Source organism: Ochotona curzoniae, unplaced genomic scaffold, assembly GCF_017591425.1.
Source record: "Ochotona curzoniae isolate NIBS_2020 unplaced genomic scaffold, NIBS_Ocur_1.0 scaffold_2453, whole genome shotgun sequence".
Classification (NCBI taxonomy): domain Eukaryota; kingdom Metazoa; phylum Chordata; class Mammalia; order Lagomorpha; family Ochotonidae; genus Ochotona; species Ochotona curzoniae.
Window position 1 is genome coordinate 13,892,937 of NW_024467094.1, and position 266,369 is coordinate 14,159,305.

A 266,369-nucleotide genomic window follows, 5' to 3' on the forward strand; every position below is an offset into this window, starting at 1 on the left:
TTTCATTACAAAGTCAGATATACAGAGAGGAGGAGAGACAGAGAGGAAGATCTTCCATCCCATGATTCACTCCCCAAGTGAGTGAAATGGCTGCTGCTGCGCCGATCCGAAGCCAGGAGCCAGGAACTTCTTCCAGGTCTTCCACACGGGTGCAGGGTCCCAAAGCTTGGGCCATCCTCCACTGCTTTCCCAGGCCACAAGCAGGGAGCTGGATGGAAAGTGGAGCTGTTGGGATTAAAACCAGCGTCCATATGGGATCCTGGAGAGTTCAAGGCGAGGACTTTAGCTACTACGCTATATGCACTGGGCTCCACATATTTACTCATAATGCATTGTAGATGCAATCGTCTTCTTAAGGAGGCTAATTCAAATTTATTATCAGAGGTCGCCTCAGAGCACCTGAATTCGTACCTTAAAGACAAGCAGGAAAGCACCATTAAATGAAGGCAACTGTGATCCAAGAACTCCGTATCCTAGGTAGGCTACTCAGCAGCCTCAAACCTTGAGGCCTGTCAAATTTCCTATGCCTAAGGAGTCTTCCAGGACAGCAACCTTATCCACCTGAGACTGAGCGATTGAGACCAGCAGGCACTGAGGAAGACGCACCCGGCGCGGGGTGCGCAGGCGCGGGCGGTCCGAGAGGGCCTCGGCGCCCCAGGCTGCGCAGGCGCAGAAGCGGCTCCCGGCGAGTCCCGACGGCGGCTGCGGTGGCTGCGAGGGGCCGGGGCGTGGAGCTGCGGTGGCGGTGGCCGGCGGCAGCGGAGCAGCCATGAGGGCCGGGCCCAGTCAGCGACAGTGAGTGCGCGGCGCGGGCGCGGGCCGGAGGGCTGTGTGACGGAAGGGTACCCCGGCTCTGCCGGTCGGAGCTGAGGGGCGTGGGGGAGGGCTAGCCGGAGCGCCTGACGGGGGAGTTGAGGGGGGTCGCCAAGTGGTCCTGTCGCGGGTCCCGGAGCCGGGCCTCCTGTGGAGGGAAGGAGTTGTGCGCTGTGGAGTGAAAGTAGCCCACAACAGGGCCGCTGTCCCGCGCGGTGCTTTCCCGTTTGTCATTTTCCCTTCCCCCAGGAGCTTTGGTCGCCTCTCCCTTTCCGCTTCTTTCAGAGAGAGAATGGCCGAGGGGGGAGGGTGGCGGAGGATGAAAGCCCCGCCGCTGCTGCTGCGAAATCCAGCTCTGGAGCAGACGAGGGAAGGCCGGCAGCTGGCAGTGAAAGGGCGCTGCGGCCGAGGGCTGGGGTCCCGGAGCCCTCTGTGGGAAGCCGGGAGGGGTCTCGGCAAAGAGCTAGGGGCTTACCTTCAGTTTGGAAAGTGAGCTCCCCCGCTGACAGAGCTGGCAGGTAACCTTGAGCAGGCTCCACTTAACCTTTCCGGAGCTCTTCAAGTTGTTCTTCCCACCGGCTATTGGCAGTTGGTTGGGATGCTTGATGATGAAGTGTTGTGCTGACGCTAACACATCACCACGGATCTGCCTGGATGCTAGACTGGACTGTCGTTGAGGAAAACGACTGGTTTCTGTGTGAAGGCCAAACACATTGTGTCTGAAAACTCCATAGACGTGTGCTGTTTACATAGACACACACAGCACGTGCTGTGTGGAAATACCAGTTTATTATTCTTTTGCTTTAAAGGTGTATTTATTTTCATTGGAAAGGCAGGTTACAGAGAGAAGGAGAGACAGGAAGATCTTTCACTCCCCAAATACCACAACGACTGGAGCTGAGCTGATCTGAAGCCAGAAGCTTCTTCTGGATCTCCCACATGGGTGCAGGTTCCTATGGACTTGAGCCATCCTACACCGCTTTCCCAATCTGTAAGCAGGGTGCTGAGTGGGAAGTGGAGCAGCCAGGCCATGAACTGGCATCCTAACAGGATGAGGAGGATTAGCTTGTTGAGCTGCCACAGTGCTGGCCCCAAAATTACCAGTTTCTTTTCTGAGGTGACAAATTAGTCATCAGATTCAGTAGGAAAAATAGTGTTTTCTCTAACATTTTTACGGTTGGTGTTCAGGGAGCCAGTCTGATAAATGCATGCTGAACAAGAGTTACTCAGGTTCCCTTGTAGCACAGTTGGCACTCTTGTGTCTTATTGTGAGTTGAGAAAACTAGTCTGGTACCAGCTGGGAGGGTTGCCCAGTGAGGGCTATACAAATCCAATTGTTATTTTTAAATTGTAAAAAGTTTTCCTTTTGCAAAGGAGTCTCCGGTTGCCCCAGGGCCCCAGTCTCTATTCAGGAGGTCAGCTAAGCATACAGCAGCTTTTCAGCTCTCTTTTTTGTTTTCCTGTCTGTGGAACCTCTTGGGTTTAACGTCTCACAGAACAAGACAGAAGCCACTGTTGCTGGAGGGGTGATAGTGCTTCTCGGCGAGGCTGGAGGCGAATACTCCTGGGCCTTTGTCGTTGTGATTTTTAGGGCAAGCAGAGCTACAGACAATTAAACTTTGTGCTTCTAGAAAGAGAGTGGCTTTCTAGCCACAGCTTTTGAGAGAAGTGCACACTCCTTTCAGAACGACACAGACCTAGCCAGCGTCGTGACTCAACAGGCTAATCCTCTTCCTATAGTGCTGGCATCCCATATAGGCACTGGTTCAAATCCCAGCTGCTCCACCTTGGATCCAGCTCCCTGCTTATAGCCTGGGAAAGCAGCAGAGGATGGCTCAAGTCTTGGGGCACCTGAACCCATGGAAGACCTGGCTTTGATCAACCTACCTCTGGCCAGTTGGGGAGTGAACCATTGGATGGGAAGATCTCTGTCTCTCCTTCTCTCTTTAAATCTGCCTTTCAGATAAAAGTAAATAATAAATCTTTAAAATAAAAGGACAGAGACAGATACTTCCACTTTGTTGGCTCTTAGGATTGACAGCTTGAAATGGGAGGCCTTTTGGAAATTTGTGAGTGATTTGTCTTTTAGCTAAGGCAGCAGTGGATGTACTAGACCTACACAGATAACGAGCGTGAATATTTTTTAAACGTTTATTATTTGAAAGTTACAGAGAATGATAGAGATCGATTTTCCATCTGCTGTTTCACTCCCCAGATGGCCGCATCAGCTGGAGCTGAGCTGATTGAAAGCAGCCAAGAGAGTTTTTGGGTTTCCATGTGGGTGTAGGAGCCTAGGGCCTTGGGCCGGCTCCCCTGCTTTCCCAGGCTGTTACCAGAAAGCTGGATCAGAAATGGAGCAGCCAGGGCTCCCAAAGGCATCAGTACAGGATGCTGGTGCTGCAGGTGGAGGTTTTACTGGTAACACTACGGCACTAGCCCTGAGGGGATTAATCTGTAGGAATGAAAGATGAAACCTGGTATCATTACCTTTTGTTGCTATTAAAAAGTGTTTAACCTCTTTCCTAAAAGAGCACATTGTTGCATGATTTTAAACTTTTTGCTCTAGTTCCATGGTGCTCTCAGTTCTCTGTTAACACTGATTATTTTATTTAGAGGAAGTCATTTGTTACTGTTGTCTGAAATCATTACAGAATACAAAGTTATTCTGTCTTTACCTTATGACAGATGAAGTAAAAGAAAAAAAGTTAAAACTGACATATTTGATTTTAATAATTGGACACGTTTTCCCTCTGAGGTTTATTTTATTCATTTGAAAGGCAGAGGGACAGAGAGTTGGGGATAGGCAGAAGGAGATCTTCCCTCTGGTTCATTTCCAAAATGGTCACAGTGGTTGGAACTGGGCCATATGGAAGCTGTGAGCCAGGAACTCCATCTGGGTGTCTCTTGTGGGTGACAGGGGTCTAAGTACTTGGCCATTTTCCACTTCTTCCCTAGTGTATTAAAAGTGAGGTGGATCTGAACTGATTCTTTGGTATGGGATGCCTGGGTCATAAGGTAGTTGATTAATTTGCTATGCCACAATGCTTGCCTTTTCTTTTTAATGTTGGATATGCATTTTTCTCTCTACTGGAAATTTCCAGCAGTTCAAACAAGTTCATAAATACCACCTGTGTTATGTTAAAGATTTGTCCAGCTGTCAGGAGAATTGCTTGTCCTTTTCTCATTTTTGCTGCTTGTTATTTCTGTGTGGTAGATGCTGGTTACCCAATGAGGCCTTCTCCACCTGGGGGCAAAGGATGGGGAAAGGGAAGGGATGGCCAGGACTTTGGTTGCCTGTTATGTAAGCCGTCTAAGGGCATGAGCTGTGTGAATGTAAGGTCTTCCAGTGACACTATGACTTATTGAGGACTAAAGTAAAAGGAATACCTTTTATTAACTCAGAAATGAATCTTTTTTTTTCTTTTTTTTAACTCTCATGGCTCAGGGAAAGCTTTTCAAAAATATTCTGTTTAGGGGACTGTACTGTGACTCAATAGTCCTCCACCTTTAAGTGCCAGCATCCCATATGGGCTCTAGTTCATGTGCCAGCTGCTCCAATTCTCATCCAGCTCCCTGCTTGTGGCCTGGGAAAGCAGTCGAGGATGGACCGAGTCCTTGAGACCCTGAGCTCATGTGGGAGACCTGGAAGAAGCTCCTGGCTTCAGATTGGCTCAGCTCTAGCGATTGCAGCCTCTTGGGAAAATTTTTCTCTCTCTACTCACTATAAATCTGCTTTTCAAATAAAAATAAATCTTTGGAAAGCAAAACACACACCAAAAAAACACATTCTGTTTAAAAAACAAAATTTATGGGGCCTGCGCATTGGTTCACTTGGTCAGGATCTCATATGGGTGTCAGTTTGTGTCCAGACTGTTCCACTTGCTGTCCAACTCCTTGTTTGTGGCCTGGGAAAGCAGGAGAGGACAACCCAAAGCCTTGGGACCCTGCACCATCATGGGAGACCCGGAAGAGTTCCTGGCTGCTGGCTTTGGATCGACTCAGCTCTGGCCATTGCCGCCACTTGGGGAGTGAGCCGTAGACAGGAAATAATCTTTAAGGTCTTTAAGAAAAAAATGAAATAAAAACAAAAATTTTAAAAATGATTTATTTATATTTATTGGAAAGGGAAATTTGCAGAGAGGAGAGACATAAAAATCTTCCATGCTATGGCTCACTCCCTAAGTAACCATAATGGTTGGAGCTGAGCCAGTCCTAAGCCTGCCTCTTATAAACTGTTTTTGTGACTGAATGGGTGCAAGTCAAAGGTGACTGTAACATGGTCCCTTCCCTGTGACAGTTCATTTGTGAAAGAAATAGGTGTAGAAAGGAATCATAGGTATTATGTCTTATGCATAGGCATTGCATGTATTACCTTGATTTCATCAGGTTTGTGGTGCTAGTGATTGTGAAGAATGCTGGGAACTAGACTGAGATGCCATCAGTGATAATAAGTGTTATCTTTTTAGAGATTTTAAGAGGTGGGAACAGAAGTCTTACAATTGGTGGAGTAAGTGACCTACCAGAGCAGGGTACAGTTAGTTGTGAAAGTTGGTTGCAGCTGTTATTAGTAAAGGCATTGGGTCTGCAGGACAATTAAGTTGGGAGATTCCTTGTAGACATTTATGTCTGGAAATTGGAGAGGAGGGGCCTTATTGATGTGTTATGCATCAGGAAAAGCAAGGGAGGAAATGATCTAAGACCTTGGCAGAGTGATACTGTATAATGGAGCAGAGCAAGACAGGATGCTTAAAAGGTTTGCTTTTCAGAGGAAACCTGAGCCTAACAGATTTGAACTAAAATATTACAGCAATTTAAAAAATGATTATAGGGTAGGTGTGTGACACAATAGTAAAGTTGCTACTTGAAGGGACCATGTTCCATATCAGAGTGTCTGGTTCAAGCCTTCCACTGCTCTTCTGATCCAGCTTCCTGCTAGTACACCTCCTAGGAGGCAGTAGATGACGACCCAGGTGCTTGGGACCCTGCCACCCAGGGAGAGACCCAGATTGACTTTTAGGCTACTGGCTTGAACCTGTCCCATCCCTGGCTGTTAAGGGTATTTCAGGGACAGTGGAACCATCAGTTCTGTCTTTCTGCTTTTAAAATAAAATGGAAAAGATGATTCTAAAATAATGAATTTGAGAAGTCAGAGTGAATGTGAGAAGCAGAGTGGCCAGGGGAAGGCCTGCAGCTTTGCAGCTGACCAGAGGGGTAAGAAGTGTGATGTCACCTGTGTCTGGGTGAGAGGTGAATGGTTTCTTAGACAAGTGTTTGATACCTATTTCTGTCTTTTCACTGCCTTGCAAAGCCTTGATTAAGTCCCCGTGAGAGCTCTGTGACTTAGTATGAAAAGGAATTCAATTTGATAAGAAAAATTCTGAATTTCCTTTGTTGAAGATTCATTTACTACAAGGAAGAAAATAAATTTTAATTTAATAGCTGAGAAATGAAATGGTGTTTTGGTACAGTATCAGATTATATTTAATGGGAACTATAGGTCATTTAAGAAGGGACTTATAAGATTTACTTGATTAAGGCTCAGCACAATGGCTCAATTACCTAATCCTACCCCTTCAAATGCCAGGATCCCATATGGGCACTGGTTCATGTCCTGGCTGCTCACCTTCCTATCCAACTCCCTACTTGTGGCCTGGGAAAGTATTAGAGGATGGCCCAAAGCCCTGGGACCCTGTACCCATTTGGGAGACCCAGAAGAAGCTCCTGGCTCCTGGCTTTGGATCAGCTCAGCTCTGACTGTTGTGGTCACTTGGGGAGTTATCCAGCAAATGGAAGATCTTTCTCTCTTTCCTCTCTGTAACAATCTGCATTTCCAATAAAAATAAATAAATCTTAAGAATTTTCTTGCTTATAAGTTGTGTTGGAACTGACCTTAAAGCTATAGGAAAAAACATGAAAAATTGATAGAGGCTAGTGTTGTAGCACAGTAGGCTAATGCCAGCATCACATATGTGCAGTTTCAAATCTAGGTGCTCCACATCTGATCCAACTCCTTGCTGAAGTGCTTGGGAAAGCAATAGATGATAGCCTAAGAATTTGGACCTTTCCCACGCATGTGGGAGAGCTAGATGGAGTTCCAGGCTCCTGGCTTCAGCCTCTTCTAGCTCTGCCCATTGTGGCCACTTGTGGAATGAATCAGTGGGTGGAACACCTCTCTGCTTCTGTCCTTGCATCCCTCTTTCCCGATTTCTAACTGCCTTTCAACTAACTAATTAATACATAAATAACTGTTAAAGAAAACTTACATATACATAAAAAGGGAATAATTAAGTATTTATGTTCGTAGTGCCTTTTTTTTTTTTAAAGATTTATTTATTTTTATTGCCAAGTCAGATATACAGAGAGGAGGAGAGACAGAGAGGAAGATCTTACATCCCATGATTCACTCCCCAAGTGACCCCAATGGCCGGTGCTGCACCGATCTGAAGCCAGGAACCAGGAACCTCTTCCGGGTCTCCCACGCGGGTACAGGATCCCAAAGCCTTGGGCCATCCTTGACTGCTTTCCCAGGCCACAAGCAGGGAGCTGGATGGGAAGTGGAGCAACCAAGACATAAAACAGCATCCATATGGGATCCTGACACTTGCAATGTGAGGATTTGGCCATTGAACCATCCCACCAGGCCCCAACAAGCATTAAGACTTCATATTACAGATCAATTAGTTTTCACATTTTTCCATATTGTAGTTTTTATGTCTACTATTTATCTTTTATTTTTAATTAACTGTTTGAAAGGTAGAGTACAAGCAGAGAACTCCCAACTTCTGACTCCCTTTCTAATCCCTGGCCTGGGCATCGGTTAGGCCGGGAGCTATAGAATTGACAGGTTGAATACTGTCCCATGTTTCCTGCATGGGTAGTGCAGACCCAGCTTCTTGATATCACTGCTGTCACCCAGGGTCTGCAGTAGTATCAAGCTATAATTTACTGAAACTGGGGATTGAGAGCCTGCTGTGGTGGCCTAGTGGCTTAAGTTTTGCCTTGAACACACCAGGATCCCATATGGGTGCTGGTTCTCGTCCTGGTGGCCCTACTTCCTATCAAGCTCTGGCCTGGGAAAGCAGTCGAAGATGGCCCAAAGCCTTGGGACCATGCACTCGCATGGGACACCTAGAAGAGGCTTTTGGCTTCAGATTGTCTAAGCTCCAGTCATTGAGGCCACTTGGGGAGTGAACCATCAGATGGAAATTCTTCCTCTCTGTCTCTCCTCTCTGTAGATCCACCTTTACAATGAAAATAAATAAATCTTAAAAAAAGAAAAAGGCCCGGCGCGGTGGCGCAGTGGTTAAGGTCCTCACCTTGCACGCCTGGGATCCCATATGGGCGCCGGTTCTAATCCCAGCAGCCCCACTTCCCTTCCAGCTCCCTGCCTGTGGCCCGAGAAAGCAGTTGAGGACGGCCCAAAGCTTTGGGACCCTGCACCCGTGTGGGAGACCCGGAAGAGGCTCCTGGCTTCGGATCGGCATAGTATCGGCCGTTGCGCTCACTTGGGGAGTGAATCATCGGACGGAAGATCTTCCTCTCTGTCTCTCCTCTCTGTATATCTGCCTTTCCAATAAGAAAATAATAAGAATAAATCTTTAAAAAAAAGAAAAAAAGAAAAGAAAAATTATTTTATAGGCGCCATAGAGTGACCTAGCTGCTAAAGGCACCAGGATCCCGTACAGGTTCCAGTTTGAGTCCCAGCTGCTACATTTTCCATCCAGCTACCATCGGCTCCAGCAGTTATGACCACAGCACAGGGCCCAAAATTAATAAATCTTAAAAAAAAAAAAAAAGCCAAGAAAGGGTTTAAACTAAAGCAAAGGAAGTAGTTGTGAAAGGCATCCACAGCCACACACAAAAAAATTCACACATCACATTCCTCTCATGCCAAGACACTGTGACTACAAAGATAGCTCAAATATCCTTTGAAGAGCACCCTCATGAGACACATGCTTGACCACTGAGTCTAGCACAAAGACAAAAGCTAACAGACATTTAGGTTCACCGTAGCTGCCAAGGCATGTGATCAGGTTCTAAAGAAACTGACACTAATGAGGGTCAATACTGACCACAGGGTCAATATTCTGACCAGGCCTGATGGAGAGAAACACCTTTCAGTGACTTTTGATTATGATGTTCTAAATATTGACAATTAAAGTAGGATCACCAAACTAGCAATTTTATATATGTATATATATAATTTTTTTATTTAGCTTTGAAGTAGGAGGAGGAGTCTAGGAACAATATGCTTGGGAATAGTAAAAGGTAGGGATTGCCAAGACAAAAAGAGACTATCAGACTATGTAGAAAACTAAGGAATAGGAGCTCAGAGAAAAATCAGAAGTGTACAATGTAACAGTTCTAAAAGGCAAAGAGGCAAAGCAAACTAAGAACTGAAAACTATCATTTGAGTTTAACAATTAGATCACTGAACAAAAGCAATTTTAGTGGAGAGTTAGAGACAAGACAAAATTGCCGTGATAGAGGAAAAATATGCTATGAGAAAGCAAAGAGAATAGAGACAGAGGCAAAGAAACGCAGCAGTACCTGGAAGCACAGAGGGACCAGAGCAGGGGACAAGAGATCTTAGAGACAGGAAAACCAGAGATTCAGATAAGACAAATAGTTTTGTTGTTTTTAAAAGACAAATAATAAAATAGTTATACAGTTATATAATAGAATTAAGGAAGGAAAGTCACCGTTATGGCCAAGCACAGTGACCCAGTGACTAAATCCTCTGTTTGCGTAAGCCAGGATGCCAAACAGGTGCCAGTCCATATCCTGGCTGCTTCACTTCTCATCCAGCTCCCTGCTTGTGGCCTGGGAAAGCAGCAGCAGATGGCCCAAAATCTTAGGACCCTATACTCACTGGGAGACCTAAAAGAAGCTTTTTGCTGCTGACTTTGGACTGGCTCAGCCCCAGCTGCAGCGGCCACTTGGGGTGTGAACCAGCAGACAGAGGATCTTTCTTTCTCTTTGTAAATCTGTTGTTCCAATAAAAATAAATAAATCTTGGGGGGAAAAAAGTCAACATAAGTGTTGATAGTATGAACTCTGTAGGTGTGAGAGTAAAGATCATTTTCATATGATAGCTTTTTTTTTGGGGGGGGGGGTAGGGGGGATGTGACCTAGACATAGGAAGAGAGACATCTTCCATCCATTGGTTCACTCTCCAAATGGGTTATAGCCAGGGCTGGACCACACTGAATTGGTGTTCCAATATGGAATTCCTGCATTATGGCAGCAGTTGAACTCACTGTGCCACAACACCAGGCCCCTATACTATAGCTTTTGAGAGACAGGTTAGGGAAGAATACTCTTAGAAGATTAAAAAGATTGGGACTGGCAGTATCCTATAGATGCTGGTTCAAGCCCTGGTTGCTTTACTCTCAATTCAGTTCCTTGCTAATGTGTTTGGGAAAACAATAGAAGAATACCCAAGTACCTAGGCACTATACTACATGGGAAACCCAGAAGAAGCTCATGGTTCCTGCCTTCAGCCTGATCCAGCCATGTTGGTTGTGGAGATTTGGGGAGTAAACCAGAGGATGGAAGAATTCTATTTCTCTTCCTTTCTCTGCTTCTGCCGTTCCCTTCTGTAACTCTGCCTTTCAAATAAATTATTAAATATAAAAAGACTAGTGAGATGAACAACTGTACCATTGGCATAGTGGTTGGGAAACCAAAGGAGATGTCTACGTCCCCTACAGAATTGTGCTGGGGTCCCAGCTCTGCTTCTGACATGCTTCCTCCTGAGGGAGGGGGGCAAATGATGGTTCAAATAGTTTAGTCCTTCCCATCCACATGAGATCCAAACTAAGTTCCCAGATCTGGCTTCAGCCTACCATAGTCCTGGCAGCTGTAAACGTTCAAGAAGTGAACCACTGGATGGAAGGATCTCAAGTCTCTTCCTGACTTTCAACTACAGTTTCTAAAATTTGGGACTGGGGCCCAGAACGATGAGTGCCAGCTGGTGTCCCATTGCTCCATTTTCCTTCAGCTCCCTGCTTGTGGCCTGGGAAAGCAATAGAAGATGGCCCAAAGCTTTGATATTCTATACTCAAGTGGGAGACCTGGAAGTAGCTCCTGGCTGGCTCAGATGCAGCTGTTGCGTGTGGCCACTTGGGAAATGAACAAGCGGAGGAAGATCTTTCTGTCCTCTCTGCAAATTAACTTTCCAATAAAAATAAATCTTAGGAAAAAAATTGGGACCAGCATTGTGGTATGGCAGATAAAGCTTCTACCTGCAATGCCAGCATCCCATAAGGGTACCTACTAGCTTGAGCCCCAGTTGCACCACTTTTGATCTAGCTTCCTAATAATGCACCTGGGTAAAGCAGCAGAGGATGGTCCAAGGCCTTGGGATTCTGCACCCACATGGAAGACCTGGAAGAAATTCCTGGCTCCTAGCTTCAAACGGGGCCAGCTCCAGCTGGTGCAGTCATTTGGAGACTTAACAGTGTTCGGAAGATCTTTCTGTCTCGGTAATTCTGCCTTTCAAATAAATCAATCTTAAAAAAAAAAGTTCAAATTGCCTTTCAGAAGACAGAACTAGCAAAGGGAAAAGGCTGGATGCCAGACAGGAGGGAAATTCTGTTAATCAATATTAGACCTACTCCAGTTGCCAAAAAAAAAATCACAGCCAAATTCCTTAATGCCTTCACAAATCCAAAAATCTACCTTCACTGGAAGCCAAAATACTTAGCTTCAAAATATTTAAGTGTGTCTCCTGTCCCAACACTCTGAGTGTCCAAGTTTCAATTCATTAAGCAGCGCCTTGGAGAAATGACAGCTTGGACAGACTGGTCGAGATACAAATAGTAACCTTCCAATTAACTTGATGAGGTTCAGACCTGAAAACTTTTCACGCACAGAAGTGGAGGAGGTATCTTCAGCAGACACAACAGTGTCCTAGGATGGAAAGAGAGGCTAGGAAAGATTCTTGCATCATGTTTGTCAACAGGCAAATCGAACAAACAGAGAACTGGCAGAGATGGATGCTGTGGAAAAGACACCACATGCCCCATTCAAAGTCCCTGGGTTTGCAGCCAGCATGGTGGTACAGCAGGGTAATCTCCACCCGTTGGCACTGGAATCCCATTTGGGTGCCAGTTCATGTCCAAAATGCTTGAATTCAGATCTTGCTTTCTGCTTTTGGCCTAGGCAAGCAGCAGAGGATGAACCAAGTCCTTGGGACCCTGCACCCACATAGGAGACCCAGAAGAGGCTCCTAGCTCCTGGCTCTCAAATTCTGACCAGCTCAGTTCTAGTCATTTAGGCGATTGGAGAGTCAGTCAAGATAGAAGATTTCTATCTTTCCAGAAAATCTTCTTTCCAAACAAAAACTTTAAAATACTTAGGGCCCAGCGCGATGCCTCAAGTGGTTAAGGTCCTCACCTTGCACGCCTGGGATCCCATATGGGCACCGGTTCTGATCCCGGAGGCCCCACTTCCCATCCAGCTCCCTGCCTGTGGCCCGGGAAAGCAGTCGAGGATGGCCCAAAGCTTTGGGACTCTGCACCCGCGTGGGAGACCCGGAAGAGGCTCCTGGCTTCGGATCGGCATAGCATCGGCCGTTATGCTCACTTGGGGAGTGAATCATCTTTCTCTCTGTCTCTCCTCTCTGTATATCCGCCTTTCCAATAAAAATAAAATAAATCTTTTTAAAAAATACGTTAAAAAAAAAAGTACCTGGGTTCAATCCACATTTTTTTAAGATCTATTTATTTTTATCGCAAAGTCAGATATACAGAGAGGAGGAGAGACAGAGAGGAAGATCTTCCATCCGATGGTTCACTCCCCAAGTGGCCTCAATGACTGGAGCTTAGACAATCTGAAGCCAAAAGCCTCTTCTAGGTGTCCCATGCAAGTGCATGGTCCCAAGGCTTTGGGTCGTCTTCGACTGCTTTCCCAGGCCAGAAGCAATGAGCTTGATAGGAAGTAGGGCCACCAGGACTAGAACCAGCACCCATATGGGATCCTGGCTCATTCAAGGTGAGGACTACTCTAACACGCGGGGCCCAATAATTTCTTATTAAAGAGAACTGTATCTTCCTAAAGGTTTTTCATAAAGTTTCTTTATAGGAGATTCCTATTGCAAGAGTTTTATGGTTTGACTTTACAATGCTAAATGTGTAAAGGACTGGAGGGGATGATTAATCATCTGTATTTAAAGCATCAGAACCAATCAGAAGAACCACTCAAAAACGTATTGAAAAAAAAAAGTTTTAATTTATGATAGGCAACACTATAGAGACGCTTTGATGCAAGGTTAGGTGGTTGTTTCAGTTGGGCTTTGAAGAGGGACGTGTCATTTCAGGCAGCACTAGCACTCTTTGTTCCACACCTGGGTCTAAATATAGAATCTGTGGCATGATTACCTATAATGTACTTAGAAGACACTTGAAATTCGAATCTCTTCCGATGAATGTTTCTCAGCTCCTGAAGTGCTATGAGCAGGAGAGAAAAATTAGGATGTGGTTTAAAAGTGATGAGAGAAAGCTGAAATGGTTGAATGATTGTCTGCTGATGGCTCAGAACTTTATGTGCTGACAGTCCAGTTGGGATATTGTGTATTGTTTTCAGAACAGGGATCTGTGTAGTGCTAATTTTAGAGCAAAGTGACATGAAGTTAATAGCTTTACTTAGGTTGGAATGGAATAATTTTTCTGGAATTTGAGTTCTTCCAGAATTTGTTACTTTGTTACTTCTTTTTAACAAGGAGAAGTAGATGACTTAGTTTTTCTTTTTCCTTTTTAATAAGAAAACTGCTTGCATTTGCTGTGCCCAGTTATTATTTGCTTTTCTTTCATATGGTGCCTGAAAAAGGGTTCCCTGGATGACATCTTTTAGCAGAAAATGCATTTGACTAAATTTTCTTTTTCTTTTTCTTTTTTTTTTTTTTTCTTTTTCTTTTTAGTACAGACAGACTCTATTCTTTATCACTCCAAAATTCCTGCAATGCAAAGAACTGGGCCAGGCCAGAACTGAGAGGTGGGAAGTCAGTCTGAGTCTCCCTTGTAGGCAGGAAGCCAAGTATCTGAGGCATCCTTTGCTGCCTCCCAAGGTGCCTTTCAACAGGTGTAGTTAGGACTTGAGTGCAAGCATTCTGATGGGGCATAAGTGCTCCAAGCCATATCTTTTTGTCTTTCCTTCCCTTCCCTTCCCTTTTTCTTTATCTTTTCTTTCTTATTTGTTAAGCTATTTGAAAGTCACAGAGTGAGAGAGAGAGATTTTTTTTTTTCCCTGCAGGTTCATTCTGCAAATGAATGCAACATTCAGGGCTTGGTCATTCTAAGCCAGGAACTCGTCTTGGGTGCTTATATGGGTGGCTGGGACCCAAATACTTGGGTGATCTTCCACTCTCTCTTGAGGTGCGTTAGCAGGAAGCTGAAACAAGCAGGTTAGCTGGGACTCAAACTTGGGCACTCTGATAGATATTGTAAGCTATAGCTTAATGTGCTGTGCTACAACACCAGCCCCTTTTTCCTTAACTGCCCCTACCCCCCCCCCTTTTTTTTTTTTTGATTTGGTGAAGATTTATTTAGGGTTCAGTGCAGTAGCCTAGTGGCTAACTACTTACTTTGTAATCGCTGGGATCCCATATGGGCCCCAGTTGGTGTCCCAACTGCTACACTTCTCATCTAGCTCCCTGCTTGTGGCCTGGGAAGGCACTAAAGCCTTGGGACCCTGCACTTGCATGGAGATCCAGAGCAGGCTCCTGACTCCTGGCTTCAGATCAGCTGAGCTCTGTTGCGGCCACAAGGGTGGTGAACCAGCAGATGGGCGATCTTCCTTTCTGTAAATCTGTGTTTCTTAAAATAAATAAATAAAAAGGAATCTAGAAAAAAATTATTTTTCGACCCACCGTGGTAGCTTAGTGGCTAAAGTCCTTGCCTAGCATGTGCTGGGATCCCATATAGGCGCCAGTTCATGTCCTAGCAGTCTTGCTTCCCATCCAGCTTTCTGCCTGTGGCCTGGGGTAGCAGTAGAGGGTGACCAGGCCTTGGGACCTTGCACCCATGTGGGAGACCCAGAAGAAGCTCTTGGCTCCTGGCTTCGGATTGATTCATCTCTGGCCATTGTGGCCACTTGAGGAGTGAATCAGTGGATGGAAGATTTTCCTCTGTCTGCTTCTTTCTGTAAATCTGCCTTTCCAATAAAAATAAATAAATCTTTTAGAAAATTATTTTCATTGAAAAGGCAGATTTACAGAGAGAGACAGAAAAATCTTCCCTCCACTGGTTTACTCCTCAAGTGGTTGCATTGACCAGAACTGAGCCATTTGGAAACCAGGAGACTCCTCAGGGATTCCCACACGGGTGTAGGTTTGCAAGGCTTTGAGCCATCTCCCACTGCTTACTCAAGCCATCAGCACAGAGCTGGATGGGAATTGAAGTAGCCGGGACACAAATGGCACCCTTACAGGATATTGTGCTGGAGGTGGAGGATAGCTAGTTGAACCAAAGCACTAGCCCCTGAGCTGCATCTTAACCACTGTGTCAAACATGCCTGTACCAAAGCATACTTTCTTTAAAATATGTATGCATAGTGTGTGTGTATACTACATACACACACACACACACACAAAATCAGAATTAGAGTGATCTTCCATCTGCTGGTTCACTCTCCAGATGGTTGTAACAGTGAAAAAGATAGACAGGCATCTCCTAAATGTTGGTTCACTCCAAGCCAGGAGCTGGGATCTGCGTCCTGGTTTCCCATGTCATGGTAGGATCTAGCTGTTTGAGCCATCACCTCCTACCTCCAAGGAAGCCAGGGTTGAAGTTAGAGCTGATACCTGAGCCCAGGAACTGTTACCGAATGAAGTCTGCCAAGTGCATCTTAACATTCATTGTCAAGCACAATACCCATCCTTGCATTCTGATTTTAGTTTTTTTGAATTTTAAATTTACTTTAATTGTACCTGTTCCATTTAGTAGTCCTTCCCATTGGAAGTATTCCAAAAGGCTTCTTCTATTCTAAATAGTTTTAGGATTTTGCTACTTGCGTGAGGAATCCTTTATTTTGTTTTGTTTTGTTTTGAAATTCAGAAGCTTGCATTTTGGCAGTAATGTGTCAAAATGTCATTGAGATTGAATGGAAAAACTGTTTTTGCTATGATGAAATACAGTATGTCTATATATATTTCTTTAACTTACTAGTTTACATTCACAGAGTTTTATCCCCTTTAACTCTTTGTCTTTTTCTCATTGGTTTGTACAAGTTCTTTGCATACAGTGGTCATTTATTTTTCACAAATGTTGCAAATATTTTCAAGGCTGTGAATAGAAGTAAGAAAGCAAGCTGTTGCTTTAAATGCTATTCCAAGATGGTGTTTGGGTAAATTGTAAGTTGTTTGCCTTGGTTGTTTGAGCAAGGGTAAGCTTTTGTCTCTGCTTCCAGAGATGCACAGAAAAGCTCCTTCTGTCTGAAGTGAAGTGTTGGCTCTGTGTTGGTTATAATTTGCTTTTCTGGCTGGCGCAGCCTTCTTTTTGTTTTCTGTCTTCTGACAGATTATAGAATTGTGGGGAAACAGCGTCCAGGACTTTTTCAGGAACCGTGCCATTTTATCTACAGGAGAAGCCATTGGCTTTGGCACTAGAAGAGAATTGGCTCTGTGTTTAAAGCTACCGAATCATGCCTGATTCACAAGTTTGCTATCTCATTTTTGTCTATGTGTGTGAAACTTCTTCAGGATGTTGGCTTTTTATTTTTTTCTGCCACGTGTGCTACTCCATCAGTAGGAGAAATGAACACTCATCCAGTCTGTCACACTGGCTTAATATATTCAACCCAGCATCCCAAACCATCGCAGAAGACACAGCCATCATTAGGAGAATTAAGGAAAAATTTGTCACATTTATGTTTTGCTCTGGTGCCCTTATTGTGACATTGAGCTTTAGCTCTGGTTTATCATTTCCTGACTAAAGGCTTTTTTGTGGAATCGTATTTAGGTGTGGAAATGATTTGACATCCAAGGTGACTATGGAAGTATTTCAAGGGCTTCAGTGGAATCTACCAGATTACCGTATTTCCTAACTTGGGAAATGTAATTTGTATAAAAGAGCATATTTAGGAATTTTACTTACTCATTTCAGGTTCTTTTCAGTGAAATCTAGTCATTTATTGTGATTTCAAATGGGAATGTTTTACTGTGTGAACAGTAGTAACTTCCTTTGATCTGCTACTTTCATACCTTTTAAATTGTGTACAATTGATTTTGAAATCTAGCCAATTAGTTAATTTAGCAGCTCTTCCTCACCGGATAATGCCTCTATGTTCTGTCAAAGACAGTTTAAAGATACCACCACCTACATATGCTTTCTTTGCATTTAGATTAAGGCAAGGAAGATTATTAATAGAATAAGCCAGCTTGGATAAGATGTTTATTGTGAATTATTATGTGGACACATGTTTTCCTCCCTGTACCAGAAATATATGTTTTTTTCTGGGGCTCAGCACAAATACTGGCTAAATTTTCACCTTCTATCTGCCAGAATCTCATAATGGGCACCTGTTCATGTCCTGGCTGCTCCCTGCTTGTGACCTGGCAAAACAGTAGAGGATGGCCCAAAGCCTTGGGAATTTTTTTAAAAGATTTATTTTACTTTTTTATTGGGAAGGCAGATATATATAGAGAGAAGGAGAGACAGAGACAAAGAAATACATTCTGCTGGTTCACTCCCCAAATGGCTCCAATTGCCAGAGCTGAGCTGATCAGAAGCTAGGAGCCAGGAGCTCCTTCCAGGACTCCCACATGGGTGTAAGGGAGTCCAGTACTGAGACTATCTTCTGTTGCTTCCCAGGAACATTAGCAAGAAACTGTATTGAAAGTGGAGTAGTCTGGATTTGGGCTGGCCCTGATATGGAAAGCAGATATTGTGACCTGCTGCTGAACTTGCTGTACTATAATGCCCAGCCCAGGTCTCTGTTCTAGTTTGAAAGACAGATTTACAGAGAGAGGAGCAGAGACAAAGAGAGATCTTCCACCCATTGGTTCACTCCTCCAAATGGTCGCAGTCGCCAGATCTGGACGAGTTTGAGGCCTGGAGCCTTGAGCTTCTGTGTCTCACATGTTGGTGTGGAGTGGCCCAAGGACTTGGGTCATCCTCCACTGCTGTCCAAGCCATTAGCAGGGATCTGGATCTTGAGTGGAGTAGCTAGGATTTGCATGAACTACTGTTCAAATGGGATGTTGGCATCACAATTGTTGGCTTTACCTTCCATGCCACAAAGCCAGCCTCTTAGTCATCTTTCTGAATGTGGTTCCAGTAGTTTCTGGTATGTAGTATTTGATACTATTGATGATTTGAGTAAGTGAATGAATAAAATGAAATTTTAGAGCTATAGTAAATGGATTTTACACTTCCCTCTAGTGTCTGAAATAGAATGTGCAGCCAGTTAAGTAGATGTGTATATCCATCAACTGTTACAGAACACTATGCTCCATTGAAATAACAGTTCAATGTATTGCCCCCCCTTTTTTGATAGTCACATTGTTTCCAGATTTACTGTTCTCATTAGTGAATAATAACATTTCTTTTTAAAAAATATTGATTGGGCTATGCACAGTAGCTCAGTGACTAAAGTCCTCGCCTTGTACGCAGCAGGATCCCATTCCCATATAGGCACTGCCCTTTTTTTTTTTTTTTAAGATTTATTTATTTTTATTGCAAAGTCAGATATATAGAGAGAGGAGGAGAGACAGAGAGCAATGTCTTCCCGTCCGAGTGACTGCATTGGCCAGTGCTGCACTGATCTAAAGCCAGGAGCCAGGAGCTCTTCCAGGTCTCTCATGCAGGTGCAAGGTCCCAAGGCTTTGGGCTGTCCTCAAATGCTTTCCAGGCCACAAGCAGGGAGCTGGATGGGAAGTGGGGCTGCTGGGATTAGAATTGGTGCCTGTATGGAATCCCGGTGCGTTCAAGGCGAGGGCTTTAGCCTGCTAGGCCACAGCGCCGGGCCCTAGGCACCAGTTCTAATCCCGGCAGCCCTGCTTCTCATCCAGTTCCCTGCTTGTGGCCTGGGAAAACAGTTGAGGACAGCCAAGAGCTTTGGGACCCTGCACCTATTTGGGAGACCCAGAAGAGTCCCTGTGCTCCTGGCTTCAGATGGGTGCAGCTCGGGCCGTTGTGGCCAGTTGGGCAGTGATTCAATGGACAGAAGATACTCTTCTGTCTCTCCTCCTCTCTGCATATCTGACTTTGCAATAAAAATAAATAAATATTTTAAAATATGTATTTTTTAAATTTGAAAAGCAGGTTTACCGAGAGAGAGAGAGAAAGGTGTTTTATCTGCCAGTTCATTCCCCAAACAGCTGCATTGACCAGAGATGAGCTGAGCTGATCTGATCCAAAGCTGAGAGCCAGGAGCTTACTCTGGGTCTCCTTGGGTGTGCAGGGTCCCAAGCAGTTTGGCTGTTCTTTGCTGCATTTCCAGCTATACACAGGGAGCCGGATTAGAAGTGGGATTGTAGGGACACTGACTGGTGCTCATATGGGATGTGAGCACCACAGGTAGAAGATTAGCCTGATGTGCCACTACATTGTCCCCACAATTCTTTTTGTCTTTTTAAGATGACTTCTTCTTCTTCTTCTTCTAATTCTTCTCCTCCTCCTCCTCCTCCTTCTTCTTATTGCTATTATTATTTTAATTTAAAGGACAGAATTAGAGAGGAGAAAGGAAAGAGAGAGAGGTCTTCCACCTGCTGATTCATTCCCTAAATGGTTACAGGTATTAGGAGCCTTCTTCCTGGTCTCCCACGTGGATGCAAGTGCTCTAGGACTTAAGTCGTCCTCTCCTCTGCTGCTCAGCAATATAAGTGATCAGCCCAGTGCTGTGGCTTATTGGCTAAATTCTCACCTTGCACGTGCTGGGATTCCATAAGGGTGCCTGTTCATGTCCTGGTTGCTCCACTTCCCATCCAGTTCCCTGTTTGTGGCCTGGGAAAGCAGTCAAGGACGACCCAAGGCCTTGAGACCCTTCACCTGTGTAGGAGACTTGGAAGAAACTCCTGGCTGCTCCTAGCTTTAGAAGGGCTCAGCTTTGGCCCAAGTTTCGGCCACTTGGGGAGTGAACCAACAGAGGAAGATCTTTGTCTCTCCTCTCTGCAAATCTGACTTTCCAATAAAAATAAATAAATCTTATACAAGTGATCATTTTACAGTACTGTTTACTAGAACCTAGAGTATATGACTTTCCCCCACCCCTGGTTTCACTATTTTTCTTTGGAACCTAATAATAGCTAGCCTCAGAGATATCAGTGACATTTCTATATGTCTGTCTCAGCCAGTCTTTCAATTCAGATTGGAAAAATGAGATGGCTTTAAGGGCAACATATCCTATGGTTCCTTTTCCATTTTCCAGGAAAGTGAGGTATTGCACATGAAATGTCTTTGAGCACCCCTGTAAGAGGGAGCTCCTAAATCTGTCAGTGCTTTGGATATTTGGCAGGGTGGAGGAGTGCATTGTGGACATTTAACATCCTATGGCTGCAGGTACTCTGGACAACTAGGTAATTGTTTGCCTTCTCTACCATCATATTACTGGATTTCTTTTTTATTTGTAAGTTTGTAATTAGACTTTAACCTGCAGTTTATTCCATAAGAAAAATACTAATGATATTCCCTTTCTGCTTCCCTTGTGGACATTCTTAAGTGAGCTCCATTTAGTACTCTAGCACTACACCTAAGAAAGTATACTTCAATCTGTAGCATATTCCATTCCAGTAGCATTATGCCCCAACATTAGTATTAGTGATTGAGGGGTTGATACAGCCTAGCAGTTTTGAGGCAGCTTAATAGTTGCTGATTTTTTTTTCTAATATTAGATATTTTGTTTGAGTAAGAATTAAGTGTTTGCTTCCTAATTGTGCTGAGATGTGCTAGGGGACTGGTGGTTATCTCGGGTTTAATTGGATGTGGATGTCTTGTGCCTAAAAGAGGTTGGAGTCAACTGTGTGGTTGTTTTCTGCAGTGGAGTCAACGTATTCCCCCCTTTCCCACCTCACTAAGTTTGATAGTTTCCCAGTACACTCCATCCCTTAATTTTCACGTCATGGGAAACGGGATTTTCCAGTAGGGATGATTGATGTATGCTGCTGATCTAATTTACAAACCTGAATCTCTCTGCTGTTATGAGAGAATGCAGTTGATTGGTCTAAGAAAAGGAGGACGAGGTGGAGAGGCCTGGAGAGCGTCTTTTTGCTCTGGGGTGGTCACTGTTGGCAGTTGCTGTGGAAGTCTGGGGCACTGAGGGAGGTACAGTCTAGGTGGAGGTCATTCCTAATATCCTGGCAGAGTGGGCGGGGGTGGGGGAACTGGAGAAGGGCGTCACTGGTCCAGCTGGGGAGGAGGCTTGGTTGCCAGCTTAGGGGTGGGGGCCAGGAGAGCTGGGGGCAGCGCTAACAAAGAGGAGCCGCGCCGAGGCCGGGGCCATGGGTAACTGGCCTATCCCCGGCGGCTGACCTCCCAGTGGGCCTCCCCAGTTGGCTGTTTGGAGAGTCGTTCTGCTGGCTCCCTGGCTCGCCATTGGCTGCTCTGACAGGAGGGGGTTCTCCGAGAGCCGGGATGGAGTTGAGGAGGCGGGGCTGGCTTCCGGCGACGGTGGGGAGTGAGCGGCAGCCGGCTGGGGGAGGGGGTGTCGGCGCACCTCAGAGTGCTGAGCTCGGTGAGCCAGGCACCCCGAGCAGCCGCCTCCCCCTCCCCCTGCCCAGGCCGCTAGAAACCCCTCCACATCCATCCTCCCCGGGCGGGAGTGAGCTGGGCTGAGGTGTCCCAAGCGGGCGGGGCGGAGCCGGGAGCCCCTCGGAGCGCTACGGAGCCAACCTCACCTCCTTTCCTGGGTGCAAGGTGTGTGTGTGCTTTTTGTAACCCAACCCGACTTCAGCGACTTAACCTTGTAAGCAAAGGAGAAATAGAATGGGAACTAGAATCCTCATATCCCATCAGTTTATTTTTATTATCTAATTCTATGCGTCCTTCTTTTCCTCTTCATCTCACCCTTGCTGCCGGGTAAGGAAATTCAGCACTCTTTGACCTCCTTTTTTTTTTTTTTTTTAAAACGATACGTTGACGTTGGCCACGTAGTAAATGCACCGAAGAACCCTTTCTGTTGTGTGTGTGGTATATAATACAGTAAAACCGTTAAAAAAAAAATCAGGAGTGGGATTTTGAACTGTAGAGCATTCTCATCGTTAAGTCTGTCTTCACCATTTTCTTCCTTGGGACTGGATTAACCAGAGCAACAATCTGAGAGGGAGGTTTTTCTGGAAAGAGGGGAGCAGTCCTGTCAAATGGTGGCTAAAGGAACTCCTGATAGTTGTTAGCAATGAACTCTGCTCTCCTCAAGTCTCTTCCTTCCCTCAGTACTTCGTCACTGGCTTTGTGTGGTAGCTAGCTGGAGCCGGCAAACTTAACTGGATGTTACCGAAACTTAAGTCTTAACCTGTTTCTGTATTGATAAATTTCTTGTATCTGTAGGTTCTTGGAAGGATTAGTTTTTGTCATCAAAAACAAGCCGAAAAAAAAATCCAGATGGCTTTTAATTCTTGATCTTTTTTTTTTTTTTTAGGTTCCCTAAACTTTGTGGATTCTGGTAGCTGTAGTATTTACCATTTAAAATAATACCTATTTTGAGTTACTTTGTTCCCATAGCTTGTGAATTCCTTGTTTTCTGAAGGACACAGATCTCTGCCTCAAATTGGGCACCTGTTTCTGCATTTTAAATTGAAAGAGAAGTTACCAATTAAGCCTAGAACACCTGACATTTCTGTTGGAAACAAAAGAGGTGTGGGTGCATGTTTGTGTTGGATGGCAGTTTACCCTTGATGTTAGTGGGCGTTTTGAGCCAAAGGTGTTTGATATTGATCTGCAAAGCACTGCAATGCCATAAAGGATGTCAGTTTTTGGACAGCACTTTAGTATTAATAAAATTAATGAATGAAATTAATCAGAATGGATTGATAGTTCAATCCAGGTTCAGTTTCCCAAAGTTATTCTGACTGGAGTGTGGAAGACAGTGACGATAGGCTGAAACTGTTTTACGATTTTAGCCGGTTATTGTTTTTTGTTTGCATTGATTCATTGGATCTCTAACCAGTCAGGGAAATGGGGTGAAAGCACATCCTGCAATGGATAGAGATGGTGAGACAGGAAATCACCTGATTGATGAAAACTGTGAGGGTCATGGAAGGTGTTTTATTTAAAACTTAAGTAGGCTAAGAATAGAATTGTGCAAAATTTAGTAGCTTCACAGAAATCCTATATTGGAGTTTGCATTTTTTAATTTGTTACTCATTTGTCCCTGAAGGCTGGATGAAATCATGTTTAAACTGGGAGGGAAATATGACCTCCCCGGCGTTATTTTATCTAAATTGTTACGAAGAATGAACTCTTTTTTTCTTTCTTACAAAGATTTATTTATTTTTATTGGAAAGGCAGATTTACAGAGAGAAGGAAACGCAGAGAAAAAGATCTTCCATCCATTGGCTCACTCTTCGGGTGGCTGCAACTGAGCTACCAAGCTGAAGCCAGGAGCCAGAAGCCAAGAGCTGCTTCTGGGTCTCCCACGTGGGTGCAGGATCCCAAGGCTTTCTCCACTGCTTTCCCAGGTCACAAGCAGGGAGTTAGATAGGAAATGGAGCAGCCAGACAAGTACCAGTGCCCATATGGGTTCCCTGTGCATGCAAGATGAGGATTTAGCCACCAGGCTACTGAGCTTGACCCAAAAATAATTTTTTTTAATAAAGATTTATTTATTTTTATTGGAAAAGCAGATTTACAAAGAGAAAGAGATACAAAGATCTTCCATTCTCAGGTTCACTTCTCAAGTGGCCACAAAAGCCAGAACTGAGCTGATCCGAAGCCATGAACCAGGAATTTCTTCTGGGTCTCCTAGGCCAAAGACAGGGAGCTGGAAGGGAAGTGGAGCAGCCCATATGGGATTCCAGTGCGTGCGAGGCGAGGACTTTAGACACTAGGCTACTGCCCCAAACCAATAAATAAATACATCTTTAAAAATATATGTAAGTTTCTTTTGGTGCAAAAAGTTTCTTGAAATCCACGTATTATTTCTTTATAGTACAAATTTATAGTAAAGTTTTTGGAGACATGTCGTGATATACTTTGCTCTTTATTATTATTTTCTTGACTGCTTTTGTAATCACTGTTTTGCATGGTTTAGTGATTGGGGTTTTCCAGAAACGGTTTCCCAGAGGATAGAAGGCTGTGTGAAGAACTAATCACAGGAGTATCTAAATTGATCTTCAATTATCATTTAAAGGGCATAGAAACCCTCACATTTGGCTTTCTGGAATTAGATAATTAATGGGAAGCCATGATTTCCCTTAATCTCTTTGGTTGAGGGGACATGGTGATACTGAGGTTAAAGTAACTGATTTAATTTTCTTCAGTGATGTTTTATCTACCCTGCTTATTTCTGTGAGTCACAGCTTAGAATGTGTTAAGAAAAAGGGCTGTATGTTCTAAAGGGAGACTCCAGCCTAATCTCCCGCTCACATCCAAAGTGTAAAATGATCCCCTTGAGAGAGAGCAGGAAAATATTGGACCCTTGGCGTTGCCTAATTCCCATCCTAATCAGCTTGAGCTTTGAAAGGTTTGAAGTTGGGGGAAGCTTACTCAAGGTGAGTATCTATTTGAAGCAGAAAGCGGCTCTCAATGTGAGACTTACTTAGAGACTATGAATGCATTCATATGGAGATGTAGCTCATGTTTTAAAAAAAACCTAGGGTTTGACTCTTGGAAGCTGTACCTTTTCAGAAAGTTGTTTGCAATGAGTCTAAATTCTAAATGTTGAAGACTTGGTGGAGTCTGTAATCTGTTTATTACTCAGATAAGGAGGAGAAATTGGTTGTTGGTGAGTTAGGAATTCTTTCAAAGAGAATGGTTGCTAGGCACGTTGTATCTCAGTCTGCTTAATCCGCAGTAGTTGGAGAGGTCAGAGCTGCCTTTGCAATGATACTACCTTGTGAGAAGCATCATTGTTCTGTGTCTCAAAATAAAGGGGGAATGATGTGTGGATTTTACTTCCTGCAGGGTAAGGTAGCACTTGGTAGCCTGGGCCAGCTTTGTCACTAATTTCTCTTCTGGATGAAGTGGTGGGTGGGGATTGCTTCCTAATTTTAAGATACCACTGTTTGGTTATTTTTGATTTTATAAGTAGTAGGATAGTGAGCTAACACACTCGTTTTGGAAACAGGCCACTGATAACATGCCCTTGGCCCTGCATGGATGGAAAAATAGGACAGAGTAAACAATTGAGGGCATAAATAATGAATCTTCCCACTGAGCCCTGGGAGAGCAAGGGAGATTATCCTCGAGCTGTTCAATCTGGCAGTGAAAGGGAAGGGTCCTGCTCAGAATTCATTACCCCAACTATATTTGATGCTGCGTGCTTTATGGGATTGTTAGAGATTCAAAAACAGTTACCTTTCTGCTGTAAACTTTTTTAAAAGATTTATTTATTTTTATTACAAGGTCAGATGTACAGAGAGGAGGAGAGACAGAGAGGAAGATCTTCTGTCCGATGATTCACTCCCCAAGTGGCTGCAACGGCCAGTGCTGTGCCGATCCGAAGCCAGGAGCCTCCTCCAGGTCTCCCACATGGGTGCAGGGTCCCAAGGCTTTGGATCGTCTTCAACTGTTTTCCCAGGCCACAGTCAGGCAGCTGCATGGGAAGTGGAGCTGCCCATCTGGCGCCATATGGGATCCTGGAATGTTCAAGGTGAGGACTTTAGCAGCTAGGCCACTGTGCCAGGACCTCTGCTGTAAACATTTAATCCATTTTTTTAGCCAGGTATTCAAATTGCTGATTCGATTCCTAAATCAGTACATTGGCTTCCTCCCCAAACTGTGTAGTTAGCATTCTGTGAAGCTTGGGCAGTCTCTCTTTGGCCAGAGCTTGGAGTTTTACTTAGAGATCTCTTTATAAATATTTAAGATGAAAGAACAACTCTGGATATGCTTCAACGTAAATTTGTGGTAGCTTGAGTAATATTACTCATTTAAAATTGAATGTTAGAGAATATAATTATATAAAACTTACAAAATGTTAGGGCCAGCATTGTGGTACAGTGGGTTAAGCCACTGCATGATATCCTATAAGGGAACAGTCCTGACTCCTCTGCTTCTGATCTAGCTCCCTGCTAATGTGCCTGGAAAAGCATTAGAATAGCCTCTGCTCCACATGGGAGACCCAAGTGGAGTTCCTGACTCCTGGCTTTGGGCTGGGGCCCCAGCTGTTGTGGCCATTTGGGGAGTGAATTACTGGATTGAACCCCTCTCTTCCTCTCTATAACTCGGCCTTTCAAATAAGTAAGTAAATATTAAAAGATACAAACAAGCCAATCTTATGAAATGTTAAGACAAAAATTTCTTCAGTTCAAGAATCATTAAGCTAAATATTTTTCTTTTGGGTTGTCTTTGAATTAGCAGGGTCTCAGCATTTTTCTGAGGTGGAGAAAATGAATGGCCTGCAGATGTCTAAATAACTTAAATAGTGACTGGACACACTGGTGCCGGTCCCAGAGCCAAGGGTTTTGAATTCTTCCCTTCTCTGAACTTCTAGCGTATTTATTTACTTTGTGCAGGAATTTTGATGATCCTATTTAAAATTACTTTGTATTTTCCTATCCAACTTAAGAGAAACTTTTCATTTTTGTGATTGTAAAAGGAGTCCAGTGACCAAGGTACTTGTAACCAGTAAAGAGAAGAAGATAGTTATTGGAGAACTAGAAGACAGGAAGGCCAAATCAAAGTTTTACTATATTTTGTGTTGTCATATCCTGGGAAGGAGGGTCAGAGAGTATACTTGGGCTGATTAGTTCAAATCAAGGCATTCATGAGTTGCCTGTTTCACCCGAACTAAAATGGGCAGGGAAGATATTCTTCCGGGTCTCCCACGCGTGTGCAGGGTCCCAAAGCTTTGGGCCGTCCTTGACTGCTTTCCCGGGCCACAGGGAGGGAGCTGGAAGGGAAGCGGGACTGCCGGGATTAGAACCGACCCCCATATGGGATCCTGGGCAAGCAAGGCGAGGACCTTAACCACTGCGCCATCGCGCCAGGCCCCAGGGAAGATATCCTTAGCAGGATACAGACAACATTCTAGTTAAGGGTTTTAAAGATTTTATTTTATTGTTTGAAAGGCAGAGGTAGAGGGCTTTTTCATCTATTGGCTCACTCTCCAAATGACTACAGTGGCTATGCCTGGGCCAGACTGAAGCCAGGAGGAGCCCAGAACTCCAGCCAGGTCTCCTGTGTAGGTGGGTGGCTGGAGCACAAGCGCTGAGATCATCTGCTGCTGCTTTTCCAGGCACATGAATAGGGAGCTAGATCGTAAGTGGAGCAGCAGAACTTGAACTGGTGCTCATAGAGAACTCTGATGTCACTGGAGGCAGCTTAAGTCACTATCACTTAACCCATTTGTCACAAGGCTAGTCCCAAGTGTTAATTTCCTTTTTTTTTTTTTTTTAAGATTTCTTTTTTTAGGGGGTGGAGGGTGGTCCAGTTCTTAGCCTAGTGGCTGAAATCCTCACCTTGCACTGGGGTCCTGTATGGACGTCTGTTTGTATCCTGGCTGCTCTACTTCTCATCCAGCTCTCTGCCTGGGAACTGGAAAGCAATAGAGGACAGCTCACTGCCTTGGGACTCTACCCACGCGGGAGAACCAGACAAAGCTCCTGGCTCCTGGCTTCAGATCAGCTCAGCTGTCTCTGTTGTGGCCACTTGGAGAGTGAACCAGTGGATGAAGATATTTTTCTATCCTTCTCTCTGTAAATCTGACCTTCCAATAAAAATGAATAAATCTTTAGAAAAGAAAATTATTCCTTTTTTATGGGGCCGGCGTAATGGCTCAGTTGGCTGATCCTCTGCCTGCAAGCACCTAGCATCCCATATGGGCCCTGGTTCGTGTCCAGGCTGCTCCACTTCCCATGCAGCTTACTGCCTGGAAAAGCCATGTTGGGTGCTCCAAATTCTTGGGACCCTGCTCCCACATGAGAGACCCAGAAGTAGCTGATGGCTCTTAGCTTTGGATTGGCTCAGCTCTAGCCTTTGTGGCCATTTGGGGAGTGAATCCAGAGGAGGATCTTTCTCTTTGTCTCTCCTTCTCTGTCTAAATCTGCCTTTCCAAAAAAAAAAAAACATTTAAAAAAAATTCTTACTTATTTGATAAGATCAAATTAGAAAAGAAGAGGTAATGAGGGATCTTTCATCCTCTGATTCACTCCCCAAAAGGCTGGGATTCCGGAATTGCTTTTGGATCTTCCACATGGCTATAGGGACTTAAGTAATTGGACCATCTTCCTCTGTTTCCCCAAGTGCCTTGGCAAGGAGCTGGGTTTAAAGTGGAGCAGAGCAGTCAGGGCCTGGCGGCATGACCTAGTGGCTAAAGTCCTCACCTTGAAAGTGCCAGAATCCCATTTGAGTGCCGGTTCTAATCCTGGCAGCTCCACTTCCCATCCAGCTCCCTGCTTGTGGTCTGGGAAAGCAGTCAAGGAAGGCCCAAAGCCTTGGGACCCTGCACCTGTGTGGGAGACCTGGAGGAGGTTCCTGGCTCCGAATTGGCTCAGCACTGGCCGTTGCAGTCACTTGGGGAGTAAATCGTTGGACAGAAGATCTTCCTCTCTGTCTCTCCTCTTCTCTGTATATCTGACTTTCCAATAAAAATAAGTAAATCCTAAAAAGTAAATAAATAAAGTGGAGCAGTAAGATCTCAAACTGGTGCCTATGTGAGATACCAGTGTTGCAGGTGGAGGCTTTACTGGCTGCGTAACAACCCGGTCCCCAAGGGTTTATTCTTGATTGTGAATATAGTTAGTTCTTGATTATTCTCAGAGAAGGGATGTACAAGTCAAATACAGTTAGGTAAAATCCAAAGGTACTTCAAAGGCCATAGTTTTGAGCAGTGGCTTTAATTTTCTCATTTTTTTTTATTTTAAAGATTTATTTATTTTTATTGAAAAGTCAGATTTACAGAGGAGACACAGAGAAAGATCTTCCATCCACTCATTCACTCCCCAAGTAGCTGTAACAGCCGATGCTATGCCGGCCCAAAGTCAGGTTTCAGGAACTTCTTCCAGGTCTCCCACACAGGTGCAGGGTCCCAAGGCCTTGGGCCATCCTCAACTGCTTTCCCAGACCACAGGCAGGGAGTTGTACGGGAAGTGGAGCTGCCAGGATTAGAACCAGCACCCATATGGGATCCTGATGTGTTCAAGAATAGGGCTGTACGGGAAAGCAGTCGAGGACGGCCCAAAAAGGCTTTGGGACCCTGCACCTGCGTGGGAGACCCGGAAGAGGCTCCTGGCTTCGGATCGGCATAGCATCGACTGTTGCGCTCACTTGGGGAGTGAATCATCGGACGGAAGATCTTCTTCTCTGTCTCTCCTCTCTGTATATCCGCCTTTCCAATAAAAAAATAATAAAAATAAATCTTTAAAAAAAAAAGAGAGAAACCAGAATCAGGAGCCAGAGCTTGGAAGAATTGAACTCTAATGTATCAATATGGGATACAAGGGTCTTAATTGTGAGACTGAATGCTCACTGCTTACCTGCTGTTTTATGTATGTGTATTAAAGAAAATTGGATTATACAGCAGATTAGCTTTTCTTTGTATTTGAGAGACAGAGAGAGAGATAGATAACTAACTGCTGTCGCCTGCAAGCAGCAGGACTGGGAGTTCAGTTTAGCTCTCCCATGTGGATGGGGGCGGGGCAACTACTTGAGCCATCTCTTGCTATTTCCCAGGGTCTGCATTAGCAGTGAGCTTTCAGCAAATTTAAAAGGCAAGATTTCAATGACCAATCACTAATTCTTTGTGTTCAGCAGAATGCTTCTGAGGATCATTTGCTGAGCTGAATGAAAATCAGATTTTATGCCACTTTCAGAATTGAGATGATTTAAACAATATCCGTACTGCTTCAGAGAAGCGTAAGCCTTATTAGTCATAACTTAGATTTCTTGTTTTCTTCTAAAAGCTAAAGCCTGTCTGGGATTGACATTTCATTTATCTTTACACTTGATATGTAAAGGCTAGAAGTTAGCATACTCTCAAAGGAAAGGGGCGTGAAGACTGAGAGCTCATCCCAGGTCACTGTGTATCAATGGGATAGTCCCATTTCCTGGGTTCCTGAATGGGCTTTCTGTGTTACACAGCTATTCAGCTGAAAGTGGTTTTACTGTTGTGAAGACATTAATTTTGTAGCTGTGAAAGTACTGGTTTGACTTTTGCTTATCTTCTTCTCCCAGAACCTTTCTCGTTCAACAGAAAATGGAATGTGTGGATTAATGAAAAATCCACATCTTAGTTTCAATCTTTCCCACTAGGTGTTGCTGGGTATTCAGTAACATGCTTTACAAAGGATTTCAGCACTTAGGCTTCATTCAATCCCTGGGAAGTATGTTGCAATTGGAGGGTGATACTGTGTTGTGCAGCATTTCCCTAAACAAAAAAAGAAACCTTTCATTTTAAGAAAAGTCCTTTGCTTATTTCTATAGTCGGTGGCAAAATTATTTTGGAGCAAGAGCTTTCTAGTAAGCAATATTTCTGCTTCTGATTCTTTTCCGAGTTTAACAAACACCCCAACTAGAATGTGTCATCTTTATCATTCTCAATGTTTTTGGGAGGGGAGAGTATTCCTTAGTACACAAGAGTGAGAGACCCATGCCAGTTCAGTCTGTACACTAATTTTGTAATTCTCTAAAATTCGTGTGCTAGCTTTCTTTATTCCTCCTCTGTCCACATTTGCTCATGTTTCAGTTCCTCCCAGAAAAGAAGGTACAAGGATACTTTATAAAAGTTTATGGAAAATGAAATTACAGAGGTTATTTTGTGCAAAAATTTTTTAAATCTGTGTGTAAGTTTTTGATAGTATATATTTGTGAGAAACATCTACTCTTTTTTTTTTTTTTAACATTTCATTTTATTGGAAAGTCAGATTTACAGAGAGAAAGATCTTCATCCATTGGTTCACTCCCCAAGTAGTGGCAACGGCTGGAGCTAAGTCGATCCAAAGCCAGGAGTCTGGAGCTTCTTCCAGGTCTCCCTGGTTGGTGCAGAGTCCCAAGGTGTTAGGTCATCCTCCACTGCTTTCCTAGGTCACAAGCAGGAAGCTGCATGAGAAGTGGAGCAGCCAGGGTACAAACAGACACCCATATGGGATCCTAGCGTGGGCAAGGTGTGCAAGGGTAGCCACTCGGCTACCGCACTGGGCTAAACATCTATATTGTTTTACTTTAATTTTGGAGAGTGCAGTGAAGGGGAAGAGAGAGAGAGATCAGTCCATTTCCTATATGCTGGCTCATTTTTTTTTTTTTTTTTTTAAGGTTTATTTGTTTTTATTGGAAAGGCAGAGAGGAGAAGAAACAGAGGAAGATCTTCTGTCTGATGGCTCACTCCCCAAGCAGCGGCAGTGACGGGAGCTGAGCCTATCTGAAACCAGGAGCCGGGAGGCCAGAGCCTCCTCTGGGTCTCCCATGTGGATGCAGGGACCCAAGGCCTTGGGCCGTCCTCAGCTGCTTTCCCAGCCTGCAAGCAGGGAGCTGGATGGGAAATGGGGCTGCCAGGACTATAATCGGCACCCGTAAGGGATCCCGGCGCGTGCAAGGTCACTTTAGCCTTTAGGCTATTGTGCTGGGCCTGTGTACTGCTTTTTATGCTATGAAACTAGCAGATAAACTATGAAGAAATGGCAGTTTCTTGGTGAGGAACACTTTGTGTTATTTAAAATTGTAACTCCAAATTAAATAATATATTGTAACTCTACCCAACACTATTCATCTTCTCACGGTGTTTTACTGATTTTTTTAAAAGAGCATTTATCACCTTCTAAGAGTTTAGATAATTTACCTCTTCATTTTGTTAATTTGAACCTACTGTATGACCCTATCCTATGTAAAAATGGAAGAAACCCCATGGAAGCCGTTTTTGTCTGACAGTCTATGCTGTGAATAGGTACTCGGCTAATGTGGGCATCGTTGGATAGGTACTTTCCTTCCTAGGCACCTTGGGATTAGAATTGGGAGATAGACATTGTTGTCTCACTGTGGATAGTACTAAATTAGGGTTTGGATTTATTTACTAGCTTAAGGGAAATAGCCTTTATGTGAAAAAATTTAGGGAATAGGGATGAGTTGGCTTAGATAAAAGGATTGCAGACATTTTACAGTGTACAAGTGTGAAAGGTTATTGTATAAAGATAGGTCCATAGCTCTTATTTACCTTGAAGAGGACAAGGGAATAGATTGAAGCTCCTGAACAAAAAGCATTTAGAATAATATCCTAATTTTGCAAATAAACACAGGAACAAACTTACCAAAGAGGAACAGTCTCAGAATGGACTTTCAGCTTTGTCACCACTTTGGAGACTACAGTGAGGGCAGAAAGGACAGAGAAGGAAATCAAAATAGCCAGCTGGGCCCTGCCCCATAGCTCATGGTTCAGACTTCACCTTACATCCCTGGGGTCCTGTATAGATGCTGGTTCAAGTCCTGGCTGCTCCACTTCCCATCCAGCTACCTGACTGTGGCCTGGGAAAGCAGTAGAGGATGACCCAATGCCTTGGGACCCTGTACCCATGTGGGAGACTGGGAGGAGCTCCTGGCTCCTGGCTTTGGATCGGTACAGCACCGGCTGTTGTGTGCACTTGGGGAGTGAATCTTCGGATGGAAGATCTTTCTTTCTGTCTCACCTCCTCTCTGTATATCTGACTTTCCAGTAAAAATAAGTAAATCTTTTTTTAAAAAAGAACAAAACAAAAAAAAAATGTTTAAAGGAACTGTGGTGATTGCTTGGTACAGCAGTTAACCTAGCACTTAGGAAGCCTGTATCCATAATGGAGTGCATGATTCCAATTTGGATTCCACTCTTCCCTTCAGGGTTGTTCATATCTGTGTAGCTGATACTCTCATCACAGAGATAGAAGGAACAGATTTATTCAAATGTCTTCCCACCTTCTCCCTAGTTTTTTCCAGGGCAAGGTAGAGTGGGGAAGAAATCAATGTACAAATGGTCTCTATGATGTCTGACATCGTGATAAATCCTGGAGGCAGGCATTTGTCCCAGCAGTTACCACACCACTTCGGATGCACGCCTGCCCTATCGGTGTGTCTGGGTTCAGGTCCCAGCTCTGCTTCCAATTTCAGCTTCCTTGTAATTCTGTACCCTGATAGCAGCATGATTTGGTTCCCTGCCATCCACTTGGGAGACCTGGAATGAGTTCTTGACTCCAGTTCTCAGCCTGGCCAAGCCCTGATTCTGCAGTCATTTGGAGAATAAACTAATGGAACTCTGCCTCTGTACCTTTCAAAGAAAAAAGGGGGAAAAAAAAAAAAAAGAACTTAAAATGAACAAGACTCAGCCTGCACCATGCCAATTACTATAATTTACAATTAGTACATATTGCCATGAATGACATTTCGTTCTACCTTACTCTTATTTCTATAAGAAGCAGTGAGCTGAGGGTATGATCTCAGAATATAAAAAGCCATTAAGATTGCTCCTAATAGAATCTTATAAAATATGATCTTACACAGCTCTTCAAAAGGACAGTGTGTTTTAATTGTGAAATGGATTTTTATAATGCTTTGACCTTTTCTCTAAAAGAGGTCTGGAAAAAGAAATAACCTCAATAGAGGGAGGGAGGTGAAGTGTGTCATACTGGTTATTAAAATCCATCAAATTCATACTTTAGCCTTGAGCTAACTACAGCCAAAAACTGACTTGCAAGTAATTATCACCACTATCTGCAATAAGAGTTAATTGGACATAATTGAACTAACACCCTAATCGGAGGGAAGCTGCAACTGGCAAAGAGCCTGCTCCTCCTGCTCCTTCAATCTGTAAATGGAACTAGTAATGACAATTTGTGGACAAACAAGAAATTGCTCTCATGACTTCCCCACTGCAAATCACTCAGAAATTCCAGTTAATGCTCAGCATGTTTTTCAAGGAGAAAGAATCATTAAGCAGTTTTCCTTTGATAAAGATGAATTTTAATAATGACCAAGCCCATTAAAGCTGAGAGTGACTGAGAACTGCTGAGTTTTCCTTGGCTACCCTGACTGAGGCCCTGTGTTCTGATCTTCATGCTATGGTACTGATACCGTATGCACACTGTACCACCAGCATATGGTAATTAGCAGAGACGTTATTCAAGGCCAGAAACTGCTGTTATTACACCAAGAAGTTATATTCCTATAAGGGAATCCTGGGAATTTCATTTTTAGACAGAGAGATAACATATTGACCTGCTACACTAACAAAAATTAAATCATTTCTGAATGCACTTGGGGAGTCAACAGATGTCTGATGACACATTTACCTTCCACACTGAACAAAAACTGTGCCACTCTCCCAGGCATCAAGTGCCAGACTCTGCTTTTCAAATCCATCTCAAGCCCAAGGGAGCTGAGAGACTCCTGAGGGTACGGAGACTCAGGAAGTTATTCTATTATTCAGAAGAGGAAAACAAGTGTTTATACCAACAGTGACCTGGAAAATGGACAAGAGAGAGTAGCCTATGGAAATGACAAGAGTCTAGAGAGAAAATCAGGCATGAAACACTATCTTTACTTACTTTTACTGGGGGTGGTCATGGTTATATGATGGCAAGGAACAACTAGAAACTAAAGCAAAGAGAACCTTTCCCAAAGACACAGCTGAGCCACATGCCCATTTGGTACACTTTGTGGTAAATTCACTTTGGAAAGTTCCAAATTCATGTTCTTGAGTCTTTAAAATGTAACACTCTGTGATGTAAAACATGGAAAAAGCCTAGCTTAGAGCATAAAAAAATAGAAAAGCAGGGCCCGGCGCGGTGGCGCAAGTGGTTAAAGGTCCTCACCTTGCACGCCCGGGATCCCATATGGGCGCCGGTTCTAATCCCGGCAGCCCCGCTTCCCTTCCAGCTCCCTGCCTGTGGCCTGGGAAAGCAGTCGAGGACGGCCCAAAGCTTTGGGAACCTGCACCCGCGTGGGAGACCTGGAAGAGGCTCCTGGCTTCGGATCGGCGTAGTATCGACCCGTTGCGCTCACTTGGGGAGTGAATCATCGGATGGAGGATCTTCCTCTCTGTCTCTCCTCTCTGTACATCCGCCTTTCCAATAACAAAATAATAACAAAAAAAAAAAAAATCTTTAAAAAAAAAAAATAGAAAAGCAGCCATTACAGGAAAGATCTAGAAACTGTGATACAGTTAATACAGGGAAGCACAGAAACAGGAGTTCAACCTGAAGAAAAATAGAGCTTATCTTTCAGTCATTGATTCATTGAGTACCTATTATGCAGCAGGTACTGTCAGTATCAGGTATTGGGAATATACAAAAATGACAAAATCCCTGGTAAGAAATGTGAACAAAGCTGTTTGAAAACCCAGAGAATCAAACAGCTATTTCAAGGGGACAGTGAAACAGAAGGGTCAATGAGACTTGGGCAAGGCAAGGAAAACCAGCATCATGAAGACACGGAGCAATCAATCTAAATGGCCTGGTGGGGAAGTACAGGGCTCTGTATGGAGAACAGGGTGTCGAGCGTATATGCTGTCCCCAGAAATGAACCTCATGTGGCAAGTTATATTTCATAGTATAAAAGCAAAATAACAAATTAAGAATAGGGCTGGGTAGGAATCACTGTCCAATGTTCTTGCTACTGAAACGGCACAAAAGCAGATCTGACACCTTTGGAGAACCGTGAAGATTAAATGAGATATATGTAGAGTGCTTAGTACAGAGCCTGTGTACAATGACATTATTACAATAATTGTTAGCCAAAGAGAGCGACGGGTTATGAGGAGACTATCATTATTGCATTTCTATCTTAAATGAATCTATTTATAGTGTGAAGACAAATGGGAGATGGCACAAGCCAATTAAGTGGCCATAGTCAGTAGAAGGTGAGAGTTGATACAGATCTGAAAAAAACAGTTTAAGGTGCCTGTTATGCGAAGGAGAGATGATTTTTATCTCTGAGCACCAGAAATCAAAAATAGATTAACAAAGTCTGCTGAAAGGCAATTGTAACTGCACTTGATCTTAGCCAAAAGGCCAAGAAGCAATTGACATTTTTTTTTTAAAGATTTATTTTTATTATTTTTAATTGGAAAGGCAGAGAGGAGGAGAGACAGAGAGGAAGATCTTCCGTCCGATGATTCACTCCCCAAGTGAGCACAACGGCCGATGCTATGCCGATCCGAAGCCAGGAGCCTCTTCCGGGTCTCCCACGCCATCCTCGACTGCTTTCCCGGGCCACAGGCAGGGAGCTGGAAGGGAAGCGGGGCTGCCGGGATTAGAACCGGCGCCCATATGGGATCCCGGGCGTGCAAGGCGAGGACCTAACCACTTGCGCCACCGCGCCGGGCCCGCAATTGGCATTTTTAACAGAACAATAACAATTCTGAGCTTGTTTAACACTAGTACATCACTAGAAATACTAAGCTAAAAGCAATAACCAAGAGAGCCAAGAATTCTAGATGAGCACTAAATCCAACTTCCAGATTCTGTGATACTAAGTCACTTAGAGTATATATATATTTTTTTAATTAGAAAGTCAGATATACAGAGAGGAGGAGAGACAGGAAGATCTTCCGTCCGGTGGTTCACTCCCCAAGTGACTACAATGGCCAGTGCTGCGCTGATCCGAAGCCAGGATCCAGGAACTTCCTCCAGGTCTCCCACATGGGTGCAGGGTCCCAAGGCTTTGGGCTGTCCTCGACTGCTTTCCCAGGCCACAGGCAGGGAGCTGCATGGGAAGTGGAGCTGCCGGGATTAGAACTGGCACCCATATGGGATCCTGGAACCTTCAAGGCGAGGAGTTTAGCTGCTAGGCCACCATGCCGGGCCCCAGTCTCAAATTTTCAAACAATGGAGTACAAAGAATTGATTCTTGAGTCCTTTGAGATCAAATCACTGACCTGATGCTCCATCATCCCTCAGTACTTGAGGTGTGTGTACCAAAGACAAGGCATTTTTCAACTTTAGCAAAATGCAACTGTCAAATTCAAGAACTGAGTGCTGATCCCCCTATTTCCCCATCTGCCAGCGCAGGCATTGTGGAAGTGAACCAGTGTTTCTACCTTTCAAATAAGTGAAACTATAAGCTATGTTGATTAAAAATAAGAACAAACCTCCCATTACAACACACACCTTTTTAATTAAAAGTGAAACTGGCAGAAGCTATCTGAAACATCAGAAATTGAGTTCATGCCTCCCACATGAAAGACCTGGATTGAGTTCCAGGCTCTGGCTTTTTTTTTTTTTTTTTTCAATTGGAAAGGTGGATATACCGAGAGGAGGAGAGACAGAGAGGAAGATCCTCCATCCGATGGTTCACTCTCAAGTAGGCGCAATGGCTGGAGCTGAGCCAATCTGAAGCCAGGAGCCAGGAGCTCCTCCCAGTCTCCCACGTGGATGCAGGGTCCCGGCTGCCCTCCCAGGCCACAGGCAGGGAGCTGGATGGGAAGCAGGGCCGCCGAGATTAGAACCGGTGACCATATGGGATCCCAGCACAGGTAAGGCAAGGACCTTAACCACTAAGCCATCGTGCCAGGCGCTCCAGGCTCTGGCATTTGTAGAGTGAACCAGCAGGTGGGAGTATGTTAATTCTCTCTCTTCTTCTCAAATTGGACAGAACATTAAAGTCCATGCATAATGATTTAAGATTTTGAACTCAACAGGAATAAAAAGCTGAACTAGTCATCCTGGAATGTTTTGGGGTTTGAGGAAGGCATGGTGGGATTCTTTCCAAAAGTGGAGATTAAAAACAAGGTACAGAAAGCAGAATAAAACTAATAAGGTGTGGGTTATGAGGTGCAAGACTGTTGGAAGTAAGCTCACTAGAGATCACCCTCCCATTCCCCAAGGAAAAATCCCTTTGACAGCACATTACCTTCCTTCTGTCTTTACACTGGAGGAGGGACCAGCAGTGCAAATACTGTCAAGTGTTCCTGCCTGAGGCAGTGATGTTGCTGTATCAGGGGCTGGAAAACGGAGTGTGACATCACAGCTCCTGTAAAACCTTCAGTAGGATTTAGAGGCAAACCCTTGGGGAGCAAAGATGAAAGTATCTTTGAATTTTCCCTGTGGGGAAGAGGGTTTGTCCCTTAATTAGTCTAGTACTCCTGCAGATACCCCAGGAGAGTTTTAATCCCTGAGTTGTGTACTTCCTGGACTCTGTTTTCCCCAGCCACTGGCTGGCACATCAGCTGGTAGGGGAGAAGAGGCTCTGCCAAAGCAATCTTGGTGTCTTTTCTCCATGATGTCTGCAGCTCACTTGGCCCGCTTCAGGTTACAACTGGATTCTGTTCTGAGGTAAGATTTGAATTTCGGGGACCCAGGGGCGTAGCACCAGCAGTTGGGCTCACTTGGGGAGTGAATCATTGGACGGAGGATCTTCCTCCATCTCTGTATATCTGTATCTGTATGTCTCTCCTCCTCTCTGTACAACTGACTTTGTAATAAAAAGAAATAAATCTTTAAAAAAAAAAAAAGGAGTTGAATTTTGGGACCCAGCACAGTAGCTTAGCTGCTAATGCTAATGTTCTCACATAGCATGCGCCAGGATGCCATATGGGTGCTTCCCATCCAGCTTCCTGCTGTTTTCCGGGGAAAACAGCGGAGAATAACAAAAACCTTGGGAGCCTGCACCCACTTGGGAGACCTGAAAGAAGCTCCTGGCTCCGGGCTTCGGATTGGCTCGGCTCTGGCCGTTGTGGTCACTTGAGGAGTGATTCAGTGGATGGAAGATCTTCCTCTCTGTATATCCAACTTTCCAATTGAAATAAAGCTTAAAAATTTGTTTTTGGGGCCCAGCGGCGTGGCCTAGCGGCTAAAGTCCTCGCCTTGAACGCACCAGGATCCCATATGGGCGCCGGTTCTAACCCTGGCAGCTCCACTTCCTATCCAGCTCCCTACTTGTGGAGGATGGCCCAAGGCTTGGGACCCTGCACCCGTGTGGGATACCTGGAAGAGGTTCCTGGATCCTGGCTTCGGATCGGCATAGCATCGGCCATTGCGCTCACTTGGGGAGTGAACCATTGGACGGAGGATCTTCCTCTCTGTATATCTGACTTTCCAATAAATAAATAAATCTTAAAAAAAATTGTTTTTGAATTTTGAAGCCTTTTAGGAAGATAGTGCTAGTGCTAGTGTTGATTTTCTGGTCTTAATTATTGAAATATCAGCTATAAAATCATATTAGAATTTACATTTAAGAAAAAGCAAATAGTAAACAAAATTTGTGGGTGGTTTGAAGGGTTTTTTCTTTTTTAAGATTTATCTTTATTGGAAAGTCAGAGAGGAAGATCTGTCTGATGATTCACTCCTTAAGTAGCTACAATGACTGGAACTACACCAATCCAAAGCCAGGAACCTGAAGCTTCCTCCAGGTCTCCCATGTAGGTGCAGGAACCCAGGGCTTGGGATGTCATCAGCTGCTTTCCCAGGCCACAGCTCCAGCCATTGTGTCTGCTTGGGGAGTAAATCATCAGTTTATTTTGTTTTTATTGGAAAGTCAGATCCACAGAGAGGAGGAGAGTCAGAGAGAAGGAGTTCCATCCTTCCATCCACCGATTCACTCCCCAGGCGACTGTGATGGCTGGAGCTGAGCTCATCTGAAGCCAGGAGCCAGGAGCTCTTCTGGGTCTCCCACGTGGGTGCAGGGTCCCAAGGCTCTGGGCCGTCCTCCACTGCTTTCCCAGGCCACAAGCAGGGAGTTGGATGGGAAGTGGAGCTGCTGGGATTAGAACTGGCACCCATATGGGATCCCAGCGCGTTCAAGGCAAGGACTTCAGCTGCTAGGCCACGCCACCGGGCCCTAGTAGATAATTCTGTTATGGTACAAAATTTATAGAGCATACTTACACAGATCTAAATGGTGTGGCCTATTGCATGCCTGGAGTTTGCTTATAGTCTACCAACTTGTGTGTGGTGTTCATATACTGAATACTGTAAGGAGTTGTAATGCAGCTGTTAATATTTATATGTCTAAACATGGAAAAGTTACAATAAAAATGCTGTGAAAAAGGAAATCTTGGAGATGTATTCTTGTGGGACCACTAATGTATATGTAATTCATAGCCAAAAAACACCATTGTTGTGGCACGGGACAGTGTTAATTCTCCGCCTTTTCTTGCCCTATGCTCTCGGCTGGATGGACCGTAAGGGGGTTAGTAAGTAGATGTGGACACTTACTGGAGAAGAGATTATAAGCAGTACCGCAGTCATTTGACTCCAGCAGACTCTTTGCTTGCTGAGGTCTGCAGCTTGGGTTCCTTCTGTTATTCTACCTATTAGAGACCTAAAAAGACTGAAATTGTGCCAGAACTCTCTTGGTTCCCTGTTCTCCTGTGGCATTCAATTCTCAGTTCTTTTGGCTATTTCTGCAGATCTGTTTTTTTTTTAATTGTTATTAATTACATTGCATTATGTGACACAGTTCTATAGGTACTGGGATTCCCCCCATCCCTCCCCTAACCCTCCCCTCCATGGTGGATTCCTCTACCTTGTTGCGTAGCCACAGTTCAAATTCAGTTGAGATTCCTTCATTGCAAGCATATACCAAGCATGGAGTCCAGCATCTTGTTGTCCAGATAAGTTCAACGGCTTCTTGGGGAGACCTTCTCTGGTCCCCGTTCAGCTGGTGGTTGCAATTGCTGGGTTGATTCCATCTTGAGCCTCAACTTCTACTGGAATCAATGGGTGTTGTAGTCCTTCCTGATTCTGCTCGTCACGTACTCGGCCCTCACACCAACCACTGGAAGCTGCAGCCTCCTGGGAGCAATCCCCAATAACCCCCACCTGACCCGCCCCTGCCCTGATTTGCCAGCATGTTTAGCAGCCTAGTTCAGTCTGCCCCATATCCCATTGGGCTCTTGTAGATGGCAAAAGGTATTGGAGCTTAGTTCCATCCAACCAGCTCAACTGTCCAGCCCTCACGGATGTTGTTGAGTGCCTCTCTGTCTAGCCAACCCAGCCCCTGTCTTAGCTGTTATTATGCCCTCCCATGGGAGTGTTGACCCAAGACAGGGGAGCCCACTATTTCCCTCCCAGGTCACCCTCACTCTCGGGTTGTGCTCTCTCCAGGTGGCACTGTGGTTGGACTTGACAGTAATGGCCCCTAGTGCCAGCTTCTGCTATGGCTCTCACTCCCTCCTGTTTTGTTGACACAAGTAGGAATAGTCCGCCTGTCTTGGCTCTTCCCTGATCTGGTCCATATGAGGCACACAGGTGCTGCAGCCCTACCTAGTCTGGTCCCAGCCAGCTCATGCTCTCCAGAAGGAGTAGCTATCCAGCACGGGAACCACTCCATATTCCCCTGTCGGCTCTGCTCCCCCTTCCTGATTCTCATGTGTGTTGGTTGGGTGCTGTGGTCTCATCTGGCACAGGCAGCCTCACCTTGGTATTCTGTGTTGTATCCTGCTTTTGTCGTGACCGAACCTGGCTTGACCCACACTCTGCTCTGGTGTTCGGATTTGCCAGTGGATGACGTGAACTGACTCAACCTGGTCCGCCTCCAACCCATGCCAAATGTATGCCAGTGTGCACTTTTTCTGGGTTGTTTCCTTCTGTGCTTCTTGTGTTTATTTGAAGGATCCGTGTCCTGTCAGAGCAGTTGCTCAGACTCCTCCCTCAGAACCCCTCCTGGTGCCAGGTTTCACACATACAAGTGGGTCCTTGGGCCAGCACCACTCAGTTCATCTCCTGTCCTAGCAGGAGCAACGGCTTTTTTTTGTTTTTGTTTTTTACTTTACTGGCCTTCAACCCATTCTGGTTCTTACTGCTGAATGTTTCAGCCCAGCCATGGCTCATCCATTCCCACATATAGCACATTCGTGGCTCAGTTGGGGGTTGAAACCCAGCCTAGTCTGTCCCACATCTACCCTGGTCCTCCAGAACACCAGAAGGTGTTAGAGTCTGACCCGGCCCGGTGTGCCAAGTCCCAGTTCACACTTGTACCAAGGGAGGCTACATCTGTGTCCCGACCAGAACGCAGCTCCATTCCAGTGTGTGCGCCCCTTGGTGGGGACCTTCACCTAGCCTGGGTCTCCCCCCAGCTCCCCAGCCGGGCCTGATCACAGCCAATGCTAAGCGTGCCAGTGGTCGCTCTGGCTCAGCTCAGCACAGCCCGTCGCCTGACACAAGCCTTCTACAGATGTGGTTTTAAGGAGCTGCTTTTACAAAGTTATCTGTTCTGATACCAGGTCTTGCCGGCTGGATCTCTCTGATACTCATCCTGACAAGGTAGTTTCACAGATCTGAAAGAGCCCTCTAGAGGAGAAGTAAAACAATTTTGTGTTCCTTGTTTAACCTTTGAGGTTTTCCCTAGTCTGTTGTTACTGTGATCTGAAGTTGGAATATGCCACCTTAGTTTCTGAATTTAGCAATTCAGAAAAGGAAGTTTTATGTTTTACAAGATTCTGCTTGGTTGAGAAAAGCTTGTTCCAGGAACACAAAAAACTTATACTGTGTTGGGAGGGCCTTGCTTTATTGCAGAAGGCCACTTCAATGCCTGCTTGCTTGAAGAGTGTACATACCGTGTTGGTAGACAGTATTGATGGTGCATTCCTTCTCACATGTCAGGATTGCTTGTCTAAAGAGGACTGCTGATAGCCCATCCCTTGCTTATTCTGGACACGAACTTTCTTGGGGAGTGTGTGTGTGTGTGTGTGTATTGAGGGCAGGAGGGAGACAGTGTCCTGGAAGTCTAATAATGAGATAAACAGATAGGAAAGGTGAGTTCCTCCAAATTTGTTTTAGCTGTGGTTAATTGTGTCTTGTAGGATTTTATTCCTTTTTCTTTTTAATGAGTTTGAGGATAGGACTTTGACCTGGCAGGTGTCTGTTGGCTGGCCTTCATCCCAGGTGAGACGCGTTTTGGTTGGAATCCTGGCTGCATATCTGACTCCACCTTCCTAGGAGATAGCAGCTGATGGCTCAGGTACTCCTGCTGCCAGTTATGGAAAACTTAGTTTCAGTTCATAGCTTCTTTCTTTCTCTCCTTCTCTGTAAATCTGACTTTCCAATAAAAATAAATCTTAAGGGAAAAAAAAGTACTGTTCTGACTCTGGAATGTGACTGCTCTCGCTTCCGTCTAGGCAGGGCAGTAAGTGTACTGAGCTAGCCCCTGGAGAGCCAGTTGTGTTCAGAATAGTGCAAATGTATGGTACACAGATCCTTGCCATTTATTGTGTGAATAGGTATTTTTCCAGTTTTTATTCTCACATGTACACGTCTCTGCTAACTGAAATATTACTTAATCATTGTCATAGTTGGGAAAATTGTTGCTACAAATAAAGATATATATGTATATATTTGAACCAACATGCTCATTACATTGCATATCTGTCTAAACTTGTACTTGTAGTGCTTAAGTTCATTGTCTTGGTATCTTCCTTGAATTAATTGCCTTGTGTTCTGTGATCTTGTTTTTTGATTTGTTCCAGTGTGAGCCACTGCCCCATACTGTGTTGATGCTGATCTGCCATGCTAGCCTGTCTACCAGGGCCAGGTGACCTGTCCTTTCAGCTTCTTTCTCACACGCAGATGAACACTGGACTTCAGAAATGTAAGTAAGAGTTATCTGGATATGTACTGATCCTTTGCTCTGTCCTTACATTTGGACTGTTTTGGAGACACATCCTGGGGTACACTGACCTTTAATTTTGGTGCTTCCAGAGATGGCATGAAAGTGACTGCAAAGATTGTTCTAGTCAGCAGTGTGAGAGGCCCTCTCCTGATCAGAGATCCTGTGCAATGCTACAGTTCCCCACTGCTTTTTTATCTTAATTTTCACTGTTGTTGATAGCTTTCTATAGTGCAACAAAAAGGAACTTTCTGTGAGATGTGAGTAGGTCAGTTTTAAAAGGCTGTTTCAGTTTGAACCCCACACCAGGGGAAGTGAATGAAAGCTTACATAGTCCAGATTAACCATAACTGAAATAAACTGCGCAATAGTATTGTTTTGAGCTCTGAGTTCACTGTACCAGAGAAACACAGTTTATTTTGGCTTTGCTGTCCACTTGCTGAGCTGGTATGTCTTCAGTTTGCAGCAGGTGGAGTAGCTTTTGTCCTCAGAAGGGCTGAGTAGCTAGTTTTCTCAGGGCGTCTAGGCATTTTCATGCTGATATACCTCCTCACAAATTGAACCTTTGAAAACTGTCTACTGGAAAAAAAAAAAAAAAAGAAAACAGTCTACTGGATTTTTTTTAACTGCCTGGAATTAGGGCACTATACTTTTTATTATCCCAGATTCCTGCCTTCTATCCCTGCACTACATGATAGGCAAAGAAAAGATTCTATTCCTGGATCATTACCATGGATAGAATCTGCAAGTGTAAAAATAACCCTGAATTGGAAATATGCCTTCCTTTAAGAGCAAAAAGTGGGAGTCAGGGAGGCAATTCAGGCTTCCCTTTAGTTCCCTTTAGTTGGAATGGTGCTCCAGTATCTTGCCTCCAGTCCTTTCTGACAGCCCTTCTTCCCTTCCAGCTCCCTGCCTGTGGCCCGGGAAGGCAGTCGAGGACGACCCAAGGCTTTGGGACCTTGCACCCGCGTGGGAGACCCGGAAGAGGCTCCTGGCTTCGGATTGGCATAGCATTGGCTGTTGCGCTCACTTAGGGAGTGAATCATCGGACGGAAGATCTTCCTCTCTGTCTCTCCTCTCTGTATATCCACCTTTCCAATAAAAATAATAAATAAATCTTTAAAAAAAAAAAAAAAAAGAAAGAAAGAAAAAAAAGAAAAATGTCTTCTGGCCAGCCAGATCTTGGCATTGTGCCTCCATCTCAGACTCAGCTGGTCAGAGAGGGAAGCCTAGAAAGGCTATACAGTTACATGACAAGGAGAAACTCAGTTTCGTGGTTTTTTTTTTTTTTTTAAGATTTATTTATTTATTGGAAAGTTAGATATACAGAGAGGAGAGGAGAGACAGAGAGGAAGATCTTCCATCCGATGATTCACTCCCCAAGTGAGCGCAATGGCTGATGCTATGCCAGTCCGAAGCCGGGATCCAGGAACTTCTTCCGGGTATCCCACATGGGTGCAGGGTCCCAAAGCCTTGGGCCATCCTCGACTGCTTTCCCAGGCCACAAGCAGGGAGCTGGATGGGAAGTGGAGCTGCCAGGATTAGAACTGGCGCCCATATGGGATCCTGGTGCGTTCAAGGTGAGGACTTTAGCCGCTAGGCCATGCTGCCAGGCCCAAAACTCAGTTTCTTTCTTCTTATTTTGTCACCACAGTTTGACAGCATCACCAGAGAGAGGTAAGATATCAGAGGAAGAGACATTTGGGAGGAAAAGCTGATTGGCAGCTGGATCTCATTGCTAACATTAGGTGTCTTTTATCTTCTCCCCAAAGCCACCCCTAAAATAGCCTCTGCCAACTACCGCCCCCAAGTCTGGTTTCCAGAATCAGGGTGCTGTGCAGGTTTCAAGTTCACTTGTCCAAGAGTGAGTGTGTGTGTTCCAGCTCCTCCAGCTCTCATTGCTACCCTGAAATACACCGAAACATCTACAGAAAACAGATGTTCATGGGTCTTTTTTCAGCTTTCTAATTTCTTCTAAAGTGTGCCAGAGAGAAAAAGCCTATCTCATGACTCATACCTCTTACATGCAACATTTAGAGCTAAGGTGAGATAGAGCCTAAGCTGTAGCCAAGCAGCTGCTCAGACCACAGGCCCACAAGCTTTCAAGGTCTTGCCTTTTCCTGTGCCCTATCCTCAGATTCAGGTTACCAGAAACATAGGCCTTAGCAGCTTGTAGAATGAGGTGGAATCCAGGTATTTGTGGCCGGGTACGCTTTACTCTATTCGTCAGCCCTCTGTAGAGGGACGGGCCAGCGCTCAGGAGATCGGCTGTGTGGTATCTTGGTCCAGCTCTGGCTTTTCTAGCTGGATTTCTTTTTTCTCGTGTATGTCAGGGAATATGGTGTTTTATATCTTTAGACTATAAATTGCTCTAAAGCAGGCCAGATTAAAGAATTCTGAGGACCCAGTGCTATAGCCTAGTTGGCTAAAGCATTGGCCTTGCACGTGCCTGGATCCCATATGGCCCTGTTTTAATCCCAGTGACCCCAGTTCCCATCCAGCTCCCTGCTTGTGGCCTGGGAAAACAGTAGAGGATGGCCCAAGGTCTTGGGAGCTTGCACTCACGTGGGAGACAGAGTATCTGGACTCCTGGGTTTGCAATGGCTCAGCTCTGGCCATTTCAGCTGCATGGGGAGTAAATCAGTGGACAGAAGATCCTTCTGTATCTCCTCCTCTCTGTATATCTGACTTCACAATAAAAATGAAATAAATATTAAAAAATAAAATAAAAGAATCTTTGAGTGGTTGCTGTACTAGTAGAGGTGCAGCTGAGCATTAATGGATTCCCGCTGGAGCTTGTTCAATCCATGACATCACTTCCTTAGAGGATTCTCAGCCACTTTGTAAATTTTGTTTTTCCCCTGACTTGTGATCTCGTAATGTTCCAGAAGTGTGATTTTGAATTTTTTTTCCTTTTCTTAACGCAAAGCTGCAAGTTTATTAGTTCCTCAGCTCTGTCAGCTTCAGGTATATTGTAGTGGCCACGAACTATTTAGGGTGAATGGCTGGGATGGTTTAAATTCCTTGGTCCTTAAACCCTTTTTGACATGGTATGTTTGACCTCTTTCAGGGTCTTGCGGGGGCCTAGGAGAAATGCCAAAATATCTGTCTTGCTGCTGCTCTGTATGCCCATCTGCCCCCTAGTGGAGGGTAGCAGAAAAAGACGAATTGTCCCAGTGACTGGATGAACTTACAAGAAACATGAATGAGAAATAATAGCTGGTGTTGGTTGAGTGACTGCGCTGTGTCAGGCACCGTATTGAATGTTTTTTACATGTGTTCTCATTCATCCCTCAGCATGGACAAGGCCTTCCTTTTAGGAATGAGTCATAAAGAGAGAACTGGTTAGGATGAGAACCCTAACTCTTCAGTTTTATTTTCTGAATATAAAACTTCTGAAATTAAAACGTTTAAAAAAAGAACCATAGAGGGTTTTTCACATGACTGTTTAATGACTGCCTGTGCCTCTGCACCCACAGCTAGTTCCTGCTGCCTGTGGCCACTTCTGCCTCTGAGCTTCAACACAAAAGGATAAATGGAGGGATAGGGTAGGGAAGGCAAGATTCAGGCAGTTTTTCCCCCTCCAGGGTCTGGAGTAGACAGCAGCATTTTCTGCAACATTCAGTGTCCAGACTAAGGGCCCTGCTGTTGGGGTTTCCTTAATCAGATTGCTTTGTGCTGTCTGTGGACAGTTAGCTACACCTGCTGTCCTTGAATTTCTGTTGACAGGCACAGTTCCTGGTCATTTAACATTCATTCAATCTCTTGAACATAGTCATTGTGTGAAGTAGGGGGACAATGCCAGCCTGTGGATAAGCAAGCAATGTCTAGGGCTCAGCAGTGGCCAGATGAGGCGGCCAGTGTCCGAGTCTAGAGCTATTTCTCTAAACACAGATTACTTCTTCTTTACACTGCCTCAGGTGTCTGTTAGTGACCCATCAGTACAAGAAACTTAAGTGAGATGTTTGTCATGCTTTAGGGTATCTGTTGCCTGTGTAGTTACAGAATATGTTGTGGGTGTGAGGTTGTCTGTGTGGGGACTGTAAGGGCTGAAGAGAGAGAGACTGTGCACATGTATGTGTGCTTGTGTGTGCACTTGCTATACAAAGGGCTGGGTTTAAGCCTGGTACATGAGGGAGGTGCTGCTATCCCAGACTGTGGCCTGTGTCTTGTTCAGTAGCTGGTCTTCTAAGATCCTTCTTTAGTGCAGATCTTGCAGCCTGTGTCTCTCCACCCCCATCCTCAGCTCGCTTTAGTTCTGGCTCCTTTACTTGACTGCCTTGTTCATTGCTCAACCAAGAACATTCCCTTAGTGTCTGAGTATCTGTAGTCAGTAAATGAAGCAGGCCCTTACATGTTGGAGTGGCTGCTGAGGGCTGCCCCATTGTATGGTACACATACCTGTGCTTTCTGCATGTGCCCGTTTTGCTCAGGTCTGCCTGAGCATGGGACCAAATCTCTTGGGCTCTCTGGGACCTGAGCTTTCTTTTCTTTTTCCAAGAGCAGCAGTTTCTAAGCAGTTGCTGCCAACTAAGCGGCAGTGTCACCAAACATAGGCAGCTGTGCCCTTTTCCTTTTAACACACTCACTAGCCTGCTACTGTTCCAGCGCTACTCTGGGATGTGACTTTGAATGGGGTCTCCTTTGGGCCAAGGCCAGCAAAGGCCACAAGCTGGGTATTCAGTGGGATTTGTCCTTGATCTGTTGGAGCTGCCCTCTGTAAGGGAAGGAAGTAGGGAGGGAGTCAGCTAACAGCCCAGGCTCCCAGCCAAGCCACTGTCTTTCTGCTTTGGGCAGTCTGTGTACTTATTCAGCAAGCATGTATTAGGCGCCTTTTGTGTATACTCATGGGAGATGCTCCCTCAGAGAGAAGGAGAGCCAAGCACAGACCCCTTGCAAGAGCCAGACGTCCTTAAAGAGCTCTTGTTCTCAGAACCTTTTCCTTTTTGACTGGAAGCCCAACATCCGCTGGAGCCCCCTGATGGGAGGCAACCGGAGATGGGAACAAAGAGACTGTTGGCATTAATGAGCCACAGTGAGAGGGTATTTCCGCAGCCTCCAGAGGAAGGCAGGTTTTCCTCTTTCTTTTTGGAAAGTGACAGCTGACATGGACCCAAAGAGACTATTTTTGGCTCTCAGGACTTAAAGATGCTCTGAATCTTTTTTTCTCAATTCCTGCTGCCCTGTCATTATCATCCTTCACCAGCAAATAAATAAAGCCTTTTGATCTTCCCCCAGTCAAGCGTAGAATAAACTGTAAACAAAAGTGAACTTGTGACATGGAGACAGGGAGAGACGTTGGCAGCTAAATCCGCTGCTCCTAAAAAGGAAGCTTCCTGTCCACTGTGCCCACCCAGTGGGCCTGGCACAGGGGAAAGCTGATGCCTCATTAGCCTCTGCAGCTGAGAAGTCGCTCCGGGTGCCCTTGTTATTAGAACCTCTCATGGAAGAACCAGAGTGCCTACCAACGGCCCTTACAAGCAGCTCTATTTAGAACAAGGTTAGGAGTCCTTTTTTTTTGCCAAGGCACATTTGAATATTTAAAACATAATCTATGGGCCATACAAAATTATCAGCCTGCTATAGATTTATGGAATTTTGAGTCCTGCCTGAGGTTAGCTTGGCAGGACTAGACCAAATGATTTCACTGGCTTTATATGGACCATGGCCAAATGGTCCCCATCCCGGGCTTCATTTTAAGTTCAGATCCCAGACCAGCATGGGCAGGTAGGAACTTGGAGTTCCTGCCCCTGCATTAATTACTCTGTAGTGGAAGAACTCTTAGCTACTGCTGTGAGAATTGACCATATTCTGGCTGTAAGACAAAGAATTTTAGAAGTTGCTTTGCTATTCCGATTTTTGCTTTGTCATAAAATGGGAATCGTGATCATATCTGCTGAAGCGGTAGTGAGGATTCATTAAGATAGCTTCACACTCACTTGACACAGGCCTTGCCCACTCTCCCTCAGCTTTAGCAGTGCTTGTTGTGGTGACTGAGCCTGCATCTTGAGTGAAAGTCACCAGTGACAACCTAGCTCTTCCCAACACCCTGCCACAGGCCCTCAGCAGGGAATCTGGGCGGGCTGGTTGGCTTGGCACTGATGAGCTCCCTCTCCCTCTCTGCTCTCCTTCCCCTTCTCTCTCTCTAGGGGACACTACACAGAAAATGAGAACTGCTCACTATCCTACCCCAGCCGAATTGGACGCGTATGCTAAGAAGGTCGCAAACAACCCACTGACTATAAAAATCTTCCCCAACAGTGTGAAGGTTCCCCAGCGGAAACACGTTCGTCGTACTGTGAACGGCCTCGACACATCAGCCCAGCGCTACAGCCCCTACCCGACTCAGGCTGCCACCAAGGCAGGCCTACTTGCCATTGTCAAAGTGCCAGCCAAAAGCATACTCAAGGACTTTGACGGCACCCGAGCCCGGTTGTTCCCTGAGGCCATCATGAACCCCCCAGTAGCGCCCTATGCTACTGTGGCACCCAGCACTTTAGCTCATCCACAAGCCCAGGCTCTGGCCCGCCAGCAGGCCCTACAGCATGCACAGACCCTGGCTCATGCCCCTCCCCAGACGCTGCAGCACCCTCAGGGTATCCCGCCACCCCAGGCGCTGTCCCACCCTCAGAGCCTCCAACAGCCTCAGGGTCTGGGCCACCCTCAACCCCTGGCTCAAACCCAGGGCTTGGTCCACCCTCAGGCCCTGGCTCATCAGGGTCTCCAGCACCCCCCCAATCCGTTGCTGCATGGAGGCCGGAAGATGCCAGACTCAGATGCTCCCCCAAATGTGACTGTGTCTACCTCAACTATTCCCCTTTCGATGGCGGCTACCCTGCAGCACAGCCAGCCCCCGGACCTGAGCAGCATCGTGCACCAGATCAACCAGTTTTGCCAGACGAGGGCAGGCATCAGCACTACCTCAGTGTGTGAGGGCCAGATCGCCAACCCCAGCCCCATTAGTCGCAGTCTGCTCATCAATGCAAGCACTCGGGTGTCGACCCACAGCGTCCCTGCACCAATGCCTTCCTGTGTGGTCAATCCCATGGAGCACACACATGCGGCTGCAGCCGCACTACCCGCTGCAGGCCCTGTCAACCTGCCCACGGGCATCTCTCGAGCCCCCACTGGCTACACTAATGACCTCAAGCCAGTTGCCTGGAACCAGCACCAGCTGGCCCACCTACAACAGATGTGCAGTGAGGCTGGTGGGACGCCAGCCCCTGGCCTGACAGGCAAGCATGCAGCAGGACGCGAGTTAGCAGGGCCTGGCTTTGTGGGCAAGGCCCCTGCCTACCCGCAGGAACTCTGCCTGGCACAGTCCTTCCATCTGAAGCCACCCCTGGAGAAACCAACCCCATCCCCACCAGTCAACGGCCTGGCAGCCCCACTGGCCTACCCTAATGGGCACTACTTCCAGCCCCTGTGGAACAACATTCTGCCCACTCCCAATAGCGACAGCTCAGGGTCTCAGGACCTCGCCATGCCATTCCACGGTGGGCAGCCCACGGGTGCACCCCTCGACTGTGCGGCAGCAGCTCCTGGGGCTCACTACCGAGCAGGGACCGGAGGCGGTCCAGTGGCAAGCCAGAACAGCTTGATGCAAACGGTGGATTACCTAAGCGGGGATTTCCAACAGGCCTGCTTCCGAGAACAGAGCCTGGCCATGCTGAGCAAGGCCCACCGCGCCCCTGGCAGCCGAGCCCCCGATCCCACAGATAGTCGAAGTCTTCATATTCAGCACCCGGGGTATAGATAGGTAGCCCTGGTGAACCTCCACAAGCAACACATCATACTTCACCCTCCTAGATTTAGTCTTACTTTTAAATAACTGGATAGTTTCAAAGTTTCACTGCTCCAATGTGATCACTCCTAGATGTTTCAGAAGGAGAAATTGGTGGGATATCATTGAGGACAGGAGTCCTCTCATTCTCTGCTCAAGGAGGCAGCTTTTTATGTTAGAACCTAACCACAGCCCTGTCCCTTTACCTTGACCATTTTGACCAACCTCCTCCCATCTTCCTGAACCTCTGCTTGTCTTCTTTAGGACTGCAGTGTGGGCTGAGGGAAAGGCCCCGCGGGACATGGCTGCAAGTGCCCAGCCCCGAGCTAGGCTTTTCCCTATCTCTGCCTTTGGGACAAAGAGGCCAGACTCCCAAGTGCTCTGGAAGCTAATTCTTTAGTTACCCAAAGATCTCAAAATCGACTCCCAAGTTCACTTCTCAGCCCCCTGCCTCTTTACTTCCTCAAGGTTGTGTTTTATATTTGCGTTCATCCTGCAGCTACGCTGGACCACAGGGGCATCCTGTGGGTTTTGGGTGCATAACCTTGAGACACCAGGGGAGAAGAAAAGCCTGTCAGTACTGGCACCTTGGTCCCTGACCTCACTTTTCAGGTGTGGAAAGGACGTGCATGCCCTAGATCCCTTTCATACTGTTGCCTCTCTCACGTAGCTGCTGCCTTTATCCTTTCACCCTTCTTCCTTTCTCCTTCGAAAACAAATCAAAAACCTTCACAACCATAACTGAGATATTAGGTAGGTAAAGGATGATCACATTGGAGTTTGAAATTGAAAACACCAAAAAAAAAAAGTTAAAATACATTTGGTTCTCTCTACACTGGCTAAGAATATTGCTCTACACTGTAAGTTTTAAATGTCATGTTTCTGTATGAATGTAGTGTGGGTTTGAGTAGCATTGTGTATGAGTGGCCCCACAGGTTCATGCACTCCCTAGTCACCTCTCCTTGTAGCCCCTCAGTTTAATGGAGAAGGAAAAAAAAAACACAAAGCCTTAAGCTCTTTGAATTCTTCCTTTACCAAATGAGCATGGTTCTAACAGCTGGAGGCAGGCCTCTATGGGACACAGTCCCTCCCACCCCCTGCCCATTCTTAGAGCATATTCCCATCCACTTCATGCTCAGCAGGTCTCATTCCCAAGTGGCAATTAGTTGACTAGAAATTGAATGCTTTTCTGTAACTTTGTTTTGTTGTAAATTTTCGCACCCATCTCTCTGTTACAGATGCAAAGTTGGGCTCTTTCCCTCCCCCGCCCCAAACTAAATAGGCCCTTGTCGTTCCTCTTGTCCCTGGGGAACGTGAGCCATGTTCTTATTTAAGATTCTGGGTTGTGTTTACTATCCACTGTTCTGTAGCCAGAAAGTCTAGTATAATCTGAAGCAGTGTGACTGAAGACCAGTTTTTAAGTTTATATGTTGGCAAGTTGCCTTATATTTAAAAAGAAAAAAAAAAAGGGAAAAAATGCCTGATTGTGTTATGCCAAATGATAGCAACATGAAGTCCTAATTTATTGTTCCTGATTGTTTTCCTGCGTCTGTAAACACTGGTACCCCTCCCTGAGCCCCAGAGGCACCTGCAGCCTCTAGCTGCCATCTCACCCAGGGCCCCCTACCCATTCCCACTTCCTTGAGTCAAGGAGCACCACTGTCTTCCCTAAACCCTTGCTTGATCCCCAAACCAGATATTCTTGCTATGTTTCTCCTTCTCTCCCCACACTCCACCATGCCCCCCAGCCCCGCCCAGCACCTCTCCCCAAAAGGTGAGCTGCCATTTTAGGAAATTGGACCAGGCACCAGTTTGGGGCTTTCATTCAAACAACCTCAAACCCATCTCTTCCTGTGTAGGGGTGCAAGTCTCGGAAGCTCTCACTCCCACCCCTAGTCTGCATGGTAAAATGTACTGTGATTTCCTTGCCCCCAACTGCCCTCACCTTTGGTGTGAGGTTTTCCTAGTTCAACTTAAGTCCCTCTGTCCCTCTGCCAAGCAACCCCCAACCAGCAATAAGGGTCCATGCCAGGGCCTCCTAGCCACACTCCCTGCCTCCACCCCACACTGCCCCTCGGGAATACCTGGGACTCCCCACTCGATCCACACACTGTAGCATTCATTCTCCATCTCTCTCACCTCACCTGTGGTGGTTTATGGGTGTGATGGGGTTTTTAAGATTATTACAAATCAGTAAAAGAAAAAACAACTTGTCTTCTGATCTTGTCCTATTTGTTTAATGTGAATGTTTGAGGTGATTTTTCTTCTGACAGTTTCTATCATATCTCCTCATTTCTACAAGGAAGGGACCCTCTTCAGTCATCCTGGGCCAGGTTCTGTGGTGTTTACAAAGCACAGGGCTCCAGTTTGGCCAGTGCCTGGGGGAGTCCTGCTGTTGGCTTCCCCCAATGCCACCCTAGGCTGGGCTTCTGGAATGGAATTTGAAGGGTAAGTGTGGTAGGCTGTGTGGTCTGCTGCCCCTCCCAGTCGGTCCTGCCACTTAACTCCAAAGGCCACATTGGGAAATAAGGACCCAGCTTGCTAATGAGCCAACATGTAGCTCCCAGCCTCCCTCTGCCCTCTTCCACCTGCAACACTTTGGAATTTTGAGTGCCTGACAGATGTGCAGTGTTTAAGAAGCGCTGTCCTCTGCAGCATCGACGCTGGCCCTGCTGTGAGTCTCATTTTTCTCATGCATTCAGCATTACAGAACTTTCCCTCTTTCGTCAGCAAGGGGGAAAAGCTCAAGTTTTTTGCAATGACTTTTCTGCTGACTGTGGGTTTGAGCTGATACGGCTGGAGAGTTCTCACCAGCTTTGGGATTCAGGGAGTAGTCACCAAGTGGCCTCCCACATATGCTGAGAGCTCAAAACACATCTTTCAGCATGCCCTTTGCTGTGGGCTGCCGCCTTCTGCCTGTGTCAGATGAGGCTGCAATGAGCCCGGGGTCAGAGCTAGAGGGTAGAGCAGTAAGCTCAGCTTCGCCTCCAAGACTTCTGAGCCAACCAAGTGAGGTGCTTGGCGAGTCCAGCTTAGATTGGAACACAAAGTACGTATGACATTGGGCCTGCCAGGTGGGCAGAGGATGGGCCTGACTACAAAACTGCAGTGCCCACAGCTGTGGGAGGCACCCGTTCATTTGGCATGAACATGTTCTCTAGAGTCAGGAGTGAACCAGGTACTCCAATATGCTGGAAGGGCTGCTCCACTGTTAACTGAAGGTACTTTGTTCTCTGCAGGAGCCCATGGTTTCCCCTGCTAGTTTCTGGGCATCACTGCCAGGGTTGCTTAAAGTGGGGACATTTCCACTTTTAGATAGGCAACTAGGGGCTTCCCCCAAGAATGGCAACCCTCCCTGGGGTGGCTGGAGGCCAGCCCTGTCATGTAATAAAGGCCTTCTTTATCTCAGTCTTTGTGTGGGGGAAATGCATCCCTTGAACTTTGCTTAGTAGAAAACAGGGCTGAGAGGAGTAAGGCACTTTATGCTGATCATTTAATTACAGTCTAGGTAGTAACCAGTATTCACTTTGCCTGCAACGGTTATTTGCCCCGTGTAGCTAAGTAACTTGCCAAAAGCAAGAATAAGGAGCCAGGCCCAAATTATTGCCAAAATTAGAGGGACTGCTGGGATTTTAAAATAGCCCAGACTGTCACCCAAAGCAGTTGAGGGATCATTGGCTCATGCCTTGGTTCTCCAATCCTAGGTTAAAAAAATGTGAATAACCATAAGCCGAGAACGGGACAAAAAAACAGGAGATGAAGGAAATGCCAGGGAGGAGTGGTGTAAAAAGCCAGCAGACAGGCAAGGTTTGGTCTAGTGACAAAGACATGTGGGGGCGCCCTTCTCACTGAGTGCTTTGGGTCCCAGTGCTGGCTGACTTGCTTCCATTCTAATTTCCCACTGTGCATTCCAGAGAATAGCTGGAATACCTGGCCAAGGATTGCTGGTATTTGGGAGGTAAACCTACAGATGAGTGTTGTTTTCCCCTGATAAAAATTTTTGGAAGACCAGATTTAGAGATTTTGGTGCATTACAGGGATGGCTTCAAAATGTTAATACAAAATGCCTACTTAAAAAATAGTATGGACTCCAAATATCTTGCATCAAAATACGCATTTCCCCAGGGTTTCTGAGTTCATTAAGCATGTAACTCAGTGCCAGGAACATAGACTGTCTCATTAACTCTTCGCTACAGCCCATTAAGATTGGCCCTTTTATTATGGTGATAAAAACTGTTCCGTTGAACTGTTGTATTAAGTGAACTGCCGCACACAAAGTGCTGAGCAGTGTTTGCTCCCAAAAATTACTCGATGAGTGGTAGCTATTATCACTGGACCAAGACCTGCCGGGGCAGGGGCAGCTGTCTGGCCGGCTCTGGGTTCAGGCCCTGCGCTGCCTGCATCTGGCCACCAGAGGGCAGCGGTAGGCGGCCGTAGTTCTCCCGACACCCTCCAGAGGGCGACTACCACCGGGGCCGGTCCTGGGGACTAGGGCAGCAACCCTTCTGGGATCCTTAACCAACCCAGATGAGTCAGGCTGGAACCAAGTTAATAAATACAATTCAGGATTTATTAAAAATCAAGGCTCCCCTGCTGTGCCCTCCTGGCACTAAGGAAATAAATAACCAGAAGGGGCACAGCTGGGGGAGAGAAATCCAAAATCCAATCTCAGGACAGATTTTTAACCCCCCTCCCTTTTCCCATTACTCCTCCCCTTATGGCTCTTGGGGTAGCACCTGAGCAGGCACCTCAGTCCAGATAGTGTGGCTGGCACCAAGGCATGTCTGCCCTGCCCCAGAGGGGAGGCAGGCCCTGGGATCACGTTTCCAGCCCTTAATGACCCAAGACCTGCTTCCCACAGGGGCCAGGGCTGAAGCACCAATTGGAGGCACCTGAGGGTGGTGGGTAGGGGGAGAAGGGGTAGCAGAAGCAGCTGAAAGAGGGTCCGGCCCCCTGTCCAGGTTCGGCCAGTGCCTGCTGGGGTCCCCTTCTCATCCCCCGCTCCCCTAGAGCCCTGCGGGCTCTGCACTCAGCTGAGGATCTTCCTGGGAAGTTCAACAGAGGCACGGATGAAGACTGCATCATCCCGCACGTAGTTTCGTTTCCGGATGTCCTGGTGGGAGATGAACTTGGGGTACCCAAAGCCCAGAGAGCTCTCATCCAGAGAGCCACGCCACGTGCCTGGCTTCTGGAAGTTCTTCCAGTTTGGGTCAGGGTGGAAGGTCTCCGTGACATGCTGTGGCTTAGCCAGTCCAGGGTCACTCTGATCCAGCAGGGAGAAGGTGACACGGCGGGCAAAGGGCCACTCGAGGAGATTGTCAAAGGCGCCTGGCAGGACACGGATGTAGAGCGAGAGGTGTGTGCCCTCACCACTGCCATTGCCATTAAGGAACGCAGACACCTGCAGCTTGTAACCGTACTTATGTGTGTAGAAGGCTGGGCTGAAGCACTCGAGGTTGGGCTTGGCCTTGGCCTCCTGGAGCCGCCGCCCATAGCTGCTGATCTTCCAGATGAGCACACCATCGCTACCCACAGAGAGCTCCTCCAGCTCCCGCCGCAGCTCCTGCAGCTCCTGCCGTTGCCGGCTCACCAGAGCACACATCATGGCCAGGTGTGGCTTCACGCTCTCCTCCACGTGCCGTGCCATTGCCAGCTTAGGGCACTGTTAGCAAAGCCCCAGGTGGCGGGAGAGGGGAGGAGAGTTATCAGTAGTGGAAGGCCCAGGGAGAGGAGTGCGCAGAGGCTAGCCGGCGGCTGGCTGACTGAGGAAGATGGAGGGTACTAGGAGGCAGGCGAAATAGCCAGCAAGGGCAGACTGAAGGCTGGGGGCAACACAGCAGGGACCATGGAGTCCTAGATGGTACCAGGAGGCCCATCTTCCCTCTGGGGCTCAAGGGGCAGGGTGGGGCTAGGCAGGAAGGGCAGCTCACCCTGTGCTTGCAGCCGGAGTCTTTGAATGGGCACAACACCAAGGCAGTGCTGCAGCTGTCCTTCAGATGGGCTGGCAGGTCCTCTCGAGCCACGGTACCCACACCGCACTGATTGGGGCAGGGGACAGGCAGCCGTGGGCACTGGTACTGGTGGCTCTGTGACCAGAGGGGCAGCAGTCAGTGGCCTGGTTTCCCATCACCTGCTCTGCAGCCCCCAGCTCAGAAGGGCTCTCACCTGGATGGTATCAAAGACAAACTCCTTGGCGCAGTAGGTGCACGGTTGCGTGCGCTTGGGGCACTCTGAGGTGGCATGCTGGGCCAGCAGCCGTCGCATCATGCGAGAACCGCACTTGTTCTCACAGTAGACGCTTTCCTGGGGGCACATGCCCTCGTGGCTCTGTGGAAATGCCACAGGGCAGGGGCAAAGTAAAGGGGTGCCCAGCCCACCCTTCTGCCCCCTAGTCTCAGCCAGGCCGCACCCACCTCATAGGCCTCCCCACTGAAGTCACAGCCACAGAACTCGCACTTGAGGCGCCGCTTGGGGCAGTCGTGCTGCAGGTGCGCAGGCAGGTCGCGGCGGCTCAGCTTGGCCGGGCAGCGATTGGGGCAGGGGACTACGTTGAAGCTGCAGGTATTCAGGTGGCCCTAACGGGAAGGGCTCCAGTTAGTTCCTGTTAAGGAGAGGGGCAGCCCCAGCCTCCCTGCCTCAGCACCTCACCTGTAGATGGCGGAGTGGCCCACTCCAGCGGCAGCCTTCTTCACTGTGGATGCAGCGGATCGGCAGGCCCAGCACCTGGACTTCCAGCTCCGGGTCAGGATAGATCTGGGAGCCGGGAACAGGGGAACCAGCAGCCTGAGAGCCCGCTGCAGTCCACAACCTCCCTTGTGGCTGTTTCCACTTCAGAGCCACTAATGCTCCTTTGGCCACTCCGTACCCACGGACAAAGGGCACAGCAGGTGATCGCTGCAGGGATGCTGGATTCTAAGGTCCCCAACATGCCTGCGCAGTCCCAGGCTGTCCCTCCTCCCCCAGCTTTGTTCCTCTTGGTAGAGGGGTCCTGGCTCTCAGCCACATGTTTGGCTTGCTACCAGAAAGGGAGGGAGCAGTTATTGTGGGCACTCCACAGCTCTGTGCACCCCCACGGGCTGGGCGTCACGTCATGCCTCCTCTCCAGGGCAAACATGGGCCTCCGTTTGCAAACTGGCCTGCCAGGAGGGAACAGGCTACCTTTGTGGGGGCACCCGATCCCAAAGCTCTAGGTTGACATTGGCCCTGAGCCCGCTGGCTGCCAGCACCTCGAGCCTCCACCAAGGGCAGCAGCCTGTGTGCCTGGCAATGTGGACTCACCTTGGCATAATCTAGAGGAAGCTGGTCCTCAGGGCATTTGAAGACTCCTTCACTGCAAGGGGGGAAAGTGCCGGGTCAAGCCTCCTCAGGAGCAGGGACAGCCCTGCGCCACGCCCCCTTATCAAGGGCTCCCTCCCTCACCAGACCGGTTCCCAGCAAGCCCTGACCTAGACAAAAGGGCAAGCAGAGGCTAAAGTGGACAGGCTCTCCAGGACCCCAGGGGGTCTCAGCCCTAGTCCTGGGAGGGGGCGGGGGACCAGTGGAGGCCAGAGACAGCTGCCTCAGACAGCATTTGCCCAACAGGTGGCAGCTGGACTGGAAAAGGAACAGGCTGCTCAGCTACCCCTCCCCCTAAGCAAGTTCCCATTGGCTGTGCAGCAAGCTGAAGGGAGGGTGAATAGGGATGGGCTGGGAGTAAGTGCCAGAGCTGCCCAGCACCCATGAGGGTGCCAGGCCAAGAACCGGGGCAAAGGTCGATTTGGGGCCACCCTACCACCACTCCCCTTCCCCTCTGAGGGTGTTGTTTAAAGGGAGGAAAGGCAGGCACCCTGCCCAATACTGTTTACACTCCCGCATAGGCCTTAGCACCTGCCCGAGGTGAGAAGGGCTGAAATGTCCCTCTTTCAAAGCGGTACAAAAAGAAGCTCACAGGCCACAAAGCAAGCTGGTATGTCTGACTCCACAGCCCAGAGCCCACAGCCCCCCACGGACCAGCACACAGACAGGTGGGGCAGCCCAGGCGCCCCACGCTGAGCAAGATTCTGAAGCTGGCCAGCACCCCCTCTCCCCGCTGCTCCTCACCAAACCCAAGGCACCTGGTGCATGCTCCAGGACTGCCAACCCCCTGACTGGGGTCAGCAAAGGCCAGTCCTACAGGCCTGATAGGGCCCAAGCAGGGTAAGGGTTCACCCAGCAGGATGAAGGCCCTCGGGCAGGGCATTCCGGGTAGGTGTGAGTCAGGGAGGTGGGAGGTGGGAGGCAGGCAGGGATCAAGGCGGAAGCGGAGGCTACATGGCCAGGTTGGCATTTCCCAAGGCCCAGACAGCCCATGCCCCAGTGCCCAACAGATCCTAGTACCCACCTCCTTCCTGACCCCCATTCACCAAGAGTAATGTATAGGTAAGCGCTGAAGGGGTGTGTGGTGCCCACAGGCCACCAGCCTTCTGGGCGCAACCCGACACTACGGGGGGGGGGGGAAGAGTAGGCAAAGGGGCGGGGGTCCACTGGGCCGCTTCAGGAATGTGCTGACTTAGTGGTTTTGGAGTCAGAGGGAGGGGCCTGAGGCAAGCCCCTAAGCTTGAGACAGCTTACTCTACAGCTTGGGGCCCCTGCCAGGTTTAGTGAGGGATACGGAACCACAGCTGCCAGGGTAGGGGGTGACCCTGGGGGCCAGCCCGTCCAACCACCTCTTCCTTCCAGAGGCCGCCTTGGCTCCGCTCAGGCACCGGGGGTGTGTGTGCAGGGGTGTGGGGACAGAGGCTGTTCCAGGCCCTGCAGCGGAGGCCCAAGGGGGAAGACAGGATGGGGGGAGGGGGCGGTGGGAGAGGAAGAGGGGATTTCCGGGAGGGGGAGGGGTCGAAGCTGCCGCAAGGAACTGCAGAGGGAACGGGGTCTGACAGCCCCCTCCCCTGCTCCTTCCCCGAGGCAGTCGGGGTGGGTCCGCTGGGGGTGGGGTGGGGGGCTCGGGCCGGTTTCATCTGGAAAGCAGAGGGCCCGGGAAGGGGCGGTGGCGGAGACAATGGGCCGTGTGTCTGTGTATGTGGGGGGGGGTGAAGTGTGTACAGTGCAGGGAGGAGGGGGGCGGCCGAGCAGCTCGTGCGGGAGCATCTGTGAGGGCAGGAGCCCAGGCTTCGGGACGCCGAACAAAGGGCCTGCTGAGATTTCCGCCAGCTCGGGGCTGCCGAGAGGAGGAGGAGGAGGGCACGGAAGCCGCGGCGGGAGCCTCTTGCCCCGGCAGCATGGCCGGGACTCCTGACAGTGGCCAGCCGGCCGCCCTGCGCCCCGGGGCGCGACCTCCTCGGACCCCAGCTCCAGCGGCCGACCCAAGGCGGGAGGAGAGGGGCTGCACCGGCGCAGGGAGCCCTGGAGCCTGACCCGGTCCCGGGAGGGCAGGCAGAGGGCGTCCAGCACAGGCAGAGTGCGAGCCCTTCCACATGGCGGGGCGGCCACCCCACTCCCCACGGACATGCAGTGAGCAGCACCCCTGGGGCGGGGACGGACCCCCGCGGGCGCGGGCCTCCCTCTATTGTGCGCACGCCAGCAGCCCAGGCCCCAGAGCTAAGCCAAGCCTCCTGGTGCAGCTGTGTGACCCTGGGCAAGTCGCAGCCATCCTTGAGATCGCTTTCATCATTTATAAACCGGGGAGACAATAGTTGCCGTTCCCGGCCGTCCGCAGAACCCCCAGGGGCAGCCAAGCGCCCGCCCCGGGCTGCCGCGCGCTCGGCGGGTTCTCCGCCCTCCCCGGCCCCAAAAGGATCCAAAGTTCAAGGATGAGGCCCCCCTCTGGCTCTCAGGTGACGGGGGGCAGGCCGCGCGGCTCGCGCGGTCAGAATAGGAAGTTTGGCCATCTGCGCTCCCGATTCCCACCTGGGCAGGTGGGACCCGTGAGTGGGATCCTCCCTCTGGGCCTGACGTCACCGCTGCCCGTGACGTCAAGGTGGGCGCCCCTGAGGTCACGGGCCGGGTCGCAGACAAAGGCCCGGCGGGTCTTGGGCCTGCGCCTCCCCGCGCCCTCCCCATGCAGGGTTCCCCGGCCCGGCCCGCACCTGAGGAACTCCTGTAGGCAGGTGTCGCAGAAGCGGTGGCCGCAGGTGGAAACCTGCACGGGTTCACGCATGGGCTTTCCGCACAGCGGGCACAGCAGCCGCCGCTTGGGCTTCTCCAGGAACTTGTAGTCGAAGCCGGGCATGGCGGGCGGGCACGGGCGAGCGGGGCCGGGCACGCGGCGGCCCCACAGCCGGCGGCCCCACAGCCCGCGCCTCGCTCCGGCCGCGCTCCCGGCTCCGGGCGGCGCCGACTGGCGGCCGCGGTCAGGGCCCGGCCCCGCTCGCCCGCCGGAAGAGGGGGCGGAGCCGCAGCCGCGCGGTCCTAGCGTCCCCCCGGAGGGCTCGCGGCCGCGAGGGCCGGCTGCGGCCAGGCCCGTCCACTCCCGGAAGCCGGGGCTGCAAGCAGCGGTCGTGGCTCCGCGTCTCCCGAGAGCTGGGGGAGGGGGCGTGCCTGGCGCTGGGTAGGGGCGGAGGGCCCCGGGCGAGTGCGCGTCGCCGGAGAGCACGGGCCGCGCCACAAAGGCTGGGCGCCGCGGGGCCAGCAGCTCGGCCTCGGGGGCCGTGCGCCCCCCGGGGACCCGGGCCCCCAGCTTCCAGGTGCTAGGCAGCGAAACCTGGCAACCAGATCCGAGGAGCCGGGCTGGGACGAGGAGGCCGGCCTGGGCGCTGGGCCAGAGCAACCTCTGTCCCGGCCCCCGGCTGCGCCCACATTCCTTCCTCGGCCGCGGCCGGGCCCAGCCCACTCCAGGGGTGTGTGGCCGCCACCCCCACCTCTGAAGAGAGCGCACTCCAGGCAGCAGCCGAGACTTTTATTCCTGAGAGTAGCAGTCGGCCGCGGAGAGGTCTGCTCAGACGACTCCCCTCCCCGCCCACGTGGGTCTGGGGAAAGGCAGGGGTGGGGGGCGGAATGCGCATCTGCAGGGCAAGGACGCTGCGCCAGGTTGCAGGTCTCCTGTATTTACCTTATTCAGCTGCAGGATAAAGGTGTGGGGGCGGTGCAGGCCAGCCTAAAGGGCCAGTCTGGGCGGCCTGAGCTTGTCCTGTTCTCAAACTTGGACCTCTCTCCCCCACTCGTGGGCACCAGGGACACATTTCCTAGCTGGACCAGGGACAGGCAGCTCTGCCAGCTTGGGAGGCATTGGAGACCACCCAGTTTGGCAAGGTTTGACCCCAGCTAGGCTGCACTCAGGGGTAGATTCAGAAGAGAGGTGCTGGGGAAACATTTTGGGTTGAGGTTTGGTTTGTTGAAAGATTTATTTGAAAGGTAGAGTTCCAGAGAATGAGAGAGAGGTTTTTCCAAACCCACATGGCAGCAGTGGCCAGGCCAAAATCACGAAGCTGGACCTCCATCCGGGTCTCCCACATGGGGGCAGGAGCCCAAGGCCTTCGGCTGTCCTCCACTGCTTTCCCAGGTGCATTAACGGGGAGCTGGATTGGAAGAGGAGCAGCCAGGCTTGAACCTGAGTCCACATGGCTTAACCTGCTGTGGCCACAATGCAGGTCCTGGGTTGGAGCTTCTGTACTCAAAGCCAGAAGTGGGGTGGGGCTTCGCAGGCCCTTCCTCCCCTCTCTTGGCATTCAGCGGTGTGCACTTGGTAGGATGCTTACAGAGAAGCCATAGCAGGGTGGGTGCTCCAGAGATGGGTCCAGGGGGCCTCAGGTGGGGGCTGGCTCATCTGTGATGGCTGCAGGATACCAAGGAGAACTCCTGCAGCCTCCGAGGGCTGGAGGGGGTGATGTGCCTCCAGCACTGTCCCCTGCCACTCCCACTGGGCCCACCAGGGCCAGAAATGGTGATAAAAAGTCACTTGGACCCCAGGGCTGGAGGAAAAAAAAATGTACAAATGCCATGGGAGTGCAGTGGAGGCAGCCACCTGCACCCACTTCTGGTAGGAACATCAGTGCACCCTGCAGCTGCTACTTTCATTCAGCTGGGGATGGAAATGGCATTTGGTGTGGACTGTGACCGTGGCCAATGGGTATGTGGGCAGGGCCCATCTGAATTCCCCTGGTGTGGGTGAGGTGGGCAAAGGGGAATACTCACGCCGAACAGCCAGGAGCGTGTTTCCGTGGCAGCAGGACACCGATGTCACGGTGTAAGGGTGTGTCTCATCCAGCTGCACCAGCCGAGGGAGACCAGCATCCTCAGGCTGCCTTCCCAGGCGGCCTCGGGCCCCCTTGCCCCAAGAATACACTTCCCCCTCTGCGGAGACAGATGCACCAGGGGAGAGAGCAGGAAGGTGCGCACAGCCCAAGCACCTCATTGCTCTAGACCCGACCCACCAGGAGGAAATGGCCAAGTCCATTGTCCCCAAGTGTGAGAACCCATGCTGCCCCCTGCGTCCACCCCTCACCTGCCCCGATGGCTACAGTGAAAGCATCCCCACAGGCCACCATCGCCATCTTGACGCCCTCGAGGCCTTGGACCTGACAGGGTGTTCGGCTGCCTTGGCGAGCACTGGTGCCCAACTGCCCGTGCTGATTACTGCCGAAAGTGTAGCAATCTCCAGAAGCTGGGGCCGGAGGGACAAGGAGAGGGGCCTCAACAGAGAAGCTAAGGAAGCCAGGGGAGGTCCACCGCCACCCCCCCACCCCACCCCAAAGCCCAGCCTGGCACTCACAGGCCCTCACCGGCCCTCACCAGTCACAGCAGCTGAGTGAGCAGTGCCCAGGTCCACACTCAGCAGGGGCTCCTGGTCCAGGGGTGCAGAGCCCAGAGGCGTGAAGCTCAGGGCCTCCTCCACTTGCTGGTGGGGAGCAGGCTCCTCCCCCAGGGAAGCACGGTCCAGGCCCAGCTTATTGAACCTGAGGGCAGAGTCAGGAGGGAAATGCAACCAACAGCTCGCTACACCTGAGATGCCCGTCTCCTGGTGAGATCCCCGCTGGGCGGCAGGGTGGTTAACCAGACCAGGGTACCTCCTTACCTGTTGCTCCCACAGGCCAGCGCTAGGCCAGCCACAGTGAGCACCATGGAAGAGTCAATGCCACATACAATCCGCTGGGCATCCTGCCCTGGGGGCATGGGGACCTGCTGGGGGCAGTTGTGGGAGTCCCTGGTCCCCAGTCCCAGCCTGCCTACAGGAAGGGGAAACCAAAGATGGGGGGAGCATGGGGTCAGTTTGCACTTCAGCTTTTTTTTTTTTTTTTTTTTTTAAAGATTTATTTTTATTATTTTTTCATTGGAAAGGCGGATATACAGAGAGGAGAGACAGAGAGGAAGATCTTCCGTCCAATGATTCACTCCCCAAGTGAGCGCAACGGGCCAATACTATGCCGATCCGAAGCCAGGAGCCTCTTCCGGGTCTCCCACGCGGGAGCAGGTTCCCAAAGCTTTGGGCTGTCCTCGACTGCCTTCCCAGGCCACAGGCAGGGAGCTGGAAGGGAAGCGGGGCTGCCGGGATTAGAACCGGCACCCATATGGGATCCCGGGCGTGCAAGGCGAGGACCTTTAACCACTTGCGCCACCGCGCCGGGCCCTGCACTTCAGCTTTGAGCAAGGCCCACCAAGAAGCTGTGTGAGCCAAGGCTGTTCATGCCCCCTCTGGCTTTAGTGCCCAGCCTGATGCCTGAGTCACTGAAGGCCTTAATAGTTCCTGCTGCACACATAAAAACTCCCTCATTACACAGTAAGTACCTGAAGGAAGTCACATCTTGTTTGTCTGGCCTCAGTCGCCCAGGCCAGGATGGACCCACCTAGCACCCACCTAAAAGGCTGTGGGATGAATTAATTTGAGAGCACTGAAAGGGAAGGGGTGTGGGGGAGGGTATAAGAGGGAGAGGGCATGCTGGAAGGAGGCCTTACCACCATGTCCACGACCCCAGGCAAACAACTCTCGCTCAGTGGACAGGGCCAGCACGTGAGAGGCCCCACAAGCCACTTGTACCATCTCGTAGCCCAGCAGAGCTTCCACAATGGTGGGCTAGAGAGGAAGAAGAGGCAGGGGGCACTGGGGACTGGCCCACAGGCCTCAGCACCCAGTGTGGGGGATGAAATTAGAAGCAAGAGATTCTCAGGAAGTGCCGTTTCTTTTTAACTGTAACATTTCCCTCTTTCCCCAGCCCCCCACCCCCAACACACGGGGGCGGGGAGCAGGGAGCCACTCATTCGAAAAACCGGGTCTTTCTGTAATTCCCCTGATGCTACCCACAGCAGGTGCAGCCCAGGAGCCAGCAGCGCCTGTGCCACTGGGGACTCCCCTGTCCCCAAGCCAGTGTCGGATCTCAGAAGCAGGCTCTCTGCCAACTCCCTACTTCCCTTTTCCCAGGGCGAACTCAGGATGTGCCCACCTGGCTGATGTCGGTCAGGCTGCCGTGGCCCAGGCACCCATTACTGCCACTGCCAAAGGTCATGATGATGCCACGGTCTAGTGGAGGAAGGTGAGGAGGAGAGAGAGGGAAGGTCAGACTGCCCATCTAGGGAGGTCAGTCCACCTGGGGTCTGGAGGAGCCAGACAGACGGCAGATGTTCTGAGCCTCAGTTTTCTCATTTGTCAAGTGGGGAGGATGCAGTAGCTCCCTTGCCAAGCCCACTGAGTAGGGTAAGAGAGGTGGAGGTAAGTGAGCCTTGATAGCTGGGCATTGGAAGCACTAACTCAGCAACAGGGAGCACCATAGGTTAGCTGTGCCCTTGACAAGAAGCAAGTTGCTCCTTGGGGTTTTCTCACCGGTCAGGCAGGCTGTAAAGAGGTCCCCGCATGCCACGTGCTTGATGGTCACGCCTGACTGGCCTTCCAGGAAACGTGACACGAACTGTGCTTGCGGCTGCTCCACAGCCCCGGGGAGCAGGGCGCCTCCACCAGCGCCCAGGGGCGGGGCCTGTGGGTGATGGGGGGGTGCCTGAGCAAGGTCCCCAGCCCCCTGCTGGACCCCTACCCCCACCCCTTGCAAACCCTCCATGGCCTGCCCACCTCCCACAGGATGAGACGCCCGGAGCGAGTGACCCCCGCCTTCTGCGTGCGCCCCGCGGCCACTTGGACCACTTCGGTGTTGAGCATTGGCAGTCGCAGGGGGGCGCTGAGGCCGCCGCCCCAGGCATACACGGACGACAGTGGCGGCGGAATGGCTGGCCTCCCGGGTCCCCGAGGGACGCCTGCAGAGACAGTGTGTGCAGCCCATCAACTGGTAGTCACAGGGGCCATGGAGACCCTGCAGCTTGTCCACACTTACCCCTGCAGCGGGCGCTGCTGCTCCTGCTCACCACTGGTGGGCGGGTGGCCAGGGACTTCTCTGCCCTGTGGGATCATAGTTTGGGCTTCAGGACGTGGACCCTCCCAGGCATTCCACCGTGTTCCCCTATCCTCCACTCCCTCCACGGCCTGGGACCCTTGCCCTGGCACTGGCCTGCGCATGCGGACACTGCCCAGGTCAGTGTGCAGGTTGAGGAGGGCTCGCATGCAGAGGGGCTGTGCCATGATGTGGCTGAGTGGCGGCCGCTGGGCAGGCTCCAGGCTGAGCAGACTGAGTACGAGCTGGCGTAGCTCAGGGCTGTACCGGTCCGAGATGGGTGCAAAGGTGCCACTCATGATCTTCAGCACCAATGCTGGCAGGTTCTGCAAGGTGCCAAGGTGGGGGAGGCGGGAGCTAGTGTCAGCCAGAGTCGGCTGGGCTTTTAGGCAGAGCAGTGTTTACCCTGCCCCAACTCCGGAGTTCCAACCACTGCCCCTCTGCCCCCAGGGCCTTGTGTGAGCAAGGGATTCCAAGAATTATCTGGAAGCTCAACCTTGCTTCCAGGAATCCTCAGGCAGACAGGAGAAGCCTCAGGCTGTACTAGAGAGTATCATAGCTCTGTCCCTGGGAGAGTGGGGACCTCTGTGAAATGAGTAGACCCCGGCCCAGTTCTCAGAACTCCAAAGTGAGGCTGACCCCTACACACCCCTGCAAATGGCATGATTGGCCACAGAGTGGCACTGAGGACTGCCAGGAGAGCAGGGCAGAGTCCCTACTGGCCCCTTCCAGCTGTGTGTACTCACGGCGGCCTCGAAGGCCCTCTTGAGGCTGGCCAGCTCATAGAGCACACAACCCAGAGCCCAGATGTCACTCTTCTGGTTGTAGGGCTTGCCTTCACACAGCTCAGGGGAGATGTAACACGGCGTGCCCACCACCTGTGAGAGCAAAGCGGACATCACAGTCCTAAGGGAGCGAGGCACACCGACTCTACCCTCAGGCCCATTTGGGGACGGCTTCCCCTTAGAGCCAACCATGGGGCTTTTCCCACCCACCCACAGCAGCTGAGGGGCCCTGGCTTCTGCCGGTAGCGGTGCTCAGAAGGTACTGACTCCCGAGCCGCCCAGCACCTCCACCCGCCCTTCCATGCCTGGGTACCGTGTAGGCCTTGCTTTTGCTGCTGAGGATCTTAGAGATGCCGAAGTCACCGATCTTCACCACCATGCGGTGCTTGTCCAGCAGGATGTTCTGGGTCTTGAGGTCCCGGTGCAGGATGAGGTGGGTGTGCACGTGGTGCAGTGCCAGCAGGATCTGCACGAAGAAGTGCAGGATGGTCTCCTCCTCCAGCAGGGAGTTGCAGCGCTTCTGGATGAACTCTGCCAGCGTGCCACCTGGGGCCCAAGGAACCAACTGGAATCCAGGGTTGTCCATGCTCCCCCTCCCCTCTACTGCTGCAGCCCCATCTTCTGGAACAGTACCCTGTACCCTGAAACCAGAGAGGGCATGAAGCCTGCCAGGATTACACAACTGGGTCGGAACTCTAAACCTCTGATTCATCAGCCATGCCCATCCAGGGGAAAGACACCATTGGACCCTGTCAACCCAAAGCGGTGAAGGACGCTCGCAGCCAAGCCTCTGTGAGGAGGTGGGCCTACCTGGTGCATACTCCATGGCGATCATGAGGGCCTTGTCCTCCAGGAAGTTCTCGTAGTATTCAATGACATTAGGGTGGTTGAGCAGCTTGAGCACCTGGCACTCGTTCTGGGCCGCCTGCCGCTCCTCCTTGGTCATCTGGTCCACAGGGATCTGCTTGATAATCACCAGCTTCTGATCAGCCTTGCGCAAGCACAGGTGCACAATCCTGGGGACACGGAGTGGGGGCTGAGCACAGAGCAATGCAGTATGGACTCAAGAACTGGACGGTCCCTCGAAGAGGGGCAGGGCTACCGTGGCCCAAAGGTCATCGAAGCAAGAGCACAGGACACTGAGTGAGCTGGCCAGTGGGGAGACGTGATCATAGACTCCGTGTGACATGTCTGCTTTACCACAGCTACAAGGAGCTGGGAGTTACGTGCCTAGGTTCAAATCCTGGATCCTCCTGTTACTATTTATACCCCTTGGAGATATTAGTGGGCAGCATGTGGAGAACAGGGCTGCTGAGAGGATCCGGGGAGGAAAAGGCATGAAAAGCACTTAGCGCGGTGTTTGGCACGTAGACGCTGGTCAATGAATGGAAACCAGGTCCACCATTATTCCATTTCCATTCCTGGCCTGTGTCCATCAGAGCAAGGGTCATCTCATTCACCACTACTACACAGCCCAGTGGTCAGCACACGGGAGTTGAAGAAGTGTTTGCTCAGCAGACGACTAGAACTTGACCGTGTAAGTCTCCAATGCTCACCTCTAGCTCAGGTCTCTCCTTGGAGCCCCGGCCCACACGTCATCTCCACCCAAACGGCTGACCACCAGCCTACATTTTTAACAAATTAAAAAACAAAATCCTTGATTCCCAGCCCTACACCTGTCCTTCCTGTGTTGCTTCCATCTCCACTGATGACAACACCGTTCCTTTTCTTTCTAGAATCCTTCCTCCAGCCCATGCTAATGTGTTGGCAAGTTTTGTTTATACCACCACAGTACTACAGACCAATCGAATTCCTCTGTGCTCTCTGCTACAACCCTTGTCCAGGCCAAGTTAGTACAACCTGAAAATGCTGTACCAGCCTCTAAAGTAGTCCCACTCATGCCCGTCACTCTCCCATCTAAATTCCATAATGGTTGTCAGAATGGCATTTTTAAAATGTAATCATAGGCCCAATGTGATGGTTCACCTGGCTAATCCTCTTAACTCAAAGCCTTGGGAACCCATATTGGAGCTGCTTTACTTCCCATCCAGCTCCCCGCTGGATTTTTTATTTTTATTGGAAAGGCAGATATACAGAGAGAAGGAGAGACAGAGAAGAAGCTCTTCCATCCAATGATTCACTCCCCAAGTGGCCACATCGGCTGGAGCTGAGCCAATCTGAAGCCAAGAGCCCGGAGCTTCTTCCAGGTCCCCCACAGGGGTGCAGGGTCCCAAGGCTTTGGGCCATCCTCTACTGCTTTCCCAGGCCACAGGCAGGGAGCTGGATGAGAAGTGGAGCAGCAGGGATAGGAACAGGGATCCATATGGGATCCTGGCCACTAGGCTATGGCGCCGGGCCCTAAAATAAATTTTAAGCAAACAAAATCACAGGAGATCATGTCTCTGCTGTAAAACTCCTCGTCATACTGCAAATCAATTCAGCCCCTTTGCCTTGTCATATTCTTTCCGGTGTTGGGATGGATCTTCGCTGTCTGTTAATAACTGCTCGTGATTGCTCCGATCTGACAAGTGTCTTAGCAATGTCTTACTCACTGTGTACTTTCCCTACGATCTGTCAGAGCTCTGAGAGGGGAAAGACCACGCCCGGTTACGTCCTCACTGTAAACTCAGGAGCCCCTGAGTAAAGGACCTAGCAGAACGCAGTCAGCACCTGCAGGATGCCGGGGCGTGGCCTCCGGGGGCGTGGCCTGGGCGGACGGCCGTGGGCGGGGCCACGGGGCGGGTGTCAGTGGGCGGGGCCTCCGCGCCCTGCCCGGGAACGGAAGCCTGGGCGGGGCTTGGCGGCGCGGCGCGGGGCGCGATCCCGCCGTCCACGTTAGGGTCCAGCCGAGCCCTCCTCCCTGGAAGATCCTCCCCAGGACCCCGGCTCACCCGAAGGCGCCTCTCCCCACCACTCGGATCCGCTCGTACTTCTCCATGTCATTTCTCAGAGTTGACTTCCGGAATCCTACTTTTAGCCTCCGTGGCGCATGCGCGGCCCCGCCCCGACGCCCCGCCCCCTCGGGCTGGCGGGCGGGGCTCGGCGTGTAGTCCGTGGGTTCGCGTCCCACCTGCGGCCGCGGCGCGCGCTCGGACGCCCTCACGGCCCCGCCACCCCACGCGGGGTCCCAGCGTCAGGGTATTAACGCCGCTCTTTGAGCGCATCCTACATTGGCCAGCACGGGGTTAGCCGCTTCCCACAGGCGGCCGGACTCAGCCGTCGCCCAGTTTCTCAGACGAAGAGGGACGCCGCACCCCGAGCGTTGCCCCCTGGTTGAGAAGCGAGGACTGGCCGTGACCGCGCGCCCGTAGGCGCCGCTGCTTCGGGAAGATAAGGCGGGTTCTGCCTAGCGCGCAAACGATAAGCGCGAGCAGCGCCGAGCCGCGCGCCCCTGCGGGGCGGGGAGCACGACGGGCCCCGAGGTGGCCGCGCAGGAGCCGGGGGAGCCCGGGCTGGGCCAGTGGCCGTGGCAGCTGGCCGGCCGTCGTGTCGGCGCTCCCAGCGCGGCCTGGCGGCCCGACCCTGGGCATGGCGGGGCTGGAGGGGACGGAAGGGGCGCCGCGGGCTCCCCTCTGCAGGCTGGTTCACACGGAAGGACGAGGCCTGGAGCAGAGGGAGTTAATTCCAGGTCCCCCCACCGGCGCCGCCTGCCCCGCGGGAGCGCTATAAAAGCTGGGCGGTAAGCTGAGGGGTGATCATTAGCTAAGGGGCTAGCGTCCTTGGGTTTGAGGGGCCGGGGATGGGAGGGAAGGGGTGTTGTGTGTGCGGCTCCCGCCCTCGGGCGCTGACCGCCGCGGACAGGCTAGTGTCGCCCGGCCAAGCTGCCCTGCACGCAGAGGGCGAGGGGGACCGTGGGGAGGGCGGGAGGCGGCGGCTCACCCGCGACACCCGTGCGCTCTCCTGGAAACCGACTCGGGAGCCGCGCGGGGATTAATAGGTAACCTTGGAGTCCTCGGGAGAGGCAGTCGGCGCCCCTGGGCCTGCGCACTGCACGACTCTAGCTTCTGACCCCTCAGTTCTTCCTCTTGCACCCTCCTCACCGTCCCACCAGCAGTGGGCGGTTTCCCCTTCAGACCAGGGTCCGCCTAACTTGCCCCCCAAACCCGTGCTGTCCGCGAACGCTGCGCGCCACAGCGAGGGGAGGCTGACACCCAGCGGCCAGGGGACGCAACTGTCCCTGGCCGCCGCGGGAGAGTGAGGGTCACCCGGGCAGCGGGGGCTAAGCGGTAGGCTTCCCAGCCCGGGCCTGCAAGGAGCTGGGGGAGGACTGGGGGAGCTGCACGAGGACTGTGACAAGCCTCTTGGCCTCAGGAGCCCCGGGGCGGGCCGGGAGGAGAGTGGCGATGGGTGACTCAACAGTTCCTAAGCATCACTCGTGCAGAGCGCCAGAGAGGCAGGTAAACACGTCGGTCTCTGGCCAGAAGCAGCCAGTGAGTGGCTCCATGGAAGGAAGAGGGTCTGGACCGTGGGGTCCTGACCCCCGGCTGGGGGCCCGGACTTTGGGGGCCTTGGGTGAGCGACGGGTCCCGCCCAGCTCTTCCCAGAAAGGAGTTGAGGGCGGAGAGAGTGCTGAGGTGTCCGCCCCAAAACGGGGGAGCCCAAAACGGGGGAAAGTGGGGACTCGGGTGAACGAGGTCGAGCAAGCCAGGGCGGCTGGGGACTCCGTCGGCAGTCGGGAGGCGCCCGCCCGGGGAGCCTTGGCGACGGCGGTGGCCCCGGGACGGGCCGCCATCCCCACCACGTCCACCAGAGCCGGGCGGGGCCCGGGAGGCCCCAGGGAGAAGGGGCTCGCGCCCTGCGCGGCTGCGGCGCCGGAGGGGCGGGAGCTGGCGGCCGGGGCGGGGCGGGGGCGCGGGCAGCGGAGGCGGGGAGGACGGGGAGGAGCGAAGGGGCCTAGAGGGCTCCGCGAAAACTGTGTGTCGCTGGCGGCCGGTGCGAGAGGTATCCGGGTTGGACCGGCCCGAGTAGGAACTCTGTTCCCAGAACAGCCCGAGGAAGCAGCCTAGAGGGCGGACAGACCGACGGCAGGGAGGACCAGCATGTCCCTGCTGCTGCACCCCGCCCCGCCGCTGCTGCTGGGAGCCACGCTAACCTTCCGAGCGCTCCGGCGCGCGCTCTGTCGCCTGCCCCTGCCCGCTCACGTGCGCGCAGACCCCCTGCGCACCTGGCGCTGGCACAACCTGCTGGTCTCCTTCGCCCATTCTATTGTATCGGGGATCTGGGCGCTGCTGTGGTGAGTGAGCGACTTGGGGGTGCGGGGGTTAGTGAGATGGGCAGGGGCTCCTGCGAGCGGCCCCCGAGTTGCTGTCCCCATCAGTCGGGCAGGCTGAGGCCATGCTTCTCACCTGATTCCCAGCCAACCAGCAGCAGCTCCGGGAAAACCCAGGCACCTGGTTTTCGGCCAAGCCCCTCCTCAGCCCCAGCCAGCCAATAGCGCAAGCCCAGACTCCCCTGGGACTGGCTCGGGGAATGTGGGAGGTGAGGGTCTTTGGGGGTGCCGACATGAAGAGGGTCTCCCTCTTTCCCTCCCAGTGTATGGCAGACTCCCGAGATGCTGGTGGAAATCGAGACAGCATGGTCGCTCTCTGGCTATCTGCTGGTCTGCTTCTCAGCAGGTAGGTCTTGCCCAGGAAGTATTTATGGGCAGGGGAGGAAGAAACTTTGTTCAGGCCCCTTCACGATCTCCCCCCGACCCCGACAGGGTATTTCATCCATGACACAGTGGACATCGTGGTTGGTGGTCAGACCAGAGCTTCTTGGGAATACCTCGTCCATCATGTCATGGTGAGTGAAGCGCAAGGTAGATTAGCTTCTTGCCCAGTTTTTATGATCCCACGAGGGAGGTTGTGTCTTCACCCCAGCCCATCCCTTTGCCCTACTTCCCTTGCTAGGATGCTCCAGGTTGGCACTGTCATTGGTTGCTGGTTGAGGCCTGCAATCCATAGCCTCACCCCAGAGGGCTGAGAATGGTACCCAGTGCCAGCACCTGTGGGCAGGGACCCAAGTGTAACCATGCTGAAGGGTGTTCTTCACCCTGGGCACTGCCAACCCCACTTCAGGGCCCTGGAGCTTGCAGGAGCCTCCACCCTGGGTCACCCACTGACTGCTGTCTCCTAGGCCATGGGCGCCTTCTTCTCGGGCATCTTCTGGAGCAGCTTCGTTGGCGGGGGTGTCTTGACACTGCTGGTGGAGGTCAGCAACATCTTCCTCACCATTCGCATGATGATGAAGATCAGCAACGCACAGGACCACCCTTTCTACCGGATCAACAAGTATGTCAACTTGGTCATGTACTTCCTCTTCCGCCTGGCCCCTCAGGCCTACCTCACAGGTTTCTTTCTACGCTATGTTGGCCAGAGGACTCTGGGCACCTTCCTGTTGAGCATCCTGCTCATGCTGGATGTGATGATCCTCATTTACTTCTCACGCCTTCTGCGCTCAGACTTTTGCCCTGAGCGTGCACCCACGCGGCGCCAAAAAGACAAGTTCTTGACTGAATGACCCAGAACCTAGGAGTTGTGTCAAGGGGCAGCAGCAACAACCTAGAACGGGACTCAGCCCCACATCTGGGTGTCCTGGCCACCTTGAGCCTGCACCCACACGATTGAAAACACTGATGAAAGCACTCCTCTGAAGTCCTTGTCTTTTCTTGGGCAAGGGGTGAGGAAAGCTGACCGACCGGTTGGACTTGGTCGTCAGGTGTGTGAAGACAAGACTACCAAAACGCCAAGTAGCCCACAATGGATACTCATGAAAACTAGCCCTTGCCCAAGCCTCTTCCAGGGATAAAGGGACTGGATAAATAGCATATCTCCCAGCCTCGAGGTTCTAGAATGCCCTTAAAGTCTGAATAACAAATGTGGTGAGAGGCCTGAGGGCTCCAGCAGGATAAGTGGATCAGAAGTCTTGGGCCATCCTGTGACTCAGTAGGCTGTGATATCCCAATCCCAGCACGTCCCCCCCGCCCACAACCCAACCAGAGTGATACAAAACCAAGAAGCATATGTATGGTGAAAAACATATATTTAGATAAGAGAGAGAGCTGGATGCAGTTTAGATGATCCCAATCTGAAAAACAAAAGAAAGCTTTGTTACTGGAGCTGCAATGTGAACATTAAGCTGGGAGATCTTATTTTAGGGACAGGGGCGCAGTCAGTCAGTCAGGACTCATCAGCAAGTCAGGCTTTGGTCACTCACAGGCATCATTTGCACCCAGGGGAGTCACAGAATTTGTAGGACAGGAAGCTTACTTTGTTGGCAACATCCAGAGCATCATAATCGGGAGCCAACCGCACGTACGCCTTCTTTTCTCCATCGGGCCTGGGGAAGAGAAGGAAGCCTTAGTCCTGCTGGCACAGCCCTGTCACACCTGCCCCTGGTCTCCTGGCGCATCAGTGGTTCCTTTGTTCAGGTCATTCTTTTCCGAATAGTGAATTTTCCATCATTTGCGCAGACAGGGCTAGGGAAGCCACTTCTCATGGGAAATGCCACAGGTCATTTCGAGACTGAAACCCAGGTACTCTGGCAAACTTTCACCTCAGTGAAGAAAATTAGCACTGCTCCATAAGCCAAGTCCTAGCAATCTCCCCAGGTCCACCCTCCTTAGAAACCCTGACCCCCACAGCAGCAGCATCCAGGGACTTTATGTCACACCTATGTACTTGTTCAGGGTGCAGCCCCTCCAGGTACCTGATCAGGGTATTGACTTTGGCCACATCAATGTCATAGAGTTTCTTCACGGCTTGTTTGATCTGGTGCTTGTTGGCCTTGACATCCACAATGAACACCAGTGTGTTGTTGTCTTCTATCTTCTTCATAGCGGACTCTGTCGTCAGGGGGAACTTGATGATGGCATAGTGGTCAAGCCTGGGGGGAGTCAGAATGGAGTCACCTGGACAGGGCCAGCAAAGACAGCACAGACAGCAGTCCCTGTCCTGGAGCTAGGGCCATGAGAGCCTGGGTGCATCAGACAATGAGGTGCAATCATCTTCATCAGACTTTGGTCGCTAAATAATGTCATCATGTGCACCCTGGGCTGAGCCACCAGCCGGCGGCAGGCCCCTGGCCCATTCGGTGTCACTCAACTCTCTTACAAGCCTTTAAGCATGCTTCCATTAGCACATGCACAGGCTGGAGTGTCACTGGAAGCTGTACCCTTGCCCCTCTGCAGTCAGTGAAAACCCACTCTGCTCCAGACATCAGCTAGAGTCATTTATTTATAGCTCCAGCTCAAAGTGGCCTAGGCATAACTTTCCTCTCTGGCATTCAGAAAAGCCAGAACACCCCAATCTTTTGTCCCCTTCTCCCCATGTCTCCCTCAAGCACAGTGTCAGAACTTTGGAGCAAATGCAAAAAAACTTCTATAGATTGTTGGTCAGCTACTGCTGCCCAGTAAGAACTGATTCCTCACTATCAATCAACAACTGATCTACATCTTCACCTTTTAACACTGGTAACTACTGTAACTACTTAAACACCATGAACAAGACACTGAAACTCCCAAGAAAATGGCCTTTCCCACGGCAGCCACGAGTGCATCAATAATTAACCCGAAAGCTAAGCTGGCCCAGGCGGCTCCAGCCAGTCCCCCTCACTGTGGAGTCCAGCGCGCCGGGGCAGTACTGACTTATTCCTCCTGGGGGCGCTCTTGCGGGGGTATTTGGGCTGCCGGCGCAGGCGCTGCGTCTTGGGCCTCCGGAAGGTGGGCGACGTGCGGATCTTCTTCTTCTTGTGGCTGTGGACACCTTTCAGCACCGCCTTCTTGGCCTTCAGGGCCTTGGCTTTGGCTTCGGCTTTGGGAGGAGCGGGAGCTGGAAGAGAACGAGGGTGCGGGCCTCAGACGGGGCCACTTCCGTCTGCGCCCGGTGGCAGGCGCCGCGTCCGCACGTGCATCAGCGGTTCCTTTGAAGACATCATTAGGCTTCAGGAAATCCAAAAAACAGCTTTCCATCATGTGCACGATGCGGGGAGCGAAGGCGACGCGCGAGCCCCGCGCCAGCGGGCGGCCCAGGCTGGCCGGATCGCGGGCTGGCAGTTGAACACGTCGCCCCGCGGAGACGCCGGCCGACACCCGCGTCCGGCACCAGGGCCGGCTGCCCAGCCCGCCCGGCTCGCCCGGCTCGTCCCGCCGGCCACCCTGCCTCCCCGGCCACCCTGCCTCCCCGAGCCCCTCTCCCCGAGCCCACGCGGCACACCCCACGCGCCCGGCCGCCCACACCCGGAGCGCCGCCGAAGCAGCCCGCTCAGCATCCAGCCCAGCCGCCGTCCTCCTAGTCTGCGGGGATCCCAAGGAAGGCAACCACGACCCCGAGCTCCGGGACACACACACACCTTCCTTCTTCGCCTTCGGCGCCATCTTGGTAAAAAGGGTTTCTCAGGGCTCTTCCCATGGGCTTATAGAGCCAAGTCTCACAGAGGACTCGCGATATCCTTATACTCAGCGCTGATTGGACAGGCTGTGGCGTGGCGCCTTCTGGGAATTGTAGTCAGCTGGTTTCCTCCTGAACGGGACAGAGCCTGAAGACACTCCGCTCCCCGGAAGGCGAGAAAACTTGGAAATGGCGGGTTCTGCAGACGTCTCCGTCGTCGGAGGCCTGTGGACGGCTGGAGCGAGGCGGCTTGCAGTCCGACCCCTTGTCTAGAACAGTTAAGAGTCTCCGGGAAAAGAGACCCCGCGACGCTGTCAATGCTGCAGGGAACACTAGGGTCGGAATGGCTGCTGATAGCATCTCCATCAGACGCACGTGTGGAAACTGTTGACGTTATCTTCACAGGTTTTTAAACAGATACATAAACGTTGTGCTAATTTATAAGGCGCCAGGTCATGTTGGGATACATGCATGCCTTGCGCAGTGTCCAGTCAGGGTGAATACAGCTCTCTCCAAACAAGCAGCGTTTCCTTAGAGCAGAAGCATTCAGAATCGCAGCTTCTGAGTTATAGAATAGAATAGTTACCGGCTCGGCGACAGGACCCCAGAACTTCTTAGTCCTGATTGCTACCCACTGCCCTTCGCTAGCTCCCTCCCATCCCTGCCTCCCACCACCCCTTCCCAGCCTCTGGCAATTCCCTGAGGTGAGGCCATTTTAAACATTTTTCGGGAGGTGGGAACTCCACAAGTGAGTGAGATCGTGGGATTATTTGTGTTTCTGTGGTTTGTTTCACCGACCATCCATGCGACATCTGTGGAAATCATGTTCAGAAAGGAATGCAATTTACCAACAGCATGGCAAATTCAGTCCAGGGTGTGTCCTGGGGGGTATCTGTGGGGCCCACTTGTCCTGTTCCCCCTTGTCATTTTTTTTTCTATTGAGGTTGCAAGCGCCCGAGCACAGGCCTGCCCAAGATTCGCGGGTTCCCCCACACCCCTCAGTCCCCGGTTCCCCGCTGGTCTTCAGCTCCAGATCAGTTCTTCACACTCAATTCCAGAAGCAGCAGGGCAGGCCAGCACACAGGGGGACAGGAGGGTGGCCTGTCAGGATCCGGTGTGAAGCCGGGTGACCCTTGAGTCCTGAGACGGGTTGTGTGCTCTCCTCTCTTCTACCCGGCCGAGAGGAGAGGAAAAAAGGAAAAGTTTTCTGCTTTTTTTTTTGGGGGGAGGGGGGGTCAGGATAATAGATGCCTTGTACCAGAGACCGATATCCCAGAGGAGCCCACCGCAAAGGGCCCAGTCGTCTGCTCGCTTGGCCTGCAGCGGTGCCACCCCCCTCCGTCTCCAGGCATTTGGACGACCGCCCTTGGTGGGCACCCCATCCCGCTGCCCTCCCCCGCGCTCAGGGCAGCAGGGCGAGCAGGGGCAGACTCCATGAGTCACGTCCCTGGCCTGGAGTCGAGGAGGGAAGCGCCGCCTCTCCTCGGGCCCCTTCTCTCCCCCTCTCCCCCCTCTGCGGGTTCTGGCCAGGCCAGATGCTGCGCAGCAGCCACCGAGTCTCCATCGCCGAGCCGGAGGGGTAAGGGTCCCCGGGAAGGCGCGGGGTGTGGCGGGGAGCAGCCACAGGGATCCCCCACCTGGACGGGCTGAAGACCAGCGGGGCACAGGGGACTGAGGGGCGTAGGATGCCGGCAGGGCCGGAGCCCAGGGGATGGCGGCCCGAGAGGGGCAGGGGGCGGCCCTTCTTCAGGAATTTCCGGGGATCGGGTTACAGCGTTCGCCCATCCCAGAGCCGAGGGAGATGCGGGTGGGCCGCGCGGCTTCCCCCCCCACCCCCCCGAACCTCTCGCCCCTAGCGGCCCACACTGACCCCGTGTGGCCGGGCCGCTTCAGCCCCGAGCGGTCGTCGGGTCTCCGCGTTCCCGGGTTGTTTGTGGGGTCTGCTCGGGCCCGGCCGGTCTCTCCCTCCCCTGACTCTTAGCCCCCCGCTGGCTGCCGAGGGGTCTCTCCGCCTCGAGTCGTCCTAGGGGCACCCCGGATCCCAGTGATTGTCTCCTCCCCGTGGCCCGCGGTGGTCGTAGCGTCCCCGAGGCTGCGGGCTCCCGTAGATTCCCAAGCTGTAGTCGGTTCTCCACGGGCCTGGCGGGCCGGGGCGGATCCTCAGGGTGGCCCCCAAAACCACAGACAAGATGAACATTCTGGCCCCGGTGCGGAGGGACCGCGTCCTAGCGGAGCTGCCCCAGGTAAGGCCACGTCGGGTTTCGGGCTTCAGCTGGGTGTGGGCAGGGCGGAGGTGGCACCAGACCAGTTAGAGAATTGGGCCCAGCCCTGCCACCCAGCTAGGCCTGCAGGCTCTGGGTGGTCCTCTCTGCATCACCGTTCCCTGGCAGACTGGCCGTGGAACCAGCTCCATTCTTGCTTACCCTGCTCCCCCAGTGCCTGAAAAAGGAGGCCGCCTTGCACGTGCATAAAGACTTCAACGCCCGGGTCACCTGCGCCTGCCAGGAACACCGGACAGGCACCGTGGGGTGAGTTTGGGGACACCAGAACAAGGAAGCATCCCAGAAAACCTTGTAGTCGTTCGTGAGGGTATACCCTCTCCTTTGGGCTCCTGTTTCAGCTCTTGTCAGCTGTTGCTTTTTTCAGCTGCTCTCCTATCAACAAAGTTGTGTCCTGTGAGGCTGTGGGGAAAAGTGACCCCTCTTTGCCTGCTGTGGAGAAGGGGGCCCACGTGGGGAGTGCTCACCTGCCCAGCTCCCCAGGTAATGGATCCAGGTGGACCATGGCCTATGGCCCTGAGTCTCATTGTGGGTTAGAATAGCCATTGCTGGATAATTGCTGGTACCATTCATTGTGCACCTACTATGTGCTAGGCAGTGTTGGGGACTATTACTGTCTTTTGTTACATGGAAAACACTTGGGGTGCATGGTTATTGCAGAAATGTTAAATGCAGAAGGGAACGTGTTCTAAACTATATGACATGGAGGGCAGGCATCTGGCACAGAACATGCATGGAGGCCTGTGTTATGTGTGCTGGTTATAGTCTTGGCTGCTCCACTTTTTTTTGTTCTTTAGATTTATTTATTTTTATTGGAAAGACGGATAAGATATACAGAAAAAAGGAGAGACAGAGAGCTAGAAGTTTTTCTAAATGGCAACAATGGTCAGAGCTGAGCTGATCCAAAGCCAGGAGCCAGGAGCTTCTTCTGGGTCTCCCATACAGGTGCAGGGTCCTAAGGCTTTGGGCCGTCCTCCACTGCTTTCCCAGGTCACAAGCAGGGATCTGGATGGGAGGAGAAGCAGCCAGAACATGAACCGTTGCCCATGTGGGATGGTCTAAAAATCTGTAAATCTGCCTTTCCAAAACAAATAAAACAAATAAATCATTTTTAAAAGAAAAAATAGTAACTATATTTAATTTTAACCTTTATAACAGCACAATAAAATTATATCAAATGTTCACTAGGAGCTGTTGGAAATGAAATTCAGAGAAGCTAAGGAACTTGTCCAAAGTCATGCAGTCAGTGTGAGAGCTGCAGTTCTGACCTGTGCTTGACGCTGAGGCAGGAAACACCATTCCCTCCAGACTCCTGGCTCGGGGAGCTGGTGCCTGGGAACCCTTGCTCCACACAGCCTGCCTCCCACCCAGTAGGGGGCAGGCTTGCTTTCTGCCCATTAGGTGGCATTAACACTCCCTAGGTGGGGGAAGAGCTGTTATCCACTCTTACCTCCAACAGATTTAAGATCTCCAAGGTCATTGTGGTGGGGGACCTGTCCGTGGGGAAGACGTGCCTCATTAACAGGTAAGGAGCTGCTGGAGCTGGGCTGGGGGAGGGTGCTAGACTGGCCAGGGTGAGGCCCAGGCCAGAGCATCCGGTGCTTTCTCAGGTTCTGCAAAGACACCTTTGATAAGAACTACAAGGCCACCATCGGAGTGGACTTCGAGATGGAGCGATTTGAGGTTTTGGGCGTTCCCTTCAGCCTGCAGCTGTGCGTGCCCCTCCACCCCAGCACCCACGTCCCTGCCCCCCACCCCCTTGGCCCTCACACCTGTGCTTCCTTCCTCCCAGGTGGGATACTGCCGGACAGGAGAGGTTCAAATGTATTGCGTCCACCTACTACCGAGGAGCTCAAGGTAAGGAGGGCGAGATGGTGCATGTGGGCCCACTCGTGCCTTTGTCCTCTGCCACTGTGGGGATCGGGGACTGGGGACAGCAGAGTTATCCTTGACCACCTTTCTGCCTCTTCTCCAGCCATCATTATTGTTTTCAATCTGAATGATGTGGCTTCCCTGGAACACACCAAGTACGTGAGGATGCTGGAACGTGTGGGAGGTTCTGAGAAGGAGGATGGGCAGGGAGGACAAAGAATGGAGCTGGGACCTGAGAGGGCACGAGTGGGCATGTGGTGGGTGCCCGGGGCCCCAGTGGGGCTGCCCCAACCCCAGCTCCTCAGCGTCCCTGTGTACGGCAGGCAGTGGCTGGCTGATGCACTCAAGGAGAATGACCCCACCAGGGTGCTGCTCTTCCTTGTGGGTTCCAAGAAGGACTTGAGTGTGAGTGTGTGAGTGGGGGGGCCTGCCCAGCCTGGTGAGGGGCCTCCTTTCCCCTCCGCATCTGACTGACCTTTCCACAGACTCCCGCTCAGTACGCACTCATGGAGAAGGATGCGCTCAAGGTGGCCCAGGAGATGAAGGCCGAGTACTGGGCGGTCTCCTCTCTCACTGGTGAGTTGGGGGCCTCAGGCCCCTCCCGTGCCCTCCTGCCAGCCTCTCCTCTCACTCCCTCATCTGTAGCCATGTACAATGTCTTCAGCCCCAGCACGGCCCCTCAGGACCCATCTGCTTCCCATGTCAGGTGAGAACGTTCGAGAGTTCTTCTTCCGTGTGGCCGCCCTGACCTTTGAAGCCAACGTACTGGCTGAGCTGGAAAAATCTGGAGCCCGGCGCATTGGGGATGCCGTGCGTGAGTGCCCATCTGGTTTAGGGCGGTAGGGAGCCAGGGGGCCCTGGGATTCCTGCTGCACGTCTTTCCCCTCTTCCTCAGGCCTCAACACTGACGACAGCAACCTCTATCTGACCACCAGCAAGAAGAAGCTTGCGTGCTGCGCCTGACGAGTAAGGGCACTGCTTAGAGACTGCCCACCCCGGGGCATCGTGGCACCCTGACTCCCTTAGGGTGCCTGTGCTGGTTTTCTAGACCACAGAGCTGCCCCTGGGGGCAGTACCCCTGGAGGGTTTGCTGGGACCATGCTAATAATTAATGCTTCCAGGCACCATGCCAAAGACTGGATGCCCTCCTGGATCTCCAGGGGCTGCGTGTGTATGCATGCGTGCAGGGCCGTGTCCCTGCATGCCTCGCAAGCCCAGCCCCACACTGTGCCTTATGCATTAAAACCTCTGAGTTAGTAGCACTTTGGGGACTGGAGTCCTTTGTCAGGCCTGAGGGATATGGAGTTAGGCAGGGCTGCTGGCTGCTGGGGAAGCTATTCCTGGGCCACCTCCCTGGCTTTGAGTGCGGCTCAGGCTGGCTGGGAGGTCAGATGGCATATTTGGTCCACCGTTCAGAGGGGCTTAGCAGGCTGCAGGAATCCTTTTCCTAAATGTCTTTCTATGTAATGCTGGTACCTACTTTCCACTATTACACAATTTTTAAAAAAAGATTTATTTTTATTACAAAGTCATATACAGAGAGGAGATATACAGAGAGGAGGAGAGACAGAGGAAGATCTTCCACCTGCTGATTCACTGCCCAAGAGGCTGCAATGGCTGGAGCTAAGTCAATCTGAAGCCAGAAGCCAGCAGCTCTCAGGGTCTCCCACATGGATGCAGGGTCCCAAGGCTTTGGGCCGTCCTCAACTGCTTTCCCAAACCTCAAGCAGGGAGCTGAATGGGAAGTGGGGCTGCTGGGATTAGAACCAACACCCATATGGGATCCCAGCACATGCAAAGTGAGGACTTTAGCCACTAGGCTACTGTGTTGGGCCCTAGATGATTTTTAAAAAACACTTCTCTTGCCTTTTCTTTGCATAAATACAGTTAGCTCTGAGGGGGAACACCACGTTGGACGCTTTGGGATTCATCACGTGGCCCAGGGAAGACAGAGAGCTGGCCCTCAGGCAGCGACCCTGCTGGGGTTAGGAGTGTTTGTGTTTAACTGTAAACTCTCTCCATGAGGAAGTGTGACTAAGACCTTGGGTCTTGGTTAACACACGACCCAGACCCCCAGATTGGCTGGACATTCTTCAGACAAAGGGGCTGCTGTGGTTTTCTGTCATCTGAGGAATCTGTGGAGGGCCACAACTAGCGGGGACCTGTCCAGTGCGTGCTTGGTTTGGCGGTCACTCCCGCCACTGTGCACCATCAAATCTCCCTTGCCTTCCCATGCCTGGTGCTGGGAGGGGTCTGGCAGTGCCTCCTGCCTCTCAGGAGCAGAGCCAGAGAAGAGCGAAGGTTGGGATGAGGTGACCATGACGGCTGTGGCAGCAGGAAGGAGCGCCAAGGATAAACAAGGCTTCCACGGGGTCTTTGCTCTGTTCTTTGAGGCGTATCCTGGCTGTGGAAACTGGTGCCAAGAGAAATGCAGAGGTGTGGTGTGTGGAATGCCAATGATATGGCTGTAACTTTTTCTCCATTCTGTAATAGCTAGGTCCCTTCACTCTTGCCTTGCATAAATCCTGTTAACTCTGTGTGCCCTGGGAGGCCTGTGTGTGGAGTGCTGGTGTGGCTGGGGTGCAGGGAGCTTGTGGTGTGTGATGTGTGAAAGTTCCTGAGTGCACGCTGTCTTCGGTCTGGGTGGACGAGTGTGTGTGTGTGTGTGTAGGGTTTTTTGGGGCATGTGCAGAGTGTGTGCTGTGGTTCAGATGAGGGGGTGTGTTATGACTTGGAGCCACCATGAACGCAGCCAGTGGTGCTCTCTGCACAGAGGGACAAGCCTACGGAAATACCAACGAGCTCTGACTGGGCACTGCTGTCTGCAGGCATGCTGGCCTGGGTGCGAGAAGGTTCGCGGGGAAGAGTGGGAAGTCCCACTGAGGGAGCCGCTGTCCCAGCATGGATGGGAGCCGGCACCCCCGGCCTCACTGAGGTGTTCCGCCATGGACCCGCGCGGCGGCAGAGCGGACTCCATCACGGCCCACGACAGGCGTGGCCCGAGGCGCGGCGGGGCGGGCGAGCGCGCGGGCCCAGTACGCTGGGGGCGGGACCCGACCCTCAGGGGGCGGGGCCGCGGCCAGGGGCGGGGCCAAGAGCGGGGGCGGGACCCGATCCTCGCGGCAGCGGCCAGGGGCGGGGCTGAAGCCGGGGGTCGGACTGGCAGCGGGCCGCGGCGCGGAAGTAGGGATGGGAGTGAGGGCCGGGCCCGTGAGGTAAAGGGAGGACTGGGCTCGAGGGGCGCGACGGCAGCTGGGAGGTCCCGGATGAAGAACGCGGCTGACGCTCAGAGCGGGCGGGGAGAGCACGCGGCCGGAGGCGGGGAGAAGGCAGGCGGGAGGGGCGGCGGCAGCATGAGGCTGCGCTAGGGGCCAGCCCGGGGCGGAGCGAACGGTGGAGTGTTGGCGGGGCCGAGGGCTCGGCCGAGCTGAGCGTCGAGGAAGCGGCTTAGAGAGGAAGCCGTCCGGGAGCGATGTGGGCCAGGACGACGCTAAGGATTGAGAGGTGGACGAGGGCCGATAGCGAGTGCAAGGCCGGCGGCTGGGAGAGCGAGAGCGGCGGTAAGGGGCGGGCTCTCGGGGAACCGTGGGCCAATGGCAGAGGTCGGAGCCGGGCGGGGCGGGGCCGGGGTCGGGCACTCGTGGGGGGTCGGGCTCTCGGGGAGTCGTGGGCCAATGGCTGAGTTCGGGGCCGGGGCGGGTTCTCGGGGAGTCGTGGGCCAATGGCTGAGGTCGGGGCCGGGGCGGGTTCTCGGGGAGTCGTGGGCCAATGGCTGAGGTCGGGGCCTGGGCGGGTTCTCGGGGAGCCGTGGGCCAATGGCTGAGGTCGGGGCCGGGGCGGGAGCCGGGCCGCAGCTGCGGGCCGTGCGGTGGCCGTGTGGACGCCGGCCTCGCCGCGGCCCTCGCGGTCCGTGGCCCGGTGGGCGGTTCCATCGGCCGTGAAGGCGCGAAGGAGTCGGGTGGGGGTTCCACGCCGTGACATCACAATCGCCTGCAGGTGGGGGCGGGGCGGGCCGCAGTCCCGGGAGACGCGGGCGGGTCGCCCCTTGCTCTCTTCCTCTTCCCTCCCCTTCCTCGGCTCTCACCTCCCCTTCCTTTCTCCCCTCCTCCCTCCGGAGTGGCTACTCTGGCGCCCGCCCCCCGTGCCTGAAGGGCTGGGGCCTCGGGCCGCGGGACGGGGCGGAGTCTGTACAGATGAGCATCACCTGTGAGTTTGGGTGAGGCCTCCATGTCCTGCCAGGGGAAAACCGGACTGCTTTTCAAGCTGTCACCTGCCGTTCAGGAGCCAGTGTCCTCCGAGTCCTGCTTGGGTCACTGCGGCCTCGGGAGCTCAGGGCCGAGCTTCAGCTGGAGCTCGGCTCTGCTTGCGGGGACGCTGCCTTCCTCAGCCCTGAGTTACTGAATCCTGGACTTCCCCAACTCCCCTTCCAGACAGCTGACGGCTATCGGGGCTGGTTGGGGGCAGGGTGGAGAGCCAGGTCAGACGGAGTGAGAGGCGCTTGCACTCTGGAAGCAAGCTGAACGTGGTCTTCTTGAGTTTGCGTGTGTGTTTCCCCAGCCAACAGTAAGTAACATGGACTGGGGACCGAGCAAGACCCTCCCCTGCCAGCTGTTAACTCGCCTCTGGAGACAAGTTCTTCACCCTGAGTCTGTGTTCCCATCCACCAAATGGTGGGGACCGTAACGGAAGCCTGACGGTGTGTGTGCCAGGTGTGACGTGTGCATTCTGGACCGGTGCTCTGTCCCTGGAAAAGCCCCCAGACAGTGAGCGTCTCACTGTGGCTCTGCTCACATGTCCATGCAGTCAGCCGACATGCACTGAGCGCTTGCCACACGCTGGGCTTTGTGGATGCAGAGGCGGATGGAATACCGGCGTTTACCATAATGCTGAGTGTCATGGGTGCCAGCTACCGTGGCAGGGCAGCGGAACCCAAGACAGGTATGGCTGCTTCCGCTTGGATACCGTTGTCTTTCCAAGACAAGCAGGTGTTTCTGGGGAGGGAGAGGCAGGTGAGAGGAATGGAGGGGTGAGGAGGAGTGACACCTGTGAAAGTCAGACTCTGAGGGGGCGGGGGAGGGACCCTCAGGGTCAGGAATTATGTCCCTCCCCCCCCCAGATTTATTTGAAAGAGTTAGGGAAAGGACAGAGAGAGATATGTCTTTCATCTGCTGGCTCATTTCCCTTCTGAAATGATTGCAGTGACTTTAGCTGGACAGAAGGCAGTAGCTTTCTCTGGATCTCCCACGTGGGAGCAGGAGCCCGAGGCCTTGAACCATCTTCTGCTTTCTCAGTCCATTTGCAGGAAGCCGAATCGAAGTGGAGGAGCTGGGACTTGAGCCGGCACCCATGATTATATTTGCAAGTGCAACAGGTGGCAACTTTACCTACTAACCCACAGCCTAGGAGTTTGTATTTCTTTTTCTTTTTTTTAAGATTTATTTTTATTTGAAAATGTTACAGAGAGGAGGAGAGACAGAGGTCTTCTATCGGATGTCTCACTCCCCAAGTGACCGCAATGACCGGAGCCAAGCCAATCTTGAGCCAGGAGCCTCTTCCGGGTCTCCCACATGGGTTGCAGGGTCCCAAGGCTTTGGGCCGTCCTTGATTGCTTTTCCAGGCCACAAGCAGGGAGCTGGATGGGAAGTGAAACAGCTGGGACACGAACCAGTTCCCATATGGGATCCTGGCGAGTGCAAGGCGAGAACTTTAGCCACTAGGCTACTGTGCTGGGGACAACAGTTTGTATTCATGAAGCAAGTGAGATGCTAATAAAAAGGGTGTATGTGATGAACCAGCTTCATTCTAGAAAAGTAATGGCTGCTGTGTGGGGATGGGATGAGGTCATGAGATAGGGAGGCCAGGCAGCAGGTTACTGTGGCTGTCTAGGTCCAAGCTGGGTGATTGGCACAGACTGCGGGCAACGCTGATCATGAAGTGGCTGCGAAGTTAAGGGGAAGGACGATTCCTTGATTTCTAGCTGTGGTGTCAGCTGTTTTATGAAATGGAGGCTATAAGAAGATGAGGTTCACGGTTCAAGGGGCGGGGCAGGAAAAAGATGGTAGAGTCCTGTGGGGCATGGCAATTTTTTAGTCTGTTTTGTTTTTTACTTGAAAGACAGACTTAGAAGAGAGAGAAGTCTTCCATCCTCTGGATCACTCCCTAAATGACTGCAATGGCCAGAGCTGGGCCATTCTGAAGCCAGGAGCCAAGAGCTTCCCCTGGGTCTTCCACGTGGGTGTAAAGGCTGAAGCACTAAGGCCATTTCCACTGCTCTCCCAGGCCATAATCACAGAGCTGGACAGGAAGAGGATCAGCTGGGACACAAACCAGTCATCATAAGGGATTTTACCTGCTTATGCCATGGTGCCTGATCTAGTACATACTGATCTTAAGATGTTTGGGGCCTGTGATCGTACCATGACATAGCCAGTTTAACTGCTTCTTGCAGTGGCGTCATCCCATAAAGGCACCACTTTGAGTCCCAGATGCTCCACTTGCATCATAGCTAAAGTGGGAAACCAGAGGAGGATGGCGCAAGTGCTTGGGCCCATGCACAGACGGAGCCCCAGAAACAGCTCTCGGCTCCTGGCCTTGGACTGGCTCAGTTCCAGCCATTGTGCCTTCTGGGGATGGAAGATCTCTCACTGTGACTCTGCCTTTCAAATAAAAGTATAGATCTTTTGTTATTATAAAAACATAGATCTTTTATATAGAGACTTTTATTATTTATTTGGGAAGGCAGATTTAAAGGTCTTCTGTTCGCTGGTCCACCCCCCCAAGTGGCCGCAAGTCAGAACCAAGCTGATCCGAAGCCAGGAACTAGGGGTCTTATGGGTCTTTCACAGGGTGTAGGATCCCAAGGCTTAGGGCTGTCCTCCACTGCCTTCCCAGGCCACAGGCAGGGAGCTGGATGGGATGTGGAGTAACTGGGACACGAACAAGTGCCCATATGGGATCCTGGCGCATGCAAAGTGAGGATGCCACTGAGCTATCGTACAGGGCCCAAAAAGCTGTTTGGGACCGTTCAAGAGAATACTGGATATTTGCTTTGGAGACGCAGTCAGTATTACAGCCCTACTTTTATTTATTTATTCATTTTTTAATGGGAAAGTCAGATATACAGAGAGGAAGTTCTTCCGTCTGATGATTCACTCCCCAATGACTGCAACGGCCAGTGCTGTGCCAATCCAAAGCCAGGAGCCCAGATTCTCTTCCAGGTCTCCCACACAGTTGCAGGGTCCCAAGGCTTTGGGCCGTCCTCCACTGCTTTCCCAGACCACAAGCAGGGAGCTGGATGGGAAGTGGAGCTGCCGGGATTAGAACCGGCGCCCATATGGGATCCTGGCGTGTGTAAGGCGAGGACTTTAGCTACTAGGCCATGGTGCTGGGCCCAGCCCTACTTTTTTTTTTAAGAGTTATTATTTATTTGAAAGGCAGAATTAAGAATCAGAATCTTCCATCATCTGTTTCACTCCCCTACTTGGCTGGAGCATCCAGGGCTGATTCAATCCAAAGTCTGGAGCCTGGAGCTTCTTGCAAATATCCGACATGAGTCAAGTTCCCTGAACACTGGAGCCATCTTTTGCTGCTTTCCCAGGAGCATTAGCAGGGAGCAAGGTTGGAAGTGGAGAAGCTGAACTGACTTGAACTGGTACCTATGGGACACCAGTGTTGCAGGCTTAGTATGCTATGCCACAGTGCTGTCCCCTAGAAACTAGATAGATGTCTGCTATTTTCTTTGTGGATGTTGAAACCATGGAAATAGATGATGCTTCTAGGAAATGTGTGTGTGTTGTTAATCTCCCCTTTATGGGGTATGACCAAGAAAGAGGCAAAGATGGCAAGAAGGAACTAAAGAGCCATTCAGAGGAATGAGATGAGATGTCTGTCATGGAAGGCCCTGGAACATGGTGTAAATGGAGACTGGTCAGCCGCATCAAGCAATGAGGGGAAAAGGAGACTGCTAAGATGGACACTGCTGGTGGCCTTGGGTGGGTGGCAGCAGTGGGCAGATAGCCTGCTTGGAGAAAGAGGTGAGGACCCGGAGCTTGCTGGAAGAGGGGCTGGCCTCCCTCACTGGTGCCTGGGACATAATGGGTATTAGAAGGCAGGGACAAACGGGGTGGCCGAGTGTTCTGTTTGAAGACGTTCCTAGTCTCTAGGAAAAGCCTGCAAAGGAACGATTCTGGTGGGAAAGTGTGTGCTGCTGCTTGGCCAGGAGGATGGGAGGTGTTGGTGAGGAAGGAGCAGCTGCAGAGTGCGTGGGGGAGATGAACTGCTGGGAGGGACAGCAGCTGCACAGGTGTTCCCAGCAAGTGCCTGGACTGCGGGAACAGGAGCGCAAGCTGACCGGGGGCTTGTGGAATGCTGCTTGGGGCCCGTTGAAGGCCCTTAGCAATGATCTTCCTCAAACAGGGCTCGGATTCAGTGTGTCAAGGGAAGGTGGCCGACTCCCCTGTCGGTGCTGACAGCTAGGGAGCTGGAGGTAGAGCAGGGATCCTCTGCCCAGGCTCCACACACCTGGGATCGTGGCTGGAGCTGCCACTTCTGGCTTAGGCCTTCCTCACTCCTGTTCTTTACCCCGACTCCCATGATGCTCCTTCCAAGAAGTCCTCCCTGTTCCCCGTCACTGCCTTGGCACATCCTGCCAGGTCGTCCTGGCCGTTCTTTCTCATTGGGTAGCCGCTTTGCTGTCTGGGACTTTTCCTGCATTGTTCCCCAGCGACCAGAGCAGCTTCTGTGGTTTAATTTTCTGCATCTCCAGGATGTGGGAAGGGATGAATGGCAGGTGGAGGGGCTGCCGCCCACTGCCCTCTGTGCTCCCTCAGATGTAAACAGGCTGCCCAGCTGGAAGAGAGGACATCCACCAGCTAGTGTGGCATCCAGCACCGATGCATCTACTTTCTCCTCTGAAGGTGGGTCGGGGGCGCTCTGGGCCTGGGGATCGCCACCCCTCCCTTGGTTAAGCTGCCCCTGGGAAAAGGCTGGCAGGGTATGTTTATTCGTGGGCAGGGAGGGAAGTTTTGTCGTGGTGTGTCAGTAACTGGTGCCTCTCCCTCAACCACTTCATTTTCTTTTAAAGACTTATTTATTGGAAAGTCAGATAGATATACAGAGAGGAGGAGAGACAGAGAGGAAGATCTTCCATCCTATGATTCACTCCCCAAGTGAGCGCAACGGCCGGTGCTGTGCCGATCCGAAGGCAGGATCCAGGAACTTCTTCCAGGTCTCCCGCATGGGTGCAGGGTCCCAAGGCTTTGGGCCGTCTTCGACTGCTTTCCCAGGCCACAAGCAGGGAGCTGGATGGGAAGTGAGGCTGCTGGGATTAGAACCGGCGCCCATATGGGATCCCGGTGCGATCAAGGCGAGGACTTTAGCTGCTAGGCCACGCTGCCGGGCCCCCTATACTGCATTTTTGAGTACAGGAGTCTCTGAGATGTGTGACTTGAGTCGAGTCCTCCCAGCAACCTTGCTAACTCTGTCGCTACCACCCCATTTTGTTGTTAAGGAAACAGGCCTACGTCATAGGCAGTGAAGTCAGACCTGCACCCTAACCTGTCTCCCTCCAGTTCTGGGAACTCGCCACTTGGCTGAGACCAGAGGTGGTGATGGCCTGAGGTTCCGCTCCTCAGGCCCTGGTGTCCCTGGGGGTAGGGAAAGTGCCCAGGAGGAGACCTAGAGCCAAAAAGGGCATTTCTGGAAGCTTCCAGCCTTGTGGTGGGGTGGGGAACGAGGGAGAAGAGCTTCCTCAGAGCAAGTTGCTTCTCACGCCACTGGCTTACATATGCACGGTCTGGGTGAAGTCTTGGCTGGTGGTCAGCAGCAGGCTTGCCTGGGTCTCACCCCTCCTGAGCATGGGCTCAAGGTATAGTTTTTGTAGCCTTTGCAGAGCCTCTCCAGGCTGCCCACTTTATCGGAGGGCCAGGGGAGCCTGCAGCAAGCCCCTGGTCCTCTACACAGGATGCTAGGAGAGGTGCGTGGAGTCATCTGAAGGGCAGCTTAGAGGGACAGCCAGGGCAGACAGGGATCTGCAGTAGCAGAGATCTGGGGTACTGTGAGGTAGAGGTGGGACCTTTTTTCAGGGCTCAAGGTGGCCATGGGAAAGCAGCGGGCAAGGAGGAGGCAGCGCCGGAGGAGCATGCGAGGGCTGGCTTTGCCAGCAGAGGCTGCAAGGGTCAGACGTGAGCTGGTGTGGGGGTTCCCCAACCTAGCTGTAGTGTGGGCACCCTCAGAACAAAATGAAATGGCTGGTGTCACAGGATGAGAAGGGGGACCTCCTGAGGATGTCCTATGTGCTGGACAGGACGGCAGACCCAAGGGAGTCTGCAGGCACAGCAGACAGCAGAAGGGCAGTGCCCAGCCCTGGAGGTACTGCTGGGCTGAGCTGCCACTCCTAAAGTAGAACAGGGGGAGGCGGGGTGAGTGGCAGCTCCAGGCCCCGCCCCGCTCCAGGTGACTGCAAGGAGACGGACAGGTGCTGCTGCAAACACCAGCAGTGCACGGCGCACATCATCCACCCCTTTGACTACGGCCACTGCAACCTGCACCTACATGCCATCAACCACTGCGACTGTGATGCCAGGTGGGCGCCCAGGCCAGCTGTCACAGAGGGGTCCCTCTCAGCCTCTCATTTGCTTCCTCAGCTGGCTGTGCTATTCTAGCCTGCTTGGAAGCCTTACAGTGCTCCGTGAGCAGTGGGGAGGTCTTAGGAAGTCCAGGGTGAGCTGGAAACCTGCTGTTTGTTCAGGCTTCTGGCTCTGAGCCTTGGGGGTACACGGGGTACAGGTGGCAGGCTGAGTCCTGTTTGTGGCAGGGTGAAGGATGGCTCAGAGAAGTCCAGCAGCAGCAGCAGCTCCCGAGACCCAGGCCCAGCCCGCTCCCGCTCCCGCTCGGGCTCGGGCTCTGGCCAAGGCCCGGGTCCTGGTCCAGGCTCGGGTTCTGGCTCAGGCCCAACCTGCTGCAACATCATCAAGACTCCCTGCTTTGAGCTCATCCCGGAGGAGGCGTGCGTGGAGCAGATCTGGTATGGCTGGTGAGTGTGGGCAGGCCAGAGTTTCTCTCCTGGGGAGTTCCCCCCCCCAACACCCAGTAAGCCTTCTCTTCCTGCCCTCCCCCACCCACCTCGTGTCCAGGTGTAAAAGCTACCGGCCTGTGTCTGTGGCAGTGATTCACCATCCCATACGTCATGAGTGTTTGGCAGATGACCTAAATGAAGAGGATGACAGCAAGCCCCCCATCCCAACCCAGGTGGGGCCCACCACCACACCTGCTGACACATGTACTGTCACGGTCACCAGTGTGCCCGACACGCCAGCACCCATTACCATCTGGCGCTCAGAGAGCCCCACAGGGAAGAGCCCGGGGGGCAAGGCGACCAAGAAAAAGAAGAAAAAGGAAAAAGACAAAGAGGAGGAGACAACGGATGAGAAGACAAAGCTGAAGAAAAAACCCAAGAAAGGTAAGCTGACTAAGAAGAAAAGCCCAGTGAAATCGGAGTGTTCGCCTCCAGATCTGACTCGATCTTTAAGCCCAAGAGACTTGGCCAGGATGTCTGAGTCCAGCCCAGAAAGCCGTGAAGACCTGGAGAGTGAGGAGAGTTACACTGACCGGGGACAGGGCGAGCCCTCCAGCGAGGACATGGTACAGTCGTCATCGCCCAGGAAGAAAGACAGGAATGGTGCCCAGGCTAAGAAGACTGGGGGAAAGACCATACAAGCCAGGAAGGTGAACAAAAGGAAATCCCCCCCTGCATCCACCCCTACCCTTAGCTGAGGCCAGGGAAGCCAGAGTGATGAATAAATGCCATCAAGCCGGTAGCTGACCCCTGCTGTCCTGTCCCACCACATGGGCCACTGCTTGGGGGCATGGAGTGGGTTCTGGGTACAGTCAGAGCGGAGGGGCTAGGTAGGGATGCCAGGAGTCTCCAGGGGAAGGTAGGTAGATGAGAAAGAAAGGGCCACATTTCTTTGCAGTATTAGGACCTGGGCAGAAAAGGACATTTAGGCTGGGGTGAAAGGGAGGGCTCCCTGCAGCCCACCTTTCAGACACTCTGGAGATACCCCTAATAAACCTGAGCCTTTGACCCAGTGTGCCTGGCTTTCCCTCTAATTGTACCTGGGGAAGATCCCCCTCCCCCAGACACACCAGCTGCTGCTGTCGTCTTCCTGCTAGACTCCTGTAGGCCTTTTGTGCCAAGGGAGTGAGTGGAACTGAGTTCCCTGGCAGTGGACTGGCTCCTTCCCCCAGCTCTTGCCCAAATTCCCACACATGGTGACCTCTTCTGACTTCTCTTGTTTTTCCCAAGCAGAGCAAAGTGGAGGGCAACCTCACTTTCCCAGCACCACGCCACAGAACTGTGAGAATGAAGAAATGGGTAGATCAGGAGTCCAGGGCTGAGGGAAAGGCCTGGGGCCAGGGAGGGAAGCAGGTATGGGAACAGGTAAGTGTGGGGTCCAGCTGGGAGAAGTGGAGGGGACTGGTGCCAGGGATCAAGGTGAGAATCCTGAACTCTGCAGGATGCCAGAGGGACTGGCAGGGTAAGGTGACCAGGCCGCTTTATACAAGGGATGTGACAGCACCCTGAGGTGCCAGGTTCCTGGCTGAGGCCTCACCTGCAGCAGCCCCCGTCTGAAGGCATCAGACCCTCACCAAGGATGGCAGGCAGGGTGGGGGTGGCGTGGGTAGCTCTCTGAGGTCAGATGCTGCTCTGAAAGCCACTCTTCAAAAACTGCAAGTTGGAGACTGAGGCGAGGGCTCTGTAGAAACACTGTTTATTCAAAGGACAGGTAGGGAGCGTGACAGCAGGCGGGGAGGACAGGCAGGCAGGGCTGGGCAAGTCAGCATTGCTCCTGGCAACCCTGCTCTGCTCCTGGTCACCCAAGCTGTTGGCATCACAGTCAAAAATACCACCCCCCCACGTCCCTTCTGCCCCAAACTGAATAAATAGCATCCCTCTCTCCCAAGACCAGGGGAGCCTTGCGTGCTGAGCCTGCTGCCCATCACAGCACAGAGTAGCTGAGGGCAGAATCTCACATGGCTTGTAGGGAGTAAAGCACAAAACTGCTCCACCCTCCTCCTCCCTGCCACACTACCCCAGCCTGGTCCCTGCACAGGTGCTTGGTGAGGCTCTAGAGTGCAAGAACTGCTGTCTTGCATCCACTGAGCTCAAGTACACAAGACCATCCTGCTTGACACCCATCCAGGCTGATCACCACGCCATGCCATGGAGGGTGAGGCAGTGGACAGCCAGGCTTCTTGCAGCCTCAGAGGTAACCGGAGTCCAAGGAGCAGCCCCTACCGATCCATCTCATCTAGAAGCGGGGTGGCATCGCCGGCAATGGACATGGGCGTGCTTTCGATCATGGGGCTGGGGGAAGGCCGAGGTGTCAGCCGCTGCTTCTGTTTCCTCCGCTCTGCCTCCTTCTCCTGTAGCCACTGTTCTGCCATCTTCCCCCAGTCGATAGCTGCATGGCTGTTGGACCTGGGAGGAGAAATAGATGGACTTGGAGGCTGGTACTCTGGGGCCTGCAAGGCAAGTGCTCTCAGAAACCAGTGCCTGAACTTGTAGCTGGCAGATGAGGAATGGCACTAAGCCCTCAGATACTTACTTTGGCTGCTGTTGCCTTTGCCTGGAGCTGGAAGAGGGCTGCGGTTGGGCCTGGGCAGTCTGCGGGGTGGTGCTGGCCTGTAGCTGGTGGTACTGGGGGGTGGTGATGGGCTGGCTTGGGGTTGTGTACGAGTAGCTGGGTGTCATCAGTGGTGTGGCCACTGGTTGCTGAGCTGGCGTAGGGAATACCTGGAATGGTGTGGAACAATTCAGTTTATCTGGGTTTGGGCCTGTCTGACCCTGTTGCTTTTTGATAAGCTGTGAGGGAGTGGTCGGCAGAGCATTCCAGCTGCCCCTCGCCTCGGTACAGTGTGGTTCTGGGAGCAGGGAGAATGGTGCTTGGCACTCAGTAGGGCCCCCAGTCCTGCACACCATTAGTTTCCTATGGCTTGTGGGAAATTAAAGCTTTCCGAAGGACTCTGAGGGAGCTAAGGTCCTCTTTTCTCGGCTGCCTAAAAAAGGCCTGTGTGGGGACAGTTCCCAAGGCCAGGGAAGCTCCATCAGTGTCTAGACAGCCCATGTGGAGGGTGCAGCCGAGGCCAGACTGGGGGACCCCTGGCCCCTCCACACCCTGAAAAGGGAGCCCCTTCCCCAGCTACATACGTGGTAAGCACTGCTGCCCCCTCCACTGCCACCATAGCCATACTGGCTGGAGGCCCACTGCGCTGGGGTGGCATTGGGGTTCTGCCCTTGTCCTGTGACAGCAGCGATGGCACTGAACATCTGTGAAGTCATGTTCTGGGGCAGGGCGTTCACAGCTCGTGTCAGATCTGTAAGCATGTAGAAGTGGAATGGGCATGTTAAAGGCTGAAGTCCCTCTGGCTCCATACCTGTTACCCCAGTTCCAGGCCCGAGCACCTCACCTGCAAGGTTGATGTTGGCCGGGGTAGCGCTGATGGAGGCAGGGGTCCGGGTCCTACTGCTGCTGGGAGTGATACCTAGGGGAACGGCTACAGTCAGTCACGTCCCTCCAGAAACCTAGTGTTGGCTTCCTAGGTCAGAGACTCTGAGGAGATTCTGAGGTAGGTAGAGAAAGGAAATGGTGTGCCCTAGCACAGGGGAGAGGGGGCTATCTGATGTGCAGCCCCTGGGGGAACAGTAGGATAGCTGAGTCCCAGCCTGTCCTCACCCTTTGTCCCAGACGGCCCTCTGCATTCCTCCAACCACAGCGCTCAAGTCAGGCGACAGTGGAGCTCACCTGGCACTGGGTCTTGGTAATGATCCTTAAACCACCTGAAGAGGCCATTCACTGTTGGGAAGATCTGACCCCGGTACCGGAATCCTTCTGGAGTCACTGTTACATATTCGATCCTGGGATATTAGAAGGAAACATTTGTCAGAAACCACCTGGAGTCAGCTGTGAGGATGCAACCAGAACAAATGTCTACCATGTGAAATAGCCAAGCAGAGGTGACAGCCCTGGCCCTGGAAGGGGAGGTGTCACTGAGGGGAGGGGTGAGGCATGTGTAACAGTGAACGCAAGGCCAGATTCTTCAGCACACCGGGCACTGGGCTGCAGTATGTGGTGCAGCACACAGCAGGTAAAGGGGGCACTGCAGTCATGCAGTATCAGAGAGGAGCAGCCTCCCGGGGGCAAGCTTGTTGTCACTTCTGAGGTCAACAGCGTTTGTGTGCGAGGATGGGCTCTGGGTCAGACCCTGGTGTAATTTGAGCTCTGCCACTTACCACCCCTGTGGTTTTACACCAAGTTACTAAACCCAACTCTCCACTTCATTTGTAAAACGAGGAAAACAGCACCTGAGACAGTGTGCAAGTGCACTCCCCTCAACCCTCCAACAGGGCTATGCCAATCAGCTGTCCTAAGGATAGTGCTCCTGGTGAAAGGCTCCCCATTTGGCCCAACCATCCTCTATGGGATGCAATTTCCAGGCCACACGCAACCCTGGCTGCCATCCTCTGGAGACATGCTGGGGAGCTGGAAACAAGCGCAGCACATTTCAGATGTGCCCAAGGCAGAGCCCCCAGATCCCTTGGCTCTGCATCTGCCACTGTAACCTAAGCTGTGCCAACCGGATGGGCAGTACAGGGATACAAGCGGAGATGCAGACACAGGAGCTGAGGGCCCCAACAAGGATGGGGGTTAGGCTTGGCAGAGAAGGCAGTGTAGCTAAGACACAAAATTGGTCTAAGCCCACCCAGTGGACTGTGGTTCAGAAGGTCCCAGGCAAAGGAGGCCGTTGGCTGCACACAGCGGGCAACAATCTCATCTAAGTCCTGTCTAATATGCCCGGGAAGGCCAGCTGGTCAGTCACACGGGGGGAGGGGACGGCAGGACAGAAGAGATGCTCTCCTGACCTCACGCCCCAAGCAAACAGCACATCCATCAACATGCCAGTCACTGGCCTCTACCTTCCATCACACCTGGGGTACACTGGGTGCAGGGAGCCCCTCTTCCCAGGGCTATGCCAGCAGGCTTCCCTTAAGAACCTTTACCCCTGTGTCTTTCTTGATCACCCCCTCCCCACGTCCAGCCTTCATCTCCATCCTCACTGAGAGGAGGAGCAAGGCAATGAAGCAGAGGCGAGGGCCCGGCTTCCTTCTGGTCTCACTGTGGCCTGCGGCGGCAGCACCTCGCCAGCACCAGTGCTCACCTGGGTTTACCCCGGGGCTGGTATCCCAAGAGGAACTTGCCGGGCAGTTCCTTGCAGGCACAGATGAAGTAGGGGATGAAGGTGGGCTTCTCCTTCTTAGTTTTGATGAGCAGCTCTTCTAATTTCTGGGGGTAGAATGAGGGAAAGCGAGAGGCTGGGAGGGCAGAATGCCTGGTACCCCGTGTCTAGCACATACGATGTACGTTTCCTTCACCAACTGCACGTCCCAAGGGAAAACAGACACCCTGAAGTGCTAGGACAGTGTCCTCAGAAGGACCTGGGCTCACCTTGCGGTCCCCGCCGCTGCAATCCTGATAATATTTATGGTTCAGAAGGTCCCGGGCAAAGGAGGCCATTGGCTGCACATAGCGGGCAACAATCTCATCTAAGTCTTCGAATTCCTATGGGCAAAAGGCAAAGGCCACATGTCAGATCCACCCTGAAGAGAAGCCAGGGAAGAGGTGGCCTTCCAATCCATGGGGGAGGACCCTTACTGTATCCATCTGCTGGAGTCAGGCTTACAGGGCACAAAGTCCTTTAAACCCAGCTTGGATCCTACCCTAACGCTCATGAACAATAAGGAACTTCACTAGATTTCTCTTCACTGAAAATAGGAAAAAAGGAACTGAATTTTTGTGTGATTGCTTCACGGGCATATATAAGCATGTATATTCTCTCCTCTTCCTCCATTGGTTTTCTAGATTGTGTATTTCAAAATTCTGAGGTGACCCAAAATACACAAAATCAGTATCAAGTAACACTCCACAATGCATTTCCTGTTTTGGCTGGTCTCCACAGTACAGTTCATACTGTGCTTGCGTGTTGCTCTTAGGTCAGGTGGGCGGCAGGGCCCGTCTCTGGGAAGAGATGGAGGGCTGGCAGGTGGGCAGGCTCAGGCTCTCACCTCACTGTTGATCCAGAGCGTGGCTCCCAGGCTGAAGGCGTTTTCCTTGCCCTCCTCCCGCACATCCACATGCTGGTAGATGCCATCACTGACTTTCCAGGTCACTGTCAAGTGGTTCTCACCCTTGCTGCTTGGCCGGATGATCACGTCACCTTGGTCCATGGTCTCCATCATCTTTTCTGCTTGCTTGAAATTAATATTATGGAAAGATGGGTGTGCAATCACTCGTTTGATGTATGCTGAGGGGAGGAAAGATGGAAAGGCCAAGTTATGAAGAAAAGAGCAGGCAGCCAGGGGACACCTTTGGGCTGTTTCTGATCCACTGGAATTCTGGGACTCTGACATTCCTTGTGTTAGGATACTCTGATTCAAACCTCCTAGGACACTGAGAATGACCCAGAAGATCCTGGGTTTCAGCCCTACCCATAACTCCCCTTAACAGGAGAGCCACACAGATTTCCTGTGGCTCACGTCCCACAGCAGGTGAGCTACCAAGATGCAGGGAGCAGTGGGAAGGCTGGCAGCACACTCACTGGTCCGCTGCTGCTTCCGCTTCATGTCCTCCTCTTGCTTGTGGTCTGCTGCCTCAGCATCAAAGTCATAATAGTTATCCTTGGGCAGCTTCCATTCATTGTTTCGATCCATGAGGTCAGAGGTACGGCAGGTCAGGTCTGCACTGAACTTCTCAATGTCTATCTTCATGATGCGGCAGTGAACGGTCATTCCAACCTAGATCCACAGAACATTTGAGCTGCAGGGGACAAAGACGATCTAGACCTACTGCATTTAAGAGAAAACCAATGTCCAGGTAGATGGGAGTCGCCATCTCGGAGCTGGGTAGCAGTTCAGGTCAGGTGTATGCAAGGGCTGCAGACTATACCTCGCACTGATGCCTTCAGGTCTGAGCAGGATGACCTGCTGAAATCTACCTGGGGCCTGCTGTAATCTACCACGCCGTCAACACTTTTCCCTCCCCCTGGAGGCTTCCTGGTTACTGCTTTAAGGATGCAATTCAGGTTCACTGCTGTTTATGGAGGGGAAGCAAACAAATGGCTGTTCCTGCACTCATGAAGTGAGCCCCTCTGTTCTGTTGAGACAACTGCAAAAGCCAGTCACTCTGACGTGGCTCTCCTTCTCTTGTAAACCTGAAGTTCACGTAACCATGGACTTCTCTCCTTAGCCCTCCTAAGGTCACAGCCCTGAGGGACTCACAACACTCCATATGAGTCAGGCAGATTTGGTAGCAGCTATGACACCAACAGAGTGGTCCTGGAAGACAGGTGAGTTCCTCTGAGATAAGCAGGCATCCCCTCCCCCACCAGGCACTGCATCCTCAATGTCAAATGCTGATGGCCTGTGGGGGACCTTACACCTGTAGAGCTCTGGGGCTTTCTCCCAGCCCTCTTCTGCAAAGATCACTGGAAGGTTCCTTCTGATTCTTCTGGTTCTGCCCACAGCTCCTTGTGCCTGGGGCTGTGCCACACATCTCTACAACTCCCAGGCAATACCCTCTGGCCTTGGGAAAACTTGCAGAATGTTTCTGTTTCACCGCGTGGAATGCTGAACCCTGCTTCCTGCCCTAGACTACACCGCAGGACGACAGCCTGCCTCCAAAAGGCTGGCAGGCAACTTGCTGAAATTTCACAAAGGCAGTGAACAAAAGCTGCCATTCCGATGCTTCTCCCTCCAGCTTCTGCGAGCTAGTTAGAAATTCTCTGTGACACACTGCCCGCTGCTTCCGCCAGGCACAGAGCCTGGCTTCCAAGGGGGCAGCCCAAGCAACAGCCACTCCACCCACAGGCCGCCATTCAGCTACCTTCACACGTTCCTCTGGCCGCTTGACCACTTTGTCACTGAGGAATTTGGTGGGTATGAAGCCAGTGACACCATTATCGAGCCGTGTTTTGACACCGATGGCCTGGCCTGGGCATGAGCCGCTGTCAAAGTGGTTCCAGACCTGAATAAGTCAAGAGGAGAGGTGGTTCATCAGATTCTGGGATTCTTCTGGGTATTCAGAAAGGGCTGCCCGTCAGCAGGAATTAATTTTGCCAGTGACACTTGGTGCCATGATCTGAAAACACAAGAATTCAGACAGAATCTACACATTCAGGACGCATGCCTGAACTCACAGCTCATGTCTGCACACTGGCTCGACTGAGTCTCATCCCCACGTGAGCCCTGGAAGCACGTCGAACTCCGCCCCCATCCCGAGCCAAACACAGAAGCATCTCTGTGAGCCCTCTCTGCACAAGCCACCACAGTGACTGAGCACCACCCAGTTTTCTTAGATGCTAGAAAATGGGTAAAATGGGAAAATTCTGTCTTTTCTGGTACTTTCTAACAGATGAAACTAAAAAGCTTTTTTGAGGGGCCTTAATGATTGCACATGGTATCAAAGTGGGAAATTATGAAAAGCATGGGGAATAAGCAGTAGCACGGCACAGGAGTCAGGGTGTCACACTCCAGACTGCAGTGGTTGGTCAAGCAACTGCTCCCCCTGCTTGCAATCTAGTTTCCCAGTAACATACACTGTGTGCAGCAGAGGATGACTTAAGTAACTGGAGTTCGCCTGTGGCAGGACTTTGCAGAGTGAGGGCAAAATGCAGGAAAAACTAGTATAGGGAGAATGAAATTGATGGGAGGGGTCAGCACGGTGGCACAGTGGGTAAGTCACTGCCTGTAAGGTCAGTACCCCATATAGATGCCAGTTTTAGTCCTGTCTGCTCTACTTCTGATCCAGCTCTCCAATACGGACCAAGGAAATGGGCCTCTGAAGTGAGACCAGGATGGAGTTCCAGGCAGGCCTAGCCCCAGCTTAGCAGCTATTTGGGGAGTGAATTAGCAGATAGCTCTCTTTCTGTAACTCAGCCTTTAAAATAAAAAGAGAGCCTACAGATAACTTCTAACAAGCACGCATGTCTAGAGACCCTGGGTCTACTTGGTGGCTGAGACTTGCCTTCCCTTAATCTGGTGGAGTCGGGTGTCCAGATGACAGACAGAGCATGGGCACTGAGTGCTAAGGTAACTGAGAATGGAGGAAGTGCAGAGGGAATTTCTAAGTGGCACACAGGGCGACTCCTCAGTAAGCCTGTATGTGGTCAACCCTTTGTCTTTCTTTCCATTGCTGCTGCTTTTTTTTCCCAGGGGAAAGTTCTTTCATTATAATTAAAAAATACATTTCAGAATAGACAAATACGATTTTTTTTTACTATGTGCCTGGAGCTATATCACTTCTTTTACAGACAGACCTGATTTTCACAATTAAGCAGGCATATACACACACACATTTCCACAAGTTATGGAAGTAGGCATACATACACACATACATGAAAAAGATTTATCTGCTGATTTACTCCCTAAAGAGCTGCCACAGTCAGGGCTGGGCCGGGCTGGGCCAAACCAGGAACCTGAAACTCCATCTGAGTTTCCTGTGTGCTGACGGGGGCCAAGCACTGGCTTCGTCTGCTTTTCTGGGGCCATTTAACAGGGAGTTGGATTGGAAGTAGAGTAGCCAGGACATGAACCATAAACTCAGTGGGTTGCTTCAATCCCAGGCAGTGGTGCCACCTGCAATGCTGTACTGCCAGCACCAAAGTTCATTTGTAAAGCAGCTAAAGAGACTGAGGTCCAGAGAGGCTCAGTCACTTTCTCACTGCAACTCTCATGCTGCAGCCTGTGATCTTTGCCACAATGTCAGTTTCTCTGACTGTGAAACATAATGGGGGGCGGGGAGGGGAGAGAAGGGAAGAGAGTAGGAAAACAAAATCACTAATATCTTTTCTCCAGTTTTAGTGTTATGATTTAATTACAGGAGGGTGGTGGTGTGGATGAGGCTCCTACAATGGGCTCCAACAGACCAATTAAAAATCAAAACGCAGGGGCAAGCACTGTGATATAGTAGGCCAGGCCACTACTTGGTACATTTTGGATCCTATACCAAGTCCCAGCTACTCTCCTCCTGATTCTGCTTCCTATGAATGGGCACCCTGGAAGGCAGATGATGCTCAAGTAGTATGGTCCTTGCTGCACATGAGAGATTTAGATGGCCCAGGCTGTTCTGTTTAGGCACTGGGGGAGTGGACCAGCAGGTGGAAGGTCTCTTAATCTTAGGTCTCTCTCCCCCTTTTCTTCCAAATAAACACATAAATCTTAAAAACAAAACAAGACAAAAAAATCAGAATGGGCCAGTGCTGTGGCTCAACAGCTTAATCCTCTATCTATAGTGCTGTGGCTTCCATCTGGGTGTCAGTTCTAGCTCCAGCGGCTCTGCTTCTGATCCAGCTCCCTGCTTATGGCCTGAGAAGTAGTGGAGGATGGCGCAAAGCCATCTCCAAAGCAGGTGGGAGACCTGGAAGAAGCTCTTGGCTCCAGAATGGATGGACTATGGCCACTGCAGCCATGTTAAGGGGTGAACTCATGGATGGAAGATCTCCTTCTCTTTCCTCCAGTCTATATATCTGCCTTTCAAACAAAAATTAAATATTAAAAAGACAAAACAAAAATTCCCACCAGAAATGCAGTTGCTTAGAAGTTCCTTATCACCAAACTAAAGGGAAGATATTATCTGGCCTTCAGGGAAACCAGGAAGATAGAGGCAACAGCCAGGTTTCCTGCAGGCACCAGCTCTGACTGGACTTCTGCTTCCTGAGGTAGTGAGGTCACTCAGGCAAGGAAATCCACTGTACTGTAGCACACACCTCACTTAGTTCCGGGAAGTTGTCCTGCTGACAGAAGGGGCACTGCCACAGCCCTGTCTCATCATTGCGGATGGCCTGGTCGTAGCTCTCACCCTGTGGGCGCCTGTGGGCGATGCCGGTGACACTGCAGATGATGAGCTTTCCTATAGGAAAGGGAGAGGGGAGAGGGGAGAGGTGACTCTTTGCCACCAACCTCTAGTGAACCAGCATCCGCCGGAGAGCACCTCCACATGCCGGAGAAGAGAAGGTGGCTTGGAGGAGTGGCTCCCGGGAGGATCCCATGGCAAGCTGGAAGGAAGATTTCACCCTGAACCAAATTTTGGCTCCCTGTCATCATTTGACAAGCTCCCAGGACTCTCCCACTGACAGTACAAAGTTGCCTCGTTCTGTGGGATCCCTACTTGATCAGAACACAGTAAAAGCTAAATACACCGACCCAACAAATTGTTTTCCAACTACTATATGGCCCAGTACTTACCAATATAGAAGGTCTCTGGTGTTTCTTTGGTTAACATATTAAAGATCTCTTCAGTGTTGGGTGAGCGGTAGGCTGTCCGGAGGTCCTTATACCGACAGCTCAGCTCTGCCCGGATATCGTACAGTGTGATGTGTTTGTCACCGTAACCCTGGGGGAGAAGCCCACCACCATCAGGAAGTGCTCCCCACCCAAAAGGGGGTGGCTGGACAAAGAGAGGCCAGCTGGCTCCTGTCATAGCTTCTATCTTCTTCCCCTCATTTTCCAAGAGACTTTCCACTTGGCCATAGAACACTGTTCTGTAAGAATACATTTCATAGTGCAGGCCCTGACCCTTTGTGCCTTAATCAACTATGTAAAGATTACAAACACACTGAAATCTTCCCTACAAAACCCAGCGGAACATGGGCACTTGCTGCCCAAGTCTCCTAGCCAGGATCCAGGGGCCGAGATTTCCTGCCCAGCTTTGCAGTCACTGACCTGCCTCTCCAGCTCTTCAGCAAAGGCATCGAGGTCCAGGTCCTTGAGGCGCTCGGGGTTTTCTAAGATCTCTTCCAGAGCTCCTGCAGGATTGGCATCCTCAGCAGACTCATCATATTCCAGGGCATCCACTGCCATCTTCCTGGCCCACTCATAGGTCTCCGGGTGGACACGGGAACCATCAAGAACTTCAATATATGAGTCAGTGCTGGAGGAAAGGAAGGGGCAGATATAGAACAAGAAACTTCAACTAACAACCCAAATGTCCACTAATGGGGAACTGGTTAAATAAATAGGGGAAACCTTCATACAATGGAATACTATACAGCCATTAAAAAGAATGAAGTAGATCTATGTGTGCCGACATGAAAAGATGGTCACAATATACTGATACGTGAAAAATGCACTGCAAAACACTATGAACCATATGATCCCATTTTTGCAATAAATGGGTAGTTAGTAAATGCATAGCAAAAATAAAATTTAGAAAATTTGTAGTATACATAAAACTGTTACGGTAGTTATTTCTGGGGGGTGGGATTATGGGGGACTTCCACTTTCTGCATAATATTTCTACATGTTGAATTTTACATAATGAGCTTGTACAAATCTTATAATAAGATGAAATCAAGAAGGGGGAAGAATTGGCTGCCAGCTGCTTTCCCCCATAAAGCCTTCCCAGGCTGGTCTTGCCCGTGCACTCACATGGACCTATGTTATTCGTGGAGTGTTACAGCAAAGCTGAGTGGAAAATGAAGTTTTAGAACTTGAAGCCTATTTCCCCACTGATTTCCATTACTGTATGAGGAGCTATGAGCCCGTGGAAAAGATCCTCCAAAGACAGAGTTGATAACTTCTGGAGAGGAAGAGGTCAATAGTGAAGTCGAAAGTCCAAGTGAATAGAATTTTCTCTCAAAACAGAACAAATCTCTCCCCTTGCCTCATCTGTTCACACCCCCACATTCCTTCTCCACTGCCCCAGCCACTCCCACCCTCACCTGGCCACAGCAAACCATAGCTACAGATGTAGTAAGTTTGCCTTTCTTAAACGAAACCTGTGTTTTCTGTTCTTCATTTGTAAACCAAGTTGGTTCTTTTCTCACATGAGAAAAGCTTCACATGATTGAGCTGATCTTTTCCATAGGTCAGGGGCTTTGGAATAAAAGGTTCCTAAACATTTCTTTAAAACATTCCTGATTTAAGCGGCTTGTGGCCCTCTGATAGCCTTGACCCCCCTGTCACCCCAAAGCAAAACCCCAGGGAATTCCTCCTGGCCCGTCCAGGCAGAGGGCATCACCTGTCCCCCAGGGAGGCCGTGTCAATCTTGAGGAAGCCAGCACAATTCATGAAGACTTTGGGACCCATGTGGCACATGGTGACCAGCTGGGTCCGGCTCTCGAGTCGGGTGTTGTTCTGCTTCAGGATCTGGGGGAGACGGCTGGAGTGAGCCAAGGCATCAGGCAAGCACCACCTCCCCAGCCTGCTTTCTGGTCTCTGCTGCCCTTCCACAGAGGAACTAAGCACAAAGCCTAGTATCTATCACTCAAAGTGGTTGAGAGAATGTGAGAGACAGGGGGGGAAGGGGGAGAGACTCAGATCTGTCATTCTCGGTTCACTCCTCAAAGGCCCACAGGAGCTGGCCCTGAACCAGGCTGAAGCCAGGAGCCCAGAAATCATCACCTGCTACTTCCCACAGATATTTTAGTAGGAAGCAGAACTGGAAGTGAATTCAGCACTAGGATCTGATACTGTATTGTTGTGCAGAAATTTGCTGGGTAAGTTTCAAAAAACTATCTTTACTTTTCATTTGAAACATTTTCTATCCCTTGGTTCATTCCTCATGCCAGGCCAAAGCCAGGAGTCTGGAGTTTAACCTAAGTCTCACATATGGGTGGCAGGGACCAAATTCTTGAGCCATCATTTGCTGCCTCAGTAGGAGGCTGGACTGGAAGCACAGGAACAAGGACTGGATCCAGGGGCCTAGCACAATAGCCTAGCAGCTAAAATCCTCACCTTGCATGCACCAGAATCCCATATGGGCACCGGTTCTAATCCCGGCAGCCCCATTTCCCATCCAGCTCCCTGCTTGTGGTCTGGAAAAGCAGTTGAGGACAGCCCAAAGCCTTGGGACCCTGCACCCACATGGGAGACCTGAAAGAGCTCCTGGCATCAGATTGGTGCATCTCTGGCCACTGTGGTCACTTGGGGGAATGAACTGAATCAGCAGGTGGAAGATCTTCCTCTCTGTCTCCTTCTCTATTACATACATGACTTTGCAATAAAAATAAATAAATCTTAAAAAAAAAAAAAAGTTGGAGCCAGGTTCTCTGATAAGGAGGCAGGTGCCCCAAGGAGAGAATTCAGTCATGCCAAGCTCCCTCATTTTTTAAAAATATTACATTCAGGCCCGGCGCGGTGGCGCAAGTGGTTAAGGTCCTCGCCTTGCAGGCCCGGGATCCCATATGGGCGCCAGTTCTAATCCCGGCAGCCCCACTTCCCTTCCAGCTCCCTGCCTGTGGCCCAGGAAAGCAGTCGAGGACAGCCCAAAGCTTTGGGATCCTGCACCCGCGTGGGAGACCCAGAAGAGGCTCCTGGCTTCGGATCGGCATAGTATCGGCCGCTGCGCTCACTTGGGGAGTGAATCTGTATATCCGCCTTTCCAATAAATAAATAATAAAAATAAAATCTTTAAAAAAAAATATTACATTCATCAATCACTTACCATATGGGCTAAGAGTTAATGATAAAATATATATTTGTACATTACAACCTTAAACAAAAGAATATCACCCAACACTTCTGAAGCCATCAGAACAATGTGCATTGAATAAAACCTTTTCCTTAACATTCGAGAAAAGCCTAACTGTGCTGAGCTCTGCACTGCACGTTGCCTTGCTCTGCTCACCAACGTTTAATCATGGTTGCTAAGTAGCTTGTCCAGGAGTCCTAGTGCAGAGCAGCAGAGGGCAGCTCTGGCCACCACCTGCTCTGAAGCTGGGCTCCTCTCTTCTAGCTCAGTTACTCTTGACCAGCCACCTCACCTCTCTTGAACCTGGCTCTTGCCCACCTTTTCAACCATTCTGACCAAGTGTATATCCAGATTCAAGGAAATGGGCAGAATTTAAACTTTCTGACTCAATGCAAGCTTACCTTTAGGAGATGAGTCCCTTTTCGAGGCCCCAGGCCACAGACATATTGGATCAAGGCCTGGCTGTAAGGGTGGGCAATGGCACGGTTGACATCAACTCCGACCTCATTGACTCTGTTGATGAACTCACAGTATAAGGCGTTGAGTAAGTCTTCTTTCACAACATGTTCCTGTTGACACACAGGACAGGGGTAAGATTTTCAGGCCTTTGTTCCCACTAAGACCTGGCTGTCAAGTTCTACTCACCTGTAATGGATGAAACTTGAGACACAGGATGTCTTCATCACTGCTGCACACTTGGGCAAACTCAATCAGAGGGTCCTGGATGCGCCGGGCCAGGGAGACTGCCTGCCTCAGCACGGGAGGGTAATCCCGGAACTCTGCCTAGAGACAAAGGTGAGCAGGACCTTAGAGAGCCTTCAGTGCCAAAATCAACACAGAACCACACTCCTCTCTGGGAACCCTTTTTCTTGGAACCAGTTTACTCTGTGAGGTTCCCATCTAAGCCCTAACTATGAAATGAAAAACTTCTGCCTGAGCAATGAACAGGTGGAGACCTGAGCCCCTAATAAACTTTGTTCCCTATTAAATCTCTCTGAAATATATTTAGCATTCGCCTGGACAGGCTTTCAGGGTGGGGCCCAGCATTACCTCTGACTTTTTGCTGTTCATATAAAGAATTGCCAGTTCGTTGTCAACTAGCTCCACGCCAATAGAAGACAGCTGCTGGCCCTGGTCCAGCTCATGCACAATGCGCTTCACGTCCTCAATCAACATTTGGGCATCCCTGAGGGATGAGGAGTCTTGGTCAGTGGATGTATTTTCTCAGAGATAGGAGGACTGGGATGGTGTGGGGGAGGAAAGGGCTTTAAAGACAAGAATGATTAGCATCCCCATGGATGCCTCCTGGAAGAATATGAACATGCTTCATGGAACACGCCTGTCTTCATGATGACTGGCCAGATCCCACAGTAATATACAAGTGATTTACAGCTCAGAGCTTTAAAGTAAGCCTTGATCAATCCCCTGGAGTCCCTACCTGTTTTCTCCCGCAATTGTCACCACATGAGGCTTCTTGTTCAGCAGAAATTTCTTTAGTGTTTCAATGTCTTGAGCCTGGATTGGAAAGAATTAAGCTGTGAGGATGGAGAAGTCAAGCAGTATGCGAGCCTGCCTAGGCAGCTTTGGATCTTACAAGACCAGAAAACAATGCAAACTAGAAAGCTCTCAGATTATCTAGTCCAAGCTACTCTCTGCTAGAGCCTCATTCCATACCACTAACTACCTATGAAGGATGGACAGTCAGCACATGGTTCCCTTTGATTGTCAACTAAAATCTCCGTCTAGTATTTAAGTCACATGTCCTGGTTTTTATCAAGCAAATGCACTTGCCCCCTTCTGGGTGAGACCGTATGAAAAGGCTGACATGATGAGAATGTCTCCCAAGGCTTCACCTGAAAGATGCCTAGCATCAAGTTAAGTTCTTTATGAACTAGCTTCGAGCATCTCATGCTTCTGCACGTCATCATGGCTTTAGTCGATGTGTACTTTCACAAGAGTGCCAAGCTCTGCATCTCATCTGATTATAGCAAAGTGAGGTACAGCACAGCATGATACTCAATGCATTAAGACTGCAAAGCCTCATCTGGGCCCTGGGGAGCTCCTCACCACCGACATTCCTGTAAAGCACGTGACCTCTAGCCACAGTGCTGAGATGTCCTGTTTTCCCAAAAGCACGACACATCTTTTTGCTTCTTGGGTTGACTCCAATTTTCACATACTCTTATTTTTCCAAGTAGAATTCAACACTTCTCTGTCACTTTCTCAAATCCAGCTGTGCATCGGGGGAAGTTTGGGGGAGGGAGGAGGCCAAAATCCCAAATTATAAAAAATCCAGCTGGGCTATGAGTAAACAGACTGTAGTGATCTGGGCACCGCAAAGACTTCACTCCTCTTCCAATACAAACCGCAGCTCCCATGTTTTCTAAGCAGGACACAAATCAAGGAGACTGGCCCTGTGACTTTGGTACTAACATCTGTCAGTGTTTCCTGAGATTCTCTTAACTTGAGGCCTATGCTTGGGCTGCAGTCAACAGAATACTTTGGGTCTCATTTATAAAACCATTGCCCGACAGGCCTATTCTGATATCCTCATTTCCAGTTTAAGATTTGTTTTTTTTTTTAAAAAGCTAGCTGTTAAGAAAGTTTTTCTTAGAATGGGGCTCTAGGATAAAAGTATTTAGTAGTATTTAGTAGTAAACAATCTGAATAAACCCTAACTCCTCTTTCCATGGAGAAAGAGATGCAGAAAGGCTTATGTGGGCTTTGAGCTGGCTTCATGCCTCAGTGGCTTTGCTCTTGGAACAGTCTGACCCAGATGCTGGTAATAACAGCGGCAATAAAGGAAGGTCCAGAAGCACACAAGGCCTCAGGACTGGCTGCAATCCAGGAGGCAATTCTGCATCGGATGGCCTGAGCGCCACCTACTGTCTGTGAGAATGCAGCTTATCTGCAGGGATGAGCAGCCAGTGACCAGAGCAGAGATAATTCGTCTTCCACAGGATGTTGCTCGGATCATAACCTTATTTCCATGGAAACATGTACTGATTTACACTTGGTCGCCTATGCCAGACTTGCCTTCTTTTCCCGCTCTTCCTCTCTCCATGCAGTCCGCCGTTTGGTAAAATGTGGGAGCCGGAGAAAGTCTGTCACTTCTCCTTCACCATTGACCAGAGCACAGAAAACAGGGTGGTCTCTGACAGCCAGACAGAAAAACAATGCAATCATCAGCAACAGGGCACTGCGAAGGAAGACAGAGAAGAGAAGGTGCTGGGAGGGCAAGGATAGACAGCCTACCGAGCAGAAGAGAAAGCAATGCCCAGGACGCGAATGCCCTTCCCTTGGTTCTCATCCATGAAGTCATCATCTTCTTCCACCTGCTGATCTGGTCGGTAGGGTGCTACTCTCAACCAATTGTAGAGCTTTCGGCTGCAGGCCTGGGGAAGCAACATACCACACTGAATGGGTAAGGAAATGCAGGCACGCAAGTACAAGGGTTTGCATTCATGTGTGAACATGTTCCATGTGTGTATGTATAAAGTAGCAAGAAGCTTCTGCAGTGTAAAGGCCATGGAGGTGAACCCCGTGGTCTTGTCAGCATTGCCTTTCCCTTTGTGTGGCCCCAGAGATTCTACATGAGCTCGAGGCTCTGGATTGGGGAAATACACTAGAGGCAAGGAGTCTGTCCTCACCTTTATGACATACTCCTTGGCTTCAGACAGCAGCTTGTTCTTGAGCTCTTTGGCCATCTGCACATACAGAAACTGCTGTAAAGCTCGCTCGATGGCCATGGTGCGTTGCCGGTTCCACTCCTGCACCTGGTGGCTGAACTCATCTCTGTAGTAAAACTGTTTAATTTCTTCAAAATACGTCTGGTCATTGCCATAGCTAAAACGAGACACAGAGCCATGGTGTCAAGGATGGAGAAGTGGCACCCAAATGTTCCTGAATGCTGCTCAGTTCCGAAACTGTGGTCCACATTCCTGAGGACCTTTCCCTTTACCAGGTTCCTTACCCAGCATCCCCCAGAGTCCCAAGGCCGGAGTTTGCTTACCCTTCCACTCCCTTCATATCTATGCTGATGTCAATGGTCAACAGCCCTTCATCTTCAGCAAGGCCTATCTTGAGGAACTGGTCATCTCTCAGTTCTTTAACAGGTTTGTTCTTTAAGTATTTGAAGGAATAAGCATAGTGGGCCTCATCCACATCCTGTGTGCAACAACACGGAATTAGGAGCTTGTGGATAGGCTGGGATTGGTCCTGGGGAAAACAGCCTGCCTCTCAGCTCTAAGCAGATGGCTCAGCTAAGCAGAAAGCAAGCAATTCATTTCAGAGAGCTGGGCCATGACTTGAATCCAAGCCCTTCACCCCGCTCACCTTTCTACCTTTCTTGGTAGGGGTTATATTGAGCTTGGCTCTCTCCTGGAAGGTTTGCCTTAGGACCTGCCGGACAAGGGGTTCACGGGCAATCTGTAGGGCTACCATGTAGCGGGCCCCTTCCAGTACAGCTTCTGGAGTAGGGAACTGGCTGTGGGGAAAATGGTGCAGCTGCAGGATGAGGGAGTCCTGACGCTCAGGCCCCCTCTCCTGCCAGCCACCAGCTGCATGCCTACCTACACACATAATCCTTAGCCAACTCCAAGGGCTCAGCAGGGAACTGCTCTGTTTCGTGTCGCTGGTAGCTGTCCCGAAGGTTCTCCCCAAATTGCTCGGGTGTAAGCCCAAACTTTTTGGCCAGGCCATCTGAAAAACACCAGGAGAGTGGAAAGTAAGGCCGACCCTTGGCCTTCAGAGTCTGAAGTACAGATTTTGGACACTAAAGGGACTATGAATAAACAGGACTAGATTGCTAATTAATAAATAAAGCAAACAAACATAAAAAACAAACAAACAAAACAGGTTGGCATTGTGGCCTAGAGGTATTAAGCTGCTTTTTGCAATGAGGCATGTCATAAGGGAGCACTGGATTGAGTCTCAGCTGCTCTGCTTTCAATCTAGCTTCCTGCTCACATGCTGGGGAAAGAAGACGACAGACCAAGGACTTGGGCTCCTGTTACCCATAAAAGAGACCAGAATAGTTTCTGGCTCCTGGCTTCAGCCTGGCCCAAATCTAGCTATTGTAACCATTCACAGAATGAACCAGCAGATGGAAGATACAATTTTGTCTCTCTCCTTTCTCTGTTGCTCTTTAAAAGGAGAAGAAAAATCAAATTGACAGCATATGCTTGATAGGCTGTTACTGAGCAGAAGCAACTGGGATACCTTATGGGATGGCTCTCACACGCTGGGCCTAAGTTTTCTACCACTCTGGAAAGGCGGACCATTACCAGGGGCAGAGCTGAGCAGAAGCAGCAAGTGTTTAGAGCGATCATATATTAGGTGGTTCAGGACTAAACTGATGGATCCAGATAGCCTGCTCTTTTTGTATCCATGTGTCCTTTTAAGATCATTTCCCTTACTCTAGGTCACAATGCCCATGTTCTAAAAAAGCTGGCTTTTACCTAGCCCAGCACTCTGACAGATGGTATACATGTCTCGGCGGGAGGCCTGCTTGAGCTCTGGGCCTCTCTGCTCCTCATCTTCTGCCTCCTCACCTTCACCTGGGGAGAAAATAAATGGTGTTCTGATTTCCCACTCTCCCAAGCATCGGACATAGAGGGAACACCCCAAGGGCGCCCTGAGAAAGGCATCCTTGGAAATGCCATAGCCATCAGCCTCCTGGGCTTGCTTTTCTGGCACTCACCTTCTTCATCTCCCTCTTCCCTCACACGCTTCTGCTTCTTGCGGCTAGCCTTGGCAGCATTCTGCATCTTAGGAATGTCGCGGCCATAATATAGCAAGAAGTGGTTATAAACATCTTTTAGCTCATCCATTGACTGTACATCTTTGAGTCTGAAGGAACATAGAAGTAAGCTGTAACTGGTGAAGGAGTGGACCTATTATAGCTATTAAGAAGTCCCAATTCCCAGGAAGCAAGAATACAACTCAGATACGTGCCTATATGAGAACTTAGAAACAATTGCAGAGAACAGAACTGAAAGAGGCTTATCTGGGTACCAAATGCATATGTATATGTATATTTATATACATTTAATATGTACATTAAATCTATCCACATGTAATATCAGCAATCCGATACAGGCACTGGTTCAAGTCCCGGCTGCTTCACTTCCGACTCACGGTTAATGGCCTGGGAAAGCAGCAGAGGACTGCCCAAGTCCTTGGGCCCCTGCACCCATATGGGAGACTGGGAAGAAGCTACTGGCTTTGGACTAGCTTAGCTCTGGCTATTGTGGCCATTTGGGAAGTGAAGCAACAGATTGAAGATCTTGATACTCTTTCTATGTAATTCTGCCTTTCTAGTAAAAATAAATCTTTAAAAAAGTTCCAAGTTCATCTGACAGAGGGGAGAAGAAGAAGAGATGACAGATTTTTTTGATATTCTGGTTCATTCGCCAATGGCTACAATGCTAGGGCTGGGTCAAGCAGAAGCCACGAGCCTGAACTCATAGCTCTCCTATGTATGTGGCAGGGACCCAAGCATTCAGGATATCTTCTGCCACTTTCCAAAGTGCATTAGCAGGGAGTTGGATTGGAACTAGAGCTGCTGATGGGGTGCCACTCCCTTAAGGGTTATTAACTCAGAGCATCACACCACCAGTTCCTTGGTTTACCTTTTTCATATTAAACACTTTCCCTGAACTTTATAAAGAACCCTTGTATGCATGCAATTAAAGTTTCTTTTATCCACAAATAAATCTTTTATTTCACATTTCCACACGAGTACCCTTTTTATTCTCCAATAACAGGCTTATAACAGCTCTTACAGACATATAATTGCAATTAAGGTATCTAAAAGAAGGAATAGTTAGCCATAAGGAATGACTGGTGGCTGTTGGAAATGGAAGCAAGAGGTCAGCACTGCGCTTGGACAGCCCACGTTTGGCCCTCTACACCCAAGTGGGAGACTAGAAGAAGCTTCTGGCTTCAGCCTGGCCCAGCCCTGGCTATTGTGGCTATTTGGAGAGTGAACCAGTAGATGAAGAATCTCTCCATCTCCCTCTTAACTCTTCTTATCAAATAAATGTTGGAGGGGTGGAGGGAAAGAAGAGAAGAAAGGGAAAAACCAAGGCTGCACAGTTCTACTGTGTTCCTTTCTCCCACAGCTCATCATCACTACAGGCTCACCAAGCTGATTCTGATTCTAATTTGTTAGTTTTATCTATGTGGAATAAATGCAGAGACCAGCAAATATAAATACCATAATTCACAGTTAACTTCTTGCTAAATAAATATGCTTATCTTCCATATATAAAACACGTACTACAATGCATTTGTTATCAGAAGAATACCTCTTGATGGGATGAAGACAGCAAGCTAAGGCATGAGGTTGTGTTAACTCTGCAAAGCAGCGCTGGACCTGAGGGACTTAGCTTGGTCTCATCGAATAAGCCCCGCCCAGCAAGTGCTACTTACCTTTCCATGTCAGTGGTGTCTAGAGCTCGGATGCCATCAGCAAGAGGTTTGTCAGGGTCTGCAGAGATCTGCTCATACTGGTAAGCCTGCATTTTCTCAAACAGGCGCGTCAAGTTCTCCTTACGGATCCTCAGCTGGGTCCACTAGGGTAGAGTAGCGCAGGAATGAGGGCTGCCGTTCAGCTCTGGAGACCCAGGTGGGGAAGGCGCGAGGACCTGACAGGTCACCAGAGAGCAGGGGTGCAAAACCCAGCCCCAAGTCATTGGACCACATTACCTTTTCATCCCACTGCCACACTCTCCACAGGTCGTTGATATGCAACTCGGGCTCCACATACTCCTTTCGATAGAAGGCTATGAAAGGTACCTGGGTGACAAGGAGACTGCAGTTACCAGAAGAAAGATCATCAAGGTCCTCCTCCGCCAGAATAGAGAGCTCCAGAAAATTTAATGGTCAGCTCAGCCTCCCTCATGCCACCTACTCAGGGCATAGTGCCATTTCCAACAAAGGACAATCATGCTGCAGACAGGGCTGTACTGTCATTTTAATTACTGAAGATTTCTTCTGCTGCTAGCACTCGAGTAGTAGCACCATTCCTGAGCCTGAGATAAGAGGAAGGGGCATTCCCACCGTAACTCAGGTGTATACTAGAGCTCCAGGCACTACCTCAAAATGCTGATTTCGCATGAAGCCTAGGGCTTCTTTGATTTTCTGAATTGTGCTGGGTCCTTTTCGACTGAAACTGCTTGTTGGCTGTCCTCGGTCTAGGTAATCACAGCTTTCCTATGGTAAGAAAAGGACAAAGAAACAGTCACAATTAACCTGTTTCGTCATAAAAATTTCTTTCTCTCCCTCTCTCTCTCACACACACACACAGTATAGGGCAAAAAGTGAGTGGTTCTCCATCCTAATGAGGTGGTTTTTTGGTTTATTTCACAAGTTGAGAATCTTTTCTGAGTACCTGTAAAGAAATAGTTGGTGTGGCAAAGGCATTCCTGTAAATCCAGTCAGCTTCCTCCTCTAGCTCATCATCTTCAGCCGCCTTGACCGGGATGGAACGGAGCTGTAGTAGGTAAGACAACAGGGTTACACACCATCTCCACACTGTATCCTATTCAGGGAAACTATATACCATGTTCAGACATAAACAATCACACATTTCTAGTACTTGGTATCGCTCTATTCTGGCATGAAGCAACCACTCCACAAAGCTAATCAGTCCAAGTGCACTTTATGAAGAACCATAAGCAACATGCAATCACCAAAAGGCAAGGTAAGATTCTGTCTTCCCTCCTCTGGGAAATCCGTTCAAACACATGCTGGATACCACTCAGTGTCAGAATGCTGCTAGACAGCCTGCCCGTTTTCAGATGAGGGACTGGCAGCAGGCAGAGGCTGGGGATCTCCTACCTGAAACCTCTCTGGCAGGTCTGTGGCTCGGATTTCATTGTCTTGATCTGTGAGGTGGCTGCTTTCCAGCTCACTGGGTTCGTACATCTCAAAGATGCTCCTGCGGCTCACTCGCTTCTTGGTGGTCTTCTTGGGACGCACTCGGATTTCACCCTCGGCTTCATCATCTTCATATTCATACTCTTCCTCTAGTTCTTCATCATACTCATTATATTTTTCAAATTCATCATAGTCGAAGTCCACGCCGAAGATCTCCTGCGCTTCTTGCAAGGCTCTGTAGGTGAGACCCAGAGGCAGTTGGCGTCTTGAGAGAAAACTGCCCAGACCCTTCACTTGTTCCAGGGAAACTAACAAGTTCTGGGGAGAGGAAATTAGAGAACCACCACAGAAGAAAAGGATTAAGCTGGGGATATTTATGGGTAATCTATTGTTTATGGGAGGCTAAAAAGCTCATCTCTGGCTTTGCCAGTGACAGGAAGCAAAGATGAACCCATGTTCTGCTCAATGGATCCCTCTTGGGCTAAGGCATTATATAACTTCCCCTTCCAGTGAAACCAGCCATTGCCTAGTACAGGTTAGCTGAAACATGGAAGCAGGAGGACTAAGAAACCGCAGCAGGCCTCTGACCTCGATGCCTCCAAAGCTACCCCTGAGTAGACCCAACTCACGCGTCTGTGTATCCAGGAAGCTTTTTCCGCCACTTGGGTTTCTTCAGAGGCTGACCATCATCATCCACAATAAAGTCGTCGATATCTAGTTAAGAGAAAGGAAAGTTAGTGCTTAGGGGCCACAAGGATCCCAAAAAGGTCCCTTCTTTGGCTCAAACGCTGGGGACTGCAGCTAAAGGATGCCTTCTCAGTCTGTTCCTAGGGTCAAGAAATCCCAGTGCCCACTCAAACACCAGCTCATCCCCGCCAAGTGCCACATACCTGACTCTTCATCATCTTCTTCTTCCTCCTCTGGAGGAGCCATGGGAGCCTCCACAGCCTCCTGCCCCTCTTCCCCTTCCCCATCCTGGAAGATTTCCTCGGCAATCGCCTCCTTTTCATGTTCTTCCTTGCCATATTCTTCCTCGTCATCGTCCTCATCATCTGACATTTTTTTGACACGCCGGTACTTTTGCTAGGGATGAGAAGAGCAGCCTCATCAGGGTCTGAGGGATCCAGCACAAGGAAGCCTGTTTTCCTCTCTCATTCCCATTTTCCTGCCACAAGAATGCCAGCCAAGGAAGGTGGGAAAGAGCTTGCTGGAACTCAAGTTCAAGGTCTATTCTTAAAACTGTATGACAAGCTTTCTTCTAAGAGGCACCCATATCTGAGGTGCAAAATTAACCCCAACAACATGACAACACTAAACATCATTGTTTCCAATGTTCCCCAAACTATTCTTTGTGGATGTTCCTCCTCTCCTGGTAAAAATACCCCAAGGGCTTTTGGTTCATCCCCCTGGAACAAGTAATATACTTACTCCACGTTTGACTTTGACACCCAAATTCTCCTCAATGAGGTCAAAATCATCATCCTCCAGACGGTCATCAAAAGATGCTGAAAGTAACCCACAAAGCTGTTACCCATGGTAATGCAAGTCCTTCCCCCACTCTATCTTCTTAACCATCCCAACCTAAGAAAGGGATAAATTACTCACTGCGTTTTCTCTTCTTATGTCCGACATCATCCTCTGAATCGCCAGAATCACTGCCCTCATCCTCCTCCCCTTCCTCTTCATCATCATCATCATTGATAAAGCCTTTCAGATTGCCTTGTTCATCTTGATCATCTAGATTCTCTTCCTCTTCCTCCTCATCTGGAAAACATGTAGGTATGAGGCATGGAGACTGGGGGGCCACTTGATTAGCTGTGCCCTCTTCTGTCTGTTTTGACCTGGTGCCACAAGAACTGTTCTGACTCAGGGAAAGATGCAAAACATGGCCATGATTTAGAGTAGTATTGGTAAGGAGGTGTTCTCTCCTGCATTCACCATCTATCCTCAAGGAAGGCCACCTTCCTCATCACTCTTGCTCCTCAAAATCATTATCAATAACCTTATCTTCTTCAGTTTATTAACTCTGTAGCTCCCTCTTTCATTGACCATTTTTATCATTTAATTTGAGAAACTGACAATCTACTGGTTCACCTCCCAAATGCCTAGAATACCTGGGAGAACTTAAGCTGGGAACCAGGAACTCAATCTGGGTCTTTCATGTGGGCAGCAAGAAGCCAGGCACTTGACCCATCACTGCTGCCTCCCAGGGTCCATATGCTTAGGAAGTTGGAACTCTGATGTGCAATATAGGCATCTTAACCAGTGGGTTTACTGCTATCCCTAATTCCTGACACCAATTCTTTTATAAAATACACATTTCCCTTTCATCTGTTAAAGTCAGCTCATGGTTCTACTTTGCTCATAATTCTAAAGGCTGGGCTTGGCCAGAAATGGGAGACTGGGCATATAAATACTAACACAGGTAGGTCTGAAAGAAGGAAGCACATGTTGTGTTGGTTTCCTGTCTGCCTCCTCCTCCAACAGTGAGTCACTGTTCCTGTTCCTAGTTGCAGCCACAGTGCCCAGCAGACGGCAGCGAGGTGCTGTGCAGCCCGTGTAACCAAGCCTGTGCTCAGCCCCAGCCTCTCTCCAGCCGAAACCCAAGCACCCAGAGAGCAGCAATGGTGGAGAGCAGTTTGCAGCTGGCGCCTCCTCACCATCATCCTCCTCTTCCACGAACTTTTTCGTGACTCGGGGCACCACCTCGCCATCATCATTGTATTCTTCCTCTGACTCCTCAGCCTCGCTTTCAACAAAATCTGACATTGTTGCAGCTTTTCACAACCTTGAAGAGAGTGACTAGGAAAGAGAGGGAAGCAGAGATAAAAAAAAGTAAGACTCATGTTTCCACAGAGGGCTTTTAAATTTGCCAACAAAGAACCTATCAGCTATCTGCCATGGATCTTCCCAACCATTGCCTCTACTGCTTCCATTTTCTATTCTCTTCCAGGGTTATTCCATTCATGGGTTTATACTTTTATTTTTATTTTTTTTTTATTTTACTTTTTTTTCATTACTTTTTTTTTTTAAAGATTTTTTTTAATTGGAAAGGCGGATATACATAGAGGAGAGACAGAGAGGAAGGTCTTTCATCCAATGATTCATTCCCCAAGTGAGCGCAACGGTCGATGCTATGCCGATCCGAAGCCAGGAGCCTCTTCCGGGTCTCCCACGTGGGTGCAGGGTCCCAAAGCTTTGGGTTGTCATCGACTGCCTTCCCGGGCCACAGGGAGGGAGCTGGATGGGAAGTGGGGCCACCGGGATTAGAACCGGTGTCCATATGGGATCCCGGGCGTGCAAGGCGAGGACCTTAACCACTGTGCCACTGTGCCACTGTGCCGGGCCCACATGGGTTTATACTTTTATTAAGAAAGCAATCACAGGGTCCAGGGCAGTAGCCTAGCAGCTAAAGTTTTCACTTTGCACTTGCCAGGAGCCAAAATGGGCTCTGGTTGGTGTCCCGGAAACTTCATTTCCCATCCAGCTCCCTGCTTGTGGCCTGGGAAAATAGCTGAGGATGGCCCAAGGGCTTGGGATCCTCCACCCATGTGGGAGACCCAGAAGAAGTTCCTGGCTCCTGGCTTTGGATTGGTTCAGCTCCGACCATCGCTGCCACTTGGGGAATGAATCAGCAGACAGAAGATCTTCCTGTCTATACAACTTTACAAGAAAAATGAAAAAGAAGCACTCACAGTGGAAATAAATATCTATCAACTTTTTTACCCAAAGAATTTGACTTATCATGTACAGATGAGGAAAGAAAACTAATGTTGAGATAACAATAGAGGTGAGAATATGGTGGCAGAGTGAGATCACATGACTTGGCTACAGGACATTTAGGAAATGCCAATTTTATGAAAGATGCTTTCAAATACAATGTACCTGATTTTTCGCGGGCATAAAAGAAAGTCTTTTTAAATGGCTTCAACAGATACAGAAAAAAAATGTGGAAATAATAGTCTTACTCATTTTCCTGTAGCCCTTGAACCTTCGTGCCCTAATTAGCTATGCAAAGATTGCCAAAAATAAAGGAAGATAAATAAATAAATGGCTTCAATAAAACAATATTAACAAGCTTGAGCCCACCCGTGTACTGTCTGAGACCTTCTGGGTAGAAGGGGGGCATCTTTAGAAATGTCAGACCATGCCTTATTTACTTCCCCTGTAAAGAACTCTAAGGCTAACCCTCTACCCGTGATACTGGAATTCCACATGGATACCAGTTCGAGTCCTAGCCGTCTACTTCCAATCCAGTTCTCTAATGTACCTGGAAATCAGTGGAGAATGGCACAAGCGCTTGGGCCCTGGCATTTACTTCAAAGATCCTAAAGAAGCTCCGGGCTCCTGACCTCAGCCTGTATAAGCCCTGTCCATTGTGGCCGTTTGGGGAGTAAACCAGTGGACAGAAGACTCTGTTTTTCTCCTTTCTCTGCAACTCTGAGCTCCCTCCTTGGCCCGCCCCCCTCCCAAAGCCTGCTGGGCCGAGAGCAGAGATCATGTCTTAGGCTCACCAGCACCTGCCATGTGAACTCAAGCCGATTACTGGATGTGTCTACAAGTGTCTTTAACTGGAAAAATTACAATCACACGCTCATCTCTCAGGGCAGTTAAGAATGCTAAATGACATACGGGAAAAGAACCAAGTTTCTTTTATTTTTGTAAGATGTATTTATTTATTGGAAAGTCAGATATAAAGAGAGGAGGAGAGACAGAGAGGAAGATCTTCCGTCCCATGATTCACTCCCCAAGTAACCACAACGGCCGATGCTGTGCCGATCCAAAACCAGGAGCCAGGAATTTCTTCCGGGTATCCCACATGGGTGCAGGGTCCCAAGGCTTTGGGCCGTCCTCGACTACTTTCCCAGGCCACAAGCAGGGAGCTGGATGGGAAGCGGAGCTGCCGGGATTAGAACCGGCGCCCATATGGGATCCTGGCACATTCAAGGCAAGGCACGCTCATCTCTCAGGGCAGTTAAGAATGCTAAATGACACATGGGAAAAGAACCAAGTTTCTTTTTTTTTTTTAAGATGTATTTATTTATTGGAAAGTCAGATATAAAGAGAGGAGGAGAGACAGAGAGGAAGATCTTCCGTCCATTGGTTCACTCCCCAAGCAGGTGCAATGGTTGGAGCTGAGCCAATCCCAAAGCCAGGATCCAGGAACTCTTCCAGGTCTGCCACACAGATGCAGGGTCCCAAGACTTAGGGCTGTCCTCAACTGCTTTCCCAGGCCACAAGCAGGGAGCTGGATGGGAAGCGGGGCCACCAGGATTAGAACTGGCGTCCACATGGGACCCAGGCGCGTGCAAGGCAAGGACTTTAGTTGCTAGGCTATCACACCAGGCCCAATTTTATTACTTTAAAAAAGTTTATTATTTATTCAAAGGCTGAGAAGGAAAGACAAAGAAAGATGGATCTGCTAGTTCACTTCCCAGATGACTAGAAGTTTCTTCCAGGTCTCCCATGTGAGTTCAGGAAGAAGTATTTGGGTTATCTTCTGTTGTGTTCATAAGCCATTACAAGGGAACTGCGTAAGAAGGGACCTAGTGGCTAAAGTCCTCGCCTTGAACACAATGGGATCCCATATGGGCGCCGGTTCTAATCCCGGCAGCTCCGTTTCCCATCCAGCTCCCTGCTTGTGGCCTGAGAAAGCGGTAAAGAATGGCCCAAAGCCTTGGGACCCTGCACCCGTGTGGGAGACCTGGAGGAAGCTCCTGGCTCCTGGCTTCACATCGGCACAGCACCGGCCGTTACGGTCACTTGGAGAGTGAATTATTGGATGGAGGATCTTCCTCTCTGTCTCTCCTCCTCTCTATATATCTGACTTTGTAATAAATAAATTAAAAAAAAAAAAAAAGCAGCAGCAGCAGAGTCCCTGAGACACATACCAGTGCTCCTACGGGACGATGGTGTCACAGGCTTAACCCACTGCACCATAATTCTACAAGCCACACCCCCACGTATCATTTATCTCTTTTTCCCCTGCTTTCAGACTCCTCCAAACCTTGGACATGGCAATGAAACCAACAATTACAATATAGAGTTTGAGAGACCTTGAGGAAGATTTTAAAATAAACAGCACCCAACACGACTCCATTTCAAAACCTAAATCTGGCAGTTACAAAACTCAGCTTGGCTTTTCTCCTTTTCCCTTATGTGACAGTCTAGCCTGTTTATGCTTTCTCTCTTCATGTGAAAAAAGCTCCTGGAAGCCAGAGGTCATATCCAACAGAAAAATTAATAAGAGCTAGGAAAACATACATGATCATTTGGGAGGCAGAACAAGGCACCTAATTTTTCCATTCTAAAAAGCTAAATCCCTCCAGGTGCTCTGCACAAATTAGACATAACTAAGTGTTGTTACATAAAGTACTGTTTCATATTGTTGTCATCTTCCCAGTTAAAAATGGCAGTAGGAAAACAGAAGGGAAGCTAATAGCCATCTGAAACAATTAAACAATTTGTAGGAACCTTTACGTTTTGTAGCTCTTTCTCCTGAAACTTAACCTTACTGATGCCAGCCAATAACATACCCAGGAGTATAACAAGTTAATGCTCTACTTCTGGCCCAGAATCCCATATAGGCACTGATTCAAGACCCGGCTGCTCTGCTTCCCATCTGGCTCCTTGCTTGTGGCCTGGGAAGGGAGAGGAGAATGGACCAAGTCCTTGGGCCCTGGACTCACGTGGGAGATGCAGGGGAAGCCCCTGGGCCCATGTAGGAGACCCAGAAGAAGCTCTGGATTGGCTCAGTTCTGGCCATTGTCACCATTTTGGGAATGATTCAACAAATGAAAGATCTCCTCCATTCCTCTGAAACATTGACTTTCAAGCAAAAAATAATCTTTAAACATAAATCTTATTTTTAAAAAATTATTTATTTTTATTAGAAAGTCAGAAACACAGAAAGGAGGAAAGACCTTATGCTTCATAATTCACTCCCCAAGCAACTGTAATGGCTGAAGCTGAGCCGATTAGAAGCCAGGAGCCAGGAACCTCCTCCAGGTCACCCATTCGGGTGTAGGGTCCTAGGGCCTTCAGCCATCCTCGACAGCTTTCCCAGGCCACAAGCAGGGAGCTGATAGGAAGTGGGGCTGCTGGGATTAGAACTGGCGCCCATATCGGATCCTGGCGCCTTGAAGGTGAGAACTTTAACTGGAAAGCCACTGTGCTGGGCCCAAAAATAAATAAATCTTAAAAAGAAAAAATACCACAGCCAACGAACTGAACTCCAGAAAACAAAACTTAAGCCCCTGGGTTTAACAGAAAGGAGGAATGTTTGATTCTGGGCTGTGGTTTCAGATGTCTTTCCATGAACAGCCAAGGATCTGCTGGGTGAACACACTCTGCTCAGATCTGCTGCCTGGGCTGGTTCTCATGGAGGTGACTGTCCAGTAGAGGTAGAAATCGCACAAATAAGGAACATAAATCAATCTTACACATTTGAAAGAGATCTATACAGCAGGCACAAGAAAAATCCCTAACACACATACACACAAAATTCAACCAAAACTTCTACAGACCTCTTACATACTTTAGTATAAAAATAAACAAATAAGGGCCCGGCGGCATGGCCTAGTGGCTAAGGTCCTCGCCTTGAATGCGCCAGGATCCCATATGGGCGCCAGTTCTAATCCCGGCAGCTCCACTTCCTATCTCTCCACCTCTCTGTACATCTTTGTAATAAAAATAAAACAAATCTTAAAATAAAAAAAGAAAACAAATAAATAAAAATGCCAGCGCAGTAGTCTGATGGCTAGGTGCTCGCCTTACACGAGCCAGTATTCCATTTCGGCACCGGTTCGTGTCCTGGCTACTGCCCCATTTCTCATCCAGTTCCCTGCTTGTGGCCTGGGAAAACAGTGGTGGAGGGCCCAGGGCCTTGGGATCCCATACCCACATGGGAGACCCAGTGGAAACTCCTGGCTTCAGATCAGTTCAGCTGCAGCTGCTGCAGCCACTTGGGGAATGAACCAGCAGATGGAGGATTTTTCTGTTTCTCCTTTTTGTATACATGCCTTTTATTAAATATATCTTTGAAAAAACAAAAACGTCAAGAAAACAATTCTGTGGTTTAACAAGCTAATCCTCTGCCTGCAAAGCAGGCATTCTAGCAGGACGCCACCACTTCAGATCCAGCTCCCTGGTAATGCCCCTGAGGATGGTCAAGTGCTTCGCACCCTCTACCGCAGGGGAGACCTCACTTTGGATGGGTTCAGCTCTGGCCATTTCAGCCATCTGGAGAGTTAACCAAAGGGTGAAAAAATCTGTTTCTCCCTCTCTCTCTTTGCAACTCTGCCTCAGGTAAAAAAAGATGTTAAAAAAAAAAAAAGGGTGGGGAGAATAGTGTGGTGGCCTAGTAGCTAAAGTCCTCTCCTTGCATACATCAGATACCATATGGGTGTCAGTTCGTGTCCTGGTGGCTCTACTTCCCTCCCAGCTCCCTGCTTGTGGCCTGGGAAAGCATTCAAGCACAGCCCAAAGCTTTGGAACCCTGCACCCGCGAGGGAGACCTGGAAGAAACCCCTAGCTCCTGGCTTTGGATCAGCTTAGCTCCAACTCTTGCAGCTACTTGGGGAATGAATCAGCAGATAGAAGATCTTTTGTCTCTCCTTCTCTGTGTACATCTGCCTTTCCAGTAAAAATTAATAAACCTTAAAAAAAAAGGAGATAAAAAAATTTATTTGTGTTGAAATGAAGGAGTTTACCATTCTTAAAATGAATTAGTAAAGATCTTAAAGTGTTCAAATAATTTAACCTCTCACCTGATCAGTTGGTATTAACTGATGTAACGCATGTAATCCCAAGATCTGTGTTGATCTGCAGCACTGTAACAGTGAAGGTTGTAACCTTCTGCTACCTGAATCTGGAGCTCTGACTTGGTGCCCCCTCAGCCCTGAACTGACCATTAAAACCACATTTGGATAGCGATACCACACACAGGTGGTTTAATGAAGCCATTAGACCATTGGATTCAGTCTCCTAGTCCTCAAGCCCTTCAGTTTAGACACCAGTCCATGTGGACCACAAGACCCCAGCCCACTCCACACAGAAACAGACAGCTTACCTGATAAAAACTGCAATACAGCCTACCTCTGTTTGGGAAGACAGCTCTGTTCCTTCCTACTGCCTCAGCTGATAACCTAAGGCGCACCCAGTGCTATGGCTGGGAGTGCCTTTAACCCAGCTCCCATCCCATAAGCTGCAGTGCCACAGTGGGAAGCCACAGCAGTCTTGATTTGCTGCAACTCCCAGGGACTGGATGTGCATGGAGGGTGCTGCAGGGACCCACGGGTGTAGGGTCCCTGAGCCGACAAGCAGCTGCTACTGTAGAACACAGGTGCGAGCGTAGGCGTATGTGTAGTCAGCAGCAACAGACACCACCTGGGACGAGCCCAATGGAGCCTGGGTTCTGTGTTCAGACCAAGCTAAAGTCACAGGGAGTAAGTCTAGAAGGGGTGCGCTGTGGAAGAGGGAGGAGGTTTCTCCAGAAAGCACAGCTGAGTCTTAAGATGCAGCTCAAAGGGAGAGCCTCACAGTACCATGACAGTACCCTCAGAAAGAGGAATGAAGTCAGATCAGATGGCTGGCAGGGAGACCCTCAGCAGCCTCTCCCTTTGAGCAAGTAGTTGAAAGAGGCAATTAAGAGCAAACTAAAAAGACCTGGTCTGTTCATTTTCCCCACTCTGCAGCTAAAATGAACATTTAGGGGCATAAAAGAAAGTAAAACATGCTTTCTAACTCCATAAGAGTTCACACTACATTTCAGGAAAACCTGTGAATAAATTTCTGACAAAGCATAACCAATGTTGTTTGATGTTGCATACCAGGTTACGGAACAATACAAAGAGAGGTCGGGGGAGACCTTATAAAAGGCCAACTCCTGAATGACAGGCAGTAACATAGTTGGGACGATGCAACACGAGCAAAAGCTTTTGTCTGACAAGGCCTGGTAATCCAGGAACACACAGGAGTCTGGTCTGGAGATTCCACTGTAATACACTCTACCTGGGGTCAGTGTTGTGGCACAGCTAGTAAAGTTGATGCCTGATGCCAGCATCCCATGTAAGAGTGCTGGCTGGAGTCAAGACTGCTCTGTTTCCAATCCAATTCCCCTGCAATGTGTCTGGGAAAGCATCAGAGGAGGGCCCACGTGACTGGGCCTCCACCAAACATACAGGAGACTCCTGGGTTCAGCTTGGCCAAAAACTGTCCCTTGTAGTCATTTCCGGAGTGAATCAGTGCATGCAAGATCTTCCTCTGTTTCTTCCTCAAATAAATTTTTTAACAAAACAAAACAAAATCCAACTCCACATTCTACATCTGTGCAAAAGTTCAACAACTACTTCTAAAGATACTCCATGAGATTTACCAGTTGGAATCTGAAAGCCTAAAACAGTGTGGTAAAGCCGCTGCCTCTAATGCTAATGGCCTGGGAAAAGCAGTGGAAGATGACCAGCTGTCTGGGCCATTACACCCACATGTGAGACCCAAATAAAGCTCCTATCTTTGGTTAGCCCAGCCCTGGCCCTTGTAGCCATTTGGGGAGTGAAATGGTGAATGGAAGATCTGTTATTTATTTACACACACACACACACACACACACACACACACACACACACACACACACACACACACACACACACACACACACACACACACTCACACACACACACACACACACACACACACACACACACACACACACACACACACACACGATGGTACCATTGTTAAACCACTGCCTACAGCATCAGCTCAAGTTCCAGGTGCTCTGCTTCTGAGCCATCTCCCTGTTAATGACCTGGGAAAGCAGTGGAGGATGGCCCAACTCCTTGGGCCCTTGGAAGACCTGGAAGAAGCTCTCGGCTTCCAACTGCGTTTCCAATAAAAATAAATATATCCTTAAAAAATGGTAACTGTGGGCACTCTCTTCTTGGGCTGCAGCTCCCAATGGTGATCATGAGAGGGTGGAGGGCAGGCCAGGCTGGTCAAGGCAGCAGCACTCACTGGCATATCTGTGGGCCAGGTCTAGGGGTAGGTTGGGTGAGTTAAGCTGCAGCACCCATGAGATGTGGGGACAGACTGGGCTAGGATACACCACATGCCAGCACACTCAAAAACTGGGGGGTCGAGGGCAGGCTTGATGGGGGTTATTGGTGGTCATCGCAACTAGGCCACAGTACCCACTGGTATGAGTGAAGATTGGGCCTGTGTCAAACTGGGCTGGGTTAGACTGAAGTACCACTCAGTTCACATTAGAGATGGGTCAGGGGGGTGGAACTGAGCAGGCAGCTGCATCCATTGGTATGAGTGCTGGCTGGTACAGGACCATGGACCAAACCTGACTCTGCACTAGCTGGCATACATGAGAGTCAAGTCTGAGGTCATCCCAGATGAAGTTTCTTGGGGCACTTACAGACTAGACCACTGGACTCAAACCTGGCGACAGGGAAAATCATAATATATGTGTAACAACCTTACATCGCATGTATTGGAACTGGGCCTCCTCAGCTGCTGATGCCTATGCAGTGGACAGCACGCCCAGACAGCCAGCTCATCTGGGCCAGCAGAGGATGTCAAGTGTCTTGTGAGACAATGGAAAGCAGAACAGAACCGCCACTCTCCTGCCGAAGCTTTCTTGGGTTTGTGGATACACTAAGGTGGACTTGGTCAGTCAACAGACATTGGAAAGATTTTCTCAACCCTGATACAACGAAGCTGACATCTCAGAACTATGGAAACCATCCAAGTAACGTCCTCGGAACACTATTCTGTCATCCCATGATGCTGATGCAGTCTGACAGCAAAGAGTGGACACATCCCCCTGCCCCACTACAGACACAATTTTAAAAAGTCCCACCCACCTTCCTCCATACCTTGACATTCTGACTTTCGTGGGTGTGCATTCCTCTCAACAACGTAGGCAACATTAAAAATAAAACTAATACATATATTCCAATATGTACATCATAATTTATAGGAAATTATGTAATCTTAAAAATCAGATATACAGAGAGAAGAGAGGAAGATTTTCCGTCCAATGGTTCACTCCCCAAGTGGCCGCAAAAGCTGGGGCTGATCCAATCCGACGCCAGGAGCCTCTTCTGGGTCTCCCACAAGGGTGCAGGGGCCCAAGACTTTGGGCTGTCCTTGACTGCTTTCCCAGGCCACAAGCAGGGAGCTGGATGAGAAGTGGGGCTGCTGAGATTAGAACCGGCACCCATATGGGCAAGGACTTCAGCTGCTAGGCTACCGCACTGGGCACGAAATTATGTAATCAAAATATCACTTGTGAATCTGGCACAATGACCTAGTGGCTAAATCCTTGCCTTGCACGTGCCAGGATCCCAAATGGGCACCAGTTAGTGTCCTAGTGCCTCTTTTCTGTTACTCTGCCTTTCAGACAAAAATAAATCTTACTGTTGCACAGGACTCCAGTCTAGCCTGGTTTTGGAAATGTGACTTGAAAGAGCACTGATTTACATGGAGGAGGTTTTTTTGCAGTGGAGGAGGAATGGGGAGTGGTGCTGGGCAGGAAGCTTCCCAGGCAGTAGGCAAAAGGCCAGTTTGGTGAGAGGGAGACGAGGTGGTAAGTATCAGGAAGCAAATTCAAAATGAAACTTGGGGGCCCAGCGGCATGGTCTAGCAGCTAAAGTCCTCGCCTTGAATGCGCCAGGATCCCATATGGGCGCTGGTTCTAATCCCGGCAGCTCCACTTCCCATCCAGCTCCCTGCTTGTGGCCTGGGAAGGCAGTCGTGGACGGCCCAAAGCCTTGGGACCCTGTACTCACGTGGGATACCCGGAAGAAGTTCCTGGCTCCTGGCTTTGGATCGGCATAACATCGGCCGTTGAGCTCACTTGGGGAGTGAATCATCAGACGGAAGATCTTCCTCTCTGTCTCTCCTCCTCTCTGTATATCTGACTTTCCAATAAATAAATAAATCTTAAAAAAAAAAAAAAAGGATATTTGTGGAGTAAATCGAGGATTTGGGACTCCATCCTAAAGGCACTGGGGAAGCCATTACAGTTAAACAGAGGACTTGATATATTTGCTAGCTTCACAAATATTGACTTTGGGCCCGGCACAATAGCATAGTGGCTAAAGTCCTTCTTCTTGCACACACCAGGATCCATATGGGCACCAGTTCTAATCTTGGTGGCCCCGCTTTCCACCCAGCTCCCTGCTTCTAGCCTGGGAAAGCAGATGAGGAGGGCCCAAAGCGTTGGGATCCTGCACCCGCGTGGGAGTCCAAAAAGAGGCTCCTGGCTTCAGATTGGTGCAGGTCCTAATGTTGTGGCTGCTTGGGGAGTGAATCAATGGATGGATGATCTTCCTCTATGTCTCTCTGTGTATATATGACTTTCCAATAAAAATAATATAAATCTTCAAAACAAAACAAAATAAAACATTGACTTAATGAGTCCCTACCCCTGGTATCTCTATTCTGGTATTGAGACCAAACACAAAAAATAAAATAATCCATGCTATAATTGCTAGGAGGGAGGTACACATAATTACACGAGAGGTTAAACTTTGAGAGATCAAGAACAAAAAGCTGAGGAGAGAGGTTGTGGTAAAAAAAAAAAAAAAAGACATGTTGCTGAGCCACAAGGATGATGTCCTCAGCCCAGTGTAACTAGGGCATGGTAACAGCAGCACAACACCAGGGAGGCGGGGCCTGCTCTGCAAGGCAGGAGGCTGTGGACACCATCTGAACTGATGTGATCTTGATGTGATCTCAAAAATGGGACTGGCAAGGAGATTTGAGTAGCCATGGCAAGAATTGTGGCTTAGAACTGGATGGACGTATTGGAAATGGAGCAGCCAGATTTAAAATATACTTTGAATGAGGCTGACATGATGGCTCAATAAGATAATCCTCAGCCTTGCAGTGTAGGCCTCTTCCAGGGGTGCCAGTATTAGTCCTGGCTGCTGCACTTCTGATCTAGCTTCCTGCTTATGGACTTGGGAGGGCAGTGGAGGATGTCTCAGGATCTTGGGACCCTGTACCTGTGTGGGAGACCTGGAAGAGGCTCCTGGCTCCTGGCTTCAGATCAGCTCAGCTCTGGCTGTTCGGGAAGTGAGCCAGGAGATGGATGATCTCTGTTTCTCCTTCTCTCTGCCTTTCAAGTTTAACACACACACACACACTTTTTGAAGGCAGAAGTAACAGGACTTTAAACACCGGGACAGTAAGAGACAAAATTGAAAGAGGTGTGGCGAGGGGCCCGCCATGGTAGCCTAGCAGTAAAAGTCCTTGCCTTGAATGCTCCGGGATCCCCATGGGTGCCGATTCTAATCTCAGCAGCCCCACTTCCCATCCAGCTCCCTGCTTGTGGCCTGGGAAGGCAGTTGAGGACGGCCCAAAGCCTTGGGCCCCTGTACCCATGTGGGAGACCTGGAGGAGTCCCTGGCTCCTGATTGGCTCAGCTTGTGGCTCTACTGAGGCCACTTGGGGAGTGAATTATTGGATGGAAGATTGTCCTCTCTGTATATTCACCTTTCCATAAAAATACATAACTTTAAAGAGAGAGAGAGAGGTGTCTTTGGTAACCATGTGGATGGATTACCAGTGAGCTGGGCACTGATGAGAACATCAGTATTTTCTTTTGGTTATGTCATGTGGGGGTGCTTAGGCTAGGGAACCGGGAGAGGGGTTGTGAAGGAAGGCTGTAAATCCCTAATTAGAATGCTGGATTCCAACTACTCTGCTTCTAATCCAGCTTCCTGCTAATGTGCCTGGGAAGGCAGTGGAAGCCTGGCTCAGGAGGGCCAAGCTCTGGCTGTGGCAGTCATTTGGGAAGTGAAAAATCCCTCTCTGTGTGTGGCTCTGCCTTTTATATAAATTCATCCTTAGTAATACTACAACTAATAAAGAGAAGGCATTCCAAAATACGACTATGGAACTGAGAAAAAAGGTTTAGCTAGAGATTTAAACTTGGGAGTTACCAGTTTTTAGGTGGCAATTAAAATAGGGGTGTGGATGGGGTGACTGCATCAGCTAAGGACACACGCATAAGATTCAGGAGTCTGAGGCTGGCCTGGTGGCTCTGTGGCTAAATCCTCACCTTGCATGCACCGGTAGCCCATATGGGTGCTGGTTCATGTCCTGGCGGCTCCACTTCCCATCCAGCTCCCTGTTTGTGGCCTGGGAAAGCAGCAAAGGACAACCCAAAGCATTGGGATCCTGTACCTGTGTGGGAGACCCAGAAGAGGTTCCTATCTCCTGCCAGTGTAGCCACTTGCAAAATGAATCAGTGGATATCAGACCCTGCTCTCTGTAAATATATTTTTCCAATAAAAATAAGGCTTAAAAAAAAAAGATTCTAGACTACACTGACATATAAACCCAACTTGTTAGAGTTCAAGATAAAAGTGGTTAGCCAAGGAATGTGGAAGCTTCAGCCAGGTAAGTGGAGAAAACCTACCAAGAACACTTAGAAAACCCAAGAAAAGTTTCAAGAAAGCAGTAACTGTTGAATACCCCAGAGACTGAGAAAGAAAACAGTATCCACCAGATTTGGCAACACAGAAGTGTTAACTTTGACAAGGTCAAGAGAACTCAAGTGGTAACAGGTGAACTTAGTACAGAAATTTGGAAAACAAATGATTAGACAGGATTTGGGGATTGTGCTGAGGAATAATGGGGAAGAAAACAAAAGATTATATACAGTATTGAGGGTGGGGCTGGGAGAGCAAGAACAGAATCAAGGATAAATTTATTTACATCTGAAAACCTTGCAGCCCCACCCACTAACAGGCCTGCTTTGGTTTGATGGAAGTGGCCTGGGGCGGTGGTACCAATGCCTGGTGGCTAAATCCTCACCTTGCTTCCCTTCCAGCTCCCTGCTTGTGGCCAGGGAAAGCAACTGAGGACAGCCCAAAGCCTTGGGATCTTACACCTGCATGGGAGACCCAGAAAAAGATCCTGACTTCTGATTGGCTCAGCTCTTGCGGCCACTTGGGGACTGAACCCACCCATGGAAGATCTTTCTGCCTCTCTCCCCTCTCCGTAAATCTGACTTTCCAATAAAAATAAATCTAAAAAAGAAAGAGGCCTCAGGAGAGCAAGAGGTGGAATCTGCCTGACATAGCATTTCTTGATGGTATTGATGGGATTAATCACAAGGGGATTTGAGAGACACGCCACACAAGCCAAAGGCACAGCTTAAGCAGAGCAAAAACACTCAAGACTTCAAAATTGGTAATCATAAGACAAATGATAGAACTAGGTTTATTTTCCACAGAAATTAATTAAGCTCAAGACTGTTTACATTCTCCACGTTCCTTAAAAGAATCATAGCCTAATGCTCCCTTCCTGCTCCCGATACATTAAAATTCCATGAAAGCGTGTGTGTGTGTATACATATATGTATTTTTTTTAACACAACTTTACAGCATCTGCTAACGAAAAATCAAGCCCCAGTTCTTACGCAGACTCAGAGAAATGAGATACTGGCCCTGATTCAAGGGAGCGCCTAGAAAGAACTGCAGACACTGGAACAAAAAGAAAGCCTTGGCTTAACTCATTCTGAGGTGTCTGGCAGGAGTCTGGCCAATATTAGAAAACCGAAATCTACAGAACACGAACCAAGATCTCTGAACTCCATTAAGGACTCAAGGCTGTGACCTTCCACCCAAAAGTTCTACTATCTGTATTATTCAACGGCACGGAAAGAGCTAGAAATTGGCATCACCCGCTAGCCTGATGATGGCCCAGCTGGCGAAAGCTCCTAAGGATTCACAGGCTCGCAAACGGCGGCTCGACCCCCTGACCCCGGCCCCTTCGCGTGGCCCGGCTTCCAGCAGCTGCGGTCCCCGAGCCTGTTGCTTCAACAGACCACCCCCGGCTCTCGGGCTCGGGGTGCTCCCCGCTGGGGAACAGCCTGGAGACTCGAACCGACGCCCGACGCCGCCGCTCCAGCCCCCTCCCCCTCCGGACGCAGCGAGGCCCCCCGAGCCTCCTCCGGCACACCGGCTCCCCAGTGTCTCCTCTCTCCAGGGGCCAGGCCCGAGCAGCCTAGCTTCCCAACCCGACGCCGCCGAGAAACACGCTCTCCGACACCAACTTTACCTGCCCGAAGCCCGCCGCTTCCCCGGGGCGCTCAACCCCCGCCGAGGAAAATGGAGTCGGCGAACCGAGGCCGGAGAGGAGAGTCCGGACCCACCGCACGGCCCCTCCACCACCGCCGCCGCCGCCGCCGCCGCCGCGTCGACGTGAGGCGTCACTTCCGGCCCCCTGTCACTGGGAGTGGGCGGACCGCTCCTGGCGGAGCAGGAAGCGGGTCGTCGCGGAATCCCCGCCGGCCCCGCTGCGACCCCGACCCCGGGCCGGAGGAGTGCCGAGGAACCCGGCCCGGAGCGCTCCTCAGGCCGCGGCGGTCAGAGGAACTCTAAAGCTCCGACTGGCGCGCCCTCACTTCCTTCTCGTTGTGGTTCCGGTTCCGGGGAGGGATTAAGGTTTCCTGGAAGCCTGCGGGGCTCGGCCGCCGGGTGAGGATGGCTGTGGTTTCGCTCCTGGTGTTCGGGGGCCTGTGGAGCGCTGTGGGGGCGTCCAGTCTGGCCGTGGTTACCTGCGGATCTGTGGTGAAGCTTCTCAACACGCGGCACAACGTACGATTGCACTCCCATGACGTGCGCTATGGATCAGGTGCGGCGGGATACCTGGTTCGTCCGCAGGGGGCGTGAGAGGCGTGTCCAGGGGGAGGGTCGTCGGTGCCTGTGGAGGGGAGGCGTGCCCAGGGGAGGGTCGTAGGGTATTGTGGAGGTGAGAGGTGCCCTGGGGAGGGTGGTGGGGGCCTGTGGAGGTGAGGGTGTTCTGGGAAGGGTCATGGGGTATTGTGGAAGGGAGGGATGCCCAGGGAAGGGTCATAGGGGCTTGCGGGGTTAAGGGTGCCCCAGGGAGGGTCATGGGGTGTTGCGGAGGTGACGGACCCCCTGGGGAGGGTCTTGGGGGGGGGCGGGTCTGTAGAGATGAAAAGTGTGGGGGGAGTATCATGGGGGCCTGTGGAGGAGAATGGTGCCCCAGGGAGGGTCACAGGGGTTTGAGAAGGTGCAGGGATTTATCTACTTGAAAAGGCAGAAAGAGGGAAAGATCTTCCATCTGCTGGTTCACTCCCCAGATGTCCCCAGCAGCAGAGGCTGGATCATTCTGAAGGCAGGAGCCAGGAGCTTTCTCCAGGCCTCCTATGAGGATGCAGGGGCCCAAGCACTTGGTCCCTCCTCCACTGCTTTCTCATGACATTAGCTGGGAGCTGGAACAAAAGTGGAGCAGCCGTCACTTCTGTATGGGATACTGGCTTTGAAGACAGTGGCATAACCTACTATATCACAACACTGACCCCTCCCTGAAGTTCTGAAAGTGCCCTCATAAAATTATATACTCGGCATGTTCTAGGGATTCCCTAGGCTAGTAATCCTGGAATATGTGTATGTAGGTAGACATGGCCTGTACTTCTAAAAGCTGCACAAATTTATATTTTTAGTGTTTTGATATGACCAACTCTACTGTTTATCATATAACAAATAATACTAGTCACATTTAGGATTTTTCATAAATATCTTAATGCTGTAGAAGAAAAAATATTGCCAAACTTAGTGTTTACTGCATACCTGTCCATACCTACTTTATGATAGGGCACATCATTGACTACAGGAGAGGGCGAGAGGGTCAGATTGCACTCACTTTTTTTTACTGCAGGTAGTGGGCAGCAGTCAGTGACAGGTGTGACCTCTGTGGATGACAGTAACAGTTACTGGCGAGTGCGAGGGAAGACAGCCACAGTGTGTGAGAGGGGAACCCCCATCAAATGTGGCCAGCTCATCCGGCTGACACACGTCAACACTGGCCGAAACCTCCATAGTCACCACTTCACCTCACCTCTTTCCGGCAACCAGGTGAGCTAGCATCCAGGGGCCACTACTGCTCCACGTGGTCCAACTGGGCTCAGACGTCTTTCTTTTCCAGGTGTGGATGTTCTTTTCCATGCAGTGTCAGGATTGATCAAACAGACAACAAGAAGATGCTTAATGGAGAAATGATTTGATAAAACTATACTGTGGCCACCATCCATACTTTTAGGATGACAACACTGATACGAATGGCTTTAGAAATTCACTGGAATTTTGTGAATCAAAACTTATCTCTTACCTTAACAGTAGTATCCTACTTTTCTTCTCTATGAATGAAATCCACCATCATTTATTATTAGCTAATCTCTCTACAAACCCAAGACACTGTTACAGGGTCATGCCAAACAAGTCTAAAGCTTATTAAGGAGTCTTTATTAACTAAGCTTGGTGATAATAGAGCACACTAGAAACAGCAAGTCACAACTCCATACGGCAATCCAATCAGTTGTAACCCCAAAAGGAACAAATGGTCTTTACCCTGAAGTCCACCCGTTAAGCTGTGGCCTCACATCCCAGCTTCCCCAACAATATAAGTTATCCTGAGAGATATGCAACAAATAACTTGGACACATTTACAAAGCTGCAGACATTCACCTTTCCCTGGCTTCTCTGCCCACCTTCCACTGCTGCTAGGCCTCACCTCTCCTGGAACTCCTGATACTACACAAATCAGAAATACAAAGCATCTTAGCATTGCTATCTTTACTGTCTTTAGTAAACAGAAGATGAGAAATACAGACACACAGGAGCCATGCTCAGGGGATATCTGTCCTGGGACAGCCAAGAGTCAGAGTACCAGAGCAATGGAAGCACAGGACCAAGAGAGAGTGAGCCCCTCCTTATCATGAGCCATTGCAGGGGCTTGTGAGGGGAGCGGTTACGCAACAAGACAATACTGTCCCTCTGAATAACAGGTGAGCATCACAGGTGGGCAGGAGGGAACACCTAGATGGTGGTGGTAGAGTGGCTTCCAAGCCCATGATCCTGAACTAGCTTCCTTCCTCACCACAACACCAGACACAGTAAGCGAAAGCGAGCCACGTGAGATCTTTATTTTGAAGGGAAGAGCAGAGTGAAAGCTGGCAGAGAGAGCATGGTGGGAGTGGAGAAAGGAAAGTCACCTCTATAGCCTTGAGGTGGGTGTGGGGTTGCTGGGTCAGGGATTGGCAGATGCCAGATGCAGCTGTAGGTGGCTACCAGAGATAAATGTCTCAGGCATTGCTGGAGCAGAACCATGAGGTGTGGGGATCATAAAGTACAGGCATTGGGGGCACAGCGCTTACTTAGGCAAGTGAGCCTTATTGGGACCATACCTAGGGGATTTAAGGTAATGCTGGGTAAGCAGGTATTCAAGGTGGTGCTCGGTCCAGGGTGGTCGGATCAGTCTTCAGGGTTCGCTGTTGAGTCACTCCTTACATTTATGGTAATTTTGATACAACTAAACTGGGTAGATTCAACATTGTACAATATTGTGCTTATTCTAGATCATCAGTGCTGTACATTGTCTAAGAACATATGAGCTTAATCTCTATCTGGGTCTCCCAGAGTAGGTGACAAGGTCCCAAGCACTTGAGCCATCTTCTTTTATCTTCTCATGCATGTTAACAGGGGTTAGATTGGACTGGTTTGGAAGCAGAACAGCCAGGATTTGCATGCACGCTCAGGCTAATCTGAGATCCCAGTATTGCAGACAGTGGCTTCACATTGCTGTGTCATAACAGCACAAGGACCCTGACTTGCTCAGTTTTGAGAAGTATGGGATCCATTGTATTGTAGCATTCTTGATCAGATTGGATGTGGTGTGCGTGTCCCCTGATGGCTCCTCTGATGGAGGTTTGGTTCCTAATGTTATACAGAAGTGGTGGGGTCTTTAATAAGAGATGAATAAAAAAATAATAATTAAAGAGGTGACTAGAGCATAAAGAGACTGAGTGCTCTCAGGGTGATTTTAGTCCTCCAAAAACACATTCTTAGGAGAGGGGGGTTGTTAGAGAAGAGTATGACCTCACTGGAGTATGTCTCTTCATTACACACATACACACACACCCTTTCCATGAAGCCCTTGCCCTTTCAACTTATGATACAGCCGGGGGTCCTGGCTGTGGGTGTTGGGTTGTTTGTACTTCGTGGCCATCAGGATTGTGAACTCCACAATAAACCTCTATTCATTGTACATTATCAAGCAGCTCAGACAGATGAAGACCATACCCCTGTGCTGGAATTTGGCTGATGTTTTCCTCATGGTTTCACTGGGCTTATGGAGTACAGGGAGGAAGATTACCACAGGCAAGTGCTGTGCTCATCAACGTGCTGTCTACAGAATCTGGATGCTGCCCTGAGCTACCAGAGTCAAGTAGTGTCTACGACTTACTTAAAGTTACTCTTTGTTTTCCCCCTTTTCATATTGTAGTCTTTTGATGGAAGTCATGCATAGGCCATGCTTACAGAGCAGAGACTTAGGCTGCTCCAACTTGAGAGTGGACTATGTGCTTAATTTACTTGAGAGTTTTTTCTATATGAAACATTTGTCTTGGGGTTGGCACTGTGGTATAGTGTGTTAAATCACTGCCTGTAGCACCACCCTGATATATGAGCACCAGTGTGCATCCTAACTGTTCCAACTGCTCAGCTCCCTGCTAAGGTGCCTGGGAAAGCAGCAGATGGTGGCCCAAGTTCTTGGGACTCTGCACCCACGTGAGAACTACGTGCAGCTCCTGGGTCCTTGTCTTGGCCTAGACCTACCCTGGCCATTGTGGCCATGTGGGGAGTAAACCAGTGGATAGAAGATCTGTCTCTCCATTTCTCTATAAATCTGTCTTTCAAATAAATCTTTATTTTTGTTTACTAATTCAAAAGGCAGTGTTAGAGAAATCTTTATTTTTTTAAGATTTATTTTTATTGGAAAGTCAGATATACAGAGAGGAAGAGCTTATGTCCAATGATTCACTTCCCAAGTGACAACAATGGCTGGAGTTAAGCTGATCTGAAGCCAGGGGCCTGGAGCCTTTTTCTGGTCCCCCACGTGGGTGCAGGGTCCCAAGGCTTTGGGCTGTCTTCAAGTGCTTTCCCAGGCCACAAGCAGGGAGCTGGATAGAAGTGGGCTGTCGGGATTAGAACCAGTGCCCATATGGGATTCTGGCACATAAAGGCAAGGACTTTAGCTGCTAGGTCACCACGCCAGCCCCTAGAGAAATCTTTAATCTGCTGTTTTATTCTTTAGGTAGCTGCAATAGCCAGGGCTGGGCTTCAAATCAACACCCACATGGGATGCTGACGCTGCATACGGCGGCTTAACTTGACTGTGGCACAGTGCTGACTCTTGGATAAATCAATCTTTAAGAAGTTTTTGGTTTTAAGAACCATGAGCAGTGGATTGTGAAACATCTGTTGCACTTTGCTTGGTGAACATTTCCTATCACAGTTGATTCTTCCCGTTTATCACTGGGGATACGGCCAGGAAGAATGCAGGAAAGGACTCAACTGAGATTCAAGGTCTACCCATCTCCAGAGCCCATTTAATTAAAAAGAAGTATGTTTTTCTTAAAAATGTCATTTATTTCAAAGGCAGAGTGACAGAGAGAGAAGGAGAGATAGAGACTTCGCAAATGGCTACAACAGCTAGAGCTGAGTCCAGCCAAAGCCAGGAGCCAGGAATTGCATCCACGCTTGGCCCATCACCTGCAACCTCCCAGGGTACATATTAGCCGCAAGCTGGATTGGGACTGGAGGCGGGTCTCAAACCGGACACTTCCACAGGGGTTGTGGGTGTCCCAAGCAGAGCCTTCAACCTGCTCGGCTGCACTGCCTACCCCATTCCCTCTGGTCTGTGCCTCAGCCATGGTAATATTGTCCCTTCTGTTTCCAGGAAGTGAGTGCATTCGGTGAGGAAGGGGAAGGCGACTATCTGGATGACTGGACTGTGCTCTGTAACGGGCCCTACTGGGTGAGAGACGGGGAGGTGCGGTTCAAGCATTCGTCCACGGAAGTCCTGCTGTCTGTCACAGGGGAGCAGTACGGTCGTCCCATCAGCGGGCAAAAAGAAGTTCATGGCATGGCCCAGGCAAGCCCGAACAACTACTGGAAAGCCATGGAGGGCATCTTCATGAAGCCCAGCGAGCTGCTGAAGGCGGAAGCCCACCATGCTGAGCTCTGAGTCGAGGTGTTGAGCCTCTCCCCACACAGTGTTCACGGACACAGCGGCTGCTTGCCCTGTCCTCTAGGACATGCACCCTGGACAGTGGCCACCCGGGGAGCTTCACAGCTGAATCAGTTACTCCCAGACTTGGGTCTGCTCTTTTTTGAGGACTCGGTGAGGGGCAGATGTTTGTTCTTCCTGTGTCTAAAGCAAACCAAGGGAGTCGGGAAATATTTACTCTTCAGATGTTAGATCATGGATTGTTAATGTGTGTGTGACTTTTCCTGTTGTTTCTTCCCAAAACTGATAAAGTGAGAAATTTCTTGCTGGTCACATCACTTCATTTATTAGCTGTACTGTTTCCTTCTCCACTTTAGTGTCCCTGCACTCTCCCCACCCCCACCACCTCAGCACCTCATCTTTGTATTTTAAACTTGTGACTTAAGAGACCCTTGAAGAACACAGCATAATAAATAACCAAGCATCAGAGGAGAAAAAGGAGAAAGGGTGGAAGGAAGAGGTGCCATTTATTCACTGCAAATGCTACCTTATTTACTCGTCACAGAATATTACAAGGTTTATGTTATAGCTTCACCAATGGATAACAGAAAAATTAAGCTAATATTTTGAGATAGGAGTCCTGCTTTGTGTGAATCTCACTCTTTTTCACAAGTGAATAATTGTTCTTTAAGTGTTAGAAGATGACTGCTCTTTTTGGGATAAACATAGGGACATTGTTGAAAAGATGTCCCTGCTATCCCCTCATATCCTTCAACCCTGTAATGGTGCGTAAGATGACTGCCACCTGCTGAAATTTTAGTGACTAGCAAGGCTTTTTTTTTCTGCTTTAATGTTGCTAGTTCTAAATGTTTACATCTAACAGGTTCTGTGCCAAACATATTTTATGACATGAACACTTGGTCTCTTTCATAAAGGAGCTGTGATCTCAGTCAACAGAGATCAGAAACAAATTGGGCCCCATCTCTGCCTCTCTTCCCTTTGGCTCTGAAATCTCTCCAGAAAGATCAGTGAACCACATATACAGTTCAGGCTGTGAGATGGCAGGGAATGGCAATGGTAACAGTGTAGGGAGAAAGAAAGAAGTAGTGGGACCATCAGGTGAATAAAGTAAACAGATGGGACAAAATAATTAAGGAAAATGAAGCACACCCCCTGATGTAGACAGGACCCAGAAAGACACTGCTGAATTGAGAGTGTGACCTTGAAAGGGGAGGAGGGGAAGGGTAGCGACTAGCAGATGGAAAATGACTGAGCAGGAGCTAGGGAAGCAATCAGGCTGAGGAGGCAGAGCATCTCTGAACATCGTCCTTTACGTGAGGGAGCTCTTCAGAAGACAATCCAGAAGGGTGCTTATGTGGACGAGGACAGGTATCCAAGGGACCTGATAATTAATTTAAATAGTTAATTTCAAATCCTCATGCTTTGCTTTCTTTAGCTAGTACTGTATGATAGTGAGATCCTTCCGATTTTAATCCGTAGCAATCACAGCTAGTCTAAAGGACATACCTGTCCAGGTCCCTTGTGTTACCCAGAGCAGGAAGCCAGCAAAGCTGACCTTGACCTGGAATTCTCTATTTTCTGTAATGAACATTTGCCTCCCAGACACCACCACTGCCTCCACCCCTCCCTCCCCACTACTCCCAGGATCCAGTTCTCAAGTGCAGCAAAAACGCTGAATTTCTCTAACCAAAGTGTCCAGAATGGAGCTGCCCCCACACAGCAGTTGCAATCAATGCATTTGAATTGACCGGGACATTATCCATACAGTAGATAAGTGGAAAACTCACAGGTTTCTCTTGTGAATGCAGTGAAGTAAGATTTCTGAGATCTCGAAATTACTTCTTGGGTTTTATACTGGACGCTAAAATTAGATGGGATGCTGCTCCTTCGACTCGGGGTACAAACCCGCGCGGAATCCTGAGTTGCGGCCCTAAGCATCCAGACGGACGGTAAACACGCTTTCCGGACCCCCTCCTTCCCCTCCCCCCGCCTCCAGGAAGTGTGTTTTGAAGCCGAAATGAGTCAGCCAGGTCCAGGGCGAGTCCAGGGAGCAGGTGCGGACTCCAGCCCTCCGCAGTTCCGGGCTCCGTAGGGGTGCGTCCAGGGCGGGGCGTGCCAGCTCGCGGTCGGCTCCCCGCGCCCCGAGCCACTCCCTCACTTTGCGCAAGCAGCCGGTCGGCCCTGGGGCATCGCGGGCGTCGGGCGGGGCGCGGAGGGCCCTCCGCTGGCTGGCTGGCGGGCAGTCAGGGGGCGGAGCGCGCGCGCGCACCAACGCTTCCTCGTCCAGCGTCGCCCCTGCGCGCGCGGCTGGTCGGCCCGCGGCGGCGCTGCGGGATTCCGGCGTCGGGTCCCGGCATGGCGGGGGCCGGGGTCGGCCCGGGCCGGACCCGGACCTAAATGACTCTGCTCCTCACCGCGCTGCTGGTCTTGTTGCTGGTTGCGCTTAGCGCCCTCCTTCTAGGCCGGTGAGGGGCTTCCGCCCACGCAGAGGGAGGTTGGGGGGCAGGGGGAGAGGAAGAGGGATTGAGGAGGGGGCGCGCGCTGGGCAGAGGCGCGGGAAGGGGGCCGAGCAGGGGGCGCGCGGCTAGGTTGTGGGGGGGGTGCCTTGTCTTGGGCTTGCGACCCGAGCCCCAGAATAGGTTGTGATTCGAGGGTGGGGCTCGGGAACGGGCGAGGCCTGTGGACATGGTGAGGCCGGTACCGAATAGATGGGAGGTAGGGGGCCTGTGTTGGTCCCCGTTTTACTTTCACACGTCCCTGTATGTCCCAGTAGCCCCGCCCTGGAGAGCGGGGCCCGGAGAGTGGCATTTGACCTGGCCAAGGGTGACCTCTCAGTGCCGGCCCCGGGCACACCTGTCTGCAGGGTGGTAGTGGAAACTGAACCTCAGTGGTGGTAAGATGGTCCGATCTGAGAGTCGGGGTGTTTGACTCCTTTGGGGGGGGTCCTCTTTTTTTTTCCCCCTACCAATCATGTTCCTGCTGAATTGAGAGATGGCTTCCTTCGTGCCCAGGTTGGAGGGTGGAGGTGGTCAGTTGGAGGCCAGAGTCCTGATCCGTGAGTGTGTGTGTCAGAGGTAGCTTGGGGACACAGGAGAGTTGTCCAGAGGATCCAGTTTTGCGAGGTCTTCTGAGTTCAACAAGCAGCGAGGGAAGCCATAATTGGGGGAGGGTCCTGTGAACTAGGAGAATTCTTTTTTTTTTTTTTTTGGCAGGTGGCTTCTGGTCCGATTGGCCACCAGTTGGTGTCAGCGCAAGCTGCAGGCGGAATTAAAGATTGGCTCCTTCCGCTTTTTTTGGATCCAGAATATCAGTCTTAAGTTTCAGCAGCACCAGCAAACAGTGGTGAGCTTTGGGAAATGCCCTTGATGTTTGCGAGGGGTCAATCCAGCTGAATTTCAGCTTTTACTTTCCTTTGGAAAAAAAAAAAAGATCCTGGTTAACTTAGCTTCTCTGGTTAACCCCAGACTTGCCATGTCGCTCATGCTGAGATGATTAGAGCCAATTTGAGGAACACTGGGGTTGATGCAGCTTGTTGAGTAGAAGATGGTTCTGGGTCACGGAATGTTGCAGGGCTCACAAGGCAGATGGAGGAGTCAAGCACAGAGGAGAGATAACAGGAAACAGAAGTGCTTACTGTTCTGATTTAAGAGGGAGAAACATGGCAACATCTGTAAACGATACCATAAAGGAGAAATACTGAGCAAGATTGGGAGTGCCAAGCAGAGAAGTCATGGAAGTGGAATGAGATAGATTTACAGAAGGAACCCATAGCACCGCTTCTCTTGTGGCCCAGAATGGGTTTTCAGGCTGCTCTTTGCTTACGTGAGGTGGGACAGGGGTAGGGGGTGTTCAGAGTTTTCTTCTGTACTGCTTTAGGAAATTGATAACCTGTGGATTTCCAGTAAACTCATCAGTCATGATCTGCCGTGAGTACCCTTTATCTTCACTGCTCCTCCTGCAGAGTGTTTTGAGGTTGGGATTTGAGAATGAGGTTTTTCTACTGAGAACTCACAGCCCGGAGGGGGAGGTGGTTTCTTGCTAGAATTTCCCTGTCAGCCTGGGTGCCATTAACTTGGGAGACACAATACTTGATTACTGCTGCGAGAATATCTTTTGTTTCCCGGGAGCTAGGGGAATGGATGTTGGGGAGGGGGGCGGAGCGGGGCAGGAGAGTACAGGGGAAGGGATGGAGCTGGTGCCAGTGGAGTTTCTCTTCTGGGCAGACACTATGTGGCGTTGTGCTTTGGAGAAGTGCGTATCAGAAAGGACCTACACAAGGTGTCTGGCCTGGTTACCCCGTTCTCCCAGAGGACTGGGGTGGATCAGAAAGAGCTGTCCTTCAGCCCATCCTTACTGAAGATCTTCTGCCAAGTGAGACAGCTTCTTCCGCTCTCCTGGACGGTACTCTGGGATAGTTGGTTTTGAAGTTGTGGGTGGATTTTTCTACTCTGGGTAAATAATGATGAGAAGGAAAGGTGATGCCTTGAAGTTAATCATTGTTCATCCTTGTTCCTTCCAGCTATTCTCCATCCATGTAGATGCTATAAACATCATGGTTCTCAAAGTGGCTACCTCTGAGTCCTTGTGGCATATCCAGATGAGTAGAAGCAAATTTCTTTTGGACATTGATGGGAAAAGGTAAGCATTGAGAAGAAAAGAAAGGGCGTGGTAGTCTCATTCTTGCCTCAGAGTTGTTTAAGGGTAGGCGGATGTCAGGGCCTGCTTATTGGAATATCAGGTTCTCACTCTGTATAATTCTAGGAGTAGCTAAGATTAAGCCTTTCTGCTTGTCTTGTTCCTTCTAGCCAACAGAGCTAGACAGGGATGTAAACAATGAGGGGATGGGCCTAGTGGCCTTAATCTTTTTTTTTTTTTTCCCCTAGACTTATCTGTAAAGTGAGCTTATCTAAGATCAACAGCAAAGTTCTGAAGAGTGGTCAGTTGGTGAGTATGCCCTGGTCCTTCAGGTGCCTTCTTTCCTCCCGAGCATAAGGTCTGAAGGTGTCCAGGCACACAGTCAAGATTCTGTGTTCCTGTGGGGTTGCCGCAAGGTGATTGTTGTAGATCGCTGTATTTTGACCTCAAACTCCCTGTATGCTTATTCTCCCTGCAGGAAGACACCTGTCTGGTGGAGCTCTCACTGGCCCTGGACCTATGTCTGGAGATATGCATCAGTAGTAGGCATCTAAAAGTCATCTCCGTGGATGTGTGGACACTGCATGCTGAACTGCACGAAGGCCTCTTCCATAGTCAGCTGTTGCGCCAGGGCTCCAGCCTGGCATCCAAAGCTGCTCCCAGTTCAGGTAAAGACCTGGTCATTGGACTTCTTGGCTGCATCATTCTTAGCCAAGTGGTTTCACTGCTCATATAGGTGTGAGTTAATCACCACGGTCTTTGAACCTGAAGATAGGCAGAGATAATAGAGTATTTGCTTGTGCTGAGTGAAAGAACTAATATGAATGAGTACCTCTCAAAATTAGACGTATTTTATGTACGTTTTATCACTGAATCCTCAGCATTTTACCAGTAAGGAAGCTGAAGCCTAGAACAATTGGGTAACTTCACTGAAGTTGTACACTAACTGGCAAGTCAAGTCATTAGCAAAATGAGGGTTTAAAGGATTCAGCCCTAAAGTCTGTATTCTGTAATATCTGTAATGATCTGCTTCCAGTACTGTGATGTTTTTAGAGTCCAGGGAAGGCATACAGCAGGTGTCTGGTTCTCTGGGGGATATTTGCCTCATTACTTGGATTTGACATGTGATTAGCCTAGTTTATGTGGGGGAGTTTGCCAAAGAAAGCAGGGCATTTTGGAGCAATGAGAGTGTTAGGAACTGTGGTTCTCATGTTACTTATTCCTGTTTCAGAGATGACAGAGAACTTGGCTGAGCCAGCTCTGCCTGGCCTATACTTGCTCCAGCAGCTCCCAGACCAGGTCGAGGTGAAGATGGAAAACACAACTGTGGTATTGTCCATGAATAGTCAAAAGAGGTGAGGACTCTCCTGACAGAGGTGTGGACAGTGATAGCAGGATTTGTATATGCTAAAATCTCCCTAAGCAGCCCAATAGAGGCTCTGAGCTTCTCTTTGGGGAAATAGGAAGAGGGAATGGCATTCCATGTCTTTCTGAGCCAGAGTGTCTCTGGTCCAGGCATCTAACTTGGACATTGAAGCTGCTGCGTTTCCTGTACCATCGGGATGAGGATCAGCTGCCCCTGCGAAGCTTCACAGCCAACTTTGATATGACACAGATGAGGACAGAACTCCTGTTGGAAGGTTCATGGGCGGGTGCTAATGCTGAGGGAATGGCAGGCTCAGACTGTTTGTGGCCCATATGGTCTAAGTTGGATGTCAGTGTAGTTGGGGGGTGGGGAAGAGGAGGAAACCGATTGAGAAAATAGCCCCAACCCACCATGTTGCCAGCCATCTTGATTTCTGCCTGCCCGCGACCCTCTCTTCATTTTACCTCTTACCCTCTCAGTGCTCTGATCCCACCTCTGCCCTCTTCTAGATGGACTGTTGCTGTCCCAGAGTCGCCAGCGCATTGTCTGCCTCAACTCCTTCAAGGGTAAAGTGCAGGTATGGGATGACCATGGACTGTGACGAATCATTCTTTCTGCCCTCTGCCTCACTGTTAGGAATTAATGACACGGGCTTCAAGCCCAGTTATGATCTTCTCCATTCCAGGTGACCACCATTGACCTCACAGCCTCTCTGCTTCTGAATACTTGCATCATCCACTACCGGCACCAGGAATTCTCACACTGGATGAACATGCTTGCGCTGGAGATGCAAGGGTCCGGTTCACCTGTTCAGAAGCAAAGGAAAGAAAGGTCAGTTTAGTCTTTTCCAAGTACTGTCTTAGCAGGACAGTTCTCTCGGTCTGAAGATGCATCTTGTGTTGAATGTCTTTGATTGTTTGGTTTTCCCAAATCTTAGTCTCAGTGGCAATCCTGTTTTATCTGTCTTCCCCATTAGAATAAATTCCTTGGTGACAGGATCGTGTTCTCTTCATTACTGTGTCCTCAGTGCCCAGCCCTTGCCTTGTACTAAATAAACATTTATTGAACTGAACATAAAGGGTAATGAATGTCTTGCCTGCATTGTATTTTAAGGTTGCAGTGCCATGTCTGGTTTTGAGTGCTTGCATGTGTGGCACCAAGACCTGAAGGTTAATGGTTTGGAAGTGATGCCTGTTGGTTATTAGGTAGAATCAAATGATATTGCTGATAGTCATCATGTTTGACTATGAAAATGGCAATTTCATATGTTTTTACTAAAACCTTTCTGATGTTCCTCCACATTGGCATGGGACTACCAGCAAACTGATGACCTGAGTGTTTTATTTTCTAAGTTGTATCCCTTCCTAAGAATCACAAAACTCTTCAATTCTCAACCTGATTTTGAGAACTTCAGGGATTTTTCATGATAAGCTGCAATGGTTTCCTTGTCAAACCATTTTGTCTTGTTTCTGTGCAGGACCTTTCCCCCGATCTTGGCTCCCATCATCTTTAGCACCTCCATTTCCAATGTCAACATTTCCATTCAACTTGGAGATACACCACCTTTTGCCTTGGGATTCAATTCCATCTCTCTGGGTAAGGCTTTGCAAATGGAGGAACAGGAATCTGTCCCTTAGCGGAATCAGGGCCAGTTGATAGGCACAGTGTCTCCATAAAACGTCCCTTTCCCCTCATTCCCTCAGATTATCAGCACCTCAGGCCACAAAGCATCCACCAGCGAGGCGTTCTAACTGTGGACCACCTCTGCTGGCGTGTGGGCAGTGACTCCCACATTCAGCGGGCACCACACCCGCCTAATATGCATGTGTGGGGTGAGGCACTTGTCCTGGACTCCTTCACACTACAGGTAGGTGGGGTCCTGGGTGAACATGGGCCCACACAGCTTCTTCGTTTTATGCTTCTGAGTCCTGGGCTCCCTGTTGGCAGCAGACAATGCGTCAGAGTGCTAACAGAACCGTAGGTCTGGCCACTCCCAGTGGGTTCCTCTGCTTCTTTTCTAGGGTAGCTATAATCAGCCTCTGGGCCTGTCCAGCACCCAGTCAGATACCCTCTTTCTTGACTGTACTATCCGAGGACTTCAGGTAGAAACGTCGGATACCTGTGCCCAATGCCTGTCTCGTATCTTATCCTTCATGCGTCCACCATCTGGGAAATCAGCTGTCTCTAGAGAATCTTCATTTGGAGAATGTGTGTCACTACTGTGGAAGGTGGACTTGAAGGTGGAAGACATGAACTTGTTCACTCTTTCAGCGTTGGTTGGTAAGTAGAGTTAGTGGGTCTATTCTGATGTGGATAATGTATAACTAAGGCAGATTATTCTAGTTTAGTCTCTACTCATTTGATGTGAAGCTGATTATCTGGGTATTTTTTTAATTAGTGGCACCAGGGGCAGGCATTTAGCATAGTAGTTGAAATGCCCAAGTCCCATATCAAAGTGTTTGGGTTCTGGCTCTGGCCTCTGATTCCGAATTCATGCTAATTCACACCCAGGGAGGCTGTGGTGATGGTTCAGTCTCTGTAGATGGAGTTCCTGGCTCTGGTCTTAGTTCAGCCTGGTCTTGGTCATTGCAGGCATCTGGAGGTTGAACTAATAGATAAGAGCTCTCATCTTTCTCCAGCTGCCTGCCTTTCAAATAAATCAATAAATTAAGGGCCTGAGATGCTAGAAATGTTACATAACTCTTGGGCTTCTTGATGTTTCCTAATGGCTTACGAAAGGCAGATATTAAGTAGGCCATAAGAAAAGGGCTTAGCTTTGATGTGGTTGAGAAAAATGAAACCCATGTAGCTTTTTATTGCCTGTGTGTACAGTTTCAGTGATATGAATGATCATCTAGCAGTCTAAATCATCCAGCTCATCTAGAGATCTAAATGATGTAACTGTGTGTAGTCTATAGGAGTTAGATAACTTTGGCTCGTTAGGTTCAGATGGCAAAGGGAAAATTTCCTTAATAAATGAGAGGTAAACTTGCCTCATGAGGAGATAGCTAGTGTAAAGGGAAGAAGAAAGGGAGGACTGAGAACTGGGCACCAATGTTGACCTGACTTCTGGGTGTTAGGTGCTTCAGAATTGCGACTGGACACACTGACTGTCCTGGGCAGTGCCGAGACCTCCACGGTGGGGATTCAAGGACTTGTGCTTGCCCTGGTGAAGTCGGTCACGGAGAAGATGCAGCCTTGTTGCAAAGCCCCTAACATCCCCACTCCAGTGCTCAGCCTCTCCATGCTCTCCCTCACCTACCACAGCAGCATCCGTTCCCTGGAGGTAATCATGGTGGGGCCTGCTGGGCTCTTCTTGTCTTAAGGCCTTACTCAGTCTTTGTTACTTTCGCCATAATGCTCACTTCATGGAAGGCAGACTTGCTTCTTACATTTTTTTTTAAGATTTACTTATTCCCCTCCAAAACAAAACAAAACAAAAAAACAACAACAAAAATATTAGAATAGATAGACAGAGAACAACAAGGAAAGCTTAGAACCAGACAGGAAACGGTCAGCAGGGACTGACATATACCTTACTAGGTAGGACACAAAAATAAGTTACTCTTCACTGAGGAATTGAAGATTTCTCTGCACATCCCTCCTAAACCTGTTCTGTGCCTTAACTGTTGACATATGCCTTGCTAAAGTTATGAGCCAGTTTGGACTATCCTAAAATCTGTGAAGTTCAATAATAATTATGCTTCAGTACAATAAACTGCTAAATATAAAAATGAAAATAGACACAAGACAGCTGAATAGTATCCTATAGCCATTTTAAGGTGGATAAAAGCCAGTTGTTTATAAACTAAAATTGAAATGTCAATGAAGTTGTCACAGGATGTGGTTAAGAACTTGCATTTTCTAACATATCAGTCATCCAATACCATGTCAATTAACTCCATAATGTTGTAAACTGTTGTTGATGTTATGTTATGGCTTTTAATTGGTTGGGATGATATTCTGCCAGCTCTGCTTTTACATAAGAGATGATCTCCCCAAGAAACTGTTGAATTTATCTGGACAATAAAATACTGGACTCTATGCATGTACATGCTTGCAATGAAAGAAGCATGACTGGATTTGAACTGTAATATTGCAATAAGGTGGAGTAATCCACCATGGGGGGAGGACACAGGGAGGGGTTGGGGGAATCTCAGAGCCTATGAAACGATGTCATAAAATGAAATGCAGTAAAAAAAAGATTTATTTATTTTTATTGGAAAGGCAGATATACAGAGAGGAGGAGAGACAGAGAAGATCTTCCATCTAATGGTTCACTCCCCAAGCAGCTGCAACAGCAGGAGCTGAGTCAGTCTGAAGCCAGAAGCCAGCAAGCAGCTCCTCAGGGTCTCTCCCACATGGTGCAGGGTCCCAAGGCCTTCGGCTGTCCTCGACTTCCCTCCCAGGCCACAAGCAGGGAGCTGGATGGGAAGCGGGACCGCCAGTACCAGAGCTGGCACCCATTTGGGATCCTGGCACGTGCAAGGCGAGGACTTTAGCCACCACACTATTGCACCGGTCCACTTCTTACATTTTTAATTTTTACAATGAAATTTAAAATATATTTACACCTAGAGAGAAAATACATGAGCTTCCATGTACCCAGGTTCAATAATCATAAGTTTAACTGGTCTAAGTTATACTCCATCTAGGCTCTAGGATTATTTTGAAGAATAGATACATATAATTTGTTGTAAATATTTCAGGGGTGGTGAGTGTTTAGCCCAGCAATTAAAATGCCAGTTAAGACACATGTATCCTGTAAAAGAATATTGCCTGGGTTTGCTAGTCGGCTCTGATTCTGGCTCCTGACCCTAGCTGCCAAAACAGACCCTACAGTGATGGCTTAGTGATCGAGTTCCTGACTCCTGGCTTAGCCCTGATCATTGTGGACATTTGGGAAAGTGAACTAGCAAATGGGAGCTCACTTCCTCTTAAGAAAAAAATTTTTTGTTCACTATGTATCTGAAAAATCTGTTTTTTCTTTTACTTTTACTAATGGTTTAGTATGGGCCCTGTGCAATGGCTCAATTTACTCGTCTGAAAAGCACCTGGATCCCATATGGGTGCCAGTTCCTGTCCCAGCTGCTCTACTTCCCATCCAGCTTCCTACTTATGGTCTGGGAAAGCAGTGGAAAAGCCTTGAGATCCTGCAAGAAAGACCTGGTAGAGGCTCTTGGCTTTGGATTGGCTCAGCTCTGGTCATTGTGGCTATTTGGGAAGTTAGCCAGCTGATGGAAGATCTTATTTCTTTGTCTCTCCTTCTCTGTAAATCTGTCTTTCCAATAAAAATGAATAAAATCAATCTTAGAAAAACTAATGATAAAAAATTTTAAAAACAGATTAATTTTTAAAAAGTAAGTAAATGAAGCTCTAGTGTCATTTTATGGAAGCATTTAGCTTATGAGAAGATGAACAGGCTAGAAGAGATCTGAAAATTGAGACAATGGCACTTTTTTTTAAAGATTTATTTTATTTTTATTGTAAAGTTAGATATACAGAGAGGAAGATCTTCCGTCAGTTGGTTCACTCCCCAAGTGGCTGCAATAGCTGGAGCTGAGCTGAGCCAAGCTGATCTGAAGCCAAGAGCCAAGAGTCTCTTCCAGGTCTCCTATACTGGTGTAGGATTCCATACTGGTGTAGGATTCCAAGGCATTGGGCCGTCCTCGACTGCTTTCCCAGGCCACAAGCAGGGAGCTGGATGGGAAGTGGGGCCGTCGAGACACAAACTGGCACCTGTATGGGACCCTAGCATGTGCAAGGCGAGGATTTTAGCCACTTGGCTGCCACGCCAGGCCTGGGATAATGGCACTTTTTGAGAAGTTTCTTTGTACCTTTATTCCCTGTGTAGCAGGTGGGCCTGAGACCTCCCTACGAACAGGCTGTGTTTTCCCATTTTTTAGATTTCACATACCTTGGGAAACTGAGGAAGTTCCTCTTTAAAGGCCACAACTTGAATTTTCTGCCCTGAAATTTTAATTTACTCTGTCCACTTAGATTAGCAAAACTGTTTTTGAAGCTGATGGGGGTTCTGCTTGCTTCCTTGAGGCATACTGTCACCTCAGTTAGCTGTTGTGTTGACTTATATGATTAGTGCTTTTTATTATAGTGTTCAAGAGTTAAGTTGAGAGTCCATTCATGTGCCCCTCAGATTACAGTGGTTATCAGACATTCTGGGGTTTGTAACAAGGTGATTCATGAGTAGAAATATAAAGCCAAGTGAATTATTGAGTAGATGCTGTATATACTTGATGAGCTGCGATAGATACCAAAGAATTAAAGCACATGGCCTCTATTCTCAGATGGCAAAATCTTGATTAAGGAAAACTTAAAAAGAAAGTGTAAGTGTAAGGTGAATAACAACCTTTAGTTCAGCATATTAGTGCTGAGGGCAGAAAAGCAAGACAGTAGTTTGTGGTTACTCAAGATTGCTGGGTGGAGATGGTTCTTGGGCCATGTGTGGCTGTCTCTGCCTGGCTGGGGCATGGTAATGGACGGGTCTTTTCCTGTTGCTCCCTGCAGCTCCAGTGCGGCGCAGGGCTGACCTTACTCTGGAGCCCCTCAGATCACATGTACCTGTACCAGCATGGCCTGGCAGCTCTGCAGTGCCGAGACCTCCTGAGGACCACCATGCTCCCCGAGGCTGTTCCATCCTTTGCACTCGAGGTTCCAGAGTCCATGTCGGAGGCAGGAGACCATCCACCTGAGCCAGTTCCTCCAAAGAGGCTGCTAAACCTAACACTGGAAGTGAGCACAGCCAAGCTGACAGCTTTTGTAGCAGAGGACAAGTTCATCACCCTGGCTGCAGAGAGTGTGTCACTGAGCCGACACGGAGGGTCGCTGCAGGCTTACTGCCCTGAACTGGCTGCTGGCTTTGACGGCAATAACATCTTCAACTTCAAGGAGGTGGAGGTCCAGCTTCTGCCTGAGCTGGAGGAGATGATTCTTCACCGGAACCCCTTTCCTGCCCTCCAGACCCTGCGCAACCGGGTTTGGCTCCTCTCCCTTGGTTCAGTGTCAGTGGAGTTTCCTTACCAGTATGACTTCTCCCGCACTCTGGATGAGGCCGTGGGAGTTCAGAAGTGGTTGAAGGGGCTGCACCGAGGGACTCGTGCATGGGCCTCTCCAGGCTCTGCTCCACTTCCCCCTGATCTACTCTTAAAGGTTCAGCACTTCTCATGGGTTTTCCTGGATGACATCTTTGAGGTGAAACTCCATGATAACTATGAATTGATGAAGGATGAGAGTAAGGAGAGTGCCAAGAGGCTGCAACTGCTGGACGCCAAAGTGGCTGCCCTTCGGAAACAGCATGGGGAGCTCCTGCCAGCCCGCAAAATTGAGGAACTCTATGCCTCTTTAGAACGCAAAAACATTGAAATTTACATCCAGCGTTCCCGTCGTCTCTATGGCAACACACCCATGCGCCGGGCACTGCTCACTTGGAGCCTGGCAGGGCTAGAGCTGGTGGCTCTGGCAGATGCCTCCTTTCATGGGCCTGAGCGTGTGATAGAGCAAGTTAAAGAGCTTGACCCAGGCAGCCCTTTTCCTTCTGAGGGGATGGATCTTGTTATCCAGTGGTGTCGCATGCTCAAGTGCAGTGTCAAGGCCTTTCTGGGTAAGTAGTGTTTCCCTTTGTATTCAGAGCCTGATGTTTGTTGCCTTTTGAGCTTCAGGGAGTTCCCTGAGTGATGACGGAGGAATGAGGCTATATCGGGAGCTCTGGCTGTCTTGGGATGGGTGGAGTAAATGAGCGGACTCCCTTCCTTTTCTTTGTTCCTGAATTTTGCGCTGAAATTGCTTGGCTGAAGTAAAGGAACAACTGACACAGTCATTTTCAAGGCTGATGTGGCTCTTGGTACTCAGTGCTGTGTCCCTTATCTTCTATTCCAGGGTCTTTGTGCCCTTTCTCAGCTCAGCTACCAGCTGCCCTTGTCCTCTCAGTTGATTTTATAAGTATGGGTGGGTAAAAGTGGTGGAGATGCCTGAGAGTGCCAGGCCAGCCTCAGAATAACCAGTGTGTATCTCCCTTGTAATATCAGTTCGGATCAGAGACTATCCTCGCTACCTGTTTGAGATCCGTGACTGGCGGCTGACGGGTCGACTTGTGGGCACTGAGCAGAGTGGTCAGCCTTGCTCCCGTCGGCGCCAAGTCCTGCACTTGGGGCTTCCATGGGGCAATGTGGTAGTAGAGAGGAACATGCCCCCACTGAAGTTCTACCATGACTTCCACTGTGAGTAAAAAAGGCTGGTTGGTTGGTTTGGTTGAGGGATATTTGAGATGATGGAGGGATGTAAGCTGAGGCATTCTGGAGTGAAGGAAAGAGATGGGTGGAGTCACGTAACACACTATAGCCTTTATTCTTCTATGCAGCAGAAATCTTCCAGTATACGGTGGTATGGGGTCCATGCTGGGATCCAGCTTGGACCCTGATTGGCCAGTGTGTGGACCTCTTGACTAAGCCTTCTGCTGATCCCAGCCCACCCTTGCCCTGGTGGGACAAGAGCCGTCTCATCTTACATGGAGACTGGCACATGGACATTGAACAAGCGAACCTGCATCAGTTGGCTACTGAGGTGAGGGTCCCATGTGTTGTTTTCCTATGAGGATGGTAAGGTTGGGACCTGTCCAACACATGGGGGAGGAGTCCCTTACCCATATCTCACCAGATATTTTGCATGGTTTATAGGATCCATATAACACAACTGAAAATATGCACTGGGAATGGAGCCACCTGTCTTTTCATTGGAAGCCTGGTCAGTTTGTGTTCAAAGGTGACTTGGATATCAACGTGCGAACAGCTTCTAAGTGAGTGGAGTGACTCGTGGTGCCCAGCTGGATGGGGTCCCCGAAAAGGAGAGTAGAAGAGCCTTGGAGAAGCAAGGGACTGTGTCACTAAGGGCTGGGGATATGTTGCAGGTATGACGACTGCTGCTTCCTTCACCTGCCTGAGCTCTGCATGACCCTGGACCTGCACTGGCTGTGCCATGGGAACCCACATGATCACCACAGTGTCACCCTGAGGGCCCCCGAGTTCCTGCCAGAGGTGCCTCTGGGGCAGCTGCATGATTCCTACCGGGCTTTCCGCTCTGAGAACCTCAACCTCTCCATCAAGATGGACCTGACTCAGCACAGCGGGTGTAAGACTTGAGTTGGGGCAATAGGGATGGAGGGCTGGACCTGCTGGGGAAGAGACAGGAAAAGGCAAGGGAGAATTTGGGTTACAGTGCCTTTTTTCAGAGAGGCTTACTAAAGTTTTTTTTCAGGCACAGACAAACAGATCACAGTAGTAGGTAGAAGTAAAGAGAGATTATAGAGCCTTAAAAGACAGAGGCGGGCATTGTCAGATACTGAGGCTGGGTGTTGTGTGGGATTTTAACCTTCTAAAACCTGAAGCTAGGGAAAGCTTTGGCTTCACCTCTGTGTTTCAGCCACATCTGAGAAGTGTCTGTCCTTTCCTTTATAGCCATATCTCAACCCCGAATTCTGCTATACAGTAGTACCCTACGGTGGATGCAAAACTTCTGGGCCACCTGGACTAGTGTCACCAGGCCTATCTGCAGGGGAAAGCTCTTCAATAACCTGAAACCAAGCAAGAAGAAACTTGGCCAGCACTACAAGCAGCTTTCCTACACTGCACTTTTTCCTCAGCTTCAGGTCAGGCCCTATTGTCACTTCTATTCCCTGTTTTCCTTATTTTCTCAGAATGGGTCTCTTAATCATCTCTCTCCTGACATCTTTTATTGAGGATTTCACTCTCATTGCCAGGTGCATTATTGGGCCTCATTTGCTCAGCAGCGGGGCATCCAAATTGAATGCAGTCAGGGCCACGTCTTCACTCGGGGAACTCAGCGGCTCATACCTCAAGGTAGCTTCAAAGACCTTCTGTGCCTTCTAGCCTGGTCCCATCTCCCTCCTCCCTTCGTCTCACACTGTCTTTCTGTTCCATCTTCATGGGCTCTGTGTGTCTCGTCTTAGCGGGCACAGTGATGCGGCGCCTTATCTCTGAGTGGAGTGTTACCCAGATGGTGAGTGACCTGAGTCAGGTGACTGTCCACCTAATGGCCTCGCCCACTGAAGAGAATGCTGATCACTGCCTTGATCCCCTGGTAACAAAGACCCACCTGCTGAGCCTGTCCTCCCTCACCTACCAACGTCACAGCAATCGCACTGCTGAGGAGGTACTGCCTGACACACTGTTTCCTTATTTCAGTCGGCTTGGGCTGCCATAACTGAACACTGTAGTCTGGGTGGCTTCAACAACAAAAGTCCACTTCTCAATGTTGGAGGATGTGAAGTCCAAGTCCAGCATTCCAGCCAGGTGGACTCTTGTGAGGGTTGTCCTTCTGGCTTGTAGACAGCTAGCTGCCTTCTGTTTGTGTCCTCATGTGGCAAAGAGAGAGTGTGAGCGTTCTAGTGCCTCTTTGATTACGATTAATCCTATCCTGAGCACCTTGCATTCATGACCTCACCTAAGCCTAGTTAGTCCCCGAAGGCTCCATCTCTTGAGGGGCTGGGTTCTCAACATCAGGGTCCATCAGAGCTTGCTAAAGTTATTAATAGTCCAAGCATACTTGTCATTACTAAACCAAGTTCTCACTTGGTTTAGCTGTATTAGCTTCTTTCTTTATTAAAATTTTCTCCTTCTAAAGATGTTTCTTCCCCCTTCAGGAAATAAAGTAAAAGCTTTTTTTTTGGAGGCAGGGGGTGGGGGTGCTAGCTTATCTTCCTCGATTAGGGAAACTGAAATTCTTAGTCATTTAAAACATAGTGCATACAATTAGAATGTGAATGTGATATGCTGTATGAACTAAGACTGTCTTCCTGTCTTCTCCAGACAGGTTTCTTTTTCAGCAAGCATGTTCTCTTCATTTGCAGTCCAATCCACTGACAGGAATTTCCATATAAGCCTGAGGTTCTTTTTCTGTTTGTTAGGAGCTTTCTACTCGAGATGGTGATCCTGCCTTTCACACACACCAGCTGTACTTGGTAGATTTACGGATTTCCTGGACAACCACCAATCGGGACATTGCCTTTGGGCTATATGATGGCTACAAAAAGGCAGTTGTGCTGAAGCGTAATCTCTCTACTGAGGCCTTGAAGGGGTTAAAGATTGATCCCCACATATCAGCCAAAAAGCCAAAGCGGGAAGGTTCCACTAGTGTCCCAGCTGCGCCTCGTGTCAACACTCCTGGCTTCAGCGGGTGGCCTGACAAGGGGTCATCAGGAGGTAGGCTTGGACAATTGAGACTGTGGGTTTTGAGATATGGCACAGACATGGGCTTAGATGGAAGTTTGGGAAGGACTGAATCAAGGTCAATTCTGTCTGCATGTAGAGATGAAAACTTAACTTTTTCCATGTTAGCTCTTAGGAGAAGAAAGGTGTTGAAGAACATTAAAGAATCTGGTCGTGTGATTAGAAGAGGATCAGAAGTAATGATGAGGCCAAACAGAATAAGAGAAAGAAGCAGAGGATTAGAGGATTGTTTTGTGGTTTTAGTGAATGCTTAATAGACACAAAACACTGCCCTGGGTTCAGCAAGGGTTATAGAATATAAGACGTACTGAATTTATCATCTCTGAATGAGCTCTGGTTTGTTCATTCGTTTGCTCAATCATTAATTCATCTATACATAAGTTTCCTTTTTTTTTTTAATTGGAAAGTCAGATATACAGAGAGTAGGAGAGACAGAGAGGAAGATCTTTCGTCTAGTAATTCACTCCCTAAGTGGCTGCAATGGCCGGAGCTGAGCCAATCAAGCCAGGAGCCTGGAGCTTCTTCTGGGTCTCCCATGCCAATGCAGGGTCCCAGGGCTTTGGGCTGTCCTCAATTGCTTTTCCAGGCTACAAGCAGATTGCTGGATGGGAAGTGGGGCTACCGGGACACAAACCAGCACCCATTTGGGATCCCGGCATATTCAGGGTGAGGACTTTATTTAGCTGCTAGGCCACTGCGCTGGGACCTATTGAAGATTTTAATATGTTAGACAATGCCAGAGAAACTAGGAACCTAGAAATGAAGGGAAACTCAAACTCATTAGGATGATCCATGTAAATTTGAATTTTATTGTGAAAATGAATGAATGTTCCTGGCGTGGTGGCCTAGCAGCTAAGGTCCTCGCTTTGAATGTGCCAGGATCCCATATGGGTGCCAGTTTGTGTCCCAGCAGTCCCGCTTCCCATCCAGCTCCTTGCTTGTGGCCTGGGAAAGCAATTGAGGATGGCACAAAACCTTGGGATCCTGCACCCACATGGGAGATCTAGAAGAGGCTCCAGGCTCCTGGCTTCTGCTCAGCTATACTGCGGCCGTTGCAGTCGCTAGGGGAGTGAATCTACAGCCAGGAGCCGCTCCCCCTCTTCTCCTCCCCTCCTTCCCCTGGGTCTCCCATGTGGGTGCAGGATCCTAAAGCCTTGGACCATCCTTGACTGCTCAGCCAGGCCACAAGCAGGGAACTGGATGGAAAGTAGGGCCACCAGAATACGAACCAGGGCCTTCCTAAGATCCTCCGGACCCGTTGTGGTAGCGTAGTGGCAAAAGTCTTTGCCTTGCACATGCCATGATCCCATATGAGCACCAGTTCTAATCTCAGCAGCGCTGTCTCTCCTCCTCTCTGTATATCTGACTTTCCAATAAAAAAAAATAAGTAAAACTTTTTTTTTTTTAAATGAATGAATGTTTTAAGATGTTCTAGAGTACCATGAAAATCAGTTTTTGCCTTTTTGGCTAAGATCAAGTGTAGAGTACCATGAAAACCCACAAAAGAAAGTAGTTAAATTAGTATTGGAGGGTCTGAAAAAGAAGTCACAGAGATGATGGCAATTGAGATGAGTGTTAAGAGATGAGCAACATTTCAACAAAGGAGAGGGCCTTTTGGGGAGAAGAAATAAATAGTGCCAAGGAGGGCAGGTGTGGTGAGTTTGAGAACATGATGAAAAGTGACACATGTCAGCAGACAGATGATGCAGGGCTTTCTCCTGACTGGAATGAAGGATGGAGTACAAACAGGGAAGGCTTTGTGAGGATGTAGCATTTGAACTGGGCCAGAAGGCTTGTATGGTTTGAACTTGAGGAAACTGGGAGGGCAGCCTAGGCCCAGGAAAGAGCTGAGTGGGAGTGGAATTGGGAAAGTTCCATATGCTCAAAGGAGAGCACGTTCTGACTTGACTGACAGATTAAGGGGAACAGAGAGAGCTCAGGCTGCAAAGGGATGATGAAGATCAGGCAGCACCGGCTTTTCATCCAAGGCGAAGGTATTTGTGCTTTTGAGTCAGCAGATGATGATGGAACTACTCAAGGGTTTTTGTTTTGCTTTGTTTTTTAATTCATTTGAAAGGCAGGAATTACACAGAGGGAGACACAGAAGAAGATATTCCACTGTTTTTTTCTCCCAAATGCCTGGAATTTCCTCCTGGTCTTCCATGTGAATGGCAGGGCCCCAGGTCCCAGAGTCATCTCCTTTCCCAGACATGTTATTAGCCGGGAGTTGTATCAGAAATGTAGCAGTCAGCACACAGCCCTGGGCTCATGCGGGATGCTGGTTAACATGGCCTCTACTGAAGGTTTTTTTTAATAGGGCTTGGAGAGAAGGAAAGTAGAAGTGGGGAGACAAATTGGGAAAATTACTGTGTCTCAATAGGAGGCAGTGAGGGCTGGAGCTAGTCAGAGGCAGGGAGACACAGATTATGATTAAAGACAGTAGAGTACATCCAGATATGACCATTGGTTAGAAGGAGTTTAAAAAGAGAAAATAAATGCTGGTGCTTTGGGAGAGCAGCCAAAACTACCGTCTGTGATGCTGGCATTCCAAATGGGTGTGAGTTCAAGTCTTGGCTGTTCCACTTCTGATCCAGCTCCCTGCTGGTGTGCCTGGGAGGACAGCAGAGACTGGGGAGAGTGCTTGGGCACCTGCACTCAGATGAGAGACCCAGAAGAAGCTCCTGCTGTAGCCAGGTCATCTGAGAAGTAACTGGTAGATAGAAGATCTCTGTGTCTCTGTAACTATGCCTTTCAAATGAATAAATAAATCTTAAAACAGAGAAAATAAGATTTGAACCCTGTGACTGATATCATGATAATAGTGATAGAAAAATTTGGAGAGCCAGAGGCCAAACAGATTCAAAGAAGTATAAAGTTAGAGTTGGCTGTACTGAGTTTGTAGCATTAGAACGTCATGTAGCCTGACAGCAGGAGTTTGGGGTCAAAAAGCCTGTAGGCTAGCGGTAGCAGTTTGGGAATTTCATCATACAACCAAGAGTCAATACTGATTTAAGAACAGCTGCTTCCTGTGTGGCAGGTACTGCAAAGTTTTTTTTTTTTTTTTTTTAGTCAATTCTTCCAAATACTTATATCACAATTCCTGTTATTTTTGTTGGTTTTTTTTTTAAAGATTTGTTTATTTTTATTGGAAAGTCAGGTGTACAGAGAGGAGGAGAAACAGAGAGGAAGATCTGTCCGATGATGCACTCCCCAAGTGACCGCAATGGCCAGTGTTTTGCCAATCTGGAGCCAGGAGCCAGGAACTTCCTCCAGGTCTCCTACACAGGTGCAAGGTCCCAAGGCTTTGGGCCGTCCTCAGCTACTTTCCCAGACCACAGGCAGGGAGCTGGATGGGAAGTGGAGCTGCCGGGAATAGAACCAGCGCCCATATGGGATCCTGGCGCGTTCAAGGCGAGGACCTTAGCCACTAGGCCACTGTGCTGAGCCTGCAATTCCTGTTACTTTAAAGACAAGGAAACTGAGGCACAAAGGGGTTAAAGCAGACTATCCAAAATCACAGTTAGAGAAGTGGTAGATACAAGATTTTGAACACAGGCCAGCTATTTTCTTTCTGCAGACCAAATGTCTTAGCTGCAATACTGTGTAAACAGACAAAACCATTAAGAATGAGAAGGGAATAAGAATGGGTCTTAGGAGATACTTAATCACTAAGATGTGGAAAAAGGAAGAAGAGGGTCTAGAACATAATCAGAGGAAGCAGCAAAGCTAAGCAAATGCTGTGACCCTAATGACAAAGGAGTAAACTCAACTAGAAAGGAGTGGTCACAAGTAAGTACAGAAAGTAATTGAAATGCAAGAGTTTCTGTTGGAAACTCTTATTTTTATTAAAATTGAGGGAGAAATGAATCGACAGCCTTTAATTTGCATTGAGGGGTGGGTTGGAATGGGCTGGGTTGGGCTCGAGTTCCCCGTTAGGTTGTATGAATTCTATCCAGTCTCTAGCCAGAGAAATGAAGGGAAGGCCAGTTTGGCCTGGTATGTATTCTCTTTGTCTTTGACATTGTGACTTTTCCCCATTTCTTACTGATCTTCCAGGTGCTTACATGTTGCAGAAGCTGATTGAAGAGACAGACAGGTTTGTAGTCTTCACAGAAGAGGAGTCAGGTATGAGTGAGCAGTTGTGTGGCATTGCTGCCTGCCAGACAGATGACATCTACAACCGCAACTGCCTTATTGAGCTGGTCAACTGCCAGGTACCTTTTCTTTACCAGAACATTCCCAACATTGAATTAGATGATAACCATACTGTTCATATCCTCCCACCTCTAGATAAGTACAGATAGAGCTTCTAAATTTCTTTTTTCCTGTAGGTAGCACAAATAATCATTTCTGTATCTAAAAACCAATAAAGTTCACTGAGTAAACCAGAATTAGATCCAAATGCAGTAGTTGGTATATATTATATTCACCTTCTTATCTTCCTTGGTGGTTTAATTCTGCCTCTGTATTTGGAATAGATGGTTCTTCGAGGAGCAGAGACAGAAGGCTGTGTCATTGTATCAGCTGCCAAAGCCCAGCTGCTACAGTGCCAGCACCATCCAGCCTGGTATGGTGACACACTCAAGCAAAAGACCTCTTGGACTTGCCTGTTGGATGGCATGCAGTATTTTGCCACCACTGAAACCAGTCCTTCTGAACAGGATGGCCGACAGCTCTGGTTAGAGGTTAGTCCTTGGGGCTGGGAAGGCCTCTTAATGTCATTTTCTGTAGTTACTCTCTTGCACTAAATAGCTAAAAGATTCTTGATAGCGCCTGTTACCACTAGCCAGTTTAGCAAAATAATGAGGCCAATAATACTGTGAATGGGTAGTCTCTGTTCTGTATGCCCATAGTGGTGTTTGTTTTTGTTGTTGTTTTGTTTTTGTTTTTAAATTTCATGATATTCTATTTCATTGCAAAAGAAACTGATTTCTCACCACTAGAAAAAAATGGGTTGGGGATTTTTTTACATTTGAAGCTGCTGATCCCCATTAGTTAGCTAGTAAGCTTTATTATTTATTTATTTATTTATTACAGGTTTATTTATTTGAGTTACAAAAAGGGAGGAAGAATCAGATTTCCATGTACTAGTTCACTTCTCAGCTGCAACAGCCATAACCGAGCCAGGTTGAAACAAGAAGGCTGTTTCCCACAAGTGCAGTAGGGACCCAAGTACCTGGGACCATTTGCAGCTGTTTTTCCCAAGGCATTTGCAGGAAGCTGGATTTGAATTGGAGCACCTGGGACTTGAACCAGCCCCTGTATGGGAATGCCAGAGTTGTAAGCAGGAATTTCACTTACTATGCCATGACAAATCTCAAATAACTACAGTGGTTAGGGCTGGGCTGGGACCAAAGCTGAGAGCTTGGAACTCATTCATGTCTCCCATGTGAGTGGCAGGAACCCAGTTATGTGAGCCATTACCACTGTCTTCTATAGTGACATTAGAAGGAAGCTGGCACCTGTAGTCATGAGTCAGGGATTATACTCATGTATGCCACTGTGGGATGTGGGTGCCTTATCTACTAGGACAAATGTCTACATCAGGTCTCTGCACTTTCTCTGACGTCTTTTATAAAGACGATTGGTTATTTCAGCAAAGCACTAAGGTTGAATTAAAAACTATTTAAGAGTTAAGTGACTTCCAGTGACAGCCATGATGAGCTCCTTGGGCAAGTCACCTTTATATAAAAAATGGAAAATGAGAAGGGACTTTGACAAGTATAATTCTTTATTCAGATGGAAAGTAGTTTTTTTTTTTTTTAAATCAGCATGTTTGGGTACGTGTGTTTAGAAAGATACCTTATTGATGAGTTTGTGAACAGCTGGCAGGACTAGGAGAGGAGCTTGTTATTAATTGCAAGGTTGTGAGTTTTCTGTTTCTTGGTAAAACTGAATTTATACTATAATTTCTAGGATATGATATACCTGTTCTGATTCGTAGGGCCTGTTATATGTAGCCAATACTGTGTTGTCATATTTTAAAAATATATATATATTTCTTAAAAATTTTATTTTTATTGGAAAGTCAGATATAGAGAGAGGAGGAGAGAGAGAGAGAGGAAGATCTTCCATCCAATGATTCACTCCCCAAGTGACTACAACAGCTGGAGCTGCCTCGATCTGAAGCCAGGGGCCTGGAGCCTTTTTCTGGTCTCCCACGCGGGTGCAGGGTCCCAAGGCTTTGGGCCATCCTCTACTGCTTTCCCAGGCCACAAGTAGGGAGCTAGATTGGAAGCAGAGCTGCCGGGATTAGAACCAGCACCCATATGGGATCCCAGCATGTGTAAGGCGAGGACTTTAGCCGCTAGGCTATCATGCCAGGCCCAGATTTTTAATAGGTAATAGGTGCCTGCATTGTGGTTGGCATGGCATATTCTCAAGTAAGTTAGGGATCTAGCTGCCTCTGATAACGAGCAAGCTTGGGGCAGGGCAGGAATTCTGGTGTGGTGGTTTAAGCCTCCACTTCTGACACTGGCATCCCATAGTAGAGTGCTGGTTTGAAATCTCTGCTTCTATTCTGTCTCCCTGCTGATGTGTTTTGGAAGACAGACGGACCGAGTGCACGGGATCCTTGTGGGGAGACCAGAATGGAGCTTTTGGGTTTGACCTGGACCAAACCTAGGGTTGTTGTAGCCATTTGGGGGTTGACCCAGTGGATAGAAGATTCTATCTTTCCTCTTTGTCATTCTTTAAGAACCAAAATGACAGTTTCATTTGCTATTTCATTCAATAATTGTAAGACTGATCCCTTCCCCACTGTTCCCTGGCTGGTAATTTTTTTATATCAAGGACATTAGGGCTTAATCCAGGCAACCTCAAGTGCAATTATGTATGAGGTAATTAGTATTTAGATTAGATGTTGAGCCAAATAAAGGCCAGGTTGTCAGTTAACATGAGACTCGTATAACAGCAGTGACTCAGCAGGCACTGCCCTCTACTAGCTGTCTTCAGAGGTGGGAACAGAGGGTGTCTGCTCCTTATGGTGGATAAGCTGTCAGGAATCCTCAGCATTTTCTGGGCCTCTGCTTGTAGTAGGTATGCCTTTTTTTTTTTTTTCATTAAAAATTTTTTCATGATATAGCTCCTGATGATAGTAAGTGTCAGTACAGTCATGTGTTGCATACTAAGGGATGTGTTCTGAGAAATAGCTCACTGTGTGAACATCATAAGATGCACTTTCATAAACTAGAATGGCTATGACATCATTAGGAGACTACCATTATATGCATGGCTCCTTGTTGATTAAGGTGTCATCAGTATTTTACTGCCCTTGAAACATGGAGCTCTGTGACCCTTGGCCAGGAAAGCCACTGTGTCCACAGGAGCTAAAGGTGCCTGCATCTGTGCCTTTAGGTGAAGAATATCAAGGAACACCGGCAGCGTAGTCTGGACTCTGTGCAGGAGCTGATGGAGAGTGGGCAGGCAGTGGGAGGCATGGTTACTACAACCACAGGTCAGTAGTCTGTCTTCCCTCCTGTATGGTTGGGAGCAAATGTTTATTCCAGGGGGGCTTCCTTTTCTTTCCTTCACAGAACATCTACCTGCACCAGAGCAGGATCATTTTGTGCTGTGTCAGCTTGAAAGCACTGTTTTTATAATTCCCCAGGTATCACACATAGCTGGAAGTCTCTCACAATGCCTTTACTGAGAATGTCTTTCTCTTATCTCTTTTTTGCCTCTTCCCAGATTGGAATCAGCCAGCTGAAGCACAGCAGGCCCAACAAGTTCAGCGGATCATCTCACGTTGCAATTGTCGAATGTACTATATTAGTTACAGCCATGATATTGACCCTGAACTAGCAACTCAGATTAAGCCACCGGAGGTCCATGAAAACCAGGAAAAGGAAGATCTCCTAAAGAAGCAGGAAGGTATTCAAGGCTTGAAAGATTTTTAGCGGGCCCTGCACAATGGCTCAGTGCCTAAATCCTTATCTCTCAAGTGCTGGAATCCAATATGGGCACCAGTTCATGTCCTGGCTGTGGCCACTGCTGGGCCAGGACAAGGGCCTCATCCAAGTCTGTCACATAGGACACTGGGGAACAAGCACTTGGCCTATCCTCTGCTGCTTTTCCTGGGTCATTACCAGAGAGCTAGGTCAAAAGTAGAATGACTGGGGCTGGCACTGTGGCTAACAGGATCATCCTCCATCCTCAAAGCACTGGCATCCCCTATGGGTGGGTGCTGGTTTGTGTCCTAGCTGCTCCATTTCCTGTCCAGCTCTCTGCTTATGGCCTGGGAAAATGGTAGAGGATGGTCCAAGTCCTTGGGACCCTGCATTCACACGGGAGACACGGAAGAGGCTCCTGGATCCTGGCTTCGGATCAGCTCAGCTCTAACCATTTGGGGAATGAACCAGCAATTGGAATCTCTTTCCTTCTCTGCCTCCTCCTTTTTGCAAATATGCCTTTCAAAAAATTAGTATGTAATACTTAAATTGGAACAACAAGGCCATGAATCGTTGCCCACATCAGTTGCTGCCATCACAGGTGGCAAAGGATGCCGCAGTAGCAGCCCTAACAGTATAATTATTAAAAGTCCCATTATATATTGGCAGTACATTTTACTTTGCTCTACATTTTTATACCCATTGTGTGAGAGAACAACTTGTACTCTTGGAGGAACCTAGGATGAATAAGTATTTATGAGTCTGAAATTAGCAAACATTTCTATCCATGAGTTTTACTGTCTTTTTGTGGGGTGAGATAACAGAGATGGTTTTCTCTTTAAAGATTTCTTTATTTTAGGGCCTGGTGCAATTGCCTAATGGCTAGACTTCTTGCTTTGGATGTGCCAGGATCCGATCTGGGCGCTGGTTCATATCTTGGCTGCTCCACTTCCCATCTAGCTCCCTGCTTATGGCCTGGGAAAGCAGTCGAGGACGGCCCAAAGGCTTGGGATCCTGTACCCACGTGGGAGACCCAGAAGAGGTTTCTGGCTCCTGAATTTGGATCAGCTCAGTTGTGGCTGTTGCAGCCACTTAGGGAATGAACCAGAAGAATGAAGATCTTTCTCTCTGTCTCTCCTTCTGTCTGTACATCTGACTTTTCAACAAAATAAATAAATCAATAGGTTTTTTTTAAAGGATTTATTTTCATTAGAAAGGCAAATCATATTTATAGAGATAGGGAGTGAAAGATATTCACTAGTTCATTCCTCAAATAATCACAACGACCAGAGCTGAACCAGTTTAGAGGCAGAAGCCAGGAGCCAAGAGCTTCCTCAAGGTCTCCCAAATGTGTGCAGGGTCCCAAGGCTTTGGGCCGTCCTCTACTGCTTTCCCAGGCCACAGGCAGGGAGCTGGCTGGGAAGTGGAGCACCTAACACAGCAACTGGCACCCATGGGATCCTAGTGCTTCCAAGGCTTTAGCTACTGAGCCAACGCACAGGGCCTAGGGATGGTTTTCAATGTGAATTAACAGAATAGATGTTTGGGAAGACTTAATCTTCTTATTTATCTGCTAATATTTACTTAGGGGCTGTGGATACCTTTACTCTGATTCATCATGAGCTAGAAATCTCTACCAACCCAGCTCAGTATGCCATGATTCTGGACATTGTCAACAACTTGCTACTCCATGTAGAACCCAAGCGGAAGGTGAGTATGAGCTCTTAATAAGATGCTATTTAGCTGACCTTGTGCTTTATATTCACATCTTTAAAAAATCTGTTTTAAAAAAACCAAATCAAACACTTCTTTAGTAGGTCTTATAAGCTCAGCAGTAGAAATTTCACTTATCTAGGAAAGGAACGCCTGAGCATCCTCAAAGCAAGTGTGATCATTCTTCCTGGTCACTTCTCCATACTGCCTAAAACAGAAATTGCTCCCCAGTTTGGCCTACATGCCCCTGATTTATTGTGATATCCACATTGCCAAATCTGCATTGATCCACCCCTCATTCTTACTAATTGAATACCATTTCTTGTTCTGTTCTGTGTTTCACTTTACCACAAGATTTGTTGGTTAGAAATCTTGTTCATAGGGCCCCACTCTGTAGCCTGGTGGCTGAAGTCCTAGCCTTGCACGTGTCAGGATCCCATGTGGGCATCGTTTTGTGTCTTAGATGCTCCACTTCCCTTCCAGCTCCCTGCTTGTGGCCTGGGAAAGCAGTCGAGGACAGCCCAAGGCTTTGGGACCCTATACCCTTGTAGGAGATCCAGAGGAAGCTTCTGGCTTTGGATCGACTCAGCTCCAACTGTTACGACCACTTGGGGAGTGGACCAGCAGACAGAAGATATTTCTGTCTTTCATGTCTCTGTAAATCTGACTTTCTACTAAAAATAAATAAATCTTTCTAAAAAATATCATTTTCCTTTGCATTCCTATAGGAGCACAGTGAAAAGAAACAGCGGGTTAGATTCCAGCTTGAGATTTCTAGCAATCCTGAGGAACAGCGCAGCAGCATATTGCACCTGCAGGAGGCTGTGCGGCAGCACGTGGCCCAGATACGGCAGCTGGAGAAGCAGATGTATTCTGTCATGAAGGTAGTCATCCCAGGTGATCTGAGGACAGGAGGTCTCTTCAGACAAGGAAGAGCGCCTCTTAATTTATCTTACCCTCGTTTCCTAGTCTTTGCAGGATGACAGTAAGAATGAAAACCTGCTTGACCTAAACCAAAAACTTCAGTTGCAACTAGACCAGGAGAAGACCAACCTGCAGCTAGAAAGTGAAGAGCTGAATATCCTCATCAGGTACTCTAGCATTCTTTCCCTGTCCATTTCCCTGCTCACCATATTCTAACAGTCTTTGGGTGTTGTGTACATTATTAAAGGTACAGCAGGGGGGTGAGTATTTGGCATAATGGTTAGGATTAAAGAGTGCCTAGGTTTGAGCCCCAGCTCTGCTCTCAATTTTAGCTCCTGCTCTTTGGCACCATGATAGGTAGTAGAACGTGATAGGTCGGGTAGAGTCCCTGCCACCCACATGAGAGATGTGGATTGAGTTCCTGGCTGCTAGCTTTGGCATGGCTCAATCCTGGCTTTTGTGAACATGAGGGGAGTGAACCAATGGATGAGAGACCTCTATCTCTCTATCCCCATGTCTTTGAAATACATAAATTGTCTTTTTTTTTTAAGATTTATTTATTTTTATTGGAAAGTCAGATATACAGAGAGGAGGAGAGACAGAGAGGAAGATCTTCCATCCAATGATTGACTCCCCAAGTGATCACAACGGCCAATGCTATGCCGATCCGAAGCCAGGAGCCAGGAACTTCTTCCGGGTCTCCCACATGGGTGCAGGGTCCCAAAGCTTTGGGCCATCCTCGGCTGCTTTCTCAGGCCACAAGCAGGGAGCTGTATGGTAAGTGGAGCTGCCGGGATTAGAACCAGCGCCCATATGGGATCCCGGTGCGTTCAAGGCGAGGACCTTAGCCACTAGGGCATACCGCCGGGCCCTATTAATTGTCATTTAACTTGCCTAAGAAATTCAGAGTCCTTCCTTGGGATCCTCATTAGAGAACTTCCTAGGAAAGTTTGTACTATAAAGATAATTGAGTGGTTGTGAAATATCATTTTTGTGACCTTCATATTGTGCACCTGAACTGAGAATATCTAGAAATTAATCAGTAAGGAACAAAATTATAGATGGAATCATCAGATTCAAAAGATAGAGGAAGAGCTATAAGGGTGAAAGCTGGGATTTGGAAAGCTAGAATTTGTGCTCCCGTGGTTGAGATGTAAACCCAGTGGGAAAAAAAAAATTTGTAGGGTCTAACTGTGCAAGATTAGGATCATCGCTAGAGTTTTGCATCATTCTAGCGCATTCTACTCCTAGCCTGAGTGCTCCTTTTTTTTTTTTTTTTTTTTTTTTTAAACTGCCTGTGGCTCTCCATTTCACTTACAGGTGTTTTAAGGATTTCCAGCTACAGAGAGCCAACAAGATGGAGTTGAGAAAGCAACAAGAAGATGTGAGTGTGGTCCGTCGCACTGAGTTTTACTTTGCTCAGGCACGGTGGCGCCTGACAGAGGAAGATGGACAGCTGGGGATTGCTGAACTGGAGCTGCAAAGGTTCCTGTATAGCAAGGTATCTTGGACATAAAGTCACACTGAGAGGCAGTTGTATTGATCTTTCTCAGGAAATAGAAAAAGAGATACGCAAAAGTGGGCTAATTATTACATGAATATTAGCTATGATACTTAGAAACATGAGTACAACTCTCTAAGGCACTTTGGTTTGTAATATTAAATGCCAGTATAGATGAATTTAATCAAATGTGTCTCTCTTTGAGTAAGATTATCTGTTACTGGAAGTGTGGCCTAGAGAAATCTTCTAGTCCATCTTGAAATAGAACTGTTATAATTTGTCCTTGAGCTTTATGGCAATTAACTAGTAATAGGAAGGAGAGGCCATTATTCATTAGTTTCCTCACAAGGGGACATTTGCAAATGAATGAGATTTTTTGTTGTTGTCCTAATGACTAGGAAATACTATTGGCATTTAGTGACCTGGCCAATAGCACGCATAAGAAACTGGTTTAGAGGTTGTATTGATTGTATGAGATGGAAAGAGATATCAGTTATTATTAGACATATGGAAAAACTTAAAAACAAACTGTTCTGTAGCAAGTTCCTGAGAAAGGCTTACCTCAGTGACCATGACAAAATCTGTCTACAGGTGAATAAGTCTGATGACACAGCAGAACATCTCCTGGAGTTAGGCTGGTTCACTATGAACAACCTCCTCCCTAATGCTGTATACAAGGCAAGTCTTAACTTCCCTATTTCCAGCTTATTCACATGACTCTTAGCAGAGGGCATTTCCGTATAAACCCACTAAGGGAAATAATGGGATGATGTGAAATGACTAAAGCTTACCAACTTAGCATGATAGGTCCTCTCATTCTGCAAAGGATTTGTGGGAGTGAGGTCATTGTGTTGGACTGTTGTTAACTTACTGCACAGGTAGTTCTGCGGCCCCAGAGCTCCTGCCAGTCTGGGCGACAGCTAGCCCTTCGCCTCTTCAGCAAAGTCCGCCCACCAGTTGGGGGTATCTCTGTTAAAGAACATTTTGAGGTTAGTAAACTGTTCCTTGTGAGTCCAAGAAAAAAAAGGGTAGCAAAAACTAGCTGTGTATTATGTCATAGTAGGGGTAGGAAATGGAGGGATAGCGTTTGGATTTAATTCCTTCTTAAACATTTTGTCCTTTAGGTGAATGTGGTGCCTCTCACCATCCAGCTGACCCACCAGTTCTTCCATAGAATGATGGGCTTTTTCTTTCCTGGTCGAAATGTGGAAGATGATGAAGTTGGTGATGAAGAGGACAAATCCAAACTGGTGACTACTGGTAAGAAATTGCAAGGTGGAGCATCAGAAGGATGGGGTGGCAGCCACAGAGACAGCTGAAGGGTCAGAAAAGGGCTTAGAGTTTCTATGCTCACTTTTTCTATTTCTTAAAGAGAGAGACAAAGATTCTTACTGAAGAGGCAGAGAGGAAAAAAATCTACCATGTTCTGGTTCATTCCCCTGCCAAGACTAGGCCCGGACAAAGTCAGGAATCCAAAACAACATCTGAATTTCCCACAAGGATGGCAAGAGCTCAAGCACTTGAGTTACCTGCTAGCCTCCTGGGTGCATTAGCAGGAAGCTGGATCAGAAGTACAGTCAGGACATGGATCAGGCACTCCAGTGTGAGATGCGAGCATCACAAGCTCATAAGCAGCAGTTTAGTACCACACGGTGCCCAACCCGTGCCCTTGCTTTTTCACAGGCATACCAGTGGTGAAGCCTCGACAGCTGATTCCAACAGATGATCCAGTACCGATGGGCCCTGGAAAGGGTGTGACGCAGGGCTTGACTCGGAGTTCTGGGGTCAGAAGGTCATTTCGCAAATCACCTGAGGTATTGACATGCTCCTGATGACAGAAAAATGGGAGAGTCCTGAGAAACTGGCCTGACTGGGGATTTCCTGTGTTTCCTTTCAGTCTGCTCCAGAGGTAAAAGAAGAGGAAAGATCTTGAGCGTCCTATATTTTTTTCTGATGGCTTTAGGGGCTCATGTTCCTATGCTGTTTTTTCCTAGCACCCTGTGGATGATATTGACAAGATGAAAGAGCGAGCTGCCATGAACAATTCTTTCATCTACATAAAGATTCCTCAGGTCCCACTGTGTGTCAGTTACAAGGTCTGCATCTTCTCAGCACTTTCTAGAATAGGGTGGGAATTGAACCAGATAGGATCTTCAGAGATTACCATAGACAGGGAAATAGCCAGGCCTCATGTGAAGCTGGGCTGTGGGTGTTAAATCTCTTCCCTCAGAACCTCTACTAGGTTGAGGTAAGATAAAATCAAATGTGTGTAGGTTGGTGTCATAGGACTCACAATCAGGTATTGGCTTAGCCTCAAAACAGCAATTTATGTGTCTTTTCCTTATTTTCTCTCCTCTCTGCATTTTTTTTTTTTTTCCTGCAGGGTGAGAAGAACAGCGTGGATTGGGGTGACCTAAACCTGGTGTTGCCTTGTCTGGAATACCATAACAACACATGGACATGGCTAGACTTTGCCATGGCTGTCAAAAGGGATAGCCGCAAAGCCCTGGTCGCCCAGGTATTCCAGTAGGGCTCATGTCTGTTGGTTAGCAAGGGCTAGCAAGCAGGTCTGTTCAAGAGCTGTTCATTCTAAAATATACTAACAAATAGCCTTGGGAAAGAGCAGGTGAATGAAGGAAGTGATTTCTATCCATGCCTTCTTCATGATTGCACCCAGATGATCAAATTAAATATTTATTGATCTATTTTATCTATGTTAACCACCGCTAATTTTAAGGTAATGAAGGGCTTCCAGAACTTCAAGCTTAGATTGGGTTCTGTTTAGACTGTAAGCTTCTACAAAGAAGACTTAAGATCTAAATTGTGCCCTTGCATATAAGTTTAATAAATCTTAGTTAGCTTTATTTTGATTTATTTTACATGTCCCACTAATATTTATCTTTCCTTCTACTCTCTTAACTTGCCAGGTAATCAAAGAGAAGCTAAGGCTGAAGCCTGCAACAGGGTCTGAAGCCCGGGGAAAGCTAGAAGCTAAATCGCACCTGAACATGCAACAGCAGGAAGAGGAGGAGAAAGCCCGACTCCTCATCGGTTTAAGTGTGGGCAACAAGAACCCTAGCAAGAAGTCCATCTTCAGCAGGCGCAAGTGATCTGTTGACCGAGTGGCTACAGTTCAGGATCTGACTCTGGCTCAGGCTGCACGGACTATGGGATGGGAGGGGCTTCCCTTCATCCTTCAGGATTTGTTTGGAGGGGCTTCACTTTATCCCTCAGGATGTGTTTGGGTCAGGAGCCCAGAGGAAAAAGTGGAGAGGGGCACTGCTCTTCAGCAGCTGGCCTGTTCCCTGTGGGACGTGGTAGATAATAATGTTGAGTTCCATCCCATGCCAATCAGGCCCAGGGCCACAGAGGCAACAGGAGAGCAAGACCCAGAAAATGGGCCTTGGGGGTCAACTGAAAGGGTAGGGTTATAGTCATGATCAAGTATGATAAATTTTTATATAAAGACATATATAAATATATATATATATACACACACACATATATATTTGTAAGTGTAACTGCTCTCCCTCTGTGCCAGGAAGCTGAGGGAAAGAGGCTGATCCTCTGTCCCTCACTCCACTGCCTTGAATAAAAGGTGTTACTGTTTTGGGAGGAATCGGCTTTTCCCCAGTCTGTGTGCTAAGCTCATTTGGGAAGATGGTCATCAGAGCTAGGGCTGGCCATGGGTCCCTTACCTTGGGGTGTATCCTGGATGGAGAATGGCAAAAAGTGATCAAAAGAAAAAAATATTTTAAATTTGATGCTGGCTTTTTGTGTATGCATGTGTGTTGAGTGTATGTGTTCGACCTGCGTTCTTACCTCCACATCAAACCCAAATACCTTACAGCTGCCACTTTAACAAGAATAGCCTCATCCTCTGTGCTGACACTGTATCACAGATTCTTCCTAGCTACAGTGTGCCATTGGCCTCATTCTGACGGGTCTTGGCACATTACAAGAGGCAGGGCTCATGTGTAATGCACGTCAGGGGGAGGAATGGCTTACATAACTGGGACAGATTTAGCAGAAGGAGAGGAGGCAGAGACTGGGATGGGAGCAGTAAGCTGTCGGCAGGGGCAACACACCCGTGTGGCTGCTCCTCGCAAGGTAGGCTGTGGGGGCTCTGGCAGCCTGTTGACAAGAGGTGAAGGAGGCATTGGCCTCAAGCCTGGGATGTGGTGAAGAGCATGTCAGTGATACCCACTGTGGGGGTGGGGGTGGGAAGGCTGTAAGGTGAAGAAAGCAAAGCCTTGTTGTGAGGCAGAGATTATGTTCCTGGTGTTTCATGGAGAAACCAACAGTTGTTTCCCTAGATGATTTCAGCTGTATCTAGGATATCTAGTACCTCATACAAAGCATTGAGTTTTACCTGGTGAAAAATGTACCTCAGCAAGTGAGGCTTGAGAGAACAAGAAAGAGTACCTGCCAAGTTGGGCTGAACCTGCAATGCTTCAGGGACAGAAAGTTTATAGAGTGGCTTCCTTGGTTCTTGTCAGGGTGGCAACATCCAGGGCTCCTGGAGCCTAGGCTGGAAGTGCCTCTGGTCAGAAATGGGTCCCATCAGATCAGGTCTGGAAGAGCTGTGGGAACTACGGGGGCATCAGTGCCTGCAACCAAAGTCCCTAGAGCCAGCCCCACTGCTAGAGAAGCCTCTGTCTGAATGGCCTGTGCCTCAGTTCATCAATCTCTTTTTACCGGAATTTCCTCTGAGGCCCATTAGGGGGCAGCAGCATCTGAAGGTAGGTCAATGGAGTCCTTATGAGGGGTCTGGGAGAAATCTAGAAACCACCAGTCTCAACTGCCAATCTTTTTTCTACAGATTTTAGGCCTTGTAGCCAAAGGCTCCTTTGGAACTGTCCTGAAGGTGCTAGATTGTGCCAGGAAGTGTGTATTTGCGCTGAAGGTATTCTCCACATTATGCTCTTCTCCCTGTTTCCATTCTTAGTTCCAGATAAGTTTAAGGGCATAAATAATTCAATACACTGGTCTCCTCTGTAAGTCATCACTCATTTTTTACAGGTGGTGCCCAAGGTAAAAGTCCTGCAGAGGAACACCTTGAGGCAGTGTAAAGAGGAGATTAATATCCAGGTATGCAGAGTTCTGGAAAGAATGGTGGAAAGAACTAAATTTGTAGGTGGAGAAAATACCTTTTCTTGCTCAGATTAGCTTCTTTCCCTGGATTTGACCTCCATTTGTTTCAGCCCTAGTTTAACATCAGACTAGATCCTGGGAAAAGTAGCCATCGGCTACCAACATAGTTAACATTAGCTCTTGGCAGAAAAATCTCCAGTATGTTTCTTATGCTGGTTGTAGGATTACCATGCTGTCAGTCTCAGTTACTGAGTTTCTGTAAATTGACAAGTGAGACAGCAGCTCACATTCTGTAGAACCAATTTTTGGGCCATCTTTATTCTCACTGACCTTCTTGTTTCCTAATTTCCTGTTTTCTTTGTCCCTAGCGACACATCAGTCATCCTTTCATACACAGCTTGGGGGACAGCTGGCAAGGAAAACGGCACCTCTTCATTAGTGAGTGTCTAGCTTGTCATTCCCAAAAGTCCTTGTGCCATTGTCCCCACCTAAGGCTACCTCTCTGGGCTTTTTCTGTCCCTATTGTATTCCCTTTCTCATAGCACTTCTCTCCTAAAGAGAGAGGGAACAGCAGGTGACATTAGATTGGGAAGGAGCCCAGGAAAGAAGCTTCCACAACAACGCCTACATTTCTGGTGCTTTGCAGTGTGTAGCTACTACAGCACAGATCTGTACTCCCTGTGGTCAGCTGTTGGCTGCTTTCCTGAGCTTTCCATCCGTCTGTTTGCTGCTGAGCTGGTCCTGGTGCTGTGTAAGTGAAATGGGTAAAGGAAATGGGGAGGGAGAGGCAAGTTGCAGGGGATGAGATAAATAAAATTGATATTAACTTTGAAAATCAGCAGATCAGGATAGGGATGGAGTAGGGCCTACCAGGAAAATCAGCAAGGACAGGATAGCTCAGATCACTCCATGCTTACTGTCATCCACAGGCTATCTCCATGACTTGGGCATCATCCACCGAGATGTGAAGGTAGAGTTAAGTATTATTTCCCTTTGAGGAGAACCCTCAAAAGTCGGGTCCATGAAAGCACGTTGAGATCTGAGAACATCTAACCTTGGGGCCCCCATGGGTGCCAGACATAAGTACAGATCTGAATGTTGAGCCCAGCTCAGTGTTTCTCAGTGCTCACCTTGCAAGCACTGGGTGCTGGTTTGTGTCCCAGTTGCTCCACTTCCCATCCAGGTCTCTGCTACGGCCTTGAAAAGCAATAGGGGATAGCCCAAAGCTTTGTGACCCTGCAGCCATGTGTGAGACCCACAAGAAGCTCCTGGCTCCTGTGGATCATCTTAGCTTTGGATGTTGTAGCCACATGGGGAGTGAAGCAGCAGATCGAAGATCTCTCTGACTCTGTTTCTGTGTAAATCTGACGTGCCTTTCCAATAAAAATAAATAAATCTTAAAAAAAAAAGATTTGGATGCTGAGTAGGGCACCTTCTTCAGGTGGGGTTATATTTGATGAAAAGGTTGAAAAGAAGATGAATAATAACTTCTCACCTCTATCTTTTCAGATGGAGAATATCCTTCTGGATGAACGAGGTAAGTCTTTGTTTCCCAGCCCCAGTGTAAGAAGCACCTTGGTTTGGCAATAAATCATGGCCAGTGAGAAGTAGAATGGAGTGATGCTAATTGCCTTTTTTCATAGGTCATCTGAAACTAACAGACTTTGGTCTGTCCCGCCATCTACCCCGTGGAGCCCAAGCTTATACCATCTGTGGTACTCTTCAGTACATGGGTGAGAGACTAAAGCTGATGGGTAAGCAGTGGGTAAGATAGCCAACGGACATCAGTGACAAGTATCTTTCAAATCTGTAGCACCAGAGGTCCTGAGTGGAGGGCCTTACAACCATGCTGCTGATTGGTGGTCCCTGGGTGTCTTGCTTTTCTCCCTGGCAACTGGAAAGGTGAGAACAGTGTTGTGCAAAGAAAGCAGCTTTGCCCTGTGAGTGGGAAGAAAGACCATAGGCAATCTTGCTTTATTCCCATTCCTGCCTCTTAACTCAGTTCCCAGTAGCTGCAGAGAGAGATCATGTGGCCATGTTGGCAAATGTGACCCACTGTGACTCTGAGATCCCAGCGTCTCTTAACCAGGAGCTCTCACTTCTACTTCATGAGGTAAGAGTAAGCACTGCCTTTTCTTGAGTACCAGACCATTCACTCTCTCCTTCCCTTCCCTTTGAAGTGATATTCCCAGTTCCAACGATTGATTTTTTTTTTAGACAAGCTCCAATTAACCACGTAAACACCTAGCTAGTTCTTCAGAGTTGATTCCCAAGTTTCTGATCCCCTAAATCTCCTCCCCATCCAGAACAGATAAATTCTGACAGTATTCTAGTTCTGCACTTCTGCCACCTGAAAATGAACAAATACAGTAGCTTTATTCCTACTTTTGCCCCAAATTATCCTTTATTTCTCCCTCTTTTTCAAATCTCTCACTCTGCAGGGTCTTTCTAACTCCCCCAGGCCCCTGCTCCATGAATGTCTTTCCACCTTCTCTGTTCCGCTCCTTCTCTACCTCAGTCCCTCATCCTTCATGCTCTACTTTCCTTCAGCTCTTATGCCAGAATCCCCTCCACCGGCTACGTTATCTACATCAGTTCCAGACCCACCCTTTCTTTCGGGGTGTGGCATTTGACCCAGAGCTCCTACAGAAGCAACCAGCAGACTTTGTCATGGAAACACAAGTTACACAACCTAATCCATTGGAGTTCATGCCCTTTAAGGACTTTGACTGCGATCTGGAATCGTTCCTGGCAAACCTCATCCATGCTTGACCCTCCACTCATGCTTGGACTGCTGCTAGATTGGGGCCAGCTGAGAAAATCGAGTTTTTTATTTTGTAGCCCCTTGCCATTTTATTCAAAGTGTTGGAGCCAGATCTAAGTCATTCTGCTGTTGGTAGCCACAGCTGGTCTTAGCCTTTCCCCAACACACAGCACATCTCTCAGTTCACTTGTCAGATGAGGGTGGAAACCTTTTCCTTGGCTTTATTTCTTGCTCTTATCCTCAAGTAGCTGAAATTGGCTTCTATTTTTCCTTCTCCTTATGTCTCTGCCGTGTTTCCTTTCTTGGGCAGTAGTAACACTTAATAGGTCCCAAGATGCTATTTATGCGTTAATTGGCTGACTGGAAACTATGAATATCTTCCAAAGATCTCAAAAGCTCTCATTTTTAAACCCCTAAATTTGCACTAAAAAATTGTGATCTTGGAGCCCCAGACCAGTCTTTAATCAGTATAATTTTTAAGAATTAGAAAGTGAATCCAGTAGCCTAGTGTGAGGAAGAAAACAAACATAAAAGAAAAATATAGCTGATTTAAATATGTTCTCTAGGGGTAATTAGAACAGCTATATAAATTTTTGCTAAACCTCCTTGAAAGACACAGGATTCTGTTCCTAATGGACAAGCAATTCAGAGGACATGAACCCCAAGATTAAAGGTTACAAATATAGCTCAAGAAGCATTTATTTTGTAAGAAAAATCCTTTGGACCTTGAGTTTGTATACATTTCTAGGTTACATGACTTTCATGCTTTCTTTTTATTTACTATTTCTTTTTAATGTCTTTAACTGCTCAAAAACTTAATTTGTGTTCTGAAGTTTAGGGGGATAATTTTTATTTTTATGGTAGGCTTTTTTTACCTTATAGCTAGCTAGCATTTTGCTAACCTCTTCAGAGTTGCTTTACCTAGTTTGTACTTTGGCCATCCATCAAAATCTATGAAACTTAATAGCTGTGGATACTCTAAAAGGATGTGTTCATAATATTGAAGGGTGCATGGGCATTTTCTTTGGGCCTAGTTGTGCTTTTCCTTAATTGCTGTTTGATTCTTACTTTAAGGAATTTAGATATTCAACTGATTGAGGTTTACTCTTTGTATTAATGCTAGACCACTTAGTACCTGACCCATGGTCTACCTCTAGGAAGTATTTAACATGTATACTAGTTATGCTTTTGGTTCTAGCTCCCTGTCTTTATTTTCCTTCTTCTCATTTTTAAATTTTAATCTTTTTAGATTACTATGTTATCAATGTCTTTGTACATCTTTTTTGTAATAAGATTGGGATCTAAATAAATAGAATGTATTCTTAATTGTTTCATCTCATAGGTTTCTCTTTACATACTTTATAATATTATTATTATTGGTAAGTTGTAACCAGAATTGCACACTGGATAAAAATCCTGAATACTAAACAGGAATTGATGATTTCCAGAATAATAGAAAACATTAGATTAGAATTTAGAATTGGTGCCTAGATCCAACAATTATGTCAATGTCTTTAAATAAGGCATTTCAAATTTTCTGGATTATTGTTTTCTTGTGGTATAAAATCAGGGGTCTACAACCACTGGTGGATAACTGTGAAAATGGGGTTCAGGTTTCTGTGATGCTTTTTCAAAGGGCACATGCAGAGAGGCTTTTATTATCCTGTGTGCATGGCTCAATGTTAATGTCATGAGGGTTTTTTTCATAGGACCAAGTTTCATAAAGTAAATTTTGAAAAAGATTTTCTCCATTCAGAATCACTTACCTATGTACATAATACCTATCACTTACTCCCCTGAAATACACATAGCATTTGTTAATATACACTCTGAAATGATATTTTAGCCCTATGCTTTGATTTTTTACTACGTAAAAGAAACCGGATAAACATGTAAACATGGATGTTTTACTGTATATAAGTAAAAACTGGAAATTAGTCAATACTAATCCTTTTATTCTTCTGGAAAAGTCTTTGTAGTTCATTGTTTTAACCTCTAATGTAAGTTATTTTTATATTGTATATGTAATTTGTAATCTCAATTCCTTGGTTGCTTCAAATAATGTCTTCAATGTAGAAATACTGTCAAAGCTTTTTTAAAAAAATAAATCAGTCACATACACTGAATTATTAACCCTTTTGATGGGCTGAATTGTGTCAATTGTGTTTTTCCTGCGCACACAATTTTTTAAACACAATTTATTTACTTATTTGGGAGTCTGAGTTAGGGGGAAACATGGATCTTGTATCCGCTGGTTAACTTCCCAGAGGGCCTTCATGGCCAGGGCTGAGCCAGGCCAAAGCCAGGAGTCAAGTGCTTCACCTGCTCCCCCAAATTTTTTAAGATTGAAGTCCTAACTCCCTGTACCTCAGAGTGTATTTGGAGAAGGGCGTTTAAAAAATTAAATCAGGGCCTGGTGCGATATAGTGGTTAAAGTCCTGGCCTTGCACGCTCCGGGATCCCATATGGGCGCTGGTTCTAATCCCAGCGGCCCTGCTTCCCATCCAGGTCCCTGCTCGTGGCCTGGGAAAGCAGTCGAGGACGGCCCAACACCTTGGGACCCTGCACCTGCGTGGGAGACCCGGAAGAGCTCCTGTCTCTTGGCTGCGGATTGGCTCAGCTCCAGCTGTTGTGGTCACTTGGGGAGTGAACCATTGGAGGGAAGATCTTCCTCTCTGTCTCTCCTCCTCTCTGTATATCTGACTTTCCAATAAAAAGTAAATAAATCTTAAAAAAAAAAGAAAGAAAGAAAGAAAGAAAATCAAAGGGCCTGGTGCAGTAGCCTAGAGGCTAAATTCCTTGCATTGCATGTGCTGGGATCCCGTATGGGTGCTGATTCATGTCCTGGCGGACCTGTTTCCTATCCAGCTCCCTGCTTGTGGCCTGGGAAAGCAGTCGGGGACAGCCCAAAGACTAGGGACCCTGCACCTGCATGGGAGACCCAGAAAAGGCTCCTGGTTCCCAGCTTCAGATTGGCTCAGCTCTGGCTGTTGCGGGCACTTAGGGAGTTAATTAATGGATGGAAGCTTTTCCTCTCTTGTCTCTCCTCCTCTCTGTATATCTGACTTTCCAATAAAAAAAATTAAATATATATATACAATAATAATAAAAGTTACTCTCAAGTATTTTTTCAAAAATGAACTCATAAATGTGGGCCCTAATCCAGTATGACTAGAATCCTTATAAAGAGTTTAAGCTTCCCATCCTTGATACCAGTATTCCATATCAGGGTACTGGGTTTAAATCCCATCCTGGCCTAGCATCCATTGTTGCAACCATTTGGGGAGTGAACCAGTGAGCAGATTTCTCTCTGTTTCTGTCATTCTGTTCAAATAAAAACATCTTGGGCCCGGCACAATAGCATAGCGGTTAAAGTGCTCACCTTGAATGTGCTGGGATCCCATATGGGCGCCGGTTCTAATCCCCACAGCTCCACTTCCCATGCAGCTCCCTGCTTGTGGCCTGGGAAACCAGTTGACGACAGCTTTGGGACCCTGCACCCATGTGGGAGACCCAGAAGAGGCTCCTGGCTTCGGATTGGCTCAGCACCAGCTGTTGCGGCCAGTTGGGGAGTGACTCAGTGGACGGAAGATCTCTGTCTCTCCTCCTCTCTGTGTATCTACCTTTCCAATAAAAATAAATAAATCTTAAATAAACACATCTCTTACCAAAAACAAACAAACAAACAAAAAATTAGCACAGGATACAAAGGGGAGACCCTGTAGACAAGAAGATGGCCATTTTAAATAAGGCAGCAAGAGAGGCCACAGAAGAAACCAATCTTGCTATCAAATTAATCCTTGACATCTAACCTCCAGAATGGTGAGAGAATTTTTCTGGTTTAAGCCATTCAGTCTGTGAAGCTTTGATATGACAAGCTTGTAGGAGGACATTGTGAGCCTGGAAGGTTTGCATTCATTGGGCAGTATTTGCATGGAAACAACCAAATGACTACCTCTTGCATACCTGTTGGGAGATAGTTCCCATGGGTTGAGTAAACAGCATGTAAATGAGAACACCTAGCGCGATGTAAAGACTAAAGGAATTCCAATCTAGAGTGCGAAAACAGTTGATGGTTTTGTTTATGTGCTCGATACTTCCTCCCCTACCCAATACGGACTTTCAGAGTATAAAGTCTGATGCCCCTAATAAACTTCGGCTTTGACCATCAGTCAGGGTCCACGCGTGTTATTATCGGCTCCGTGCACCAAGTCCGTCGCTGCGGGACAGCGACACAAGCTCAGCAAACTACTCTGAGGAATTCTAATAATTAGGAATTTCTTTATTTGCAAAAATAATATGCTTTTTTCTTCCCCATAGTGTGTGCATGCATGTATGTATGCATTTTTTCTAAAAACATACTATTTCAGATTTCATTGGCCCCTTTCAGCGTTCTGCTGATAGGGAGCCCTACTGGAGAAAACCTGTCACACTGCCTCCTTTGTTCTTGCACACAGAAGCAGGGTTAATAATTCAAGCTTCCATCCTCAAGTTCACTCAAAACTTCTCCAGGTAGATACTTCTCCAGGTTTCTGACTTGGGTTACACAGTAGGATTTTTATAAAATCGTCGATCCTAATACTAAAACTTAGGATTTAAAAAGTTATTAATTTATTTGAAAGGCAGAGCATCAGAGAGAAAGAGATCTTCTGACCACTGGTTTAATCCCTAAATGGCTACAACAAGCAGAAGTGAACAAGCAGAAGGGCAAAAGGACTTGGATCCTTCCCAGGCCATTAGCAGGGGGCTAGACCAGAAGTGGAGCATGGGCCTGGTGCGATAGCATAATGGTTAAAGTTCTCACCTTGCACGTTCCGGGATCCCATTTGGGCGCTGGTTCTAATCCCAGCAGCTCCACTTCCCATCCAGCTCCCTGCCTGTGGCCTGGGAAAGCAGTCGAGGACCGCCCAAAGCCTTGGGACCCTGCACCCACGTTGGAGACTCTGAAAGAAGTTCCTGGCTCTTGGCTTTGGATTGGCACAGCACCGGCCATTGCGCTTACTTGGGGAGTGAATCATCGGACAGAAGATCTTCCTCTCTGTCTCTCCTCCTCTCTTTATATCTGCCTTCCAATAAAACAAATCTTTAAAAAAAAATGGAGCAGCTGGGACTTGAACTGGCACCCATATGGACTGCATGTGTGCCTGTCTTGGGAGGACTAGCATACTGTATCATGGACTGGCTCCATTACTCCACTTCCAACTCAGCTTTTTCTTCTTCTTCTTCTTCTTTTTTAATTTACTTATTTTTATTGGAAAGGGAGATATACAGAGAGGATAAGAACAGAGAGGAAGATCTTCCGTCTGATGATTCACTCCCCAAGTGGCCACAACGGCTGGAACTGAGCCAATCCGAAGGCAGGAGACAGGCGCTCCTCCAGGTCTCCCACACAGGTGCAGGGTCCCAAGGCTTTGGGCCGTCCTCAACTGCTTTCCCAGGCCACAAGCAGGGAGCTGCCGGGGAAGTGGGGCCACTGGGATTAGAACCGGCACCCATATGGGATCCTGGTGCATTCAAGGCAAGGATTTTAACTGCTACACTATCGCACCAGGCTCCAATTCAGCTTATTGCGTGGTATATGGGAACACACCAGATGGTGAAGTTCTTTCCTGGCTCCTGGTTTCAGTCTAGCCCAATTCAAACCTAGAGGGATTTGAGGAGTGAATCAGCAGGTGAAAAACATCTGTCACCACCCCAACAGTATTTTAAACAAACAAAACTAGAAAGAAAAAAAGTGCCTTGTGATAACAATGTTAATGTCTATAAGAGAATTACAGATTAGAAAACATCAAAATAAAGAAAATATGAAGTTACAAGTCAGATCTCTGTCAGCTGATTTGGAAGGGTTTTTACAAATGATTGGACAAAAATGCATAAATTTAAGAAACCTCTCTTTTTTTTAAAGGGATTTCATATTTTTTTTCTTCTTCTCAGAGAGAAAGAACATGAGAGAAGAGAACCTGGGAGAGATAGAGTAACACAAGTGAAAAATGAAAGGGTGGGGTTGGGAGGGAGAGAATTGCTTAATCTTGGTCAGCATCCTGTATGGGTGCCAATTCAAGTCCTAGCTGCTCCACTTCTGACCCAGTTCCCCAGGAATGGCCTGGGAAAATAGCAGAGGAATGCTCAAGTCTGTAGAGGAGATTCCTGGCCCACAGTTTCTGGCCAGCCTAGCTTTGGCTGTTATGAACATTTGGCATTTGTGAAGTGAACAAGCAGATGCAAGTTTTATTCCTCTCTCTTCTATTCCTAACTCTTTCAGGTAATAATAATAATTGTTAAGGGCCAGTGGCATTTAATAAATACATTTTTTTAAAGATTTACTTTATTATTATTTTTTTATTGGAAAATCAAATATATAGAGAGGAGGAGACAGAGAGGAAGACTTTCCGCTGATTGACCCTAAGTGGCTGCTACAGCCGGAGCCTCCTCCAGGTCTGCCGCAAGCAGGGAGCTGGATGGGAAGTGGAATAGTTAAGTCATGAACTGGCACCCATACGGGACGATGGCAGAGGAATACCTTGCTACGCTACCGTGCTGACTGAATTTTTCTCTTAAAGATTTTATTTTTATTGGGAAGGCAGATTTACTGGGAAAAGAGACCGAGAAAGGTCTTCCATCTGCTGGTTCACTCCCCAAATGGCAACAATAACGAGTTGAGTGAATCTGGAGCCAGGAGCCTCTTTGGGGTCTCCAATGTGGGTGCAGGGTCCTAAGGCTTTGGGCCATCCTCTACTGCTTTCCCAAGCAGGGAGCTGGATCGAAGTGGAGCAGCTGGGGCAGGCACCTGCCCAAGAACAATTTTAAAGGAACATTTTCCCTTTTTTTACCCCCCTTTCATATAAAGCTTCAAAACCCTACACCTAGAGAATCCCTAGTTTGCACTAGCAAGTTCTGGGGTGCTCAACACCACATGTGGCTAGTGGCTAAGGTCCTCAACTGCTCAGTTCTAGAAGGGCCTATCCCGTGAGGGTCTTGCGGTTCAAAAAGGATTATATATGGTTTCTCCCTTTGGGAATGCTTCTGCTCAGGGTCCTCAGACCTTCCAAAGAGTAAATCCGGTGTCGAGGCGCCCAAGGAACATACAGTTCCCACTGATGATCTAGGGGTCCCTGCCTTTCCATAGTTTACAGTGGAGATTTCAAACTTGGAGAGGTCGCAAGAGACAGCGGAAATTAGTGGGACTAGTGAATGGGCATCCACAGGAAGCGGCAGGCACCACACCAAGCACACGTTTAGCTCGCTTTAACGGTGGACTTGTTGCAAGCCCTACGGTTAGCTCTAGGAAAAGGCCAGAAAGTGGCAATGCGGCCTAGATTGAGAACTGGAGAACCGACCAAACCTCAGGAAAAATCAACCACTCACCTTTCCCGTCTGAGTCTCCCTAACCCGCTTTTTCCTGTGGAGATTAAAGGGAGAGGCTCCTAAGGAAGACCTGACAAAGACTTCCTAAGGCCAGGCTTTGGACACAACTTTTCTGACAGGGTGTGAGGGCGGCTCACGGGCAGCGGGAAGAACGGACTCCCCGACTTTCGAGCTCTCTGTCAGGTCCTCTCAGGGAAGAACCGGCCTCAGAGCTGCCGGGCCTGCAGTGCGAAGCCGCCAACCAAGGCAGCGTCGCTGAGGAGAGCGCGGCGTCGTGGGCGGGGCCAGCGCGAGGGGCGGGGCCAATGACGGTCCCGCCCACTCACGCTCCATCCTGCTCCAGCCTTGAGCGCCTCTGCGGCCTGACGCCCTGCGGTGCCCGCAGCCAATCAGGAAGCGCGGACTCGGTTCAAATAAAGACGGCGGGTGGGTTTGGGTCCCACGAATGTTTCTGGCAGGTGATAGATCTACGTTTTTGTACTGAAGATGTCGCGGGTCAAGAATCTGAACCTCAGCCTGTCGCCTTCCCCTCAGCCGGTGAGCGAGAGGGTCTGGCGAAGAGAGACGTGGGCCGGCCCGCCGGGGCGAGGGGACTAGGTCGAGCCGGGGCGGGGGAGCCTCAGGAGGCTTTGTTCACTCTGTGGCAACGGCTCGAAGGGGTCGGACGTCAAGAGGGAGGAGGGACAGAAGCCAGGCTTCCTCACACTCGCCCTCGTCTCCCTTTTTCTTCTCAGGGAAAATCAGCTATGAGAACTCCTCTCCGAGAACTTATGCTTCAGCCCGGCGCCCTCAACAACTCTGGGGAAGCGTCCCCTGTGTGTTCCTCGCTGACCCCCTCACTGTGCAAGCTGGGGCTGCAGGTGAGATCCACCTGGACAACTTCTCCACCTGGCTGTTGGCCAACCAAGAGCTCAGGGGAGCAAAGGACCGGGACTGGAACATAATTAATAACGATAATGAAGTCTTCTACCTCCGTGACTTCTATTTACAGCTATTCAGGCCAACAGAGAGGTGCCCAAGGGTAGTTAAAGGAAATCCACTGAGAACCCGAATCTCCATTTAGCTGGTAGCTTACCTTCTTTCCTGTTCGACTTCTTGCTCTAACGTGGACTTGTATATGAAGAAGTGTGTTTGCTGCCTGGGGGAACTGATTCCTTTCACTTCAGGAGGGGCCAGAAGTCTCTGGGGATCCAGTTGCAGTGCTGGAAGGCAGGGTAGTTGGACACCTTAGTTTACTCCTTGCAGAATGGCCCTCATTTTGAGATGCTCTTTTAAAAATCATGGTCTTAAGAGAGGTAGCCACGCACAAACTGCTTTTCAGTTGCTGCAGAAACTTTCCAAGGCAGGCAAATGACCTGTCTCAAAAGTTCCTAAAGCATATACTTTACAACTTAACTACCTAGAAAATTGTCTGCCTGAAGAAATTACTGTCCTTTTCATAATAAGAGCTGTGAATTTACCGTGTTTTTTTCTCTCTTGCTCTGGATTCTTGAAAGCTTATGATCAAATTTGATGATTAGATTCTGGCACAATGACTCAGCTGGCTAAATCCTCCCCTTGCACGTCTGTCTCTTCCAGCAGTGCTGTTTTGTTGGGGTTCTTTATTTTCTAATTACTTTAGGGTTTGTGTTTTCTCTGGCTACTATATCTATTTCATGTCATTCCTACTTTCCTTTTGGTATTCACTGGGTCTCAGGTCCAGTAACCCTGAAAGAGGTAGCAGACACCATTGTGTTTATGCCTTTGAACCAGAAGTAGGAAGTCCATCAGTGTTTTGTTTCTCTGCTACAAAAGGTAGAGCTATCCAGCGTCACGCTGCTCACGTGACTTAAGCCATGCGTGCAGATCACTGTCAGCTCTTGGGGGCCAGGAAGTCTAGGTCACTGGCACAGATAGATGTTGCCTTTTCTAACCCCAGTTTCTAAATTCTCATCTGCTCCAAAATGAAGAAAATCTTGCGTGCCTACTCTAGAGAACAACAGAGCGTGGGCCTTCCCTCACACCACATGGACCTTTCACCCTGCTTCTCGTGGATCTGAGTTGGAATTAGGGATAAGGATGAGTGGAATCACATTCAAACTATTATCTCCTTGTGACGCAGATAGATATTCTCAGTTTACACTCTAGCTTAGCTCGCTTGGAGGGACCTAAAATAACTTACCTGCTTTTCTTTCACTACTATTGAGTCTCTGTAACAACTAGCAAAGATTGTCTGAGTTTCTATTCAGCAAAGGTAATGAGAATTTTTTCCTTTTTTTTGAGTTTGGGAGCTGTATTAACTGCCTTAGCCAAATACTTTTGCTTCCTTTGGCAGGAAAGCAGCAACACTTCCACCCCACTGGATTTTGTCCATGCCAGGAGGACAGACTCTCCTTCAGAACAATTCAGCCATCCTTGGCAGCAGTTCGCCACTTGTCAGTATGAATCAGATGAGCAGCCGCAAACCATTTTTATTTCCCAAACCTCTGAAGAAACAGTAGAATCCGTGGACAACAATGTGGTTCAAACCTTAGTCCTTGAATCCCCTCCACTGGGACAGCAGCAAGAGATTACCTCTGAGGCCCATTCAGATGTCGGAACAGAAACAAGCAGAATCTCTCTAGATGAGCCCATGAGGCCAGAAGATGTGGGGAATAAAAAGGTGGCACCCTCTATGGAAGTTGTTGCTGCTGAACCTGAGAAACCTACATTTCAGGATGCTCCCCTCTGTCTGGAGCAGCCACCAGATCTCTGTTCTGAACAACAGCTACACTGCTCCAGGAAATCCCTGGGGGACAGGAAGACTGAGAGTGTGCCTGAGGACCTGGCACCTTCTGAAATTAATGACTTGTTGCCTTCTTCCATGCTCTGCCTTACCCCTTCAACTGCCTTAGAAGCTGATTTCCCTGGTGAAAAAGAGAGCAGTTTTCCCATGCTCCCTAATGTGATTAAACAGGAAGATGAAGTGCTTGCCTCAAACATGGAGAATGTACCGTCCACATGTCTGACTCCAAATCTGGTAGAAATGGAATCCCAAGAAGTTCCAGGTGCAGCAGTGGAAGATGCTGGTAGGATTCTTAACTCTGATTCAGAGACTTGGATGTCGCCACTGGCCTGGCTAGAGAAAGATATAAATACCTCAGTCATGCTAGAGAATCTCCGCCAAAGCTTATCCCTTCCCTCTGTGCTTCCGGATGCTGGGATTGCTATTCCTTTCTCCACCTGTTCTGTTGGGTCTTGGCTTACTCCCCCAGCACCACAGGAAAAGAGTACAAACAAGCCCCAGGCAGACCCAGTGGGTACCGAGAACAGCATCTCTGAGACACATCATCCCCCATGGAGGTAAGTGCCCTATAGTCTGGTAAGCTCCATTACCCTGACCTGCTACTCCCATCCTTCCCCTCTCTCTTCCTTATGTTTTCTTCCTGCTGCAGTTGTCCTCCAGATCTGACTGCTTTGTCTCGACATGACCTTGAAGATAACCTGCTGAGCTCCCTTGTCCTTCTGAAGGTTCTCTCCCACCAGCTACAGGCCTGGAAGAACCAGCTGTCTGTCCCCCACCTTGAGGTCCAGGACAACAGCACCCAGACAGACACTGTTCCTAGTGAGGTAAGAAGGTTCTTCCTGAAGCTTGGAGGTTCCCACTGGGCCTGTTTCAATATTTAGTCTGATAAACTGCCAGAGAACAAAAAGGACCTTAATCACAGGCTCCTTAAGGTGTTTGAAAAAGTTGATACTCTGGAAGATCTTTTAAAAGTTTTAAGTACTAGCTATACCCCTGGGGTACATGAAAACTTTGCAACGAGGTACTGGCATTGTGGCTTGGCAGATTAGGCCACCACACCAGCATCACATATAAGAGGGTTGGTTCAAATCCAGGCTACTACACTTCCTATCCAGTTTCATGCTGATGTGTCTGGGAAGGCAGTGGAAGATGGCCCAAGTATCTGGGTTCCTGCCATCTATACTGGAAATCAGGGTGGAGTTCCAGACTCTGACTTCAGCCTAACCCAGCCTCATCCAGAGCAACCATCTGGGGAGTGAACCACCAGGTAGAACATACCTCTTTGTCTTTCCCTTTCTCACTTTACCTTTCAAATAAATAACATAAATCAAAGACTTTCCAGGGGAACATAAGTAAGTGAAATTGTATTTACTTTTAAGATTTATTTATTTGAAATTCAAAGTTACAGTGATAGAGAAAGATCTTTCATTGGCTGGTTCACTCCTCAGAAGGCTGCAAAGGCTAAGAGCCAGGAGATTCATCTGGGTCTCCCATATGGATGGCTGGGCCCTCCATTCCCAAGGCCATTAATAGTGACTTAGAAATGAAGTGTAGCAGCTGAGACACAAACCAGTACCCCCTATGGAATGCTGGCATGCAGGCAGAAGCCTTACCTGCTCTGCCACAACACCAGCCCCAGGCAAGGATAGCTTCTAAAATAATTGATATGGGGGATGTTATTTTGGTATATCAAGTTAGACTATTGCTTGCAGTGCCAGCATCCATCAGAGCACCAGTTGAATCTGGCTGCTCTGCTGCTGGCGCACATCGTAGAGCAGTGGTCAATGGCCCAGGTGCTTGGGCCTCTGTCACCCATTTGGAAGACTCAGTTGGCACTCCAGATGGCTGGATTCAGTCTGGTCCAGTAGCAGCTGATGTGATTATGTGGGGAGCGAACCAGCAGATAGAGGATATCTCTATCTTCTGTCTTTCCCCTCTGCCCTCTGTCACTCTGCTTTTTGGGAGGTGGAGAAGGCAGAATTGAGTTTCTAGAGTTTCATCTTTTCTTTTTTTAATATTTATTTTATTTTTATTGGAAAGTCAGATATACAGAGAGGAGGAGAGCCAGAGAGAAACATCTTCTGTCCGTTGATTCACTCCCCGAGTGGCCGCAACAGCTGGAGCTCAGCTGATCTGAAGCCTCTTCTGGGTCTCCCACACAGGTGCAGGGTCCCAAGACTTTCCTAGGCCATAAGCAGGAAGTTGGATGGGAAGTGGGGCTGCTGGGATTAGAACCAGTGCCCATATGGGATCCCAGAAGAAGCTCCTGGCTCCTGGCTTCAGATCAGCTCTGCTCTGGCCTTTGCGGCTACTTGGGTAGTGAATCAGTAGATAGAAGATCTTTCTCTCTGTTTCTCTTCTTCTCTGTATATCTGACTTTCCAATAACAACAAATCTTAAAAAAAAAAAAATGTAGGCTAGCTTTAAAAATATTTACATATTTGAAAGTTAGAGGGATAGAGAAACAGGGAGAGGTCTTCCATTTTCTAGTTTCCTTGGCTTTACTTACAAATGGCCACAAAGGCCAGGATTAGGGCACACTGAAGCCAGAACTAGAAACTCCGTCTAAGACTCCCACATGAAGGCAGGCACCAAAGAACTAGGCCTCGCTGTTACCTCCCAGAAGTATGAACAGGAAGCTGGACCAGAAATGCAGAGTAGGCAGGTCTTGAACCAAGTACTCCACTACGGATATAGGCTCCCAACTTAACCTACTGTACTACAACCTACTGGTCCACTATGCCTGTCTTAAAATTTAAGTGAATTTTTATTATTATTATAGATATGCTAGTTAATAATAGACTTTAAAGTATAAAAATATATTAGGATGAAATTATGAAATGAGGAATAAAAATATAGGTTAAAAGAGACAAAGGAATGATACGCTTTCTGTTAAGAGCTTTTTCTTATATTTTTAAAAGCTATCAAGTAGATAGCCATCAAAATCATTATGATAGTTATAATATCATAATGCTGTTGTATATACTTAAGAATGATTTAACCGTTTTGTTAAGAATGATTTAACTATTCTGTTTCAAATAATCAGTATTTATAATATATTGGAAATTATAGCCTTTGCAGCAATTTAAACTTAAAAATAGTCTTTTCAAAATGATTGTAGGAGATATGAGAGGAAAGCAGTTCAAAGGCCACTGTACCAAAGGACTGAGTCTGTGACAAAAGAGGCCTGGGAGGAAGGAACGGTGTCAGGGTCGGGCGGGCCTTAATAGTGGCTGTGGAAACAGTAGTTGCTACTGAGTTAAAATGATCTCAAATGACCAAAGTCCATCTTTGGGTTGAAATATCCTCAAAGTAATGACATGGAGGTGCCAAAAGTCCTGGAAACCATAAGAGCCTCCTCTCTTTAGCTGCGCAGTCTCTCTCCTGTGTTTTCTTTGCAGCCTTTTCCTTTTGTCCTTGACCTTGTTTCCTATCTGGGAATCTGCCTTGCACCCCGTTCCCCTGGCACGTGCCAGGTCCCTCTAAAGGCAACTGAAGCAGAACCAGAGAGGAAATGACATCAGCTTCAGCCTTTCCCCATCACCAGGCCATGTCCTTGCCGCTTGGCTGCCTCCTTCATGCTAATCTCATCACCTGCCTGACTGCCCAGCTCTGAGCTGTATGTGTGTCCTATCCAGGGCTTGAGGGGCACTCCGTGCCTTACTGCACGATGCAGCAGTTAATGATGCCTGCCTTGCTGGGGAAGGGAGTGATGGACTCCGAGAGACCTGAGGATGATGTGACTGCTTCCTTCAATCCAGATGGTACAGCATCATGACTCAGCACTGCTGCTCTGCCCGGGGCCTGTTTCCCACACAGTGGCTGTTCCTGGCAGTAATGAAGACTACTGCTGCTTTCTTTTAATATTTGAATTTTCCTAGGGCTCTATTGCTTTTGAAATCAGAGTTATCTATTTACTCTACTTATCTACTGCTAAGATTTTTATCTGCCCCAAAACAGTTAAGGAAAAGAAAATAGCATTACTGGTAATCAAAGAAGTGCAGATTGAAACAATGAGATGTCAGTTTTTTCAGAAATCAAAGAATAAAACAGATAGTGACATGCTGTCTTTTCATCAGTAGAATATAAATATAATCATCCTTTTTTGAAAAATAGTTCAAATTTTTGACCCAGTAACTCCACTGTATCCCAAAGAATTCTGCATAAAGATAGCAACAGAGTACAAAAGATGGAATAAATGGTTCTTTCATAAAATGGACTATTTTGTAATCATTGAAAAATATTTACGATGAATTTTTGGTAACATGGAAGAAATAATTTTACAGAAAGGAAATCAGGGCCAGCAATGTGGTATACAAGGCTAAGCCTCATCCTGTGGCACCAGCGTCCCATCTGGGCACCAGTTTGTGTCTCTAGCTGTTCCACTTTGGCTCCAGCTCCCTGCTAAATAACCTGGGAGAACAGGGAAGGGGCTCAAGTCCTTGGACCCCTGTACCACAGGAGAACTGGAAGAAGCTCCTGGCTTCAGATCAGCTCTCAACTCTGGCTGTTGCAATTATTTAAGGAATGAACCAGCAGATGGAAGATCTGACTCTCATTCTCTCTAACTCTGCCTTTCAAGTAAAAATAAAATAAATCTTTTTTTTTTTAAGGAAATCGCAATTCAGATGAGCATGGAGAAGGTCTGAGATGACAAAAATGAGGAGTGCTTGGCTTTGGCAGATTCCCAGAAGCAGATATCTGAGTCTTGGGCTTTTCCAGTGAGGGAAAATTGAACAATAAAGGCAGGACCCCACATTTACTGCTGGCTGTCTGTGTCTGTGTCCTGTATGTGGGTTCAACCAGTCATGGATCAAAAATATTCTAAAAATGCATCTATTAAGCTTATACAACTTCTTTTTCTTGTCTTTGCTCCCTAAACAATAATAATAACTTGCAGAGCTTTACATGATATCAGGAATTATGCACAATCTAGAGATGATTTAAATAATACGAAGGGATGTGTAAGCTATATGCAAGTCCAATGTCATTTTCTTTACTCTTCTATTTATTTTTATAAGTTTTTTTTAAATAGATGCTGGACTCGGTGCTGGGTGTGTGCTTGCAATGAAGGAATCTCAACTGAACTTGAACTGTGGTTATGCCCCATGGGGGGAGGGTTGTGGGAGGAGTGGGGGAAATCCAAGCACCTATAAAACTATATCACATAATACAATGTTATTAACAATAAGAAAAAAAAATAAAAAATAAATAAAAAAAAGAAAGCATAGTTTCTGCTTCCTGGAAAAAAAAAAAAAGAGTTATTTTTACTGGGAAAGCAGATTTACAGAGAGGAGAGATAGAAAGATCTTCTATTCTCTGGTTCATTACCCAAATGGCTTCAATAGCCAGACTTCAGCCAATCCAAAGCCAGGGCCGTCCTCGACTGCTTTCCCAGGCCACAAGTAGGGAGCTGTATAGGAAGTAGAACAGCCGGAACATGAACTGGTACCTTTATTGGATCCTTGTGCAAGGCAAGAAGAGGATTTAGCCACTGAGCTATCCTGCTGGGCCCAAATTTTTATGTAAGTTTTATCTTTATGGGAAACAGAGTTACCATCTACTAGTTCATTCCTGCAAAGCCAACAGTATCCAGGACTGGGCCAGGCCACAAAGCCACAACTCGATCCAGGTCTTCCATTTGGGTGGCAAAGCTCCCAAATACCTATACCATCATTTGTTGCCTCACAAGATGCACATTAGCAGGAAGTTAAATCAGAAGTGAAAGAGCCAGGACTTAAACCAAGCACTTTGATATAGTCTTCATGGACATTGAAGGATGACTATATTTCCAAATCTTTTATGGTTTTTCTTTTTTGAATCTTCCTTTTGAAAAAAAAAAAGTACTTATTTATTTTATTTATTTGAAAGGCAAAGAGGGCCTAGTGTGATAGTGTAGTGGCTAAAGTCCTCACCTTGCACGCTCCAGGATCCCATATGGGTGCCAGTTCTAATCCCGGTAGCCCCGCTTCCCATTCAGCTCCCTGCTTGTGGCCTGGGAAAGCAGTCGAGGACGGCCCAAAGCCTTGGAAGACCCTGCACCTGTGTGGGAGACCCGGAAGAGCTCCTGGCTCCTGGCTTTGGATTGGCTCAGCTCCACATTGCGGCCACTTGGGGAGTGAACCATTGGAGGGAAGATCTTTGTCTCTGTCTCTCCTCCTCTGTGTATATCCACCTTTCCAATAAAAAAATTTAAAAGAAATAAAGTAAAATAAAAAAAAGTGACAGAGAAAGGGAGAGAGGGAAAGATTTCCCATCTGCTGGTTCACACTCCAAATGATTGCCAAAGCCAGAGACAGGAACTCCATTGAGGGTCTTCCAGCTGAGTGGCAGGGGCCCAGGTATTTGGACTATCTTCTGCTGCTTTCAATGCTTCCTTACCAGGGAGCTGAATTGGAAGTAGAGTTTTAAACCAGCACTCTAATATAGAATGCTGACATTGCAAGTTAAGCCTTAACCATTTGTGCCACAAGGTCAGTCCTTGTGGTTTTTCTGAAATCTTATGTACATTTCCATTTTAAAGATCTTAAAATATGGGAAAATATTTATCTTTGGATGTATTATACTTGACAATTTTCTATATATGTTAAAGAATTGCAGAGAGAGAAAGGGAGAATCAGAGATCTTCCATCTGCTAGTACACTGTCCAAATGGCTGTAATGGCCAGTGCTTTGACAGGCTGAAAACAGGAGCCAGGAGTTTCATCTGGGTCTCCCACAAGGGTGGCAGGGGCCCATACCTAGGCCATCTTCCACTGCTTTTCGCAGGCCATGAGCCGGGAGCTGGATCAGAAGTGGAGCAACCAAAATTCCAGAACTGGCACCCATATGGGATGCCAGCATCACAAGTGGTGGCATTATATGGCAGCCCCTATTTCTAAATCATTGTAATCACTGTGAATAGCTTTTGTATTATTGGTTAGAAATCCTGTGCTATTGAAATTATTAATGATTTCCCTTTCCTTTGTTATTCATGTTTATATTTTCCAAAATTTTGTAATAAACCTGTGCTAATTTTATAATTAGCAAAGTTATTATAAAAAGGAATTTTTACCTATGTCTTGATTGGTCTTTCTGACTTGGCTTAATCTTGTCATAAAACTCACTCCTCTTGATAGGAAAGGCTCCTGTAACTCACCAGATATTGGGGAGACTGAGGTACCTGTTGTCTGCTCAAAAGAAACAATTCTTTCTCTGGCTAGGTGACTGAGAAACCTCAACATCTTCAGGAGAACCAGCAAATTGGACAGGCCTTGCAGCAAGCCAGGAATGTTATGGTAAGTGTCGACTGACCTTACAGCGCTGTTGAGTCTCCCAATCTGGAGTGGCTGTTGTGGAACAGCAAGATAAGCTGTCGCTTGGATGCTGTTGTCCTCTGTCAGAGCGCCTGGGATTGTATCCTGCCTCCACTTCCCGTTCAGTTAATCACAGATGGTCCTGCAAGACAGCAAGTAATGGCTCAATGACACTAATACTTTAGTGTCCCTGCCACCCATGTGAAAGACCTAGAAGCAATTCTGGGTTCTGGGTTCTTGGTTGTAAGCTAGCCTAGCCTTGCCTGGGTTGTTGTAGGCATCTGGGGACTGAACCGGGAATGAAAGACACCCCTCTCTCTTTCTCTCTCTCTCTGTCTCTCTGTCCACTTTGCCCATACTCTGTAACTTTGCCTTTTAAATAAATAAATAGAACTTAAGAAAAAAAAATGGAGAATAGGGGCTAGGCATTTGGCCTAGCAGTTAAGATATCTATGTTCCATATTGAAATATCTGCCTGTGGATCCTGGCTCCAGCTTCCTGCTAATGTAGACCCCAGAAAGCAGTGGTGACGGTCTAAGTAATAAGGTTCCTGCCACTAACAGGAGATCTGGATAGCATTCATGGTTCCTGGCCCAGCCCCAGGCTCAGCCTTATGGGTATTTGAGAGAATGAACCAGCAGATTGGAGCTCTTTATGTCTGTCTGCCTCTCAAATAAATAAAATGTAAAGAAAAAAGAATGGAGAATTCTGGATGGTTGGTAGCTAGCAATACACAGCTGTGGGGATAAAGAGACACTTTCAAACCTTGGTAAATGATCTTTCCTTATTGGGAAGTGGGATCAGTGCCTTTCCTTCCCAGGGCTCCTGCTTCTTCCTTAATGCTTGTATCTGATGTTGCACGACCATCTTTCTCTCAACAGCAATCATGGATGCTAGCCTGTAAAGAGCTGACATCCTTGCTTCACCTCTCCCTGCTGCACTTAGAGGAAGATAAAATTACTGTGAACCAGGAGGTAAGCAGCGTGGAGACAGAGGCATTGTTGGGGGGTTTGAAGCCAAGAAAAGGGCACCGACACAGCACCTGATTCTTACCTTGTAGTCTCAGCGTGCAGAAACACTGGTTTCCTGCTGCTCTGATATGTTGAAGAAATTGAGGGCAAAGCTCCAGAGTCTCAGTGCAGAAAAAGAAGAGGCAAGGCACGGAGAGGAAATGGCCCTCAGAGGCAAGGATGCGGTAAGGTACTGGGTGCCTGTTCCTGGATTGGGAGGACTCTACCTCACATTCTCATAGGAATGCACTGAAGATACAGAATCTGAGCGGCCTGAGAAATGCCCAGCAAGGGGAATGGGCTGAACTAGTGGGCTGCTGGCTGGCTGTGGCTTTTTCTGCCATTCCCCTCAGCTGTCTACTGTGTCCTTGCATCCTCTTTGGTAACACAGGCAGAGGCAGTGCTGGAGGCTTTCTGTGCACACTCGAGCCAGCGCATCAGTCAGCTGCAACATGACTTGACATCCATGAAGGAATTCCAAGGACTGCTGAAGCAGGCCCAGGCCCAGCTGGTAATTGAAGGGCATTTTCTTTCCCAGAGTTCCCACTGATACACTTGGATGTTGCTGCCCCCTTCATAGGCAGTCCTCTCTACAGGTAGAACTTCAAACCGAGCAGGAAGAAGTGGTCCAGCAGACAGTGAACCTGACGTCTACCTTGCAACAGGACTGGCTGTCCATGCAACTGGATGTGAGTATTTGGGACTGTCAACCACTCCCTAACTTATGGGCGGCCCTGTTAGGAGCCTTGCCTCAAGCGTGCTCAGCTGACCTGCCTGCTTCCCCTGGTAGTATACAACCTGGACAGCTTTGCTGAGTCGGTGTCATCAGCTCACAGAAAAACTCGCAGCCAAAAGCCGGCAGGCCCTCCAGGAACGTGATGCCGCCATTGAGAAGAAGCAGCAGGTACAAACCAGGAGTGGAAACTTCTTAGACTTGATTTTCTGCTTTGCAAAAGGCCTTTCAAATATGTGCTGTCATTAGCCTCTTACATTGGATTTGTCTGCTTTTTCATCCTGGGAGTTTGGAGACCACCCAAGTCCCTTAGCTGTAAAATGATCTCAAGCCCAGTTGTTTCCCTTGCTCTTCAGCACCTTCTTCACTTTAACAGTTTTTCTCCTTTTCCTTCTTTTTGAGGATCTACCTTATTTCGTGCAGCATTACTGTCTGGGATCAAGGTAGTTCACTACCTTGTCCAGAAAGAGAATTTGAACTAGGTCCTGGAATTTTTTTTTCCCCCCCGGGGAAACTGTAGGAAGGAAACTTTCTTTTCTTCTCAGGTTTCCAGGGAGCTGGAACAAGTCTCTGCCCATTTAGAACACTGTAAAGGCCAAGTAGAACAACTGGAATTGGAAAACAGTCGTCTGGCAACAGGTGCCTCTGTGTGTGTGTGTATGTGCACACATGAATGTGCGTGCAAGCAGTTGAGATGTGCTAAGGCTATGAGTGTGGCAATAGAGCAGGGAATTGTGGGTAGTTTCCAACCTGGTAACTGCGTTGGTGTCATTAGGGTACTTTTGTTCTAGATCTCCGAGCTCAGCTGCAGATTCTGGCTGGTGTCGACAGCCAGCTAAAAGAGCTGCAGAGTCAGCATGCCCATTGTGCCCAGGTCCTGGCTACGAAGGATGAATTACTCAGCCATCTTACCCAGAGCAAGGAGGAGCAAGCTGCTCAGTGAGTTCTCATCATGTTCTTTTGCCAGTGGGCACCCAGCATATATGGGCCAAATAGAATCTAACATAAGATCTCTGTCAGATGGCAAAAGGAGGAGGCGGCACTAAAACTCACACAGGCAGAACTGCAGCAACAGCAGGCTGTCCTGGCCAAGGAGGTACAGGACCTGAAGGAGACGCTGGAAGTAAGTAACACAGCTTGGGACAAGGGGACAAGGGATCTGGTCTTATGAATTGCCTGATGGTATTGAGGTGAGGAATGGACAAGGACGAGTGGGGGCAGGAGTTGCTTCTTTCCTTTCCTTCTCTTGTTTTTCCAGTTTGCAGACCAAGAGAATCAGGTTGCCCACTTAGAGCTGGGCCAGGTTGAGTGTCAGCTGAAAGCTACTCTGGAAGTGCTCCGGGAGCGCAGCCTGCAGTGCGAGACCCTCAAGGACACCATGGAGAACCTGAAGTAAGACTTCAGCATATTTTTGTGCTTCTCCATCAAGTACTCGTTTTTCACAGGAACACTTCTAGAGGCCAGTCTCAAAAGAGAATTATGACCAACTTGTTTCTGTGTGTGTTTGAATGCAGCTCTGTGAGAGTTCAGGAGACAGGTTCAGAGAGAGTAAACCTGGTTTGTGTTTGGCCATCCTCCATGTTCTTTATTTCAGGGCTAACCTGGCCAACACTATAGCAGAAAACCAGGAACAAGACCTGGAGAAGACACGGCAGTATTCTCAAGAGCTAGGGGTGATTACTGAACAACTACAGAAGCTGACCCTCTTCCTACAGACAAAGCTAAAGCAAGAGGTAGGGTTCTTTCTCTTCTTTACCAATTGTATTGTACAGTATAGTTGGACTTCCTCTAAAACACTGCTCTGCCACCTACAGTAACTTTTGGTTGTTCACCTGACAACCTTTTGTCATCAGTCTCCCTGGTCCCCATTATGAACTCTTGCTTCAACTAGACTGCCTGGACTGGCTCTGTATACTTTGTCCTGTCACTACTCACACCCAGACTGGAAATGCTTTTTGCTTTCCTATTAAAATCTTTCTTCCTTAGCTCATTTCTTTGAAATGCTCCCAAATTAACAAGGATTCAGTGATTATTTCTGTCATACTCCTCACAAATTTGCTATCCTTTTGAACTTGTGTTAATTCGCCTTAGCTATTTCTCTTCAATTAGACCACATTTAAAGAAAGCAGGAAAGAAAAAAGAAAGAAAACATAAATTTAGCCCCATTTTTTGCTTCCCCATAGTGTATGCTAAACATTAAATAGGTGCTTGTAATCTTACAGAATGTGGAGATGATTAGCTTTTCCAACATTTAACGTACATATAAGATCTTGAAACCTGGAGATGCTTATGATATGTTACCCAGGCACAGGAAATGGCAAAGAATCTACAATCTAGTAAGGAAGATGAATGTAAAGCTGTCACCTTGACTTAAGATCATATTAGGCCGCCCAGCTCGGTGGCTTTACGGCTAAAGTCCTTGCCCTAATCGTGCCGGGATCCTATATGGGTGCTGGTTCTAATCCTGAATGCCCTGCTTCCCATCCAGCTCCCTGCCTATGGGAAAGCAGCCGAGGATGGCCCAAAGCTTTGGGACTCTGCACCCGCGTGGGAGACCTGGAAGAAGCTCCTGGCTCCTGGCTCCTAGCTCCGGATCAGCTCAGCTCTGGCCATTGTGGTCACTTGGGGAATGAATCATCAGATGGAAGATCTTCCTCTTTGTCTCTCCTCCTCTATGTATATCTGACTTTGCAGTAAAAATAAAATAAAATCTTTTTAAAAAATCATATTAGGGGTCTGCAGGGACTACAAAAAAAGGAGGCTGAGATCTATCTTTGAGAATGAAGATTTTTCTCAAAGCAGGTGGCCTACAGCAGAATCTTGAGGTTTAGGAGTTTGTAGGGAAGAGATCCATATATAGAAGGCCCACCAGGCAGAGAGGAGAGTACCTGAAAGTCAAGGAGGGAATAGTATAGAGAAGTTCTATGTAACTGCCTGGCGACATCATATATACAAAGTCCTATGTACACAGTACACTACATGTACTTTTTTTTTAAGATTTATTTGTTTTTACTGGAAAGGCAGATCTACAGAGAGAAGGAGAGACAGAAAGATCTTCCATCTGCTGGTTCACTCCACAAATAGCGTAATGGCAGGAGCTAAGCCCATCTGAAGCCAGGAGCTAGGAGTTCTGTCCAGGTCTCCCACATAGGTGCAGGATCCTAAGGCTTTGGGCCATCCTCTACTGCTTTCCTAGGCCACAAACAGGGAGCTGGGTGGGAAGTGGAGCAGCTGAAACGTGAACCAGTGCCCATATGGGATCCCAGTGGTTACAAGGGGAGGATTAGCCAATTGAGCCAATATTCCAGGCCCTGTCTCACTTTCTCAACTGTATCTTTGTAAAAAGCAGTCACGATTCCCAGCACAATGGCTCAATCGGTTAATCCTCTGCGACATATTGTTACAGACAAATATGTCAATTAAATGAGTGAATTCCAATAAAACTTGATTTTTGAAACAGTTGGCAAGACACATTCAACCTACAAGCTGAAATCTGTTGCCTTCCAAATCCTCCCCCATTCCTCTATTCCCACTCTAGAATAGTAAATTCAAGAGTAGGACAGGTTTTTGATGGGGTACAAGAGGGAAAATGGCCAACTCAGCTTTATACATACTTAGTTGCAAGTGGACTGTGGAACATTCTAGTTGATTTTTCACAGGCCATTAGCCTTTCTGTCTGGAGAATGGGAAAAAATCCAATTGAGAAAAAGAGATTGAAGAGTCATTCATGTGGAAGTGGAAGTCTGAGGGGGATGTTTTTGTGGAGCTCCTGAAGCGAGGCCACCCGGGGAATGGATTAAATTAAAAAGCGGGCCAAGGGCTGAACCCACAGAAGTCCAGCAGTTAATGAATGATCTCTGGGTAGAGAGAAAAAATTGGCAAAAAAGTGTGAGGTCCTCCTATGAAAGAGTGACATTTCTTTTTTTTTTTTTTTTTTTTTTTTTTATTGCAAAGTCAGATATACAGAGAAGAGGAGAGACAGAGAGGAAGATCCTCCATCTGATGATTCATTCCCCAAGTGGCCAGTGCTATGCCTATCTGAAGCCAGGAGCCAGGAACTTCCTCCAGGTCTCCCACGCGGGTGCAGGGTCCCAAAGCTTTGGTCCATGCTCGACTGACTTCCCAGGCCATAAGCAGGGAGCTGGATGGGAAGCAGGGCCACTGGGATTAGAATCAGTGTCCATATGGGATCCCGGCTTGTTGAAGGCGAGGACTTTAGCCACTAGGCCATTGCCCCGGTCCCAAAAAGTAACATTTCTAAAAGAAAATAGTCATGATATCAAATAAGTCCATTTACAACAAGAAATGGAAAGTGTGTTAAAGGATCACTAGTGACCAGATGAGTTTTTGGTAGACTGGTAGGTCACATGCTGGAGTGTAGTAAACTGTGGCATCAATAGATGGTGATAATGCTAGGCAAGAAGTATAGGCTTTAAAAGGAAAGAGAAAATGTAATAGTTAAAGTCAGATTTTTTATAGCAAAGTACTTTTCACTGCTTGGTTTTCACCAATCCTAAGAAAGAGGATTTTGGTTTTGTTTTTGTTTTAAAATTATTGTTTTATTAGGGGAAGTTTCTAAAGAATATAACCACATTGAGGGAAAGGTATTCATGGAACAGTGGAAGACAGAATTGAAGCACTGGGTAGAATGACATTCTGGAAGAGACAACCAGAGCTTGTAGGAACTCAGGGAATCAATCACTCAGAGCTGACTGTTTATTTTCTTGCTACTATTTTAAGATTTATTTTATTTATTTGAAAAGCAGAGTTATAAACAGAAAGAGTGATCTTCCATCCATTGGTACACTCCTCAAAAAGGCCACAACTGCAGCTGGGGTTGGGCCAGGCTGAAGCCAGAAGCTTCCTCTGTATCACTTCCCACATGGTCTCCCACATGGGTGGCAGGACCATCTTTTGCTGCTTTCCGGATGTGTTAGTAGGGAGCCGGATTGGAAGTGGAGCAGCCAGGACTCCCAAGTGGCATCCATATAAGATGTTAGCATCACAGGCAGCAGCCCAACCCACTGCAGCACAACACCACCCCTTGATTGATTGATTGATACTTTTTTTTTCTGATATGCTCTTAGGCTGAACCAGAGACCCTTCTGCTGAGCACAGCATGGACTCCTACCCAGGGACACGCTCTGCCCGATGACAGTACCTTGTCAGCCAGCATCTTGACAGCAGCGACAGATGAAGGTTAAAAACCCTGGGATTTGGGGGATGGGGTGGGGTGGGAAAGTTGTGACCTTGCTCCTGCCTGCTTCTCCCTGGCTTCCACGATGGGACATCTCAGACTGGGATCCCAGAAGAGCCCATCCTGACACTAATCTCTTCATTGCAGACCCAGAGTCAGCTCCTGTGCCCTTGGTTGGAAGTGAGACGAGTGCTTTCACCCGAGTAGTGTCGCTGGTTTCCCTTCAGCCTACAGGTTAGGGATGGCTCCAGGGATTCTGCCTCATTTCTAGAAAATCTGGTGGTGTTGAGTGAAAACCAAGCAGTGAGAGAAGTACTTTGTTCTAAAAACCTCAATTCTACCTGGGCTCATTATATTTCTGCCTCTTGGGGCCTGTATTGTTGCAGACACTCAGATCCTGCAGGCAGAAAACATGGATGAAAGTTGTGGAGGTGATGAGTGTACTCCACTTCTGTCCAAGGCCAAAGGACCTCTATTTAGGACCTTGTCTTTCAGAGACCCCCAGCATGGAGACGAGCCTGGCAGAAATGAGTACTATGATTCTCAAACTTCAGAACCTGTGTTCCCAGGTGCAGGAGTCCAAAGAAGAAGCCATCAGCACCCTGCAGCAAAAAATGTGAGCGGGATCTGGTCCTGGTGACAGCAGGACACTGAGGCGGCCCCTTTGGCCAAGGGTCCCACTGGTGTCCCAGAGCATAGGAGTGATACTGACTTCTTCTCTCCCCTAGCTGTGATCTGCAGGCTAGGCTGCAGGCCCAGGAAGAACAGCATCAGGAGGCCCAGAAAGCCAAGGAAGCAGACATTGAGAAGCTGAACCAGGCCTTGTGCTTGCGCTACAAGGTGAAGGAGGGGCCTAGAAATGGAGCGACAAAGAACTGGGGCAGCTCTATGGCCCACTGGGAGCCATGGTCTATCCAGGAATCTGGGTGGTGGGGATTTTCCAACTACTGCCCTAGTTTTGCCCTTCCAGGATGAGATATTTCACATATTTGGGAATCAGCTACAGGGCTAAGCTGTCTTCCCAGGCAGACCCAGGAGAAGTCACGAACCCTAGCAAAAACTCCCCTGACACTGGCATGTGCCTGGCCTGTTTCGGCCTTGGAAGTGGAGTGGGAGCATCTGGTCCCTGTTGGGTAGAGCCTGAGCTAGCCATTCTCTCCTGTCTCCTGACAAGGGCTGCCAAGAAGCCAACTCTCCTTTCCTGCCTTCTCACCTCCTTTTCCCCTCACAGAATGAAAAGGAGCTTGAGGAAGTGATACAGAAGCAGAACGAGAAGATCCTAGAGCAGATAGACAAGAGCGGCGAGCTCATAGTAGGTCCCTTCGTGATGCCAGGACCTCTGGCTCTGTCCCAACCATGACAGATAACGTTATCTGCCTTGGCGTCATATTGACTGTGAGAGGGGGAGAGACCCTTTTGCAGGATAACTCCTTATTTCTTGTTCCCAGAGTCTCAGAGAGGAGGTGATCCAGCTCACCCGCTCACTTCGGCGTGCAGAGACAGAAACTAAAGTGCTCCAGGAGACCCTGGCGGGCCAGATGGACCCCAACTGTCAGCCCGCGGACACTAACTGGATCCAAGAGAAAGTGTGGCTCTCTCAGGAGGTAACTCCCTAGTACTGGAGGAGCTGGGCATCTGATGGGGATCTCCATTAGGCAGAGGAGTTGGGGCAACCAGTGAGCCCCTGCTAATCTGTACGCATCTGTAGGTGGACAAGCTGAGGATGATGTTCCTGGAGATGAAAAATGAGAAGGCAAAACTCGTAGTCAAGTTCCAGGGCCATGTAAGAATCCTGACGCTTTTTAAAGGCCGTTTCCTATAGCAAATGCCCTGCATGTGTTCTTTGAAACAGGGCTTGTGAACCTATTTGTTTTCCAGAGGAACATCTTGGAGGAGAACCTTCGGCGCTCGGACAAGGAATTGAAGAAATTAGATGACATTGTTCAGCATATTTATGAGGTACAAGTGGAGGTTGGAAAGGGAAGTTTGATAGAACCTTGGTTGTGGGCTTAGTCCTGGAACGGGACCTGGCCCCCGGAAGCACTGAGGAACACAGCACTCACCCTCAGCCTGTGCTGAGAGCTGGGCCCAGCTGCCTGCTTCCGTTTTCTTCCCCCTCTAATTCAATGGCTGCTTTCTGGGCTTGGAGCCTTGGGTCTTTGGCCTGTGGTCCTGAACTGCCTTTTTTCTGCCTCTTTCTCCAGACTCTGTTATCCATCCCAGAGGTAGTGAAGGGTTGCAAGGAACTACAAGGATTGCTGGAATTTCTGAGCTGAGAAAACTGGAATGTGCTGCACCCCTTTTTGCCTACAGTACCCCTTACCCTACCAGCAAGACCAACTGGCCTAGAGCCAGCTTTGTGTAATACTATTTAAATAAAGTATATTTAATGTATCTCTTCAAGCTCAAGGAATCTGTGTGTCTTTTTTGTTCACTGAATTTTAATTATTTATTGGGAGCGGATGGGCTGGTGAGGTCTGGAAGGAGGCGGCTTGGCCCTCCTGTTTGTCACCCTCCACACATCCCTCTCCACCTCAGGCTGCCTCCACAGTCAAGGCTGCCCTTCCTCCTTCTCTTTCTGCCCTGAAGACTGGGCACTGGACTGCCTGTTCCCTGGCTCCTGGCCTGGGGGGAAGAGAACAGGCTTCATTCTCTGGGGTGGGGGTTGGGTAGAGCGGGTAGGTTTTGGTAATTAAGGGGCTGAGGACAGAGAAGCTCAGTTCAACCCTGAACTTGGGCACCTCCTCGAGGCCTCTGTCCCACCAACCTCACCTACGGTGGTTGTTACCAGATTTGTTTTTGCCAGCCTAGGCTTCAATGCCCCACAGTGCTGGGTACATACATGGTAAAGGCTACTGGGGCAGAAATAAAAAGCAATTTTCTGCCCCTGGGGCCCTGCTGGCCGGGCTCCAAGAAGCAGGAGCGGGACAGTGCATGGCAGTCCTGGCTCTGGACTGCCAGCCATCCTGGGAGGGGCGTGGTCAGGGCGGGAGGTGCCGGCCCCGCCTCCCGGGGAGTCACGTAGCTCTGCGGCATCCGCAGCCTCATTTACTCGAGCCCGGCTGGAGCTGCTGCAGTCGCTTACGGGACCCGAGCCGTTCCTGTGGCTGCCGAGGATAGCCGACTGACTGTGCACAGGTAATGCCCCCGCCAGGCAACAGCCGTTTACCATCACAGCTTCCTCTCGGCTTCTACCCCAGCGCCCAGTGCCTTGCTCCCTAGGACTGGATGGGCACTTTTTGGGCTGTCTGCTAACATTAGCGCCCCTGAAACCCTATGGCTCAGCTTCTCCCAACCGCCCCTTCTTCTTAACCCTGCCCCTTACACTTTAGCTTTCCCAGTCCCAAATCCTCCTCAGTGTCTCCTGGTGTCTTCCTCGTTCCTGGTCCATCTTAGTCTCAGCCTATTTCCTCTCCACCTAGACGAGCTTCCCTCTGTGTTCTTTTGCCTTCTCTCTCTCCTTTGGCCCAGGTCCCTCCCTGTGACATATTGTCACATCATCTCCTCCAGATCTCCCTTCTGCTCCTCCTGCACCTCGCCCTCCCTTTTGCAGGCTCTCAGTTCCTTTCCCCCTGGGTGCCTGGGTAATGGGGAACTAAGCACAGCTGATGAGTCTGGTCACATTGGAGATGACCTCTATCTTACCATTCTCACTTAGCTGACCTGATCTTATTGGTTCCTGCAACATTTGCAAGCCCCACTGGGGGCCCACCTGTGGCACTGGGGGTGGGAGTGGGCAATAGGTGTAGCTTGCACTGTGAAAAGGAAAGGTTAGGGAACCCTGAGACTACTCCTGGAGCTGCTTCACTCCTTACCTGCCCCACTCCTCCCAACCTTCCCTAGCAGCTGGGGTTAGGAAAGGTGGGGAGGTTCTTTTGCCATAGTTGGAAGCCTTAGAAGCTAGTGCATTTGGGTCCAGCACAATAGCCTAGTGGTTAAATCCTCACCTTGTATGCTTGGGATTCCATATGGACGCCTGTTTGAGTCTCGGCTGCTCTACCTACCAGCTCTCTGCTTGTGCCCTGGGGAAACGGTGGGAATGACCCAAAGTCTTGGGACCCTGCTCCAGCATGGGAGACCTGCAGGAAGTTCTAGCTTCAGATCAGCTTAGCTCTGGCCATTGTGGCCACTTGTGAGTGAACCCATGACAGAAGATGTATCTGTATATCTACTTTTCCAATAAAAATAAATAAATTTTTTTTAAAGCTTCAACAGGGCAGAAGTTTCATAAGACCTGTAGCTTTTTGGTTGACCTCCCTCCCCACCCCCTACCCTGCATGTTTCTTCAGGGCTGGGAAAGATGCCCACCAGAGACAAAAGAAGATGTGGGAACTGGGGCCCAACAGGATTGTTGCCACTTGGATGCCCAGGACCCAAGCCAAGAACCGCTGATGTGTCCCCAGCCCCGTGTTTGTGGTAGAGAGGCTGTGTGACCCATTTAAGCAGGACCAGAAGTTGAGAAGGTAAAGGATGGGGTCCAACTTTTCTATTTTTTCTACTCCAGAGAGCCAACGCCAGCCATGCCTCACTCATACCCAGCCCTTTCTGCTGAGCAGAAGAAGGAACTGAATGACATCGCTCTCCGGATTGTGGCCCCAGGCAAAGGCATTCTGGCTGCAGATGAATCTGTAGGTAGGTGGGGGCCTGGGACCAGGTAGGGTACAGGTGATGGCCAGGGAACCCTGTGGGCTGTGGCCTTGCTGCCCCACTCTGTTTGCCTCCAGGCAGCATGGCCAAGCGGCTGAGCCAAATCGGCGTGGAGAACACAGAGGAGAACCGCCGGCTATACCGCCAGGTCCTGTTCAGTGCTGACGACCGCGTGAAGAAGTGCATTGGAGGGGTCATTTTCTTCCACGAGACCCTCTACCAGAAAGATGACCATGGTGTTCCCTTCGTCCGTACTATCCAGGATAAGGGCATCGTTGTGGGTATAAAGGTGCGGACCCTGGTCCTGAACAGGCAGTAGAAATAGAGGTACACAGGATGGGTGGCAAGGAGAGTCTTGGCCAGAGTCAGCTCTCAGCCTGTTCTTCCCCTGCAGGTAGACAAGGGTGTGGTGCCTCTGGCTGGGACTGATGGAGAAACCACCACTCAAGGTACAGACTGGGTAGGCGTCAAGACCATGGGGGCGTCAGGTGGCTGTTGGCAGCAGGAGAGGGGCAGGATGAAGAAGCTGGCATTATGCTTGCAGGACTGGATGGGCTCTCGGAACGCTGTGCCCAGTACAAGAAGGATGGCGCCGACTTTGCCAAGTGGCGCTGTGTGCTGAAGATCAGCGAACGTACACCCTCAGCACTTGCCATTCTGGAGAATGCCAATGTACTGGCCCGCTATGCCAGCATCTGCCAGCAGGTGTGTGGGTTGGGGTTTCAGATGGGTTCCCTGTGCCTGGTGGGAGAGGGTGACGGGACTTCTATCCCACTGTCTGCCCTTCCCAAGCTACTCTGCTTTGCCCACAGAATGGCATCGTGCCTATTGTGGAACCTGAGATCCTACCTGATGGGGACCATGACCTTAAACGCTGCCAGTATGTTACAGAGAAGGTGAGTCCGTACCTGGGCACAGACACAGGCAGCAGAGAGAGCCTGGCAGGTGTGCTGTTTCCCAGGGCCCTGACTTATGGTCCTCTATGCTGCTTCACTGAGCACAAGCCTGAGCTGGTCCTGAGCCCTCATCTTGCACCCGCTCCCCACTCCATGCAGTGAAGAGTGGGGCCCAGACTCTTTGTAAACATCCTCTGCTCCCCAGGTCCTGGCTGCTGTGTACAAGGCCCTGAGTGACCATCATGTGTACCTGGAGGGGACGCTGCTGAAGCCCAACATGGTGACTCCTGGCCATGCCTGTCCCATCAAATATACCCCAGAGGAGATAGCCATGGCCACTGTCACTGCCTTGCGTCGTACTGTGCCCCCAGCTGTGCCAGGTACTACTTTACTCCCTACCCTTAGGGCCACCCAAAGCCCATCATTCATTGTGTGGCCTTCAGGGAGACCTTACCGTGGAACAACAGGAAATAACCAACCAGTCTCTCTTCTGTCCTCTGTCCTAGGTGTAACCTTCCTGTCTGGGGGTCAGAGTGAAGAGGAGGCCTCACTCAACCTCAATGCCATCAACCGCTGCCCCCTCCCCCGGCCCTGGGCCCTCACCTTCTCCTATGGACGTGCCTTGCAGGCTTCTGCACTCAATGCCTGGCGAGGGCAACAGGACAACGCTGGGGCTGCCACTGAGGAGTTCATCAAGCGGGCCGAGGTTGGGAGCTGGAGGTGGTGTGGTGGGGTGTGTGTAACTGGGATCAACTAGGATAGAGGTGGTGACCAGGGAACACCCACAGGCTGTAGCCTGGGCAAGGTTTGGCACATGTGAGCTAGCTCCTCCCTCCACTTGCTTACCTTCCCCTCCCCCTTTGCCTTTTGCAGGTGAATGGCCTTGCAGCCCAGGGCAAGTATGAAGGCAGTGGAGAAGAAGGTGGAGCGGCCGCACAGTCCCTCTACATTGCCAACCATGCCTACTGAGTACGCGCTTCCACAGCACAGCCCTTGGCCCAGCCACCTGCACCCATTGTTGCTTGTAGTCACAGCTGGGGTCAAATAGCCATGCAAGGCAGAAATGCCTTTGTTGCAGTATCAAGTCATCTTCCTTTTCTTTCCCCCACCTTCCATTCCCCATTGCTGACCTAGGACCACAGGATGGGAAGGGGGAATCCCTCAGGACCGAGGCAGGATAACTTGATAAAGTCAGAGCAGGATGCCTGGGTGTCCCCCCTACCTCTGCAAGCCTCCACATTTTGCCTACGACAGAGTAGCTCCTCCTTGGGCTCTCCTTCTTGCCTGCCCTCTCTCCTGGGATCCGAGGGTAGGACGTCAGCCCTGACTCATGCCTTGAATACATACCACATAGCAAATAAATGGTAGCAAAATGTGCTACTTGGTCTGTCTGTTTTTCTCACCAGATTCCCACCTCCCAGTTTCTGATCTCTGTTGGTAGAGAGGGTGAGATTTGTGTTTTTCCTAGGCTTCAAGTTTATGGAGGAAGGCCGCACCCAATTACCATTGCCAGTAGGCTCTTTTGCCTGTTGGTGTCCAAGGCTGGAGTGAGGGCAGGGAGGTGGGTTATAAGTTTTCCAGGGACTGCCACTTCAGAGGCCCAGGCTGCTGCTCCTTCAAGGGTTGGCATGAGAAAAGATTTCAGCACTTCTCGAAGGCCAGTTTTTACAAGGCCCAAAGCAGGAAGTTTGACAAGCCAATAAGAGGAGGTGGGAGTCTTTCACTTCTTGGTTGAGCCCTGCTGGGGCCTTACACATTCTACTAGGAGGAATCATAGGAATAATCTCAAGGCTTGGGGGCTGAGCCAGGCATTTATCAGGTTGCAGAAGACTATGCCCCTCTCCCAACTGGGGTCAGAGTGAGTACCGAGGGGGGGCCAATCTATGGGTCAAGAGGACTTGGTGAGCCTCCATCTGGGCTTGACCAGTAGGCTGGAGTGTGAAGCAGGTTGAGAATCTGGGTTTACCTGAGCAGCTGAAGGATAGGAGAACAAGCATATTGTGTTTTGTGTGAACTGAGGAGGCCACCCATTCTCCTCCTGGTGTGGCTTGGCCCTATACTCAAAACAGACAACCATCCCATGGTTCTTGCTACAGGCTCCTGCCAACCTTTGATCTGATCATTTCACGTGGGTTAACTCATTTAGGACAACTAGAAGCTACTGTTATTAAACCAGAAACAGCCTTAGAGAGACCTTAAGAATTACACAGATGATAAGCAGTGAAGCCAGGATCAGAAAGTAACCAAGATTCAAAATCTGTGCTCATGAAGTCTCAATATTTTTATTAGGGAAGTATTATGACTTTTCCAATGGAAATGAATTCAAATAAACATAAAAAACCCAGGAGAGCCGGTTATGCTAAAAGATACTAGCTTACCCTTCCGTGTCCGAAGCTCCAGAAGACGAACCTAGGCAACCGGAAGAGTTGATACAAGAGGTCTGTGTGTCAGGTGCTTAACACGAATCTTATCGAAGTATCTCCAGTTTTCAGCCGCCTGAAAGCGTCAGAACTGCCCCAACGTAATCCCCGGGGCAAGGAGTGTAGTATTCCCAAGGGCAACAAGTGTCTCGGGCCACAGCGACCCAGTCCCGCGTCAGCCCTTTCCAAGTCCGCCTAACCTCTTCTCAAACTCATAGCACAGCTCCACGTGGGCCCCGCCCACCCCCGCCTGCCGGCCTGGAGCGCCGTCTGCGATTGGCTGCAACTGCTGCCGTGTGCCCGTCCCTTCTCTAGGAGGTTTCTGATTGGTGAAGGCTTACGCAACCCCGCCCCTTGGCGGGCCTGAGCAGCCGGAAGCCAGGATGGCGGCCGCAGGGGCAGCGGCCACGGATCTAGGTTCGGTGGGCCTGGGGGGTCGGGGCTTGCGGCTCCTGCACTTCGAGGGCGGAGTGTGGGAGATGGAGAGTGAGGCGTGCCAGAGGGGCTGCGGACGCGGGGTCGGGGGTCGCTTGAGCCGGGATCCCTGCAGGTTTGCGCCGAGGCCGTCGGAGTCCTCGCTGCCCCAGTTCCCTTCGCCTCGGCTGTGGAGCCGTCCCCCCTGACCCCGAGCCAGTCCCCGGCGCCTCAGTCGGTCTCCCCTCCATGTCCTTAGAGGTGGTCCGGGGCAGGCGCGCCGCCCTCTTCTGCGCCGCAGTGGCCATCGTGCTGGGGCTGCCGCTCTGGTGGAAGACCACGGAGACCTACCGGGCCCCGCTGCCTTACTCCCAGATCAGTGGGCTGGATGCCCTGCAGGTGAGACCTCGGTATGTGTGCTGGTGGGGGCGGGGGGACCCGGGCCCGCTCACCCGACATGTGGGGGGCTCCGCTGAGGGCCCGATGTTCCTTGTCCCAGCTCAGGCTCATGGTGCCCGTCACCGTGGTGTTCACCCGGGATTCGGTGCCGCTGGACGATCAGGAGAAGCTGCCCTTCACCATTGTGCACGAAAGAGAGATTCCTCTGAAATGTGAGTACCTGCAGGGGCAGAGCACCCCGTGGGGGCTGAGGTCAGCCCAGCATTGGGTTAAGGGAGGAGCGTGGCTGTCCCACAGAGGCAGCTAGGCAGTTAGAATGCAAAGGTCTCTGGGCAGTGTGTGTGGTTGGGCTTGAGAGTCAGTGAGGCAGGAGTTTAAAAATGTATGTATTTGGAGCTGGTATTGTGGCACAGTGGGTGAAGCAATGGTGTAGAATGCGGGAAGGAGTTGCACTGCCCCTCTTCTGATCCAGCTCTCTGCTAAAGGTACCTAGGAGAACAACAGAGAATGTCCAAGTGTTTGGGCCCCCACCACATCCCTGGGGGAGACATGGATGAGGCCTCTGCCTCCTGGATTTTGACCTTGCTGAGCCGTTTGATTAAAAAAACTTACCTCTGTAACCAACCTACCTACCTACCTACCTTCTTTCCTTCCTTCCTTCCTTCCTTCCGTCCGTCTGTCCTTCCTTCCTTTCTTCTTCCTTCCCTCCCTTCCTTCCTTCCTTTTTCTTTTTTTTTTTTTCCAATTAAAGATTTATTGGAAAGGCAGGAGACACAGAGAAAGATCTTAATCTGTTGGTGCCCTCCTCAGGTGTTCATAGTGGCTGGAACTGAGCTGATCTGAAGCCGGCAGCCAGGAGCTTTCTGTGGATCTCTCAAGCACGTGCAGGATCCCAAGGGCGTAAACCATCCTCCACTGCTCTCCCAGATCATAAGCAGAGAGCTGGATGGGAAGTGAAGCAGCTGTGACACAAACTGGCACTCTTATGGGATGCTGATGCTTGTAGGAGGAAGATTAGCCTGTGCAGCCACTGTGTCGGCTAACTCTTTGAAATAAATAAAAATAAATCTTTAAAATATATGTATATTTGAAAAATAGAGAGGGAGAGAGACAGAGACAGGGAAGGAGCTCTTATCTGGGGGCTCACAAGAGGTGAGGAGATAGCAAAGACAGCCAGGAACTTGATCCAGGCCTCCCACATGGGCAGCAGGAACCCAAGCACTTGGGCCACCCCTGCTGCCTGCCGGAATGTGATAAGCAGGAAGTGGAATCAGGACCAGGAGCTGGGGTTGAACCAGGTATCCTGAAATGGGACACAGATGTCCTAACTAATCTCTTAATGGCTGTGTCAGAGTCTGCCCGGAGGGATGCATCTTTTAATTGGGATTTTTAAAGGATATGTAGGAATTCAGGTTAAATGGAGAGGGGAAGGAGAACAGTGTGAGCTAGTAATTAGGGCTAATATTAGTTGTTGCCCACCGTGTGCTAGAAACTAGGTAGATGTGTGTTACCTCATTTAATCTTGTCTATCATTATGATTCCCAGTTGATAACTGAAGCTGAGACTTAGCGTAACCTTCCAGCTCTTCCAACGTAGAGCAGGGATTGAAACTCAGACTTTAGGGCCTGGCAAGATGGCTCAGTGGTTAAATCCTCCCCTGCATGTGCCAGGATTCCATATGGGCCACAGTTATGTGCCAGCTGCTCCGCATTCCGTCTGCGTCCCTGCCTGTGGCCAGGAAAGCAGTAGAAGATGGCCCAAAGCCTTGGGACCCTGCACACATGTGGAGATCTGGAAGAGGCTGCTGGCTTTGGATTGGCTCAGCTCCAGCCCTTGTGGCTGCTTGGGGAATGAACCATCAGACGGAAGATCTTCCTCTTTGTCTCTCCTCCTTTCTGTGTATCTGTCTTTCCAATAAAAGTACATAAACCTTAAAAAGAAAAAAAAATGAATGTGTTATTTTTAAAAAAATGAATCTTTAAAAAAGAAAGAAATTTCAAGGAGTGAAATTTCCCCTTGTAATTGCCTCACATGTGTACATTAACAGGCAGAGTTGATATTCTTACAGTGTTTAGTCTCTTCTTCCAGGGCCCTTGTATACTTTTTTCCATTTTTTTTTCAGATTAAAAAAAATTAAAAGTCTTATTTATTTATTTATTTGGATGGCAGAGTTGCAGAGAGAGTTCTTTGTCTACTGGTTCACTCCCTACATGCCTACAACAGCCAGGGCTGGTTTAGGCCAAAGCCAGGAGCCTCGACCTCCATCTGGTTCTCCCATGTGGGTGGCAGGGCATAAGCACTTGGCCCATTTTCTGCCATTTTTCCAGGCACATTAACAAAGAGTTGGATTGAAGTGGAGCAACCTAGGACTTTAACTGGCACTCATATGGGATGCCAGCATCACAGGGAGCAACTTAACCTGGTGTGCCATGACACTGACCCCTGGAGATTTAAAAAAATGATTGATTTTCTAGTTGGATATTACTGGTATTTCTGTGGCTGTTCACTTTTTTTTTTTTTTTAACATTTATTTTTATTGGAAAGTCAGATATGCAGAGAAGAGGAGAGAGAGAAAGGAAGATTTCTGTCTGTTGATTCACTCCCTAAGTGGCCACCATGGCGGTACTGTGCCAATCAGAGCCAGGAGTCAGAAGCTTGTTCTGCTTCTACACAGATGCAGGGTCCCAAGGCTTTGGGCTGTCCTCAACTGCTTTCCCAGGCCACAAGCCGGGAGCTGGATGGGAAGTGGGCTGTCGGGATTAGAACCTATCCCATCCCATCCTGGGATCCCGGTGCATGCAAGGTGAGGACTTCAGCTGCTAGGCAACCACACTGGGCCCATTGCTATCATTTTTACATTTTCTTGTGTCCAGGCATCATATTGAACTGTTAAAATGTTTTTTAGCTGATTTTTTGATTTTCCTACAATTTCCAAAGTGGCTGGTTGTCTATTTCTTTTTTTTTTAAACTAGATTTATTTTGTTTAGTTTTTAAAAAAATTTATTTATTTTTATTGGAAAGTCAGATTTACAGGGAAGAGAGGTAGACAGAAATATCTTCTATTTGCTGGTTTACAGCCACACTGGCTGGAGCCAGGCTGATCAGAAGCCAGAAGTTTCTTCTGGGTCTCCCATGTGGTTGTAGAGTCCCAAGACTTTGGGCAGTCCTCGACTGCTTTCCCAGGCCACAAGCAGGGAGCTGGATGGGAAGTGAAGCAGATGGGATATGAACCAGCACCCATATGGGATCCAGACGCATGCAAGGCAAGGACTTTAGCCACTAGGCTACTGCGCCAGGTCTCCTCTGTTTCTTTAAATGTTTCTAGGTTTTATTTCCCTTTGAAAGAACCTCACTGAATAGTCAGGAATGGACATAATTGGAACAACTAGATGGTTTTTCTCCTTCACCTATTCTTATAGTGAATATTGAAATAGATTTCTCAGTAGAACACCTCAGGGCTGAAGGACCCATGTGGGCCCTGGCACAGACAAGAGCTCGAGAGCAAAGGAAAGCAGGTGTCATGAGTTTGCCATCCTCGATGCAGAAAGGGTGGCATGGTTGTGGCTGCGTGGTCTTTCCCTGCACATAACTTTCCAGCATCTTCGGTTCCTGGGCGGTGGTAGATGCATGCTCTTCTCGTCAGGCTGCTTTCTTCCTTCCCCTCCCAGACAAAATGAAAATCAAATGCCGTTTCCAGAAGGCCTATCGGTGGGCTTTGGAGGAAGAGGAGGAAGCCCTGTCACTTGACAATGTGCAAGGTATGGGAGAGGGTGAAGACTTAATTTCAATTGGAAGTTGTCTATTGCCTTCTGATGTCTTCGTGCATAGTTCCTGTGGCTTGTCTTAACTTCTAGACTGCTCTGGGAGAGCTGGGATTCTGGGCCCCTAAGGGTCAGTGGGATTGACTGGTTTGCCACAGCGTCAGCTGAGGGTCAATGGAGGGGTGGACACTGGGGCCCTGCAGGATTCGGAGATAGAGATGGGACAGTGTTTTTGCTCTGATCATACCACCTGTTTTTGTCCCCAGAGGCAGAAGCCGTGTTGGCTGAGTCCCAGGAGCAGCTGGAGGGCTCCCTGACTGTGTACGTGATCTCTGAGCAATCCTCACTTCTTCCCCAGGTGAGTAAGCAGAGCCTGTGACTTGGCCGTGTCCTCCCAGCTCCTCCTCGGTGCCCTCCTTCTTGCAGCATCATTTCCCATTTCTTCCTTTTGCACAGAAAAGTCCACCTCTTGTCTTTAGAGAATGCCTGAGGGAGATTTGTTCATTGACTTGGAGTCTTTTTAAGACCTGCAGACAATTCAAATGGCAATAACCACTGTTTAGCCAGGTGGTGGAGTCAGGCTCAGGATGCTCACGTACAGCATCTCAGTTCCCAGTTGACCGTTTTGGCAGCTGCCAGCAATTGAGACGCCACTTTTACTGATGTCTGGTCGGATGGAGCAGGGAAGGGAGTTGAATGGAAACCCTTGTCTGTGCTCATAGCTCAGAAATACTGAGTTGGCAGTTCAGCATGACCTAGAGAGAGGTGCGAGCCTGTTGGTTAGGAGCAAAAGACCAGAGTCTCAAAGACAAGGGACCTGAGTGTTCTTTTCTTTTCCTCTCTGAGTCATTGCCATTCGGTCCCCTGCCCACCCCTCACAGGACAAGATGAGCTACATTGGGCCTGGGAGGACAGCAGTTGTGCGGGGGCTCATGCACCGGGAGGCCCTCACCATCATCGGCCATCGCGTGATCCAGGTGGCCCAGGCCATGTCTTTGACAGAGGATGTGCTTGCTGCCGCCCTGGCTGACCACCTTCCAGAGGAAAAGTGGAGCTCCGATAAGAGGCGGCCCCTCAAGTCCAGCTTAGGTAGGGGACAGGGCTTTGCTGAAGGAGGGAGAGGAAGATGGACTCTGTGGGAGCAGGAGGAGAATCTGCATGCAGAATCCTTTTTTTCCAAGTCTCGACTTTTTGTTTAAAGCACTTCTCCCCAGTTTGGCCCTCCCTTTGGTTCCAGGGTGGCAGCCAGTCAAGTTCACCTTAGGAGAAAAAGTTTGTCTGAAGTAGGGCCGAGGCTGCCCCTCTTCCCTGCTCCAAAGGAGCCTCTGACTTCCCTGGCTTGTTGCCTCCATAGGCTATCAGATCACTTTCAGTCTACTCAACCCCGACCCCAAGTCCCATGACGTCCACTGGGACATCGAGGGCGCCGTCCGGCGCTACGTGCAGCCCTTCCTGGACGTTCTAAGCATCACTGGCAACTTCTCTGTGGACTCTCAGGTGAGGCCAGGAGTGAGCCGAGGTGCCCTTGGCAGGGTACATAGGTATCTAGTGCTGGCAGGTGCAGCATGGTCCTCCACCTCTGAGAACCAGTGAGTTTGCTGGGGGTTTCCTGCCTGTGTGGGTGTGCGGGGGTGTCCTAAGCGCAGGCATGGGACTGAGGAATGCGTGTCTGTCTGTCCCACTCCCTGTGGCTTCCCCTGGAGCCCCACTCAGCAGCTGTGCTTCAACAGTGCTACCCTCGGCACCCCCTGAAGGAGCTGCTTGAGGCACGTGGTGGGGGGGTGGAGAAAAGCTCCCTGAAATATGTTAATGTAGTAACAATAAAGGCAGGAAAAATGTGGCTTTCTGTATCGTACTATGTCCTTGTCAGGAAAACGTGGGGGTGACATTTTTATCAGATCTTGGTGGTGGGAGTAATTGCTTCTGAATCACTGGCTTGACTTGATCTGGTACACACTGAATCCTGCCGTTGTTTGTCTCAGCCTGGGAGAGCTCGAGGTTTGCAAAGCCGGCAGTGAGTGGATTAACTTGGCTGTGGACACTATTCCTTTATCTCTCCTCTCCTCGTGCTGGGCTTTGTCTTGGTTGTATCTTTGACGTGTTTCTGGAGGAAGAGTCTGAGTGAGCCCTCCTCCCTCTGTGTTCCACAGATCCTTTACTATGCGATGTTGGGGGTCAACCCGCGGTTTGACCCGGCTTCCTCCAGCTACTACTTGGCCATGCACAGCCTTCCCCATGTTATCAACCCTGTGGAATCCCGCCTAGGTGAGCTTCTAAGGATGGGGTCTTTCAGCCAGGCCAGGGAGGTATCCTGAAGTCTCAGCCCTGGCGTAGGGTACACTGATGGTCTCAGGTTGGGTTGGTCTGAGAGGCCTGGGCAGATGTAAGCTTCCTTTTCTTCATTTAAAAGTTTTAAAAATGTGGGGTCAGCATTGTGGCTCAAAAGGCTAGTCCTTTGCCATGTGGCATTGGCATCCCATATGGGACTGATTGTTGTCCTAGCTATTCTTCTGCTTCCGCTCTCTGCTAATGGTCTGGGATAGCAGGAGAGGATGGCCCAGGTCCTTGGGCCCCTGTATCCACATGGAAAATCTGGAAGAGGATCCTGGCTCCTGGCTTTGGATCAGTTCAGCCCTGGCCATTGTAGCCTTTTGGGAAGTGAGCCCAAAGTGATGGAATATTTCTCTCTGTGTATCTCTCCTTCTCTCTGTAAATTTGCCTTTCCAATAAAAATAGATAATCTTTTTTTTTAAGTAAACAAAAGTTCTAAAAATGTAATCAAATGTTAGTGACAGGACCCGGCGCAGTAGCCTGGCGGTTAAAGTCCTCACCTTTCATGTGCTGGGATCCCATATGTTCATGTCCTGGTGGCCCCACTTTCCATCCAGCTCCTTGATTGTGGTCTGGGAAAGCAGTTGAGGACGGCCCAAAGCCTTGGTACCCTACACCCGTGTGGGAGACCCGGAAGAGGCTCCTGGCTTTGGATTGGCACAGTTCTGGCCATTGCGGCTGCTTAGAGAGTGAATCATTGGGCAGAAGATCTTTCTCTCTGTCTCTCCTCCTTTCTGTATATCTGACTTTCCAATAAAAACAAAATAAATATTTTTAAAAATGGCAGTGACAGCTTCCAACCACTGGTTCACTTCCCAAATGCTAGTAAAAGCCAGGGCTGGGCCAGGCCAAAGCCAGGAACTCCAGCCTGATCTACCATTTGGGGTTTAAGGAGTCAACTACTTGAACCATTACCTTCTGCCTCCCAGGGTGCATACCAGCAGAAAGCTAAAATAGAAAATGAGGCTGGGGGCACGTTGCGGTGGCCTAGCGGCTAAAGTCCTTGCCTTGAACGCACTGGGATTCCATATAGGCACTGGTTCTAATCCCAGCAGCTTCGCTTCCCATCCAGCTCCCTGCTTCTGGCCTGGGAAAGCAGTGGAGTGTGGCCCAAAGCCTTGGGTTCCTGCACCCGTGTGGGATACCTGGAAGAAGTTCCTGGCTCCTGGCTTCAGATTGGCACAGCATCGGCTGTTGTGGTCACTTGGGGAGTGAATCATCAGATGGAAGATCTTCCTCTCTCTCATTCCTCCTCCCTGTAAATAGGACTTTGCAACAAAAATAAATCAACCTTTAAAAAAAAAGAAAGAAAATGAGGCTGGGACTTGAACACATGCATTCTGATATAGGATACAGGTTCCTTGAGCTGCATCTTTTTTTTTTTTTTTCACTCAGATTTATTTATTTGAAAGGCACAGTAATAGAGAGGGGGAGAAATAGGGATCCCCATTCACTGAGTCACCCTTCCCCCTCCCCGCCCAATACCCTTCATTGCTGCAAATACAGGCCTGGGCTAAGCTGAAGCCAGGAGGGTGGAGCTTATTCCGGGTCTCCTTCATGTGCTCAGGGGCCCAAACTCTTGCGGACATCTTCTTTTGCCTTCTAGGTGCATTAGCATGGAGCTAGGGTCGGAAGTAGAGCAGCCAGGATATGAACTGCCACTCATATGGGGTGCTGGCATTGCAAGTGGCAGCTGAACCAACCCACTGGCCCCACAGCAGCATCTTAACTGTTGCATCAGATGCCTGCCTCAGGCTTCTTCCTCATGGTGCTCTAATGTCTCCACCTTGATCGTAATCCAAAGGCCTTTATTAGGCATGATTGCCAGGGTATTGTACACGTGAGCTGCCAGGTTGGATCTCCCTACCCGGAGAAACTGGGGAACAATGCAGTGACATATCTAGGAGAGGGAGTGCAAGCACGGAAGGCAGAATGTGACCTTTCAGTTTTCCTGAGGGAGGATGAGGAACCTTGAAGCTGCAATAATGGTTTTCATTTGTGGGGTGGAACTTAGGGAGAATAGGTGTGACCAAGAACTGTAAATGCAGGCCAGTTGGAGGGAGCATAGCACTACCTGCAGGCCCCAGTGGCAGACCAGGGCAGAGACAAGCTCCAGAGGAATGGCATATGAGGCCTTAGCAAATGGCTTCTCTTTTGATCCGTTTCTTCAGCAAACACCGACCGTACAGAGGCAAACGAGCAGTTAGGCAAAGGAACCTGTGAGCTTAGGGCTAGGAGAGAGGAGAAGGGAAGTATTCAGGAAGTCCAGCACAGTTGAACCTGACAGAGATATGAGTGAGTGCAGCTGGCAGGGCAGGAAGGCACCAGATCCTATAAGGACCAGGCTAAGGAATCTGAGCTTTAACCTGATATGAAAGGCTCAGCCCCAGAGAGTATTGAGCAGGGAACCAACATAAGGTCAGACAGATCCTAGTGCATAAAACTGGCTATAGCTGTATGGGTGCAATATGACAGTGGCTAAGAGAGCTGTCTTAAGGCAGTCAAGGAGATCCTCCTAGATGGAGGGAGATTCCACGGGTCATTTTGGAGCTAAAGATTAGGCTCCATCTGTGTGGTATGTGTCAGAACATTCCAAGGGCTGTGGCCATGGAAGCCCCAGGCTGGAGAGTATCCCAGTGGTTATCTGTTGGGGAAGTGCAGTCCGAGACTGTCCTAGGGCTATGGTCTGGTTATTATAACTCTCCTTCTCTCTACTCCACAGGCTCTGGTACTGCCACCCTGTACCCCGTGCTCAACTTTCTCCTCTACGTACCTGAGCTTGCCCACTCTCCCCTGTACATTCAAGACAAGGATGGGGCTCCAGTGGCCACCAATGCCTTCCACAGTCCCCGCTGGGGTGGCATCATGGTAACAGTCACACTGCAGACGCCAGAGCCCAGGCTGCAGGGACAGACATTGCTTGAAACTGTGTCTGGTGTTTTGCTCCTGGGGTCCTCCTCATGGCCCAGCTTGTCGGTGGCGCAAGGGAAGCGAGGGTACTGTGCTCATACTGTGCCCCTCCTCTGCCAGCCCCACTGCTGCTTGTGCGCTTAGCAGCCTGTGTAGCTTAGGGCTGTTCTGGGACCAGTGGAGGTCCTGCATGATTAGAAATCTCTTCTCCTCTTCTAGTTCCTTATGGCTGAGAACTCTAAAATGGGATTTAAACTTTCATTTCATAGGACTTTCCTGGGATAGTTGGGATAATTTATTTTTTCTTATGTCACAGTATTCCAAAAACATGTCAGCTGTTCCATTGGGTGAATTGTTCTGATGAGCAGAGCATGTGTCTTTCCTTTTGTGGCCTCTGAATGGCCCCGGGCAGAGCTGTGCAGGGGCCTGGTGTGTAGTGGGTGGCAACCTCATTCCTTTTTCTGCTGCTTTCAGATCTACAATGTGGACCCTAAAGCCTACAACGGCTCTGGGCTACCAGTGAGAGTGGATGTGGACATGGTGCGAGTGATGGAGGTGTTCCTGGCACAGCTACGGTGAGGTCCTGACTATCTACCCTGGGTTTCCTCTGTCTCTCCAATGACCCGATGTTTGCCGGCCAGCCCCAGAGAGTCAGCTAGCTCATGGTCTGCTGGGCTGTCCAGAGAGGGCTGCAGTGTGGAGAAGTCTCACCGTCTTGGCTATATTCTAGAAAAAGATTTCCAAGCGTCTGTGTATCCTTCTCTTAAGGAAGATTAGCTTTAATCAAAACCTGCTTTAAGGAAAAATCAACCCTGGGGTGTGATTAAAAAAATAGCTGGCAATTCTAATGCTAAGTGACTGGGAGTGGTCCTGTGTTGGGAATCCTAAGGTGGTATCTGGACTCAGCAGGAGAGAGGGTCCTGAGGAATTAGCAGTGTCCTTTGTGATCGGCACAGCCTGGAGAAGCACAGCACACGTGCCATGGCAAAGATGGACTTAAGTTCAAGGCCCCTTGGCCCCATTTGTCTGAAGATTGGAGAGCGAGTCAATGGATTTAGTATTCTCAAAAATATTTCTGCTGTGAACCTTTTTGTGGAAGAGATTTATTTGGTTTGGTTATTTTAAAATAAGCTTTCTTGTTTGATCGATTGTTTGTTTTAAATTGGAAAGGCAGAAATACAGAGAAAAGGAAATACAGAGAGAAACATCTTCCAACCACTGGTTCACTCCCTAAATGCCAGCAATGGCCGGAGCTGAGCCAGTGTGAATCCAGGAGCTTCTTCTGGGTCTCCCATGTGGATACAGGGTCCCAAGGCTTTGGGTCGTTCTCCACTGCTTTCCCAGGCCACAATCAGGGAGCTGGATGAGAAGTGGAGCAGCCAGGACAGAAACCGGCACCCACATAGGATCCTGGCACATGCAAGGCGAGGATTCAGCCACTAGGCTATCGCACCGGGCCCTATTTTGTTTATTTGAAAAGCAGTTACGGAGAGGGAGACACACACAGAGAGATTGTTTATCCATTAGTTCATTTCTCAAATAGTCACAATGGCTGGGGCTAGGTCAGGCCGAAGCCATTAACCCAGAACTCCATCCAGGTCTCCTACGTGGGTAGAAAGGGCCGGAGTACTTCGGCTATCTTCTGCTGCCTTGCTAGGAGCATTAGGGAGTTGGACCCAGAAGTGGAGCAGTTGGGACTCCAATTGGCACTCAGGGGATGCTGGTATTGCAGACACTGGCTTAACTTCCTGTGCCATGGAACCTTGTCACCAAACAAGATCTTGGAAATCCAATGTTAAAACAGCACATATGGAACACCCTGGTTGCAGCAGGGATGGAGGGCCCTGGATTGCTTGGTGTTGCTATTTGCTCCTCAGAACCCTAAGACCCTTACCATAGCTCCTGTGGTTCTGAGTATTGATTGAAACTCACTGCAGGAATCCTAGCCAATCGCACCTTCTGCCTCAGCCGCCCTGATCTCCTTCACTGTGTCCCCAGGCTGCTGTTTGGGATTACTCAGCCCCAAGTGCCTCCAAAATGCCTGCTGTCAGGGCCGAAGAGTGAGGGGCTAATGACGTGGGAGCTAGACCGGCTGCTCTGGGCCCGGTCAGTGGAGAACGTGGCCACTGCCACCACCACCCTCACCTCCCTGGCCCAGCTGCTGGGCAAGATCAGCAACATTGTCATCAAGGACGACGTGGCATCTGAGGTAAGCAGGACGAGGGACGAGGACTGGAGTGGCCAGTGAGGGCCAACCGAGGTCTGGGATGTACATGTACCGGCATGTCATCCCTACGTGCCCTGGCCACCTGCAGGAGTCAGAATCAGACATGGGCTTCATGCTGGTCCTCAGGAAACAAACCGCCGCCTGGTTAGCCTGATCTGTGTGTGTGCTGGGTGAACTCCAGGCTTGGTCACGCATAGCAGCCTTCCCCTGCAGTGTCTCGGCTTCACTGTCCCCTGCCCTCCCTAGGTGTACAGGGCTGTCGCCGCAGTCCAGAAGGCAGCAGAAGAGTTGGCCTCCGGGCACCTGAGCTCTGCCTTCGTCGCCAGCCAGGAAGCCGTGATGTGCTCTGAACGTGCCTTTTTTGACCCCTCGCTCCTCCACCTCCTCTATTTCCCCGATGACCAGAAGTTTGCCATCTACATCCCACTCTTCCTCCCTATGGCTGTGCCCATCCTCCACTCCTTGGCCAAGATCTTCCTGGAGACCCGGAAAAACTGGAAAAAACCCGAGAAGACAGAGTGAGGGGGCATCTCAGTAGGAAGCCTTGCTCTGCAGCCGAGGCAGGAAGGGTGAGCCTGAGAGGCTTGTGGATGTTCAGGGCCCTGCCGAGAATGACTGACTCACTGCTGCAGCCCCTGAAGCACAGTACTCCAAGATGGGCTCATCTTCCCTTCCTCTCCCAGGCCCTTGACTCGCGCCCCTTCCCCACGTTTCATCACGGGCGCCTATCTTCCCTCTGGGGCAGGGGCAGTTGCTGTGTCTGCCTCAGCTCCCAGCATAGCAGCTCGCGTGCTGACAGCGTGTGTGCGTCAGGGCACAGGCCCCGTGTTAGATTCCAGCCTCTGCCCGCCACACTTCTCTCCAACATAGGAGGAGAGCTGCAGCATCGCGCTTGTGGAAGGGGCCAGACAGGGTCCCCTCGGGGGAATTCTGCTCAATTCCCCTCCTCTGTGATTGACTTTGCCTGTTGGCTGTGGCCTGGCCGGAGCCCAGGAGCTGGCGCTTTGTGTAGTAGCAGATTTCCTTCATGCTGGCTGAGAGACGGTGTGGTTAAGTTCCAGACTTCGAATCAAACAGGCCTGAATTCATTATCCCTGCTTCTGCAGTATCCTTTGAGGAGCCTTGGATAAGCCACTTAATCTCATTAAGCTTTTTTTTTATCTTCAATTTTCAAATGACACTGATGATACCTCGGTCCGAAGGTGATGGTGAGGATTAACTGTGGTGAGCATGTGAGGGTGTTTGCCGTCTATTAGGCTCTTAATAAATATTGGGTTGATTATAAATTGTGTGACTGGCAGAGCGTCACTGCCATCCTTCCGTGTGAGAGCAGTGGTTTGCACTCACAGGTCCACCTTGCTCCCGGTGCCCTTCCAGCCCCCACAAGGCAGGGTCCAAGAGCGGCACCTGTGACGAGGCTTCCAGGGGAGGATAGCTGGTGCTGCCGTTGCCAAGGGCACTGTGCTAGGTACTGGTGTAAGACGAAGAAAAAAGCAGACAGCAGCTCGGCTTTCACTGCACAGATCTTTTCCAGGGGCAGAGTCCGTGAACAAAAAATCATATCGTAGTGGATCAGAAAGAGCAGACTGATGAGAAAGTGACTGGAGGGAAGACTGCCTTGAGTGGGTGACATTTGAGCTGAGAGAGAACAGAAGGATAAGACGAAACCAGCAGTGAAAAAGGATCCCAAGCAAAGAGTAGTTAGGACCCCCCCCCCATACTTCGAAAAAGTACCGAGAGAATGAATGAAAGCCTGGGCAGCCCAGGTCTAGCCGCGGTGGGCCCGGCGGTGGGCGTGGCCACATAGGGCCCGCCCTGGGGGCGGGGCGGTACCTGGGGCCCGGCCGGGGGCGGGGCTGCGGACGCTCCCCCTCCCCCCGGCTCCAGCCGGCGCAGGCAGCGGCAGCAGGCGAGCCGCGGCCCCGAGAGGCCATGAAGGTGAAGAAGGGCGGCGGTGGCGGGGCCGGGACGGGGGCGGAGCCCGCTCCGGGGACCTCGGGCCGGAGCACCGAGCCCACCCTGGAGCCGCGGGTTGAATCCGAATCCGGGTCCGAGTCGGAGCCGGAGGCAGGCCCGGGGCCCAGGCCGGGACCGCTGCAGAGGAAGCAGCCCATCGGGCCGGAGGATGTCCTGGGGCTACAGCGGATCACGGGCGGTGAGCACCGGCGAGGGAGCGCCACCCGCGGGCAGGCGGGCGTGAGGGGGGTGCCCTGCAAGAGCCCTGGCTTCCGCCCCCTGGCGCCCCTCCCCTCCCCCCAACCCCTCGCCTGTGTCCCCTACTCTACTCATTTCCCTTCTGCCTCCAAGCCTGAGATCTGCGTGCATCCCGCTTCCCTGGTCACCCTGAGCGCTCCCCCTTCCTCCTCTGAGATTTATTTCCAACGTACTTCTTCTCGCAGGGGTCCATCCCCTTTTCCCTGTGGTGGAGGTGGGGCAGCATCTGCCAGAGGTACCCTTTCCCCAGGGAGGCTCACGTGGGCAGGAAGGGAGAGGGGTTGAGTGCAGGCCAGCCTCATCACACACTGGGCACCAGATGGAGGCTGTTTCAAGGCTGTGAGATCCTGAGGTCTCCCCGACCAGGGTTCCTTCACCCCATCTCCCTGCCTAGAGAGGGAAGTGGGCAAGACCCTTGTTGTGGGGGGTGGGTTAATATCCCCTGTCCCCCACAAGTCTCTGATGGTGGCAGGGTGGCACTGGTTAAGAATTCCTGAGCTGATCTGCCTAGGATGGAGTCTCAGCCTTGCAACAGAACTGGCTGTGTGACCTCAGATGAGTGACCACACCTCTCTGAGCATGTGTACCCCATCAGTATAATGGGGACAACGACACCAACTCCATCAGGTGGTGAGGGAGATAAAGAACCTGACTTTGAGCCATGCCAACTTCACAAATAGGGCTCTTTCAAACTGGCACCAAGGGCCCCTCAGGGCTGCCCTGGCTTCTGCAGCCATGGGGCTGCCATGGCTCAGCCTTTGAGAGGCAGTGGCCTTCCACATGTTCACATTGAGCAGCGCCATGGCTTGGCTCCCTCTGTGAGCGATGCAGGGGCTTCTGTGTAGAGCTGGGAGGCAGGCCCTGGAGTGGCCCTGAGCGCTAGGCTGCAGGAGCACAGAGCTGTGCAGAGGCCGTGGTGGCAGGCCCAAGCCTGTGCATCTGGCTCCCCAGGGACCCTGCTCCCTCTGCTCAGAGCCAGGCAGCAGCCATCCTTGGCTGGGCCCTGAGCGCAAGCCCTCTTGTTCAAGTGGGTATCCATGGTGGGAGGGGGAGCTGATGCTGGCACGCTGATCGGGCTGCAGTCTGCAGTGGCAGCATCTAGGATGTAGCTTAGCTCCAGGGCCAACTCCCTTACGGAAGGGCTGGAGGTCAGGCTGGACCTTTTGAGCCTCGGAAGCCTTGAAGGTTTATTTTGCCATTTGATGGGAGCTTCCAGCACAGGTTCTCCCGTGTGTCCCTGAGATTGGGAGACAGATGGGGGAGGTGTCTGTATGCACGGGAGCCCTTCCTGTGCTGGTCAGGGTCTGCGTGCCCGTCTGGCCACCCCGGCCTGGTCTCTTCTGACCCTAATCATACAGGTGTGTGGTTTGCTGTTCCTGGATTACCAGGCCCTGAATCCAGCTTAGGCAGCTATTTGTGGCTGCAGGGATGGGCACAGTGGTGTTCTGAGCCCTTGGCCTCTCTGACCCTGGGTGCTGGGCATATCCTCCCCCAGTAGGGAGGGAGTAGCCTCTGTGTTCCTGGCACAAGCACTCCCTGTTCTGCACACCTTCTGACTGCAGAGGGGTTGGTGGGCTGAGCAACTAGGGCCAGCCTGCCAGAAGTTGATCTCCAGTACTAAGAGAGGCCTGTGAAATTGGAAAGTGAGGGGTGGAGAAAGGGCCTTCTGGGGGGCCTGGGATTCTGCTGCTAGCCCTACCACTTTCCCTTCCCATGCCAAGGGCTTTTCACACAGTCCATGGAAAAGAAGTACAGAGGGATAATTTTGTGTGGGTTTCGGATCTTCATCACACCAGTGTACACAAATATCTAACTCCATTTTCCCACAAGCTTTGGAAGTACCTTCATGTACCATCTTTGGATAGGAGGTGTATGCAGGGTGAGATGCGGTCCACCCACTTCCATCCCCTCTTGGTGCCCCAGTATGAGCTATGCTGGGCCAAGAAGGTCCCACAGGGTTTCCCAGGAGGACTTCCTGGAGGAGGTTGGTCCAGGCTAGGGAGAAGAGGCAAACCTGGGCAAGAGACAGGGAATGCCCGTGTTCACTTCCTCTTCCTGCCCAGAGGCCTGGTGAGTGGTTTCTGGGCCCCGGGGTCCACCAAGGGAGGATTGCTGCCATACAGGGTGACATGACAGCTTGAGAGCCCCTCTGCACCACGCTGCTCTTTCCTATTCATTGCATTCCACTTTCCTCTCCACCCCCTGCCACTGCCTTCCCGAGTACCTGCAGGTGGTGCTGCCAGGACAGTGGGCATTGGCTCAGTTCCCAAACTGCCTCAAGCAGGGCCTGTTCCCCTTTTGGGGCTGGGCATTGCCCCTAACTCCCGCCCACACCCACTGCTACACCCACCACACCCTCTTCTGGCCTCAGCCCTCTCCCCTCCTGTCCAGGGTCCAGGAGGACTTTGCCTGTGGCTCAGAGCCAAGGCTGCATAGATGGCCTTGCAGTAGGCTCCCCCTGTCTGCCACCACTTCCTCTTACTGGGAGATCAACAGGCCTAGAAGCATGGGTTGAGCCCCTTTCCCCCAGTTCCCTAGGCTCTGAGCTTGAGTCAGCAGAGCTTAGGCTAAGCTGCTTAAGGGAGCTGGGCTTGTGTAAGCTGCTTAAAGGGAAAGAAGAGGGTTGAGGATTGGGGTGGGGGAGGAGGGACAGACAAGGGGTTGTTCACCCGTCCCCTCGCACCCTCCCCCACTGCCCGTGTCAGGGAAAGTCCTCTCAAAACCAGCTCTGCCTTACACTCCTGGATATAGTGTCAGAGGTGGCTGTGGCTGTGTCAACTCCATCAGAGAAAAGTCCCTGAAGGAAGGCCCCTGTCATGCTGGCAGCTCCCCACTGGACTGGGCCCATTTGACATACAGGTTTCCAGCCAGCCTGGCCAAGGTCTTGTCCAGGGCCCCCAACTCTGGGTTGGAGGGAAAGAGTGGGAGAGGTGGCCTTGTCCTCCTCCTTCTCCACCCCCACCATCCCTGACCCTGTGAGGCTGATAGGAAGTAGCACTTCATTCTGCTTGAGGTGCCCTAGGCAGAGTTCTGTGTCTTTCATGCGGGGCAGGCTTAGGAGAAAGGAGGCAGCTAGTCCAGGCTCCCACAAAAAAGGCAGCAGGGACTTTGGGCAGGGGGGAGCCCTTGGTTGCTCAGCTGTCTTTCTCCTCCAGACTACCTGTGCTCCCCTGAGGAGAACATTTACAAGATCGATTTCGTCAGGTTCAAGATTCGGGACATGGACTCTGGCACTGTCCTCTTTGAAATCAAGAAGCCCCCAGCCTCAGGTGAGCAGGCCCGGTAGGTGAGCAGACACTGCGGAGAGCCCTGCGCAGGGATCTGCTGGGCTGCAGAGAAGTCAGGGCAGAGATGCTTGGACCCAGCCTTGCCCAGCATCTGCAGGCAACCGGGCCTGTTGTCCTTGCCCTTCATTTTTGGACTGGGACATCTCCCTTCAGACTCTGCCAGCCTGCTCTCTGCAGGCCTCCCGGGGAACTGCAGTCCCAGAGGCTCCAGACTTGTGGGCTCAGTTGTTCCACAGAACCTCAGTGGAGATCCGACCTAAAACCCACAAGTGGCATCATTTGACCAATGATGCAAACCCTCCTGTGGAACGCACTCTCCCAGGAGAGGGAGCTTGAGCGGACAAGGGTCTGACGCCTACTGAGCCCTAGCCTGGGTACATTGCAGAGAGACTGCCCATCAACCGGCGGGACCTGGACCCCAATGCTGGGCGTTTTGTCCGCTACCAGTTCACCCCTGCCTTTCTCCGCCTGAGGCAGGTGGGAGCCACGTGAGTTGCTGGGCTGGGGTGTGGGGGTTGGGAGCGAGGGAGAGGGTGGAGGGGGAGTCCTTCCTCCTGGGTGGCTGGCTGGTCACACTGCCCCGCCCTACCTCCTGCTCAGGGTGGAGTTCACGGTGGGAGAGAAGCCGGTCAACAACTTCCGCATGATTGAGCGGCACTACTTCCGCAACCAGCTCCTCAAGAGCTTCGACTTCCACTTTGGTTTCTGCATCCCCAGCAGCAAGAACACATGCGAGCACATCTACGACTTTCCCCCGCTCTCTGAGGAGCTGAGTGCGTGGACAGGGCTTGGGGGTGGGGCAAGAGGTGCCAGTGGGGCTCCCCCAATTCCTGTCCTGCCTGGGTCTCTTGTACCATCGGTTCCTGGGTCACCTGGAGGAAAAGCAAGGGGGGACAGAGTGGCCAGGAACTGGGGTTGCTTGGCTGTCCTGTTTTCCCCTCGCCCCCCGCTCCTGATGCCTGGCTGGGTCTCTCTTGCAGTCAGCGAGATGATCCGTCACCCATATGAGACACAGTCTGACAGCTTCTACTTCGTGGATGACCGGCTGGTGATGCACAACAAGGCAGACTATTCCTACAGTGGGACTCCCTGACCCCCACGGCCACTCCTGACCCCAGGGGGCTCCAGGCCCTGAACTGTCACTGCCCCAGCTGTTCTGCCTTGGCAGTGTTGGTGCAGCCCTGACCATTGAATACTTTGGGGAGGAAGGGTGCCTGGTGTGCATAGTCTACACCCATAAAGTCCTCAGAGGGCTGGTGCAGGGGAATAGGGTGGCAGGGGGAGGGTGCTGTTGGCTTCCATGTCCAGAGAGGCCTCCTGTGAGAAGAGTAGCCTGGATGCAGAGATAATTTCAGAAGGTCCCCTCTCTAGCTGTGACAAGGCCAGAGCAGGATTCATTGCTTGTCCCCTGCCCGTGACACCATCAGGCCGTTTAGAGTTCAGAGTTCACAGACACAGATCCACCATGGGGTCTGGCCCCAGCCCTGGCTTCCCCCAGTGGAGGCCAAGACACAGCCCAGGGCGTTGGGACAGGGGGACTGGCCTGGGTTGCAGCCTGTAGTAGGAACTGAACCCGTTGTACAGAGTTTTCAATAAACTTCCTCCTTTTCTGTTCTCTGGTTTGAACCACCTCTATGTGTGTGGAGATGGGGGCAGGCAATGCCACATTCAGGGTGGTAACAGTCTCCGCATCTCCCAGTGCCCTGGCACCCCCATCCTCTGACTCCATGTTCATTGTGTAGAAGCCATCCAGAGCCAGCATTCAGAGCGTACTGGAGCCGGAAAGGACTTTTCCTGGGGGTGATGCTGGAGACAGCCAGTCCTGGTAGCAGAGTAGAAGCAAAGGCCCCCATCGGCAGTGTGGGGGAGAAGGCGGTTTCGTCCTCTACCCTGTCCTTCCCTTCCACTTCCGCACCTCCAGACCTCTGGGATCACTGGTGAACTGCATTCAGTACCCACTGGAAAAGGTTGCAGGGCTTCGGCTAAGATCTGAAGCCGACTTTTGCACCTCTACCCTCTAGCTTGGCCAACCCAGCCTATGACAATGCTTTCTGCCCCCAACCCTGTCCTGGGCCCAGAGTAAGGTGCGGTGAGGTCAGCAGTGAGCTCACCTTGCAGTTCACACAACCTCTGGATGCACCTGCTGCAGCCTGCCCTCCAGGGATGGCGGAACTACTGGCATTAACTCAGCTGGTTCTGCAGAGGGCTTGCTGGCGGCCACAATCTCTACCCTCCTAGATTCTAAGACAAATGCGATGCAGGGGACAAATGCAGGCCACCTAGAACCAGGTGGCCTGGGCATGGTGGGGTTCTGGGCCTTTGTGGAGGAGGCAGCATGCGAACAGGGCTGGTAAACCCAGGACACGGTAGGCACCAGGAGGCAGGATTTGAGAGCGTCTGTCAGGAGGGAATGGGATGCAGGAGGAAGAATGAGACTAGTGGAATTCCCTGAGATTAGGAATGCCACATCTGGCTGGGTGCTTTGCCTGTGTTAACCCAAAATGGCTAAATCATTTCTGAGCAAGGTATTGTTAACTGTGCCCATTTTATAGAAGATGTGGACCCAGAGAGGCTGGCTTCCCCAGCTGCTAGGTGACAGAAGTAGGTACAGCCCTGTGTACTACCATGCTAGAATGAGGAGGGTACTTGTAGGAATCTAGGGAAAGAATTGAACCTGAATGAGACCAGAATCTAATTTTGAAACAGATGAAGGCCTTTTTTTTTTTATGTTCTAATCAGACCTTTATCTGAAACACATAGAGAAATCTTCCAACTTCTGGTTCACTCCCCAAATTTCCCAAATGCCCACAACAGCCAGGGTTGGGCCAGGCCAAAATGAAGAGCCAGGAAGTCAGTCGGGATCTCCCAAGAGGGTGAAAAACTCAAGCACTTGAGCTATAATTTGCTGCCTCTCAGGGTACACATGAGCAGGAAGCTGGATTGGAAGCCAGGTTGGAACTTGATCCCTGGCACCACAACTTCTCGCTGCAAATTGGGATCTTAGGAAGCAAAATCCCAGGACTGGTGGCTGACTGGATGACAGATTGGAGAGGTGCTGGAGTCCGTGTGATGGGGGTGGAAGACAGGAAGGTGTGAAGAGCATGGCTCCATTGCAGGCAAGGTTGCAAGGAACTCCCCGCTGTGTGGCAAGGCCTGGCGGATGTCTCTACAACACCTGAATGCGGCTCTGCCTCCCTTTGCATGGACACCAGACAACCCCACTGAGAATTCTGTAATCTATTCAGGCATTGCCTGCCTCTGCGGAGTTACTGTTAAACGTCAGTAGGAACTTAGAAGCTAATGTTGCTAGTGGCTAGTTTTCAGCCAAAGAGCTATTATCGCTGTTAGGGCTGCGTCCTGTGGCAATATGTTAATCAAGAGTGTTAACTCCCCCTTTTGATCCTATGCTAATCTTTTAGGTCCCTTCCTTCCTTGACTGTCTCAAGACCTAGCTGTAAAGTAATTGTGGTAGGAATGTGCTACTGACTGATATGCATCATCTATTGAAAACCTTTTCCTAGCCAGGCACCAGTTGGTTAACATTCTAGCCTTAGGTGAAACAAATGGCAGAGTTATCTTTGGAAACACCCACTTGACCATGACGTAAAAAGTCTGAGCCAGAGTTTGACTGATTTTGTATAAATAAAGCGGACAGCTTTTGTGTGTGGTCCATTATGATGATGAAGAGTTACTAGTGGTCCGTCTCTTTCTTTCTCTCTCTTTCTTTGCGCCTCATCCATGCACCCTTCGCGAGTTCCGAACTCAGCTGGAGCAGGACTCCGGCAGAGAGGGGGACATCAGGCTTGATGCCTGGAATTCAGGATGCACTGGGCTTGGGGACACTGGACGTGGAGACCCAGGCTGTATCGGGGTGGGAGCTGGTGGGAAATGACGATCTCATGATGGGCCAAACAACAGTGTGTTAATGGAGTCCTGGAGGAAATGACCAGAAGATAAGAAGTTTGAACCCTGAGACCCAGAGGGGAATGGCACCTGGAGATGGTGGCTGTTGGAGGTGACAGTTGAAGTTGTGATGGTGGCCAAGCTGGTGGGGCCCTTGGCTGGCATCTCAGGTGTTTGGGGAGCAGGAGCCAGGAATGCCAAGTATCCTGCAGTTTCTGGGATTTCCCTAAACCCTGCAAATTCTCCTAAACCCTAGGATGAGAGGGTGTAACCCTGGGGAAGGGCAGCATTTGAAAGCCTTGAACAGGAGAGGAGCTGGAGATGGTGGCACAGGAATGGCCAAGGAACAGAAGAAGCCTGCTTTGGAGGAAGCTGTAGGAAAAGCTAGAGGAAGGAAGAACCTTATCAAGAAGCTAGCAGGCCAGAAATGGTCAGTTGTGCAAGAAGAAGCAAGGGTGGGGGTGATAGCTTGCAGACTGCCTACCATGAGGCTTTTGTGGCTGCTAGTGAGAAAGAAGCCCTTCCCCCACCTCCCTGCTAGCCTGAGTACTCCCTGCAGTGCTCCATGGAACTAGGCCGAGTGTCTACACTGGGCCATCTGCACAGGCCAGGAGGGAGGACCCTCATTCTGCATTCTCATTCCTGCAGCAGGCTCCCATTTGGCACCCATCTTGGGCCAAGGCCTGGATCCTCTGGGCTTGGGGGAGGCCCAGCCTAGAAAGGCCTGGGTCCTGACCCTCATCCCCCTGCCACCTTTGAACTCTTGGGGCCAGCCAGGTCAGGACCTGTTGCAAGGGTGCAACTTGCTGTATTTTGTCCCTGGCTATTTCCCCAGGAACCTGGAGGCTCCCTGGGTAGTACAGAAGGAGGGAAAGCCAGTGGAGGTAAGGCTGCTGCTGGCTGAGACACTGGCCAGCTGTTGTCCCTTCAGGGGGTACATCCCTTGCTGAGCTGCATCTCGGCTTCTGTTCCCTTGGAGCAGACCAGTTCTTGTCACTCCTCAGAGGGTCCTGCTTGCTGGGCAGACAGGAGAGCCCAGATACCACAGGGAAACCCATGGCCCATGACTTCCCGAGCTGCCTGTAGGGTACACTTGGCCAAACCAGGTGTCAGAAATAATGTGTTTAAAAAGTATTTATTTAGGGCCCGGTGCGGTGGCGCAAGTGGTTAAAGGTCCTCGCCTTGCACGCCCGGGATCCCATATGGGCGCCGGTTCTAATCCCAGCAGCCCCGCTTCCCTTCCAGCTCCCTGCCTGTGGCCTGGGAAAGCAGTTGAGGACGGCCCAAAGCTTTGGGAACCTGCACCCGCGTGGGAGACCCGGAAGAGGCTCCTGGCTTCGGATCGACATAGTATCGGCCCGTTGCGCTCACTTGGGGAGTGAATCATCGGACGGAAGATCTTCCTCTCTGTCTCTCCTCTCTGTATATCTGCCTTTCCAATGAAAAAAAATAATAATAAAAATAAATCTTTATAAAAAAAAAGTATTTATTTATGGGCCCGGTGGTGTGGCCTAGCAGCTAAAGTCCTCGCCTTGAACGTGCCGGGATCCCATATGGGCGCCAGTTCTAATCCCGGCAGCTCCACTTCCCATACAGCTCCCTGCTTGTGGCCTGGGAAAGCAGTGGAGAACAGCCCAAAACCTTGGAACCCTGCACCCATGTAGGAGACCGGGAAGAGTTCCTGGATCCTGGCTTCGGCTCAGCATAGCATCGGCCGTTGCGCTCACTTGGGGAGTAAACCATCAGACGGAAGATCTTCCTCTCTATCTCTCCTCCTCTCTGTATATCTGACTTTCCAATAAATAAATAAATCTTTTTTTTTTTTTAAAAAAAGTATTTATTTATATGAAATGCAGTGACAGAGAGGGAGAGAGAGCTCTTCTATCTGCTAGTTCACCCCCAAGTGTCTGCAACTGCTGGGGCTGAGCCAGGTCAGTCAGGAGCCTGGAACTCAATCTTGGTTTCCCATGTTGGTGGCAGGGGCCATGCACTTAGTCTGTTATCTGCTGCTTTCCCAGTGATCAGATTCATCATCAGGGATGGAGCTGGATGGGAAGCAGCCAGGCCTTGAATGGACATTCTGACATGTGCTCCCAGCATTGCAGGTGGCAGCTTACTTTGCAGCAACAACCGCCCTAGGTGTTGGGATTCTGAGTTGCTTCCCTTCCAGCTGATGAAAGTCACCTACCCAAGTGCCCACAGTCTTTCTCACTCATCTGGCCTCTTTCCTAGGAATCACCCACCATTTCCCCACCTCTTGTAACTAAAGCAAGGGCTCTTTCTTTTTGGTATGCCACCGGTCCCTTTGTGGTCAATCTAATAAGACCTGTGGATAGAAAAATCTTTTAAAGAACATGAAATACAGGGCCTGTCGAGGTGGCCTAGTGGCTAAAGTCCTCGCTTTGAATGTGCCAGGATCCCATATGGGCGCCGGTTCTAATCCCGGCAGCCCCCCTTACCATCCAGCTCCCTGCTTGTGGCCTGGGAAAGCAGTCGAGGACGGCCCAAAGCCTTGGGACCCTGTACCCACGTGGGAGACCTGGAGGAAATTCCTGGCTCCTGGCTTTGGATTGGCGCAGTTGTGTTCACTTGGGGAGTGAATCATTGAATGGAAGATCTTCTTCTATTTTCTCTTCTCTGTATATTTGACTTTGTAATAAAAATAAATAAATATTTTTTTAAAAAAAGAATATGAAATACAGAGGCCAGTGCCATGTCTGCTTTAAATGCCCATGTAGGATGTCAGTCTTGTAGGCGTTGGTTTAACTCACTGTGCCACGGTGTCGACCCCATGAATCTGTTAAATTGAACCAGCTTTACGATCCTCACATTGCTAATCCCTGAGCCAAAGGACTGATGTTCCTAAATAAGGGGCCTGCAGATCCCATGTCCATTGGGAGAAGAGTCAGGACAGGTTGCTTGCCCAACATTGGTTAAACGCCTGGCGCTGAGAGGCCAGCAGAGGGCAGCATCGGAGCGCTGCATTTTCCAAGTGTGAGGGCCAGTGGGCCACCAACAAGCAACAAACTCTGCCCCAAGTCCTACCTGCTTGCTTGTCACCTGTCTTCCTTGTGTTGGGGTTCAGCCGAATGGGCCCATGAGACAGCCTATGGACTCTTTGGACCAGTTGTTCTCTGCCTGGGGGTCCCCAGACAAAGGCTTGTCTGGACTCCCAGTGTCTGAGCCATGCAGGTGGGTTCCAGGAGAGAGCTTTCACTAAACTCTTGCTCTGCCCTACAGTCCTGGGGCTCAAGGCACAGGCCAGAGCTAGACAGGATTGGAGTGCAACACCATGTAGAGATGGCAGAGAGCCTTCGACCTCTTGCTAGACAGTCAAGCCAGGTGAGAGCAGGCAGGCCTTCCTCACAAGTATATCAGTTGCCCATACCTTCTCCCACACCCTACCACACCCAAGCTCTTTGACCTTGGACCCATTCTTGGAGCCTGGGAAGAAAGGGCACTGGCAGATGCTGGGATCCTGTCAACGAGATCTTTTGCAGAGCCGTCCTCCTAGAAGTATGTGTTAACTATCCCCCCACTCCACGCAGGTTGGTCTCCCTTTCTAAGCAGAGGCCCTGCCCGAGCTCCCCAACTGCGCATCAGACACACCTGCTGGGTTCTTGAGGCTGAAGTGTACACGCATGGGCACTGGGCTTAAAGTGGGACTGAGTGAGTCCCTGGCCCTCCAGGGGCCACCATCCGGGGCTAGCACCAGTCTGCGTCTCCTTCCTGCACTAGTGGATCCCAGAACCCCACACAGACCTGGAATCTCTCCCAGCCAAGGACAGAAAGCACATGGGAAGGGACAGCCTGGTCGGGTGAATGCCCCCTTCTTCCATGGGGAGATTGACAAGTGGATCTCAGTGGGGAGGAGTGGGGACAGGGGGAGGGTGTTCTGCTCCTCACATGTCTGCAGAAGTCCCCTTGCCACCTGCTCCCTTAGCTCCCCAGCCTGGTCAGGAAGTCCTCCTGGATGCCTCTTTGGATTTGCAAGACTTCACAGTTCAGGGTAGGGTGGGAGTGATGTCACAGCCCAGGGCTGATACTGTCAGGTGACCTGAGCTTTCTACCCCGGTGGAGGTAGGGGAAGCCCAAAAGGAAGGCTGCATAGGCGAGACCACAAGGCACTTGTTTTATTGTACCAGGGCGGGGGACAATGGCAGGCCACTGAGAGGTCTGCTTGGTGCCTCATATGAACCAACCTCAGGAGGTTCTTATCACCTACAGGCTCCTGGAGTAAGTTGGGGCTCCCACTCGGTGGGGGCTCGGCTCTTGATTAGGGCATGGACAGCACCTGGGCCACACCCCCAGGACTTCAGGATCCTTCCTTCGTGTGCTTCCTGGCGAATGGGAACTGCCCGCTAGCCTGGCCAGGCTTCCCCTCTTTGAATGCCCAGGCTGCCTGAGACAGTCGGAAGCTGCGAGTAAGCCATGACCTAAACTATAAGGAGGAGTGAGATAGTAGTGACCTGGAGGAGCCTGTCCAGCACCTGGGGTTGGGGGTACTGATTCAAGTTTCCAAGGGCAAAGGCATTTCTGAATGCTCCATGTCACAACTGGGCTCAGTTGGTCCCAGGGCAGAAGCTGCCGCTACACCTGGGTGTCGGGGGAGGTTTGCAAAGTGGAGGCTGAGGATGGCAGAGCCTGGCACAGCCCTGGGCTTCTCAGGAGGTGCTTCCTCTGGAGGCCAGGGGTGACAACAGCCAGCTGGGAGGAGCTCTCTGGCTCCTCCCCCAGCTGGGCTCTTGGGAGGAAGATGGGGGAATAAATACAGGTTTAAGCACAGGATGGGGGTGGGGCCAGGCCCCACATGGATGTGGGCATGGGATTCCAGTGGGAGCTCTCACGACGGCTTGAGGACCGGGGCTTCTGGCCATCCAAGCCCCCCACATATGCAGCTGTGCCAAGGTTCTCTAGGGCCCAGGTGGGCGAGTCTGGGGGTTGGCACGTGGGTGGTGTGGGTCTCAATGACCCTAAGTGGGTACATGTGTGTGCTCAAGGGCTGAATGTGGGTGGGTATGAACCGGGCCGACTGCTGTTTTCTTCTTTGGGCTCTGATGCGAGCTCTTCAGCGGCAGCAATGAGTGAGGGGCGACGTCCTGAGGGTTGTCCTTGATGCCCCAGCTGCCAGCTGACAGACTGAGTGACTGAAGGGACAGGGAGTATGTGTTCCTTCCTTGACCTTTAGAGGGGCCCGATGTGGGCAACCAGCCAGGACTTCAAGACCAGGTGGAGGCTGGTGCTGACGCCAGGCAGAGCTCAGGCCAGAGCCATGGGCTTGGAGCTGGGGCTGAGGTACATGGAGGGGCCAGCGGGGGCCGTGGGAGGTGTGGGCTCCAGCTCCATGAAGGCTGAGTACAGAGTGGTGAGGTGCAGATCTCCCAGGGCCCCAGAGCCCTCACTGCCTGGTGGTGCCAAGTCACCTGCCCCATTGCCCGTCTCTGACAAACAGGGCTCTGGGGGGAAGCAGTGGGGGGCTGAAGGAGGCTGTGGCATCGAAGACGACGTCGGGGATGAGGTCACCAGCACCAGGGGGTCGAGGGCCAAGCTGTCATCCTTCAACTGTTCCCACAAGTTTCCTAGTTGGGGGGGGAGAGAAGAGGTGTCATCGGGAGGCACCTGAGAAGCCCCTTAGCGCTCCCCTCTCCAAGCTCTTGATGGGTAGTAGAGAAAAGGGGAATGGGGTGAGGACTGGCACTAGCTGTGTGAGCTCTGGCACATGCTGACCCTCTCTGACCCTAAGATTCCTCCTCCCATGTGGCACAATCTGACCCTGGTGACCTAGAGGTTGTGGGGAAGGTACTGCAAAGGGTTAGTGATTTGAGAAATGCCCACCAAAAGGGTGCCTGTGAATAGCCTGCCCTCCAGGACAGCCTGGGAGACCCCAGGAGCTCCTCCTGCTGCTCCCTGCAGAGACTCCCGAGGAAGTAGATTTGTAGCCCAGGCCAAGGATTTTCCCACCATGCATTGCTGGTATGACGGACATATCTCGTTGGGCGGCCTCCATGGCAGGCCCTGGTGGACAGCAGCAGTACCAGGGAGAGAATAGTGCACCTGCTCCCTCTGTGTCATGTGACCTGCATCATGGCAAGCTGGGGCCCAGGACCATGGAGTCCAGAGCATGACCCTGGCTACCTGCACCCCATTCATAACCAACTTTTCAGCTAAGTTGAAAGGGCAGGCAAGAGGGGGTGGGACTGGTGGATCCTGTCTTCACAGCTATCCTCAATCTCTCCAGGCCTGCCCAACTCTGACGTCTCCCACTCCCATGGGCTCCTCTGTGGCTCCTCTGCATTAGAAGACCAGCTCTAATAGACGCAAAGGCTACTGAGAATGTTCAGGCCCTCCCAGTCGAGTACAGAACAAATCATAGAGCCCCATCCAATCGAGCCAGAGCTGAGAGTGGCTTGAAGATGGGGTTAACTGGGACATGTCCAGTGGGGCCGGGACTGAGGAAGGCTACAGCGAAGGGGGAAGGATGTTCCTTGTTGCTACTCTCAGTTCTCTGCTTCAGCTGATCCGAAAGCTAGGGGACTCAGAGGGAAGGGGCCGCCCCAGCTCACCCTGGAAGTCAAAGTCGGTGAGAGAGGGATTGATGGCGTCCAGGTCGGTGCTGAGGTCTCCGTCTGGCAGGAGGGTGTCATGCATGGTCCTGGCTGGGGAGGGCTCGGCTAGCAGCTTGGTGCTATGGCTGGGCGGGGTGTGGGCAGGCAGAGGCGAGTCCTGAGGGGCGCCTGGCTGGGCCCGGAGCTCCAAGTGCCCATCTGGCTGCGGGAACAATGGCTGTGGGGGTCCAGGTGGGGCCAGGCCCGGCGACAGGTGTGGATACGTCTGCCCATAGCAGGAGGGCACTTGTCCTCCTCCCAGCAGGTCCTGCAGGGGATTCTTGCCAGGAATTGGGCCTGGAGCTGGGTGCAGTGAGTGTAGTGGCTGGGAGAGCCCAGCTGGAGGAACCAGTGGCCGAATGGAGCTGGAGCCTGCCAGCCCAGGGGGCGGACAGCCCAGCAGCGGGCAGCCCAGTTTCTCCCTCTTATCTCCAATGAGGCTGTCCAGTTCTTCTGTAAAGGCCCAAGAGAAGGAACACAGTGAGAGCTCCCTCCTCCCTTGCCCCCTCCGGCCCTGGCACCCTCACTCAGACCGTGTCGCACTGGTTTCTGGGTCCTCCTGGGCATGGCCTGGCAGCCTCACCTGGCTTGGCCATGCTTTTGCGCACAGCGATGGGGTCTTTCCGTTTCCACTTCTGCAGTTCCTCCTGCATCTTGTCGATCTTGGCTGGATTGAGGGCCCACAGGCAGCCCTTGCGAGACGAACTGCCCGATTTGTTCTCCACCTTCTCGAAGCACTTGTTGAGGGAGAGGTTGTGACGGACGGAGTTCTTCCAGCCATCAGGTGCTGTCTGCCAGAGCCAGGCAAAGCAAGAAATTAGGCTGGTGCAAGGCAGCTGGACTGGCTCCAGATATGGGTTCTGGAACATTCCTTGGCCCCTTTGGGTACCGAGCTGGCACCTGCTATCTATCACTCTCTCCAGCATTCAGCATGTGCTTGATACTTTTCAGTGGTGGCAAAGGGGTGAGCAGGAATCTGGACCACAAAATCTCCCTAAAATCTGCCTTTATCTGATCCCCTTCCGAAAGCCAGGGAGGGGGGTTTAGGGTGATCCATGCTGCAGCCCCCTGCTTTATGGCTTGACCGAAGTTGGTTCACTTTCAACTGGGTGGTCAGGCCTCTGCTGGACACCCCTGGGGACAGGCAACTTGCTATTCCAGAGCTCTCCTGTGCCAGCCTCAGAAAGGGCATCAGAGAGACTCCGTCTCCTGACCCCTCTGGGCCTGACTGGCAGAGAAGGAGGAGCAAGGACAGAGGGTGACTGGGCAGGTGTGTGTGGCACAGATGTCACAGTGCACTGGGCTGGGTGTGGGGGGAGCGTGTATAGTGAGCTTGTGCCCATGTCTGCCCTCAGTGCCTCTGGCTGGTGCTGGCGGTGTCCCCTGTGAATGTGGACAGTTGAGTGTGAGAAAATCTCCCCAGGTATGTGTGTGAGTGCCCACGACTATGTGAAGGGTAGGCGTGTGTGTGAATGTGAGTGTGCCCAGGGGGTGTGTCCCAGTGGGGAGGCCAGGCCTCAGGCAGGAGGTGCTCGTGCCAACAGAATAAACACCCATTAGGCAGCCTGGTCATGCCACCAGTGCAGTAATTGTGCCCAGGGAGGGTTGTAAAAACCATTAGGCTGACTCAGTTGGGTGAGAGGCGGTGGCGGGGGTGCCAGTGGAGGGCCCCCTGCCTACCCTCCCCTCTTCCCTCTCCAGGCTCTATGTCAGTCCTGAGCCCAGAGGGGCTGAGTGTGGGCACAGTACCCGCTCTGCCCGGTGGGGCTTCTGCCCCCTCATCCTTTCAGCCCAGGTCCCTGCTTAAGTAGGAGCAGCCACTCCCTGCTCCCCAGCTCTCTTGCCTCAGGGAGAAGCCAAGGTGAATCATGCCCTGCAGAACCGGGCCCTAATGCCAGCGTCATGGGGAGCAGCTGACGGGGGCTGATAGGACCTTTCTTGGAAAGGGGGAACAGCTGGCTGGGGAGGGGGCTGATGGTAATGAACCCCCTGATCCCCAGGGACCACCAGAGCAGGTAGCTGAGGATACAGTTTCTGCGAGGAGTTGAGGCCCTGTCGCCCCATGGGCAGGGTTAATAGGCACTGGGGCTTTTATAGCCCTATAAATCGGTGACTTTAGGATGCCAGGGCAGCCCCCACCCCAGCCACTTCCTGTTTGGAAGATGAATGGTCAGCACTAACAATTATGTCCAGTGGCTGGTCACTTCCCTAGCCCCACATCCCTGACTCATGGGGTTCTGGGACGCCCACATCAACTGCCTTGGGCGTGACTGGGGCTGTCCACTTCAGGTCCACTTGTGCTGGAAAAAAACAACCTTCAAATGGGAAGTGAGAGAGGGAGGGGGCAGGGGATCTTTGAACTCATTCCTTGGCTTGGTGGGAGGGGCACTGCCAGAATAGAAGGATCGATGCACTGATGGGTCCAACCCATTTTTGCAGGTTGGAAAACTGAGGCCAGAGATTATCTAACCTTAGGTCATCCAAGGAGGAAGGGTCAGAGCCTAGACCCCAATGCTGCCCCCTAACTAAGCTGGATGAGAGTCCCCACTGGGTTATCCCATGGAACTGGCCTCTCCAGCTGGGGCCTGTCCCATCTGCATAGATGCTTTCCCTCTGAAGTCCAAAGTAAACTCGGGGGTGAGGCAACTGGCTAAGAACAACAACAAGAACCACAAGAAAAAAAAAAGCTGTTAGACCTCTTCACTCTTCAGTCCCATAAAACAGGGATTACACGGCTCCTAGGAAAAATAATTAAGGCAGGAAGATGAGCTGCAGGGAGGGGCTGAGGGGGGCGCTGGCTGGGAGTTGGCCAGAAGGGTGGGAAGACCGGCTGAGAGCAGTGGGCGGAGTCTTCATCCCTCTCTCTCTGGCCTGGCCCCTTGCAGCCCCAGAGGAAGCCCCCAGAGCTGGAGGGATCAGACAGAGTTTGACCCCTAGATGTGCCAGGGGCTGAGGGATCCAAGTCTCTTCCTACCTTCTTTCCTTTCCAGACCCTCCAGGGACCCACACACATCCCCATGCCTGGCCAGAGCACTCCGCCGCCTTGCCCACTCCTCAGCAAGCACATGCTGGCTGGCTGCAATTATTTCTTGTTTGGGACAGCCAGGGAGTTGATGGGGCAGGAGCTGCCAGCTGGCAGGTGCAGTCAGGCAGGCACTACCCAGCTCCTGCTCTCTGCCTGGGTGGCAGTTAAGATGGCAGCTCTCAGCATGCAGGAGCCAGAGAAGGCTCCAGTCTCCTCCGTGCCTGCCCCTGGAGAAGCAGTCTGTGCTGGAGGGGAAGTGGAGGGTCCAGGAAGCTAATGGCTGGATGCGCTTGCTGAGGGACCTGGGGCAGATGGATCAACTTGTCCCGTGTGTTTGCCTGGCCTGCCTCCAGGAAGAGAGTAGGATTGAGGCCCCTGAAGTTCCCTTTGTGGAGGACAGGAACAGGTCCTGTTTCAAGGGGTCGGGGTGGGGAAGAGGGAAGGTGGATGAGCCAGCCAATCTCCTGGGACACTTGGAGGTTGGGAAGCCCACACCCTGCTCTCTGGCAGAACCACAGCTCAGTCTGCTACCCACAGAGGTTGATCCTAATCTCACCCTGCAAGGCAGCCTTGGCCCCAGCACCTTGACAACTCAAGTGGCCAGCTCTGCCCGCCCTCCCAACTCTCCAGCGTGGGAGCAGGAGTGGAGACAGTGTCTCATGTCTTCCCCAAGCTCTTCTCCCACCCCTCCATTGGGTGGGTGGCTGCTCCCTGAAGCCCCCCATGGGCTACCATGTCCCCTTTCCTCCAGGTTCCTCTGCAGCCTCGCGGGAGCCTGAGCTCTCTGCTCCGATGCCTGTCCTTTGCTAGCTGCCGCTGGTTCTGGGCTCAACCATCTGGCTGCAGAGAGGCAGAGCTTGCCCAAGCTCCCAGAGGGGCGGTAGGGTGCAGCTGGACCACGGACTGACCTTGAAGTAAGGAAAGTGCTCCGTCATGAAGTTGTAGATCTCACTGACAGGAAGGCTGCCGGTTTTACTGTTCTTAAGGGCCATGAAGATGAGGATGCTGAAGAGAGAGAAAGTCTCTGAGAGCCAGGATCTCTGTCCAGGGGCTGCACCCACCCCAACCCTCAGTGAGAGTTGCTGTGAGGAGAGAGTGTGAGAGTGGAGGCTGATGTTAAGAATCGCTGCTGTGCTAGGGTCTGGTGAAAAGCAAGAAACCCTAGGCTGCCCTCCTGGCTCAGCTGCTTATCAGCTCTGAGACTGTGGGTGCGAGCCTGCACCTCTGGGGCCTCCACTCCCTTGTACGCTCAGAATTGTGAGGCAGGGGGTGATGCTTGCACATGGATGGCGCTGAGTAGGCAGGAATTGGCAGCCCTCAGCTGCACGCCTGGTGGACAGGAATGAGAAGGCTGAGGGCTGGAGCTCCCCATGAGGGGTTGGGCCTATGTTCACACCCTGTGGCTTAACCCTCTCGGCAGCCTGGACTGCTGTCCTCCTGACCTTTTTCGGTTTTTGAAAGATGAATAATCAGACTTGGAAAGATGAGGTAATTTGCCAGTAAATTCCAAAGCCTGCCCTTGAACCCAGCTCTGCTGGCCCACGAGGCCCACCTGCTCTCCTCTCTGTATACACATCATCTTCCCTCCCACAAACCCTTCCTTGAGGCTTCTGGCTGATGTTTAAGTTCCTCTTCCTTCCACTGAGCTTGCATTAACTGTGGAATTGGCCACCACCTGGGGCCTGGCACATATTCGGTCAAGAGGCCCCATGGGCTGGATAAATGCAAGCACAGAGAGAAGGGTCTCCAAGACAGGTTGGGTGCTGCCAGTTCTTAGAACCCTGCCCAGAGAGGTCTCTGCAGATGCAAAAGATGATGGACAACAGAAGCTCATCTGCCATCCTGTCCATGCCTTGTTTGCTGGAAAGCTTTGGAGTGCCAGCTTCCCTCTACGTCTGGGGGGCCAGGGGACAAGGCAACTCCAGGCCCCGTGTACAGGAGTGTAACGGTCAGCAGGCTTGTCCCTGGGCTACCAGCACCTGTACAGTTGAGCCATAGCCCTGAGTCCCCAGGGTTGGATGGAAGCTCACCCTATTTCTCTGCTCCTAGCAGCAATCCCTTGTTCATCTCTGGAAGCCCACTGGGTACAGCTTCTACTCCTAACCATTACCCTTGGACCTTGAGGATTTTATGCTTCGGTTTCCCCATGGGGTCCCTCCCCCCGCTCCTCCCTTTGGTCCAGGAGTGTTTGGGAAGGTACCTGTAGGAGTAGATGGGTTTAGGGAAGAGCGGCTGGTGCGCATCAGTGCCGGCCTGCGGTGCGATCCGCTGGTAAGGGTAGTGAGCTGAACCCAGGTAGGGCACTGGGTAACTGCCACCACCTGGCACATACTGCAGAGGGCAAAGGGGCAGAGGTCAAAGGTGGTTCATTTACAGAAGATGCAGCTAAGAGGCCCCATCAGCATCCAGAGGAAGCATGGCTCTGCGTCCGAGGGGCTGGCAGCCATGTGAGTATTGGAGGGTTGGGCGGAGGTCAATGCTGAGGCCTTAAAGAACTCTCTCTCGTGCCTGGCGGCATGGCCTAGTGGCTAAAGTCCTTGCCTTGAACGTGCCGGGATCCCATATGGGCCCCGGTTCTAATCCTGGCGGCTCCACTTCCCATCCAGCTCCCTACTTGTGGCCTGGGAAAGCAGTAGAGGACAACCCAAAGCCTTGGGACCCTGAACCCACATGGGAGACCTGGAGGAAGTTCCTGGCTCCTAGCTCCAGATCAGCACAGCACCGGCTGTTGCGGTCACTTGGGGAGTGAATCATCGGACAGATCTGTATCTCTCCTCCTCTCTGTATTTCTGACTTTGTAATAAAAATAAAATAAATCTTAAAAAAAAAAAAGAACTCTCTTCAGCTCCCACTTCTTGGCCCTGGACATGTCCAAGTTGCCATGGTGATGAGAGGACCTGGTCCCTGACCATTGGATGATCCAGGTCTTCCTTCCATTCTCTGGCGCAGTTGGGCTGGAAATGGGATGTCCAGCCTGGGTGTTTGCTGGGCACTGCCACCTTTTACAAGTTTCAGTGGCTCTTTGAAAGAGCCGGTCATGGTGGTGGACAGGTGCAGGTGGGAGGTGGTTTTACGGTGAAGGCGTGGCCGTGGTGCCAGGGATGGTGTTTTATTGGGGCAGGGGGTAGGAGACTCTCACTCCCCCAGCTGCTCCAGGCTGAAGGGCTCTTTCCAGGTCACCAGAGAGACACTTAGTGCCTGAGTCACCCTCTCTCCAGGCTCCATAAAGCCCTGGGTGCGGCCATCTTGTTAGGGGAGGGGGTGCAGACAGCAGAGGGCATCAAAGCAGGGATAGGCATGGTGAGGCCATCTGAGGACTAGTGGCTTCTTAGCCCTGCTGTGTCTCAGCCCCAGTTTGGGCAGGCTGCCTCAGGGACACGCATGAGCCTTGGGATAACTTCAGCTGTCCTAACCAGGCCCCTCCGGTCTGGGATTGGGGAGAATGTGCCCTGCCTGTACTCCCTTTGCTTCCTTCCAGCTCTTTCTTTGACTCACAAAGCAGGGCAGCCAACTCCCCCAACTTCCCCCACTGCCCTCCCCTCCGCCTGCTTCCATGGCTGGGCCAAGATCAGGACCAGTGGCACAGAGCTGGGAGTAGAACCTGCTCCACAGGCAGGGCCTGTCTCTGGTGCCAGGCTGCAGGTGGATGGAGCCGTGCGCTGGGCAGTCACTTGCTGTGTCTTGCCCAATGACTCTGAGAGTTGCCTGGCTGCTCTGGGGCTCTTTTCTTTCTCTTTTTGAAAACCTCCAGCCCATGCCAGTTTGGGACGATTACCTGGCATCCTGCACCCTTGGGAGGAGCTGAAGCTGGGCACTAGGGTGGGAAGGGCCAGGGATGCTGGGACTCCCTAGCCCCACACCTAGTGTGCAGTCTCTCTAGGTCAAGGTCATAGCTCAAGAAGGTTAGCTGCCTCACACGCGAGCCCATGGCTCTCTGGCCTGCTGACCTTGTATCATATATCACATATACTCTCTTGGCCCTGTCTTTGGGGTAGCTCCTCCTTTTCCTCCCTTTTGGGTTCACATTACAGTCCTGCCTCAATCTCAGCCCCCACTCTCTTGTTTGAGATCTCTTAGGCACTACTGGGGGCTCAGAGAAGCCTTGCCCGTCCCTTGCTCCTGGTGTTCCAGCCTGAGGATCAGAGCCCTGCTACCCTGATCTGCACATCCAAATGTGCACACCTACACATCATCCTGAACCCCCTTGCCCCAGACTCACCTGGTGGAAGGGGGGCTGGGAAGGGCAGTACACGTGCTGCAAGGGATGCTGGTAGCAGTACATCCCAGGGCCGTTCTCCAGAGCTGGGGGCTTGACCTTCACCTCTGAGCCCTGTAGGAAGAGAAAGTAGACGGCCAGGTTGGGTATTTATTTCTCTCCCTTCCTCTTTCCTGTGTCCTGAACCTTATACAAAAACAACTTCTCCACCTTCCCCTCCCAAAGCTCATCTCTAAAGAATGGACAGAAGGCAGAGGAGTACAAACATTTCCTCAAAGGAACTCAGCAAGTGGACCGTGCAGCTGAAGCTACTGGAAGTGCGCCTCCCTGCCTTCCAGCCCACTGTAGGTAAACCGCTGAGGCTGAGCTGTCCAGAGGAGTAGAGGAGACATGGTGATGTGCGTGCTAAAGCGAAGGGAGGGCCAGAGGTCTCGTGAGGCCCACACAGAGTACCAGGGACTTAACATGGAGCTGTACCCCAAAGAGAGACAGGAGCAAGTGCAGCTGGGTCCCCAGAGGTGGGTCACTCTTCCTAGGCTCCCCAGGGGCCTAGGGAAACCAGCATCCAGGCCCAGAGGGGCCAATCAGCTGTCACCTCTTCCTGGGTGTGCCCTGGGGTGGCTGATGCTGAGATTGTCATAATCACAGAATCTTGGGCCTCCGAGGGCTGAGATCAACTGTGTCCAACCCCTTCATTTGACAGATGATGGCCCTGAGCCCAAGGAGGGGAAATGATGTGGCCAAGGTTACCCAGACAGAGGCCCCCTGAGCTGATGCGTGCTGGTCCAGGCCAGGCCCAGTCGGAGACTGCCTTGGGTTCCTCCAGATCAGGGCTGAGTACTGGAGGTCGGGGAGTTGAAGCAGGTAGCAAGCTCCTCTTAGCTTCCCTCTTCCCAAGGCAACTCTAAGGACCTCTTGTTAGCCTGACTTTTCCAGAGAGGCCCAGAGAGGTTTAGTGGCTTGTCCAAGACCGTACACACAGCTGGAGGTATAGCTTTGCCAGGACACTGGGACCTTCCTAGGTGGCTTTCGAGGTCTTTCCAGAGACACACCCAGGCCTCGGCCTGTGCAAATGTCAGCTCTGTATAGTGAGGCTGAAAGGGGAGACTTGGCCTCTGTGGCTCCTCCCTCAACCCTTTTTCTCAGCCCCTGGAATGTGCTTCCTTCTCACATTTGCATATGGGTGGGTGGGGCTTGCTGGGCATCCTTGAAGCTTCTACAGAGAAGTCTCAGGCTGGAATCCTGACTCAGGAAGCCCTGGGAGGCTGCCAGCTTCCTTAGCCTGACCTGCCTCCCCGACCTGGCTCCCTTTGTGCTGCTCTAGGCCACCATCACCGCCCTCCCCTGCCCCCACCACAGTAGATGAGTGTCCAGCATGAAGCCAGGGAACACCTGCTCCCTCCAACCTGCTCTCTGAGCATGTGGCTTCCTGGGTGCAAGCCCATCTGGAGCAGCAGAAGTCTGGAACAAGCAGCAGGGGAACTCAAAGAACCTTTACCAGGCCGTCAGGAAGCAAGACACCCATTAGCTGTTGGTACTCACCAGGACTTGGGCGTTGTGCTCTTGGCTTGTGTAGGGAAGCCCACCACACCAGGCCTCGGCTGGGAAGCCAGGCAGGAAGGCCTCAGCCTCCCCCATGTCCACTGGGATCTCCTCGAAGGCCTCCAGCGAGCCTGGGGCCTTGAAAGGGTGTCCGTCAAGGGCCAGCGCAGTCTGCGCTTCTGGGAAGACATCCTCGTGGATATGCCGCTTGTATGGGTGGAAAGGCGTGTGGTTGCCCTTGAGAAAGCGGCCTGGACTGCTGGCTGTGCCCTCCTCAAAGCCGAAGCCAGGATACTTGTCCGAGGGTGAGAGCCGGAAGGGTCCTGGGCCTGGACCTGCTTGGCAGTGGCTTTGGGCTTGCTCAGGGCCTGGCGATGCAATGCTGGGGCTGTGTGGGGGCAGGGAGGGGGCTTTCTCTGGAGGACCGTCAGGTACAAATGATGAGCAGCTGAAGTTGGCGTGCTTCTGGGAAGACAGAGGGAAGATAGCCCATGTTGGGAGAGGTGTGGGGGCAGGCTCCGGGGTCTGCCAACATGCTGCTCTATGCTGGGCTGAGGGTTCTGAGATGGAGCTCTGGGCAACTCTCAAATGATGGGGAAGGCACACATGTCTTTGGCACCCCTGATTGACAGGGTGGGGGTGGGGAATGCTGCGCATGATGCCCCAAGTCTCATGGGGCTTCACCCCCTGTGCCAGGCTCAGTGTGAGCAGAGGCCTGTGGTTCTCGGCATCCCTGAGGACTTGTCTGCTGGTGGAAGGGATAAGCCAGACTCTAAGTCAGATCTGTAGGGTGTGGTGACTGGTCCCCTATTGCTTGAATAGCCACAGCCCAAAGCTTGAGAGCCAAGTACTTACACTCTGTGGAGCAGGAGAGGCAGGGAGGCCCGGCGCCTGCATGAGGTCCCCTTGGGGATCGCCCTCCAGCCTGGCGGTGCCTGGCAGCGCGACGTCAGACTGTGGCGGGAGCAGTGACACCATCACCCAGTCCTGGCTTCGAAGAAAGCCGGCTACGATGAGAGGGAGGACCAGCGTCCAGGAGGGGCCGACCCCAGTCCCCACCCTACCACCCCCACTCCATTCCCAGCCTAGGCCAAGTGGTGATAAGGGGTCAGAGCAAGAGAGGCAGACATGAGAGAAGGAAAGACAGAGTGAGAGAGAGAGAGCGCACTGGCATGGCTGTCCCTGAGTTCTGCTCCTGCAGAGCCCTGATCCAGGGAGACCCTGCTTCTGGCAATTCCACTCAGTCTCCTCTATCATCACGGACCAGGTGAGGTAACTTGGACAGGTCTTTCTGTCTAGTGGCTGGGCAGGTCCTGGGAAGAGCTGGGCAGAGGGTGGGGAGAAGGAAGAGCTGTGGCTACCTGAAGTCCAGGTCTGGGCTTGGAGCAATCCCTACAAGGCAGGTGACACAGCCATCAGCATAGGCAGGGCCTCTGCTGTGACTCTTGGGTCCTGAGCCTGGCTTGGCATGAATACAGCAGGATCTGGGCACCTCAGGGGGTCCTGGCTGCCTGGTAGCCCACAGTGAAGATGCCAGCTGGCTCCGCATCCTACCCCCTCAAGAGATGTGCAAGAGTGTTTGCAAGTGCATCCTCCAAACTCTCCTACCTGCAACTTGGTGTGGGTCCCTGCCCCTTTTGAAGTTCCAGACTTCCCATGAAGACCCAAAGGCCTGGGCTGACTGATGGCTAGCCTGAGGCCTTCCTCTCCTGGGAACCCACCCTATCCCCAGCTCCGTGGGGGTGGATAGGAGAACTCAGAATGCAAAGCCAGTCCAGGCCTTTCTGGACTAGCTGAGTCAGCAAAGCTCTCTGCGGTTGGACAGCACGACCTGCACTGCTAGGAGGAGTGACAGGGCCTCCCTCACCGGCCTATGGTGAGTATCAAATGGAAGCATGTCTACAGAGTATCGAGCACGGGCTGGGCCCTTGTCCTGTGGTGGCACCTTCCATCTGGCTCGCCTGTGTGTCCCCTCACATGCAAACAGCAGCTGCTCCTGAGTTTATTCCTCTCCCCTCTCTGTAGTGGCCTCTGATCAAAGCAACCATTTACTAAGGGACAGGCCCCTGGGCAGAGGACTGGGATGGCTTCCTCATGCCTTCATCAGAACCAATCCACCAGGAGGGCACATTATTAGCCCCACTGTCCACTGAAGGACACCAAATGTGAGAATCCCTATGGGACTTGCCAGGACTCGGCAGAGTCGGATTCTAACTCAGATCTGAGTCTGCACATTCTTACAGTTTCTTTACTTGGCAGAGGTCAGGGTCAGGGTTGGGGTAGGGTAAGCTGGGAGCAAGGCTTGAGGCTCACACTTGCCTCTCGTGCTCAAGACCCCCTTGAATCAGGGCAAGGGATTGTGCCAGTCCCAATACTGCTACCCTGGGAACCTCTGGGTCGACGGTGTCCATCCTGAGCCAGGCATGTCTTTGCTCAGTAAACCATCTCCTTTCTTTGACTGAGGAGGTGAGGAGGGCACAGAGAAGAGGGGATTGGCTCCAAGACTCACAAAGAATCAGTGTCAGAGAGAACTGACACGTGGGGTCCAGGTGGGTTCCTCGGGGGAGGCTCTCCCGCCCCTGTAAGAGTCCCTGCAGCTCCTTCTCAAGTCCCGTGCCTGTTCACTCGGTGATGCTAAATGTGGCGTGACCAGGAAACGCCGAACTGGCCGTAACTGGATACAGCAAGGGAGCAGGCATGGGGCCCAAGTGTGGGGTGGCCCATCTCCAGCTCCGCATGACCGCCCGGGGTCCGGCCCTTGCTCCCCGCAGAGCTCCTCCTGGACTGCTCGGACCTGCCTGCCCTGCCTCACCCCAGCCCAGTGCTGACTTCCCAGGAGGGGGTGCCCTGGGCTTGGTGCCTTCCCAAGGCGTCCCCTGATCCTTCAGATGTAAGGACAACCTCCCCCACCACCCCCACCACCCACCCTGAGAACTCGGTCTTTGTAACCTATTGGTGGGGGGCTGGTCATGCACTCTCAAGAGAACATGGGGATAAAGAGTCAGGGTTAGGACTGCGGCTGACCTGAGTTGTAAGTTCCATTTTTATAGACAATGTTCAAATAGGCGCAGGTGTTAAATAGCACAGTGAGTTAAACTGCCGATTGTGATGCCAGTTGATTGTGGGAGCATGGGTTTGAGTCCCGGTTCCTGACCTAGCTCTCTGCTCTTGTACACAGAGAGGCTGCGGAACAGGGTCAAGTGCTTGTGCCTTGTCAAAGACCAGGATGGAGCTCCTGGATCTTGGCTTTAGCCTGGCCTAAACCTGGGCTATTGCAGCTATCTGGGGAGTGAACCAGCAGATGGAAGAGCTCTGTCTCTCTGTGCCTTTCCCTTTTTGTCTCCCTGCATTTCAGATCAATCAATCGATACATTTTAAAAGACAAAAACAAAAAAGAAACCATATAGACACCAGGGCTTCATTTCCCCGAGGTGACCAAGCCACGGGCCTCTGACTCCAGGTGTTACAGTTCCCCTAAAGGTTTTGCTGCTTCAGGTTGGGGACCCTGGTGAGGCCCTTGAAGCGCTTGCTGCCTGCCCAGCTTCAGCCCAGCCTAGCCACTGTAGGGAACCCAGAACCCAGTCCTCTGCTTCCCAGATAGGATCCTGAGGAGGGGCCCCAAGACCAGCTCTGGCCTGAGTCCCTTCCCAAGGGCCTTCCCCGAGGACCCCCTCACAGCACCTGCCTTACCCCATGCTTGTCTCAGTCCCTGGTCCCCAGCTGAGTCTCTGCATGTCACTAATGGAAGCCCTGACCGACTTCCCTTGGGTTTGCCACCTCCCCTTCTCCAAATCCCCAGGAATGCATTAGACCTACTGAATTCAGAGACCTCTGCTCCCCTTCATTTGCATTGTGGAAATAGGGGGCTTCCTCAATGGTGATTCCTGATTCATTGGCCACAGAATCTCCTGTTTCACAAATTAGGCCCGGAAAAGCAGTGAAGTTCCCATATAAGAGCACACAGATCCGGAAAGAGGACCCTCCACCAGCTGCATTTCAAAGGGTCCTCCTGCCCCTTCTCTGGGTGGGGACAGAGTCTCCAGGTTGGGATTGGGAAGGGCTTACTTTGGGGGAGGCACAAGGCTGCCCTGGTCCAAGCTTCTCTTTCCACTGGCCAGTCAAGTTCCTGAAGCTGACCTGTCTTGAGTCAGGATTGGGTTTGAATCTCCACAACTGTGGGAATTTGTTTGGATGAGTTGCTTGATTACCTTCCCTGGGCCTCAGTTTCCTCATCTGTAAAATGGGACTAATCATACGTACCCTTCTGCAGCACTAGATGAACTATTGCTTGTAAATAGCTGAATGCATAGTATGTGTTTAATAAATGATAGCTATTATTAATAATTAGCAGTGGGACCAAGTTAATTCCAGGCATGAGCTCTCTGGGTGGAGGGAGGGGGAGCAAAAGGAACACCCCTTCTTTGCCTCCCCAGCGCTGGCTCCCCGACGTGCCATTCCCTCACCGACACAGGCCAAGTTTCTCCCCTCTGGGCTCAGAGGGCATTTCAGCCGTTCCCGATTGCAGAGCCCCGCAAGAACTGCAGTGGGAAGGACAAGGGGATGCTGTTGTCCTGGGTCTCACTCCACTGAAGCCTAACCTTTAACCTACCTAGTTCAGGTTCAGTGAGCACTTGTGACCCGAGACAGGAGGTCCAGTCAGCAGCCCCCTGCTCCACTGCACATCAGTCCGATGACCCATCACCACCTGTGGGTTCCTCTCCTGGGCCAGAGCCAACACTCTCAATGTTGGACTTTGCCCTGAGGTCCTTTCAGTTGACTTCTACAGAACATTCTGCAATCTATTCTGCACTTTTGTGTCCACATCTCCCTTCATCCTCCCTTTGCCCTACAGGGAAATGGGTTGTGGTGTCAGGGAAGTGAGTGGGTGCTGTGGGCTTGAGAGAACCAGTGGTGTAGCTCTCCTCCCAACTCCACGTCCACTAAAAGCAGCCCAGACCAGCCATCATGAGACACCTGGCCTGTAGTGCTTAGTGAACACCACAAACCAGCATCTTTCAGAAACCAACAACTGGACCACCTGTGATGTTCGCATCCCATAGGAGAACCAGTTTGAGTTCTGGCTTCTCCATTTCCAATCCAGCTCCCTGGAAAAGCAGTGGAAGATGACCAAACTACTTGAGCCCCTACACCCACAGGGGAGATCCCGATGGCGTTCCTGGCTCTTGGTTTCAGCCTGGCTCAGCACTGGCTGTTACAGCATCTGGAGAGTGAACCAGCAAGTGGAAGATTCTCTCTTTCTCTCTCATTGTGCCTTTCACATAAATTACACCAATTTAAAACATAAAGTCAAAGCAAGAACAGATTGGTGAACACTGGGGATCGGGCCAGGCTATTGAAAATTGCCCCACTTCGCAGGGGAAAAATCAAAGCCCCGAGGGAGGAAGTGACATGCTCAGGGCTACACAGCTACATTGCACAAACATGCCTTCCTCTCACCGCACGCCCAGGCAGGCACACACATACACTAGGGGAATAGTGACTGGAGACCATATCTGTATCTATGTTCTCTGTACCCTCTGCTCTTTCAACTTCTTTCATAGTCCTTTTGGATTGGGATAGTCAGGTCGGGGTTGGAAGAAGTAAACAAGAAAGAAGTGACTCTCTGGCTGGGAAGGGAGTGGACAGGTGCAAGCCCAACAGGACAGCCTTAATCTTGACCACATCCCTGTCCACTCTGTGTCCTTCTCACAAACAGCCAGGCCTGAGCCCCTCTGCCAGTCCACATGACCCCACCTCTCCAGGAACCTTTCTCTGGAGCCTCAGACTCCTGCAGAAGACGCAAGGCCAGGGAAAGGCTGGGGAACAGCTTGTCTGGCTGTGGGACCTTATGCGGGTCACTGCCCCTTTCTGTACCTCAGTTTCTCCAGGATCATTCTGTCTTGTGGATGGTGTACAGCACTGCCACCTGGGTCCTCCTCCCTGTTGTCCCTGAGGGACTCCTCAAGGGGATCAGGAACAGCTGGGTGAATGACCATACCCCAGGAGGAAGGGACTTGTCAATCCACAGCCACTTTACAAATTAGAAAAACCAAGGCTCAGAGAGGTTACTCTGACTGCCCAAGTTCACTCAGCTAGTAAATTGTGCTGCCCAGGCTTCAAAGCCAAGAGGCTTAACCACTATACTCTATAGCCCCACCTGGGGGGAACCTCAGTCTCCTTGCTGACACCTGAAGGTGAATGGGGGGTTATGTTGGAAATCTTGAGAGGGTCTGCTACTGTACACCTCTCCCCAGCCCCAGGCAGCTGAATCACAGCCTAGGGCATGGAGAGCTCCTGCTGGGCTCCCTCCGTGCCCTGTGCCCCTCCCACTGGCTGCCTCCTATCCCTTTATGAGCGAGGTGGAGCCGGCTCAGTTCCGCCTTAATGGTTTCTGTTGCCGGCTGCGGCAGCTTGTTTTACGAGGGGTGTGGCTGTGCCCAGTGCTGGCCTGCAGCCGCACCCGGGGCTCCGCCTGGCTGGCTGCTGGGAGGGGTCCCCTGGAGTAGCTGGGTAATTATCCAGCCAGGGGTGGCTTGGGAGGGCCTGGGGGCTGAGCTTGAGGCTTGGACATCCCAGAATACTCAGGATCCTCTCTTGGGTGCTCCTAGACTCTAACTCCCCCCCTCCATCAAGTTTGGGGGTTTGGAGGGCAACATCCTGGCCCCTCAGGCTCCTGATTCTGCCTGGGTTTCCAGAAATGGATCAGCAACTCTTGCATGGAGATCTGACCACAGTGCTCAGCAAAGCAAGTGGGGACAGACAGGACAGGGGCCTCAGTGGGGAAGAACAAAGGACCCAAAGCAGCCCCAGCCCCGTGGGATGCTCTCCTCAAATGTGAGCCACTGACACCTGAGGTTGACTCATTCCCAGCCCTCAAACCCCATCTCTGCTGAAGTCTCTTCAGCCTTCCCTGCTGCTGCAAGATGCCTGGGCTCAGAATATCAATAGAAGGCCCATCCGGATAAAACCCTTGGTGCTGCTCTTTCTGGGTTAATCTGGAAGTTCTTCCCGATGGCTAACTTCGATCCTTGTCATCTCAACTTTCTTGTCCTGTCCTCCCACTCATCCACCAAGGGGCTCCTCCAGAGGCTATTTCTGGGTCAAAGACCCCTCCTCTGCCTCCAGGGATAGTCCCAGCTCTGTTGGACCTGACTCTGACAGCTCCCCGTTCTCTGGTACGCCTTGGTCCACCCAGCTGTCCTGTCCAGCCCCATGCATCTCTGGGCATCTGCCCATCTTTCCAGTCCCTCTCCACTCCATGCCACCCAACCCTGGCCCAAAAGGCACAGAAGCTAAACACTCACAGTGGGTTCTGGGCCATGGCCACCATCGCAGCTCCGGGGAGTCATTCAACCAGCAGCTCCCCAAAAGCTTCCATCAAGGTATAAATACTCCCACACACCTGGACCGTCCCCCTGCCTCAGGGCAGGGGCGGAGCTGCTTCCCCAGGCTTTGCAGGCAGGTCACATGCCCATAAATACCACAGGACCACAGACCCTTCCCAGCAGCACTGACCTTTCTAGGTGGATGGATGGATGGATGGATATATGGATAGATGGATGGATGGATGTATAGATGGATAGATGGATGGATGGGTGGGTGGATGGATGGATAAATGGATGGATGAATGGTGGATGGATGGATAGATGGATGGGTGAATGAATAAATGGATGGTGGGTGGATGGATGGATCAGTGGGTGAACAGATAGGTGGATGGGTAGATGGACAGATGGATGGATAGAAGCATAGATGGAATGGTGAGTAAACAGGTCAACAGTTGGATGGAAGGACAGATTAATGGATGGACAGACTGATAGGTGGACAATGGATGGATGGACAGACAGGTGTAGAATGAATGCTTTGACAGGTGAATGTCTATGACTCCCCCCAACCACTTTGCAACACACTGGGGCCTATTTTGTAGATGGAAGAAAGGGATGTTTGTTTTCAAAGAAACAAGAAATGTTGCTCCTTAAAGCTCTCAATGCAACCCTTCTTTATGAGACATACCCACTGGGGTCCCTCCTCTGCATTAGGCACCTAGCCTGAGAAGTCAGTTCTGCTGGTCCTCCTTGCTCCTTAGGTGTCCCTTTCCAGAAACCTCCCACCCAATCCTGGCCAGGCCCCTGAGGGTCTTCTGCTTTTACCCTTGGTTGTAGACCACCATCTACATCTACTCTTTCTTCCTTCCCGCTCAGCTGGCTGACCTCAGACCTCACTGCCAGAAACAGGGCCAGTTGCCCTCTGAGCGGTGTGTGTGTGTATGTGTGTGTTGTTTATGACGTGGGGAGGGGGAATTCTCAAGTGTGAATACGCAAAACCCTTAGATGAGCAGCCTGAGGAGAACTCCCTGAGGGGTTTTAAAGCTGTGACTTGTCTGATGGTGAGAACAGGCTGGCAAAGGCCATGGGGATGGATGGACGAGGTGACCCGGAACTATTAAGGACCTGGTCACAGAAGTGAGTTTCTAGGAGGTGGGGTTCCATCCCTGTTTTATACTAGCAGAGGTTGGGAGATGCAGCAATGTGCAGGGGGTAATGACTGGGGGTCCTGAGCCCCAGTTTCCTCAAATCCTCAGTATGCCTAGCTGTGAAATGCAGAAGGAATGGATGATGAGACAGGGAATGATTGTAGGGCCTGGAGATTTTCCATAAGTGATGAAAACCGTCGTTGCTACAAGCTTCCTCCCAGCCACATTGGGTGAAGGGCAGGAGACTTGGGTCAAGGAATGGGCCAAATCAGAGGGCACCCACTAGTTCTGGGTCTCCATAGCCTAGAAGTCCCACCCCCACCCTGAAGTCACTTAGGATTGACTCTAGTGGTCCCGTCCCCATCGTCCCTACCACACACACACACACACTTCCTGTAGGCTGCATGGGTAGCTGACCCAACAGTCCCTTAGTTGATTGGCTATGGGCAGTGATTGGCAGCTGAGGCTCCACTCTGTCAGACCCACAGGGATCCTTCCCCCACTGGAGCTGTCATCTCCTGAAGACTTCTTTGAGCCCTGACTTCTTTCCCTTCACTGGGAGCCCCAGGATGAGGACCCCGAGTGGCCTCTTCCAGCTCTGCCATCAGCAGGGGATCCTCCCAGGAAAGGCCCTCATTCTCACCTTCACAGAAGCAGCCCTGGTGTCCAATCTCTCCGAGGAGGGACAGGTCCTAAGCTCCCTTCTCCTCCCTGTCCTTAGGTCTGTGGGGTTCAAGAGAGGAAGGGGACCCAGAAGGAGCTTTTTGCCTTCAACCATTGCTCCCCAGGAGAGTCCCCCCCACCCCATGGCAGTGGCTCACCCCCAGCGAGTCTCAGCACGGACACAGTTGGCCCTGGCTTCCCACCACCCCTTGGGCCCAGGCCTCTTACCTCTGTATATATCATTACCATGACTGCTCATTATTACCCATCTATTATTAGGGATATTATTTCTGCCAGCACTGCTAATAACACAGACCTAGGACAAGACAAATATGCCCCATGCCCCTCCCCTCCCCCTGCCACTCATCAGCATAGGCAGGCCAATGCCGACCTGCGTGAACTGACTGGACTTTGGAGGAAGCAGTGCCTTGGGGGGCCCTCCCACTCAGGCCTCTCTCCATCTGACAGATGGGGAAATTGAGGCCCTGCTAGCAGAAGGGATTATTTTTGTAATACAGGTGCCTGGGCTGTGTGAGGCTGGCTATAACCGTGCCCCTGGGTATGTAGCAGGCTCTGGGGGTGTTTCCTGGAGCTCACCTACCTCCCCCTCCTGTCACCACTAGATCCCTCTGGGCTGTCCATTGCCATTATCTAAAGCCTTCCTATGGTCAGGGGAAGGCCCAGAAGGCACAGTCACCTCTCAAAAGCTTTATAAGGCCTGCTGTGGGCTCTTCAGGAACCCCCTTGTAAGGGAGCTGGAGGATATTGCCCACCATGGGTCATGAACACGGCTGCAGTCACTCCTTGCCCCCTGTGTGGGGGTGTGGCTGCTGAGAGCAGAGTCCGATGAGTGGATTTTCTGATCACAGTGATGTGTGTGTGAGCATCCTATGCCTTCCTACGCCAACAGGATGGCACAGCCTGGGACATGGCTATGGAATTTACAAGAGTAGGTGGGACTTCCAGTCGTCTTCAGGCAATTGGGTTCCAGGATGTGCCCCATTCTGTGTGTGTGTGTGTGTGTGTGCATGTGCACAAGCATTGTACTTCCTAGCTGGCTGTAGTTCTTGCCAGAAGCGATAGTTTCAGGCAGCGGGGAAGGTCCTTGGAGGGTGTGTGAGGACAGGGCCTGAAGCTGGTTGTCCATGCATGCTCTCCGTTCCCTACCACCCCGTCGTGAGCATAGGGGTGGACAGTGAGGATTAGAGCCCCCGGGGGCTCTCTGCTGCATCCTGGAGTGGGGTGGAGTGGGGAGGGGCCACACATGTGATCAGAGTAGGGGGCTTTTGAAAGTGCCCAGCCCCTGGAACTTCCAGAGAGCCTGGGTTCCTTTTTGTTTGTGACTCAGAGCAGGCTCTCGAGTCAAGTTCCCTGAGACATCACGATTCAGCTAATTCTCCCCGGTCCCATTAATCTGAGCTGACTAAGCAAGAGCCACAGGCGGGGTAGAGACCCGCAGATGTCCATTGATGGCCAGTGGCAGCCATTCCTCAACAGCCAGGCAGGTTCCTGATTTCACCCTCAGTCCATCTCCCAACCTTGGCCTCATCAATCAGTTTCCTCTCTCCCCACCCCAACCCCTTTTTGGAGCCCTCTGGGAAGACCTGTCTGTCCTGCCTTCTCCTGTCATACACCTATTGGCTAGAGATTCCATTTGGACACCAGACCTCAGCTTGTCCTGGTGCCCTGCAACTCAGCATTGCTGTTTGGCCCAACGCAGCCCTTAGGGCTGGTGGGGGATGGGTGGGGGTTGGGAGGCTGAGATAATCCTCTTCAGTCTACTGGCCACCCCCAGCTCAGCACTGGGCTCTGCCTCAACCCTCAGAAAAGATGCAGGACCTGGTGGGGGCGCTAGTAGGGAAAGCTTGGGAGACTGGATAGGTGGGAATGATGTGCATGGAGAGATGAGGCTGGGAAGAGCGAGGGGTAGGGCTGAGCACTGAGGAAGGGAGTTAAGAGATATACGGGTTGGAGGTGAGGAGTCCATTGGAAGAGCTAGGAATGTGTATGGGAATGGAGACTGGGTCAGGATCGGGGAAGAGATAGGGATGGAATGGAAGGCTGAGAGGGGTGAGGATGGAGATGGCTCACAGATGGAGGAAGGGACGGCAGTGGAGGGTGGGGCAGGATGAGCTGGAGAGACCCAACTTCTTCAGGAGTGATGGCAGTGGATGTCCCTGGGAACACTGCCTGGGTCATCCCGTCCTGTCCCAGCTCCTGGGTATGTAGCCAGCCATCCCGCCCAGCCCAGATACAGGACCGCTTGAGAAACCATCTCCTTTGGTCACCGAGGCCAGGAAAATGCCATTTAAAGGACTGGTGAGCCTCTCTGGTCCTCTAGTTTGTCAGGTGCCCCCTGCCGCTTCAGCTATGGGGCTCCTCTGTCCTCTCCCAGTTCAGGCTCCCTGGACATTTCTGTGTGACTTAGGGACAGTCTCTGGCAGCCCAACTTCTGCTGTTTCATGTGAACCAGGCTCAAACGACACTGAAAGGTGAATGACTGGACAGCAGGAAGGACTTACAGGCTGGGCAGGATGGCGTGCCCTGGGGAGGGGGGAAGCAAGGCTATGCTGATTTCTTGGAGGCAGAGGGCAGTAAGGTCTCTCTGTCCGGGGCTGCACAAAGCTTTCCCAGAGGCAAAGGTGGCCCAGGCTCCACTGAGGACTTCTCTTGCCTAACTTCCCCGAGTCTTCACCAAAGCATTGCATTGGAGGCCCTGTGGATGGAGGAGATAAAGAGGGGAGCAGGGAGGCAACCCAAAGCCCCCTAGTCTTTCTCTTTCATTACTAAGACTTGCTGGTCCAGAGGATTGTGGGGTTCCCTGAGCCCCTGGGAAATAAAGTCCTCTGAGAACTCCCTGGCATTCCCGGGAGAACAGGTTCCTGGCTCTGGGAGGTGAACGAGGCGCCGGGCCTGAGGGGGCAACATGCCTGGGCAGGCCCTGGAGCCCAGGCCGGGAGCTGAGCTCGCAGAGGCTGTACGGGTGGGGCGGGGTGGGGCGGGGCGGGGAGAACATGTGCCTTTCCCCGGTGGCACCTTCATCCCTGAGGATTCCCAACATGGGGCAGCCCCTACCCCCACTCCAGGCCCACTCTGAACCCCTCATGGAGCCACATTGGAGGTGCTGTTTTCCCTTCCTTTCTAGGGGCGTGCAGCTGCTGGTCAGGAAGTGACCGGGAAGGGGATGAGGTTCAGGCCAGAGAGGACAGGCCTGCAGCGCAATGCCATCCGGGGCTCATTGGCAGGGGAAAGGGAGGGCTAGGAGGCACCTGTGGCAGCAGACTTCAGAGCGACTCCAGGAAGGACTCAAGACTCTGAGCGAGCTGACCAAGCTTCCTCTTGAAGGGATTAGGAAAACAAGGACAGAACAGTCCTGGCTGAGCTGGGACTGACCAGCACAGAGCCAAGGAGGAGTCCCTCTCCTGTGGGTTCCTTCCCACTGCCTGCCCAGTTGCACTTTCTACCACCATATCCAGAATCTTGTCCCCATACTCATGAGTGCTGAGAGCAGGTGAACACGCCCACTTGTTAGAGTCTGTTCTTAATCCCAGATGTTTCTTTGGACCCTTGGGGAGGGCCGGGGGACTCCGTGGGGAATGCCAGAACTTATCCACTCAGGGAGGGCGTGGGGAGGATCCCCACAAGCGGGAGGGGGCTTCCTGCCACTAGGGTCACTTCCCTAACTGGCCTTCCCTCTGCAAACTCTGAGGGTCCCACACTCTCTGAGTGTTCCAGGTATGCACAACACAGTCCTTCTCCCCACCAGGATTGAAGGGGTGAGGGAGAGAGAGAGATAGAGACAGAAAACTACCTGCTCCCCACCACCCAACTGCCTGGAGCTGACTCTGCCTCCGGCTTAGCATCAGCTCCTAACCACAGCACCTGTTTGCCACCTGTCTGCTTCTCTGCCAGGTGCACCTTCTCCTGCCTGCAACCTTGGCCTCCCCATAGGTCCCAGGCATCAAGACCCCCACCCGAGCTGCTCGGGGATATTGACCATGATGTGTGCACAGCTGTGGTGCCATGTGGCTCCCAGAGCTGGCCTCACCCCTCTCCACCCAGACCACCTCCGCTAGGCTGGCATCTACCTCCCTGCCTTGCAGCTCCTATTGCCTGGTTTGAGCACTTCTGAATCCTCCTTTCCCCGCTCCAGTATGGAGTGGGTAAGCACACCCCTCCTACAATCCATACACACACACAACCCAAACCCAACAACACAACCAGAGAGGAGATCCATGCTACAGCAGGAAGGATGGACGTTGAACAGCTTGGGACAAGAACAAGAGGGAAGGCTGGAAGGAGCTGTCCCTTAGATCTCCAGGCACTCACCCTGATCCTGGATCATCCGTGAACTGCATGAAAAGCTGGGGCGCACTCAGGTGCTCTCTGTCATCCCCGAGGCTGTTAAAAAGGCAGCCCCCTTCCCAGGCCCTGGCCCAGCCCTGCTGGCCTCCACGGCTGACTTGGGCCGGGTCTCCTCTTACCTGCTCAGTGAAGCAGGTCGGCGTGGGGGCCGGGGCTGGGGGGCCAGGAGCTCCGTCCGTCTGTCAGTCCGTCAGCTCGGCTACCCTGGGTCTGTGCTGACATCAGGTGAGGGGAGGCAGCTGCTGGGTGAGCCAATAATTATGATATCAGCTTCCCCTTGCCCTGAGGGGCTGCTGCCAAAAATGGGGAGAAGAGAAAGGTGACTAAGAAGCTCGTTTGCGCCCTGGCTCTTGTTTGACAGGTACCGGCTCCTGTGCCCGCCCCAGCCGCGCCCTGGCCCCCCCAACCCCTCCCTCCTCTTGAGTGAGATCGGGCCCCCTGTCCCTGCCAGCGGGCATGGCCTGTGGCTTACGGAGGAGGGGATTGTCCTGTAGCTCCCCCGCCACAACCTGCACCCCAGAACTGGGTTGCCAGCCCCCCATGGGTGGGGCACAGGCCTGCCGAGGCACGCACACGTGTGTCAAAAGAGCCTGACTGCTACATATGTGTTCATGAAGCTGACAAGGAGGTTCCAGGGGTGGTGGCCCTGGGCTCTTAAGGCATGGCATAAGCCGGGAAGTGAAGAATCGGGCAGGAGCAGGGACTCGCTGGGAGCAGCCCACAAGGTCTGGCCATCCAGCTGTTTTTCCACAGTCCCCTAGACACCTCCAGTGTCTCCTTGTGTGTGGCATGCATGTACCCAGCAGGGCGTGTTCCTCTCTGTTCTGGGCTGGCATGCATCTGCATCTGTGACTGTGGAGGTCTCTGTCCCTGCACTCATGCGTCTGTGTGCATGTCTCCTCTGGGTCAGCAGGTGGTTCTGGGCCATCAGTAGATGGGCTGGAGGCTTCTGGTTCCGTTCATTGTGATCTAGAGCTGAAAGGCAACTTGTGTAATTCTAGCTCTGGTTCTGGCCCTGCCCAGAGTTCACATGGAGAATGGGGACCCTGGAGAACCCTAAGGATTGGTGCCTGCTGTTCTGCTTCTACCTGGTGCCTATCCCTTGCTCTGCCAGCTCTCCTGCTGCAGCCCCAGACCCTGTGTAGGTCTCTCCTGCTTCCTTTTTCATCTTCCTTGCCCCCACTCTGCCTTTTGGCTGTTCTGTCTCCCCTCTTCTACCTCTGCATTGACCTCTAAGTTCTTTCATGTCCCTGCCCCTTTTGGAGTTAAAGGTTGCAGAGAGCTGGTGGTAACACTGCTGCCCAGCAAGTCCTGGGATTTGGTCTCTGGCTTGAGCACGTGGACAGATGTGTCTCTGCATCTCACCACATTCAGTCTCTCTCATTGAGGGGAGAGCCAGTGTCAGCCTTGGGGGTGGGGATGTCTCTTAGTGCAGGTGTGGAATGGACAAAAGTATTAACAGAGTTCTTGATCTGGGCAGGGAATGCTAATGCTGTGGGTTAAATACTTCCAAAAAGAGGGTACTAAGTGCTTGGATTCCGATCCTGGCCTTGCTCGGGATTTCAGCTTCCTGCTAATGCACTCCCAGGGAGACAGCAGGCAGTTAGGTTTGTCACCCACGTGAGAGACTTGGGTTGAGTTCCCAACTCCCAGCTTAGGCTGTGGCAGCCATTTGGGGAGTAAAATGGGGGGTGGGAGCTCTCTGCCTCTTTCTTTGTTTCTCAAGTAAAAAGGGAGGAGGAGAAGAAGAATGACAAGAGGGAAAGAGGGTGCTGGGAGGTGACAGTGAGGCCCTAGAATGATGCTGATCTGTGAACTTCCATTTTTACCATAGTGAATCTCAATTTCCTTGTCTGGGGCCCAACGCGATGGCTTAATGGCTAAATCCTCGCTTTGCAAGTACTGGATCACACATAGGCACCGATTCATGTCCTGGCTGATCCAATTCCCATCCAGCTCCCTGCTTGTGGCCTGGGAAAGCAGTCGAAGATGGCCCAAAGCCTTGGGACCCTGCCCCCGCCCCCCATGGGAGATCCAGGAAAAGCTCCTGGCTCCTGGCTTCGGATCAACTCACAGCTTCTGCCCTTGTGGCCCACACACAGACCTTTCTCTCTGTTTCTTCTTCTCTTGGTAAATCTGCCTTTCCAATAAAAATAAATAAATCTTAGCAAAAAATTTCCTCATCTGTCAGCTAACAGAAACTTCATATTACTTTCTCAAGTTGTTGTGAGGATTAAATAAATGTGCGTATTTAAATCCTCCAGCACGGTAGATGCTTGATCAGCTTGTGTCCCCTTTCTCTTCAGCAGGTGCAGCGTGCTGGATGGGAGACAAGGATGTGCTGGTCCAGGGCTTCTCTTCTGGGCTGTGGAGACTCATCTCCCTGGCAGCTCCCAAGAGCAAGCCAAAGCCCTGTTCCCTTGCACCGGAAAGTCAGTGGCATCTCTGAGTGACGCGGCAGCTAACAGGCCCTCGCCCGGGGTTTGCAGATTGCTCCTGTTTGGTCTCTACAGGGCCTGTTGTTGTTTTTAGGCTCACTGATGTTTCTCTGTGGATGCACAAGAGAACCATGGCAGTTGTAACTTGAGGTCTAGCATCATTGTTAGCAATAAACATTATTCTGAAAGTCCCAATCAGTTCAGGCAGATAAGGAAAAAAAAAAAAAGAAGTGGTGTAAATATGAGAAGGAAGAAAGCAGATTCTCTAAGAATTGCAAATTGTGGGTCCAGCGCGGTAGCCTAGCAGCTGAGGTCCTCACCTTGAACGTGCCAGGATCCCATATGGATGTCAGTTCTAATCCCGGCAGCTCCACTTCCCATCCGGTTCCCTGCTCGTGACCTGGGAAAGAAGTCAAGGATGGCCCAAAGCCTTGGGACCCTGCACCCGTGTGGGAGACCTGGAAGAGGTTCCTGGCTCCTGGCTTTGGATCAGCAAAGCACCAGCTGTTGTGATCATTGGGGGAGTGAGTCATCAGACGGAATATCTACCCCTCTGTATATCTGACTTTGCAATAAAAATAAATCTAAAAAAAAAAAAAAAAAGAAATTGCAAATTGTGAGGAGGGTGCCATGGGATGCTTGTGACACTGACATCTTATTGGGCACAGGTTTGTGTCCTGGCTGCTCCGCTTCTTCCCTGCTTATCACTTAAGTCCCTGCACCCACATGGGAGACCCAGATGACACCTGGGTCCTGGCTTTAGACTGGCTCAGTTCTAGCCATTTGATAAGTGAATCAATGGATGGAAGATCTCTCCGTCTCTCCTGTCTGTAACTCTGCCTTTCCAATTAAAATAATCTTTAAATTTTGGAAAAAAATTTTATCGGAAAGGCAAATATACAGAGAGAAGGAGAATCAGAGAGACAGATCTTCTGTCTGCTGTTTCACTTCCCAAGTGGCTGCAATAGCTGAAGCTGAGTTGATTCAAAGCCAGGAGCCAGGAACTTGGACACAGGGGCCCAAGGCCTTGGGTTGGCCTTTACTGCTTTCTCGGGTCTCAAGCAGGGAGCTTGATGGGAAGTGGGGCAGCCAGAATATGAACTGGTACCCATATGGGATCCTGATAGATGCAAGGCGAGGTTTTAGCCATTAAGCTATCGTGCTGAGCCTACAAATAAAATAATCTTTAAAAGAATTATGAATCAGGCCTGGCACAGTAGCCTAGTGGCTAAAGTCCTTGTCTTACTTGTACCTGGATCCCATACGGGCATTAGTTCATATCCCGGCTGCTCCACTTCCCATCCAGCTCCTGCTTGTGGCCCAAAGCAGGCTTTGGATCGGCGCAGCACTGGCCGTTGTAGCCACTTGGACGGAAGATCTTCTCTGTCTCTCTTCCTCTCTGTATATCTGCCTTTCCAATAAATAAATAAATATTTTTTAAAAAAACTATTGTTTCCACATTTTCTATTCCTTCTTTCTGTATCTGGGGGGAAGGGGGAAATAAGGGGGTGAAAAGGCATTTTAAAGAATGACTTCCAATTTGGAAATCACTAAGGAGTGTGTTGACAATCTGACTGAGCAAAAATGAAAAATTTCTTTACAGCAAAAAAAAGGAACATGAACAAAACAAACAAATAAATAAAATAACCCAAACCAGCATGAAAGAAAGGGTTGTGACAGAATCCCAGACAAATGATTTATATCCTTAATGTATAAACAGCTCGTTTATTTATTTAAACAAAAAGATAATCTTATTGGGAAATGGGCAAAGGACAAACAAATAACAACACTTCTAACTCTCTTAGGAACCAGGGGAATGCAGATTAATTTAGGTGCCAGGGTGGTCCTGAGGAGGTGCAGGGTTGGCACCTTCCCCAGCGAGGCTCTGGTGCAGATGGGTGCAATGAACTTATTCCTCCTCCAACAGGGCTCCACCTCTGCCCCAGGAGTGGGCGTGGCCCCAGCTTCCGCTTTCCTCTGGGAAGCAGGGCTTCCGCGTGGTACACGGTCTGGGAGCGGAAGTGGGTGCCTTGTGAAATCCTCGAGGTCTTTCTCTTCCTCCGAGCAGGACCTTGAACCCCTTTTGTCCCCTCACACCAGCCCCTCACAGTTCTCTCCTAGGCAAGGAAGTCTGTCCTGGGGTCTAAACTCTGCTTCAGTGCTGGTCCTGTTCCCTTGGAAAGGACTCCAGCCCGGCGGTTGGGTCGCACACTCTCCAGTGCCTTCATTTCAAGCCCGCAGAGGGAGCTGGGCTAGGCTCTAGCCTAGATGGGCTATAGCTGGGGACTTGACTGGGCTGGGGCTGGGGAAAGGTCTGTATCTCTGAGGACTGGAGATCAGAACGACTCTGTCCAGGGCTGGCTTGGGGCCATCCCAACTCAAGACTCTGGGGTCCCAGAGGAGAAAGGCTAGCATGTGCTGACCCTCAGAACCCCCAATGTGATGGAGGAGAGGGCGCCCCTCTCTCTTCCCTCCCATCCACTACTTTTTGTCTCCTGCTCACATAGGAGGTACCTGTCTTCCCAAAGTGAGTTCTCAGATGGGTCCTGCCGCTTTCCCAACCCTGGACATGGGAAACCTTTAAGACTGCCTGCAAAGGAGCAAAGTGCCAACATAGCTTCCACAGGCTCCGAGGTCCAAGGACCCCACATTGAAGGAGGGTTGGAGAGCTCATCAGGGTGGTCTTCCTGAGGGAGGGCAGCAACTCCTTGGCTGTGGTTGACCGAGAAGCACCCCGGCCAGGGCTGCGGCAGGACAGCTGAGCCTGTTCTGGTTGGTTGACCTTCTGGGAAATCCAGGGAGTTTCCAAGCTGGGAGTTTGTGTGTGTGTGTAAGTGTGGTAGGGAGGAACAGAATGAGAGTCCTGCAGGGGAGTGGGGGGAGGGCTTCTCTCCTCTTCGTGGCTGGGGCTGTGCGGGGCTGGGGTGAGCCAGTGCTGGGGTGCCTGAGTGTGTACACCCTGGTGTGAGCATATGAGTGCTTGTGCAACTGCTCTTGTGGCCCCAGCGCCATGGCTCTGCATGCAGCCGGTGGAGCTATAGCTCGCAGCCGTGAGCATCCACAATGGAGTCAGTGTCCGTGGAGGTGTGAGCATCCTTCCACACGCCTGTGAGAACGCTCAGGTCTGCATGACCGTGCGCGCACACACGTCTGTGACTGTGGTTGTGAGTGTGTGAGTGCCGAGGGCTGTGTGCACACAGGCGTCCATGTTGCTGGGTGTGTCTGTGGTTTCTACGGCTCTGGGGACATATGGCCATGGGTCTCTTCATTCCTTTTTCTTTTTTTAAAGTATAATTTTTTAAAAGATTTATTTTATTTTTATTGGAAAGGCAGATATACAGAGAGGATTCCGTCCGATGATTCACTCCCCAAGTGGCCGCCATGGCTGGAGCTGAGCCAATCCGAAGCCGGAGCCGGAGCCTCTTCCTGCGCGGGTGCAGGGTCCCACGTCTTTCCTCGACTGCTTTCCCGGGCCACAGGCAGGGAGCTGGATGGGAAGCGGGGCTGCCGGGATTAGAACCGGCGCCCATATGGGATTCCAGGCGTGCAAGGCGAGGACCTTAACCACTACGCCATTGCGCTGGGCCCTCCTTTTTGTAAGGGCGAGATCTGCCATCTATTGGTTTACTTCCCAAATGCTTCCGCAGCTGAGGCTGAGCCAGGCCGAAGCAAGGAGCCTGGAACTCAATCCAGGTCTCCCATATGGGTGACACCTGAGCTACGCCTACTGCCTCACAGGAGCAGGAAGCTGGGATTGAAAGTGATATTGTGGCTTGAACCCAGGTGTCTGATACAAGCATCCCAAGTTGCATTTTAATTGCACCATTCCCCACGCTTAAAAACGCTTCTTCTGGGTCCCTGTCAGATTTCCTTCCTCTCCCCACCCCCCCACACTTCCTTCCGCCCCGAGGTTAGGACCTTGCCCTGTTGAGGGCCTTCTGTCTTCCTGCCCCTAGTAAAACCTCATAGCTCTGCCAACAGGAATAATGGGGCCCAGACTGGGTTGAGGCTGCAGAGAGGGCACCCTTCCAGGCTGTCACCCCACCTGCCCCAACTTTACCCGTCACGTGCAAACCCACCTGACTCTGTACCCCCTCCTCCCAGCTGCATTGCACCCCCTCCCCCAAGAACTCTCTCTCCCAGAGCTGCCCTGGCCTGTGGCTCTGTTCAAGATGAACCAGGGTGAGACTGACACTCCTGCGCCCACCTCCTCTGTCTCCCTAACAAGCCCCCTGCTCCACTTTGCCGACTCAGACTCGAACGCTGTGGTGGGCACAGCTGCCTCCAGGGCTGGTGCCCGGGACACAAGGAAGGACAGGAGTGGAGAAGCTGACTCAGTGTGAGGTGACCTTGGCCCAGAGAGGCCCAGAAGCTGTCTCCAGGTTATGTAGCATTTCCCACACAGCAGCCTAGAGGGGGCAGGGAGGGCAGCGTGTCCAGCTTCCCTCTGGGAGCAGGAAGCTTCTGCAGTGTTCTTCCGTCCACACGGGAAGGAACTGGGAGCTCAGCCCCATCCTGCAGGCTGTCCTCCGGCAGTGAGGGGAGCCCCTGCTGAAAAGTTTCCCGGTCCCAGTTCAGTGCAAGTCTGGATGGCAGAGGACTCCCAGAGCTCCTGGCTGCCTTCATGAGGGCTTCGGTGACATGCAGACAGGGATGACCTGTACCGCTGTCCCTGCAGGGTCCCGGCCACCTGCCACAGCCCAGAGCGTGTGTACAGCAGTGGCTGAGCAGCCCGGCGGCCTGTGTAAGCCTGCCCCAGCTGATGGCCCGTCCTTCAAAGGCTGGCCCAGGCCGTGCTGCTTTATTGCCTAGCTAATGATGATGATTAGGCCAACAGGTGCCTGTCCACCCCCCTGCTGCTGAGGATGGTGGCTTCTGGGCATCTGGGAGAGGTTTGTCCCCACTCCCCGTAGTTCTACAGGAAAGCCCACCGTCACCCATGCAGAGGGCAGGGCCAGCTCTGACCCCATCCCCTGGTACTGCTGTGTGACATCAATTCACGCCTGGCCCAGAACAGCAGGGGGAAGTGGGACTGAGAACAGCAGTGTGGAAGGGGCGCGCAGCCTGAGAAGCACACCCCACCTTTTCCCAAGCCTGTGTGGTCTGCAGGGACCCAAGGGGAACTGGAAGAAAGGAGCAGAGGGGCTCCCTTGCGGTGGAGCCCTGTGCATTGAGGGAGCCCCTCAATCTAGAGCCAGCCCACTCCCATTTGGAGGTTGGGACTGTTGCCTGGGGTCCAAGTGTGGGTTCAGGTAGGAGTTATGATTTATGACTGTGTATCACATGTGAGGAATGCCAGCCTGTGGCGGGGAATAGAGCCACTCACCCGACACCCCTCACTCTCCTGGCTGTCTGGCATGTCCCGTCAAGTTCTCCTGTCCCCTGGGAACAGCCAGGCTCTTCTCACTCCCATGCCAGAGCCCCCTTCCACCTTCCCTTCCCTGGAACCCTCAGCTCCAGGGGGGAACTGAGTGGCCCGGGGGTATCCAGAAGGTAGCCCTTCTTGGTTTTCTGGCTCTGCTCTAGAGCTCAGCCCGTCTTTCCTTTGGATGTGAGTGAGGGTCAATGTCTCCTCTCTGGCCCCACTGTCAGGGCAGGACACTGAGGCGGACTCCAGGGCGTGTTCCTCTGAATGAGCGCCAGGCCCCCAGAGGCCATCCACTGTGTGGGAGACTCAGGATAGACACAAGTGGGGACTTCCAACCCAGAAAAGCCCAGAATGGGTGAGGAGTGAAGGGACATCCTCCCTTACCCTCACCTCACTAAGACTGAGGGGGGATGAGGCTGGGACTGAGAGGCAGGAGCACCCCGAATCTCCCAGTCCGGGGTCTGCACCCATGTGTCTCGCCTGTGGGTAAGGGTCCATGTTTCTGGGTGCTGGGCTCTGG

General features: G+C 50.3%; 16 protein-coding genes, 2 long non-coding RNA genes and 4 other non-coding genes across 43 annotated transcripts; 11 read left to right on the plus strand and 11 right to left on the minus strand.

The window, feature by feature from the left end:
• Nucleotides 1-655: 655 nt before the first annotated feature.
• Nucleotides 656-53,410, plus strand: FAM222B (family with sequence similarity 222 member B). Of its 3 annotated transcripts, none has more exons than XM_041001746.1 (3): nt 656-795; nt 43,267-43,388; nt 49,556-53,410. In XM_041001746.1, the coding sequence occupies exons 2-3, from the start codon at nt 43,307-43,309 to the stop codon at nt 51,163-51,165; spliced, it is 1,692 nt and encodes a 563-aa protein (XP_040857680.1). In that variant the 5' UTR covers nt 656-795; nt 43,267-43,306; the 3' UTR covers nt 51,166-53,410. The 3 variants fall into 3 exon arrangements, with proteins under 3 accessions (XP_040857680.1, XP_040857681.1, XP_040857679.1); XM_041001747.1 differs by lacking the exon at nt 656-795 and adding an exon at nt 21,436-21,665; XM_041001745.1 differs by lacking the exon at nt 656-795 and having other exon boundaries at nt 42,578-43,388.
• A 2,327-nt stretch (nt 53,411-55,737) lies between these two features.
• On the minus strand, nt 55,738-61,485 carry TRAF4 (TNF receptor associated factor 4). Its single transcript, XM_041001748.1, has 7 exons — nt 61,233-61,485; nt 58,468-58,519; nt 57,838-57,942; nt 57,603-57,764; nt 57,355-57,516; nt 57,120-57,275; nt 55,738-56,851 (listed from the first exon to the last, which is right to left on the minus strand). Exons 1-7 carry the CDS (start codon nt 61,373-61,375, stop codon nt 56,219-56,221), a joined length of 1,413 nt encoding a protein of 470 aa, XP_040857682.1. The 5' UTR covers nt 61,376-61,485; the 3' UTR covers nt 55,738-56,218.
• A 1,161-nt stretch (nt 61,486-62,646) lies between these two features.
• Nucleotides 62,647-70,195, minus strand: NEK8 (NIMA related kinase 8). Its single transcript, XM_041001258.1, has 15 exons — nt 70,132-70,195; nt 68,051-68,256; nt 67,554-67,786; nt 67,202-67,333; nt 66,573-66,781; nt 66,399-66,463; nt 66,140-66,321; nt 65,897-66,047; nt 65,520-65,596; nt 65,035-65,152; nt 64,157-64,307; nt 63,874-64,037; nt 63,587-63,745; nt 63,277-63,435; nt 62,647-62,917 (listed from the first exon to the last, which is right to left on the minus strand). The coding sequence occupies exons 1-15, from the start codon at nt 70,176-70,178 to the stop codon at nt 62,889-62,891; spliced, it is 2,082 nt and encodes a 693-aa protein (XP_040857192.1). The 5' UTR covers nt 70,179-70,195; the 3' UTR covers nt 62,647-62,888.
• A 483-nt stretch (nt 70,196-70,678) lies between these two features.
• Nucleotides 70,679-73,865, plus strand: TLCD1 (TLC domain containing 1). Of its 3 annotated transcripts, none has more exons than XM_041000986.1 (5): nt 70,840-70,919; nt 72,224-72,473; nt 72,773-72,855; nt 72,942-73,024; nt 73,358-73,865. In XM_041000986.1, the coding sequence occupies exons 2-5, from the start codon at nt 72,280-72,282 to the stop codon at nt 73,739-73,741; spliced, it is 744 nt and encodes a 247-aa protein (XP_040856920.1). In that variant the 5' UTR covers nt 70,840-70,919; nt 72,224-72,279; the 3' UTR covers nt 73,742-73,865. The 3 variants fall into 3 exon arrangements, with proteins under 3 accessions (XP_040856922.1, XP_040856920.1, XP_040856921.1); XM_041000987.1 differs by having other exon boundaries at nt 70,861-70,919; nt 72,229-72,473; XM_041000988.1 differs by lacking the exon at nt 72,224-72,473 and having other exon boundaries at nt 70,679-70,919.
• A 388-nt stretch (nt 73,866-74,253) lies between these two features.
• On the minus strand, nt 74,254-76,671 carry RPL23A (ribosomal protein L23a). The gene is made up of 5 exons (XM_041000990.1): nt 76,571-76,671; nt 75,867-76,050; nt 74,930-75,106; nt 74,491-74,560; nt 74,254-74,308 (listed from the first exon to the last, which is right to left on the minus strand). Exons 1-5 carry the CDS (start codon nt 76,593-76,595, stop codon nt 74,294-74,296), a joined length of 471 nt encoding a protein of 156 aa, XP_040856924.1. The 5' UTR covers nt 76,596-76,671; the 3' UTR covers nt 74,254-74,293.
• On the minus strand, nt 74,386-74,453 carry LOC121170565. The gene has a single exon (XR_005885992.1). It is a non-coding gene; the product is annotated as a small nucleolar RNA Z17 (small nucleolar RNA).
• Nucleotides 74,627-74,691, minus strand: LOC121170559. The gene has a single exon (XR_005885986.1). It is a non-coding gene; the product is annotated as a small nucleolar RNA SNORD42 (small nucleolar RNA).
• LOC121170564 lies at nt 75,200-75,270 on the minus strand. The gene has a single exon (XR_005885991.1). It is a non-coding gene; the product is annotated as a small nucleolar RNA Z17 (small nucleolar RNA).
• Nucleotides 76,127-76,199, minus strand: LOC121170560. Its single transcript, XR_005885987.1, has one exon. It is a non-coding gene; the product is annotated as a small nucleolar RNA SNORD42 (small nucleolar RNA).
• Nucleotides 76,672-77,873: 1,202 nt separating the features above from the next.
• Nucleotides 77,874-82,013, plus strand: RAB34 (RAB34, member RAS oncogene family). The gene is given in 12 exon segments (XM_041000610.1): nt 77,874-78,127; nt 78,130-78,187; nt 78,773-78,851; nt 79,045-79,136; nt 80,347-80,412; nt 80,498-80,599; nt 80,680-80,744; nt 80,863-80,914; nt 81,083-81,164; nt 81,245-81,335; nt 81,466-81,573; nt 81,655-82,013. Coding segments are annotated over 12 exon segments (948 nt in total). The 5' UTR covers nt 77,874-78,042; the 3' UTR covers nt 81,723-82,013.
• Nucleotides 82,014-84,170: 2,157 nt separating this feature from the next.
• On the plus strand, nt 84,171-93,095 carry PROCA1 (protein interacting with cyclin A1). Of its 7 annotated transcripts, none has more exons than XM_041001701.1 (6): nt 84,171-84,319; nt 89,588-89,674; nt 91,212-91,341; nt 91,573-91,598; nt 91,689-91,791; nt 91,892-93,095. In XM_041001701.1, the coding sequence occupies exons 1-6, from the start codon at nt 84,232-84,234 to the stop codon at nt 92,529-92,531; spliced, it is 1,074 nt and encodes a 357-aa protein (XP_040857635.1). In that variant the 5' UTR covers nt 84,171-84,231; the 3' UTR covers nt 92,532-93,095. The 7 variants fall into 7 exon arrangements, with proteins under 7 accessions (XP_040857635.1, XP_040857633.1, XP_040857637.1 ...); XM_041001702.1 differs by lacking the exon at nt 84,171-84,319 and adding an exon at nt 84,863-84,965; XM_041001699.1 differs by having other exon boundaries at nt 91,573-91,791.
• Nucleotides 93,096-93,513: 418 nt separating this feature from the next.
• SUPT6H (SPT6 homolog, histone chaperone and transcription elongation factor) lies at nt 93,514-132,356 on the minus strand. Of its 2 annotated transcripts, XM_041001695.1 has the most exons (37): nt 132,248-132,356; nt 117,826-117,967; nt 116,771-116,929; nt 116,594-116,670; nt 116,056-116,248; nt 115,795-115,879; nt 115,127-115,400; nt 114,678-114,779; nt 114,383-114,499; nt 113,993-114,082; nt 113,717-113,859; nt 111,984-112,132; nt 111,742-111,840; nt 110,854-110,983; nt 110,618-110,768; nt 110,295-110,449; nt 109,933-110,128; nt 109,538-109,677; nt 109,319-109,436; nt 107,721-107,797; nt 107,333-107,468; nt 106,928-107,065; nt 106,684-106,851; nt 104,831-104,958; nt 103,534-103,741; nt 103,057-103,204; nt 102,579-102,721; nt 99,698-99,838; nt 98,415-98,610; nt 97,882-98,120; nt 97,265-97,378; nt 96,978-97,102; nt 95,564-95,676; nt 95,229-95,303; nt 94,969-95,135; nt 94,367-94,554; nt 93,514-94,239 (listed from the first exon to the last, which is right to left on the minus strand). In XM_041001695.1, exons 2-37 carry the CDS (start codon nt 117,932-117,934, stop codon nt 94,053-94,055), a joined length of 5,178 nt encoding a protein of 1,725 aa, XP_040857629.1. In that variant the 5' UTR covers nt 117,935-117,967; nt 132,248-132,356; the 3' UTR covers nt 93,514-94,052. The 2 variants fall into 2 exon arrangements, with proteins under 2 accessions (XP_040857629.1, XP_040857630.1); XM_041001696.1 differs by lacking the exon at nt 132,248-132,356 and having other exon boundaries at nt 117,826-118,093.
• Nucleotides 132,357-132,525: 169 nt separating this feature from the next.
• On the plus strand, nt 132,526-138,553 carry SDF2 (stromal cell derived factor 2). The gene is made up of 3 exons (XM_041001705.1): nt 132,526-132,823; nt 133,874-134,070; nt 137,951-138,553. The coding sequence occupies exons 1-3, from the start codon at nt 132,673-132,675 to the stop codon at nt 138,236-138,238; spliced, it is 636 nt and encodes a 211-aa protein (XP_040857639.1). The 5' UTR covers nt 132,526-132,672; the 3' UTR covers nt 138,239-138,553.
• Nucleotides 138,554-140,535: 1,982 nt separating this feature from the next.
• Nucleotides 140,536-171,291, plus strand: KIAA0100 (KIAA0100 ortholog). Of its 6 annotated transcripts, none has more exons than XM_041001535.1 (40): nt 140,536-140,706; nt 141,454-141,583; nt 142,118-142,167; nt 142,465-142,642; nt 142,761-142,879; nt 143,125-143,185; nt 143,355-143,544; nt 144,108-144,231; nt 144,392-144,516; nt 144,752-144,819; nt 144,928-145,073; nt 145,720-145,838; nt 145,946-146,109; nt 146,264-146,522; nt 147,323-147,528; nt 150,768-151,860; nt 152,285-152,476; nt 152,617-152,819; nt 152,933-153,051; nt 153,163-153,383; nt 153,710-153,900; nt 154,012-154,111; nt 154,222-154,424; nt 155,179-155,473; nt 159,557-159,714; nt 159,979-160,185; nt 162,857-162,956; nt 163,190-163,372; nt 164,978-165,099; nt 165,831-165,986; nt 166,072-166,193; nt 167,347-167,527; nt 168,119-168,205; nt 168,406-168,516; nt 168,652-168,787; nt 169,211-169,341; nt 169,425-169,436; nt 169,522-169,623; nt 169,911-170,045; nt 170,455-171,291. In XM_041001535.1, exons 1-40 carry the CDS (start codon nt 140,639-140,641, stop codon nt 170,635-170,637), a joined length of 6,750 nt encoding a protein of 2,249 aa, XP_040857469.1. In that variant the 5' UTR covers nt 140,536-140,638; the 3' UTR covers nt 170,638-171,291. The 6 variants fall into 6 exon arrangements, with proteins under 6 accessions (XP_040857469.1, XP_040857473.1, XP_040857472.1 ...); XM_041001539.1 differs by having other exon boundaries at nt 153,163-153,350; XM_041001538.1 differs by having other exon boundaries at nt 142,465-142,612.
• On the minus strand, nt 165,148-168,760 carry LOC121170399. The gene is made up of 3 exons (XR_005885955.1): nt 168,672-168,760; nt 168,319-168,496; nt 165,148-165,310 (listed from the first exon to the last, which is right to left on the minus strand). It is a non-coding gene; the product is annotated as an uncharacterized LOC121170399 (long non-coding RNA).
• Nucleotides 171,292-171,380: 89 nt separating the features above from the next.
• On the plus strand, nt 171,381-177,634 carry RSKR (ribosomal protein S6 kinase related). Of its 2 annotated transcripts, XM_041001545.1 has the most exons (13): nt 171,381-171,637; nt 171,921-171,923; nt 172,027-172,269; nt 172,350-172,433; nt 172,550-172,618; nt 172,990-173,059; nt 173,268-173,372; nt 173,551-173,591; nt 174,131-174,158; nt 174,265-174,354; nt 174,435-174,523; nt 174,624-174,734; nt 175,172-177,634. In XM_041001545.1, the coding sequence occupies exons 1-13, from the start codon at nt 171,527-171,529 to the stop codon at nt 175,391-175,393; spliced, it is 1,266 nt and encodes a 421-aa protein (XP_040857479.1). In that variant the 5' UTR covers nt 171,381-171,526; the 3' UTR covers nt 175,394-177,634. The 2 variants fall into 2 exon arrangements, with proteins under 2 accessions (XP_040857479.1, XP_040857478.1); XM_041001544.1 differs by lacking the exon at nt 171,921-171,923.
• A 5,537-nt stretch (nt 177,635-183,171) lies between these two features.
• SPAG5 (sperm associated antigen 5) lies at nt 183,172-202,146 on the plus strand. 2 transcript variants are annotated; one of them, XM_041001543.1, is made up of 25 exons: nt 183,172-183,287; nt 183,485-183,610; nt 185,065-185,465; nt 185,529-186,071; nt 186,164-186,338; nt 192,716-192,790; nt 193,690-193,782; nt 193,869-194,003; nt 194,210-194,329; nt 194,415-194,507; nt 194,609-194,722; nt 195,097-195,190; nt 195,343-195,490; nt 195,572-195,674; nt 195,810-195,943; nt 196,146-196,284; nt 199,639-199,750; nt 199,896-199,982; nt 200,244-200,364; nt 200,477-200,588; nt 200,980-201,060; nt 201,197-201,352; nt 201,457-201,531; nt 201,627-201,707; nt 201,953-202,146. In XM_041001543.1, exons 1-25 carry the CDS (start codon nt 183,237-183,239, stop codon nt 202,022-202,024), a joined length of 3,441 nt encoding a protein of 1,146 aa, XP_040857477.1. In that variant the 5' UTR covers nt 183,172-183,236; the 3' UTR covers nt 202,025-202,146. The 2 variants fall into 2 exon arrangements, with proteins under 2 accessions (XP_040857477.1, XP_040857476.1); XM_041001542.1 differs by having other exon boundaries at nt 185,065-186,071.
• LOC121170398 lies at nt 185,768-207,832 on the minus strand. 2 transcript variants are annotated; one of them, XR_005885953.1, is made up of 3 exons: nt 207,670-207,832; nt 192,807-192,950; nt 185,768-185,847 (listed from the first exon to the last, which is right to left on the minus strand). It is a non-coding gene; the product is annotated as an uncharacterized LOC121170398 (long non-coding RNA). The 2 variants fall into 2 exon arrangements; XR_005885954.1 differs by lacking the exon at nt 207,670-207,832 and adding an exon at nt 193,862-193,949.
• On the plus strand, nt 202,760-206,664 carry ALDOC (aldolase, fructose-bisphosphate C). The gene is made up of 9 exons (XM_041001546.1): nt 202,760-202,886; nt 204,253-204,380; nt 204,473-204,684; nt 204,790-204,844; nt 204,940-205,100; nt 205,208-205,291; nt 205,497-205,671; nt 205,798-205,997; nt 206,165-206,664. The coding sequence occupies exons 2-9, from the start codon at nt 204,269-204,271 to the stop codon at nt 206,258-206,260; spliced, it is 1,095 nt and encodes a 364-aa protein (XP_040857480.1). The 5' UTR covers nt 202,760-202,886; nt 204,253-204,268; the 3' UTR covers nt 206,261-206,664.
• A 252-nt stretch (nt 207,833-208,084) lies between the features above and the next one.
• PIGS (phosphatidylinositol glycan anchor biosynthesis class S) lies at nt 208,085-220,360 on the plus strand. The gene is made up of 12 exons (XM_041000929.1): nt 208,085-208,128; nt 208,385-208,524; nt 208,625-208,736; nt 212,193-212,282; nt 212,552-212,643; nt 213,167-213,374; nt 213,640-213,782; nt 214,436-214,550; nt 217,339-217,484; nt 218,001-218,101; nt 219,525-219,735; nt 220,000-220,360. The coding sequence occupies exons 1-12, from the start codon at nt 208,095-208,097 to the stop codon at nt 220,273-220,275; spliced, it is 1,668 nt and encodes a 555-aa protein (XP_040856863.1). The 5' UTR covers nt 208,085-208,094; the 3' UTR covers nt 220,276-220,360.
• A 1,301-nt stretch (nt 220,361-221,661) lies between these two features.
• On the plus strand, nt 221,662-226,869 carry UNC119 (unc-119 lipid binding chaperone). 2 transcript variants are annotated; one of them, XM_041001099.1, is made up of 5 exons: nt 221,662-221,908; nt 225,123-225,236; nt 225,640-225,742; nt 225,855-226,027; nt 226,154-226,869. In XM_041001099.1, the coding sequence occupies exons 1-5, from the start codon at nt 221,686-221,688 to the stop codon at nt 226,345-226,347; spliced, it is 807 nt and encodes a 268-aa protein (XP_040857033.1). In that variant the 5' UTR covers nt 221,662-221,685; the 3' UTR covers nt 226,348-226,869. The 2 variants fall into 2 exon arrangements, with proteins under 2 accessions (XP_040857033.1, XP_040857034.1); XM_041001100.1 differs by having other exon boundaries at nt 221,669-221,908; nt 226,235-226,869.
• A 7,547-nt stretch (nt 226,870-234,416) lies between these two features.
• FOXN1 (forkhead box N1) lies at nt 234,417-245,523 on the minus strand. 2 transcript variants are annotated; one of them, XM_041001407.1, is made up of 8 exons: nt 245,401-245,523; nt 244,546-245,007; nt 243,007-243,117; nt 240,988-241,118; nt 239,696-239,792; nt 236,346-236,553; nt 235,721-236,215; nt 234,417-234,736 (listed from the first exon to the last, which is right to left on the minus strand). In XM_041001407.1, exons 1-8 carry the CDS (start codon nt 245,521-245,523, stop codon nt 234,417-234,419), a joined length of 1,947 nt encoding a protein of 648 aa, XP_040857341.1. The 2 variants fall into 2 exon arrangements, with proteins under 2 accessions (XP_040857341.1, XP_040857340.1); XM_041001406.1 differs by having other exon boundaries at nt 244,546-245,010.
• Between the last annotated feature and the right edge of the window lie 20,846 nt (nt 245,524-266,369).

What these genes read in the sequence shown, in the direction of transcription:
- FAM222B (XM_041001746.1), top strand. Translation starts at nt 43,307, where the DNA reads ATGCTAGCCTGTCTACCAGGGCCAGGTGACCTGTCCTTTCAGCTTCTT. An exon ending in GAACACTGGACTTCAGAAAT is followed by an intron (nt 43,389 to 49,555) that starts GTAAGTAAGAGT and finishes CTCTCTCTCTAG; the next exon opens with GGGACACTACACAGAAAATG.
- TRAF4 (XM_041001748.1), bottom strand. Translation starts at nt 61,375, where the DNA reads ATGCCCGGCTTCGACTACAAGTTCCTGGAGAAGCCCAAGCGGCGGCTG. An exon ending in TTCCTCTAGATTATGCCAAG is followed by an intron (nt 57,943 to 58,467) that starts GTGAGTCCACAT and finishes CCCGGCTCCCAG; the next exon opens with ATCTATCCTGACCCGGAGCT. An exon ending in TCAGTGGGGAGGCCTATGAG is followed by an intron (nt 57,517 to 57,602) that starts GTGGGTGCGGCC and finishes GCATTTCCACAG; the next exon opens with AGCCACGAGGGCATGTGCCC.
- NEK8 (XM_041001258.1), bottom strand. Translation starts at nt 70,178, where the DNA reads ATGGAGAAGTACGAGCGGATCCGAGTGGTGGGGAGAGGCGCCTTCGG. An exon ending in GCAAAAGCAAGGCCTACACG is followed by an intron (nt 67,334 to 67,553) that starts GTACCCAGGCAT and finishes TTGCTCTCACAG; the next exon opens with GTGGTGGGCACGCCGTGTTA. An exon ending in GGCGTCTCATCCTGTGGGAG is followed by an intron (nt 66,048 to 66,139) that starts GTGGGCAGGCCA and finishes CATCACCCACAG; the next exon opens with GCCCCGCCCCTGGGCGCTGG.
- TLCD1 (XM_041000986.1), top strand. Translation starts at nt 72,280, where the DNA reads ATGTCCCTGCTGCTGCACCCCGCCCCGCCGCTGCTGCTGGGAGCCACG. An exon ending in GCTGGTCTGCTTCTCAGCAG is followed by an intron (nt 72,856 to 72,941) that starts GTAGGTCTTGCC and finishes CGACCCCGACAG; the next exon opens with GGTATTTCATCCATGACACA. An exon ending in ACCTCGTCCATCATGTCATG is followed by an intron (nt 73,025 to 73,357) that starts GTGAGTGAAGCG and finishes GCTGTCTCCTAG; the next exon opens with GCCATGGGCGCCTTCTTCTC.
- RPL23A (XM_041000990.1), bottom strand. Translation starts at nt 76,595, where the DNA reads ATGGCGCCGAAGGCGAAGAAGGAAG. An exon ending in GCCGAAGGCGAAGAAGGAAG is followed by an intron (nt 76,051 to 76,570) that starts GTGTGTGTGTGT and finishes GTTCTCTTCCAG; the next exon opens with CTCCCGCTCCTCCCAAAGCC. An exon ending in AAAGTCAATACCCTGATCAG is followed by an intron (nt 74,561 to 74,929) that starts GTACCTGGAGGG and finishes TCTCTTCCCCAG; the next exon opens with GCCCGATGGAGAAAAGAAGG.
- PROCA1 (XM_041001698.1), top strand. Translation starts at nt 89,350, where the DNA reads ATGATGCTCCTTCCAAGAAGTCCTCCCTGTTCCCCGTCACTGCCTTGG. An exon ending in ATCTACTTTCTCCTCTGAAG is followed by an intron (nt 89,675 to 91,211) that starts GTGGGTCGGGGG and finishes GCCCCGCTCCAG; the next exon opens with GTGACTGCAAGGAGACGGAC. An exon ending in GAGCAGATCTGGTATGGCTG is followed by an intron (nt 91,792 to 91,891) that starts GTGAGTGTGGGC and finishes CCTCGTGTCCAG; the next exon opens with GTGTAAAAGCTACCGGCCTG.
- SUPT6H (XM_041001695.1), bottom strand. Translation starts at nt 117,934, where the DNA reads ATGTCAGATTTTGTTGAAAGCGAGGCTGAGGAGTCAGAGGAAGAATAC. An exon ending in TGAACAGCAAAAAGTCAGAG is followed by an intron (nt 107,066 to 107,332) that starts GTAATGCTGGGC and finishes CTTTGTCTCTAG; the next exon opens with GCAGAGTTCCGGGATTACCC. An exon ending in ACGGCCTCCCTGGGGGACAG is followed by an intron (nt 103,742 to 104,830) that starts GTGATGCCCTCT and finishes CCTTTCCTCCAG; the next exon opens with CACTGACTCATATATTGAAG.
- SDF2 (XM_041001705.1), top strand. Translation starts at nt 132,673, where the DNA reads ATGGCTGTGGTTTCGCTCCTGGTGTTCGGGGGCCTGTGGAGCGCTGTG. An exon ending in TGACGTGCGCTATGGATCAG is followed by an intron (nt 132,824 to 133,873) that starts GTGCGGCGGGAT and finishes TTTTTACTGCAG; the next exon opens with GTAGTGGGCAGCAGTCAGTG. An exon ending in CACCTCTTTCCGGCAACCAG is followed by an intron (nt 134,071 to 137,950) that starts GTGAGCTAGCAT and finishes TTCTGTTTCCAG; the next exon opens with GAAGTGAGTGCATTCGGTGA.
- KIAA0100 (XM_041001535.1), top strand. Translation starts at nt 140,639, where the DNA reads ATGACTCTGCTCCTCACCGCGCTGCTGGTCTTGTTGCTGGTTGCGCTT. An exon ending in GACAGAACTCCTGTTGGAAG is followed by an intron (nt 144,517 to 144,751) that starts GTTCATGGGCGG and finishes GCCCTCTTCTAG; the next exon opens with ATGGACTGTTGCTGTCCCAG. An exon ending in GCAATCGCACTGCTGAGGAG is followed by an intron (nt 154,425 to 155,178) that starts GTACTGCCTGAC and finishes TCTGTTTGTTAG; the next exon opens with GAGCTTTCTACTCGAGATGG.
- RSKR (XM_041001545.1), top strand. Translation starts at nt 171,527, where the DNA reads ATGGCTTACATAACTGGGACAGATTTAGCAGAAGGAGAGGAGGCAGAG. An exon ending in AAAACGGCACCTCTTCATTA is followed by an intron (nt 173,060 to 173,267) that starts GTGAGTGTCTAG and finishes GGTGCTTTGCAG; the next exon opens with TGTGTAGCTACTACAGCACA. An exon ending in TCTCACTTCTACTTCATGAG is followed by an intron (nt 174,735 to 175,171) that starts GTAAGAGTAAGC and finishes ACTTTCCTTCAG; the next exon opens with CTCTTATGCCAGAATCCCCT.
- SPAG5 (XM_041001542.1), top strand. Translation starts at nt 183,237, where the DNA reads ATGTCGCGGGTCAAGAATCTGAACCTCAGCCTGTCGCCTTCCCCTCAG. An exon ending in ACACATCATCCCCCATGGAG is followed by an intron (nt 186,072 to 186,163) that starts GTAAGTGCCCTA and finishes TTCCTGCTGCAG; the next exon opens with TTGTCCTCCAGATCTGACTG. An exon ending in ACAAGAGCGGCGAGCTCATA is followed by an intron (nt 201,061 to 201,196) that starts GTAGGTCCCTTC and finishes TCTTGTTCCCAG; the next exon opens with AGTCTCAGAGAGGAGGTGAT.
- ALDOC (XM_041001546.1), top strand. Translation starts at nt 204,269, where the DNA reads ATGCCTCACTCATACCCAGCCCTTTCTGCTGAGCAGAAGAAGGAACTG. An exon ending in GCATCGTTGTGGGTATAAAG is followed by an intron (nt 204,685 to 204,789) that starts GTGCGGACCCTG and finishes CTTCCCCTGCAG; the next exon opens with GTAGACAAGGGTGTGGTGCC. An exon ending in TGGAGAAACCACCACTCAAG is followed by an intron (nt 204,845 to 204,939) that starts GTACAGACTGGG and finishes TTATGCTTGCAG; the next exon opens with GACTGGATGGGCTCTCGGAA.
- PIGS (XM_041000929.1), top strand. Translation starts at nt 208,095, where the DNA reads ATGGCGGCCGCAGGGGCAGCGGCCACGGATCTAG. An exon ending in ACTTCTCTGTGGACTCTCAG is followed by an intron (nt 213,783 to 214,435) that starts GTGAGGCCAGGA and finishes TGTGTTCCACAG; the next exon opens with ATCCTTTACTATGCGATGTT. An exon ending in CCCGCTGGGGTGGCATCATG is followed by an intron (nt 217,485 to 218,000) that starts GTAACAGTCACA and finishes TGCTGCTTTCAG; the next exon opens with ATCTACAATGTGGACCCTAA.
- UNC119 (XM_041001099.1), top strand. Translation starts at nt 221,686, where the DNA reads ATGAAGGTGAAGAAGGGCGGCGGTGGCGGGGCCGGGACGGGGGCGGAG. An exon ending in GCTACAGCGGATCACGGGCG is followed by an intron (nt 221,909 to 225,122) that starts GTGAGCACCGGC and finishes TTTCTCCTCCAG; the next exon opens with ACTACCTGTGCTCCCCTGAG. An exon ending in CTGAGGCAGGTGGGAGCCAC is followed by an intron (nt 225,743 to 225,854) that starts GTGAGTTGCTGG and finishes CCTCCTGCTCAG; the next exon opens with GGTGGAGTTCACGGTGGGAG.
- FOXN1 (XM_041001406.1), bottom strand. Translation starts at nt 245,523, where the DNA reads ATGGTGTCACTGCTCCCGCCACAGTCTGACGTCGCGCTGCCAGGCACC. An exon ending in AAACCCATCTACTCCTACAG is followed by an intron (nt 239,793 to 240,987) that starts GTACCTTCCCAA and finishes CTCTCTCTTCAG; the next exon opens with CATCCTCATCTTCATGGCCC. An exon ending in CAAAAGCATGGCCAAGCCAG is followed by an intron (nt 236,216 to 236,345) that starts GTGAGGCTGCCA and finishes GGGCCTTTACAG; the next exon opens with AAGAACTGGACAGCCTCATT.